This window comes from Lissotriton vulgaris, chromosome 4_1 (assembly GCF_964263255.1).
Source record: "Lissotriton vulgaris chromosome 4_1, aLisVul1.2, whole genome shotgun sequence".
Classification (NCBI taxonomy): Eukaryota; Metazoa; Chordata; class Amphibia; order Caudata; family Salamandridae; genus Lissotriton; species Lissotriton vulgaris.
Genome location: NC_141691.1, coordinates 1,131,977,035 through 1,132,265,392, shown reverse-complemented (window position 1 = coordinate 1,132,265,392; position 288,358 = coordinate 1,131,977,035). Strand labels below are relative to the sequence as shown.

General features: G+C 46.2%; 1 protein-coding gene across 1 annotated transcript; it reads right to left on the bottom strand.

Moving 5' to 3' along the window:
• Nucleotides 1-129,199: 129,199 nt before the first annotated feature.
• Nucleotides 129,200-276,166, bottom strand: FRRS1L (ferric chelate reductase 1 like). Its single transcript, XM_086965374.1, has 5 exons — nt 275,790-276,166; nt 201,488-201,572; nt 186,008-186,146; nt 148,725-148,971; nt 129,200-131,027 (listed from the first exon to the last, which is right to left on the bottom strand). The coding sequence occupies exons 1-5, from the start codon at nt 276,004-276,006 to the stop codon at nt 130,855-130,857; spliced, it is 861 nt and encodes a 286-aa protein (XP_086821500.1). The 5' UTR covers nt 276,007-276,166; the 3' UTR covers nt 129,200-130,854.
• Nucleotides 276,167-288,358: the final 12,192 nt, after the last annotated feature.

The window sequence follows — 288,358 nt, the reverse complement described above, 5'->3', positions numbered from 1 at the left end:
ACATGGCGCTGTATCCCCCGCTCACGATCACACTCCGGGCCCCGAAACACCCGAGCCACGTGTTGCGTAAGAACCTGGAGCTGCGCTGCCAAGTAATACAATTCAAAATCAGGGACGGCCATCCCCCCCTCAATCTTAGGGCGTAGCAACGTGCTCAGTGCCAATCTACGGCGGCCGTGTCCCCACAGGAAACCAATAACCATTGTCCTCAGGTCTCGAAAGATCCTCTGAGGAATCCAAATGGGCAGCGTTCGAAAGAAGTACAGAAGCCGGGGGAGCGCCACCATTTTCAAAAGAGCAACCCTACCAAGTACCGTCAGTGGGAGGGTCGCCCAAAAAGCCATACTACCTCTCAGCGCCCGTACACACCGTCCGATATTGCCCTCCAATAGGTCCGCGGTCACGTGATAGATCCGGACTCCCAAATAAGTGAAGCAAGATGGCTCCCAAACCACCCCCAGATCACGTGCAGGGCAGGGCGACTCCACTCGTAGCGGGAACACACAGGTCTTCGCCCAATTGACCTTAAGGCCCGACAACCGGCCGAATTCCGCCAACAGGTCCATTGCTCCTTCCAACGCCCGCTCCGTGTCGCCCAAATACAGCAACAAGTCATCCGCATACAGCGAGATGTGGTGCAGCTGCCCTCCGCTGTCTATCCCCTCGTACCTGTCTCCCGACCGAGCGTGGGCCGCCAAGGGTTCCATCGCCAGGGCGAACAGAAGGGGGGAGAGGGAGCACCCATGTCGCGTGCCCCTACCGACCGGGTAAGCCGCGGACACCAATCCACCCAAGCGCACTCGTGCCGTCGCTGAGGAATACAGCACCTTCGTCCATCTGCGGAACCCCTCACCAACACCAAACCTCTCTAACACTCCATCCAGGAAAACCCACTCCAAGCTGTCGAAAGCCTTTTCAATGTCCACCGACAGCACTGCCGGGGCCCCGTTCACATCCGCCACCGCGTCCATCACCCCCACCAAGCGACGAATATTCAACGCCGTATTCCTCGTGGGGATAAACCCTGCCTGATCCCTGTGCACCAGGCCAGTCATATGCGGAGCCAGCCTGGTGGCCAAGATCCGGCTCAGTATTTTGTAGTCCACCGTCAGCATGGACAATGGACGATAGGACCTTACATCCGTCGCATCCCTGCCGGGCTTAAGCAGAGGCACTATCAAGGCTTCCCTCATGGACCTAGGCAGACCCCCGACTCAAAAGCCTCCGTGTATACCACCAGTAGTCTGGGTGCCAAACTATACCCAAACTTCTGGTAGAACTCTATCGGCAACCCATCCACACCGGGCGTTTTATTCCGCGCCATATGCTTGATGGCCGCCCTTATCTCAGTCAATGTGATCGGCCCGCCCAGATCCGCCGCGTCCTCCTGGTCAAGGACCGGAAGCTGCCTCGCCCCCAGATACTCTGCAATATCGTGGGCCTCCACCCCCAACTGACTCCGATACAATTCCTCATAATACACGCGGAAGCACTCCAGTATCGCCACCTGAGAATGTACCGTTTCCCCCAATGCGTTACCGACGCTAAGGACCGGGCAGCCCCTAATATCAGGATTAGCAAGTCTGGCCAGGAGCGTGCCCACCTTATCCCGTTCAGCATGGGCTTTAATGGCGTATAGCCGATAATCGTAGCTCCTCAACCGTTCCGTTTCGGTAGCGACTGCCTCCTTCGCTTCCAGCAACCGGGCCTGCAAGTCCGGTCGGGTCGGCCTGCGCCGCTCCAGGTCTCTTAGTTTCACTTCCGCTTTAGCAAGTGCATTCAACACAGTCGTACGCGCGTTTGAAAACCTGCCCAGGCACACCCCTCTCACTACCACTTTCATTGCATCCCACTCAGTGGACCTACACGTAGTGGAACCCTCATTCTCATCGAAATAATGGTCAATGCCCAGCTGGACCGCAGCACTAAACACTGAGTCCTCCAACGTGTCTGGCTGGAGCCGCCATGTTGGAATCGCCGAGCGTTCTCGTTGCCACTGGACATGTATCAATAGGGGATTATGATCTGATATAGTTCTGGCCAGGTATTCCGTATGAGAGATCAATGGGGCCAGGGAGCCGCTACAGAGCACCGAATCAATTCTCACATGTAGCGCATGGAGGGCTGAGAAAAAGGAGTAATCCCTGACCGCCCCGTGTTGTTCCCGCCACACATCCAGCAACCCCCATCTATCCTGCCAATCCCTCCTGTGCATGGCCAACTTGCGTACCGGGGAATCAACAAGGGGAGGGTGAGACCTATCTAGGACCACGTCTGTAATTGAATTAAAGTCCCCTCCCAATATCACCGGGCCCGCTAGGAAGGAGGCCAAGGACCCGGAAAGGCCATCGAAGAATCGGGCCTGATCAACATTTGGCGCATACACACAACAGAGAGTCACATCCCGGCCATACAACCGCCCCTCCACCGCCACAAACCTGCCCTCAGGGTCCACCACTTGATTCAGCACCTGAAACGGTATCCCCGCTCTCACCCATATCAGTACCCCCCGGGCATAAGCTGAGTAAGTGGTACCAAACACCTGGCTCCGCCACCTTTTCTGCAGTGCTGCACATTCCTGCTTTGTCAAGTGGGTCTCCTGTAGCATGGCAACCTGAACCCCCCTTCGTACCAAATACGCATGTACCTTGTGGCGCTTGACCATAGTTCGCAGCCCTCGGACATTCCACGTCAGGCATTTTAAGTTAGGTAACGTCCCCATACTGATAGTGAACATTCCAAGTCAAACAGTGCCAGTCCATGCACACACCATAGCAGTTGCCCCCCCCGAAACAAACATTGGAAAAGAAAACACCCCGAACCCCACTCCCCAGGACAGAGCCTACAAACCCAACGTCAGCCCCGGTCCAAACCTCAAACCAAACACACATCCGTCTAACCTGTGGTCGTCACCACAGAAGGCCTTAAGGGCCCTGGGGGGGTGAGTTATCGCCGACCCCAGCGAGCGGAGCCCACGCCCCGCGCTCCCATCCCGTCATGCCCAAACGGCACCCTGCCCGGCAACCCACCCATTTCCAACAGGATACCACCCTACCAAACTGTGTCCAAGTTCCATTTATATATCAGCCGCAAAAAATTCCATCAGATGTCTGGGGGGTGACCACCGGCCCCTTCGAACTCTCCGCTTCCGAAAGGTCCTCCCCAGTCCTGCCACCTTCGTCGCCAGAGTCCGTCTCCGCCAGTTCACTACCCTGCTGGGACCCCGTAATGGCCGCCGTTGCCGCCAGAGCCTCTCTCTTGTCCGCAGCCATTTGGGCCTCCCGTTTCTCCCGCTGGCGCCTGTTGCGGGACTGGATCCGTTGAGATTGTCTGACCTGAGGTGTTTTAGGCCGATCCCGTCTACTCCTGTGTGACCTGTCCGTCCCGGCCCTGTACGATTCCAACCACTGCCAAGCCTCGTCTGGGGACTGAAAAAAGTGCGTGTTCTCATCCAGGATGACCCGCAGCTTGGCCGGGAAGAGCAAGGAGTACTGGATGCCCTCTTCCCGCAGTTCCTTTTTCACCGCCAGAAACGATGCCCTATTCTTCTGGACCGCCTGGGTGTAGTCCGGGAAGATCGTAACCCTGCTGTTCTCCACCTCAAATGGGCCCGACGCCCTAGCCCTCTGGATGAGGAAGTCCCGGTCTTTATAATGGAGGAGCCGCACCACCATCGGTCGGGGAGGGCGGCCCAGCGTTGGCGGGCGGGCCGGCACCCTGTGGGCTCGTTCCAGGGTAAAGAAAGGAGTAAGCCCCTCCGGTGCCACCACAGTTCGAAACCAGTTCTCCATGTAGGCCACCGCATCCTCCCCTTCAATCCGTTCCGGCAGGCCTACTACCCGCACGTTGTTCCGCCTATTGCAACCTTCGGCATCCTCCGCTCTTCGCTCCAGCGAGTCCAACCGGGCCAGGATATCCGTGATCCTGTGTTCCGCGGTCACCACCGACGGCTTCAGTTCTGATAGGAGCTGATCGTGGTCCTTGACCTTGTCTGCCAGCTTCGCATGGTCCGCTCGCAGTAACCCCAGCCCCGTGGCGACTTGTGCAATGTCCTGCCGCAACGCCTCCTTGGTCGAGGCGATAGCGTCCAAAATAGCATCCAGGCGCCGATTCAGCCGCTGCTCCTGGTCCGTTTTTGGGGGGGTCTCGCCCACCTGGGACAGCGCCGCCAAGTCTTCCTGGCCCAGCTCCAAGGCCGCCGTTCCTCCCAAAGCCGCCATCTTAGGTAACTGCGTCACAGATTCAACTAGTCCCGGCAGTTGCCGTGTGGAGGGCAGGCGTCCCAATAACGTACCGGATCAAGTGTCCCCTCTGATGTCCACCACTCCAAGGACCAAACGGGTTGGCACCATCCGGTTCGCACTCTTCAGATCCGGGGGGAGGAGGGGGAGGAGGAAGGATAACAGCAAGTAGTCGTCCCCAAGGCCCGAGCCGTGTCAGGTGACCGGCCCCCCAATCCTCTGGACCGTCTCCGCAGTCCCCACAGCGCCGATCTCACAGCAGTGGGTCCCCCCTCCAGTCGGTGCCAAGACCGCTCAATGTCACCGTCCGGAGCCGTCGATCCGCCCCGCCGCCATTTTCTTCACACTCTCGGCGACACCTCGGTCATCGTACATCGAGGTTTCCCCGGGGCCAGCGAACCCCCAGCAGCCAGCTACCGATGCTCAGAGGCCCCCCTACACTTCGTAGGGCAGAATTGTCGACCACGGGTCGCTCAGGGTGCAGGAATCAGGAGAATTAGCGGGATTCCGCGCGGAGCTGCGAGCTCACGCCGCCATCCCGATCGGCGTCCAAGCCACGCCCCCTCGGCCTCAATTTCTCTGAATATTGTCTGCGCAAGAGGGTGGTAGGAGTTCTGTAGGGCATAAAGGAACTGAGGTATTATTTGTCTAACATTGTGTTCAAGACAAAGTTTCTTGTCTGTTGTGAGAAAAATGCCCAGATATCTAAAGCCCTTTTCCACTATCTTTAAGTCCTCAGGCAAGGGAGGCCACCCACCTAAGGGTCTAAGGCTATAGGTCATTGACTATTGACAGTTTACCTTATATCCTGAGCGTCTAACATATTCTTTGATGGTCCAAAAGATAGTGAGGATCGTGCTTTCGGGTTCAGTTATGTATAATAAGATATTGTCTGCATATAAAGAAATATTTTCCTCATTCGTTCCTTCCTGTGTGATCCTGCAGCATTGAAATCTTTGTTGTTGTTAAATTCGACATGCCAGCGTCTCCTCTGTCAATGCAAACAACAGTGGGGATAGGGGGCACCCCTGCCTGGTCCCTCTGTCAATCGGGAATACCTGGGATGTTTTGCCATTCACTCATACCTTTGCCTTTGGGGGAATTGTATAACAGAGCCACCCAGTTTTAAAATGTTGGTCCAAAACCGAATTTGATCAGGGTAGACTCCAGAAAAGGCAAGTGTACTGCGTCAAATCCCTTCTCAGTGTGAGTGATAAGAATGTGTGTGGGGTGTCTCATTCACTGGACGCCAATTTCCATTATGGGTTCTTCTGAGATTCAATCTAGTCGCCCTCCTGGGCATGAAGCCTGACTGATCACAGTAAATCAGTGATGTTATTACATTTCTTAATCTTGTGGCCAGTATAGTCACAAGGACCTTCACTTCCACGTTTAGGAGGGAAATTGGATGATAGGACTCACATCCCTCACTTTTCCCTCCCTCTGTATGGTCACTATTGTGGCCAGGTGGAGGTCTGGTGGAAGTATCTCTCCGTTGTATGCATCCTGGTAGAGGTTTAGCATGTGGGTGCCCAAGAGATCTGCACATCTCTTGTGAAATTCGGCAGGCAAGCCGTTTGGTCCAATATTTTCCCTGTGTGCAGTTTCATTGTTGCTGCCTTCACCTCATTTAGAGACAGATCGCTTTCTAGCTCCTCTTTGTCTGTCCCTTCCAGTGATGGAATCTGTATTTCTGAGAGGAAGTCTATCTCCCGGGGTGTCAGATAAGTGTTTGGCCTTATAAACGTCCTTATAGTGTGCAGCAAACACCACCACTATCTGTTCGTCGTTTGTGTGTTCCTGTCCATCAATTATGCATTTAACCCACCTGCTCTCTATTTCTTTTTTGCTTAGCCAGGCTAGCCGATTCCCAGCTTTATCGCCGGTGTCGAATAATCGGTGAAGGGTGGCTATGTGCTGGTCTCTGGCTGTATTATGCGCTAAATCTCTTTATTCCTGTCTAAGTGTCTCCAGTTGTCTGCTGAGCTGCGGATCTTGTCCTGTAATTGTCTTCTCTTCTAATATCAGGAGTTGACGCTCTACAGTCTCCATCCGTTCAGTTTCTTGTTTCTTTTCCCATGCTATCTGGTTTGCATCACTTTTTATGCTAACCAGAGTGTGACCCTCGACTTCACAGTGCCTTTGTTCTCTTTAAAAAATATCTCAGCATCTGCCTGCAGGCCTCTGAGAATTGTCTCGTTATGGAGGTCCCAAGCGACGAGTCTCCATTGGGGTTGCGGTTCCCATTCCTTATCCCCCATTCTGATCCACAGTGGTAAGTGGTCGGACAGACCTCTGGCCAGGAAGTCTATTTCTCGGACCTATCCCACTTCTCCCATTAGAATAGAGATGTAATCTAGCCTCGAGTGGACCCTGTGTGTTCCTGAAAAGTATGAGTATTGTTTGGAATGTGATTTTTTGTGTTCTCCATACATCCACCAAACCCATTACGTCAGCGGACCATGCCAATGCTGGGGGACGGGGCTGGTGGAGTCCTACCTCCAGTGCAGTCCATTGACACATCCATCACATCATTAAAATCTCTTCCGATCATATGTAGAGAGGCTGGGCTTCCAAGAGGATTTGCATGATTTATTTAGTGTGCGTGTCTGCAATCGCGGTGGGGCATAGACACAAATAAGGGTCAGCCACAGTCTACCCCTGCTACCCATCTGTCTTGACAGGGTTTTTGGCTCTATTTAGCAGTGATATAGACTTTGATCTTGCTCACATCTAGGATATGTATTCTTAGCTTGTGTTGGCCCTTTTAAGCCCTTTCTTCCAGACCTAGAAGAGGCCATCTATTGCCTATTGGCTTTGGCCTGTCATTATTTCTTATAGTAGAGGTTGGATCCTGTGGTCCTGACTTTATATTAAACATTGGTATGGTTTATGTAGGTACTCTGACAGAGCTAAGGGTTATTTCATCCTTCTTAGGCCTATAAGGCTCAGAACTAGAGAGACTCCATCTTGATGGACCTGAGAGGCTTGCAGAGTAAAGGTAAAGTTTATAGTTAAAGCTGTTGTTCACTTGGAGAGAACCGGTCTGGGCCAGCCCTTATCGGTAGGCTGTATTATTCTCTGTGTGGAAGACACAACAAAAGGCCGGCCGGCTGGGTGTGTGTCCTTGATGCGGAGTGGTGCAGAGATCTGGTGGGCGGCAGGCTGATGGCTGGAACTTTCCATGAGGAAACAGCATTCTATATTAGTGAAGTGCAGAGGCGGAGTCAGTCAGTCGAGTTGAGTTGGAGGAGCGGTGAGGAGTTGAGCTGGAGTGGTAGAAGAGAGAGGAGTTGTTGGAAGAGCAGAGAGAGAGAGCTGAGCTGGAGTTGCAGTTAGTTGAATTGGAGGAGCAGAGAGTGTTGGTAGAGTTGGAGGAGTGGAATTGCAGGAGGAGAAGAGACAGAAAATGCTTGGAACAGAGAGAAGACAAACAGACAGTCCGTGAGCTGGAACTGAAGGAAGCAGTCAGAAGCAGTTACTTATCAGGAGGAGTTGTGAATAGCTGGAGTCTGAAGTAATGTCTTTTAGAAGAGACTGAAGTTATATCGTGGATTAACCTGTGGGAGCAGCTGGAGTTAATTGGACATTGGCACAGAGATCGTACCCAGAATGAACAAGCTAGTGGAATGAACGGTCATCAGAAAGGCAGAAACCATTAGATTGAAGTTGGAAGGTGGAGAGAGTCCGTGGGGGAGAGAAATCCAGTGCAAAGTGATCAGCGCAGAGGTGTATCCAACAGTGCAGGAGAGAGAGAGAGTCTGAGATGAGCCAAGACACAGACGAGAGAGGAACCCAGATGACAGCTAGAACAAGACTTCACACTAATCAGGTGATATCGGTCCTGTCATATTAGTTTACTTTACACTTACATCTTAATCTTGTCTTTATTCCCTAGGCTATTGTATTGCTAATCTTTTCCCTTTCAGCGGTGTGTTAAAAGTTCCTGTTACCCCGCAGATAAATTGTATGTCTAATCCTTTTCTTTCAGCGGTGTGTTAAAGTTACTGCTAGTTATAGAGACCCCATAGATTTGTGTATGTGTACTTTATCATTGTTACAATAAAACTTCCCCATTTAATTAGTGAACTAGTGTGCATGAGTTTTTTTATGATAAAGCTAGCCTGTCTTCTAACCAGTTGCTGTTGAGCCACTGAGGGATCAGAAGGGAGTAGGAGCGCTTAAATCAAGGAATAACTCAATCACATAGTGCGTATATCTTTGTCCCCATACAGTGAAGGTAACCTTATTTCCTAGCCAGGTATTACTGTTTGAACAGATGTTACCCCTGATCAGGTAAGTAATAGTGAGTAATTAGGGAGATAGGAGACCTGCAACTAAGGGATAAAGTGTATACATATTGACCTATTAATGTAGTAGCGAACCCTTAGTGAATAGAGAGAGAGACTTCCCAACATAAAGAGACAGAGAGCTGAAGGTATTCATAGGAAAGTGGTCGTCATTGGTAAGTGGCGTTAATGAGAGCGCTGGGGAGGAGACCAGCGTGGAGGTTTGCCGGATTGTGAACTGTGTGTAAATGAGAGCGCTGGGGAGGAGACCAGCGTGGAGGTTCGCCAGATTGTGAACCGTGTGTAAATGAGAGCACTGGGGCTGCAGACCCACGTGTGTAGACACGCCGGATTGTGTGTCATATCTGCCCCAGGGTAGATTAGTCTGGGTCTGAGTGGCCGCGAGACTTTAAGGTATGAGTGTGGTGTAGGGCATGGATATCCTTAGTAATCAGTGAGTATTCTTAGTATCCCTATAGATTTAGTGGTGTTTCTGATAATATGAGCTTGTATATTGCGAGTTCCCCATCCTCAGGTAGGTACCCAGGTGCCTGGATAGATGGTCCTGGGGAGGGATGTGGTTACGTTCCAACTGGGTTAGAGGGGCTCTCAGGAGCTGATCCCATCTGGTCCAAAAATCCTGTCGGTACATCTGGCGTAGTCGGCTGCTTACGAATCCTGTGTGACCTGGCCATGTGCTTGGATTGTTTCCCATGTGTTGTGAGGGAGTGCCCTGAGCGCCAGTTACATCTGGCGTAGTCGGCTGCTTACGAATCCTGTGTGACCTGGCCATTTGCTTGGATAGTTTCCCATGTGTTGTGAGGGAGTGCCCTGAGCGCCAGTTCCATCTGGCGTAGTCTTGCAGTTTCTGTAGCCTGTGTGACCTATGGGCTTGAACAGTTGCAGTGTGAGGAGATTGCAGTACATCATGGTATTTGACTTATGCAGGGTGGAAGAAATGGTTTTCATCTTGGTGTTTGAACTGTCAGGGTTGAAGGATGGCATTACATGAGGGAGCCAGTAACATCTTTGTGATGGTCCAATTGTATAAATGTGTGTAAAAAATGCTTTTAAATTGTCCATTAACTTGCTTGCTGCATCTGCTTATGCTGTGCAATGTGAAATGTGTTCAATGTAATATGACTTGTGGAGTTCTTCTTGTAAATATGGCTTGTGAATAGCGCCATGTAATTGTGGCTTGTGAGGAGCATGTTCTCATTTTGACTTGCTGTGTTCCTTGTGAATTGCGCCTTGCATATATTCCTTGTGAAAGGCGTGCCATTTTTTGAACTTGTTGACTTTCTTGTACATATGGCTTGTGAATAGCGCCATGTTAATGTGGCTTGTGAGGTGCATTTTCTCATTTTGACTTGCTGTGTTCCTTGTGAATTGCGCCTTGGATATATTCCTTGTGAGGAGCATGTCATTTTTTGAACTTGTTGACTTTCTTGTACATATGGCTTGAGAATAGCGCCATGTGGTCATGGCTTGGACAGGGCATGTTATCATTATGTTAGGCAGGAGAGAGCTGGATCTCTCTCGGGTGCTTGGGGATAACGTTTTGAAGATGTGCGTACGTGTTATCTGTAAACGTGGAGAGATGAGTTCATGACTTTCCCATGTATCTGCAGTCATTGGGGAATGATTGTGCTTGAGCTGCCAAAGGGTTAATATCTTGAATTGAGATGGCAGTATTTATTTTAACATGCTGTTTAACATGCATGGTTCTTTGAGCTGACTCTAAAAGTCAGTGAGTGTTTTGATGATTGATGGTTTGATTTGTCTTTTATTGGTTTCTGGGTCTGCCTATGTGCTTTGCCGGCTTCTTGACGAAAAGGTAACATCTTGTGCTGAGCGTAGGGCTCTGTTCATTTAACATTCTTTTTGAAATGAGTCTACGAATTTGTGTGGGTTTGCCTTGGAACCGATGATTTCATGCGTCTGGCCCTTAGAGGTCGGTAAGTTTTAAATCAACCAGTCGGATTGAGATAAGGGTTTGCACGGAGAGAGCTGTGTTCTTTTAAATGTGCTTTTTAATATGCATCCACAGACGTGTGGAGAATTATTTTTGAATGCATGATTTAAAATGAGTGAAATATTAGGAGATGGCCCAGTTGGTGTGCGCACGCTATGGGCTGTTTTCATTAATTATTTCTTTGAGGGGTTTCCAACTAGAAAGGAATGTGCTGGCCGGTGTTTTGCAATGATCACAGGTTGTGAATAATCAATCATGCCCAACAGTGCACTGTAAAATGTGCTTTAATTAGTGAAATGCAACCGTGTGCTTTTATAAAAAATGTTCTAGAAAATATTAATGTGTATTTCCCTGATGCAAGCTGAACCTTTTTTCACATGTAGATGTTTTAATATGCTACAGACCAGCATATGTAAGTTAACCCACTCAGTTAGAAAATAAATGGCTGTTTGATAATATATGAATTTGGCCCTTTTACTAGGTTGAATTGAAAGGCTTGCACGCTAAATTATGCTGCAATGCAAAATTACATGTTGCCCCTGGTTGAAAACAAAGGCAATGATGAAATGTGTCTGCATTTTATGTTGTTTTAATATTATTTCCCTTTCAGCAGCTGACAGTGTGGTTTCGTTTTTATTTTTTATTTTTTGGATGCTAGTGTGTATAGTTAGGGTGGAGCAGAATATATTGTTCTATTTTGATTAAAAATGATAACTATAACACACTACCATCTTAATGCATTGCTATGTGTCCCTTACATTAGTTTAATTTGCATTTAGTTACAAGGCTCGCCTATGTACTTTGGCAAGCTGTTGATAGAAAGGTAATACCTTGCACGGTAAAAGCAGTGTTCATTAAACATGCTGCCTGATATATATATATGTGCAGAGAAATATTAAACCCAACAGTCCATGATAATTCGTTTTTCAAATGCAAAATGCATGGGCTCGTGTGCAGAAGCAAATTGCCCCTTTTTGTGTGTTGATCTGCATGCTAAATAGATGCCCATGTTTCAAATGTCTTGCCTTCTAGCTGAATTAGTTAGACAAAAGTCTTTTTAGAAAGCGGAGCTCTTAAGTAGCAATACATTGTAACAGAATTATTTTAAAATGCTTGCATATGACTGTGTTATAGATTAATTTGCTTTTTACCACATTTGAATTTGCTTTCGTTAGTTAGAGAATCTGGCCTGGGAACGGCTTACAAAGAATGTGTTTTTCGACCTTGAAGATTAGCCTGGCTCTCAGACAGCTGTTTTGTAAGGGGAGGGCTTTTTCCCTCTAGAAGCTGTCTTGTTATCATTGGCCAACATCCAATTTTGTTCCGCGCAAGAAGTGTTTATGTAAGGGAGGGGTCAACTCGCTCTTCCTTGCTGTCGGCGCAGGCAGCTTCATTGCCTCCAGATAAGGGATCCTTGTACATGCAGAGTAGTTGGCAGACTCTTGGCCCTTGGAGTTAGCTAGATACAGTAGGCCTGGGTAGGCTTCCCTGATTAGAGAAAGAGATGCTTGAACAGAGTGCTTGGCAGCACCCTGCTCCTGCAATGAGATCAGCACTTGGCAGTGATTCAAATGACTTCACACTGTAGCCTGGCTTCTGCGTTTTTTTTTTTTTTTTTTTTGAGCAGATTCAAAACTCTGAGCACGAACATCTTTCTGAAGGGAGGGGCTGTCTCACAGAGGATTAGGGTATTAGTAGGCCCCAGCCCTTCTGGCTGTGTATTAAAAAATTAGATTTTGCCCAAACAAATTTCAAAGTATATGGTTTTAATTATTTCTTGACTTCAGAATAATGTTTTTAATTAATTAGGATATTTTCTTTTCGACAATGAAAAGCACTTGGGGTGCTTTTTAAATGGAAAATTTTATTTTGCTAGATTAATGATACTGGTTTTCTCGTTCTAGGTTGCTGGGTTGTGGTGTTTGGTGCGTGCGTCGGCCCACCCCACTCCCACTCCCTTTATTATTTTACTTTTTTATTTTCGTTTTTTATGTTAGTTTGTTATTTTTGGAAGATGGAACCAGACCAGACCAGACCGGATTGGTGGTGGATGAACGGCGGAGAAGTGCTTCCTTGGTACCTGATACAGATGAAGATGCAGGGTGGTGACCTACACTGATGTCCCAAAATTGACTGCCTTGAACCCCAATATTATAACATTGGACTTACAACCTGCAATTGGCTGAGCTTGTCATGAGCATGGAAGGGGTTAACTATAATCTATGTTTGGCCGCCTCAGCGGTCAGGTTCAAACCCCATATATATTTTTGACAAAGACAATAGCACAATTTTTTTTTTTATTTCTGAAAGAACCCATCATGATACGATTTCCCGCAAAAGGATTTTGTTATGTAATTCCTTGGCCTGCATTATTCCCATGTTTTTCTTTGCAATCACTACGAACAGGCCCCACTTTTAAACAAAAAAAAGAAATGTTTTCATGGTTTTGATGTTTATGTAGTACTATCTTTGCTTTTTTAGGATGCAGTCACCTATTATAGTTTTCCTATTTTCTGCAAAACAGTTTTTGCCAATGAAGGATTGATACAGAATTTTTTTTAATTTTTAAATGGTGGTGCACACATGTGTTCCACAGTGTGAAGAACCTAGGTGCTAACTGTTTTGTGCTTTTATATATGCACCACATTTGTATATATTTCTATGCATAGTGCTACACCAGCTATTTTGTAGGAATGGGGTTGTCTTTATTTTCCTGTTATTACATTTTCACTTTGATTGATCCAAGGGTGGTTACCCTAGACTTTAGGTTGTCCTGGGAGGTGTGTCTTTTAGTATGATTATGCCCTACATCTATTATTAATGTTTGCCCAGACCTTGAGAACAATTTGTCATGTTTATTTCTCAGATTTCACCAAATTTTTTCCTTAAGTTGACCAATGTCAGTAGGCCTCATTTAGGCCCATTGTTATTTTTATTCCACAAACAAGCCCCTACACCAATAGATTTCATGAGTTATCATTAGCTTAAGTTGACCATAGTAGGTAGGCCTTATTTAGGCCCTTTGTTGTTTTTTCATTAGAAGTTGAAACACATTTAGTTCTTAAGTTGTCCGAAGTAGGTAGGCCCCATTTAGGCCCCTTGCTGTTTTCATTCAACACATTAGTCCCTACATCACTAGATTTCATCAGTTATCACTAGAAGTTGAGGCATATTTAGTTTGAGGATGCTTTGGTTACTTTCTGTTGTTATCAGATCAAATCTTAGATATGTTTCAGCATTCAGGTCGAGGGTGCTTTGATTTGTTTTCAGTTGGTTGTTAGATTTGTATTCCCTACATTGAGTTTCAGGTGGAATTTCCTTAAGTTGTCATTCATTTTAGAGAGTTTTTTGGTTTTTGATTTGTTGATAGATTGTGTTGATGTTTGTTTATATGGATGTTGTTGTTTATAGATGTTTGCAAAATAAAGTCTAAGGGTGGAATGTCTTGACAGGGTTTTTGGCTCTATTTAGCAGTGATATAGACTTTGATCTTGCTCACATCTAGGATATGTATTCTTAGCTTGTGTTGGCCCTTTTAAGCCCTTTCTTCCAGACCTAGAAGAGGCCATCTATTGCCTATTGGCTTTGGCCTTTCATTATTTCTTATAGTAGAGGTTGGATCCTGTGGTCCTGACTTTATATTAAACATTGGTATGGTTTATGTAGGTACTCTGACAGAGCTAAGGGTTATTTCATCCTTCTTAGGCCTATAAGGCTCAGAACTAGAGAGACTCCATCTTGATGGAGCTGAGAGGCTTGCAGAGTAAAGGTAAAGTTTATAGTTAAAGCTGTTGTTCACTTGAAGAGAACCGGTCTGGGCCAGCCCTTATCGGTAGGCTGTATTATTCTCTGTGTGGAAGACACAACAAAAGGCCGGCCGGCTGGGTGTGTGTCCTTGATGCGGAGTGGTGCAGAGATCTGGTGGGCGGCAGGCTGATGGCTGGAACTTTCCATGAGGAAACAGCATTCTATATTAGTGAAGTGCAGAGGCGGAGTCAGTCAGTCGAGTTGAGTTGGAGGAGCGGTGAGGAGTTGAGCTGGAGTGGTAGAAAAGAGAGGAGTTGTTGGAAGAGCAGAGAGAGAGAGCTGAGCTGGAGTTGCAGTTAGTTGAATTGGAGGAGCAGAGAGTGTTGGTAGAGTTGGAGGAGTGGAATTGCAGGAGGAGAAGAGACAGAAAATGCTTGGAACAGAGGAAAGACAAACAGACAGTCCGTGAGCTGGAACTGAAGGAAGCAGTCAGAAGCAGTTACTTATCAGGAGGAGTTGTGAATAGCTGGAGTCTGAAGTAATGTCTTTTAGAAGAGACTGAAGTTATATCGTGGATTAACCTGTGGGAGCAGCTGGAGTTAATTGGACATTGGCACAGAGATCGTACCCAGAATGAACAAGCTAGTGGAATGAACGGTCATCAGAACGGCAGAAACCATTAGATTGAAGTTGGAAGGTGGAGAGAGTCCGTGGGGGAGAGAAATCCAGTGCAAAGTGATCAGCGCAGAGGTGTATCCAAGAGTGCAGGAGAGAGAGAGAGTCTGAGATGAGCCAAGACACAGACGAGAGAGGAACCCAGATGACAGCTAGAACAAGACTTCACACTAATCAGGTGATATCGGTCCTGTCATATTAGTTTACTTTACACTTACATCTTAATCTTGTCTTTATTCCCTAGGCTATTGTATTGCTAATCTTTTCCCTTTCAGCGGTGTGTTAAAAGTTCCTGTTACCCCGCAGATAAATTGTATGTCTGATCCTTTTCTTTCAGCAGTGTGTTAAAGTTACTGCTAGTTATAGAGACCCCATAGATTTGTGTATGTGTACTTTATCATTGTTACAATAAAACTTCCCCATTTAATTAGTGAACTAGTGTGCATGAGTTTTTTTATGATAAAGCTAGCCTGTCTTCTAACCAGTTGCTGTTGAGCCACTGAGGGATCAGAAGGGAGTAGGAGCGCTTAAATCAAGGAATAACTCAATCACATAGTGCGTATATCTTTGTCCCCATACAGTGAAGGTAACCTTATTTCCTAGCCAGGTATTACTGTTTGAACAGATGTTACCCCTGATCAGGTAAGTAATAGTGAGTAATTAGGGAGATAGGAGACCTGCAACTAAGGGATAAAGTGTATACATATTGACCTATTAATGTAGTAGCGAACCCTTAGTGAATAGAGAGAGAGACTTCCCAACATAAAGAGACAGAGAGCTGAAGGTATTCATAGGAAAGTGGTCGTCATTGGTAAGTGGCGTTAATGAGAGCGCTGGGGAGGAGACCAGCGTGGAGGTTTGTCGGATTGTGAACCGTGTGTAAATGAGAGCGCTGGGGAGGAGACCAGCGTGGAGGTTCGCCAGATTGTGAACCGTGTGTCAATGAGAGCACTGGGGCTGCAGACCCACGTGTGTAGACACGCCGGATTGTGTGTCATATCTGCCCCAGGGTAGATTAGTCTGGGTCTGAGTGGCCGCGAGACTATAAGGTATGAGTGTGGTGTAGGGCATGGATATCCTTAGTAATCAGTGAGTATTCTTAGTATCCCTATAGATTTAGTGGTGTTTCTGATAATATGAGCTTGTATATTGCGAGTTCCCCATCCTCAGGTAGGTACCCAGGTGCCTGGATAGATGGTCCTGGGGAGGGATGTGGTTACGTTCCGACTGGGTTAGAGGGGCTCTCAGGAGCTGATCCCATCTGGTCCAAAAATCCTGTCGGTACACCATCACTCCCACATATGTTATGCCTGAGTCGTGTATATATGTGTCGTTTCAAATGGGAGCATCTTTCTGATCCTAATCATCACCCCTCAGGTTCTTGAGGTATAGCCTGCGTGTGCCAGGACTTTGTATATTCCCCTCCCCGGAAAACCACATTTGGTGCCTTGTAGGTGAGTCTCCTGGAGCATCACCACATCCGGATGTAGGCGTTTGATATGACGTAGCACCAGTCTCCTCTTTATTCTATCACCAAGGCCGCTCACGTTCCACAGGAAGCACATGAGCATTGAGCTATCTATGGGGATCGACATGTGTAATGTTTATCTCCTGCTCTCCTTACCTGTGTGTACGGCATGCATTGCGAACCATCCTTCGGATACCAGCACCATTGTCACTCTAGTTCTGTGCAATGAAACGGATTTTTAACTTGCAAAACAATATGTCCCCAGCCCTTCAAACTAACCCCCCTCCCCACCCCCACATCCTTCTCACATGACTTGACCCCCCAATCATCAAGTCACCTATATAGCTTTCGACATTTTTCTAGCCAGTCTGCTCCCTGTTTTTGCCGTCTTTTGTCCCAAGGCCAAAGCAAAGCTCTTATACCTTGGTTTAAACGATTCCAGATGGCTTGCTACTTTGAGTGGCCAGTTCTTGCTCCATAATGCTCTCTATCTGTGAGCCTGCAATAGTATCTTCCATTTGTCTTAAGCTCCTCTGAGTACTCACAGAATAGCCTAATTTGCATACACTGTGGAATCTGTCTTGTTTTGCAAATCCCTCTATTGTGAAGTCGTCTTTTAGTCAGCGCAACTACGCTGGTGGGTATATTCACAAAAATTGACAATTTCTCAGCTTCACACATCTACCCACAAATTCATATCTGGATGCTGAAAACCCGCTCATGTCAAGGTGTATTTGAGTTCTCTTGCTGGACTGAAAACCTGCTAACCTCAAGGAGAGGTCAACATTTGTTCCTGTTTGCCAAGCCTCTGTCTAGCCCTCCTTTCCATACAGGATATAATTCCTATGAATTCTCTGCGGGAGACCCGTGGATTACTTGGATAAATCAGTGCCTGTTTGAAAGGATTTCTTTTCTCATGCCTGCTAAGACTAGAATGCAACCCCAGCAACAGAGGTGGTATTGGGTTCTCTATAGATTAGGTTTTAGCTGCAGCTTTTAAAAACTTGAAAAGAAAGGTAGCTGGACCGGTTCTGTCCCCCTACTGGAAGTTGTAAGAGCAAAATTCCTTCGAACAATTTCATATGGAAGCAAGGCTTTAACAGGGCAGAATGCAACCACGTTGGACAATGTAGTCTCCTAAATTTATAGGATTATATACTCCTTGTCAAGTTACACGTCCCCGGCTCATATAAGGCTTGAATTCGGACTAGTTAAGCAATCACTAGCAAGTCACTGCTCATATATAGCAGCTAAAGAAAGATGATGGATTAAACCCTGAGTGCTTGCAATGCTCAACACTCTGTCCATCATCCCCTTTAGTTTTGTTTTTTCGCCCTAAGTTGGCAGGGTTTGCCCAGACGTGGGTCCCTCGCTCACTTTGCCACTGGATTCAAGCTAGCTTGGCTGATGACGGCTGATTAGCCAGAAACCAGTTCCCGGATGCTTGTTTCTTGTCCAGAGAAGACATGCGTGGCAGTTAGGACTGGACTGTTCCCATGAGGCAAAGGGTCAGACTGATTTGCATATGGCCATGTCTGAACTGGGGTGGCGGAGTGAGCTAAATAATGATGATGGATTAAACCCAGATCAGTTGACTGGGGGTGAGTGCTTGCAATGGTCAACACTCCGTCCATCATCCCCTTTGGTTTTGCTCATATATAACATGCTGCAACAAAATCAGGAAAGCTGAATTGAATACATTGAATCATATGCTGTGGGATGAGTTACAACATCATCATATATCACCTGTCAGAGAGTGTCTGCAAAAGTCTCTCGAGCATACAGGTCTTGTCCAGCTTTGAGAAATGTCAATTGATCAACAGGCCTTTAAATGTTTATCAAAGAAGTGTCTTAAAATCCAATCAGCAACAGAAGATATGCTACACTAGCCCAAAGGGCACATGGGTGGATGACACTAAACAATTATACGTTCATCTCACCACAAGATTACTTTGCCACCAGCTATCCAGTTTTTATTAAGCAGCATTTCTTAAGATACCGGCTGGGGTTACTACCAGTCAAAGAGCACATGGCTCCCTGACAATGCGGTAACCTACCCGCCACTTGTCGCCATTTTGGGAGCTGCAATGAGGATCTTTTGCATTTTGTTTGTTCCTGTCATACTGTAAGGGAAAAAAGAAACTGTTAACAAAAGCTTTCAACCAAAGAGGAATACGAACAATAAGACAGGCTATTTTAGCCTGCTTCGTGCCAGGAGACCCTCAACTAAATTGCAGCTTTGTCAAATTTTTACTGAAAGTGGAGCAAAGACTTAAAGAACACAAAAATCTTCTAGTGTCTTTGACTTAAAAAGCAATTTAACTGTTATACTAAACATTTAGAAGCAAATTAGAGTCCCCATAACATTACTAGGGGTTGAACTATTGACTCTAATTGAAACCCCCTAAGGACAACCAATGAACAAGAATACCTCTCTTGAATGTTCTTTTTCCCTAAATCACGACCTATGCTTCCCTTTTACCATTAGAAATATTTTGATACTACAAATTTTATATTCAAATTTTGCATCACCATGAATTTTAGGTTTATTACATATATATAAGCTACTATCCAACGGCAATATTAATTGGTAGGCCGTTAGGGCGAATTTTAATCTATTGGCATATATACGAATTGAAATGTTTCTGTGTACCAGCACTTTCAATTTTAAATTGAAACTACCAGATTTCTTTTTTAATCTTCTATATTTGATAAACGAAGATTGTATTAATGATTTTTAACTCGCTATGTAAATTTATATCCTCTATATTATTGCAAGGGTTTTAAGTAACCAAGCAATTGTTCAAATGAACTCAAATTCAAACTTCTACAGATTGGCATAATAATTGCTAGGTGCTGCAGCCATATCTTAGCTTGAACCCTCAAAGCAACTCCTAGTGGGGTGGTTTCAGGACACATCCTCCAATCTACATTCTTCAGTGCCTAACACTGATGCAATGTATGTACAGCCTATTTTTCATCGCTCAAGCTTTCTCAGCAACAAATCCAACAAGCAAGTACCTCTTCAAAGATGCTGAATAATCATTCTACAGCACTGCATACATATATGCTGCAAACTCCATCTTATATACTCTACTTTTTATTACTTTGTCGCCTGCTTCAAAATGTGAATCCAATACTCCACCAGGAACAATACTTCATTAACATCTTTTGAGTTTCACAAATACACTATTAGTAGCTGCTTCATGTCAGTGATTTCTCTGTACAATCCTCACTTTATACCTGACTGTACTTCAGTCTATTGGCTTGTCAATAACTGCTCTATGTATAATAACACTCTTCATACCTACGGCACACTATTTATCTCACCATATCTCTCCTCTATGTTTATATTCTATGTATAAGCTCATTACGATGCTTGGCCCATCGCATGCCTCAGAGTGCTTGCTCAACCCAACCTGTTAAAGGCACAACCTGATGTTCTTTTGATTGCTCTTCATGCATGCGCATCATAAGCACCCTATCCCTTTACTGTTTTTTGATTTCGATGCAAGGTGTTAGGGAAAGGAGGTTGTTGAGAACTAATGAGAAGGGCATTGTGAACAGCCATCAAGTGAAATGCATGGAAAGTCATATAAGCAGGAACAACAAGGCCTATCAGTCACAGTCAGTAACAGTCGCTGGTGCTTAGAATGCACAATGAGAATAATATAATGAGCATTTATAATTTCCTTCCTCATTCCATTCCTTGTGTAATGATTGGAGGGGCGCCTACTCCACACAGGCGCCCCATATAAAAGCTCTTTTTAGGTCTCGCCTGGCGGTAGCAGCGCGCATGCGAGAGCAGCGCCATGCGAGAGCCTTTTGCAATCATTACGGATTCTGCAGCTAGATGTGCACTCGTACAGACGGAAGATGTGCATGCGCTCATCAGCGTCACCCTGCTGCTGGCATGGCAGCACCCCCTCCTGGCTGGCACCATCATCTCGTCTCATCTCCGCGCTTCAGATGTCACATTTCCGCGCTCGTCAGCGCCACCTTGCTGCTGACCTGGCAGCACCCCCTCCTGGTTGGCACCATAGTCTTGTCTCATCTCTGCGCTTCAGATGTCACATTTCCTCACATTTCACCAGTTCATTTTATCGCAGCAAGTCTTTGCAGTTCCTGTTGCAATGTGCATCAGATGTCACATTTCCTCAGATTTCACGAGTCTGTTTTATCGCAGCAAGTCTTTGCAGCTTCTGTTGCAATGAACTCGTGTTAATACATTATTCATTAATTAGCTCAAATGATAGCTACTTTATGGTACAGCAAATGTTGGAGAGGGTTCTAAAACGTTGCAGTACAATAACGACCATGAGCTTTAACATTGTTACTATGACTGACACTTTCTATTTACATCTTCAGAATGGGTATAGTAGCAGGAAAATTGTAGATGTTTCCATTTCGCCTTTTTTCTTCTTGCCACTTGAGGGTGCTATTGACACAACACTGTGCATTTCTTTTTAGTTCAGAATTACATAGCTATTTTGATGTACGAGTTCAACCCGATTTTATCGAGTTTCCTCTGTCTAATCTCTAAAATATTGTCTCAGCGCCCAGACATCTTTCTTTTAATAGCGCCCTCATTCCTGCCCCAAGAGCCATAGTCGGCTGCCCTTCAAACATGAATCAATCCTCCAAACACGTCCATTGACGCACATCTCTTACAGCGCCTCACGAGCGTCCTTGCTGTATCCTCTTATTCCAGTCCTGGACACGCCCACCTCTCACAAGGCTCCTCATTCTGCCATGCAACACCCTTTTTTCCAACCCTGGACATCCCAGCCCCACTAAAGGTGGTAAATTCTGCTCAGGGCACCCCCACCCCCACTAAAGCAGCTCATCAATTCTGCCCTTACTCCAGTATAGGGCCCTTACTCCAGTACGGGGCACGTCCACTTTCACTAAAGTTCAGCAACACTGCTCCTTATTGATGTACCCGGTAAGCAAACCTACCCTAAAGTTCGTCACTTCTGTCCAAGGCATATCACACTAGCTCGTCTCAGGTTGTCAGTAGCACAAGAAAGAGAAAACGCACCACTAACCTCTTCCTAGCAGCCAGCGGGGACAATGGCGTGTAGAGAAGCCTCCCAACTATCTTGAGCGCAATTCCGCACAGTGTAGAAAACACAGCTATGGAAAACAGCACCTCGGGGAAAAGGGAAGGGGACAAAATAACAAGGAGTACTGCTGGGAATGCTTGCTTCCTAGGTCTGGTCTGGGTTTCTGTATATCATCCTTTTATGTAATGCACTGCATGGAGAAAAAAGAGAGAGAGACAAGCATGAAATGCCAAACAGACAACAACATACAGATTCAGTCAACAGGTTTTGTATATGTCTTTGGGGCCAACCAGTAGGGGGGGGGGGTGAAGCACTGACAACAGACACCAGAATAGTGTGATAAAGGCCTCTTTATTGGAATCAGGTGGCACCCTGCAGCTCCTCCACCTGGCCTGTGCCGAACAAAACTAATGCTCACTAAATAACCACTGCCTGACAGCCCCCCACCCCTAAATGGATCCCCAACATTGCAACCTCATAAACATCCCCTGTGCAACCTACCCCCTTACACACAAACTGTAATGACTCAGTGACCTCCCCCCCAAACTATCGAATCAGCCACAGGTCTCCTGCAACTTCCCTCCCTTTCTCACTAGGAAAAACGCCACTCGGAAGTCGCTTAGCGACTTTCGACCCCCCATAGGACTCCTCCCTCCTAGGATACCTGTGCACTCCCAGAGCCCCATCCAACGCCTCCTTCAACTGCACGATATACAACTCCATGCCATACCTCGAAAGGTGCACCCCATCCTCCATGAAGAAGTACACTGCCCCGTACCTCAACTCTGGGTGTTCCATCCTTCCTATCCCTTCCCTGTCACAGAAATCCTTCATCTCTCTGTAAGTCTTCCGCCTAGCCCTGTCAACCGCTCCGGGGTGCTCCGCTCCCCTCCAGACCCGCCTGGGGATGAATTCTGACCAAATCACGTGACACCCTGCCCACTGCTTCCTGATTTCCAGCAGATCCCTCTTCATTTGTTTTACCAACGCCAGGCCCTTACACTGCACCAGGTCATTCTCTCCCAAATGTATCACCACCACATCCGGGCACCCCCCCCCCCCCTGACCACCGTATTCAACAAAAGGCATCAACTCATGCCAACGCATGCCCCCTTTTCCCCGCCAATGACAACGAAACAATCTGTCATCCAGGTCCAGGTTGAGCTTTTGATGTCTGTCCCACTCAGCCCTTTCTGCCCGCTTGACGAACGAGTGTCCCACCATGTAAATATTCAACACAGCCGCCTCCGGCCCCGCCACAGCACCTGTAAAGACACACATGTCAGAAAGCGAAAAGCAGCTCACAAGCCCCCCTCCACCCCCGCATCCTAACGTATGTCCGGTAGCAGTCCGACTTCCATCTCCCCCGTCGCTTAATCTCCTCCTTCCCCCACCCATTCCGTGCCGCTTCTGTCGCCGCCCGATCCGAAAAGAGTGTGTCCTGAAAGCCATTGGGTCCTCACCCATGTACCGCAGGGCGTGCCACAGAACCCACAACGCCTGGACCGCCGTCACTCTGGCGCCAGTTCGCCGACCAAACACTTCCCCATCCCCTTTACACCGCCTCGCCAACAACTGCCACCCCCACGCAGCGGGACATACCCCCTCCTGTCCGCCTGGGCCCAACACCACCCATGTCCCGACCCCCCGTTGGTCCGTCTTGGATCGTCGCAAGCGCACCGCCACTTCCTGGGCCTGAATCTCCACTTCCTCCCACAACACCCCCGGCCCCCTTTTCGTGCCCACCAACTCCGACACCCGGAATGCTCCAAAAAACAGCCAAGACATCAGTGTGGAAAACAAGACCGTTTTGCTCCCATCCCTACACACCGAAGGCAACGCGCCAAGGACTCGCACCAGTAATGCCCCCGTGATAGGACGCGGAAGCCGCACCCTCGCACCCCTCTCCCTCGCCCACCCCTCCAGCAGTCGAGCCCCCAGCTCCCCCGCCGACAGAGGGTACCCCCGCCACAGTTTTCCCATGAACGCCACTGCCGACAGCTTGCCAGCAATCGTCACCCACGACAAACCTTTGTCCATTAGCTCCAGCATGAAACGCACTACCTGTTCCTCACGCTGCCACCGCTTCCCCCGCCTTATCGCACCAGACAGCAGAAATTCCTCCCAGGCCCGCGCGTACGCCTATCAGGTAGAGTCCGCTACCGACGCCTTCACCAGCTGAAAGACCCGACTTCGCCCACCGTCCATAGCTCCCGAGGTACCGGCGTCTTGACCTCCTCCGCCTCCGTGGCTAGCCCATGGAATCTCTGCCACTGTGAATGAGACAACGCATCCGCAATGTCATTGTCCACACCAGGGATGTGGCGCGCACGAAACAGAAAGTCATTTTCCAAGCAGCGCAACACAAACACTCTCATCAACTTCAACACCTGCGGATCCCGCGCCGACTGCCGGTTCACCACCTTCACAACGGACATGTTGTCCACCTGAAACAGCACCCGCTTGTGCGCCAGTCAAGCACCTTCTCACTGCAGATGAGGTGCTTATAAAGGAGGCTTTTTCTATAAACTGCAGTTCTGTTTGTCTCTGCTAGACCTCTGACCCTGTCTACAGGTTAGGTCGCCCCCACGCCGCTGCTGCCTGCTCTCCCTGGTGCCCGCTGCCAGACTTGCTGATCGCTTCGCTTTCCCTGATGCCCGCTGCCAGCCTTGCTGATTGCTTCGCTTTCCCTGGTGCCCGCTGCCAGCCTTGCTGATTGCTTCGCTTTCCCGCCGCTGCTCCCTGCGGCCCCGCCCCCCAGAACCCCTGGCATCCCCATTCGCCACCCAGCTGCTCCTTCCTCCCGTCAGCACACTTATGCAGACCCCGCAGCGACCGCGCAGCGGACGGGTGCAGCAGGCGATCCGCTGGTGGGCCGAAGGTGCGGCAAGCCCGTCTCCCGTCTACGCCCGTCCGCGCCTAGACCGCGCCCAGCGCCAGAACCCCATGTCCTCGTCGATGCCCGACGAACTTACGACGCCGCCACCCTCCACGCACTCAATGCCGGCCGGAAACCCGCCTACTACCGAACCAATCCCGAAACGCACCCACGGACCCTTCACCTGCCAAGCCTGCCAATTCACCTGCCTCCGAACCTGCACCGCACCTGCCAAGCCAAGCCCCAGCAACAACCACCTCAAGTGCATCCTGCTCAACACCCGCTCCGTCCACAGGCACGCCGTCGAACTCTGGAACCTCCTCGACTCAACATCACCAGACGTCGCCTTCCTCACAGAAACATGGATGAACGCCTCCTCAGCCCCCGACATCGCCATAGCCATCCCGGAGGGCAACAAGATCACCCGAAGGGACCGCGTCAACCAAACCGGAGGAGGCATCGCCATCGTCCACAGAAACACCATCCACATCACGACCAACTCCGACGACACCCTCACCGCCGCCGAGCACCTTCACTTCCAGATACACACCGACCCCAAGACCACCCTCAGAGGCACCCTCATCTACAGACCCCCGGGACCACGCACACAATTCAGCGAAGCCCTCGCTGACTTCGTCAGTCCGCACGCCCTCACCTCCACAGACTACATCCTCCTAGGGGACCTCAACTTCCACCTGGAGAACAACAAGGACTGCAACACCACCGCCCTGCTGGATAACCTCGCCAACCTCGGACTCAAGCAACTGGTGAACACCCCCACCCACTACGCCGGCCACACGCTCGACCCCATCTTTTCCTCCAGCAAGGAAATCTCCTTCAGCCACTCAAACGGACTACACTGGACAGACCACAGCAGCGTCCAACTTCAGGAGAACCACGACCCACCACCATCCGCAACAGGTTCCCGGCAGAAGCTGGAGTAAGATCACCGCCGACCAGCTCACCACCGCCCTCAGCCAGAACCCGTCCACCAACACGACGGACCCCAACGAAGCAGCTCGCAACCTCACACAGTGGCTCATCGACTGCGCCGATGAACTCGCACCACTGAAGAATCCTCCCAGCAGACCCGGCAGCAGGAAAGCCTCATGGTTTACCAACGAACTCAAAAACTCCAAGAAAACCTGACGCACCCTCGAGAAAGCCTGGCGCCACGACCAGACAGCAGAACACATGACCGCCCTCAAGAACGCCACCCGCAAACACCACCAGCTGATCCGCACCACCAAGAAGACAACATTCAAAGAACGATTGGACAACAACACCCACAACAGCAAGGAACTCTTCAGCATCGTTAAAGAGCTCTCCAACCCCAGCGCCTGCAACAACAACAACACACCCTTGCAAGACCTCTGCGACTCACTCGCCTCGTTCTTCCACCGCAAGATCGCCGACATACACAACAGCTTCGGCGCGCTGACCATGGACCCAACCACTGAACCAGCGCCCCCCACCACCACCCTCTGCACCTGGACCCCGGTCAGCACTGAAGACACCGCCCGCATGATGAACACCATCCACTCCAGCTCCCCTACCGATCCCTGCCCACCCCACATCTTCAACAAAGCTGACTCCATCATCGCACCCCAACTCCGGAACATCATCAACAGCTCCTTCGCATCCGCCACCTTCCCGGAGAGTTGGAAACATGCCGAGTTGAGCGCCCTCCTGAAGAAACCCACCGCGGACCCCACGGACCTGAAGAACTTCCGGCCCATCTCGCTCCTCTCCTTTCCAGCCAAAGTCATCGAGAAGACCGTCAACAGACAACTCTCCGCCTTCCTCGAGTCCAACGGATCCCTCGACCCCTCTCAGTCCGGGGTCCGATCAAACCACAGCACCGAGACCGCCCTCATTGCAGCCACCGACGACATCAGGTCCCTGCTCGACAACGGGGAAACAGCTGCCCTCATCCTCCTGGACCTCTCAGCAGCCTTCGACACCGTATGCCACCGCACCCTGATACAGCGCCTCAGCAACACCGGAATCCAAGGAGCGGCCCTGGAGTGGATCATCTCGTTCCTCGACGGAAGAACCCAGAGAGTCCGCCTCCCCCCGTTCCGATCCACGGCCACCGAAGTCATCTGCAGCGTTCCGCAAGGTTCCTCACTCAGCCCCACCGTCTTCAACGTCTACATGAGCCCTCTCGCAGCCATCGCACGCCAAAACAACCTCAACATCATCTTCTATGCCAACGACACCCAGCTGATCCTCTCCCTCACCAACGACCCCGCCACCGCCAAAGCCAACCTCCAGGAAGGAATGAAAGACTCTGCGGAATGAATGAAGATCAGCCGTCTGAAAATGAACTCAGCAAGACAGAAGTCCTCATCCTCGGACCATCTCCCTCCGTCTGGGACGACTCCTGGTGGCCCCTGCCCTGGGCACAGCACCCAAGCCAACGGACCACGCACGCAACCTGGGCTTCATCCTGGACTCCTCCCTCACGATGACCAAGCAAGTCAACGCTGTCTCGTCCTCCTGCTTCAACACCCTGCAAATGCTCCGAAAGATCTTCCGTTGGATCCCCACCGAAACCAGGAAGACGGTCACCCAGGCCCTCGTCACCAGCCGTCTGGACTACGGGAACACCCTCTACGCTGGAACCACAGCCAAACTCCAGAAAAGACTCCAGCGCATTTAGAACGCCTCAGCACGACTCACCCTGGACATCCCGCACCACAACCACATCTCTGCCCACCTGAAAGACCTGCACTGGCTCCCCGTCAACAAGAGGATCACGTTCAGACTCCTCACCCACGCAAACAAGTCTCTCTATGACACGGGCCTGAAGTACCTCAACAGCCGCCTCACATTCTACACACCCACCCGCCAGCTCCGATCCGCCAGCCTCGCCCTCGCCTCCGTCCCACGAATCCGCAAATCCACCGTCGGAGGAAGATCCTTCTCCTACCTGGCAGCCAAGACATGGAACTCCCTCCCCACTCACCTACGGCTGACCCTGGACCATCTCTTCTTCAGGAAACAACTCAAGACCTGGCTGTTGGAGCAGTAGCGACCCCCCCCCCCTCAGCGCCTTGAGACCCTAACGGGTGAGTAGTGCGCTATACAAATTCTGCTGATTGATTGATTGATTGATTGCCTGCTTTCTGGGAAATGTAGTGCAGTGGGCTCCTGTTCCATTTACACCGATGCCCATGCATACAGGGGAGACTTTTATGGTGCGTGTGTACCTGGCTTGCCATCCTACGGTGTATAATTGCGACAGAATCCCCTCTCAAGGATCGCCAACTCAGCGGTCATCCAGACTTTCCTGGATTGTCTGCATGGAAGCGTTCCAACAGGTCAGGGCAGTGGAGGTTCTGTACTGGTTCCCAAGTCCTATCCTCAACCCCAAAACCTTTCCTCTCCACTAGATACTGCACTCGCCCCTTCACCAACCGAGAATCTAAGAGCTTATGCACTTCATACTCTTCCTGTCCATCGATCACCAAAGGGGGAGGCCGTTCTGGTAACTTCATGCTAAGAGGGCACGGTTGGAGTAGGGACATGTGAAAAACTGTGTGGATGTGCCACAACTGGGGCAAGGACTACCTCATAGCTACAGGGTTGATTTCTTCAATACTGTAGGGACCGATGTATTTGGGTTTTAACTTGTCTACTCCCTTAAGATGCATGTTTTTTGTAGCTAGCCAAACCGTATCCCCCACCTAATAATTGGGTTCTTTAGTTCTTTTTCTGTCAGCGAAGTGTTTCTGCGCCGATTGCGCTGTGGTGAGGTGTTGTTTGGCATCGATTAACACGGCACTAAGATGAGCATGATGTTCGTGAACGCTCGGGAGTCTGATTTCAACGGGCCATTCGAAAGGGAGCATGTTGGGATGGTGATCGTAAAGTCAAAAGAAAGGAGAACACCCAAGCGTGCAGTGCTCAGCTTGTTGTAGGCAAAGTCCCCCATCCACAGCAATGTGACCCAGTTTGTGGTGTTTTGCAGTGAAAAACAGCGAAGATATTGCTCCAATGTCAGGTTAAGGCATTTTGTTTTTCCATCCGTTTGTGGGTGGTAGCGGGAGGAAAGCCTGGCTTCGATGTTCATCGCCCTCCAAAAACGAGAGGTGAACTGTGTTCCTCGGTCCGTAATTAAAACACTGGGTATTCTGTGTGCTCTAACCACGTGTTGAAGGAAAACAAGGGCTAATTCGGAAGACATAGGCAGACATTCCAAAGGTATGAAGTGTCCCATCTTGGTTAAGTGATCCACTATCACCAAAAGAACGGTATACCCCTTTGCAGGGCGGCATTTCCACGATAAAATCCATTGACACGGTATGCCAGGGTCGAGGAGGGATAGATAATGATTGTAGTAGACCTGTTGGTTTGGAGTGGTAGGCTTTTCCCTGCGCACACTCAGAACAATTCTTTAGGTACTCCTTGGTATCCATCCTCAGAGAGGGCCACCAAAAGGAACTCTCGATACCGGCAATAGTCTTGTATTCCCATGTGTCCTCCCAACATCTAATCATGAGCCCATGTCAGCACTTGTAGCTGTAAGTCAGTGTTTGGCACATACAAAGCATGATAGTGATAAAACAGGTCATCGTTCTCCACTCGATTTTCAGTAACCTCCCTGAGCCAGGCCAGAAAGTCTATGTTGGCTAAGGATACTCTGACGTCCTCTAGGAAATCCTTCGAGGTGAGTAATGCGATGGTTTGGTTCCGGAAAGCCCCCTCAGCGAGTATCAAAGGGGGTTCTGGGTTCTCTGATAACATGCCATCCTCTGGGTCCTCAATGCGAGAGAGGGCATCCGCTTTACCATTTTGTGGTCCTGGTCGGTATTTGATAATGAAATCGGAATCGTAAAAGAAAAGGGTCCATCGCAGCTGACTTGATGTGAGGGTTTTGGCAGTTTTCAGAAATAACAGGTTTCGGTTGTCTGTGTAGATCTCTATAGTGTGATGTGCACCCAAGCGATAGTGTCGCCATTCCTCGCAAGCCCTTTTTATTGTCAGAAGTTCCTTGTCGGAAATAGAATAGTTCACTTCACTGGGGGTGAGTTGTTTAGAGAAATATGCCACAGGGTGTAGTTGTCCTGTTTTGGAATGCCGCTGAGACAAAACACCTCCTATGGCATACTGAGAGGCGTCTGTTTCGACTATGAAAGGGAGATGAGGGTCTGTATGCCGCAGGATGGGGGCTTGAGTAAATCTTCTTTTTATGATCTGGAAAGACTGTTCAGCCTCATCCCCCCCAAATGAATGGAGTGTTTTTCCTCAATAAGCAGGAGATGGGGTGTATAATTCTCAAAAAATCCTTTATAAAATGCCTGTAGTGATTGGCGAAACCCAAGAAGCTTTTTTTTTTTATAAACTTTATTTTTAATTTTTTCCAATACAAGAAAAACAGACGGTATGGGGCAGCACAGCGACATCTGCATCTCAAAGCATAATCAATACAGAGCATGATGGCATTATTGCATAGAGAAAGGCAGGTGATAGGTCGAACATGTAGTACAACAATCAGGACTATTCCTTAACAGCGGCCGTATATAATACGGTCATCACATTTCTACTACTTCCAGGGCTCCCAGTAGTTTCCAGAGGCCCCCCTAGTGAATTAAGATCAAACAGCACCAGAGATTGGGGGGTATCCGGCCTCATCCCCCGTGGAGATACAGACTCACATCATTAGACCAGCATTCAGCAACAGTTATAAGGAATTACAGTTAGGGTTCTACAAACAGTCATCAGCCCGCATCTCTCCACCAGATCGGTAACCATCCCCGCTCCCCTGGGAAAGCAAATATGTGGTCAGTGGTCCCCAGACATCCCTGGCTCTACTGGATATCGGTTGTGTCTCAGCAAAAATCATAGACTGTTCCTGACAGTGAATCACATCCGTGAGCCATTCCTTAAATTTTGGGGCTTTGCCACGGCCCCAGCGACATGCCACTCGTCGTTTTGCAAGAAGTAAAGCGACATTAATGAATTTTATACAAGTCTTAGGGACATGCAATGTGTATCCCAGAAGCATCAATAGGGGATCAGGGTTTATTGGTTCACAGACCATGGACTCCAGAGCGCCATGTACCTGTTGCCAGTAGTCATGAACCGAGGGACACTCCCAGGACAAGTGTAGGAAACCAGCTCGCTCCCCGTGACAGCGCTTACATCTGTCATCGTCAGATAAACGAAACCTATATTTTTTTAATATAATCTTTGTAAGAACTTGTAATGAATCATCTTGAGCCGACAGCTTGCAGATATCCTAGCAGTAAGGTCACAGCAATAAATCCACTGTTCATCAGTGATCTCTGATGCCAGGTTGACTGCCCAGTGTGATCGGGCCGAGTATTCTAACCCCAGTCTGGACGCTATAACATGTCGATACATACCCGACACTAAGTGCGAGCCATCTTGTGAGCATAGCATGAAGTGTAAAGGGGATAGGACTTCAGGTTCTCGGGGGAAATGCGGCAGAATCACTTTCATCCCTTGGCACAGTCGTATATAGTAGAAAGTGTCAAGCGGAGTGGGGCTATGGGTCTTAAAAAACAGATCAACAGAGTTGAATTGGCCATTGGTGAAAAGGTCGCCCCAGCTAGTAACCTGTAGGCGCCGACAGATCACCTGAACCCACGCTCCTGTAGGAGTTCCAATTTGGGGTGATATGTCAGGGGCATCCGAGTAGAATATGGTAGAGCGCAGCCCAGCATCTTAGCTATACGACGCCAGGCGTCTATAGTGCATGTGACAGTGGTATACAGTGTTTCTATGGACGTCGTAGGGCAATGTATGAGACCACTCAGAGGGAGAGGATTTGCAATCCAGTCCTCAACTGCCAGTTGAGGCATGAAGGGAGTGGGGATCATCCAATGCTAGGCGTAATGCGCCTGGGCACAGAAATAATAAGCCACAAAATCAGGGATGTCAAAACCTCCTTTATCATATGGCTGCCACCAGTATCGACCACCGAAGTCGCGGGTGTTTACCCCCCCAAAATAATCGGCACAGTTCAGTTTTCATTGTCTTAAAGAAAAAAGCACCTGGATAATAGGGGATATTTAGAAACAAGTACAAAAAGCGAGGTAGTACCACCATCTTGATAACGGATGCTCTGCCTGCCATAGACAGAGGAAGCGAAAGCCATCGATCAACAGAAGTGGTGAGCTTCGTGATCGTCACGCCATAATTAAGGCGCGGTGTCTCATCCTTATCTCTAGCAATCTGAACTCCAAGATAGCGCAAATCAGAATGACACCACTCTAGCGGGAAGTCAAGTGGAAAGACAATAACTGCATCCGTAAGAGGGTAAAATTGCGATTTGGCCCAGTTTATTTATTTGTTTGTTTTTGTTTTTATTTTTGTACTTGTATAGCGCACAGCTACCCGCAGAGGGTTTCCCGGCGCTTGTACAAATACCGCAAGGGAACCCTTCCTGGCTTTCCCTGTGAAGTGTCCACTCCTGGGCACCCCCATGGTGCAGACCAGGCATCCCAGTGCTGTTGGGGCCGTTGTGGAGATTAAGCAAACTATTGCCCAGAGTTGCAGAGTGGGACCCATGATTAGAATAGGCACAGAGGCAAGAATTATCAGGTCCGAGGAAATTGAGCCCAAGACCTGCGGAGGCGGGAATTGACCTTGGTCCCGGGCCAGACCTCTGCATCAGGGTCTGCCGCTCCTACCATTGAGCCACACTTCTCCTCTTCTTTTCTGTAATTGGTGATCTAGTTGTACAGTAAGATCGATCATCTCCTTGCAGGTCTGGGGCAACTGTACCACCTGCGAAAGTTCTCCCCACAGCCCCTGGTAAAATAGAGTGGTCCTCTTTTCCTGGGGCCAGTCAGTTTCTACTACTAGATGATTAAATGATGTTATGTAAGTCAACAAGTCCTGAGACCCTTGTCACAGAGGGAGTAGTTCACGATCCAGAGTCATCATATGAGACTTCTGACCAAACAATTTTCTCATTTCCAAACAAAAGTCCGGGAATCTATGCAAGACGGGGTCATTTTTTTCCATTAGCAGTATGGTCCAGCTCACTGCGTTTATCCCCATGTAGGACATCATGAATGCTATCTTATCCTCTTCTTCCTGAAAGACTGCAGCTTTCCACAAGAATTGCAGGGAATTGCAGTTCATTGATTTAGCAAGGTTTCTAATTTCTTTGGATCACCATAGAAACGTTCCGGAGGCACCAATGGAATTACAGTGTTTTGAATCACATGGACGGTAGGAGTGGAGTCTGTGGTAGGTGGGGGACCAGGAGAGGCTGAAAAGAATCCACCCCCATGTGTGGTGTTCGAGCAGGGATGGTGCACTGCATGCACAGGAGGAGGAAGTGTGGCTTCCCTAATGTATGAACCAGTCCTTTGACCTTTTTGTGATAGACCTGCTACCTCCCTACTTAATGTGCCCATTTCTTTTCTAAGATCTTGTTTTTCTAAACGAGAGGTTTGCACCTCCTGCTGCAGAGCCGTTAGACTCTCCAACAGCGAGGTCAACACCACATTGGTGTCCATCGTCCAGGCTGGGCGTCTAACTTGGGCTTGACAATCTGTCAGGTTGTCAGTAGCACAAGAAAGATAAAAAACACCACTAACCTCTTCCTAGCAGCCAGCGGGGACGATGGCGTGTAGAGGAGTCTCCCTCATCTCCTGAGCGCAATTCCCCACAGTGTAGTAAACACAGCTATGGAAAACAGCACCCCGGGGAAAAGGGAAGGGGACAAAATAACAAAGAGTACTGCTGGGAATACTTGATTCCTAAGTCTGGTCTAAGTTTCTGTATATCATCCTTTTATGTTAATGTACTGCATGGAGAAAAAAGAGAGAGAGACAAGCGTGACATGCCAAACAGACAACAACATACAGAGTCAGTCAACAGGTTTTGTATATGTCTTTTACTCACAAGGAGCCCTGCAGCCTCTCCCAAAATAATATGGATATGAATTCCTCCAAACGCAATAACTCTTTGGACCCCACACAGAAAAACCAGGATTCTTGGGGCATCAAACAATCACGGTCTTCGGCAAACAGAAAATGTTAATTAAACAGCACAAACAATTAAGGGGTTCTTCCCTGCTGTTTAAATCACAGCGAGTGTAGCAGAGTTTCAAAGGGGCCCCCCCAAACGCTGTTATCGAGGCACACCGGAAGAGTCAGTTCAGTTCAGTTCAGTAGATTTTTATTTTGATGATTAAAAACCATCATAAAAATACATAATACATAATACGATATCATCAAAATCATCAATAACATTACATTTCTGAACCGTACAGTGTTAAAAACAGGATTGATATAATTAAAAAGGCATTAGATACAGCCTAAGTCAGCCCCTGGTATTTCTTAATTTAACAGCAATTTTTAAAAAGCTCATGATAGAACACAAAGTGCGTAATTATAGAGCAGTTTTGGCGTGACACAGTTTTGACTCTTTTAAAATATCTACAAGGAATCTGCGACGGGGGGTACGATAAAATGAACATAATAATACAAAATGGAGGGTGTCCTGCGGAGACCTATTGTCGCAGCCGCAGGCACCCTTCTGCTCAATTGTTAAAGTAAATCCAGATGGATAAGCTAAAATATTAGGTAACAAATTGAGCCTAAAGCGACACATTAAAAATCTATCTTGCTGATTATACATTAAAAATGAATATGGTTCCATACCCTCTCCATTGCTAACTAAAGAGTGTGAAATTACAGATGTTTTTGTAGAGTCAAGTTGTTTCCTGCTCGAATCATATTTGCCCAGTAGCACACAAGGCCCTCCACGGCACCGGACCAGCATACCTGAACAGCCGACTCAAATTCCACGCACCCCAAAGGACCCTACGATCAGCCCAGCTTTCCTACGCCGTGGCCCCCCGCACCAGAAAGACCAGATCAGGAGGCCGCTCCTTCTCCTTCCTCGCGGCCAAAGCATGGAACGCCCTTCCGCTCCACCTCAGACAGACAACATTGCTCCCCATCTTCGCAAGAAACCTCAAAACCTGGCTCTTCGACAGACCCCCTCCTTGATGGAATGGAACCTGCACCCCCCCCCCCACCCCTAGCGCTTTGAGACCCTTACGGGTGAGTAGTAGCGCTTTAACAAACTCCTGATTGATTGATTGATTTGTGGATCCGATATTTACAAGAAGGGTCGATCAAAGACGGATCAGTGAATAATGTTTGATGGTCTATGCACCCTAGGGTTTCTTTGACATATTTAAGCCAGGGGATTTGTAGCCACCTATCTCTCTGGAGGCAGTCTTTAATTATTTGCCTACTAAGCTCTGCTTCTGGGTTTACCCAGATTCGGAGCCAGGTCAAAATGGGTCTCACTTTTATCTGGTCAGTAATATATGGAATACCAAGTTCTGTGTGTACAATTGCTGCTGGGATGCACTGTGGTGTCTTCAGCATCTTACGTAGGAATTTGTCTTCCTCTACTTGTAACTGGTGAGCATCCCTAAATCCCCACACCTCTGCCCCATGCGTGGCTTTGGCGGTACTAACAGCTCTATACAACGTCATTACTTGCTCTGGTAATCACCGGCCCAATCTAGGTGCAAAATTTAAAATAGCGCCATTTGCTGAGACCAATTTCCTACACCTTTCCTCCAGCAAGGAGGCAAACCTAATCTCTCCATCAAACAAAAGACCCAGATACGAGAATGTATTAACAGTTTCAAGGACATGTGTTCCTATTTTAAATCCAAATCTTTTGTCAAACAGATTTTATTGTTTTCCACAACAAAGATTCAAGGCACAATCCGCCAATAAGCCCACGCAGGGGCCCTTCGAAATTCAAAGCATATCAATTACATCACAGACAAGTGGGAGGATCGGTGTTTCCCATGGTCATAGTTTACCCAGGCCTCTCCGCAACAAGTCCGTAGAGTTCAGTCTCTGGGAGGGTGAGGCACACTCCTAGTGTGAACCATAGGGGATAGTTGCTGAGAGCAGTGACGCCTTATGAGTGTCTTCGTACTAAGTACTCTCTCTATGCTTCCCAGACCAACCAGTTGTCAGTGTGCGTGCTTAACTAGTAATGTCTCTCCAGAGCTCAACGAGACCTGAAAGTGGATACTATACCATGAATCAAATATTTTAAAAAAATCCCCCAACTTGCCCCCCCCCCCGAACTCCCTTACCCACCCCTCTCCCCAGTGGTGGAGTTGCTATACAGTAGAGTGTCAACCGTATGAGATCCTTAGAGCTGGAACAAATGCATGGCCCTGAGAGTATAAGGGCAGACCGCCGATGGCAGGCCATTCTAGAGGAAGGAAACTAAAGGTCCCCATCGATACTCAAAGTTCTTAAAGTCTTCTCGGGATATATCAGACATGCGTTCTAAGCTGAGCAGCTGCCACAAGCGGGAGTGCCATAGGGACATCGCCGGTGCTTCCCTCTTTTTCCATGCAGCCGCTACAGCCAGTTTAGCAGCTCCCAAACATTGGCACATAATTCTCTTATCGGCCCTGGTTTGGTGCTCTAGTAAGGGGTCTCTAATGCCAAGCAGGGCCTCTGTCATTGTAGTCGGGATAGGGTATCCCAGGATGGACTTCACCTGAGCTAGAATCTCCTCCCAGATGGGCCTAATGGAGGGGCAGTCCTACCAGATGTGTTGGAAGTCTCCCAAAAGGCCACACCCCCTCCAACATCTGTCTGACGTACCTGGAAACATTCTAGCTAGCTTAGATTGGTATAAGTTCCAATCCATCATTACTTTCAAATGGGCTTCTCTTAAAGCTGTGGATTGATTGAACTGGAAGATATCCGTCCACAGGTGGGTCCACTCTCCCTCCGTGAAGTCCCACTGGGCCATCCCCTCCCACCAAGACATATATCGTGGCCGTGGGGCGGTCTCTGTGGAGAGTAGGAACTTATACAGCGCCGAGATAGCCCCCTTCATGGATTTAGTTTTAAGGAGGAACAATTCGAACCTGGTGAGGGGTCTGGTGGCACCTTCCCTAATTCGTGGGTCAAGAGCCCAGTGTAGCAGCTGTGCGTGATGGTATCACTCATGGTCCCCTACCCCATAGTCCCTCTTGCAGTTTTCGAAAGTAAGGGGATCATAGTTGTGAAATAAGTGCGTCAGTGCGAGACATCCACCCTCCCTCCAGGCATCAAACGTCCCCTCCCGGAGCGCTGGGGGAAATGAAGAGGTGAAGTGAATTGGTGCGTGTGGTGACGGGAAAGACGTCCAACCCTCCCTCCCCGCTACAGAGTCCCACATCTTGAGAGTAGTGCGCGTTGGGGTTGCTGATGTAAGCATTCAGGGGTCTGTCCTTTTTATTGCGCCAGATCAAGTCCCAGATCGTCCTACCTGCTACGCTGCGGTCCATGTGAAGTCAATGCTTCTCCGATTCCATTTGTGACCACTCAACCAGAATACGCAGTTAGGCCGCCTTATAATAGAGTCTAAGATCAGGGAGGCCAGCTCCCCCTTCCCTCTGTGGTCGTCGGAGCATGAAAAAGGAGAAGCGTGCCCGCACTCCCTGCCACACGAACTTCAGGATCATTGACTTTAGTCGCTTAAAGAAATCCTCCTCCAGGTCTATTGGGAGCGCCTGAAACAGATATAGCAGTTTGGGGAGGAGGGTCATCTTTATAGCATGGATGCGTCCCAACCAGGAGAGAAAGAGCGGCTTCCATCTTACCAGATCCTTTTGAATGCGAGAGAGGATTGAGGGAAAATTGGCTGCATATAGTTGCTCAACCTTAGGTGTCAGCTGAACCCCCAGATATTGTATGAAAGAAGACGCCCACTCCAAAGGCATTAGCGTTCGGAGTTGTAAGGTTTCCGTGTGTGAGAGGGTAAGATTAAGAATGTAGGATTTATCCAGGTTGACCCTGAAGCCCGCCGCTTTTTCGAAGGAGCTAAGCACTTCTTGCAAGCATGGGAGCGAACCCAGCGGGTTAGATAACGAGAGGACGTCGTCCGCAAAGAGTGAGATTTTATGGGCTTCACCGGAGAAAGGGAGGCCCTCTATCCCCTGATGTTCCCTTACCGCTACAGCTAGGGGTTCTATACTAAGGGCGAAGAGCAGGGGGGACGGGGGCAACCCTGTCTAGTCCCCCTGGAGTGGCGGAAAGAGGTAGATTGCACGCCGTTGACTGAGACTTTGGAGTGTGGGGCTGTAAGAGGTACAGTGGGTGGGGTCCTTGCCTGGTTTGGGGATCACGGAGATCACCGCCTCGGCCATGGAGTCCACGATGTTGCCATCTGCGGCCTTTTGGTTAAAAAGCCAGACCAGGTGTAGACTGATATCAGCTGAAAAAGTCTTGTAAAAGACCGCGGTATACCCATCAGTGCCAGGCGCCTTATGGGGTTTCAGTGCTTTGATAGCTGATTGCACTTCCTCGAGGGTGATGGGAGCAGTGAGAGCCTCATTCCATTCTGGGGAGACCTGTGGGACAGGCAAGTCCCTCAGGAAGGCGTGTTGATGATCAATGTCAAGTGTATCAGCCGCATACAGGGATTTGTAAAATGCCCCAAAAAGACCCGCCTTGTCCTCGTCCTTATGGAGTAGAGTCCCTGACCCGTCTTGCATACCCCCTATATATTCTCTTTCTCTTTTGTCCTTCAGTTGTCTGGCCAAGTGCTTCCCTATTTTGTTACCTTGGGTATAGGATAGGTTGCGCAGCTTGAGGAGGGTGAACTCTGCCATGTTATTATAGATGGCCCGCAGCTTGCCTCTGAGCGCCGTGAGTGTGCAAAGCATCTGCCTAGTGGGTGCCTGCTTGTGGGCCTGCTCAACAGTCATTAGTTCCTTTTTTAAGCTTTCCCTTTCTCTTGCGCGCTGTCTATTCAGGGCTGAATTGAGCGCTATGAATTTACCTCTCAAAACCGCTTTGAATGTGTCTAAGGTGTTATATTCAGAGGTCTCGTCTGGGTCGTTAAAGGAGAAGAATTCTCTAATAGTCTCTCTCAACTGCGTATTCGATTCCTGATCCCTCGTCAAGGCTTCTGGGAAGTACCAACGGGCAGGCTTCGGGGCGTTACCAAGCCAGGTAAGACACACTGTATACATCCCATGGTCGGACACCGAGATGGGGAGTATCTTTGCATCCTGTAAATTACCCTGCAGGGACTGACTGAAAAAGATGTAATCCAGTCGTGAATAAGAATGGTGCACGTGTGAAAAGAAAGAGTAGTCTCGGGTAAGGGGGGTGTGCTACCCGCCATGTGTCCAAAAGACCCATGTCCCCAATGTGTGTCTGTATAGAGTCGGGGAAAGTGCCCATGTCCGAACGGTGTGTGTGCGTGCTATCAAGTGTTGGGTGCCAGACCAGGTTAAAATCCCCCAGGAGGAATAAAGGACCCTCTGCAAAATCATTCACCTTCCCCAACAGTGAAAGCAAGAAAATCTTTTGGCCAGTATTGGGGGCATAAACCGATACCAAAGTGCACATCCTGCCCTTCATACGGCCTTTGACCATCAACCATCTCCCATCTTTGTCTTTCTGAGTGCTCATAGGTTGGAACTGAGCGGCCGAGCTGAAGAGAAGAGCTACCCCCTTTTGTTTAGTGGATGCAGAGGCTTTATAGATAAGGGGATATTTCTTATGTTTAAGCCGGTGGTCTTCACTTTTCAGCAAGTGTGTTTCCTGAAGTGCTACGATATCTAAATGCTGATCTAAAATATATTTCCAGACCTTCTGGCGCTTCTGCGGGGAGTTGAGCCCTTTGACATTCCAGGTTCCTAAAGTAAGTGGCATTCTAAGTCAATCCTTTTGTTTCCTCTATAGAAGCCATCCACCGTTCTACCCTCCCCTTTGGAGCACTCCCTCCTCCCATCCTACCCAGCCTGTGATGACGAAATCCCCCTCCTACGTTGCCGAGGCCACCCCAGCCCCCACCCATGTCATAGCCCCCCCTCCGTAGCCCCCCACAACAGACCATAACATGACTTTCAAAGGAATTCCGGTGAGAATTTGCACAGTACCGATACCACCAGACCCCCCCTCCCCAATACATCCCAACAGATCAATGCAAGAACATTCCCAAATATGAAATCCAGTTGTCGAACTGTGATCTAGGCCCTTATAATGTCAGTTCGGACCTGTAGTATATGAGTACTTGTAAGGGTTAAGTGGCAGTGGCGGCTCGACGGCTCGAGACCCCCCCACCCCGTCCCCCAACCCCGTTGCCATACTTATCTAAATGAGACCATCCCTTAAGCTCTCAGGAGCCAGCTCCAGTGTCTTTGGAAACCTTCTGAATTGCTGCAGCCTTTTCTTGTTCCATTGTCTCTAGATCTGTCTTGAGGTTTTTCTTGGCAGGTCGTCCGCGCCTGACCCTCTGCCAGCCTTCGCCTGTCGCTTGGGAGGATTTGAGCGGGGTTCTCGAAGAGCACCCTCTTTCTTCGCCCCCCGGTCGATCCTCTTCGTGTGGGATACCCAGTAGGGAGCAGGTGTCTCTCAAGGAGCGTAATTGGTGGAGGGTTCCGTTCCACTTGAATATTAACCTAAAGGGGTGTCCCCATGAGTAAGGGACCCCTTCGTTGCGGAGGAAGGTGGTGGCTATTTTAAAGGATCTCCTCTTTTGTAGGGTTATTGCCGATAGATCTTAGAACAGTTCCATAGCATGGCCTTGATATTGAATAGGCTGTTTGAGACGCGCCGATTTCAGTATGCGCTCCTTGAGAGGGTAGTCGGGCAGAAAAGCCAAGATGTCCGGGGGGAACCTTGAGATCTGCGGGCCGGACCCACCCGATGTGCTCTATCAATACGGATCTCAAAATCTTTACTTTCGTCAAGTACTGTCCGGCAAAGGGCTCGTAGGTAGCCTGTGATATCGTCCCCCTCCGCTCTGGATGGCACATTTCGAACCCGAATGTCGTTTCGCCTTGAGCGATTTTCGAGGTCCTCCGTGAGGGACTGGAGATCAGTCTGTTGCTTATTAAGCCGAATGATTTCTTGTCTTAGGTACTCCACTTCCTCGCTTCTGGCTTGTCCTGAGAGTTCATTCGCGGCTACTCGCTCCCCAAGTTCGTCGACGTCTTGGCGAAGTTCTTTATAGTCCCCCGCCATTTCCTGTCGAAGGGATTGGATATCTTCCTTAAGGGAGGTGAAGAGGGCCTCCATGAATGCCTTGGTCGCCGGGGTTTCTCCCCCTTTGCGGTCTGTCCCTTTAGGGGGGGTCCTTGAGCTGGTTTGTCCGGGCTTTTTTCGGCTTTGGAGGTCCTTTTGGACAGCATGTCGGTTATGGTGCCGTTCCCTTTGCGGTTGGAGGAAGCCATCTTCTCCCCTCCAGGCGGCCCCTCCGTTTCCCAGCCGCTTCGCCCGCTAGCCGGGGGTCGCAGTCAGTGTGTGCAGGCAAGCAGAGGGGCGAGGGAGAATGGCGCGCCTGGATCGCGTTACCTTTCGGCAATGGCGCGTGCCTCCTGCACTCGTGATCTGGTGCTGCCGTCCGCAGTCCACTAGAGCTAACCGCACTCTTGTGGCTTCGGGAGCTCGGCTCCTTCTCTAGGACCAGGGTTCCCACCCTGTGCTGCGTTGGCGGATCGCCCAATTCCTCTAGGGCAACCCCCTGTTTCGTGGTCTTTCCGGGGGCCCCCGGGGACCCGTCCCCCGTCCCCCGGTCCCTCACTGATCACTGCGGCCTCAGCGACTTCAGCCCTCCTTCTCGCTCAAATGTCGGACCGCATACAGCAGCGGTGATGCGGGGGTCGCATCCGCGGCCGGAGGCCCGATTCGTGCCATGTGCTTGTTCTGGGCCTGTTCACCCCGGCTCTCCGCCCAAATGTCTCGGTGCCCGGCGGCTGCAGATCTCCCGGCGCCGGCACCGATAACCTGTCCACAAATTCCTGGGCCTTCGCGTCTCCCTCTCAGGCTCTCTGGGCGATGTAGGCTCGAGCGCGCTCTTCCTGGGGTAGTGCACTCCTAATCCGCCGCCGCCGCCCTCACCTGTGCTTGCAGGCCGAGGCCGACTCGCCTCCACCAGCTAAGCCCAAGCCGGGGCCTCTCTTGCTCCTTCGCGCCGGTCCACCTGGCGCCTCCTTCTGCGGGCCGCCCATCCGGGACCCCGGGCAGATTTCAGCGTACGCCTCCGCCGGACCTCAGCAGCAGCCGGAGGGAGCCCCCGGTGTAGCCACCTGGTCTGGCAGTGGTCCCCTCACCTCTCTTCAATGTGGGAGCCGGGTCGCTGCTCTTCGCGCCACAGTGCGGCCCATCCGGCGCCTCCGCTTCGCAGCTCGGTCCTCCGAGTCCGGGACTCGTCGGAGCCCCCAAGCGCTCCACGGGTGTCCCCCTCACCCCTGGCTGCCGACACCGTGGCCCGGCAGCGGAATGGCCAGCCAATTTGACACGGCACGGGGAATTGGGATGGGGAGCCTCCGAAGAACACGTCTGGCTAAGCCGCCATCTTGGCCACCAAATCCAAATCTTTTGGTGGGTTTTTTCCCTGCCACCATAACAAACGATTTGGTCAGGTTCACGGAGAGATCCAGATTCTCCATGAACTTTACAAATCCATTCACCAGTTGTTGTAGGCTCACTGCCGTTCGTGCAAGCAGGATCGCGTCATCCGCGTACAGCAGAACTGGTATATGGCGCGATCCTGCTTTAGGACAATCAGTCTCCATATCCAACAATGAGCTTTCTAGGTCGTTTATGTAAAGAGAGAACAGGAAAGGGGCCAGGATACACCCCTGCCTCACTCCGCTAGTGCACGGGAAGGGATTAGTATTCACCCCCCCGCACTATAGCGGACTTTGGCAGTGGTGTTCCAGTGTAGTTCTTTTAAGATGTTTATAAGTTCAGGGTCAATTCCCAGTTTGAACATGAGGGCCCAGAGTTTACTTCTATTTACGTTATCAAATGCCGCCGCCAAGTCCATAAATCCCATATACAGAGTTGCATTACTGGCTTTAGTGTATTTGGCAACTAGGAGGTAAAGATTGAGACATTGATCACTAGTTGATTTGCCTGATCTAAATCCGTATTGGGTGTCTGCTAGGGTGTGGTGTGCTTCAGTCCACTCAACAAGGCGATTTAAGACTGCCCTGCCTAATAGTTTAGCTGACACGTCTATCAGCGAGATTGGTCTATAGCATTGCGGATTGTCCCTACTGCCTTTCTTGTAAATGGGGACAATCAATGCTGTAGACCAAGATTGTGGCAGCCCAGATCTTATCGCTGCATTTAGTACTCTAGTCATAATCGGCGCCCATAATTCAATATTGCTTAGATAGAGATCAGAGGGGTGCCATTCAGCCCTGGTGCCTTATTTTTGGTCAGGCCTTGGATTGCTTTAGTGATTTCCAATAGAGAGAATTCCAATTCCGTGGGTCTCGCCCCCGCCCATGGTCCGACCCTAGCTCTTTCACCCTGGTGATTATATAAACTCTCAAAGTGAGTGACCCATTGTTCAGGAAGAATGTTAGTGCTGATAACAGGGGAACTAGAATCTTGAAAGCAGGGACTATTGATGATTCTCCAAAATTGGGTATAATCCCTATTTTCACCTGCTTCCCGCAGGTCTGCCCAGACTTCCTTTTGGAGCGTGATCTTTCTTTGTTTGACCTGTGTTTTGTGATTGCGCCTACACAGGGCTACTTTATTTTTATCTCTCGGGAGCGTCTTAAGGCACAGTTTTAGCTCCCTCAGAGCCCGCAAGCAATTGGAGTCAAACCATCGTGGAGTTGGTGAGTCCTTTACAGGACGCTTGGTTTTTAACAACCCATCAACCACCTTGGTTAAAGATTCAAATGCCAAGACCACCTCTCTGCCCTCTATTGTAAGTTCAAGGCAGGCCTCTATTTGTTCTTTACCTCTTTCCATTAAGGAGCGATAGAATTCTTGTGCATTGATCTTTGCCCATCTTAAGCGCCTCCCCTGGTCAGTTGGACGAAGTTCAATGTCTGAAGGAGCATTCCTTGCTGTCCTCGCATTGTAGGGGATTTCAAGGGTCAGGGGGTTATAGTCGCTAAAGGGGCTCCATTCCATTCTTACCTCTTTGACCTGCTCTTTTGCAAAACTAGATATTAAAATAAAATCTATGATGGATGAGCAGCCCCTTCCCTTAAATGTTGGTGTGAGAGTATCTCCTGCTCTCAGGGCCAACAGGTCAATAGTGTGGGTAAGAGCAAACATATCAAGTAGCTTCATAAGCAGTGTTCCCTCTTTATTGTGTTCAAAGTGCGGGCCACTTTCTACAGGGCAGGAGGACCAATCGGGGCTCACGGGGAGGAGTTTTTGACATAAGTGGCAATTGAAGTCACCCATGAGTAAGATTGTTGGTTCTTGACCACCCTGCCTTTGATCAATTTCTTCGCTTAGTCTGCTCTCTAATTCGTGTATCACTGGGTAGTTCCCATCAACCGGCCCTGAGTTATAAAAGTTTAATATTGGGAACCTCTGACCCTGTCCCTGGAGTATCACTGCTTGTAGGGTGTCTGATACCCATGACGGTTGTGACCATGTGCCTTTTAAATCTAAATCTGCATATATGGCTAGCCCTCCCTTGGCCCTTCCTGATCTGCCTTCCAGTGCTGGCATAAAGAAGCATTTGCAACCCTCCAGCTGATAGGGAGAGAGGTCTCGTGCCCAAGTCTCCTGTAAAGCTATGATATGGAAGCCAGTGATATACTCCCTCAAGTCCTTGTTATCAAATTTCCCCCCCAGGCCCACTATGTTCCAGGACGGTAGGGCTAGCCCTGCCCCAGAGGTTTTCCTCCCTCTGGTGCCTAATCAATCGGTCTACACACTATTCTCTTACGGTTCTTTAACTCGTTAGCAACCTCGCCCCTCTGCATTGGGGGAACTTCTGTCCTCAGAACTTCCAGGCTTTCCCCCACCCCTTTCGTGCTGCAAGCAGGTCCAACCCCTATGGTTATGTTTTCTTGTCCATTCTCTGCAGGGGGTAGTCAGTCGTTTTCACCAAGCGACTCTAGGGGGGCAAATCTATTTCTCCACTGTGGGTGGTCTTGTGATGATAAGAACTGGCCTGTATGGTTAGGCATTCTGTCCCTTTGTCTAAATGGTGCCCTTCCCGTGTTCCAGATTGGATAAATCAAATTATTATTACTCCGCCTCCTTGGGTAAAAATATCCCAGGGGAAGGGTGCAGATTGTACTAGTGTGGTTTCTGTTTGTGTTTCCCAGTATGTAATCTACCAAATTGACATCTCTGAAATTTGCCACAATACAGTCCCCTATTATATCTTTTTCTGCCTCCTAGCCAGTTCACTCTTCTTACATGTAGTATCTCCCCCCTTTCCCCAGTATTCAAGGGCCTGTGGATGTTCAACCATTTTATTACTTTGGATTTTAGTTCTAGGTGAGATTCTTTTTCTGCAGGCCTGAGTTCCGGCGCCCCTGCAAATACTATGACATAAGGGCAAGCTTCCGGGGGTAGATTTATGTGTGGTGGTGGACTTTCTGATTTATCAAATGGATCATATTCGTGTAGGGGTAAGCTAGTTGTTCCTTGGCTTGAGTGATGGCCTTCATGCCCCATTTGTGTGTTTGTTTGCTGTTGGACTTTATCTGAGTGTTTGGTTCCGCTGTTCTGGGTAGATCCCCTTGCTAGGTGTACTGGCGCTTTAGGCGGATCATGGACCTGGGTGATTGTGTGTTGTATGTTACTAACACAGTTGTTATTGACCGCTGTTTGGTCAGTGGGCATATTTGTGGCTTGGTTGGGGCCTATAGTAGGATTATTGCTTGTCGGGGCCATTGTCTTGCCCTGTTTGGTCAATTCATTTGCAATTTTGTCTATCCTACTAATTATCGGTTTCATCTGGCTGATGATAAAGGCTTCCAAATGTTTTTTAAGTCTCCAATCTATCCACCCTGGCGGTCTTACGTGGAGTGACACTACTTCATCCTCAGGGATGGTCTCCTGTCTATTATTGGGACGGCGAACTCCTGTGTTTGATTTATTTTTTCCTGGGCTGTCCCTTGCCACACCCCCGTTGTTGTTTGGGTCTACTCTTTGTGGTAAGGTTACTGTTCCTTGACTCTCCTGCCCCAGGTTGTACTATCTGTTGGGCACAGGGAATACCCTCAGTTGAGTTGCTCGCTGTTTCTATGTTTGGGCTTTCAGATAAAGTTTGGTCCCTGGATTGTGTGGGGGTAACTAATATTGGGATTGGTGAAGAGGACAAACTCCTTTCCATACGCTCAATCTCCCCCGAAACTTTCCTCAGCATCAAGTCTATTGCAGTAGGTTTTATAACTTTGTTAGGTGGTACATCATTTGTTTCAGCTATGACCTGATTTGGTGTACCAGCTCGGTGTGCTTTGCTCGTAACCGAGCGTGTTTTTGGTGGTTTGGTCATGATTATAAATTGGTGAATTATTTCCCAACCTGTCCTCCCTGGCTTCCTACTGGTAGGTACACAAAAAAGGCTAGGGCAGTCTATTTCTGCCCTTATCCCAGTTCACAGTTTTATAATGATTGAGACGAATTCGACAGGCAGTTCATTAATGAGGTCAACGTGTTATTGATATTGTCCCCCCAGCAGCGAAATCATCAGAGATGTAGAAAAAGTACCTTTGGGATGATTCAAAATCAAGGGGGGTGGCCCAGCCCAGCCTTGTCCGGCCCTGAACGGCCACAGACGGCCCGCCCTCTGCCCGGGCTGCGACGCCCGCGCGCGGCCCGTGACGCGGAGGGAGTTCCGGTGCTTTAAGCGCCTCCGGGCGCGGAAATGGCCGTGGGTGGGCGGGGCGATGTCCGTGGTGCGTTCTGGGGGCTGTGGTCCCCCCCCTCGGCGGCCACGGTGATGGAGAATGCGGCGGCAGGGGAGACCAGGAAGCACAGCCCTCAGCCCGGGACAACAGCGCAAATGGCAGGCAAAGGATGTCGGTGCCCACAGCAGCAGGTAGGATCCTTTGTGAGTGGTAGTGGCCAGAAGAATAGATGTTACGTAGCAGCACCCACGCGGTTCTGTAAGCCGCTGGAGGGTCTGCCAGAAGGACGCGCTGAGTGTTCTTGTCAGCGCACAACACCAAAAATCATCACAAAATAAACAAGGAACGAGAGGAAGAGAAGCGCTCTGGCGCTTCTTCTAATCGGAAACACAATACCTGAAAAGGCTCCAGAACGGGAGATGGGCTCTTTCTCTGGTAGTCTTGTAAGAGGCACACAAGTGATTCACGGAGCTTCACAATCCTCGGACCGCACACAGTCGAATTAACACTGCATACCGAAAACCTCAAGCGGGGAAGAAACGTCTGCTCTCGCAGTAAAGCACAGGTCAAATTGTCAAGCACCTTCCCACTGCAGAGGAGGTGCTTATAAAGGAGGCGTTTTCTATAAACTGCAGTTCCGTTTGTCTCTGCTAGGCCCCACTGCTTTCTGGGAAATGTAGTGCATTGGGCTCCTGTTCCATTTACACCGATGCCCAGGCATACAGGGGAGACTTTTATGGTGCCTGTGTACCTGGCTTGCCATTTTAAGGTGTATAATCGTGACACTCGTCAATCGTGCCCTTATTCAACTCCACTCCAACCTCCCTCTACCTCCACTCCCTCCTCCCTCTACCTCCAACTCCGCTCTCCCACCTTCACTCCCCCCTCACTCCCTCCACCTCCACTCCCCTCCCCCGCCCCCTCCTTCCCTGCACCTCACTCCCTGCACCTCCCATCCCCTCCCTCCATGAACCCCCACTCTACTCCTCTCTCCCTACACCTCCAACTCGCCCCTCCGCCCACTGCCCCTTCCTTGCATAAGCAGCAAGACTAGAACACATTTTTTTTTTCACAACAAATTGTTATTTTATTGATCAGGTTAACGCATATACGCAGCTCTCCACAGTCAGGAGATCACTGCCAGACATCAACACATGTATTAGTATCTCACAAACCCAATCAAAAACAACCCCCCTATCCCCCCCCACCTCCCACAGCTACCCAGCAACCCACCTACCCACCCCTTATCCCTCCCTAACCCAGTGCACGTAATCACCGTGAGCCTCTAGTAACTGTTTGCATTAAGGTAGGAAACATGCGCCTCCTTAGGCCTGGAGTCCATCGTCCAAATCTAGACCATCTTCAGGTTCTGCTGGAGGCTCCAGAGTTAAACCCCTATACTCCGCCCACCACTTCCAAATTTTGTAATGTTTTCGGGGGCATCCTCTGGCCTCAAACACTGGGCGCTCCAGCCCCATAGAATAATCCATCCCTGCCTTCCATACGTTCAGCGGGGGGGCTCGATCACTCTTCCATGCTTGTGCCAAGTCCCGTTTGGCCACAACAAGACCCAGCAATAAGAGGTGGCGCTTGTAGGTATTCCCCCCCACGCCCTCCAGCACATGGAGAAGGCCCAGTCGATGAGTACGGGGAAGATCCCATCCCAGCACCTCCGACAGACAGCCCCATATACCACTCCAGAACCTGATCAGGCCAGCACAAGACCATACAGTATGCAGCAGAGTACCCATCTCAGCTCCACATCGCAAACACTCCGGGGATCCAATCAAACCTGCTTTCCACAGCCGCTCCCGTGTATAGTAAGCCCTATGCAGATATTTAAATTGGACTAACCTGAGACGTATCGCAATAGCAGTCCCACGCGGGGACTCCAAAGCCTCCCTCCAATCATCCTCATCCAGGGATCCGACGTCCCTTTCCCAGGCTTCCTTTAATGTAAGTAGGGAAGAGGAACAATGAATGACTAGGGTTTGGTAAATACGTGACACCTTCTTATCCCCGAGGTCTCCCATGAAAACTTTCGCTTCCAGGGGGCTGAACTCCGGCAGCGACTCCAAACCCACTAAACTAGGCTCAAGCGCGTGACGAAACTGCAGGTATTTGAAAAATTGGGTTTTAGGCATATGGAACTCGTCCCTAAGCTCTTGGAACGACTTGAGGGCTACACCGGTCATAACATCTCCCAGCGAAGAGATCCCAATAGAATCCCATCCGCCAAACCCCGCTAGCGAGGCCAATGCGGGGAGTCGCCCGTTATTCCACAGAGGGGTCTCCCCGTCAATCTGCCCCACCAGCCCATGCGACGCAACGCCTGTCGCCAAATCACAAAAACCACTTGCATGGCACAGGGCAACCGCCTCCGTAGTCTGGCCGAGTACAAGATCGTGTGCAGCGTGTTAACACCCATCAGCGAGCGCCCGGGTGCCTTCCCTGTGTTGAGCTGTCCCAGCTATTACCCAGCTCCTCCGCCGTAAGAGGGAGGTCCAATACCGCTCGTGTCTCGTCAGAGACGGCCTTCGGGGGCAGGTCAGCAATAAATTTATCGACCGCATCGGCCGGAAAGCAATCCTGCGGCGCATATTGCCCCGCATAATATCGGGCAAAACTAGCCGCCAATTCCACTGGGTCCGTTATCGTGACACTGTCCCCATCTGTGAGTCCCGGCAGCGTAAGTGGCTGCAGGGTACGCTGACACAACCTATGGAGCATAGTGCAGGACTTGTCTCCCCACTGATATATCCTACTTCGCGTGGCTAGCCACGCCTGTCGGGCCTCATCCATTAACACGGACGCATAGGACTGTTGCGCCTGCAGGAGTAGCCCACCGCCACAACGTCTCCCTCCCCCTGGCACCGCCGCTCAAGAACCTCCACGCGTGCCGCGGCTGCAACTATGGCCTCCCGACGTCGGCGACGGGCCGCCGCACACCACGCTATGTCGATTCCCCTCAATGTGGGCTTCATGGCTTCCCAGACCACCTTCACATCCATGTCCGCCCCAAGGTTCTCCTGTCAGTATTGGGCAATCGCTCCCCGCATGTGATGTACATATTTAACCTGCTGAAGATGCCATGAGGACATCCTCCACCGAAACGGTTGTCTCTTCCTATGCAATTCAATATCCACGGCTACTGGGGAGTGGTCAGACAACCCCCTAGGCAAGATACCTGCCTCTCGCACCGTACTCAGAAACGCACAGGGCACAAAGACACAGTCCAGTCGTGAGAAGGAACCATGCACAGCAGAAACATAGGTATACTCTCGGGCCTTAGCCTTCAAGTGTCGCCAAACATCCACCCAGCCCAACCCTTCCACCATCGCACTCAACCGGTGTGGAAATTAGCAATATTAATGTACATAAGCGGCGTTCATTTGCCTTCTCCCATCCCCCTCCCTGTAGGCACCATGAATACCGTGAAACGTTGACCGCATCATTCCGCCAGTAAAAAGCCCGTGACCATATGTACATGACAGCCATCTTAGGCACCATGGCCTTTTTGCCCGCTCATTGGAATCCCCGGCTTCCCTCCTGCGCACATTTGAACACCCCCCCCCCACTCTCACATGCATAGACCATAAAACCCTCTCCCTCTGCGCGACCCTGCTCTGAAAAGTAACCCTCCTGCTTGACCCATGCACCCCCCCATTTCCTCTTGAAGAAGCATCCTTCGCCTCAGCTGACATAACCCCCCCCCCCCCAGCTGTACCTGACTGCCCCCGCTCTCTCATGTACGGGTCATAAGATCTCTCTCTCTCTGTGCGACTCTGTCCCTGGGAATCACACCCCGTGCCTGACCATCACCTCCCTTCTTCCCATGAATACCCCTCCCTTGATGACCCCTCCACTGAGCCCGATTGTCCGCACGGACCACTGGTCATCTCCTTCGCCTGAGGATACAGTTTGTTGCCCACCACTGTATGCACTCGCCCCTCTTCAAAAAGAGCTACTATTGATCATGACCTCCCCACCCCTCCGAGAATCGATCAGGCGCACACATTCCAAAGGAATCAGCGGAGCACTCAGCTGAGTGATAGCCCCCTCCCATTGTATGGGGTGAGGACCTCTACTGTAGCCACGTGTTGGATTGCGCCAGAGCGGGGAGGGGTCGGGGATGTCTTTTCCTTGCTTCACAATGTCATTATTGTAATAAGGAATGTTTGTGATGTATAAAAGGCGATGTCTCAGAGAACTTGTTAGAGCACCTCCCGAAAGACACTGTGTTTCGTGTCCGAAATGACAGGCTCTCCTCATGAGAAATAAAACTCTGTTCTTGTGTTCCTGCTGCCAGCGCCCGTCTCTTTATTTTGTAACTATTCAGAATGGGAACTAAGAGGCGTCTTGCGCCAGTAGCCTGGGCATTGGTTGTAAATTGGACTAACTTTCCACAATTGGCGTCCCAACGCGGGGCCCACCAGTGACATAGGGTCCAGTAAGAGAGGTCCAGACGATGGGGTGAACATCTAAAAAATTGGAGTATACCTGCCTTGAGAGGGCCCTCGTCCGGCTGCCGATTGAATGAACTTCACCAATTCTGAACGGACCTCTCTCGAGTGACCTATTGTCCTGGCTGGAAGCCCACAGGAATGCTGCATGGAGTAAGAGAACGATCGGGCGCTGGAAAGGGAAGACGAAGAACTGTCCACATGGTCCGGTCCGGGTAAGATTAAGTAGGGCGTTTTTCACGCCTGATTGGTAGGATGGCTTTACCCATCTGATTGATTGATTGATTGATTGTATTGGAATCGGTATTTAAATACTGATATTGTTTGCTTATTGGTTCATTTAGCTTTGGTTGCTACTTGAAATATTGGTTCTCTTCTTGAGACGAGACATTCTCTGTTTGCAAACAGCGGCGAATAGGAACGTTCGTCTCTCTTTGCAGATAGAGAAGGGTAGGTAATGCAGACTTTTGTCCCCATTGTAATCCGTCATGCCTACCTTTCTCCCCGCTGATTGTTTGATATCGATTTATATCGATTGTTGCTCTTTGAGATCTTCCCTGTCTACAAACAGAGACGAATAGGAATATTCCGTCTCCCTTTGCAGAGAGCGAAGGACAGGTAATGCAGACGTTTGTCCCCGTTGTAATCCGTCATGCCTGTTTTTCTCCCCACTGATTGATTGATTGACTGGACATTTATTGTTCAAGGAATAGTTCGTTTGAGGTATTTTCTGTTTGCAAATAACGTGGAATAGAAATATTCTGTCTAGTCTTTGCAAGTAGTAAAGGGTAGGTAATGCAGACTTTTGTCCCCGTTGTAATCCGTCATGCCTACCCACTCCCCACTGATTGATAATCTAGTTCCACCCGGACCATTTATTGGAGGTAGATCATCCGGCTCAACCGGAGGGTATCCCTGATAAAAGGACATATAAAATATGAAGTGATCACCGAATCCTGTTAACAGAAACTTTAGCATGAGACACACACTAGAAAAGGAAGGAAAAAGAAATCGAGCTAAGTCAGTAGCCCACTGATGAGTTTCCGACTTCACTAAAAATAAGAAACATTAGAAATAGTCCGTAATAAGAAATATAAAATGGCGAAAGAAGCCAAGCTTGACGCCAAGACAGCCACGAGGTAGCTAGGCCCCGCCGCCCCCTCGCTATCCAAAGCATGTCTGTCCCACCGCCCGCCACGCCCAAATAACGGTAACATGAAATAGATACAAATCAGCAGATACCTACCCCCATTTCGGAAGCTCCCGAAGTGCAACAGGTCCGCGGTTACGCCCATCCGGAAGGCGAGGCCTCAACACGTGCAGAGCAGGGCCCGGCTGGCCGCCATCGGAAGGGGAGGCTGTGGGGCGGACGGCCCGAAAGTTGTAATGGTCTCCCCTTTCTCTTCTTTTGGCTGCCCTGCGGGCCACGGGGAGGGGAGATGTCTTGCCTCTGCCACCGACCCCCCCCCCCCCCTCTCTATCGCCTGCTCCGGCCATCAGAAAAACAAAACCGGAGCCGAGGTCAGCAGCGCCCTTCTGCGACAACACTGGAGGGTTGACAGGCAGCGCCCTGCTTCGACAACACTGGAGGGTTGCACACGGCGGCACTACTTCTTTCTTTTATGATGGCCCTGACAACGGAGGGGGGGGGGATGTCTTGCACATGCCACCGACCCCCCCCTCCCCCTCGCATCGCCTGGTCTGGCCGCTACGAAAAGTCCAGAGAAAACGGTGCCCTGCAGGCCGCGGGGGGGGGATGTCTTGCTGCCTCCGACCCCCCCCCCCTCTCTTCATTGCCTGGTACGACCATCCCAAAGTGCTGGAGCCGAGAAACAGCGTGGGGTCGCTGGAAGGGGGAAGCGGCGCGAACGAGCCTCCCCCACCTCCCCATGTGGAGGCTTCCAGCGACACCCCAACGCTTCGATCAACAGGGTCCCAATCGAAAAACGGCTTTTGGCCCAGGACTGGTGCACGTCCTGTGCTCTTCTCCTCGACCTTGAAGATTCTTGAAGAGCCGGGGGGGGGGGGCGACCCCTCCACGGGCGCCCCCGCCCCCGTCCCCCGATGGAAACCACGAGACGTCGGCGCACTCCAGCCGGCGCCAGCCTCAGTTTTGAAATGACTAAAATCCTGCAAAAATACAGATTTGTTCAGTTCCGGTGGAACACCAGAGTGACCCGGTAGGAGAGATTGTTGCCTCCCTCCCCACTTTTGACTGATGGTTCATATCGCCAGTCTGTTACCCTATTGCGAAAAACTCTTTGAACTGCCAAAAGAGGTTCTGGTCCAACCACGAGTCAGTGGAGACAATCTGACTGTACTGGGACCTGCCTGACCTCGCCCAAAATGGCGCCGATATAAATGAAACTTTCAGCTCTTTGTTGTACCCTGATTGCTCAAGCCTTGATGTTCTGAGATATGTATGTAGTTTTTGGACAATGAAAGTAGATAAGATGGATATTGATAATGTGTTCAGAAAAGGAAGTGATATAAGATGGATATTGATTATGTGTTGGGACAATGAACTGGTATAGGGTGGGTACTAATTATGTGTTAAAGCAATGAATTGATATGAAATAGGTACTAATTGAGCATTCGGACAATGAATTGATATTAAGTTTTAACGCACCATGGTTATTGAAAGTTTGACTTTTCGACATTTATGATGCTTACTCCCAATGAATTTCGATACGATGTTATTGCACTTGCCGCACTTTATATTATGAAATGAATGGCCACCGACTTCGTCCCCCTCACGCCCGGCTCCAGTCTGCTCTGTGGCCGGTCCACTGGGTTGTAGGCTCGTATTTGTGCGCCAACATTTTTATTAAAGGTTTTTGAAAAAGCAAGTACAACTGTAGCGATTGCATTCATGAGTTTCGAATGTGTTACTACTGTCTCCGATATAAGCGAAAGGTAAGCAGCTTTATTAAGGTTGAAGGTTAAAAAGCCCAATACTTAAGCTGTTACGTTGTATGCCACAGGCAGCAGGAAAAACGTTTTAGATGCCCTTAAGCAATACTGAAGAAACACCACCTGGCCACCACCCTCGCACATGATCTAAAAGACCACGCTCGAGTGATTCATGCGGATACGCAGAACACCAATGATTATGTTTCTAACACTACTGGTCCCTCTGGGCTTAAACACCGAGATGGTAGAGAATGCACCGTGTGGAGATAGGTCGAGTATGTGGTAAGTAAAAACATTTTCGGATTTGTGCGCGCTGATGTGTTTTGAATGTTGCCCCCACCCCCCTTCTTTCTCCTCCCATCTGCAGGTCACGTCGGAACATCGGCTGAAGTATGGAGGAGTGATGACCGAACGACCGACGGAGGGGGAAGTAGGGAATTGGAGCATAGTGCTTATACATGACGAGCTTTGTAAGATGTAACACCCCCCTTACTTAGACATGACTGTTCCTCCCTCAGAACCTAGTGATTGGGAGGATGGACTGACGTAGATACTCGACGGGTTAGTACGATATGACAGACTATGACTCGAACCAGCACGCCAGATAATGCAACTATGACGTTTAACTAGATAGGGAAAGGACAAGGAAAGTTCCGGGGTAAGGTTTACCTAAGCACCGCCCGTCTGGAAGACTAGGAATGTTGTTAATGTTTAAAAAAAAAAAAAAACGTGTACCACCTCCTTCTCGCACCCTTATAGATATAGCTAAGCTGTCCGACTGTTCTCCCGATTAATGCCCTCGGTTGCCTCAGCCTGGAGAACCTTTTCGCCAAAAGGGAGAAAAGGAAAAATGATTCAAAGATCCCACCGTGAGCAGTAACCCGACCAGGTTAATTCCTGACCAACTGACCGAGGTGTAAGTATTAGTAACCGAGAACACTCGCAAAGATGGCAAACGAGAGGAAAAGGAGGAAAAAGGTAAAAAGAGCTCAGAACGTAGATAAATAGGATACTAAAGATGCGCAGCATGCAGAAAGAGATCTTTTTGGCCAATAACTGTTCTATGTTTTGTCGTGAATTTTTTGTATGTAACACACGTACTGTCTTCCCTTGTCTGAGTTTGTGTGTATGTAATGTATGGGTTTATGTCTTCCCTCTGTTTGCGTTTCCGTGTTACCTGACCCCTGCCGTTCTGTGTTGTGAGCGCACTAAATGACCTATTACCGTACACGTCTCTCTCTTTCTCTCTCCCTCTCTATCTCTCTCTCTCTCTCTCTCTCTCTCTCTACCTTTCTACATGTCATACGTGTACCGAATGGCTCGTTTAGAATGCGGACGACTCTCACTCTCTATGAGAGCCCCCCCTATTGCCTCTTCCTTTTTGTGGTAAAATTGTGCCCCGCCGGCACCAGCCTAATTGGATACTTATTGAACGCGAAGGTGTTCAGCAAAATTGACAGAAACTAAAATGATTGTAACTCGCCATATTACTACCTCTCCTTTCTGCAAAATTAAAGAACTTGAATTGGCTAAGAAGGAAGGGACAGGTAAGACGGCTGATGTCCCCTAATCTGGCCCTTTTATAGGGGGACTATATGTCAATGGCATCCTATTTTCCAGTCCGTTAGAGATACAAGCCCCAATGTCCAGATTGATCCCCAATGCCCAGATTGCCCCACCCCTCTGCACTCAAGCGCGAATGTCCAAAGCGTCCCCGCCTCTCCCTGACCCCTGCTCCATATCAGCTGTCCTTGAAGTATAACTGATGACCTTGATTAACTGTCGCTCCTCGATGAAAGCCTGTTTTCCCTCCCCCTCTCTCGATGATAGCACCCCTGCCCTGTTTTTGAAAGGGTTAGCCGGAATGAACGATAAATAGACTTGGCACAAACACAGTAGGAATGCCGACATATATACTTCATGGTGGTAGGGTTCTGACTGTGACCGATGAACGTAACCCCCAAATGCGTAGGATTGAGGGCAGAATTCAAATGCATAAATGTCTTCTGCCAGTTCTCTAAAACTTGTTTTGTACCCATTCAAAGATATACGATCATCGGAGGAGAAGGGTCGGACGTGACGTACAGCCTGGCTGCAGATCTTGAGACACATGTGACCTCGACCAAAGGTGGAGCTGCAGAGCAACAAGATACGGGACGAGACAGCAATCTCAAACGTGGAAAATGAAAGGTTGAAGGGCTGCCCTGAAGCCCTCTGTCTGCTAACCCACGTGTGCCTGAAGTCTTCGCCCCCTTTTTGGGCCCGATTGATGGGCCTGCCTGCTTGTTTTCCTTTGCTCCCTTGGTCCCTTGATGTGTCCAAGAAAAGACCTGACCCCACTCCGCCCTCTCTTCCCTCGACTATCCAACACCCCCTCTTTTCCACATGACTTTTTGACTCAGACAAGAAGAACAGCATTCAGATGGAAATGGGGTTTGCCACAGAAGGAAAAAGGAAATACAGGTGCCGAGCATAAGGCACCCTTAAAGAATTGGTTAGGGAACAGGACTGTGGTCTAACAGCAGAGGACTGACCGCACCCTGCAACGCGTAAGGTTAGATCCGAGCGGGACCTATAGCTCCACCGCCGGTGCTCAACAGCGCCAACGAAAGAAAACGGACTAGAGCCTACCAGTGATGGCTCACTGCTAAAAAGACACTGTGACGAAGACACCCATCAATTTGACTAAATTACTTGTGTCGAACTGAATTCCACCCTCAACCACTTTGTATTGCTTTCAAAATGTTTTTCGGTCACTTTTAAAAGCTGTACATTGATGCCACCGAAGAGAAAGTCAGGACATTTGTACTATGTAGTATGCTGAACTCTAGGCTTGTATAAGTAACCCAACAACTGTGAATTCATATGTGCTGCATTCCACCAACCGCGTCGATTGTGCCATGGTTATATGCAATTCGCTGGTATTTGACAAACGCCATCTCATCGACCACACATGTATTATATGTAAGCCCATTAGTTAGGAAATGAACTCACTTATGTTAAAAGCGGCGACTGTGGAAATTAGCAATATTAATGTACATAAGCGGCGTTCATTTGCCTTCTCCCATCCCCCTCCCTGTAGGCACCATGAATACCGTGAAACGTTGACCGCATCATTCCGCCAGTAAAAAGCCCGTGCCCATATGTACATGACAGCCATTTTAGGCACCATGGCCTTTTTGCCCGCTCATTGGAATCCCCGGCTTCCCTCCTGCGCACATTTGAACACCCCCCCCACTCTCACATGCATAGACCATAAAACCCTCTCCCTCTGCGCGACCCTGCTCTGAAAAGTAACCCTCCTGCTTGACCCACGCACCCCCCCATTTCCTCTTGAAGAAGCATCCTTCGCCTCAGCTGACATAACCCCCCCCCCCAGCTGTACCTGACTGCCCCCGCTCTCTCATGTATGGGTCATAAGATCTCTCTCTCTCTGTGCGACTCTGTCCCTGGGAATCACACCCCATGCCTGACCATCACCTCCCTTCTTCCCATGAATACCCCTCCCTTGATGACCCCTCCACTGAGCCCGATTGTCCGCACGGACCACTGGTCATCTCCTTCGCCTGAGGATACAGTTTGTTGCCCACCACTGTATGCACTCGCCCCTCTTCAAAAAGAGCTACTATTGATCATGACCTCCCCACCCCTCCGAGAATCGATCAGGCGCACACATTCCAAAGGAATCAGCGGAGCACTCAGCTGAGTGATAGACCCCTCCCATTGTATGGGGTGAGGACCTCTACTGTAGCCACGTGTTGGATTGCGCCAGAGCGGGGAGGGGTCGGGGATGTCTTTTCCTTGCTTCACAATGTCATTATTGTAATAAGGAATGTTTGTGATGTATAAAAGGCGATGTCTCAGAGAACTTGTTAGAGCACCTCCCGAAAGACACTGTGTTTCGTGTCCGAAATGACAGGCTCTCCTCATGAGAAATAAAACTCTGTTCTTGTGTTCCTGCTTCCAGCGCCCGTCTCTTTATTTTGTAACTATTCAGAATGGGAACTAAGAGGCGTCTTGCGCCAGCAGCCTGGGCATCGGTTGTAAATTGGACTAACTTTCCACACCGGGTGGGGGTAGCAGCAGTCAGTGTCCCTTGCGGTTTCCGACTGTCCATACTCACATCCATCACATCATTCCAATATCCTCCCAGCACTGCCAGGGACTCCGGGATTTCCGCCCACACCGCAAACAACCTCTCGGCCAGGGACCACTGCAACGGGGTAGGGGCATATATACTCCCAAACATAACAGATTCCGTACCCACCATTCCCTTCACAAAGACGTACTGACCCTGTGGGTCTATCCACTGTCGCTCATGAACGTAAGCCAACCTGCGATGGACCAATATGGTGACCCCCCTGGAGCCCCTAGAAAACCCAGCATGAAAAACCTGTTGGTAACCAAATCATTGCAGACTAAGCACTTTCGTCCCCATCATGTGCGTTTCTTGTAGCAGTAAGACATCCGCTGCTTCCCTCTTCCCCCATCGCAAAATCGCCCCCTCTTAATTTTATCCAACATCCCCCTAACATCCCAACTCAGTATGCGCATGGACGCCCTGGGGAGCCCCGGAGTTGATGTATCAGCCATGATCCCAGGCGACACAAAACAAAAGCACCCAGCAACAGGCCCGGGTGCGCAGCACAGTCATTAGCGAGGCATTAGAAATCACGTGCACCCCCCCACCAACCCCCCTGACCCTCCCACCCACACCCCCCCAGAACATCCCCCTCAACTCCCTGTCCCCTTTCCCCTGCCACCCACCCCTATACCTCATAGAACACTGAAGTATCTGTCGCGGCATGGGCAACCTCGGGCCCAAAACAGAGCGCCCAAGGCCAACCATACCAATGGATCCCAACTACCCACTCAACCAAGAAGAACCCCCCCCGCCAACTCCCACCCGTGTAGGAGGCAAGAAGCCCCTGTATACAAGCTCCCCGAACCCCACCCCGCAGCCCCACACAATCACAAATATGCAGAGCGAACAGTCTCTATACACTCAGTCCTCAACTGTCTGATCAGCAAAGCACACAAACTCGCCCCCCGATGTCCTTCAATGATCCTTTCCGGAGTGGTCAGAGTCAGCAGGTGCCCCGTCCTGTTTTCCACTGCGAGAAGAGGAGCGCTTCCGCGACCTAGATCTCCTGTTCCTCTTGCTCCGTACACTCTGGTCACCCCGCTCCTGTGATGAGCCCCTCGACTGACCCGGGTCCAAGCCCGGTTGGGCATGCGGCCGGACCCTCACCGTCTCATCTGTCCATTTGAAGACCTCCTCTGGGGTATCAAAGAAGTGGGTCCGTGACTGGAATACCACCCGTAGGCGGGCCGGATAAAGTAAGGAATACTGGATCGTCAGGCCTCGTAGTTTTGCCTTGGCAGCTATGAATGAGTGTCGTTGTTGTTGTACCATTCTAGTATAGTCCGGAAAGATCATGATCTTCTGGTTCTCGAACATAAGAGAGTCCTTTGCCCTTGCCTCTCGTAAGATAGTGTCTCTGTCATGGAAATTCAGAATCTTAGCTATCACCGGCCGGGGCCGCTCCCCGACAGGCGGCTTCTGCGTCAGGGCTCTATGTGCACGCTCTATTACAAAACAACGCGACAGAACATCCAGAGGGAGCCAGCTCTCCAGCCACTGGGACAAGAAGTGTTCCATATTCCCCTTCTCGCATCCTTCGAGAAAACCCACAAAGCAAAGGTTATTCCTGCGCGCCCGCCCTTCGGCATCCTCCACTCGGAGCGCAAGGCCTTTTTGAATGTTTTCCATCGCAGCCACTTTCTACTTTAAGGTTCCCACATCGTCCTCCACACTCGATATTCTGGATTCCGCCTCCGTGAAGCGAGTCAATGCATTGCGCAGGTCCTGACGCAGCAGGGTCACATCGGCCCAAACCGCTCCTATTTTGGCGTCCAGCATGTCCCTGGATTGAGTGATCGCCGCCATGAGCGCTGCGTTGTCCGGCCCCGCCCCCTGGCCGCCTCCAGATGCCCCGGGACTCCAACTCGGCCCGGTGAATTTATCGATGGGCCCCTGCTTGGCGGGCCCACTGCCCCCTCCGCCTCTGGTCATGTTTGAGGTGCACCGGGAGGCTGCCCTCTTCAGTCCGTTAGCAAGATGCCGCAGCTCAAATTCCCCGCGCCACCGATATTGACAGGGGCTACTCCACACTATAGTCTCTCCTGCCCCCAGGTACACGGCTCCTCCACACCGTCGTCCTCCGTTGTTCAGGGACACCCCAGGCCCCTATGCAGCTCTGCCCTCCTGTCCATAGTATATAGCGTGGTCCCGGCCGGGCTGTGTCCCCTCGCTCTATGACCCACTGGTCAGCATGCTGCCCCTTTCCAGGAACACCACTGCTCCAGCAGGGGGACTTCCCTAGGGCACTCCCAGGTTGCCCGGATCAGCAGACCCCGCACCGCCGTCACCACACCGCCGCCCCTGTCAATTGCCGAGGTGTGTGTGCGGTCGCGTTGGGCCCTACAAGGGGCCTCGTGGTTCCACTCCAGGCCCCTCAGCGACCGGCCGCAGGCCCCGGACTGCAGGGGCCCCTTCACTTTACTGCCCAATCGTCTGGGGTAGTCCTCGGGCACACCAGACGATTGGCCGCGGCCCCCCAACCCTTCGTCCACACATACGGGGGGCCCCGGGGAACACTCACTTCTCTCTCCTCGCCTCCGCCACCACTGTTTCGGGACGCCCCGGGGCTCGGGCGCTACACTTGCGGGAGCTTCAAGCCACCCACCGGTCAGGGGTCCGAGGAAGTACGGCAGCGCTATGCCAGGCACTATGGGCAGGGCCGCGCCCCGGGGGCCACAGCGCTGCCGGTCTCTCTACCTCGCCGCCCAGTCCGCCGCCGGGCACCACCACTAGCAGCCGGGGGCCTTCAAACTCGAGGCCCCGGTCTCCGGATCGCATTGCAGGCCGCAGCCCTCCTCCGACGCCTCCGCTGCACGGGCCGACTGTGGTACTGAAAATTCTGGACCCAGGTGTCTGTGGTACCGAAATTCTGGACTCGTGTCATAAACATCGTCGTATCATGACGATTTTGGTACTAGCAGACCGGTAATGGTTTAAACACTACGCATAAGCATTTTCGTCACGTTCTAGTGACGAAATCACCCTTAAATCGAAGCTTTAGTTTTGAACCCTCGGGTTCCATTTTGTGAGCGGCAGCCATTTTGTGATTGCCCTCACATAGCCAAATGACTAAGGCCGAACTCGATCCGAAGGACACGTACACCTTTGCTGACTCCTCTGTGACCTGGGCAAGCTGACTCCACTGCCCAAAGCCAAACCTGTTCGGCCAGGTCCTCTCCCAGCGGCCGAGCTAGATTCGTATCAAGGCGCAACATATCATAAAACCTTTCATCGCACACAAACCATGCCTAATCTTGCACACACCTGTCCCTGTTTCTTGCTTTATGACTTGCTTTACGAGGAGGAGGTGCCCGATTTTATTGGGGTCCGTCGATATCTGATGGAAATACTGGACCTTGCCGGGTAATTTGTTATGGACTAGATAAACTGAAATGTGGGCTTGTAATCATGACTCTGCTTTTTCTTTGTAGTGAAAATATGCGTATGGTCAACTGTAAAATAAGGAATGTTTGCCTGAAGCATATTATTTTGTATAAAAAGAGAAGGCTGGCTTTGTAAATTCGAGCAGTCTCTTCTTCTAGGATATCTGTTACTGGCTGCAGCCAATAAATATGATCTTTTGACTTCACCTAGAAGACTCTGTGTTTCTGTAGTCTGAAACAGGAAGGACTTAGGAGTTTTCAGGTTTGTTCCCTGGCACCGCCGGGTCCATAAAAACCCGGTACTCCAGTTGGCGCCCAACGTGGGGCGGTATCAGCGGTACCGGTCCAAGCCAGAGGTTCGTGAGGAGCTTCGTGTGAAAATTCCGGAGGACGGCCAACCACTTCAGCAACCCCTGTATGTCGACGTGGTCCGAAGGTCTTTGCTGCGAGGTTCCCCACGTCCCGACGGCTACGAAGGACTGCTGCCCTGACTATCGCCCTGTTTTGGACCCTTGATGATTGGTAGAGCGAAACGATAAACGAGTCTTCTGGTGACATCATCGGTCATCGATACCTCAGTTAAGTATAAGTGGAGCGTCTCCCAGTCCTTAGTTTAGTTCTTAGTTTTTGGGTATCCTTCGGGACCGTTTTGTTTGGAACTTGCAAGTGCCAAAACCGATGGACTCGTGTATTCACAAGACTATCGTATTCGATAATCCTTCGAAGTTTGAAGCTAGACTAGAGAGTGAAGATGCCTGGTCTTAGCAGACTTGGAAATTTGTTTTGTCTTGGTTGTAATAAGGATTCCCGATTGGAGGACTCCTGTCCGGTTCCTCCGATTGGAACTCCGACCTATGAATTATATGTGAAGCATGGTGTAGGCCCCATCATATATAACGAAGTATGGATCCGATACACCAGAAACGATGGTGTTTTAAAATGGCCCCAATATGGTAGTTTTGACACAGAGATTTTAGATAATCTAGAGGTAAAACTTTTTAAGAAGAAAGCCCGGCCGGCGATGTTTGACTCTTTTCGCCTATGGCGCAAAGAAGCAAAACAGAAAGAAATGAAATTAGCGAAGAAAAATAAACGAGGTATGTCAATGGTACAAGCTGCCGTTGCATTCTGGGATAATGAGGAAGAGCGAGAGAGTGAACAAATTCTTAGAAGTAGGAAGTTAGCGGTAGATAAGTGCTACCCAGTTTTGCCACGTAAAGGACAAGAATCAAAGGAAAAATTTGATAAGGATCCTTTAATGTCTCATTTACTGAGGTCACCACCTCCTTATGCGCAGAGTGCTACAGCACCCCAGCAACCTTTGGTTGTGCAACCGCCCATTGTTGGTCCACAGGTTCTACCTCAATCACCAGCTCCTCTTCAGCTGGTTCCTACTCCTCCAGCGCAGCCCCCTCAAGGGCCGCCGCCTTTGCTACCTACTCCATTTGTGTTCCCTACGACTTCGCCTATTGCTCCGACTGTTTATCCTAATACTACCTCTGCTACTGCCTCCACCTCTGCTTTACCTCAGCATGTCTTTCCTGGTGTTTCTGTCCTTCCGTCAGTTTCTCCTTCTGTTCGACAGAGAATGGCTAACACTGTTACTGGTTTTTTCTCCCCTTTCTTTGGGTCGCCTAATACGACCCTTAGCGTAGAACGAAGACAGTTGCGGAGTCAACTGCCCGACTATCAAGAGAGAGAATTACTGAATCGGTTAGCACGTAAATGGGTTGTCGATACTGCGAGATATGATGTACAGTCTATCGTGGAAGTCTTCCGTCAATGGGAAGCATCGAAGCAGAGATATGTTTTCGAGCAAATGTGTGTATTTCTTTGTGAAGATTTGGAGGGGAATGATCCGGAACACGACATGCCTGAATTGTACCGTGTGCGGTTCGAGTTCTCAGGGGGCATGTTCGTAGGCACCGATGTTGAGAGAGCGGTCGCGACATTGTTGTCGTATCGGAGTAAAGGGGGCCCTTCTCGATCACTATTTGAGTGTGACACATCCGGTAGGAAAAAGGCGCGACAGTATCCCATGAGAGAGGTTCCCCCGGTTTGGAGGGAAGGTGACGCAAATGCTAATCCAGCCATTCCGCCGCATTTTCAGCGTGTATGGGTACATATTCCTTGGAAGAGATCTGAAGTTTTAGCTCTCAAACAGACATTACCTGACCCCCGTAAAAATCCTGCAGGGTATTATAAGGAGTTATCACAGACTGTAAGCTCATGCATTATGAATTTAGCCGATATAGACATGTTGTTTGGGAACGTGGTTCCACAGCCTTTATGGGGAAAGATTCGCCACGCCGATCACGATCAGGAGTTAGGTGATACATGGGTCAATATTGCTGCTGTAGATAACAGACAAGTTGGTGGTGCTAAACCCGAGCCTTTAATTGCAGAACTCCCTGGTAGAATTATTACTTACATGAAGACTCTAATGCCTGAGTTGCGTGTCAATTGGGACAAGTTGTCTGCATGTAAGCAGAAGACGGACGAGACTGTGTCTGACTTTTTCACGCGGTTTGAAGAGACTTTTGTAGATCATAGAGGTCAGGATATGGCTACCGAAGGTGGCCAGAGATTGTTCGTCGACAAATTTGTACATAATTTGCTTCCTGAACTATGTAATAAGTTGAAGGATTCTGAGAGTGCTTGTGCTGTTTCCACGTCAGCACAGATTTTAGCTACGGCCCAGTACTATGAAAATAGGGGCAAAGATGAGTTAGAGAAAGCGAATAAAAAGACTAAAGAATTAAAAACTAAAGTTCTGATGCAACAAGCGTATTCACCCCGCACTAATAATCAGCGCGATTATCAGCAGCCTCAGCAATATTCGAGAAACTCGCAGAGAAACGAGTCTTCTTAACAGCGTTTACCTATGGCCCCAATCAGTGTGCGTATTGTAAAGAGGAAGGCCATTTTAAGAATAGTTGCCCGGTTTTGTTACAACGCACGAATGGTGCCTCCAGTGTGCGAGGCCGCGGTGTTCAACAAACGCCTAGAGGTAGGGGACGCGGTGCGTTGCCACAAAATGCATGCTCGTTTCCACCACAGAATTCAATTAACAGTTTTGACCAACAGAATAACGCGTCTGGTAGGACGACTCAGTACTATGCTGATGACTACTACGCAGAGGATGACAATATGGTAGGTAATGATTGCTTGGACAGCCATGGACAAAGAGAGGGAGTTGTTTCAGTTCCAGTAGATCAGAGTGGACCTTATGTTGAGGTGATTACATCAGGTGTGTCAGAGCCTTTTCTGTTGGATACTGGTGCTACAAAGAGTTCTATTATGCACTCAAAACTCCCTGGCGCACCTTTGTCTGGCGAAATGAATGTTTCAGTAGGTTTTTCTGGCGCCCCGGTTAGGAACCCGATTTCTAGTCCTATGTCCCTTTCTGTTGGACCTTGTGAATTCGAAGCACCCCTTATTCTTACAACAGGTTGTGGTGAAAATTTGTTGGGATTGGATCTGTTGAAAAGATTATATGCGACTTTGTACGGTTCTCTTTCGGGAGTACAACTCACACTAGGTAAGAAAGTGGTTTCTCCAATGTATTTGTCGAAGGATAAATTCCCGACAGAATTGTCTTCTCTTCCGGATACTCTTTGGGCTACTGGTCCTAATGATGTGGGTCTTTTGGAAATATCACCATATGTTGTGACATTGAAAGCCAATGTTAGAATGCCACGTATTCCCCAGTACAAAATTTCCAGCGAAGGTGAAAAGGCATTGTTAGCGATCATCTATGACCTGATTGATAACGATGTGATTGAAGAGACAAGAGGCAACGTTTGTAATAGTCCCGTCCTGTCTGTTTTGAAGCGTACTGATCCTTCCCAGCCACCTGTTTATAGGTTCGTGATCGATCTTAGAGAGGTGAATAAGATCGTTGTGCCACAGTTTCCAGTTGTCCCTGATATCACTGCCCTATTGACTATGATTCCAGCTTCAGCGGCTTGGTCCTCACTGATTGACTTGAAGAACGCTTTCTTCAGCATCCCAATTGCCGAGGAGAGTAGAGATATTTTTGGCTTCAGTTTAGGAGGCCGAAGTTTTCGGTTCAAACGCGCTCCTCAGGGCTACTGTGAAAGTCCATCAATATATAGTCAGGCTTTAAAAACACAGCTTGATACGATTGTTTTACCTGATGGTGCTACCCTTATTCAGTATGTCGACGATTTAGTAGTCGCTGCAGATACTGAAGAGATTTGTAAACAAGCCACTTTGTCATTGTTGCATCGTTTGTGTGATCTGCATCACAAAGTCTCTCTTTCAAAGTTGCAATATTGTCGACAAGAGGTGACCTACTTAGGTCACCTCGTATCGAAGGAGGGAAGGAAACTGACCCCAGAAAGATTTCAGGCAATTGCAAAGTTGAGTGTGCCAAGAACACAGAGAGAAGTGCGTGCTTTCTTAGGTATTACATCCTATTGCAGACAATGGATACCGAATTTTTCCTTGCTAGCCAAACCCTTAGTAGCATTGACTTGTAAAGATACATCGAATCCCATCCCATGGTCTGAAGATTGTCAGAAAAGTTTTTCCGAATTACGTGATGCGTTGTGTTCGGCTCCTGTGTTGGGTACCCCCGACTACAGTAAGCCCTTTACACTATATGTCCATGAGAAGGAAGGTTGTGCATTATCAGTGTTGACACAGTCTTTTGAGGACAAGCAACGTCCATGCGCGTGTTTCTCGTCGACTTTGGATCCGGTAGCTAGGGCGTTGCCGAGTTGTCTAAGAGCCACGGCAGGAGCAGCTGTTTCTATCCGACAGTCTGCTGGTTTAGTGATGTACAACATGTTAATTGTAATGGTCCCGCATGCGGTGGACACTTTGCTAAATAGAACCAAGACACAGCACTTAACTAGTGCTCGATTGTCAGGTTATGAGCTGACATTGTTAGCAAGTCATGTCCACATTAAAAGATGCAATGCATTAAACCCAGCCACGTTGTTGCCAATTCCAGTTGAGACAGAGAACACTGAGAAGCAGCTTGACTGTTTCTTTAAGACAGAAGAAGAAACGAAAGGGAGAGTAGATCTTAGGGACACTACTCTTACTGAATGTGAAGGCACTTTGTGGGTTGATGGTTCATGTTTCAAACTTCCGAATGGTGACACGACTGCAGCATACGCTGTTACGACATTGCATACGATTGTCGAAAGTGCACGCATCCCACATAACTCCGCACAAGCAGCAGAATTGATTGAACTTACGAGAGCATGTGTTTTATCGAAAGGAATGAAAATGACCATATATACTGGCAGGATGTATGCCTTTGGTGTGGCTCATAGTTTTGGGCGTTTGTGGCGTGAACGTGGGTTCCTGACTTCCCACGGAACTAAGATCCAGCATGGTCAGTTGGTGAACGAGCTTCTTGAGTCACTGACCTTGCCGTTGCAAGTGGCGATTGTGAAATGCAGTGCACACAAAAAGATTACAGATGATGTTGGTCGTGGAAATGTGTTTGCGGATGAAGTTGCGAAAGAAACAGCAAAGAATGTAATGAGTCGAATGTATGTTGCAGGCCCTGCACGATGGGTGGGTGACGTTGGTATGTGTGAAGATACGATTGAGAGTGTGAAGTCCATCCAAGCTGAAGCTATAGAGAAAGAACTGAAGGTGTGGAGAGAAAGCACAGGTAAATTGGACGCAAATGGTTGTTGGGTTGAATTGTCGGAGCATCAGCGTTGGTTGCTACCCAATGCGTATGTGCCTGCAGTGGTTACAATGGCGCATGGAATGGCACACATCAGCGTGAAAGGAATTTGCAAGTTACTGGCTCCAGTATGGTAGAACACCAGAATCCCTAAGTATGCACAGAATATAGTCAAGAACTGTATGGTGTGTCTGAAATACAATCCTGGTAGGGGAACCCCAACTCCAGCTGGTCATTTTGCTCCTCCTACATACCTGTTCGAGGTTTTGCAGCCAGATTTCATCCACATGGAGAGGTGCAACAATCTGAAATACGTACTTGTTGTTGTTTGTGCCTTTTCAAGATGGATAGAAGCATATCCCCTGAAAGACAATAGTGCCTTATCAACAGCTAAAGCCCTTATCAAAGAATTCTTCCCCAGATTCGGAATGCCGAGAATGGTTTGGAGTGATAATGGGAGTGAATTTGTGGGTCGAGTGATGAAAGTGTGTGAAGGGCTAGGCATTCATCAAAAAATCCACGCTGCAAATCACCCCCAATCAGCTGGATTAGTAGAGTGCTATAACGGTACGCTAAAACTAAAACTGGCCAAAATTCAAGCGAGTTCTGGTCTTACTTGCCTGACGCTCTGCCCTTGGCACTCCTATCAACAAGAATGACTGTACACTCGAGGGTGGGACTTAGTCCCTACGAAATAGTGTTTGGCCGTCCGGCCAACATATGGGGAGTGCCAAGGCCAGCCAAATTCAGCGAGTTAGAGCACCCTGTACTACTTGATTATTTGTACGAACTGACGGCTAAATTGCGTGTTTTACACCAACAGGTACATGATACTCTACCTCAAGCTACTGAAGCTCCAGGACACCCTACCGATCCTAGAACCTATGTACTCGTAAAGAATTTTCAGTGGACAAATAATGATGAGCCCCGCTGGACCGGTCCCCACCTAGTACTTCTATCAACAAGATCAGCTGTTCGAGTGGAAGGAAAGAAACACTGGATCCACGGGGTCCATTGCAAGAGGGTCCCTTTGCCTCTGCCTCACGACCGGTGGGTCCAGGAGGGGATTGCTGATTCTGAGACTGAAACTTTGCCTCGCTTCCTGCTCTTTAGTGATGCACAGGTAAAAGGAACAAACTATGTACGCAAGAGTGACGACATCCTGCAAGGATCTGTGCCACCGTAAATGCGATTGAACATTACAGAACCTGAACTGTTGTTCGAAAACCAGACAGTACCTGGAAGGACACGTTACGATTTGAGGCCGAGAACTATGACTATGGACAAATAAAATATTGCTTTTTGACTATTTTTGAAAGTGCAGCGCTCTCATCTGAGAAACTTGCTTATTTTTGATTTTCGAACCGCCATCCGGGTTCTGCTGCTAGGGTCGCGGTTGCCAAAGTCTTTGGGGTGCAGCCGAAGACATTAGGTCTACGGTTCTGGTTGGTCTAAGGGATTTACCCTGGGCTGACAGAAGCACTCTTCAGCAGAAACACCCTACCACCGCGGGCAGCAATTATAGAGGATGGAGTTTTCCGAGATGGAGAGACCTGCCAAACCAATGAACTTTAAAGCCAGAATGTGTACATTAATGACAAGAACACGATTTCTGATATTATGTATTTGTATGTTGCTAAGTGTGATGACATTTTTTATAGGATATGTTTTATTCACTTTTCAAGTGGCATTCGCACCTACTACACAGCCCATACCTCCTCCTACTGTTTCCTCACATTCTTTTCACCCTCTGCCTGAACATGAGACCGCTAGGAGATCAGAATTTGCAAATAACTCATTCATCCAGCTTCTACACCAACACCAGTTAGTAATGAACACGACTAATTGCTGGGTGTGCGGCCTTATGCCACATACGACGGATAAAGGTATCCCAAATTTTGTCTTGCCATTCAGCTACTATGGTTCTTTGTGGGCGTTTCAGACGATGTTCCTATTTTCCATCAAAACATATCCTCCTCGTTCCACGAGAAGTAACTCGAGCAACAAGGCATTAGTGGTAGGAATCACGAATAGGAGTAGAGACATTGACTCGTATAGAACCATTCCTGGAGATGAGTTGCAAGCATACACCAGATGGAACATAACCGGATATAGAGTTGCTCTGAATGAAAAAGAGCAAGCAAAGAGATCCTCCCTGATTTGGATTGTACCCCATAAGGGTCACCTATGTCTGCAAGGTAATGGCAGGAATCCCGGAGCTCAGTTAGGGAAGAGTGTCTGTACTGAGACGTATGTCTTTTCGTCTCAGACCTCCCCTTCATTCCTAGCAGCTAAGGGCACATACTTCGTCTGCCATGATAGAGCATATACATGGCTACCCCCCGACTTCTCTGGCACATGCTTCATTTCGTTCCTGTTGCCTCCCACCTACACGGCCGCAGCAGATTACCATAGGACAAGGACAGTTAGAGGTGTCGTGAGTAAAGACGACACTGCGGGACAAGAATTTGGAGAATTCGTAAAAGGTTTTCTGCCGTTTTGGGGGCCTATGGTGAACAGCAGGAACATTCGCCAATTGACGAGGGTAGTTGAATCTACCATAGTTGAAACTGCTGGTGCCCTTAGTAACTTGACTGCAGAGCTCCAGTCGGACCGCCTTATGACTCTTCAGAACAGGGTCGCCTTAGACGTCATACTTGCAGACCGAGGTGGGGTATGTAAAGTGATCCAATCAAGTTGCTGCATTTTTATCCCAGATAACGCTCCGACAGTATACCAGGCCATCTCCAAACTGCATAAAATCTCCGAATCTATTCACGTGGATAAAGGAGACTGGTCACTGATGAGGTGGTTCTGGGAACTGATATCTGCCTGGGGATGGAAGATTCTGATAGTCATTGGGATGGTCTTAGCCATTCTTTTCCTGTTCTGTCTATGTGTACAGTGTGCTCCTGCAATATGTGGCCTCTGTGCTACATCATGTGTAAGGAAACCTGTATCAAGAGACGAACTAAGTAATAGGATGATGCTACAGCAACATCTCAATGACTTTATGAATACAGACCTGGACTCAGATTAGCGTGAGTATAGGTTATTGCCTATGTAAGGGCAAAAGGAGGGTCTGTGGTACTGAACATTCTGGACCCAGGTGTCTGTGGTACCGAAATTCTGGACTTGTGTCATAAACATCGTCGTATCATGACGATTTTGGTACTAGCAGACCGGTAATGGTTTAAACACTATGCATAAGCATTTTCGTCACGTTCGAGTGACGAAATCACCCTTAAATCGAAGTTTTAGTCTTGAACCCTCGGGTTCCATTTTGTGAGCGGCAGCCATTTTGTGATTGCCCTCACATAGCCAAATGACTAAGGCCGAACTCGATCCAAAGGACACGTACACCTTTGCTGACTCCTCTGTGACCTGGGCAAGCTGACTCCACTGCCCAAAGCCAAACTTGTTCGGCCAGGTCCTCTCCCAGCGGCCGAGCTAGATACGTATCAAGGCGCAACATATCATAAAACCTTTCATCGCACACAAACCATGCCTAATCTTGCACACACCTGTCTCTGTTTCTTGCTTTATGACTTGCTTTACGAGGAGGAGGTGCCCGATTTTATTGGGGTCCGTCGATATCTGATGGAAATACTGGACCTTGCCGGGTAATTTGTTATGGACTAGACAAACTGAAATGTGGGCTTGTCATCATGACTCTGCTTTTTCTTTGTAGTGAAAATATGCGTATGGTCAACTGTAAAATAAGGAATGTTTGCCTGAAGCATATTATTTTGTATAAAAAGAGAAGGCTGGCTTTGTAAATTCGAGCAGTCTCCTGAGAACATACATGCCGTTGTACTTCTAGGATATCTGTTACTGGCTGCAGCCAATAAATACGATCTTTTGACTTCACCTAGAAGACTCCGTGTTTCTGTAGTCTGAAACAGGAAGGACTTAGGAGTTTTCAGGTGTGTTCCCTGGCACCGCCGGGTCCATAAAAACCCGGTACTCCACGCCACACCCGCAGTAGAGGACACCGCTGGGTTCTTACTTTCTGCTCCGCCGCTGATCAAGGGCCCAGGGCCAGGACCAAAAGTCGGTGCAGCAGGCCCACGCCAGGATCTCCCGTCTGGGAATCGCCAAAATCGAGGCACCGGCTGTGCTCGCCGGGACTAGGCCGCAGGCCGCCGCCGCCGCTATCCCCACTCCAAGGGGCCCGGGACCTCCACACGCTGCTCCGGAAGGCACCCCCCCGCTGTTCGCTACTGTGTCCACTCGTGCGGGCTGCAGATCAGGTCCGGGAGCCAGGATAAATAGTCGGATTGATGTCGGGCTGGTGGGAGCTGTAGAAGGCTGCGTCCACCATCTTCGCCCGCGAAGCCACGCCCCCTAGAACACATTTTTTATGTTAATTCTGGTTTTTATTAGGATTCTTCAGTTGTATATAATGTTTTCTAAGTTATATATAAAGTGACAAATGGTTATAGCACTTTTTTAGTTATAACTTATAACTTTTACACATGCTGCACAACATTAACAATGCTCTGCAACACATATTAAAAATGTTAACAAAGCCAATAGCCCTCTCTAAACACTTATAAGGCCCCAAAGGCGAGACCTATTGGCTATGCCAATGCTTGTCTAAACAAATGCCTCCAGAAGGGAATGTTATTATTATGCTTAGGACATACCACTCTCCACCGAAAGATATGTGGGAGGTATTTGCATTTGAATTATAGATGTTCATTAACTTGGAGCGATTGAAATAAAATCGATATGACGTGTTTTAATGTTTTAGACAAACTGGACCTCAGTTAGGCTTCAGCTCCATCTATGCAAATATGGCTGAGGTATCATGAAGTTCACTTTGTGTTTGTATTTCTCGCTTGACACCACATGCAGCAAAATATGCTTGTTTGTTTAGCAATGACTTGCTGTTGTCGAAGAACTCTCTGGAGGGAGCTTTAGTTACTTTCCAAGGCTCTTTCTGCTAGCAAACTGTACTGCATTCATTCATGATTATTTTCCCTTTTTAATGTAACTAGTTTGTTCTGATACCTCTGGATGACATTAGGTGAGTAGCGGCCAATCAATTATTCATGTAGTGGGATAGTGCTCTGATGGTGGTCCGTCGATATCTGATGGAAATACTGGACCTTGCTGGGTAATTTGTTATGGACTAGACAAACTGAAATGTGGGCTCGTCATCATGACTCTGCTTTTTCTTTGTAGTGAAAATATGCGTATGGTCAACTGTAAAATAAGGAATGTTTGCCTGAAGCATATTATTTTGTATAAAAAGAGAAGGCTGGCTTTGTAAATTCGAGTAGTCTCCTGAGAACATACATGCCGTTTTACTTCTAGGATATCTGTTACTGACTGCAGCCAATAAATACGATCTTTTGACTTCACCTAGAAGACTCTGTGTTTCTGTAGTCTGAAAAAGGAGAAGGGAGTTAGAGGGTTGTTAGCTAGGCTCGCCCTCCAATAATTTAAGTCAAAAACAAAAAGGTTTCTGTTTCCAGATACCTGAGAGCCTTGCTAGAAGAAATACAGCCAACACTCACTGGGGTTGACTGCTGGAATTATGTATAATGTATAAAAAGGAAAAATTGTTCCTTTTTTAGGTGTCCCCTCACTCACCGGGGTTGCCCCACGGTGACATGCTTCATCATTGGGGCCATCCCAGTCCTCTACGGGCTGGGGCGTGCTACGACTTGCGAGGTTACGTAGGAGCACTTAAATGGACTATGTGTGGTGCATGTGTATTTGTGGGGAGTGGACTATGTGATGTGGGTTAAAAATACCTGCCCAGTAGGTTTCTAATAAACTTTATTCTGACCTCTAGGTGGTAATATTAAAAACGGGGTGGGGAGATAGGCTGGCCTAAACTTAATGTGTCCAGATGTACCTATCAACTCCTAAGTCGACATGTTTCGTGCATACCCCAAGCACTTCTTCGGGACTACACAGGGGCCAGCCCTGTGTTCGCCACTCCTTAACTCTTTCACTGAGATACTTACAACAAAGGGTTTTAACTGCAGCAAACTTTGCTAAGTGCATGCATTTATACCTACGTATTTTGTTCCAAATAAACACGTGGTTCCTGAAAGATAGAAAACAGCTTTAAAAGTCACGGGGTGATTAGCCCCATTTGTTCTCACACACAGTTTTTTGCAGAAAAAATGGTGGTTTTCTGTGATTCGAAAGCGGACTCAATGGCCGTGCTTGTTTTCATGCACAAAAACGTGATTCATTTCGTGCATTTTTGAACGTGATTTAAAAAAAAAAAAAAACACCTTTCTCAGTGTCACACCCAAACATTCATCAGTCATACACACTCATACATACTTTTCACGAGACCTAACTGGGCCCAATGGAGTCGGAGGGGTATCGGTATCCTAGCAACTCTAATGGGAGAGAAATAGAGTTGTTAAGTCACCCAGCACTGCGCGTTTTCTTGGCGATGTTCCGTTACCACATCGGCAGTCCTTGGTGCCCTGTTTTCACTTACTTGTGCTCTGGTTACCTCCTGCATTCAGGCACCTACTTTGTCTCCCTCCGGTCCGGATGTTATCGGACTGGGGGTTCCGTGATGTTTATATGGTGATGCCGTTCGCGGTTTGTTAGCGCTGGCGTGGGAACGCCCTTACGCGAGCTAGAGCGTGTGGTCCCAAACCCGTTTCCCGACTACGTGGCGGCCATCTTAGGAGTACCGATCTTTGTTCTTTGTTATTAAAGGTCTCTAGTGTGACTATCTCGGCATAAACACACCTCGTGAATAATTTGGGGTGTTATACATGGCATTTGGTTTATTATCAAGGTTTTAGTTGACAGGGTAGAAAATTCGGAAAAGGTTGGCAATTTGTTCAGAATTAATGTGACGTACCGGGCTCACCAGTACTCCCATCCGTGTTAGATGTAAGGTTTCACATCCATCTGGTAATTAACTATAGTTCGTAAGAAAACTTCGATATTACATCAGGGATCGCACAGATAGTTCGAGTAGATGGTAGTATTTATATTCGTGAAACTTCATGAGTTTTTCACATTATGGGTCTGGTTTCATGTTGATCATGTTTATCATTTATGTAAACTGTCCCCAGGGAATATCATCATTCAGTCCCACAATATGCGAACGAAGTTTGAACACCCAACGTTGCTCTTTTTCTAGTAGTTTCTTTTCCATATCAGCATGGGGTAGTTGGGTTTCCAGCACTACCCAACGCATATCATTGGGTGTGTGTGCCTTTTCCAAGAAGTGTGTTGTCATTTTAGTATTCGAATTTTTGCACCTAAAGTTACTGCGATGATCAACCATTCTTGTGTTAACCTTTCTGGTTGTCATTCCTATGTAGTGCAAATTGCACACACATGTGATCATGTAGACGACCCCTGATGTGTTGCAGTTTGAGAAGTTTTTCAAATCCCATATGAGGCCTGTGTTACAAATCACCTGTTTTGTGGTTTCAGTCAGGTGGCACACACTGCAGTTGGAACACGGATGGTGTCCCGCTGGCAAAGGGTGTAAGCGTCGGATAGGGCCTTCCATAGTTCTTGGGCGTGTGTGTACCACTAAATCTTTCAGATTTTTCCCTTTCCGATGACTGAACATCGGTGGGGTGATGTTAAGACCTCCACTGTTCAATGTTCTCCAATGTTTCTTTACGATTTTTGTCACCTGCTGTGAAGCTACGGTGTATGTAGTGATGCAGATAGGCCTTCTTTCAGATGTGTTTGATGGTGGTTCCTTAGGTTTGGACTCCAGCAGTGCATCCCTGTTATTATTGGATGCCCTTTTCTTAGCTTTTTGGACAATCTTTTTGGGGTACTGTCTCTGGTATAGTTTGTCGCACAGTTCCTTGGCCTGCATTTCATAGTCACATTTTTCAGAACAGTTCCTTCTTAGTCTCAGAAACTGTCCAAATGGCAGGTTTTCACGAAGTTGGCGTGGATGGAAGCTCTCAAAACTCAGTAGGCAATTCCTAGATGTTGGCTTAAAGTGTGTCGTGGTTATTAATGTCCCTCTTTCTGCCTTAACGTTTAGGTCTAGGAAGACCAATTGTTCACGACTCATTGTTGAGGTGAACTTCAGAAAAGGGTCCTGCAAATTTAGCCAGTTCAGGAAATCATTTGCCTCCTGCTCATTTCCATTCCAGATGACGATGACGTCATCGATATAACGTCTCCACAACTGGATTTTGGTGGAGTGGGGGTTGTCTGTACTCAAGATCTTTTTTGTCTCTAGCCAGTGCACATAAAGTCCCGCCACGCTCGGCGCGAATGTGCTTCCCATGCTAGTTCCATGGGTCTGTTTGTATATGGTTTGCTGGAAGAGAAAGAAGTTCTCGGTTAGGGCAAGGCGAGACGATTGGTCTCCCTGGTGGTTGTTCCAATCTTTTATGGATCTTGGGGATCGTATAAAAATACGGAGTCCTTGGGTGTTGGAAGAGTGGGATGGTGGAAGAGTGTCTGGTCAACGACTGGTTAACTAGAAAGGAAGCAGATTTTCTGGATAACAAACACCCAAGGACTCCGTATTTTTATACGATCCCCAAGATCCATAAAAGATTGGAAAAACCACCAGGGAGACCAATCGTCTCGGCCATAGGATCAATACTAGAGCCTTTGTCCAAGTTTGCAGACGCCTTCTTGAGACCACTGATACAGAAGACAGAGACATACCTGCAGGACACAAAATCAGTACTGTGCCTCCTAAAGGACCTAACTTTTGACCCCTCCACACAGGTACTAATTGGTCTCGACGTAGAGAGCCTCTATACAAGCTTGCCTCACAGAGAGACACTACAAATTCTGGAGGACATCCTATTTGAAAACCAGTGGGATTACAAAACACCAAGGCATGTAGTGCTAGAATGTTGCCGCCTTGCCCTAACCGAGAACTTCTTTCTCTTCCAGCAAACCATATACAAACAGACCCATGGAACTAGCATGGGAAGCACATTCGCGCCGAGCGTGGCGGGACTTTATGTGCACTGGCTAGAGACAAAAAAGATCTTGAGTACAGACAACCCCCACTCCACCAAAATCCAGTTGTGGAGACGTTATATCGATGACGTCATCGTCATCTGGAATGGAAATGAGCAGGAGGCAAATGATTTCCTGAACTGGCTAAATTTGCAGGACCCTTTTCTGAAGTTCACCTCAACAATGAGTCGTGAACAATTGGTCTTCCTAGACCTAAACATTAAGGCAGAAAGAGGGACATTAATAACCACGACACACTTTAAGCCAACATCTAGGAATTGCCTACTGAGTTTTGAGAGCTTCCATCCACGCCAACTTCGTGAAAACCTGCCATTTGGACAGTTTCTGAGACTAAGAAGGAACTGTTCTGAAAAATGTGACTATGAAATGCAGGCCAAGGAACTGTGCGACAAACTATACCAGAGACAGTACCCCAAAAAGATTGTCCAAAAAGCTAAGAAAAGGGCATCCAATAATAACAGGGATGCACTGCTGGAGTCCAAACCTAAGGAACCACCATCAAACACATCTGAAAGAAGGCCTATCTGCATCACTACATACACCGTAGCTTCACAGCAGGTGACAAAAATCGTAAAGAAACATTGGAGAACATTGAACAGTGGAGGTCTTAACATCACCCCACCGATGTTCAGTCATCGGAAAGGGAAAAATCTGAAAGATTTAGTGGTACACACACGCCCAAGAACTATGGAAGGCCCTATCCGACGCTTACACCCTTTGCCAGCGGGACACCATCCGTGTTCCAACTGCAGTGTGTGCCACCTGACTGAAACCACAAAACAGGTGATTTGTAACACAGGCCTCATATGGGATTTGAAAAACTTCTCAAACTGCAACACATCAGGGGTCGTCTACATGATCACATGTGTGTGCAATTTGCACTACATAGGAATGACAACCAGAAAGGTTAACACAAGAATGGTTGAACATCGCAGTAACTTTAGGTGCAAAAATTTGAATACTAAAATGACAACACACTTCTTGGAAAAGGCACACACACCCAATGATATGCGTTGGGTAGTGCTGGAAACCCAACTACCCCATGCTGATATGGAAAAGAAACTACTAGAAAAAGAGCAACGTTGGGTGTTCAAACTTCGTTCGCATATTGTGGGACTGAATGATGATATTCCCTGGGGACAGTTTACATAAATGATAAACATGATCAACATGAAACCAGACCCATAATGTGAAAAACTCATGAAGTTTCACGAATATAAATACTACCATCTACTCGAACTATCTGTGCGATCCCTGATGTAATATCGAAGTTTTCTTACGAACTATAGTTAATTACCAGATGGATGTGAAACCTTACATCTAACACGGATGGGAGTACTGGTGAGCCCGGTACGTCACATTAATTCTGAACAAATTGCCAACCTTTTCCGAATTTTCTACCCTGTCAACTAAAACCTTGATAATAAACCAAATGCCATGTATAACACCCCAAATTATTCACGAGGTGTGTTTATGCCGAGATAGTCACACTAGAGACCTTTAATAACAAAGAACAAAGACCGGTACTCCTAAGATGGCCGCCACGTAGACGGGAAACGGGTTTGGGACCACACGCTCTAGCTCGCGTAAGGGCGTTCCCACGCCAGCGCTAACAAACCGCGAACGGCATCACCATATAAACATCACGGAACCCCCAGTCCGATAACATTCGGACCGGAGGGAGACAAAGTAGGTGCCTGAATGCAGGTGGTAACCAGAGCACAAGTAAGTGAAAACAGGGCACCAAGGACTGCCGATGTGGTAACGGAACATCGCCAAGAAAACGCGCAGTGCTGGGTGACTTAACAACTCTATTTCTCTCCCATTAGAGTTGCTAGGATACCGATACCCCTCCGACTCCATGGGGCCCAGTTAGGTCTCGTGAAAAGTATGTATGAGTGTGTATGACTGATGAATGTTTGGGTGTGACACTGAGAAAGGTGTTTTTTTTTTTTTTTTTTTTTTTTAAATCACGTTCAAAAATGCACGAAATGAATCACGTTTTTGTGCATGAAAACAAGCACGGCCATTGAGTCCGCTTTCGAATCACAGAAAACCACAATTTTTTCTGCAAAAAACTGTGTGTGAGAACAAATGGGGCTAATCACCCCGTGACTTTTAAAGCTGTTTTCTATCTTTCAGGAACCACGTGTTTATTTGGAACAAAATACGTAGGTATAAATGCATGCACTTAGCAAAGTTTGCTGCAGTTAAAACCCTTTGTTGTAAGTATCTCAGTGAAAGAGTTAAGGAGTGGCGAACACAGGGCTGGCCCCTGTGTAGTCCCGAAGAAGTGCTTGGGGTATGCACGAAACATGTCGACTTAGGAGTTGATAGGTACATCTGGACACATTAAGTTTAGGGCAGCCTATCTCCCCACCCCGTTTTTAATATTACCACCTAGAGCTCAGAATAAAGTTTATTAGAAACCTACTGGGCAGGTATTTTTAACCCACATCACATAGTCCACTCCCCACAAATACACATGCACCACACATAGTCCATTTAAGTGCTCCTACGTAACCTCGCAAGTCGTAGCACGCCCCAGCCCGTAGAGGACTGGGATGGCCCCAATGATGAAGCATGTCACCGTGGGGCAACCCCGGTGAGTGAGGGGACACCTAAAAAAGGAACAATTTTTCCTTTTTATACATTATACATAATTCCAGCAGTCAACCCCAGTGAGTGTTGGCTGTATTTCTTCTAGCAAGGCTCTCAGGTATCTGGAAACAGAAACCTTTTTGTTTTTGACTTAAATTATTGGAGGGCGAGCCTAGCTAACAACCCTCTAACTCCCTTCTCCTTTTCCTGACACGTTTCAGCGTGCAGCTGCGGGAGTCTATCAAGACACCTACACAGTGACACACACCCACATTCTAGTCTAGACACAAGTACAAACTGATAATAGATCAAGATGGCAGAGATCACAGGGCTCTCCTTCACAGAAGATGAGGCAGACAGGATAATAGCCTCCATGCTCCCGCATTCAAGCACTACCTACAAAGATACTAGTGAGTCCCAACAGAGTTGGGATGAAGTAACAGAACTCAAGCGCAACCTAGTCAAAACCATAATTCATGGGGTAATGATGAGTGAGTATCACAGGGCCAACGCAGCACCACGTGGCCTCATAGTGAATAATGAACCATTCATCTTCCAAGACGACCTCATTTTTAAAAAAGATTGGTCACTGATCAGCTGGCATTGCACCAGGGACTGGCTAGTCCTTATTGTTAAGACCGCTGCACGCAGAGCTGAGGCACTGAAGGTGCAGATCCAGGATTTGGAAGTTAAATTGAAAACGTACCAATCACCAGCTGAACTCAAGAAAAGACTAGACGAGTTGAACAAGTCAATGACCGAATTCGAGGTATCATTGAAAGATACTAAATATACAAAATTCTATAAGGATAAGAAAACCTTTTCTCATGAAAAGGTGTACCCATACATTAAAGCTGAGTATGTACTCTCTGGAAGGAACCCAGGCTACAACAGTGACAGCGGGGCTTCTGACACAGGATCCGATTCTTCTGACAGCAGTTACAATCGCAATCAACCGCGAAATAGACGAGGCAGAGCGGGGAGGAGAATGAATAGGGGAAATAATTGGCAACCCTACCAAGGACCGCCACCGCAGTTCTTCTACGGACACCCTCATTTCCAGCAACCGTATCCACAACAACCTTTCCCATTTTGGGACAACACCCAGATGTCAGGAATACCACAACAGCCTTTTTTAGGGAGGGGCAAAAGACCAGGCCGAGGCAAAACCAGAGGGCAGCAAGTCCAATGGGCCCAACCTCTGGAAACCAACAGAACACACACAAGGAGCCAAGGACCGGTAACAACACCATCAACCAGCAACATCTAAGCCTAGTGGTAAACCTCTCTGACAAAGTTTTGACTCTGGTTCAAAATAAAGTTTTGGAAAAAGGTTTGGGATTTGTCCCTACCACAACCGTGGATAAATTCAAGCTGTACTGTGAACTAAAGGAATTTGTTCGCAGCATAAAATTACAGGTTTATTTCAAAGATAAACCACAACCAATGGGAACTGCGAGTGACACAGGACTAAAGAAAAAATCATCTTTCACCCCCCCTACCAATAGCCTACCAGTCGAACTATTGGCATTTGAAAAGGCAATCCTGAAGGATGTAATGGATTTGGATACTGGGTCTCTGAATATATTTCATAACACCAGTAGAGCTGAAAAGGAAGCCATTCACGAACTAGCCAATGACACAACAATTACAATAAAACCAGCCGATAAGGGCGGGGCAATTGTGATACAAAACTCAGCAGACTATGAAAATGAATGCCTGAGATTACTGGCTGACCAAAGGAATTATGAGGTTCTGAGGGCAGATCCGACAGAACGCCTAAGAATAGAGATCGCAGGGATGGTGGAAGAGTGTCTGGTCAACGACTGGTTAACTAGAAAGGAAGCAGATTTTCTGGATAACAAACACCCAAGGACTCCGTATTTTTATACGATCCCCAAGATCCATAAAAGATTGGAAAAACCACCAGGGAGACCAATCGTCTCGGGCATAGGATCAATACTAGAGCCTTTGTCCAAGTTTGCAGACGCCTTCTTGAGACCACTGATACAGAAGACAGAGACATACCTGCAGGACACAAAATCAGTACTTTGCCTCCTAAAGGACCTAACTTTTGACCCCTCCACACAGGTACTAATTGGTCTCGACGTAGAGAGCCTCTATACAAGCTTGCCTCACAGAGAGACACTACAAATTCTGGAGGACATCCTATTTGAAAACCAGTGGGATTACAAAACACCAAGGCATGTAGTGCTAGAATGTTGCCGCCTTGCCCTAACCGAGAACTTCTTTCTCTTCCAGCAAACCATATACAAACAGACCCATGGAACTAGCATGGGAAGCACATTCGCGCCGAGCGTGGCGGGACTTTATGTGCACTGGCTAGAGACAAAAAAGATCTTGAGTACAGACAACCCCCACTCCACCAAAATCCAGTTGTGGAGACGTTATATTGATGACGTCATCGTCATCTGGAATGGAAATGAGCAGGAGGCAAATGATTTCCTGAACTGGCTAAATTTGCAGGACCCTTTTCTGAAGTTCACCTCAACAATGAGTCGTGAACAATTGGTCTTCCTAGACCTAAACATTAAGGCAGAAAGAGGGACATTAATAACCACGACACACTTTAAGCCAACATCTAGGAATTGCCTACTGAGTTTTGAGAGCTTCCATCCACGCCAACTTCGTGAAAACCTGCCATTTGGACAGTTTCTGAGACTAAGAAGGAACTGTTCTGAAAAATGTGACTATGAAATGCAGGCCAAGGAACTGTGCGACAAACTATACCAGAGACAGTACCCCAAAAAGATTGTCCAAAAAGCTAAGAAAAGGGCATCCAATAATAACAGGGATGCACTGCTGGAGTCCAAACCTAAGGAACCACCATCAAACACATCTGAAAGAAGGCCTATCTGCATCACTACATACACCGTAGCTTCACAGCAGGTGACAAAAATCGTAAAGAAACATTGGAGAACATTGAACAGTGGAGGTCTTAACATCACCCCACCGATGTTCAGTCATCGGAAAGGGAAAAATCTGAAAGATTTAGTGGTACACACACGCCCAAGAACTATGGAAGGCCCTATCCGACGCTTACACCCTTTGCCAGCGGGACACCATCCGTGTTCCAACTGCAGTGTGTGCCACCTGACTGAAACCACAAAACAGGTGATTTGTAACACAGGCCTCATATGGGATTTGAAAAACTTCTCAAACTGCAACACATCAGGGGTCGTCTACATGATCACATGTGTGTGCAATTTGCACTACATAGGAATGACAACCAGAAAGGTTAACACAAGAATGGTTGAACATCGCAGTAACTTTAGGTGCAAAAATTCGAATACTAAAATGACAACACACTTCTTGGAAAAGGCACACACACCCAATGATATGCGTTGGGAAGTGCTGGAAACCCAACTACCCCATGCTGATATGGAAAAGAAACTACTAGAAAAAGAGCAACGTTGGGTGTTCAAACTTCGTTCGCATATTGTGGGACTGAATGATGATATTCCCTGGGGACAGTTTACATAAATGATAAACATGATCAACATGAAACCAGACCCATAATGTGAAAAACTCATGAAGTTTCCCGAATATAAATACTGCCATCTACTCGAACTATCTGTGCGATCCCTGATGTAATATCGAAGTTTTCTTACGAACTATAGTTAATTACCAGATGGATGTGAAACCTTACATCTAACACGGATGGGAGTACTGGTGAGCCCGGTACGTCACATTAATTCTGAACAAATTGCCAACCTTTTCCGAATTTTCTACCCTGTCAACTAAAACCTTGATAATAAACCAAATGCCATGTATAACACCCCAAATTATTCACGAGGTGTGTTTATGCCGAGATAGTCACACTAGAGACCTTTAATAACAAAGAACAAAGATCGGTACTCCTAAGATGGCCGCCACGTAGACGGGAAACGGGTTTGGGACCACACGCTCTAGCTCGCGTAAGGGCGTTCCCACGCCAGCGCTAACAAACCGCGAACGGCATCACCATATAAACATCACGGAACCCCCAGTCCGATAACATCCGGACCGGAGGGAGACAAAGTAGGTGCCTGAATGCAGGAGGTAACCAGAGCACAAGTAAGTGAAAACAGGGCACCAAGGACTGCCGATGTGGTAACGGAACATCGCCAAGAAAACGCGCAGTGCTGGGTGACTTAACAACTCTATTTCTCTCCCATTAGAGTTGCTAGGATACCGATACCCCTCCAACTCCATGGGGCCCAGTTAGGTCTCGTGAAAAGTATGTATGAGTGTGTATGACTGATGAATGTTTGGGTGTGACACTGAGAAAGGTGTTTTTTTTTTTTTTAAATCACGTTCAAAAATGCACGAAATGAATCACGTTTTTGTGCATGAAAACAAGCACGGCCATTGAGTCCGCTTTCGAATCACAGAAAACCACCATTTTTTCTGCAAAAAACTGTGTGTGAGAACAAATGGGGCTAATCACCCCGTGACTTTTAAAGCTGTTTTCTATCTTTCAGGAACCACGTGTTTATTTGGAACAAAATACTAGGTATAAATGCATGCACTTAGCAAAGTTTGCTGCAGTTAAAACCCTTTGTTGTAAGTATCTCAGTGAAAGAGTTAAGGAGTGGCGAACACAGGGCTGGCCCCTGTGTAGTCCCGAAGAAGTGCTTGGGGTATGCACGAAACATGTCGACTTAGGAGTTGATAGGTACATCTGGACACATTAAGTTTAGGGCAGCCTATCTCCCCACCCCGTTTTTAATATTACCACCTGGAGGTCAGAATAAAGTTTATTAGAAACCTACTGGGCAGGTATTTTTAACCCACATCACATAGTCCACTCCCCACAAATACACATGCACCACACATAGTCCATTTAAGTGCTCCTACGTAACCTCGCAAGTCGTAGCACGCCCCAGCCCGTAGAGGACTGGGATGGCCCCAATGATGAAGCATGTCACCGTGGGGCAACCCCGGTGAGTGAGGGGACACCTAAAAAAGGAACAATTTTTCCTTTTTATACATTATACATAATTCCAGCAGTCAACCCCAGTGAGTGTTGGCTGTATTTCTTCTAGCAAGGCTCTCAGGTATCTGGAAACAGAAACCTTTTTGTTTTTTTCTGTAGTCTGAAACAGGAAGGACTTAGGAGTTTTCAGGTGTGTTCCCTGGCACCGCCGGGTCCATAAAAACCCGGTACTCCACGCCACACCCGCAGTAGAGGGCACCGCGGGGTTCTTACTTTCTGCTCCGCCGCCGATCAGGGGCCCAGGGCCAGGACCAAAAGTCGGGGCAGCAGGCCCACGCCAGGATCTCCCGTCTGGGAATCGCCAAAATCGAGGCCCCGGCTGTGCTCGCCGGGACTAGGCCGCAGGCCGCCGCCACCGCTATCCCCACTCCAGGGGGCCCGGGAGCTCCACACGCTGCTCCGGAAGGCACCCCCGCTGTTCGCTACTGTGTCCACTCGTGCGGGCTGCAGATCAGGTCCGGGAGCCAGGATAAATAGTCGCATTGATGTCGGGCTGGTGGGAGCTCTAGAAGCCTGCGTCCACCATCTTCGCCCGCGAAGCCACGCCCACTAGAACACATTTTTGATGTTAATTCTGGTTTTTATTAGGATTCTTCAGTTGTATATAATGTTTTCTAAGTTATATATTAAGTGACAAATGGTTATAGCACTTTTTTAGTTATAACTTATAACTTTTACACATGCTGCACAACATTAACAATGCTCTGCAACACATATTAAAAACGTTAACAAAGCCAATAGCCCTCTCTAAACACTTATAAGGCCCCAAAGGCGAGACCTATTGGCTATGCCAATGCTTGTCTAAACAAATGCCTCCAGAAGGGAATTTTTTTATTATTATGCTTAGGACATACCACTCTCCACCGAAAGATATGTGGGAGGTATTTGCATTTGAATTATAGATGTTCATTAACTTGGAGCGATTGAAATAAAATCGATATGACGTGTTTTAATGTTTTAGACAAACTGGACCTCAGTTAGGCTTCAGCTCCATCTATGCAAATATGGCTGAGGTATCATGAAGTTCACTGTGTGTTTGTATTTCTCGCTTGACACCACATGCAGCAAAATATGCTTGTTTGTTTAGCAATGACTTGCTGTTGTCGAAGAACTCTCTGGAGGGAGCTTTAGTTACTTTCCAAGGCTCTTTCTGCTAGCAAACTGTACTGCATTCATTCATGATTATTTTCCCTTTTTAATGTAACTAGTTTGTTTTGATACCTCTGGATGACATTAGGTGAGTAGCGGCCAATCAATTATTCATGTAGTGGGATAGTGCTCTGATGGTGGTCCGTCGATATCTGATGGAAATACTGGACCTTGCCGGGTAATTTGTTATGGACTAGACAAACTGAAATGTGGGCTTGTCATCATGACTCTGCTTTTTCTTTGTAGTGAAAATATGCGTATGGTCAACTGTAAAATAAGGAATGTTTGCCTGAAGCATATTATTTTGTATAAAAAGAGAAGGCTGGCTTTGTAAATTCGAGTAGTCTCCTGAGAACATACATGCCGTTGTACTTCTAGGATATCTGTTACTGGCTGCAGCCAATAAATACGATCTTTTGACTTCACCTAGAAGACTCTGTGTTTCTGTAGTCTGAAACAGGAAGGACTTAGGAGTTTTCAGGTGTGTTCCCTGGCACCGCCGGGTCCATAAAAACCCGGTACTCCACGCCACACCCTCAGTAGAGGGCACCGCGGGGTTCTTACTTTCTGCTCCGCCGCCGATCAGGGGCCCAGGGCCAGGACCAAAAGTCGGGGCAGCAGGCCCACGCCAGGATCTCCCGTCTGGGAATCGCCAAAATCGAGGCCCCGGCTGTGCTCGCCGGGACTAGGCCGCAGGCCGCCGCCACCGCTATCCCCACTCCAGGGGGCCCGGGAGCTCCACACGCTGCTCCGGAAGGCACCCCCCGCTGTTCGCTACTGTGTCCATTCGTGCGGGCTGCAGATCAGGTCCGGGAGCCAGGATAAATAGTCGCATTGATGTCGGGCTGGTGGGAGCTCTAGAAGGCTGCGTCCACCATCTTCGCCCGCGAAGCCACGCCCACTAGAACACATTTTTGATGTTAATTCTGGTTTTTATTAGGATTCTTCAGTTGTATATAATGTTTTCTAAGTTATATATTAAGTGACAAATGGTTATAGCACTTTTTTAGTTATAACTTATAACTTTTACACATGCTGCACAACATTAACAATGCTCTGCAACACATATTAAAAACGTTAACAAAGCCAATAGCCCTCTCTAAACACTTATAAGGCCCCAAAGGCGAGACCTATTGGCTATGCCAATGCTTGTCTAAACAAATGCCTCCAGAAGGGAATTTTTTTATTATTATGCTTAGGACATACCACTCTCCACCGAAAGATATGTGGGAGGTATTTGCATTTGAATTATAGATGTTCATTAACTTGGAGCGATTGAAATAAAATCGATATGACGTGTTTTAATGTTTTAGACAAACTGGACCTCAGTTAGGCTTCAGCTCCATCTATGCAAATATGGCTGAGGTATCATGAAGTTCACTGTGTGTTTGTATTTCTCGCTTGACACCACATGCAGCAAAATATGCTTATTTGTTTAGCAATGACTTGCTGTTGTCGAAGAACTCTCTGGAGGGAGCTTTAGTTACTTTCCAAGGCTCTTTCTGCTAGCAAACTGTACTGCATTCATTCATGATTATTTTCCCTTTTTAATGTATCTAGTTTGTTCTGATACCTCTGGATGACATTAGGTGAGTAGCGGCCAATCAATTATTCATGTAGTGGGATAGTGCTCTGATGGTGGAGTTATATGACGCTTACAAATATTTTAGTATGATTTGATGAAATAATGATACTTTTGCTCACACCATGCTGACCTTGCAGTGGCTATGTAAACCCTTGAGTTTGGGGGTGAGCCAGAGATACTTTGGAGACTTTTGGTTATATCTATGGATGCTGACCGATTTTCTACTGATTTGCTGCACATTTGAGACTTAGCCTATGTTTCCTGATTTTGCTTATTGTTGCATTATGCTTGTAACTGATAGCATTCTAGCAATTGATTTCTATGTCTTTTGGGTGTCTTTGGAGTGATTTAATGAGAATTTTTCAGTTTTCAGTATTACACTGTACATTTTATTAAACCTTTATCCTTTGTTAAATAATTCTGATCTGATACTCCCTTTTTCAGTCAATCCTTTCTTATTGACTGCATTTTAAAAGCTGTATTGAATGTGGTATCCAGGGTCGAATTACTCCATAGATCTCAGTGGCGTAGCTAGGCCTTAGGGCGCCTGTGGCGGCCCCTGCATTTGCCGCCCGCAGCAGCTGAATGCACGAGCGGGGGAGGGGGTGGGGGGTCTGCTGATTCCTGCGGCTGCCACCTCGCACCCCAAAACCCGTGCCCACCAATACCCCTTTCTTGAAGTCAACACTATCCCCTACTCAGAAAATTGTGTGCCACTGTCATGCAGACTATCTAAGAGATAGCGTGTCCACAGATATTAAAGGGGTTGATGATAACAGCACCTCCTGTTTGTTTGGTGCCCACCTTCAGCTCCATTCTCTTTTCAAATACTGCACAAACGACGATACTCGCGCCCATGTCTGCCTCTAAACGGCAGCAGAGAGGCTTGGGCTCACATCGCATCCTGCTTCATTTTTAGGTGAATTGCTGACAATCATGCCTTCTATCAGTTGAAAGGAGCTCTTACTACACCCTATTGTTTAGGCATTTTTCCATTGGTTGAAGAAGTAACCTGATAGGAAATTACTGTAATAGAGTGGTTCCCTGGCCCACTATGCTTATTGAAAGGTCCAGTGATTTGGAGCCCTGCAGTGTCCAAGGACAGGCGGTGCAAGAGGAGCGGCCTGCATTGCTTTCTCATATAGTGATGTGATTTGTATTACCCAGTGTGCCAAGAGGAGTGGTGCATTTTGCCTCTCGTTATCTAGAATGGTGCTGATGGTGCTTAAACTGGACTGGTAGAGGTGCAGGTGGGATAGTCTGCAGTTTGATTTACCAGCTAAACAGTGGGTTATCTGAGAGGAATAGTGGCACAAGCTGCTTTCAATCCTTATTGTAAGTGGAGGTGTATTGGGGATTGTTGGACTTGCCCACCCCCAAACATTTTGCCTTCACCCCTCCTACTTTATGAATTTATTTTAGTTGGCATTAACACTGCTAACCGGTGCTAAGGTGCTTGTGCTCTCTCCTTTAAACATGGTAAAATTGGCCTACACCCGATTGCCACATTTAATTTACTTGTAAGTCGCTATTATATGATGCTACATATATCATGGGACTGTAAATGAAATGTTACTAGTGAGCCTGTACCATTTATTGTGTCACCCACTAGGGTAACACTTTAAAACATGTCTCATGTTTGCTCTTTCAGCCTGCGGTGCAGTTTTCAACAGTCAATTCAAATTGTCTAAATAAACCTTTTGCCAGGCTTTAGTTTTCCTTTTTAATAATATACATCACGCCTAAGGTAGGCCCTACAAAGACCAGAGGGCAGAGTACATTGTCCTTAAAAAGTAAGACTTGATTTTAAGCTTTGCATTTCCTGGTAGCAAGAAACTCCTAAATTCGTTTTTCACCACTGTGAGGCCTATGTCTCGTTGTGGATCACAGTGGGTTATCTCATTACAGTTAATTACTACTAAATAACTACTAAAGTTTGATTGGGAACAGAAAGGGATATCATGTTTGGACTCAAATGGATTGCGATTTAAAATCCTCTTTAATGGTAAAGTCGGATTTTAGATTACATCTTTAAAAAAGTCACATTAAGGAAGTTGGCATTTTCCTGCCCAAAAGCTTTTAAAGCCTTCTAGGGGTTTCCAGCTGCTTGGGCCTGTTATTGGCTCTCCAGTTAGGATTGCATATTGGACCCAGATGGTAAACAATAGGGAACTAGGAGTGGACAGGTTGGCCAATCCTGCCAGGTTGGTTGAGGGTGGAGCTGTTCCCTGCCCCCTTAAATCTCAAAAGGCTTGTGTTTAGCACACACAAAGGAACCTGACACTAATCTTTTGTCACCCCAGAGTTCTTGGAGCATTGACAGGAGAGGGGAAGAACTTTCCAGAACCAGATGTGGGTGTAGTATAGGAAATCTCCCCACTTCAAAGTCTGGCACCAGGCATAAATATTGGACCCTCTGAGCCACTGTTCAGTACAGTTCTGGACCTGTGCTTATTACATAAGAAGGACTGCCTTGATCCCTAGAGGGCTGCCCTGTTGCTTGGGGCCTGTGTGTTTCCCAAAGGCCTACCCTGCCGCTTTAGGCCGGCCTTATTCTTCAGAAGGCTGACCTGCTTTTACCGGAGGACTGCACTGCTCCTTAAGGGCTGCTGTGTCCCCCAGAGGGCTGCCTTGCTGCTTGAGGTCTCCCTTTTTATTCAGAGGACTGCAATGCTCTTTGAGGGCACTACAAGCTCAAGGTGTCTCCCTGGAACTGCCTAGCTGACCTGCTGCAACTGGCCATGCCGGGACCTGCAACTGGACCAGTCTGAGCTCTGTTGGCCTCTGCTGAAGTAAGTCCCTGATCCCCAAGAGATGCCTCCCCATGTCCTGGACTCTTGCCTAGCATCAGAGAGCACTCCTCAATGCTTAACTGAAGGCTCCATCAAAACAGCCTCGAAGCGATGATAAATCCCTTAAAGCTTAGTCACACAGCTGAAAGCTTCATCAAAACCGATGAGGAGCGATGATAAGCTCTGCCAAGCCTCAATGCACAGCTACAAGCTTCATTGGCACCGACGCCCAGCGCCGTGAAGCCCCACAAAGCACTGCTGCACAGTTGAAAGCTTCATCGGAACCTACCCTGAGCGACATAAATTTCACCAAAGCCTCGCTGCACAGCTGAAAGCCTCGTTGGAACCTACACATAGTGACGTGAAGCCTGGCAAAGCAACGCCGCACAGACCTTGTACCAAGGTCATAAGGTACAATTCTCTGCGGGTCAAACTTTGACCTATGTCCTGCCTGCACTCCCTTGCAGTTGGCCTAAACTAGTGACTTGCTCTCGAACCAGTGCGACCGGATACCACAATTAGCGCTTTCTGCTTCTTGGCACTATTTTTGCTTAAACCATTAAAATTCAATATCTCGATTCTAATGATTTTTGTTCTAGTATCATTTTATTTATTAGAAAATTCTCTATTGAAGGCTTTTCCCTACCGTGCATGATGGGGGCTTATGGATATGCTGGCCTGGCACGGGGCGGCGGTCTCACTGCCTCCGTCTGCCGCCTGGCATGTGGTAGCAACGATCGCTTGGCCCTGGGGCCTGCTCCCTGATGGGTCTAGGACTGGTGTGGGGGGGGGGGGGAGACAGATGTGATCTGAGCCTCTTACATCCTCCTGGTGAGGATAGGGGCTGATTCTCGTCAACCTGGTCTTCTTGTAAGGCTTGGCCCTGCTGCAGATCCCCACGCCACGTGGAACAATGTCTGCGGTCTGGATTGCCAGGCAGGCTGGGATCCCTGATGGCCTATGCCCTGCAGGATTGTACATATTGGTCCGCAAGGTGCCTCTGCACTACAGTGAGGCCCCATTGTGGGACATGTGATATGCTCACCCTGGGGGCTTTACTGGATTGCCTCCCTACTCTGACTGTGTTCTGCTGAGTTGCAAGCAGGTCCATCCTCTGAGGGTTTCGCTGGGTGACATTGGGGGTGCCTGGGTGGTGGCACCTTGTTGGATCCCATGCTGGGGGCTCTGTCGTATCCCCTTAATTGCCTACTCTCACCCGGTATAATGAGTGACAGAATGAATGAATGAATGAAATAAATCTTATAACGCGCTACTAAGCCCAAAGGCATCAAGGCGCCTACCATAAAAACAATCAAAATGACCAAATAACCAGCACTACGGGTACGCCTTTGAGAATAGACACGTTTTAAGAGCTTTCCGGAACTTCAGGACAGACAGTTTGGATTTAATTTCTAGGGGAAGGCTGTTCCACAGCTTGGGGGCTACCGTTGAGAACGCCCTCCCACCCCATTTACTTCTTCGAACACGAGGCACCACCAGCAAGCTCTTAGTTGAGGAGCGGAGGTCTCTGCCCGGTGCGTAAGGAAGCAACAATTTCCTCACACCACCAGCCCCCTTGCCAGAGAGTGCCCCATAGGTCAAGCAAAGAGTCTTAAAGGCGATCCTGGACTCAATAGGAAGCCAGTGCAGGCTTTTCCTAGCAGCCGTGGCGGAAGAGAGTCTTGGGGCATCCAGTACAAATTTAGCCGCCGCATTCTGGGCAGTCTGAAGGCGCTGCAACAAGCCTTCATTAACGCCGGCATACAGAGCGTTGCAATAATCAAGTCACGAAGCGACAAGTGCAACGACAACCTGCTTACGAGCCTGAGGGGACAAATAATGTTTAATTTTCCGAAGAGTTTTAATAATGCCCTAGCAGGTAGCAACTGTCCTATTAACCTGCTGTGCCATTGAGAGAACAGGATTGATCATCACTCCCAAGTTCCTCACAGAATCTGTTGGTGTGGGGCAGACTCCCAGCGAGGGGGCAACCATTCGGCCGACCAGATGTTAGTGTTTCCGCCGAAAAGCAGAATCTCGGTCTTCTCCCCATTCAACTTTAGTGAATTGTAAATCATCCACTTAGAAACCGCCTCCATGCTGTTTCTAAAGGAAGAGTTCACCGAGTGAGAGAGGGACACCAAGATCTGGGTGTCGTCGGCGTAGGAGACTACCTCCAACCCAAACGATCTCACAAGCCTGGCAAGTGGGGCCACATAGATGTTGAACAGGGTCGGACTTAATGCCGACCCTTGTGGAACCCCACATTGCACAGGTGTGGGTGGAGATAGATATTCTCCCAGCTTGACCCTCTGCTCCCTCTGATCCAGGAAAGTGGCCAATAGACTCAAGGCCACGCCCTCTACCACTATCTCCCTCAGATGAGATGTAAGAACCGAGGGAGACAGGGTGTCGAAGGCGGCTGTCAGGTCTAATAGGACCAGAAGGGAGGTGTGGCCCTGATCGACCTCAGTGCGGATGTTGTTAAGCACTATCGTAAGGGCCGACTCCGTGCTATGGCCTCTCCATAAGAAAAATGAAATCATTTTTAACGGAGACGGATCTAAAACTAGCAGTGCAATCATTGGTTATCTTGAGGATTGAATATGGGTGTACAACGCTAGCAGGACTACCAAAAATCTCCACAGCACCACTAAAAGCATGCCTCAATGCAGCGGCAAGACTTATTACAGGAACGAGGAAATTTGACTTTAGCTTCCCTCACCTGAAAGCTTTAAACTGGCTACCTTACGAAGCCAGAATACAGCTAAAAAAGCATGTATCACCCATTAAGCGATTCATTACAATACACCAAGATACCTCGCCCAGAAAATAGAAATTTCAGGAGGAAACAGACCTGCACGGAGTGCCAAAGATCTGTTGCTGAGACCACCTAGCTTCAGAAAGAAAAAAACCTATGAGAGAGAGTTTTCAGGAGCGGCCCCCAGAATCTGGAACTCTCTTCCCCCGAGCATCAGAAAAATTACAAACACTGCAACATTTAAGAGGGAAACTAAGATCTTTCTTATGAGTAAGTTCCTGCCACAGGCATGACAATCCCCCGGCTAAAACCTGACATTGAGCTGACTTTTAGATAACAACTCGCGAAAAATATAGAAAATCACCAACGATAAGATAACACCGGCGATTGATACAATGCCAACCATGGGACTGGAGAAGATAGAGACCTTTGCACTCGCTCTCTCACTCTATTGAATATCTATGCTCCCAACCTGAGCAAGAACTGTGCCTCAGAGACCTACTGAGGGATCAACTGGCTTCCATTGAAGGGGATATCGTTAAAGGAGGTGGCATAAACATCGTGTGGGATCCCCAAATGGTCCACTCCCCCATTACTTTCCAGGGTATGGGCTTGATGTTAGCAGAGCTTAAAAAATAATATCACGACTTGGGCTTGGTGGATGCTTGGCGAAATAGACACCCGGATGCCCACAAATACTCGTTCTACTCGCATGTGCATACGTTTTACTTTAGATTCAGTCTCCTCTTTCTCACCCATTCTCTGCTCCACATGCTCAATACTGTCACCATTTCCAACACTTCTATTTTGGACCACGCACATGTGGAGATCGGAGCTGGGGCGGTTCAGAGTGACAGTCGGAGCCACTCTGTTGGTTCCGCCCACCTCCTGAGAGATCCGGTAGACGTAGAGGGTATACAAAAGGGAATCACTGACTATTTTGAGCTAAACAATCTCTCAGAGATCTCAAGCCACACACTGTGAGATGGCTTTAAGGTCACCATTAGGGGGTGATCTCCTCTATTGCCATTGCCTGCACAAGAGAATCTCAGCTAGTGGAGACGGGCCTGACTGCAGAGATCAAATCCCTTGAGCATTTTGACCAGTCAGCCCCCTTACGGCGCAACAAGAGACAACTGACTCTACTGCAAGGCCAGCTTCGCACGCATTGAACCAATTAAGCAGAAAGGGCTCTACTGACCCCTAAGGCTGCGGCCCTATGAGGGGGGATAAGGTGGGAGCACTCTTGGTATGCAAACTGCGCCATTAACAGGCCCGTGCCCACATTGCCAAAAATAAAAAGTTGGTGGTGACTGGGTCAATACCGAGTTGGAGAAGCAATAGTCCTTCCACGATTTCCATTGAGGCCTTTACACAGCTGACGAGGTTCCTCAAGACCACATTGACTCCTATTTTGGCTCCTGTTCTTGGGAATCCTTGGATCGGACTCATACACAGCTGCTGGAGGCCCCCATTAAACTTGCTGGAATACAGAGGGCTCTAAAGAGCCTACCTTCGGACAAAATGTCTGGCCCTGACGGGCTTACAGTCCATTTGATAGAGCTTGTTCCCTCTTCTCCAGGACTGCTTGTTGGGGCTCTTCAACTCTTTCACCTCTGAAAAAGGCCACAACCCAGTGATGGAGGTGACAGAGATTATCCTTATTCCCAAGCTCAGCATGGATCCCTCCCTGTTGGCGTCATATCGCCCCAGTGCACTTTTGAATACAGATGCTAAGCTCTACACTAAGATCCTGGAAAACCGTCTGGTACTGTATCTCCCCCACCTGATCGACCCGACCAGGTTGGATTTATCTATAACCGACAAGGGGCGAACAACATTCAGCGGGTGGCAAACCTCGTAGAGAAATCACAATGCCACAGTATTCAGGCCTCCCTTCTTTCACTTGATGCAGAGAAGGCCTTTGACCTGATCAACTGGACCGCCCTAAGGGCAGTCCTGGGAAAGACTGGCCTCGGGCCTAAAATGACATCCTGAATCATGGCCTCTTATCTATCTCTCACTGCTGCTATTCGAGTAAATGGTCTTCATATCAGGCTGGTCCACATAAAGCGAGGAGCGAGTCAGGGATGCCCTCTTTTGCCCCTGTTGTTTGCCCTGGTGGTGGAACCCTTGGCAATCACTATTAGGCAGACAGACACTATTGCAGGTATCCCCTTCGGTGGCCAGGCCCATAAGCTGAGTCTGTTCGCGGATGATCTCTTGCTGATGCTCACTCATCCATCGACCTCTCTCCCAGCAGTTGTTACAGCACTGACCGCCTTTGAATGAGTTTCCAGCTTAAAGGTTAACATGTCCAAATCCCAGGCCTTACATCTTAAAATACCCAAGCAGGATCTCCCAGCTATACAAGCCCTGGTCCCCTTCCAGTGGGCCTCACATGACATCCTCTGCCTAGGGCTCCAATTCGGGAAACAACCTTTACAACGCAGTCATTACATCGCACTACCTTTACATAGCAGTCATTACATCGCAACATCATTTGTATTGCATCTCATTACAACACAGCCCTGACATTGCATGTCAGTACAACACATGGTATTACAATGCATGTCACTACAACGCAGGCATTACATCGCAAGTCATTACAACGCATAGTACCCTTACACTATCCGACACTTAACCTACTGTTGTACTCACTGGAGTTAGAATAGTTATTTTTACCCCTAGTCTATCCAACACTTACCCTACTGTTGCACTCAGTGGAGTTAGAACAGTAATTTTTACCCCTACACTATCCAACACTTACCCTACTGTTGCACTCACTGGAGTTAGAATAGTAATTATTACCCCTATACTATCCAATACTTATCTTAAATGCAATGTAATGGTATGTATTGTAATGGTATGCGTTGTGAAGGTATAATGTGATGTAATAGAATGCGTTGTATAGATAGTTTTCAAAAAATGCGATGTAATGGCATGCTATGTAAAAGAATGCGTGCTAAAGGATGTTGCGATGTAAGAACTGCATTGTAAAGGCATGACTTGTAAATGTATGCGTTGTAACTTCATACATTCCTCAAATTGACTTCTACCTTGTCGACCTGTTATCTTGGACAATTTCTAATGGTGGTGACCCTTGCATGTATCTTGGCTCAACAGCATAAAAATGTCCATCCTCCCTAGGATACTATACATATTCCAGACACTTACTACCTCCATGCCAGGAAAGGACATCCCAGAATTGCAGCAAGATGTCCGGGCATTTATATAGGGAGGGAAGCAGTCCAGGATCTTGAACTCGATTTTAATGCTTCCTAGGGACGGAGGGGGTTTGGCGTCTCCCAACCTGTTCAAATACTACTGGGCATCGCACCTGTGTTTTATATTTGACTAGGTGGTGAGGGGAAAGGGAGCAACACTGGCTCCACAAGGACTGGGCTGTTGGCCATCGAGGGACCTGGCCTGGCTCCCCAGATCTTTGCGTCCACGTATAGCCTGCCTCGTTACATCCACTAGGATCATCCTCGAGGTCTGGGACAGGATCGCAATGGTGCGTTGACTCACTACATTCCCCTCCCCCAACACCCCCTTGCTGCACAATCCAGAGTTCACACAGGCTTTTGAACCCCACTCATTCCATAACTGTGAGGGCGAGGACTGTTGCACACTGAGCGATCTCTTCGTAGGTCTCTCCATCAAGACATTTTATCAGTGTAAAAAGGAATTTCACTTGCCAGAACAGTCGCGATTAAAGTATTGCCAATTGCAGCATTGGGCCCCTACACCTCCCCAACACTCAGAGAGCGACTAGACAATTCACCACTTTCGAGACACTTATTAGGGCATATGAAGCCACAGGAAGGCTAATTTCTCGTACCTACCAGGTACTACAGAATTCAACTACATCCCACCTGTATACTTACCAAACACAATAGCAAGCAGACTACCCTGAGGGCATTTTACAGAAAAAATGGGAGACACTTTTGAGGGACATCCCTAAAATTAATCCATAGAACACAACAGCAGGAGATGGTGTATACAATAATGGCATGGTGGTATTATCGTACCACTTATCGTACCACATCTGACCTCTTCTGCTGCTGTGGAGTTACTCCAGGTGATTTCCAACACATATGGTGGTCATGTTCCGTCATCACTATATATTGGAAGGAAATTTTGGGTCACATCAAGGGTGCTCTAGGATCCCCGCTTACACCACTACTATCCTGGGGATCCGGCCTATGGATCTACAAGCCATCACTCACACAGATTGGTGACTTGCGTGTCTCATGTTAGGTGCTGCTAAACAGCCCAATCACTTCACTGGGAGCAGACTTCCCCCCACTGGTAACCCTGTGGTTCATGTAGCTATGGCATGTCATGGCCTTGGAACTCCTAACACACAGACTCACCCACAACGACTCCAAGATTTCCCATATTTGGCAGCCCTTATTTAACTACTTCACACGTCTGTAATATACATGCTTTAACACTCCCAAACTCAAGGCACTACAACCTTTTGATTAGAATATTTGGCGGACTCGGATGGGACCCTCTCCCTACTGCCTCCTGGCATACTCCCTCTGACCTAGCCGAAGCACCTACTCTGCAAGCTACCCCCATTTAGCTCGGGCACAAGCCCCCCCAAACATGGATAACCACCACTCGATCTGCTCATTGGTTGCTATGTTATTGTTTGAGTTTCACAATTTTGCTTCATAAGCACTTCTAGGGTGTATTGCTGATATACTCTACACAGAAGCTCTCCTTCTCTGCTGCCCATTGGGCAGTAGCAGTCGATGAATTACGGAGGATTGCAGGTAAGTAAACATATAAATAAATAAAACAAATTGTGTTGCGTGGACTGGGGATGCAGTGCGCGCTACAAAATTAATTTTATTTATTTATATGTTTACTTACCTGTAATTCTCCGCAATCCAATGTTACTACCCCCCACCCTGCTCCTCCCCCTCCCCACGTCACCACCCGGCAGCTACTCCCACCAACGACCGCTGCTGCCATTGGGCGCATTGTTAGGCAACTATTGGCATGTTACGAGACTTATCCTGCTTTGTAAGTAGATCCATGTCATTGCAGCCACTTGATCTATACAGAGCTAATGTTTTTACTGCTTTATTGACAGATGGAAAATTCTTTTTCAAATAAACGATTTTGAATAATAAAATTGTCTCTTTTTTTCTAAATTGGTGTGGGATTTTTCTTGTATTGTGTTTTCATTTGATTACTGTTGATGTGAGGCATAAATAATTTACATATTGCCTCTTAGTTAAGCCTGATTGCTTTTGTGCCAAACTACCAGAGGGTTCTACACAGGTTAATTTGGAGAGAGACTTTTGTGATTTACCCAGACAAGGATTGTGGTTATTGCTTGAGAAGGGCTCTCACCCCTCAAAAAATAACCAATTTTCTTACATTGGTGTTTAGGGGGGATCTAGTACTTGTGTTTGTGCAGTACCACTCAGTGATTTTGTGGAATAGTAAAATCACATATAAAAAACTTGATTCCAGGTTCAACCTTTGCGCTCAAGGGATTCTGCAGAGAGAGGGGATTGCTAGTAACCAAGAACTATGAGAAGCAGGAGCTCTAGAAGACCCTCAGAGCCTGGGTTCAGGCCTGCTAATACGATCTACAGTACTGGAGCATGATGAGGGTATGGAGGAGCAGGAAGAGGAAGTGATTGAGGAGGAGAGGGAGAAAACGCTTCTGACTGTGGCTCCAGAGGGGAGGGGAAGCCCACAGGAGTCAGGTCTTCTGCCAGATCCAGTGCAAGCAGCAGCATATGTCCCTGGAGATGCTAGAGGACAGGAGAGCTAAAACGAAGTTCAGGCTGTACATGACCAGGTCTGAAGTGGAAGCAGCCAAGGAGGAGGCTACTAGCTTGGCAAAAGAAAAGTCAGGCTTAACTTAGAGGCAATGTGGAACGTATTTATGCAGCACTTAAATGGTAATAAAGTTAAAAGAAAACCCAAGAAAAATCCCACACCAACTTGGAAAAATAAATTAAATTGTAATAAACTATTTGACACCAAAGTGACAAAACATCAATGAGTAGAACCGGAGATATGCAAGTTTAAAAGTTAAAGTTAAAAAAAGTGCTTTTAAGCACAAAGAGCCAACTGTGTTTATCTGGTCGCTCTGGGCTGGGACAATGTCACAAGTTCAGGTTGACCACGATGGAGCAGGGGCCGGATAGAGGGACCAGGTTAGGCCCACTGAGGATCGTATCGTATTTCCTTGATGCAGGGCGTTACCTCGTGCTGCAGCGATTCCAAAGAAGGATGCCAGGTCCTGTGTCGAGATGCATCACACAGCGTTGGTTCCGAAGAGCAATGCAGAGTCCTGTGTAGAGTTTTGTTTGTTACGCTGTGTCAGTTCCGAAGAGGAGTTGCAAGGGCTGCAAAGTGAAGTCCGTATCAAGTTGTATTATGCTTTGTCATTTACAATGAGGAACTGTGACGGCTGAATCAGTTTGCATTGTGCTGCATCAGTTCAGATGGAGACCACCTCTGGGCTGCCAGAGCACATTTAGTCCAACTTTCAAGGGTCTAGAACTGGGGAGGCACCACTTAGAGGGTTTGGATTCACAGTAGGCAGAGTCGAGGTGCAGAGTTCAAGGGTATTGGAGCTTGTTGTGTCCCTGCAGCTCAAAACAGGAGATCTGATAAGTTACCCACTGATGACAACTGGCTTTTGTGATCTCTTGTTATATTATGAAAGTCCCCAATAAATCAGATTGGAAGATAGCGACATGTAAATGGAATGTATGTAATTTATTTCTAAAGCACATGATCACCGGCAGCATCATAGTGCTAACTAGCACAAAGGACAACATAACAGACAAATAAGGATAATAGACAAACTCTAGCTAACAGAAAAGGTGCTTTATGAAGAGCCTTGTCAGAATATACAAGTGTAAAGGAAGACCATTCCAGATTAAGGGTCTAAGTACTCTCAATGATCTGCCATCTTAGTGGGCGTTCCGTTACCTAGGAATTTTCCAAAGAAAGAGAGATGCAGATCATAATATGTGCCAAGTCAAGTGAGGCTTAATCAGAGTAGCTAAGACTTTAGGGCCAGTAAGCTAGTCCATTGCATGAGACATAACACCTTATAATGAATTATTTTCTTGATAGGTAGCCAAACTAAGACTCTACAGGCACACAGGATGTTGTTATACTTTGGTAATCCTTCAGATATTCCCAAAATATACATTATTATATTATAGACTTATCAGGGTGGCTCGGGGACCTTCCCAAGTCTCTCAAGCCAACAAAACAGTAGCCATCTTTCTTTCTTGTTTTTTGGTAGTCCACAAAAGAAGAAGATTGGAAAACACATACTTCAAAACCCCTGTGAACACAAGCACCAACTTTAAGCAATGTTGCCCCATGTTCAAATAGATTACTTAGAATGAGTGTGATTTCTAGTTTTTGGGAAAACAGTGAAGCAGTTTAAAGGATATGTAGGTGACTATCTCAAGGGACTCTGTAAGGTTTGTCCAGTGATGACAACTTCTATTACCTCCATCTTTTCAAGCAATATCTGCTAAAATTCACTTTCACCCACTCTTTTCTATTTTCACTCCTGTTTGCACCTATTCATTTCGTGTATATCACTCTGTTACCACAGGGCTTCGTTTGTGTTATACAATTACTATATAAATATAAAAACAAATATTTTCCCAGTAACATCGCCTATGACGTGTTCTGTTATCTTCTCCTGGTTTTATCATAGACTTTCAGCCATCAGGGTTCTTGTGTAAGCATTTCATAAATAAAGATATGCAACTAGAAAATGTAAAAAAATTATGTAAAGAAATGTAAGTTATTTCATAGCCCTATTGCCTAGGGTGATGCAGAGGAGGTTAGTGTAAAGCACTGTTCCATAGAATGTGTGTAAAGCAGAGAAAGACTTTTCAAAAAAATATCCTCCCATGTAATTTATATGCATATTTGGACTAATATTATTAAATATTTTTGTCTGTCTTCCTATACAGAAAGAAAGAAATTCTTTATTGCATGATTAATAAAAATATTTGAAGGTGAGCTAAAAATTACAGAGGAAAGCACCTTTGCAAAGCACATAAAAACAACTAATTTCATTACAATGACATTAGTTAGAAAACCATAAAACAAATAATACTAATAATTACAATGTATTTTTTTGTTTACTTTTGTGTTAGTACTATTTACTGCAAGTGAAAATTGTAAAATCTCTTTAAACGAACCTAGCTTAAAAAATTAAAAGCCAGGAGTTTCCATTTGGCAGACAACAGTTTGTACTTTTTCTGGTTACAATATCTTAAAAGTTCGCAAACGAATCTGACAAGAAGAATGCTTAACAGATACAGCATCTTTTAAAAGAGAAAAAACAAGAATGTTTGTCTTTGTCCCTGTGCCTTTTTGAAAGCATGTCTGGTTAATGGGAATTAGGCTTTTCATTGATGCCCATTCAGTAGGTTCTTCCAATAAAAGGCCCGCAAAGTATTTGGCGTCTATGTCTATTAGAGCTATGAGGCTGTAGTTCTTTGCTTCGCTCCTATTGCCCTTTTTATAAATCCAGGTGATAATTGATCCCTTCCAAGAGTTGGGGATTCGTTCTGCCACCCAGATATTCATGAAGAGGGGGTGCAGTTGCTCAGCCCAGTAATTTGGGTCCTGCTCATAAAGAATTTGGGGAATTCCGTTTGGCCCAGGGGCCATCTCTTTCCTGCCTTTCGCGATTCTTATCTTAATCTGTTTGAGTGTGCCTGGGAAGTTAGTCTCCTTAACTGGAAGCTTTGGGGCCTCCGGGCGAAGCTGCCAGAGCACAGTGTCTTGTTTTGTTCCGTCAGCTTCTTTATTGAAGTGATGTACTAAGTGTTTTACCCAGGCCTCCTCCGTTACGTTTGAGTTGATCCCAGGGGGCCTTAGGATTCTCTATTTTGTTTACTGCGAGCCAGAATCTTGAGCTGTTGTAAGTTTTTGCATCATAAAGCAATTTAGCCCATGTTTTATCTGTGGTTTCCTGTTTTATTCGCCACAAAATCTTATTCTTGCTGCTTTTTAGCTCCCTCAGCTATATCTGTAGGCTGCAGTCGGGACCTTTTGTCTTCCTATACAACCTGCACCCACACCTCCTCAATCCTTCTAAACCTTTCCCAATCCAACTTCAGTCTTCCAAGTTTTGCACTTTTTAAAATTCTGAGGAGGGGGTGAGAGCTCAGACTTGTCTGCCCAGCCCAATAAGTCATATTAAAGACTGTTCTCATCCCCAGGAATATTCCCAGATTTAAAAAAATTGAGTACCTCTGGTCATTTATAAGAAAGCAGGCCCAAGGATAAATGGAAAGAGCAAAACAATATGCAGTCGAATCCCACCAGATGACTGAAGGATGAGCCAGAGATTATGACCTCCCTTAATTGGAAACAAAAATAATCCAATCCAATATAAAACAACTCCTACAACAACAGATAGGTGGTTCAAAAGAGAAGCAAGAGAAATGGCATGGAATTCAAAGTCTGCACTGTTCTCTCTGTTTTGCAAGGCTCATATTTGAAATGTGTCAAAATCAATCCAAGGTGCTCATATTCACATCCTATACAATGGTAAGTACAAGGATCAATATGGTATAGGAGCCAAGGTGTTTTGGTTTTCCATTATGAAAACTATATTGGTGGCCCCAAAGAAGCAAGCGAAAGACCAATGCTGTGAAACACATGATTGTGAACAAGACAATGGAAGGATAAAAAAATGAGTCCACTTTACTACTTACTCTGGGCACCTGTGTGCTTCATACAACACCCTTCCATTAGGAGGAGGCGGGCCACAGCAGCCAAGCTCTTTATAGTGCCCTTCAGTCTCCCGCAGTGCTGGACTCTGCTACTTACTCTGAGCTCCTGTGGATTGCCTCGTCCACAACACCTTGTCATCAAGAGGAGTCTGGGCACGGCAGCCAAGCTCTTTATATCACCTCAATTTCCCACAGCACTGAACTCGGCTACTAACTCTGGGCACCTTTGGTCTGCCTCGCCCAGCACACCCTGCCATCAAGAGGAGTCGGGGCACAGTAGCCAAACACTTTATAGCGCGGGTCATTCTCCTGCATCAAGAGACTCTGCTACTGACTTTAGGCACCTTTGGACTGCATCCTCCACCACTGGTCCTCCTTGCCTTGGCCATCTTAGCTATTGTCCTGCTGGCTCTGGTTGCCATGCCAACTTCTCTTGATTTTCAGGTCCTATTCTTAGCTTCCTCACTCTCAGCCTGGTTTGCCTAGCAATGGTCTTTCTTTTCCTGATCCTCACAGTTCATGTTCTCTTCCTGGTTTTGTGCCCACTGGACTTGATCTTTTTGTTCCTGGTCCTTTGTCTGCCTAATCCTCTTGGTTGCAGTCCTTCTAGCCGTTCTTGCTCTTTCAGACCCCTTCTCCAAGCTCTTTCTTTTATTTCTCCATCCTCTTGATCCTTATCTATTTGAACTGGCTCTTCTGATGCTTCTCACCCTGCTCATCTGATTCCATGGTACCTCCTGGCCCCTTGTGTCCTGTTCCTCCTAGGCTTCGCCCTCTCAGCCCTTGTCTTCCTGGTTTAGGTCCTTACATCCTTAGATCCTTACATCCTTGACCTCTTGGCCCTGACAAAGGTCCTCATGGTCCTCACTGCACCCAATAGTCTGGATCCTCTTGGTCCTGATCCTCTTCCTTTGGGTTCTTCAGTCATTTTGGTTGACCTAGACATCCAGGTCAAGTGTCCCTAGTCTTCCTGGTTTCGACTCTTCTGGCCCTCCTGATCCTCATCACCCCAGTCCTGCTAACCCCAGGTCCTGGTCTTTCTGCTCCACTTGGTACTCTGGACCTAGTCCTATGGGCCTGATACCCCTAAGATTCCTAGGACTGTTCCTGGTCCTCTTGATGCTGATCTTTCTAATCCTTCTTGCTCTTGTCCTCCTGGCTCTGTTCCTCCTGGTATTCTTAGTTCTGGCCGGGCCGTGGACCTGGCAATAAGCAGGTTTATTTGCGGGGAGTCGACGGGTGTCAGGTCCCCGAGTGTGAAGAGTTTCCCCCAGCCGCAAGCCCATGCGGCGCTGTAGAAACGACACGCATACTTAAATCCCTCACATATAGGAGGAGAAACACTTGGAAGTTCCAGTGTCCCGATTACACAGAAGGTCGTAATCTTTTTTAGATATTTTGTCTACCTCAGGTGGTAGTGAAGCCTTAGCGTGCTCCACCCACGTGAAGTAGTTTTGTATGGTCCTGATGAATGCTGAGCCGAGTTTGGGCTCGTATTAGCATAAACATGTCGACCTATATTGTTTTTTGTTTAGGACTGGGTGGTTCAAACTAACATAACCACTTTCCTGTCCGACTTTTCTCACTAAGATTTTTAATGAAGTTAGAGCTACCCCCTTAATAAAATAATTTCTTTTTGGGGAGTAGTCCGTACTTCTTTTAATTTTTCAATCACTACTTTCTGAAAAGGACCCAATGAAGACAAATGGCAACCGACTGTCTTGTTGGTGCCTGAGGGTTCTTCTTGTGGCACTCTGCATGCAACCCTTACTGTTTGACTGCTCTTTGTTTGGAATAACCTCTTTACTTGGTGGTAGCTATTGACTATCCCTTTACCCTTTTAGTCACTCTTTTGTTGATTTGTAATTATTACTCAAAAGGGGTAAAAGAGTGGCCTTACAAGCCCTTTCTCTCCTGTTGATTATATATATATATACATGTAAAGAGACCTCTTATCTGACCTTTCTGATTTCACATTGGTGATTACTCAAAAGAAAACAATTCCCCATAGACAAAGTTTCATTACAAAAACTGATATATTTTTAATTTTTTATTTATCAAAACATTTATATATTTTTTTATATTGAATATATATAATTTTTATGTATTTTCATAAAAACATTTACACATAGACACAATTCCATAAGAGCATTTAAGTTGAAAAACAATTGAAATAATCAAGCTTCTTAGTTATGACAATTCAGTTTTGAAAAACTCAGTTTTGAAAAACCCCATACACCATCATCATCCTTTCATTCTCATCTTTCATTCTACTCATACATACTATCAATCAAACCACACAAAAAGTACGATAAAATACACATCTGTAGTGGGATCCTACTAGTTGTTACTGTCCATAATATTTTTAAAAGTCAAGATTGAACATTCCAAAAATCCATTCAATATTTAGCAATTGGTTCTTCTGTTTTTTTATTCTTACGTAGGACTCCCAGATGTGTGATCACATGTCTACGCACGTTTCGGAGAAAAATACAGATTTGGTTCTCCTTCTTCAGGACCAAGAAAGAATATATTTCTTTTACATCTGTGTAGCAACCTGGGGGTTCTGTAGGATTGTCTCTGGTTCGAGAGAGAAGTATTCTGTTTTCCAAGTAGAGGTGATCCAGCTGAGTTTCTGTCAAAAGGTATTTGCCTTATTTAATTGATCTTTTGAGGGGACGATATACCTCAAATGGTTGTAGTCAAGTCTGTTACTGTTTTTAAGTTTTTATATGTCCTCCATGTCTGCGAGGATATGACAGTTCCATCTATATCTGACTGGAACTGATAGTTTCACAAAGTGTATGGATGAGATTTGTATCTACTCCTTTAAGGAGTCCTGATTATTTGATTATTGGTTCACAAGGTTTCCTTCCAATATACTTCGGGGGTGACACTATCTAAGTCAAAACAAAAGTTCCAAAGTACTGGCTCCTTCATCTTCCTTGCTTATTCTGCCCCTGGTCCTATTGGCCTTGATCTGGTCTTCCTGGATTTGGTCCAGATCCAACTGCAGCTGGACTTCCTGCTCCTTGTGCTTCTACACAAACTCATCATGGACCTCTTTTATCTGGTTCTCCTGGATCTGGCCATTCTTTTGGTCATCTTCCTGGTCATCCTGTTTCTTGCTCTGTGGCCTGGATCTCTAGGTTGTGATTGTCCTGATCCCTCTTACCCTGGTCCTGGTACTCAAGGATCTGATCCTCCTTGCCCTGATCCTTATGGTCCCCCTAGTCCTTTGTATCTTGGTCATCTTAGAACTGTTTCTACTGGCTCTGGTTGCTGGTGTTCCTGGACTCACCTCAATGGCACTTGTGGCCATGGCTGTGCTATTCTTGTTTTTAATAGTCCTTGTCCAGATTATGTGCATGTTGTTCTTGATCCTCTTGGTCCTTATAGTTTGGTTTCTCTTGGGCTTAGTTGTCATGGACCTGGTTCACCAACCATCCTAGCCTTGGTCTCCTTGTTCCAGATCAACTTTGCCCTTCTTGTATTATTGTACTTGTTATCATAAACCTTGCCTTTTGTTCATTCTGGCCCTTCTTGGTTTCCCCAGTCTTGGTCCATCTGGCACTGTTCCTTTCTGGTCCTCCTGGCCCTGGTCAACTTGTACAGGCTCTTTTCACCCTGAACCTCATAACCCTGGTGCCGCAGATCCAAGTCCATCTGGCTTCTCATGTACTGGCCCTCTTAGTCTTTGTCTTTCTGGTTCGAATTGCCCTGGTCCTCATGGACCTTATCCTCATTTTTTTAGTCCTACTGGTACTGCAGCCATCGATCCTGCACCACTTGATCCAGGTTTTCCTTATAATGGTCCTCCTGAGCCTGGTCATTTTGGTTCTGGTCCTCCCAGGTAGCCAATGTCCAGTTTCTTTGCTCTGTCCCACTTGGTAATCCACGCTCTGGTCCCCTAAGTCCTAATAACCATGGTCCTCTTAGCCCTGTTTCCAGGACTCCTAGTCACAATCCTTTTAATTCAACTAGTCCCCCTTCCTCTGGTCTTCTGGGTGCTCTTGGTACTGGTCCCTTTGATCTTCCTAGTCCCTGTCCTGCTTATAATAGTTTCCTGGTACTACTGGCCATTGTCCACAAGGTCCTGTTCTCTGTAGTTCTCTTCGATCCGTTTCTGATCCTCCTAGTCCTAGTCCTACATGCACTCATGGTTTTTTATGCTAGCCTTAGAAATCAATGACCCTGTACTTCCTGGTTTATCGGGTCCTTATGCTCATGAACCCCTGCATCTATTTCTTTGCATTCTGGGTTTCCTGTTTCACAGGATCCTGGCCCTGGACCCTTTCACTCCCTGACCCTAATTCACATGCATTAGTCCTACTGGTCCTGCTTCCCTGGTATATCTATTCTACTGGTTTGTCTTTTTCTAATCCTTCTGCTCCTGTTCCATTTAGTCCTGTCTTAGTTCTGGTATTTATTTGTCTGGTCTTCGTATATCAGGTCTTCTGGTGCTGGTCCCACTGGCCTTGTTTCCCTAGCTCTCTCAATCCCCCGGTCCTCCTGCCCCATCCTAGTCTAGTCCTCCTGGTCCTCTGGTTTACCTGTTCCAACTTCGTCTTGTCCGTCTGAAAATGCTCCTCTCAATCATTGCCTTCTTAGTAATAGCCCTCATTCCTCCTACTTCCCATGTTGCAGGACACATTGGTACATGTAGTCCTTGTCACCCTGGTATAGGATCCACAAATATTCTGACTCTTATGGACTTCTGATCCTGGTCCCACTGGGCCGAGACTTCTTGTTTTTTTTTATATCCCCTCTGGTCATTCTAATTAGAGTCTGCAGGTCCTGCTAGCCCAGGTCCTTTTAGGTTGTGGTCTTTCCGCTACTGGTCCATTTGCTTTTGAACCCTTGGGTGTCCTTGATCTGATCTCTGTTGCCTTGGCCCTTCTCACTCTAGTCCTCCTTCTTTCCATTTGTCCCCTGGGGCTGGTTCTCTTTGGTCTTTCTACCTGTGTCTGCAACTCTTGGCCCTAGTCACCCTTATTACTCTTGTTCTGGTTGGTGCTCCCAAGCTCCTCTAACCTTCCTCATCATTATGATCTTTTGCCTTCTGTTTTTCTACCTGTGGTATTTCTCTTTCTTGGGGCAAGGCTTGTCCACTGGGTTGAGATCTCACTATTCCACATTCTCCTGGTCCTCCAGATCCTTCTCACTTTGGTTCAGGTACTCCCAGTCCAGTTTTTCCTTGTCCTGTTCCTTATTGTCTATGAGTTCCCAGTCACTTCTGACATTGGTACACCGATCCTCGTAGATTAGGTCTCCCTGAGCCTTGTTTTTTGTATCTTGGTCCTCGTGGCGCTGGTCTTTCTAGCCCTCCTGGTGGTCCACCTTCTGGCCCATATTCTCCTACTTGTCATCATCCTCTCCTATTGATACTACTCCTTCCTTCCCAAGAGCCCATCCACAATGGATTTAGTCAGGTACAGCCTTCAATCCTGTCACCCATAGTTTTATTTTTTTGGTTTAAGATTTCTTTTGCTGAGGCAGCCCTGTCAAGGACATAATTAAGGGATCATTAGAGACGGGACCTTGCCCATTTAAAATACTGCTTAGCATTTAAAAAACAAAACTACCATTCCTAAGATACATTGTGTAGGTGACTAAAATGTCAGTTAGGCTGAAGGGGCCACTCATGACATGGGACCAATATCATCTATGTCTGAAATGCTGTGTGAATACTGTGAACAAAGCAGCAGAGTGAACTCCGCCTGTGAATTATACAGCTGCTTTACTTCCCAGTTTCCTGCTTTCCCTTCCCCATTCCACAGAAGCCCCATTACTCAATTTACCTCCTGCAAGTGTCTCAAAGCACTGTGCCCCCAAGCACCAATTGCCTACTGAATGTGTTGCTTCTTCCAGGGCTCACATTTCATTTATTTGTATGCATTCTATCTTTGCTGCTGCTTGTCGACCACTACTGTGTTGCCAGGATTGAATTAATAAGCAAGCATAACCCCCATTAAAAAAGCCTAAATCCAGCAAAAGGCCTACCATAAGAGGCCCAAAAAGAACACGTCCATCAAATATCATCAAAAGGACGATCATAAATATTTGAAAAAACAATGTATTTTCATGAGTGAATACAACATTTATATAACATTCTTTAAAATCATACTCATTCTTTACAGACAGCCAAACACCCCTAGGCTGCAGTTAAAAATATATGTGTGCTATATACTGCAGCTTCTGAAATAGAAGCCTGATTCCTACATTTCTTATTTGAATATCAAAATAACATAACTTTTTTTTAAACATTTATTTTAAACTTTTTTATCTATAAGTAATTTATGTTCTAACCTCTATACAAACTATTGTACATTTGCACATGCACTTACGCTCAAATGCCTAATGCATGTTGCATCCCCATTACAAGATGGCCACCACCTCATCCTTGCTTGTTGTCCCTTTTTTCTTAACGCCAGCCAACTTGTACATCATCTTTACTATGTAGCCTGTTCTCAGCTATGCAGCAAGGATTATGTACTATTTTGTCGACCGCTGGGTAAATAGCAGAGATGATGTACTATTTGGCCAGTGGCTGGGTAAATAGCCACTTCCAATAAAAAATATAGCAAAGGAACAACACATTTTGGGACCAACATACCACCTAAAATTAATTAATAGCATTTATGTGACAGGGTGCACTGCTCAAAGTAATTGCAGGGAGAGTGAACAGTGTTATAGTAGGCATATAACGTGCGATTTGTCCCACCATCCTTTGCCTCCCTTTTGGCCCACCACAAAAAGGCACCATACAAAGTGTCCGGTCTTCACTGCGTAGTCTTTATTAATTGGCAGATAACACTCTTTGTTTGTTGAGGCATTGTCAACATTAGTTGTAAATGTAGTTGGAGAAATGCACACCTACTTTTTCAAACTGTTCATTTACTCATATTACATCATTGGTTTTCTGAAATCTATATTAGTCATTGTCGGCGTGCTAACTTTTGGCGCTCCACCCGATTGCGTCGCAATTAAGTCAAAAACACAAAAAGAACAACATTTTGTCCCCTTAGCTGCACAACCTATTGTAATGAATTTAATGCATCAAATTCGTAATCAGTTTATCATTAGTCCAATATTTATCATCTTCATCATCTTCATCTTTTTACTCCGTTTTATTCTTCAATCCATTCTATCCATTTCCATAAGAATTCCACTCTTCAAAAAACACAGGAGTCATCCTTTCCTCATGCCACGTTTTAATGTGAAATACCCAATGCATTTCGGGAATAATCCCTTCTTCGGGGGTTTCTACAGTATAAAAAAATTGAACTACATCAATTTCACCAATAAGCATTATTTACAAACTACTTCATGCATGTTAGTGAACGATATTTACAAGCGTTATGTATACCAAACACTGTCTATCTTCAGTTTCCTTACACTAGTGTTCAACATAAATGCTGTGCTTTAACTGATGCCTTCATTAACATGCACATCGAACAAACTGTTCAGTACTCAACATTTCCCAATTTCACCTCCCACCTTCATGTTTAATCATACGATCCCAGAGTGTTCCTTTCTCCCCTATCCCTGCTGCTGCCCAGCTACGCTGATAGTGCAAGCACGCTTACCGTGGCTTCTATTAAAAAGTGCATTCCAACTGCTGCTGACGCTGTCTCAACATTTCCTAGCCTGCTGCTCCATGTTGTAGACCGAATGCCAAATTGCCTCCCCTCTTCTTGCCGTTAGCAGCTTGACTGTTAATGTTAATGAAGGCATCAGTTAAAGCACAGCATTTATGTTGAACACTAGTGTAAGGAAACTGAAGATAGACAGTGTTTGGTATACATAACGCTTGTAAATATCGTTCACTAACATGCATGAAGTAGTTTGTAAATAATGCTTTTTGGTGAAATTGATGTAGTTCAATTTTTTTATACTGTAGAAACCCCCGAAGAAGGGATTATTCCCGAAATGCATTGGGTATTTCACATTAAAACGTGGCATGAGGAAAGGATGACTCCTGTGTTTTTTGAAGAGTGGAATTCTTATGGAAATGGATAGAATGGATTGAAGAATAAAACGGAGTAAAAAGATGAAGATGATGAAGATGATAAATATTGGACTAATGATAAACTGATTACGAATTTGATGCATTAAATTCATTACAATAGGTTGTGCAGCTAAGGGGACAAAATGTTGTTCTTTTTGTGTTATTGTCAACATTAGACCAACTTTATTAAACCAATCCAACACACATTGATACATTGCGTTTTGCAATATTCGTTTGCACCACAGGTTACAAATGTATTTACAATACAGGATCTCCAGAGCCACCTTGGATGTGGGTTGTACCAGCGGGCCACAACCCATCTCCATTGCTTCCATTCCATTCCAGGTAACTACCAGGTACCTACGCCTTAGACGCGGCCGCCTGGTACTGCTTTGCTAATTTCCTTGCGAACCAGCTTTCAACCCCCTTTCACCAAATTGCTTCTTCCAAGCACCGGCATCTCGGGTAGGGCCGGAGAGTCAAGGACCACCAGCAGGACAGCCCCCTCTCCCGCCAGCCCGGAGCCCCATGGACTGCCCTCCCTGTTCCAGGATCAGCCAGTCCCCGCCAAAAAAGGAGTCCCCACCATTTTTCTTGCCCGGGACACCGCCACAGGGCAAGAGGCCAACTGGCGCTCTCACCCTCCCCCCCAGTAGCTACTTCCCCTTCCAGATCTGGTGCCAAGGCCCCCAATATAGTGTAGATGAATGATCTGACCCTGCATTCCTGATCACCAGTAGACTCCTGCAAATAACCATGTTAATACTCTCCCCAGACTGTTATTGTCGGCTTATTTATGGAGAGTGTAAACCTGCTGCTACGTGATGTACTGAGATAACAATGCCTCCCCAGCAAGTGCCATCTACAAAATGGCAGGCATGTACTCTATATCCCTTGGTTGAGGTACCAGCTGCCAAACTGCCCCCTTTTGCTAATCAAAAACCTTTTTGCCCATCAAACTAAGCAGTGGCATCACAACCACCTTCGAAAATTATTCCACCAGGTAACGTGTACAATTGATCAAGACCCTATCGGCCCCCTGTATGGTGCTTTCCGACCAGCGTACCCATACCTTACCTTTGCTTGAAATTGGTGCAGAATAAACTTAATTAGGCCTGCAGGACAGAGTCCTAGCCTATGCCACATCACGCTCCCACATGCGCCATGCAAGTAGCACCGCTGAACTATTAACGCTGCAGTAGAGAATGCACTGCTTAAAAGCAGCTGTAAATTGCCAATGAAGTGCAGGTAGTATGCTCAACTCTCCGGGCCCCAAGGGGAATTCCCCATACAATACAGCCAGCACCGAACTATTAGTGTGTGAGCGCCCAGGGGGAAGCCTCTGCTTTTGTCCCGTATCCACCCAATTCTACATACATGCGGCTATGCCGTTTTATCACCTTGCCACATTCCTTACGCCCTCCATGGTAAGCGCTGCCCTCTGTACTTTTCTCCCTTGTGATGATGAGCCGGACTACGGCATATTCCATGACAGGGCACATAGCAACTGTTAAAGTACTACCAAACCAAATACAAACTCCTCCACTTTTGTGTGCAGACTGAATGTTGGCTATCCTGGAGGTTCTGCCAGTTGCTTTCCGGAGATCATGTTGCCATCATATCAGCCCAGTGCACCTCCCATCATCATATGGAGAAAAAGAAAACAAGCAGTCAGTGTTTGGTGATCTACTCCTTTGAAAGTGCACTTATAAATACATGGTAGAAACAACATTTTTAATAAACCCATGAGCAGCTCCCCAGCAAGAAAGCTGTAGTTATCGATTCCAGAACTGCCCGTGGCCCTAGGTCTAACCTGCCAAAGCCACCCATATGACATTCCACTTTCCATCAGCCAGCCCCCAGGCGCCCTATACCCTCAGCTGGCGCCATCAACCATACCCCCTAACAACCTGGCACCCCAGTGTCATTAGAAACGACTCTGCTATGCTGCCTATTTCGTGTCCTCCAGAAGACCATCTTGTGCAGGACTTTAACTGGCCTGTACTTCTGCACTCTGCCCTCTGAATGTTAATTGTGTTGCACCCCATTGGCCCTTACTAAAAACTGTTGACATGTAAAAGGAAAGAAAACTGGCCACTGGTCAAAGCAAACCTAATGATGGTTGATTTGATAGCTATTCACATTGCCCGGGGATTATGCCACAAATAAAGCCCCACCCATTATGGGATGCACTTTAACATGCCAAGGCCCACTCCGTGATAATCGTGTTGCACACTACCAGTCCTCCCCAAGGATTGCCGATGCATAAAAGGAAATGAGAAACTCTGCATATAAATATTTATCTATTCAGGGTTTCCTTCCCCACGTCCACTCCGTTAATTGTGCTGTACATCGTACTTCGTCACTCTGATATGCTGATTCCATCCCCCACATTACCTGTGGATTACACCACATTTCAATTGCCACCAGTTATTGGGATGAGATTTAAAATGCTTTCCACTCCTAAGGCCCACTCTTTGTGAATTGTATTGTACACCATAATTCCCTCACGAGAAACTGCTGTAGTTGTAAGAAAAAGAGAAGCTTTGCAAAAAATTATTTGGCAATTAGGCAAAACCCAATGAGTCACCACCTTGTATTGGGATGAGATGGGAGCTCCTTGCAAAGAAAAAAGAAGTGCTGCCTAGAAGTGTTTGGTAATTAAGAAAGACCCAATGAATCTCCACATTTTACTGGGATGAGCTTTACAATGGAGTACCTTCCAAAGGCTCAATCCATGCACCTTGTGTTGCACACCCTCAGTCCTCGGTAAGGACTTACTGGCACAATTCCTCACATTGCCTGAGAATATGCCGCAAATTAATCCCAGGGAATATGTCACAAAATATTTCCATCCGTTGTTGGGATGAGTTTTTAAACTGAGATGATCTGGTCATTGGCTAACTCCCTTAATGACGCACACCAAACAACGAAAATGCCCCTGTGCCACCAACCGCTGGCTACCTCTGCACCCTAGGTAACTAATTGCAATGCAATGAAACCTGCAATCCGTGGCCACTTACACTTATTGCACCAATAAACCTGCAGATGTTGGTATCTCTTTGCATCCCCAAACCATAGTCTGCTTACTCTGCTACACAATGCTTTCGGAATTGTATTTCGTGTTCAAATAACTGCAACCAAATCACCTCTCATGAACCAATCTTGAAATGTACCCTGAAAAACGGCAGGATATAAACCTCACCTTTGGAGTAAAAGTCAGATTTTAGCCACAAAACCACAGTGAAGCAGTTTCTCAGACTCTTCATTAATGAACCGTCTGCCATCATATCGACTTCAACAAACAGACAACTTTTAACTCTTACCACAGATGGCACCCTGTAAACCAGGAGCTCTTTGCTGTAGATCTAGCATGAATGAGCAGATTAGCTTGATTCTTTTGAGATGTTATGGACATTCCCTTAAAGGATGCCTTTACTCCTGTTATGGCTGCAACTGTTATGGCAGCAATTATACATCTTTCCTGCCGATAGATCAAGCCACAATCACTAACCGGCAGTCCTAAATAATCATGGAACAAATGCAGTTTTAAACATGTTTCTTCCAGCACTACTGCTGGTTTTAAACGACTGATATAACTGGCAATACCCAAGAGCAACGCCGCCCACAGTATGGAAGGAAGTGACGCATGAACTTCACTGGAAAGAATAATTGTGAAAGGCCTCCTACTGCCGCCTGTGTACAATGCAACACGCTCTTAACCTCATCGCTGCGGCGCATATTTTTGCGCTACGCAACTTTTTTCGAAAAGCCGCGTTAGATGACGAGCTCAGCTCGTCATCCCCACACGCCCCCCCCGTGGCTGATGACGAGCTGAGCTCGTCATCAGCATCGAAGGGGTTAAACTTTAACAAGGAGAGATCCTGAATGCAGTCAGGCCTTTTGTGGTAGCAATTGCTATTTGCCCCTCTCAATGTGCCCTCTGCCCCGTCATGTGTATCAGCCCAGCTGAGACGGCTTCCCGAGCCTCCAAAAAGACACCCCAAATACTTCTCATGTCTTTTAAAAAACCGTGTACCGGCTAACGAGGCGTTGTTGGGTTTTCACCCTTTCTTCGCGCCCCTGCATGCCCATTCTGTCTATTGATGGGCAATGGCAAGCTAGAACTGACCAGCAAACACGACTGCGCCTATCTTGGCCCTGTGCCAAGAGGACACGGCAGAGCAGCAGCTACTAGCCGCTCCATCCAAACAAAAGCCCGACCAGCGCGGCGGCTCACTTCCGCGCAACCACCGTCATCAATCACAGAGGCGTAACTACACGAGTGCGCTCCCCCACCCCGTACCTTGAAATGCAAAACCTCCATCATGTCTCAATATCCCCACATCTCTAAAGAAAACCACTAATCCGAGTGACATATATTTAGAAAGCGCAGGATGCCTTGTCCTGTTTTGCATTACATGAATACTACAATTAGTTTACTGGCGTTAGTTATTGGAAATTGCGACCCCTTCATGTTAAAAATGCCACATTTAACAACCAGCCTGCCCTACACCTTGGCGGTTGGCGCATTCTTTAAATATACATTCATTTATAAACCAGTGTCCAAGGGAAACTGTATCAATTTATTTCCATCTAGTAAAAGCAGGTTGGCAGGCTGGCAAACGAAACCCTGCCCACTCTGCCTGCTTTTCCTTTAAAAGTTCACCTCTTTGCTTTCTTAGAGAAAGGGTTACATTAGCAGGCACACCCGACCCGAAGACTGAGCAACGCACACTCGAGCGCGGTCCCATACAGCAATCACCCGCCGTTTGCACTACTCCTTAGCCATTGACCTATTACTTAAAATAGACTATCATTTTTAAACCTTTGGAAAAGGGAAAATTGCATCCATTTCTAACTATTATTTCCAATCAACAAAAGGAAGTTCCCAAAGCTGGCGATGAAATAGCATAATGTTGTTCGTTTAAACCTGCCAACTCTGCTTTTATTCATACAGTTCATCTCCTGACTTTGACTTTCGACAAACGGTGTTACAATTAGCAACCAGACCCGACACAGGAACTCAGCAACACGCGCACGAACCCAGTCCCACACAGCAACCTCTAGCCAGGAATGTAGTTTTTGAAAATAAGTAATGCATTATAAGAGTTAAATAGTTATACGTGTAGACATATGATCTTGCATATAACAAACCGTGCACAACGTTGTAAAATGTTCTCAGGGTTACTTTCAAGGAGGATATTGTATTATCGATAACGACCATGTTGGCACAAAGATTTCCGTGCAAACCATCAATTAAAACTTTCCATCATGTGTGTGTTGGTTATACAAGTCCCGAAATGCAACTGAGAACTATGTTCCTGTATTACTCACAAACAACCACCATTTTACTCGATGTTCTGAAGCTGATCTTCCAAAGGTAATGTGCTTGCGCGCTAACTCCCAAAGCAACCAAACTCGACAAGGAGTTGTAACACTGCATTTTACCCCTAAAAAGTCCTATGACATTTTATTTCTGTTTCTAACACTTTTCAGTCAGCAAAAAATCCTCTGCTGAAACCCGGGATCGAACCAGGGAACCTGCGGAGGAAGCAGCGCCCCCCCCTCGCAGCTGCAAACAATCAACAGCAACCTGCCCGAAACTACCACTTCCGCACAGCCTGTCCGGGCAGGACCCTAATAAAACACTCTGTGTCACAAATAAGTGCATGAAAACCTTAACATAGTTTATGGTACAAACCAAATGAATCTAGACTACACAGTGAGGCCCCCTCACCTGGGCAACAGCGACACAACCAGCAACTTGCTTCTAACTGCGACCCGCGGCACCTGAGGCAAGAGGACAAAGAGGGCTTCTCCCTCCCGCTCAGGGCTCTTATTCCTTTCCCTGGGGGAGGCTGCCTGCGCACCTAAGTGACGCACTACGAGCTCGCCCTACCTCCTCATATTTCCTGCTGACCACTCCCCTGTGCACTGGCCCAGCCTCTCTCAAGTCGCCTCCTCTCGCACGAAATGCCACTAAAGGCCCCCCTCCCCTAGATGTGGGGGGCCTCTTATTTAATGAGAAAGGTCCAGGAGACCACAGGTGTGCTCAGAATAACTTGGTTCTGTACGACTGTAACAATGGCATTATTTATAGTCTTTGATCAATGGAACTAAAGATGTCAAATAGGTAGGAGGGTAAAACATGTAAAGTATACTGTTATTCGCCCAAAATAATCCAGACCACAACAACCAAAATATCACTGTAGCATAACAGGCCACTTTATTAACAAGATCGGGAAATTTTTCTAATATCAATAAATACTAACACATGTTTTATATTTTCTTTGAAACCGTACAATTTTGAACTTTATACCAAAACCTTATATTTCATTTCAAACTTTATTTCGTTGTAACTGTATTCACCAAAACCATCCATAAACTTCATTTCATGAATCCACCCCATATTTCCAACATATTTCAATGTTCCTTCTTTTTACTTTCCTTTTCCCCATCCTGATCCTCCCCCACCCTCTCTCATGAAGGACGATCAAGTCCGCTCTAGACATTGACCTCCCCCTATTCCGCCTGAAAAATGTCGCATAGAGCAAATTTCCTGTCCTATAGTGGCATACTGACTTTGACTAAAAATTTCATTTTTTTTTTATACAGTGGGTGGGTGGGCCTCGCCTAAAAACTCTCCTAACCTCCTCACGCTAATACCCAATATGGCGTTCCCGCCTAACTAAAACTAACGTACCTACCTGGCTCGCGCTATTCCCCACCCGCTAGCCAATCAGCGTCCGTGGTCTCCGGGGGGCGCTTAGCTTAGCGCTCTGCTCCCCCCGAGGACCCCATCGCCCAAAATAATCCAGACCACAACAACCAAAACATCACTGTAGCATAAAAGGCCACTTTATTAATAAGATCAGGCAATTTTTCTAATATTAATAAATACTAACACACGTTTTATATTTTCTTCGAAACCGTACAATTTTGAACTTTATTCCAAAATCTTATAATTCATTTCAAACTTTATTTCGTTGTAACTGTATTGACAAAACCATCCATAAACTTCATTTCATGAATTCACCCCATATTTCCAACATATTTCAATTTTCCTTCTTTTTCCTTTCCTTTTTCCCATCCTGATCCTCCCCCACCCTCTCTCATGAAGGACGATCGAGTCCGCTCTAGACATTGACCTCCCCCTATTCCGCCACTCAGGAAAACCCCCAGATTTTTCCTGACCCCACCCAAAACTTTTCATGCCCTGTTCTAATTTTTTATTTATTTTTTTATTCCTCTCCCACCCTTGAAGATACCCACAAAGCCACATTCAACTCTTTAGACAACATGTCTCTTATCTCCAGACTATAGTAGGCCATTCCCAATTGAGTTAGATGTACTCCGTCTTCTCTAAACAAATGGCCTTCTCTGCCAGTGATGTTATCATGTGCTATGGTCTGCATACCCATGCCCACACAAAGAAATTTCATTGCTCTGTTCAGTTTCTTCCTTGCTTTCTCCATAGCACTGTGGTTCCGTGCATTCCTCCAATGTTCCCTGAAAACAAATTCTGTCCACACCAACCTAGTCCCTAACCAGTTGTTTGTGATCACCGCTAAATCTAACTGCATTTTCTTTATTAAACTTAAACCAGATAATGCTACTAAATCATTTTCTCCTAATTGGAGTATTAACATATCGGGGCCGCCTCTGTCATACCTGATTTTTGCTAGCAATGGAAGTAAATTTTCCCATCTCACCCACCCTTTACCGCACCAGTAAAGTTTGTGTCCATCGCTGGGGATGCCCAGATTTCGTCCATATATCTGATGCTCGGCAAAAATCGCAGCCCACTTGACGAAAGAATTAATTAATTAATTGTGGGTTTGTAATGCGCTAGAATCGACTCCCGAAGGAGTATCTCTGCGCAGTAGATCGCTGGGGAACCCGTCCTGGCTTTCCCTGTGAGATGGTCCCTACTGGGTATCTCCAAGGTGAAACCAGGCATCCCCGGCGTATGTGGGGGGCCGTTGTGGAGATGAGGCAAGCTAATGCCCAGAGTTGCCGAGTGTGATCCCTGGTTAGAGTATGCACCGAGGTGAGAATTATCGAGTCCGCTGACCCTGGTCCACAACCCTGCCGCGTCGGGAATTGAACCCTGGTCCCGGGCCGTCCTTTGCTCTCGGGTCTGCCGCCTCTAACCAGTGAGCCACACCACTCCACCTATGATCCATATTTGTTTTTTGATAGGACGCAAACCCCGAATATCATCTAGATGAAAGCAAACACTTAATTAAAAACATGAACGATAACCATGAATCTTGTTTTTAATTTTTTTTTTACATATCGCACACAGCAATCTGAACGCCATCTACCTATCCTGTTGATCGCTCCCCAACCCAGCCCCAAGCGCGCTGCCTCTGACGCTGCCCCGATCCTAAAGGAATGTGTTGAAAATTTTGTTGGATCTTTTCCCAGTAATAATAACGCTCTCCTCAGAACAGCCAGCAGCTGATGGCTCGATATTTTCTCCCCTGACTTGTGGACAAAAATCGGCCCCTCTAAAAAATCTTTTGCACCCTTAAAATCTCTCCACTCCCTCACAGGACAACCCCCCTTTGTTTGACTAGCTTTTAGATGTATCCACACTCCCTGCCCCATCTGATCAGTTTTAGATTTTTTTAACCAGATTTTTAATCTGTTCCCTTCCAAACATACATCTGTGCTATCTAAACCTGTGTCAGTCCTTAAATCTAATAATTCAGAAACTCTAAATGCCCCAAAAAACAGCCATATCATACATAACCTAAACATCCTAACTTCATGAAAATTATAACAGGATCCTGGTAATTTCAACAACAATTGCTGCAATAACTCAAAGGATATAGGGGCTCTCGTGTGAGGCATCTTGGAATTCTCTCTCTGCAAACCTTTTAACATTTTTTTTACTAGGACATTGTTAATTGGATCAACTCCCCAATACAACTGTCCGTAAAAAGAAACACCCGCTAATTTTCCTGCAATCGTTGTATGAGAAAGCCCTTTGTTGATTAACGCTAAGACAAAATCTAAAATTAAAGGAATGCACATCTCATCACTTTTTACATTGCTGAAAGTCTTGCCATAACTTATAAACTCATGCCATGCCAGCATGTAACTCCGTTGCAGGGTCGGCGCTATAGAATGCTCCACAAGCTGCACGATCCTCAGTCCCCTAGAGCCCAGACGCTGTGAGGAATAGGTGTTTTCATGACTGCTGCTCCAGGGGCCAGCTACCGAAATTTTTCCCACTGGGAACGAGAAAGCGCATCAGCGGTTGTGTTATTTACACCCGGGATGCGCTTTGTCTTGAACACTATATTCAATCTAAGACTCAATAACATAAAAGCCCTCAATAAACTCAGCACTCTCAGGTCTTTTGCTTTCTGTCTGTTTACTAGGTTGACTTTGTCAAAAAAGAGATTCCCTTTGGGCACATTAATGAGAACAAAATAACATGACGTACAACAACATTACAAGCAGACTCAGAGCAGCTTGTAATGTTGTTGTACGTCATGTTATTTTGTTCTCATTAATGTGCCCAAAGGGAATCTCTTTTTTGACAAAGTCAATAGTTGGTACCCCATCCCTTTGGTAGAGGGTCCCTCTCTCTTTTATTAGAGTGTTTACTAGGTTGACCACTGCCATATTATCTACATGGAACAGTATCGTCCTATTGCTAAGCTCCTGTCCCCATACTTGCAGTGCTACTAACAGTGGTAACAGCTCGAGGAACGCAATACTACGTCCTTGTGTCTTCCATAATTTCGGCCACTCTTCCGCGCACCAATGTCCGTCCCAAAAAATACCAAATCCATTTGCACCTGATGCTTCTGAATAAAGCTGTACCTGCCAATTCATCCCCTCCTCAATGAAATATAAGGAAACTCCGTTAAAATCTTCAAGGAACAAAAGCCATATTCTCAAATCCTCTTTCGTGCTTTTTGTTAGTCTTATCCTGTGATGAGGCATTGTTGCACCTGACATAGCCATGCCTAGTTGTCTGCAGAAAGTCCTGCCTGCCCTGACTACTCTGCATGCAAAGTTTAAATAACCCAATAACTTCTGCACCTGTCTTAACTGCAACTTGTCTACCTGCAACGCCTCTTTGACACATGGTCTAATCTCTTCCAACTTGTTCTGCGGGAGCCTTGCCATCATCACTATTGTATTAATTTCTATACCCAGAAATGTAATCTGTGTATCTGGTCCTTCTGTTTTGTCTGGTGCCAAAGGCACCCCAAATTCCTTAGCCATGTTCTGAAAAGTTTTCAATGCTAGCTCACAATGCCTGGATTGTGCCGTCCCCATGAATAAAAAATCATCCAAGTAATGACAAATTTGACCTGCACTACATAACTGTTGGAAAATCCACTGCAAAAATGAGCTAAATAATTCAAAAAGGGCACAGGAGACTGCACATCCCATTGGAAGCACTTTGTCAAAAAAGAAGTATCCATCAAGTTGCATTCTCATTAACTCAACGTCTACCGGATGCATCGGAATCAATCTGAACGCTGATTGGATGTCACATTTTGCGAGCTATGCCTTCTCTCCCAACAGTCTGACCATTTTCAATGCCTCATCCACTGTGGTATATGAAACTGAAGAATCTTCCTCCGCAATGAAATCATTAATGGACATGCCCTCTGGCCATGAGAGGTGCTGTATCATTCTGTATTCCCCTGGTCTTTTCTTGGGAATGACCCCTAACGGTGAAACTATCAAATTAGCAAAAGGCATCTCGCTAAAGGGGCCTGCCACCTTGCCTAACCCTACCTCTTCTTCCAATTTTTTCCTTACCACGTCTGGGAATTCTTTTGCAGACCGTAGATTGTCGGCCCATCGTTTGACTCTAGGGCCCTGGTAGCTTATTCTAAAACCTTCTTTAAATCCTCAGTATAACATGGCTGCCGCTGACCTGTCTGGGTAATTATTAAGCCAAGGAGTAAACAACTCCCATTTAATTGGGGTAAAAGCCTTTTGGTAAGGGATGGAGTGGTGCCCCTCTCCCCCTTGCTGATTGCCCTTGCTCCTGAAACTTTTGTCCCATTGCGCCTGGTGCTGCTGTAAAATATTGAGCGAGCGTGTGCCTGCCTCCACATTGTGAAAATTCATGTTTAAAACTGCAGTATGGCCTGTTGCAATAACTCCGGTTGTAATTCCATCATGATCCCATTCCACTTGTTTGCCCTCTAGCCATCGTTCCCGCCCCTTCCTGGGTGGCGCGCCCCGGAAAGGGCCGGTACGTCACTGGCAGCCCACTAGCTGTGCGTGTAGTTGCCGGAGGGTGAGAAGATGACATCCACTGAAGCCAGAGCTCAGCGTCTATGTCTCCCCATGGTCTATCCCCAGACATACCCATATTTGCCCTGAACTCTTCGTCGTAATTTAACCACGAAAAACCTCCGAAATGCATGTGGGCTTTTCTCACTACATCCATATATTTGAATATTGAAACTGCCCTCTCTGGGTATTTCTCGCAGTAAATGCTAGCAAATATTAAAAAGGCCGATGTCCAATTATCTATACTGCGAGGCACTCTAGGGCGCCTCACTAGATCCATTTCTTCCTCTTTTGAACCTTCTTTCGCTTGCACATCACGGTGCAGCAAGCGAAAAACATCAACATACCTGTGTTGCCATATCTTCTGTTTAGTTTTCATTGACAAATGCGAGCCTAAAGGCATTGCCAGACCCATATACGGTAATCTTTTCGGGAAACTTGCCCCTTCTTTAGTAACCTCTTGCATTTGCCTTTGATCTTCCCCCCTAACCTTCTCACCTGTTGGTTGACAAGCCAACTGCTTCTGCACCAGTATGTCCTGCTCATTGTCCCCTTTTTCTTTACCCTCTCCCCCTTGTGTACCAACATCCCACGCCCCCCACCAATACGGCTTACCCTTTGGTAGTTGCTCTTCTCTCCTCCGCAAATCCGATTGAGATATCCGCTGGAGATTCTCCTGTTGTGCCAAGGGTGCAGCATCTTCCTGTTCAACCTGAAATGAGTGCTCAGATTTTGTTGTCCCAATCCCCCTCCCCTTATCCCTTATCTTATTTGCCCCAACCTCCATATTTCCCCAAACAATCTCTTCACATCCCCCCTCCTCCAAATCCAACTCAACTTCATCATCCCTTGCCCATGTACTCTGGGGATAAATAACTTGTTGGCTTCTTCCTGGTCGTTCTCCATCCCCCACTCCCCCATCGTATGTTTTCCAATTGGAAGCAGACCCTCGCTCTAAAAGCCTGCCCACCTGTTGTGAATCCGCTGAAAATCCAACATTGAAACCACTCTGCTCAGCGGCCGCCCTTGATTGGTCAGCTGCTCTGCCATGTGCTCCGTCCATGCCAGTCTTCTTCTTGTCCCTAACGTGCTCAATTACTCTGATCAGCGGCCCCTCCTCCTGTCTCCCCACCAAACCAACCCTGCTACCAGTGGCCCCTTTGCTCCCTTTGCGTCGATTCTTGTCCTCCGCTGGAGTATGCTCAACCCACACCCATTGCCCATCTAAACTTTCCCCAAACTCATCCTCCTCCATTCCAAAGCCCGCAGGCGCCTTTCGCGCAGCTGGAAAAATGTATTCCTTATTGAAACGGGTATGCTCCAATCCATTTCCATACATGTAATCCATATAATCCTCGTGATACCTCCCTTGTTGAAAACCCTCCCTCACCTGCTCCCCGTGTCCAATGTCCTGGTCACCCAGACACTCCTGGTCATATTCTTGCCTGCCTTGAGCAGCGTCCTTGGTATTCCTAACAATATTAAATTGACCCACTCCATCCATGCGCCCCGGTGTCTTTTGCCTCCCTGGTAATAAAAAATGCAGGCACAGTACTCTTTTGCCCCCTAACATGCTCATCCTGTTGATTTTGCTCAGTCATCTCTTCATCACTGCCACTTGAATAATCCACAAGTGCCCGGGGCTGTATTTGCTTAGCACCTGAAATTAAACTAGCAGACTCTTGTTTGTCAGCCACATGCAAATTTGCGCTGCCTGAGCTCTGTGGCACACTGAAAAATGTTACTGGTCTGGGACGTGACAGCCTTACAGAGCCTGCTACTGGTCCAACGCCCCTCCCTCCTCCATGAGCTCTCAGCTCCCTCATGGTAACGCCCCCCGCTAGGACCGCCCTCCTTCCCGTGGGCGTGCTTGACTCACCCGGCAGCTCTGCAAACCAGCTGGTCCCCTTCAGCAACGCTGGGGAAAGCGAATGCATCTTCCAGCCTCCCGCAGCAAACAGCCGTCTCGCATGCGCTCTCCTCAGGCCTCTTCCCAGGGCTGACGGCGGCCGGCAAGCTTCTACCGCCCTCTGGACACCTTTCGCCGCATATCTCTTCGGCGGCCTGACGGGGGGGGCCGTGGCGCCATCTCCGCCTTCGCCCAGCAGGTCACTTCTTCTAGCCTCCGCAATGACACGGAGCGCTTCCTTCAGCTCCTCCTGCGTCACCATCAAAGCCGTAAATATATATTTTTCTTTTCTTTTTATAATTATTTAAATCCTGTCACCTCGCAACCGCCTCGCCTAAAAACTCTCCTAACGCTAATGCCCAATATGGCGTTCCCGCCTAACTAAAACTAACGTACCTACCTGACTCGCGCTATTCCCCACCCGCTAGCCAATCAGCGTCCGTGGTCTGTCCCATTCGGGCAAAAATCCCCGGGGGGAGACCGCTCCCCCGAGGACCCCAATGTCAGTCCTTTGTCCTAGTTTTTAAATTGCTCTGGTGAAACGTGAGAAGAACTCAGTGGGTTTGAGTCCAGATCTATGTAAATGTCACAATTCGCAAAAATATTTTAAATAATGAAAACAAACACCATGCAGTAGTGTTCTGACCACTTCAGGCTAATTTCACACAGTATAAAATATGGAATTCCATTGTATTGGTTTATTACCTACTGGATTTCAATGACAATGTAATTTGAATCCATGCCACACGTAGATTTGGGGTACCATCATGGAAAAATTACTTACATTCTTTTCCAGTTTTTTAAAGAAGCAAATCCTGCATCAGGTTATGAGAATTAACACTGGAATACTGATACTTGTGGTTGTGGTATTGCTTGCATGATTATCTGCTACCTGCACAAACTGTTTGACAAAGTCTCCAATACACATTGTAGATCAAATGTGTTTAAACAATGAGCATTCTCAAAGTTCTTTCTGTTGAGTTGTCTTTAATTATATCTTGTAAGATTCAGTCCTTTCTGCTTCAACTGAACCCCAAATGCTTACTGGTCCTAGTAGTCAGTGTTATATAACATTTATTCATCAAAGGAAATATGTCCCATTTTGTTGAGCAATAAGCTTTACTAGCTTTAAAGTATAGAATTTTTCTATCCATTATATTCATGATTGTTGCTAATCCCCTGATTGGAAGTTCCTCATTAATTCTGTGGGCGATACTGTGCTTGGAATTAACAATTCTGCTGGGTATACCCCCATGACTAAATGAGGAGAACAAGATATTTTCTCCATAATGGGGAATAACCTTTGAACCTGGGAATACGGGGTCCAATTCCACTTGATTTTCCTCCTTCAGACAGAAATAATACCCCAAATCAACACATATTTACCAACTGCTTGGAGCAGGTGGTAAATGGTGGAGGAGTTTCTTTCCTAGCAATGGAGAAGTGGATGGGGGAGTGTGGGCTGGGAGGAATGCACAAGGCCTCAACTTTAGCTGGGAGGGGGGCTTTTTCCAATTAACCCGTGCTGCTGTATTGGGTGGGCATGGGGGTGCAGCACCTGCCTGCAGCTCTGCATTTAACTCTGGGTCCGATGTCTCCTGAATCATCAGGCCTGGAGTTTGCGGACCCGTTAATTCTGGCCCCAGAGACACTGGAAAACCTACATATTTAGTAGTCTAAAGCAGTATCCACCTCAGGGATACTGCTCCATGCAACTCATTTGTATGGCCTTAGGGATGGTTGTATCTGTTCCCAGATCTGACTCCTAAGGGACTCATTACGGGTGTCTAGTACAATAATTATCTGACATATTAAAGGTCAACACTGAGGTGTTCGAATTTTTATAACGAGATAACTCCTGCCTATTACAACTTTTGACCACACAATCGGGCCTCGTCCAGATTTTGGTGCTTAGTGCACTAAAATTCATGTGTCCTGGTATTTTCTTGGCAGATTTTCCCTGCTAGATTACGCCAGGTTTGACCTGTTGAAAAGAATCCAAGGGAAGCAGATTTTATCACACGCAGTATTTAGGAGGTGTGAATCCCTACAACTCATGATTCCAACACGTGCATTAACAGGAGTTACCACTTATAACAGAAGCATACAAAACACTCATTTTGAGATCCTTTGGTGTGAAATCTGATGCTTTTATTTAATGCATTTCTGCACAAAGTTGGATTTCCTTATTAGATTCTAAATAATCGACTGATGAATTTTCCAAAGATTTGCCCATATCCCTTGCAGACAGTACTGGCGTTTTATCAGATATGACAATCACTAAACAGCTGAAAGCGTGTTTCCTCCTCTAGTCGTAATACTATTGATGTGCCTCCACACTATTTTGTCTCATTAAACAACACATTGGCTTTCACTAATATTGAACTGGACAATGTTTATTCCATATTGCTAAAATCATACCTTTTTATTTACCCAACAAAGGTGTTTGTATCCATTATCAATTTCTATATAACCAAATGTATCCTATTTTCCCTGTTCCCCTGTGCAGTTTCTGGAGCACCTGCCTTGCCAGGCATTCCTCTAATCCATCCTGAAGAGTAATGTTTGCATTTTGTTTGCCTTGAAGAAAAAGGCACCGGGTATGAAGCACAAAGAATGTCATGAAAATGGATTCTGATTCTGGCAATTGAGAGGAACAATAAGCGGTCTCAAGAATAAGTCTGGAAAAAATGATTCTGGTAGATTTCCATGCATGGTTAACCCTATACTTTTGCTCAATGATAAATCAAAGATGTCAGTGAGTATATATCTGTAGTCACTGTGCAGTGAATGCCAAGGAACAACAGAAAAGTCAGCAGCATTTGATTTATTGAGAAGAAATGATACCACATGATCAGCAGCAGCTCCAATGAATTGGTCAGTTTTAGATGACCGCAGATTTCTATCGACAGTTATGAACATATGAATAATAGAGTTCATATACATATACCTTTCGATTGTCATGTTCAAATTGAAATCAAACCAAAATTATATTGAACCTTTCTTAGTTGTTATACACACTCCTAGAAGAAAACCATTGACATAGATAAAAAGCTACTTCTGGTACTGTATATGACATACATTTCCATAATACATTCATTTGAATTTTGCATACAAATGACAATGAGTAAGTTTGTGAAATTATCAAACCATTTACAAGGAATTTACAGTGGATATGTAGAATGGTCTATCCAGGGCCAGATTTAGAGCTGGGTGATAAAGGAGAATCCTCTAAATTAGGACAAATTACTAACTTTGAAGGAGAATTCACCATCAGAATACAGTTTAGTACAAGGATAGTATGGTAGAGGAAATGAGACTGACGGATTCTCCTTCAGATTCAGTCCCTTGCTCCATAAGTCGGAGGATATGTCACAACCACACCACTCTAAAATAGCTCCTAGGAGGATTTACGAGGAATAATCTCAACTCTGGTATACTGACACCTCCGCATAAAATATAAGGCTCTTGACGCTGCAGTCCAAGCATGTGAAGTAAAAAGGATATGGATCTGGAGTGTAAAAATACATGCAGGGTCTGATTTAGAGTTTGGTGGGAATAGAGCACCACCCACCCTGCCAAACTCCCTTTTACCCTACTTCGCTTAGAGCTTCACTGGCTTTGCCATCAAAAACACAACCCCGGGGATGCATCGACCAGACTACCCCCAGTTATGGTGGCATCCATCCATCCCTATTAAAGGGAGAACAATAAACACTGGTTTTATATGCCCAGCTTAGCCATGGGCCACAACCCTGGCAGGCTAACCCACAACAGCCCTACCGAGAACGGAGAAAGCCCATGAGCATCAGGACCGTTGTTTTTATTTTTTATTTTACTGAGAGAAACTTGCACTTTTGGACTTTATTACCAAGCATAAATGTCAAGCATGTGAAAAAAACATGGCAAACGCTTCGTATTCATCTCTGTCTTCGGTGTACCCACTGCACCTGCTGATACACTGAAGGCATATAGATGCTGGCCAACAAGCTGGGGTTCTCTGAAAGTGTTAGGTAGCCTACCAGTTAGGAGGTGGAGGACAGAATCAATTTTTTTTGTTAAATAGACAATATTATACCACTTTTTGTACCATAGGTCTTCAAACACTCAAATGGATATTCATTTTTTCATCATATCATTAGTTATATTGCTAAGCTTGGTCCAAATTTTTCACCCCTTGGACAAGAACCCTACCTAGAAATCCATACACGCTTGATTGTTATGCTGGCCAGAGGCTACATATAATACTTTGAACAAACAAGACAGCACTATACCGTTAAGTGTTTAGAAGCGGGGAACCCATAATGAATTAACACTACTTAATACCATCAAAGATGCATAGCATTTTTAAGACCTGTTGTAGTGTAGGGTCAATCTGAAATTCTTTTAACTAATATTATTCATTGTTTTTTTATCACAATGAGACCCATACTGTGACAAGGCTTTGTAATTGTATCCACCACACAATATTACTAATAGTAACCTTGATACCAACCTCTATCAAAAGAGCATGTTGTCAATCTGTTGATTTCACCAGGCCTTTCACCCTTAACTTTCAACATAAGAAACAGCCTTGAAAATGCTTCCTAAGCTGAAAATGCAATGACCTCAACAAGCGTTGACTTTAAACCTTCCAAAGTCTGGGCAGATGGCCCATGATTGCAATATAGAAATAGATAAGAAAGAAAAACTAATGTTGGCTTGGAAGTGGTGGCTGAGAATGTCTTGGGAGGATCTCTCGCACCAGCAACTAGGAAATAATATTTTGTCACATGAAGGCATCCATGTTTCAGCTGCTATTCTGATGTTAATAAGGTCAATACAAGTATACTTTTCTTCATGATGAATAATGATATACTGCTGATCTTTTTTTTATAAATTAGTCATTTTGTTGTACCGTGAGTCCTATAATGTCCCAGAGAGCTTTTAAACTCACTCATATGTCAAACTCTGGTTTCTATACAAGACAGTCTTGTTCCACTCTATCTGGTCTCCATCCTGCGGTGGTGCAGGTGCAGCTCTTCTCTTGGGCACAGCCATATCACTGCCTGCCATAGCGCTCATATGGCTTACCTCGTTCTCTCACCCTACTCTTTCTTGGCTGCGGAGGCTGTGATCTGATCTCACTCCTAATAAGGCGCTGCGCACAATCTAGTTTGGACGAATATTAGCTGTGTTTTTTTTATGTTTTGGGTGCTCGTTCGTTACAGTAGATTGGAGGGGGAAGGGAGTCCATTTGGGCATTCACAAGTTATTAAAAAAATGTAAGCCCCGTACTGCAGCCACAATGACAACTCCCAGCACAAGAAGTACAATAAAAATGGCCACCATGTGAATACATGCTTGGTGCATTTCCTTCTGCTGCTTTCTTTATGTGTAGTCGAAGAAGCACTGCTCTCCCGCTGTGTTATGCACTGAGTACTAGTGTTAAGGACACACACGCTAATTATCTCTAGATGATGTGATCCCTTCTACTGGAGAGGAGTTGTTCCCTAGCCAAACCAGAGCCTCTATCAGGCTCTGGAGGATCTGAGCAAACACCAAGGTGCTGAAAGCCTTTTTAGAGATCCATTCTTTTTTTCCGTAAGGCTTTTTGTCCAATTCTATTTGCCACTTTTGCACATGCCCCTTCTTATTCTTTAGTTATCACCTATTTTTGCAGGCTCCTTCTCCATTAATCTTTGAGAGAGTCACACCTCTTGAATCAATACACTGCTGAGCAACTAACACGTTGGCCTACATCCAGCACCTGCATTGGCTGGCTACATCTGATTTCGCCTTGGACTTCTACATGTTCAATAAACAGCAATGGCAGCAACCTGTACGCCCACCATTAGAAATGTGCAACATTCGGACAGGAGATGCTCATACTTTTTGCTCTTTGCATACATGGAAATGATGCTGCCCGTGGCAAATATTCCCAATGCATAAATTATAAGAAAATAGTACTTTACGTTTTACAGTGAAACATGTCCATACAGCGACGAGGATGTATGCAAGCACCAGGTGAGTTGCAGAGGCTGTGTTCAAGCCAATGGGGATCATGGAATAGGAGAACTGTTTCTCCTTTCCAGTGTGCCCTCTCATTTTTGGTTGGTTACACTGCAGATGCTGCCATATGTAAAGAGCTCTTTTTCACCACAAGCAAACAGGAGGCGTTTGATCAGTTTAGATACTATCAGAAGGGAGAGTCGGGACAATTGCATTGGGTTACCAGCTAGTACTTTCGACAGTGCCTCCTGCACAGTGCTTGATTTGTCCTCATACTCGCAGGTGGTGGTCAATTAAACTCATTTCGGGTGACCAGGTCTTACTATTCATCACCTGACTTTCACCTACAAAAAACTAAATAAAAAGAGAGAAAAGGAAGAAAGGAGGAAAAGAAAGCTGGGAACACAATGGCAAATGAAGAAAGCAGGGACGAAGAGATACAGGAATTGTAGGGTGATGGAAGGAAGAGGCATGAGAGTGAATGAAACCTACACAGCCTTGGTAAACGGCGACCCTGGCCTTTGGAAGCGCCGTCAACAGGTTCCTAATAAAACACTTGACTTCTTGCACTCATTTTTGTAAAAAAATAGCCCCTGTTCCCGTTTGGCTCAAAACACTAAAGAGTCTCAAACTTTCTTCAAGGCAGATTTGAGAAACTGAGCTTTTGAAAAAGTAGCCTTTGGGTTTTATTGAGAAAAAAAAATCATTGAAAAAAAAACAGGTACATCCATTGAGAATAAAAGGTATTTTAATTGTGTGGAGCTGTAAAGTGTTTTTCTGATCGGTTAAGGGTTCAAATAAAACAATGTATGGCACAGTTTTATTTGCAGTGATGGCTAATATAAAGTGAAGATGACCACAAAAGAATAGTTTTATTTGTATTTATTTTAAGAGAATTATAAAGCACTCCCCCTCACCCAGTTTAGAATGCTGTGCAATCTCCCGAGGTAGGACTATAAGGAATACTTACATTTTGTTATATTCAGTGGTTAACAAAACAATGTGATAATTACCAGTTTAGGGCGCTCATTATGATCGAAGTGCTACATTTTGATCCTTGTGCAACATGTGTTTACACAGAGATCAGAATTGCAATTGTGCAATATTTAGCTCACCCTCTCTGAGTTTTCCTCTGATAAATTTTGGCAGGCCAAATCTGCCTTAATTAACTGGGGGAAAATGACTGGGAAAAGGCAAAATGTTTGGAATTTGGTCTGCTAAAAACCAGCTCCACATGTTACGCCTCATTTTCCTGTTGAAAATGCAGAATAGGAGGTGGTAAACATCCCACATTATTCCAACAAACTTATAATGAGGGACATAGTGTTACCTAAAAAAATTAGTCTGCATTATCGTTTATAAAACAACTGAATAAAGGGCATGTCTGACCCCAAAGTCAAAGTTTTTTAGAAACTGCAGAGTACAGGCTATGACCTCAAGGTATACGAGCAACAAAAACAAGATCAAGAAAAAACTCCTCTTGAGATGTTTGTGAACATTATAAGGGGTAGGCGTTAAATCAATTCTGATGGATATACATGTGTAATGATTACAACTGCCCCAAATAAATGTGTTCCTTTACTGCTTTTGCAGACCCTCATACTGCTGCAGTGAAATGATCTGTAAGAAGTCCCCACTTTTTTGATTAACTGAAAGCTTTAAGGCTGCACAATCAGTTAGGACACAGGCTCAAGATGATAGAACACCCAAGAGGTCTTCAGGGTGTTTTGGGCCCCTTCGCAGACAGACTTAGAGGAGATTTCCCCTGGATGTAGGGCAAGATGATTTGTTGCAGTGCAGCCAACTTCAAAGGAAAAACTTTGTTTTATACTCCAGGAAGGCACTTGGCCATCCTGTGCAGAATATCAGGGTTTGTCTCAGCATGAGTAGGGAGCTGGCCAGAGTGTGGTGGAGTGCAATGCCGGATCTCGCTCTTCCGTCTGTCCCCAAAAGCACTCCAAGAATGGCCCAATGATGCAATCGCTCACCAGGATTTACAGGTCCCTCAACATGGGACACCTTTTGCATGGTGGCAGCTAATTCTGTTAGGCTAGTACCTTTCCAGAAAGCACTTTAAAAAATTGTACAACCCTGACTTTAAAAGATCACTGGTTGTTTTAAGAGAGAAGGGCTATGTCTCCAGATTGGGGTTCCGGGCAAATCATTGCTATTATTGATTTTAGGATAAGAGTGCTGAAACAATTTGCAGTCTCAAGTTCTTTGTAGCTTTTGTCAAATTAAATGGCATTTCTTTTGTGCTTTATAAAAACAACTTCCTTTTTTAAGTTTCAGAAACAAATATTTGGCACCATTGAATGCTACCCCATAGAAATTGCCTATTTCTTTTCCTTCACCTAAGGAAAAATGGATGCGACTCTAACATCATATTGGATAGTGCAACAGTTGTGACAGAAACAGTTGGGACAACACGATGAGAGACATTCCAGTAGCAATGGTATTTTCTTCTCAGTACCACCACAGCAACAATCCGCGTTCTCCTGCAGTCCCTTTGCAGCCAGTGGTTACGGGGTGCCCATCAACAGGTAGAAGGTCAGAGCAACAATGAGAAGTAAGCAGAAAGGAGAAGAGAAGGTCTGGTAAGCAGCAGATGGCATGAAAATGTCCTCGTACTTGTAGATGCTGACCACGCGCTCTGACACTGGTGGGGAGTCGATATCATGCCGAGTTATTGAACCTTTAGGACACAAAAAATGAGAAAAAGAACTCAAACTAGAATCCAGACATTTTGTATCTAACCTGGACTTATATACACAAGAATGGGCATGTCCATCAACTCAGTCCAGATGAGGGTAATAGGGTGCTTTTGAGAAATTGACAAAAACTACCAAATTGGTATGGAATTAGCATGTCCATCAACTCAGTCGAGATAAAGGTATTAGGGTGCTTTTGAGAAATTGACATAAACTATCAAATTGGTACAGAATTACAAAAACAAAACAAACAGCATATTCAAGGTTATTATTTGGACAGCACAGTAATACACACAAGTTATCCAGCAGTAATGATGAAAGGTGTAAAACTGTTTATTTGGAATTGACAATTAAATGATCAAAACTCATAGTAAATAAATTCCCAACAAAATACATTTCAAACTTGTAGGCTGTGAAGATATCACTAAGAACTATTCTGTAATGCTTTAATATTCATAACATTACTAGGCATAACACTCACATAATAGAACTTAGTTAACTATAAATTATGTATACAAAACATGTGCATTGACAATGTACTATTGAAAAGGCTACTGTCTCAAAAGTCTATAAAAGGGGAGGAGCTCTGAATTCTCCAGAGCAAAGATGTGCTAGTATGATGAAGAAAGGCAAATCGTCTAAAAAACTTAGAGCTCCCTGGAAGAATGGCAGGAGATTGTGCTTTCTTGGCTCCAAGTTCGTGAAGTGTTCACACTTGCAGGGTACAGCGGGGTACAATGTGAATATAGGCTCTGCCCTCAGCAGGGTACCGTGCACAACATTCACACTCTCCCTTTCTGCAGTCTGTGCTGTCCAAAAGGGAGAAGATTCTTAAGGAATCATAATTGGAAGGGTAGTGGGCATTTTCTACTGCGTCCTGTGACACAGACTGACATGTGTAGCCAGCCCAGGTATTCGCCAACAGCATCTTTATTCCGTAGTGTGTAGGTCACAACTTAACATTTTAATCCTGCCTTTAACTCATCTCTCCAACACTTACGTCACAGGCCTACGGTGTACAGTGTGAACCAAAAAGTTCCAGCATTCCTTTATTTACAAGAAACTAAATCTCCTGCTTTGGTAAATAAAAAGTAGCAATTTTTTCAAAATAGACAAATAAGCAAATACATAAATACACAAATAATGACATAAATAAATAAACAGATAATAATGGATATAAAGGCAATTATAACTCTTCAGTTAAGCACTGTTGTGACTGAATCACACTTCCTGTTTAGACCCGGGCGGAGCCGTAGAGTTCCGCAATGCGGAACTCGACAAAGTGACCAAAAAACCTCTGCCGCGCTCAGTGGAGTTCCGCAAGTGGCAGAGTGAGGTATCTTGCGCTACCCGCACAGATTTTTAGCACCAGGAGTTTGTCACATGCTGTAAAATGAATGAAAAAACTGCACCACATACAGTGCAGGAGGGCATCGCTTTTTTTTGCTGCTTGATTAGATGTTCTACTGGAGCAGCCGCTTCCTCAACGCGGGTTTAGAGTGCTGGTTCCACAATTGATGAGCAATGATGTCTTTTATCTTTAACATGTCACTATCTTGGCTCGCGCAGTGACTATTTGTCCTAAAGACATGGCAGCTTTAGTGCTTGATTTCACAATAAAATTGATGTCGGACTCCCCTGTCTTAGATGGGGTACCAGGGCACGGCACTGGCACTCTTGAAAAATAATCAGCATGATTCTGATCTTTTGTGAATGATGAAGAATTGTAAAGTTGTATTCCTGTAAACTCAAACCCCAATGTTCAATTCTAGGCTTTATTTTAACTTTGGGATTGCTAAATATCATTAACACCGCTTGATGATCAGTCACTACGGTGACGGGCTTTCTGTACAAAAACACATAGAAATATTCACAAACCCAGACCACTGCTGATTTTCTATAATCAGGTTGTGAGGAAGCAAGTTCAGTTTATGACAGCCTTTCATTGACGTATGCCGAGACATGTCTCCGGGATTTGGCTCCCTGTTGTGCTGTGGAAGGATTGCGCCTAACCCAACAACCTCTGTATCAAGGTTGGGATCAAAGTAGGCCATTCCAGTTGCACTCTCAGTAGCTTGCTAGATTTTTGGAAGCTCTTCTCACATTCTCGTGACCAATGAAAAGACACATTATTTCTCATTAATTCTCTTAATCGTTGCACTGACCATAGCAAAGTCTCATACATATCTAGAACAGTAAATGGCCATTCCAAAAAATGATCTAACATAGAATTATCTTGTGGGGTATTTGCAGTAGACAATGCTTGTAGTTTAGCTGTATCAGGTTTCATACACACATCAGAAAAGACATGGCAAAATAATTTCAAACTTTTCTTGTGGAATTTGCATTGTCAGCATTCAGAGTTAAGCCTGTGTCGTTCAGCAAACAACATACTTGCATGAGAGCTTTGTCATGCTCTTTCTGTGCAGCTCTGAAAGCCAATATGTCATTACTATAGTTAAATGCATTTAGCACGAGATTTATGATTCGTCAAATGATGTCTTGGAAAAGTTCTGCAGTAGAGGATATGCCAAAACTCAATCGCTTGTAGTGGAACAAACAAATATGTGTAGAAAAGGTTGTAATGTACATGTAGTGTGCAGACTGGGATGTCTCTCTTACTCAATTGCCTTGTTGGCTTGATGCTTGTCATCACATATGTGTACAGCTCCTTCACTGTCTCTTTTAGGTACTATTACAATGGAAGAAACCATGGTGTCGGACCAGTGGAGCTTTCAATTATGTCATGTTTAAGCAATAAATAAGTTCCTTTTCGACAGCCTCTTTCAAGTGAAACACACTTTGTCTGTGTCTTTGAGCAACAGGATGAACACACTCATTTATGTTCATTGTTTTGAGTTTTCCTAACCCATGAAAAAATGAAGGAAATTGACTCACAATTTCATGGTAAACATTCATATTGCAGTTCACTAATATCAGCCCCATATCAGCAGCAGTGTTGAAACATAGCAAACAGGCCTGTGAAGCTGTTCCCTGAAGCACATGAATAGGCACTTGTACCACAGTTGTCTTATGTTTAGTCTTCTCTACAAACAAACCCTGACTTTTTAAGGGCATTGAGGCAGCCCATGTAAATACTTTAGTCTTTGACTTTGTATGTTGTAACATAGATAATTCTTGATACTTCTCCTCAGGCAGGATATTGATCGACGCACGGCTGTCAATTATGAATGGTGTTGAACACCTGTTTCTCTTTAGAGTGATCTTCGTACAATGTTTGAATGTTTTTGGTGCCTTTTCATGTCCATTTTTCTGCACACTGAGTTATTCCTCGCATTCGACTAGTCCCACATGTGCATGTCTTTCTGAGGTAAACATTGACATTGCACCACTGGCATTGTCACTTTCACTGCAAACTGATACTGAGGAACTCTTTGTCTATAATTTAGATGACAATCGACTTCGTTTGGGGTTGATTTGCCTCAGTTGGTGTGACCGATTGGTCTTGTGGGAGTGTGCTGAACGTCACTGAGGTAGCGTTCGGACGGTCTTTTTTTCTTCAAGCTGTGACATGCTATGCTTTTCTCTTTGCCTAGCAAGTCGTTATGAAATGGTTCGATTTACTACAGCCAATGGAGATCTGTCCAATGGCAGGACATTTATCTTCATGTGGAAATGACAGTCCACATTTGTTATACGTTTTCTGTGTAGACATCGCATTGCGTCCCTCAGCCTTGTACTTTGGCTTACTCTTCATGCTCATAAATGACGCACTTTGGGCGCCTCCAGCCTTCATGTCAGTCTCTTGATGATCATCATGATCTTTAGCGTGAGCAGCCGTGAGTACTTGTGCTACGCTCAGAGTTTGCTTCAGCATTCATTGTCGACAGAAATTTGACAAACGTGTATCAATTACTCTGAGGCGGTCAGTTTCCTCATCATTAAACTCATTGAACTTGCAGTGCCTCACCAGAATATCCAGTCTCTCAACAAACTCCTCAATGGTTTCACCTGGTCTCATGTGTTGTTGACTAAATGAGACAGACGTAGGACTTTTATTGGTAGTAGGAAATTACTAATTAATAAAATAAAAACTTCTACTATGGTGTGTGGCCCTAAAGCCAAAAAACCGAAAACTTTTTATATGGACAGTACCCCAGTGAAAACCGTCAACAATTTTAGCTACCTGGGAATAACATACTCAGGCAATGGAAACTGGATGCACAAATTAACTAACGTTCCTTCAAAGATGACTAAAAGTGCACATGGGGTTTTTTGTTTTGCATCAAAGCAAGACGAACGTCGTAGAACAGATATGGTAGATATATATAAGGCTAGATGTGTCTCCATTGCCTTGTACAGTGCAGGGGTGTGGGGCTACAACTGTAGCCAGACTTTAAAACAAGAAGAAAATTATTTTTCGAAACGTCTTTTAAGTTACCTACCTCAGCATCTATTGAAATAACTCATCAAGAAGTAGGCATAGATTACTTATCCGATCTGATCGCTATGCGACCACTACTATTTTGGAGATTGATTTGGGCCAAAGACAAAAATAAATTTACTCAAACTATTATCAAGGATTGCCTCCTCCTAGATAAAAGTTCACGTATACCCTGGTTAAAATATATTATTGATTCATATAGTGAATTATTTAAGTTCCAGATCCATGCAAACCCAGGGCAGGTGATAACTTTATCTGAGCAGGCGATAAAGGGCACATTTGTGGCCCACAAAAAAGAGATCCTGCAAGAATGTAGTAGGGAAGCAAACCACATTTTTATTCTACCAAAGGATTGAACACAGAATGGGTTTTTTCAAGATTATCTGTCTACAGTTACCAAACCTTCCCATTGCTTTGTTCTGATTAGATTACTATTAGGAATAGTACATCACCTAGCCGCATTCCCTACAATGAAAATGCATCCCACTACCCGGGGTCCTTGTGATGAGTAATCAAAACAATGCACCTTGGACTTTATGCTCTTCTGCAACTTTTATCTGCATTTTAGGTGTTTTTTATTTAAACTCACGTTTTATAAAGTATAATGTGAGAACAACCCATGCTGCTATGAAATTACTTACTACTCTTGATGATCCGGGGATATGTTTGGATGTCATGTCATATATACAAAAAGCAATTGATGTAAGACATGGCATTGTGCTTGTCAACTGATTTATATGTAACTAATTGGATTGTCTTTTGTATGGCGGACACAGTTTTTTAATTGTGCTTGTGATTAAAGCTTGTTGAACTGAACTGACTAAATGTGTATCTTTCATAATCCACATTTGTTACTACATTAAATTTGATATTCAAGGCAATTTTGATTTGATCGAATGTCACTTCACCTTCTTGTGGTATCTTTTCATGGCTTCTTTCATTGATTCACCAGCCATGGTCTTCAGATACTTCATAATCTTTTTATCATCTCTTTTGTCTTTTGCATCAATGAAATCTTCAAAAGTCTCTATCCATGCCGTCCATCTATTGCCAAAATTGTGTATTTTGGCACTATCAAATGCAGGTCGCGATTTTAAGAATGCAGCAACTGTATATACATTATAAGACAGAAGTGGCCTCTCAGGGGCCTCCGAAAGAACTTGATCAGACACAGCTTCTCTAGCGCCTAGTGATGTGCTGGCTTCAAGGTTGGCCTTAATGACTTTTGGAGCATGGATCTCGCTCTGGTTCTCTATTGGAGCTCCTAACTGGACGGCAGTCTGTGAAACTGTTCTGTGCCCCTATGTGGCAGCTTTAGTGGTGGGCTACGCAGCTGTCAAACACAACCCTTTTGACACTCCTTCTGGGGCCGCTTCACAGCACATTGTAGATCGATGATTCGTTAATGGTTCAGTTAAGAAGAAAAATCTTTGTACACTAAAAGTCAATGAAATCTGATAATGTAGCTTGGTTTTCTCTTGAAATATTTCTCCACAAAATACCTGGTTAATTTCTGCTTCATAAAACATGAATTTCAATTTGATTTGTACTGAAATATTGCTGTGTGCTGATTTCGGAACCTGGTTGCATCCTTTAGCATTCTTACTCCATATAGCATATGTAATTAATTTTGTAATGGCGCAATACCTTTTAGTTGCAGCCGTTTTATTTAGTTTCTGGCCACCAACATGAAGATTTTCAATGTTGCTTGCTTTATCTTTAAGCTTTATTAACAGGCTGCCATTGCGCTGAGACTTCACTGGTGCTAGTGGGACTGTGGCACACGTGGCACGCAAAAGCAGTTTGCTGAACTATGGCAAACTCTCTGGAAGAGTGCTTTCACTGTACAGGCTTCGTATCCCCTTTCTTGTCGCCAGCTGTAGCGTTCTGCAAGCCAGGTACTCACCAATAACTATGCCACACACTGACAGTAATTTTACACTTCTTAATCCATTGGGTTTAAGTCAGTAGTCAACATTCTAAGCCTGCCTTCAACTCATCTCTCCAACGCTTATGTCACAGACCTCGGGTGTACAATGGGAACAAAAAGAGTTTCAGCATTCTTTTATGTAAAAGTCGAGGAGTTCTGGTCCAGGCCCAAGGGGTGGAGTGGCTGTTGAAGCAATGTAAAGCACTCAGAGACTTAGTTGTGTAAAAATACTAATTGATGTCTTCTAACACCTGATAATGTGAGTTGATAGCAGCAAAGCGTGTTTTATGAGCTTGTAGTGTTCAGTACTTGAACTGAGGTGGCATCGGAATCTTGACACAATGGCCCTTTTGATAGAACTTCATGAAAGTATCTAAAGAGAGTGTAAAATGATGGAATGTGTGGTGGAGTTCTCTCAGTTTCTGTGCTCTAATGTTGTATTGATGAGGTTTTAATTCAAAAGAGGATTGTTCACAATGTATGCCGTCTGCCCTCACTCTTTGAAATGTAAAATGTATAATGCAAATATCCGTTGATGGTTCCGGTTGCTATAAATGGGGTCAGGTGCATTTACTTAGTTGCTAAATATAGGCTTACTGCTGAAAAGGTCTAGTACCCGTTAAAGCGTGGCATTATAGACCTGCTGCAACCATCCCATGAGAAGAATGCTAGCCTTGAAGACAGGTACCACCAGAACTGTGTTTTTTTTCAACTTTAATTTTTCCTTCTCTTTATTTCCTTAGACATCAAAGAATTTCAACAATTTGCTAAATGCCTTCTCTCTAATAATGGGTAAACTCAGTATGAGTTCACCCGTTTAAAAAACAAATGGGTGTTATTTCACTAACTTGTTACGGATTTTTATATTGTATGTCTGATGCCCCAATGGCCCACGATTAAAAAGTGTTTTAAATAAGACATGGAACCTTGTAAGAGAGATTTATACTTTATTATCATGCTGCAACAATATTTAATCGAGAACATTAACTGCATCTCTATTGTCAAGGTGCGTATATACAAACACGTGTTCATTTACTATTTATAATTACACATCTACTAATTAGCTATGGGATGGCACCATTTATTCAAATATGCTTGAGAGAAACATATTTTGCCTAATTACTCTTATGAATGATGTAACCAAATATTAAACCCATCCATACCTTCCTTCTGTCTCAATACTTGATCTTGGGACATATGCACAATATTGACAACCCAACAACAATAACCCTTTTTCTGTCAAATAGATTTTATCTTATTTATGCCAATCCATATTCTACATCTTGGTTCAGAGAAACCCAGTGGACTCTCTAATTCAAGTGTGACTTACGCCCTCAACAAAATGTCAGTTGCTCTGTTGTTTCCAACATTTGTGGCAATTACTTGTAAGTACTATTTGTATGAACTCAAGCACAAATCCCTTTTCCTTCACACTTTCAATACTTCATTTTATTCACCTGATCAATCAGGCTTGTAGCTGTGTGTTTTTAGTACCACAATAAAAAATTATATCTATACACACATTTCTACATCACTTTGGAGATTTTCATGAGGCTGCTGCCTAGTATCGATTGCTCTTCAAGCATGCTATTCAAGCTATTCTCACTTACTGCATGTATTAAATCTTCCCTTTGGTCCCTTCATCTAGATTACACCACTCCCCAACCTCAAAAATGTAATAACAATTAAGCATTATCTTCTTGTACTTTCACAATGATTGCATGTATCATCAAATGATTAAATGCCTAGAAAAGAAATGAGTGTCAGGAAGCAGCTAATGTTATAAATGCAGCTGTGCAATTAACCATCTTCAGTCTGGCCCCTTGAACCCTTAAATAAGTCTTAGATCCAATTATGATATATTCTGAGGTTCATGGGGTCACAAGCACATATGTTAGAGTCAACTCCATATTGCTCGAGGAGGATCAAAGACATTGATTGAAATCCATTCTAGCACATAGCTTTTAAATAAACTTCTTCTTCTAGTGTGGTATCAATGGGCATGTTTAGTATTGCCATCAATGAAGATCCTGGTGTCATTTTATGCGTATCGGAATTTGAGGACTAAAACCATGCTCTCAACAAAGCAAACGGTTTCACATAACTAAATGTGAATACCTACATAGCAAAAACATATTTTGTATGAGTTGAGCTTCAGACAGTTCGAGTTCCTCTACATGAAATTAACCCCCATGTCTGCAAAGTGAAGGCCCGCCAGAAAAATATACCTGTTTAAAAACACACCCAGCACAAGGGAGGATGCCATAAAATAGGGAATCATGCAGTGACAATATTATATTTTTTAATAATAATATTGTTAATAACTGTGACTGAATGTGTATTAATAAAGAGCACACACACACACACACACCCACGCACACACACACACACATACAAACATAAGGTGTCTCTTGGCCTATCAAAGCTCTTCCCTTTACTGTACCCATGATGAGCCTGAGATGCTTTACCAAATCAAATGAGTGAACAACCAGGTTTTTTGTGATTTTCTAATTTTACCAGACTTAGATTCAATAACAGTATCTGGGGGAAGCTATTCCATGTTGAATACCCTGGGCATGGGAGAATCTGTCTGCCTATATTTTAATTGTAAATATGGGCACAGCAAACAAACTTTTAAAACTGGTATCATCACCATACATCCATATATGTACTTGAAAAGGCTGAAGTACACTGGCTAAAAAGTTTTAAATATTAGTGAACAATAAGAGCGAGAAAGAAGATTTTCAGGTGTGGTGGGACTCCAACTCAAAGTACAGGGGTTAAAAGAGAAGGTCCATGTTGGATTTTTTAGGTTCTGTCCAAAAGGAAGGATTTAATACATTGCAGGATGGTATCTGGTATTGTAATGTTGGATAGCCATTGGATAAGTGTATGGTGGCTGAGAGCATCAAAGGCAGCTGACAATCTAATAACTGTCCCAGGATCATCACAATTGACCATCATACGCAAATCATCGCTTACTAAGGTGACCACCTTAACCAATACTCAGTCGTGGTCTAAACCCAGCCTGAGAATTCTGTAACAAATTATTTGACCCAATAGAGCTTTGAAGCTGAGCTATCACTGCCTTCTCCAACAGTTTTGGGAAATATGGCATATGCAATATATTGATATTGGTTTAAAGCATATAGATAACAAAAGAAAGAATTTAAATTACTGATTTTTAAGACCTTCACAACAAACAAATTCTCCTCCTCCATAAAGACTTATTAAAGCAATACATTAAAATGTATGACACTGAGGTTAGCATGAAAGCACTCAAAAGAGGCACCCACATAGGAACATCACAACAAATTAAAAAGGCTGAAGGGAGCAGTGCTACCACACTCTACTTACATCAGACACAGTAGGAATGAAAACGTTTTTGGTGTATCAGGCAAGGTGGAATGTTGGTGTCCACTTAACTGGCAACTGGGCCATATTAATTATGCTTGTTTTTACAGCAATTGGGCAGTCCCTTGCAGGTTGCAATTTTGGTAGCTATCTTCTACTGCCTTAATGGAGCCCAGTCCTGTCCATAAGTAAAGGTCTGCAGACAAGTCCAGCCTTACGTAGGCAGTTTAGCTCAAGGACTGCACAACCTATCTCCCACAAACATTCAAATGACTTCACAATGAATGTAGGTGCTTGGAATCCAGGGCTAAAGGTTGAGCTAAGCCCCAAACCAGAGAGCCAATTAAATTACATTTGGTCCAGAAATCAATTGAAAACTGACGATGACAGGGTTTCACCTCACCAATCAAAGTCTTACATTCGACTTCCATATCCAAAGCAGACTTTCTCATTCTATAATTGAAGCCCTCTGAAGTAATCTCAAAGGCAAGAGTAGCACTCTTCAAAACTCCTAAATACGTTTCTGTGCCTCCTTTATTCTCTTCTATCAAAAAGAAGAGCAACCCATATGTCCTCATGTAACATAAAAAATACAAATAGACTAGGAGCATTAGTTCCTTCAAACTAAATAAGAAATGCAGTTAGATTCAATAGGTATAACATTAAACCACTGTTATTTCATTAGTAATGGTAATGAATTAATCATGGAAATTGGGAAAGCCCACACACAACGGATTTACTGTTGTGCCCACTTCTGCCAAAGATGGGGGTACATTTTATTTGCTTGGAGAAAAAAATGACACTACGTATTTACACTGTCTACAAGGTAAAAAAAAAGTGACTGATGTCCCCTAGTGTAGTCACCATAACCAACAGTGAAGTAATTTACAGTGACAAATGGAGAGGAACAATTGGTAATTGGAATGGTAAGGGAGGTTCAATGGGAGAATTGATTCTAATTCATAATTATTTCCAATATTCTGGGACTCTCCCTTCCTTTGTAGTCGATGACATTTCGAGCCTTTTGTGATATGGAGTCCCTTCAGGACTGGAGTGCTGGGGACCTGGGCTTTGTGTTGGCCATAGGTATTGTGAAGTCAATCGTCTGGTTGCAGCCTAATGGCTTTTGTCTCTAATAGTGTAAAATAACACCTTCTGGGACTTTTTTTAGTGGATCAGCGACAAGGATTTGTCGATATTTGGTGGAGGACTGCCAGCAATGATGGGGGAGCCAGGAGTAGAGGTAGTGGAATACACAGTACCACTAAGCGCAGATGCTCAAAGGCATACTCCGAGTAGATAATACAGCAATACCCGTCGCCCTTCTATTCTGTTCCGGAGTTAGACGGACCTTGTTAAAGAGAAGAGAGAGCTGCATCCCCAGCTGGACAGTGGGAGGATTTCCCCACTAATTCCTTTGCGCATCTTATCTGCGCTCAGTGGTACTGAGTATTCCACTACCCCTACTCCTAGCTCCCCCATCCTGGCTGGCAGTCCTCCACTAAATATTGACAAATCCTTGTTGCTGATCCACTGGCAGAGTCCCGGAAGGTGTTATTATACACTATTACCAACAAAAGCCATTAGGCTGCAACCAGAAAATTGACTTCACCATATCTACGGCCTAACACAGAGCCCATGTCCCCAGCACTCCCGTCCTGAAGAGACCCCATATCACAAGAGGGTTGAAACGTTGTCAACTACAAAGGAAGGGAGAGTCCCAGAATATTGGAAATAATTATGCATTAGAATCAATTCTCCCATAGGAACTCCCTTACCATTCTATTAACCAATTGTTCCTCTCCTCTAATCTCTGCCATAGCAAATGTTACAAGTGGCCAGACTCTGATCCTTCAAGTGTTCAAGCTTGCTGTCTTGAATTAGTTCTCCTCATAGAGAGAAATGGTAGACGTCACTATATTGGAATGGTGCATAGTACAGCATTTATATACATCAATGGAGAAATTATGTTTGTCCTATGCCTCCATATCTGTGCCTGTCTAGAGGTAAGAGCTATAAGTGCTATGATCTGCAATGCCAAAATACTTGCCTCATAGAGCTTACCACGCTCTATGAGGCAGGGCCCTAATTCTAACATGTCTGACTTCTTGCACCCGCATTAAAGTCAGGCTACCATTTGGCAACACTAAATATTTCGTCTGTTCTCCTTTTTTTCCCTAATTCTTTTGATCTCAAGAAACTGACTATGGTAAGATTGGGAGTTATAATGGGAGTTCATATAAGCTTTCCTGTGGAGCATGAGGTGAGAGATATAATAGCACAACTGATTTTAACTAATAGGTCAAAGTGAGTTGATGTCTGAAAGACTCTATATTGAAGGTCAATTAAATGGGTGTTTTTTAAACCTGGTTAGAATAATCTTATGCTCATGTTTAACTCGTTTTAGGTTATTGTGAGTAGACATGGAAGAGTATAAGTGAATTATATATTTACATCCTTTTAGGTTGCAGGAATATTTAAGTCACCATTTGTTATATGAATTTAGCACAGAAGAACTTTCAATGAAAATGGTGGAGCTTTACTGCGGATATTAAGTTAAATGAGAAACCTAAACAATGCAAAATTATGGTTGATTATTATGAAAAGCGATTCACTGATATAATAATTATGATTTTGCAAACACATTTAGTGAAGTGACTTTGGAGAAACATTGACAGCCAAACCAAACTCTATATCCTAATGAAAGTTACAAATAAATAATACATGGTCCATGATTTGTGAAATACTGGTTGTATCAAGAGGAGAGCTGGACATATATTGGGAAAACTGATCGTCAAATAAGTGACAACATCAGTTTGAGACTTTTTCCTTCATTAACTGCAAACATTAGAGTGTGACTGGTAGTGTGCAAGGATAGGTGGTTTTATTTATTTTTATTGTGTTATGTGGTGAAATTGTAGAATGAAAAACATTGTTTGATATTGTGAAATTTGGGGAAATTAATTATTGTAAATTGAATAGTTTTGTAAAACAAATAATAAATATTAAAAAAATAAAAATAAAAGAAGCCAATAGATAATGAGTGCATATCTATTCAATTCTGCTACTAAGCAAATTATATTAGGCTGGCATCAATTATATTTAAAAACGAAAAGTACCTCACTTGATAGATATAATCTTTATTCTTTCCCAACGCTACTTCATAATGTTGTACAGTGGTCTGGGGCAATATTACAGAATACGGGCCCTCTCTTTGTTTGCGCCCGGTGCACCTTTCAAAAAGTGCATCCTGCGCAAACAAGGAGAGTGTACCATATTAGATTTATTGTTCTGTGCCTAGGGCAGAGGCAAAGTTGTGCTGCCTTGGGGGCAGCACATTCAGGTGAAATATAGATCAGCTTTAAAGCAGCCACTCTTGAGTTTCACTGTGCAGGCAGCAACCCGACTACACTTTTAAAGGGGATTAGGGACCCTCTCTATAATACAGGCCTGATGTTCTCCAGCTAGGTTTGCATTTTATAAATATTAATGCATTCACATATACAAACATACATAAAGTGATTATTCCCACCCACGGGATAGTGCTGGCCCTGACATAATAATAATAATATTGATTTGTTGCATATCAAAAGCCATTATGACATAATGTGACCACTCCAAGAATAATGCTGTCCTTGGCAAAACTATGGTAATATTTGGGATTTTACTAACTTCCTTGCAATGATGGGGCTCATACTTCACAAAATTGCTGGCCCTTGAGGAATATTGGTAATTTTTAGTATATTATAGCGAATGATGGTTGGATGCCCACCCCTGATATAGTTGGGACTGGCACAATAATGATAATGCTTGGCCTGTTGTGGGCATTCATGGCATGGTAAAACCTACCCGAAATTACTGTTGGCCTTGGAATCATGATGATAATTCTTAGCATATTGTAGTCATCTGTGACATAATGCTCACCAAACGTAGTGCTGATTCAGGGATAAACGTGATAAAACTTAGCCTGTTGTGGGCATCTATAACCTGATAATGCCACCCCTGGTATAATGTCTGTCGTGGCATGCTGGTGGTAATTGATGGTGGAATGTGGCAATCCAGAGCATGATGATGATACCCACCACTAGTATAATGCTGACCTCGTATACTGGCACTGTCATATTCCATGACCTTCAGATTATACCCATGACTACCTCCCTGCTCAACAGATCTTTTTCTGCCAATAAACAATGAGCAGTTGCTTCCCCCTCCTTGCTCGACAACAGATCTGTGACTGCAGACAGACTCTGCGGCTACTGCGTTTCCCTCCCTCATATAAACTTGATTCTAAACCACTGCTTAAATAGTGCAATGCCATCCATCTCTTCTTCAGTGAAAAAATACAGAAAATCTAATGCCACATCGACAATACCAAACCTGCTTCATCTCTTACGTCTATCTCTTCTAGGAGAATCCTGCAACAGTCAGCCTTCAAAACCTTGTCTCTCTGTATCTCACCTCCGGCAAATCCACTTCTTATGAAGATGATGCCTGACCCTCGTCCTTCATCAAGGTTCTCTGGGAATTCTCTCTCACCCCCTACTCACCATTGTTAATGTCTCCCTCACTCAAGGAGTCTTCTCAGAAACTCTCAAGACACGCCAGAACCTTCCACTCCTAAAGAGGCCTACACTAGATCCTGATGACGTTTCCAACTACTAGCCCATCACTCACCTATCATTCATTGGCACCATCATTCAAGAAGCAGTCAATGTTCAACTACAAGGTCACATTAATGCTAACCATCTCCTGATTTACTACATAATTACCAGTTTGGTTTCAGATCATGCTACTGCATGGAGATTGCTATCTTAAACATTGTAGATGATGCCCCCCCAAGACCACAGATGAAGATGATTATTGCCTCCTGATATCGCTGGACCTCTCAGCTGCCTTTCACAGATAGGACCATCCCAAGCTCATACACTTCCTGAAGTCTTATCGGGGATTCACCATCAATGTCCTTCACTGGCTCCCCTCCTACCTTTCCAATCACCATCAGTTTGTTCACATGGGCACCTTCAAGACTTTAAACATCCCTACCTGCTGTGGAGTCCCCCAGAGTTACTTACTGTCTGCTGTCATCTTCAACCTCTACATGAAGCTGCTTGGGTCTCTACTTATAGATTAGAGCATCATGATTCACCAAAATGCTGATGGTACACAACTGAATTCCTGTTACTTGTCTAGAACAACAAACTTGAAATTGTACAAACCTCGCTTCGATTCCCAACATTCTCCGAATGCAAGTAACCTGATTTCACCCTGACACCACTTTCACCCTCAAGGAACATATTGGCAAATAAACAAAGATGGCCTACTACCTGCTCTCTCTTCTAAAGAAAGTGAAACAGTTTATTCCAGAAAGTTACTTCAGAACTGCTGTCTACGCCCTTGTACTCTTGTATTTGGATAGTGGTTACGCCCATCTCAAGGGCCTCTCAGACTCCACAATAGCCCCCAATAGTGAATCTCACACGCTGCAGCACATCTCATCCAGTGCCTGAAGACATATGATCACATAATCGCCATACCGATGTCACTTCATTGGCTTCCCTTGCTTGCCTGCACCATCTTCCAAACCAGATGTAGTATTTACAAAGCCATCATCTCCAGCACCCTGCTTGTATAGCGTCTCTGGTGGTTCTTGGCAAACCTGGACTATTGGGCTACAGACTAAGAAATGTAAAAACAAAAAAAAAACAACTTCAACACACCAGATATTTCTCCTATCATGCACTGACTTTATGTTTGTCTTTGACCCTGTAGAGTGCTTCACTGCCTTTTGGCGAGGTTGGCTCTAGAAAAATACCACATGTATACATACTTCTGGGTAGCTCCAATTTCTCATCCTTTGGTGTTTTTGGACTGTATTTCAATGTAAGATTGCCCCTAGCTCTGAACCATCTGGCCACCTTCAGATACTGCGTCTGGTTCTTTGGCTACCCTAGCATCAAGGGGCTGGTACATATAGGTGCCTTTGGGGAAATCTCCCCTAAAATGCAGGTCTCACATAGTTCAGTGCATTTTCAGAAACAAAAAAGGAATGTCAACCTTCTTCCAGTCAGCTCAAGACAATAGGAACACTGCCATGCATTTCTTATGTTTCCTTTCTCAATCCATTACAATGGCAGCCATCTCTTTGCACTTGTAATTTTGCATTGCTCTACCCTTAGCTGTGGGTATAAACTCATACTCAGTTCAACCTACATAGCCTTCACAAACCAATATTACCTGGTTTTGCTGGCCCTGGTCCTAATCCACCTCTTGTATGCATATTTGTCTCTGTGGCACACCCCTGAAGGTATTTGAGAGTTACTGGGGTGCCCTAAAGGGTATCCCTATTTTGGAGGACACTCTAAGTGTTATTTCTGCCAGCCTTCATCAGTATTCCATTTCTTTGCCTGCAACTCTGCTTGACATTCCTATCTCACCTAGAATGCCACATCTCTGTTCCCATTTCAGGGTTCTCTGAAGACCTGAAGTTCTAGTTTGTAAGTCCACTTATAACCTAGACGGGCTATGTACTGTATACCCAGGGGTGTTGTGCTGCTCCATGATGCCCATACAATGCCCCCGGCTGTTTCATGCGTAAGGCAGGTCTGAAAGGTTAATATTCTTGGCATACTGGGGGGATACATGTCTTGATTATGCTCTTCCCCGGGATAATGAATGCTGGCTTTGGCATAATGGTGATTGCTCTTGGCATACTGCTGGCATGCATGGCATGTCTAACATTGGCATAATGCTACCGCCGTTAGATTCAGGCTTTTTTTTAATAGAAAAACTTTCATGAAAAATGTACGATTTTCCATAATTTTCTCAAACTGTTCTTGTTAGGAGGACGTGCATAACCAACTCCTCTAGGGATTGTGAATATATTTGATGCACACTGAAAGTAGTAGACTTTTTCTTATATATATGCCACTTTGAGACTATGGTTTCTTAGCAAAGTTAAGTGACAATCGTATAGTAAATCACACTATTTGACCTTTGGGCCCCTCCTAGTGGCAGCAAGGGTCTCTCATTTCGCACGCTTCTAATGGAGCAGTTAACTATACCCCATCCTTTTCGAAGCTTAGGAGTTGCCAATTTTGATGATATGATTGATTACAGAAACAAAATTCAAAAAAAGTTGGATTTGAGGATTACATCCCAACGTTAAAGCCCCAGCTGTTATTACTTGGAAACAAAACATTGCCATTGCTTCCACAAGACGCGCAGAGGTCATAAGTGGAAAGATGGCTCCTGTTTTTCCTCACCCAGGTCATAATAACAGGGATTGTTAAATAGGATTTAAAACTATGGAAACCTGCCCTGAGCCTCTAGGGGTGGCCTGGAGGTGGTGGTGGCTTACCGGGATTATTCGGTTTTACCTACATATGTGTAATTACTCAGGGGGCCACCCAGCTTTCTATTTTGCTTTCTAATTTATTTTAATGAATGACAGAACAAAAAAAGGGCCCTCAGGCATCCTTAAAATGGTGAAGAAGTATGTATGTGGTCCAGGGGGTCTTAAAAAACGATGTCAAAATTCACAATAAGCAGTTTTAAGGTATTTGGAGCCTTTCTTTCCACACTCCTGCTATGGCATCCTTTGATTATAAGAGCTATTTAGGAGCTTTATCTGGACTTTTGAAACAACAGATCGATAGGCTCTAAAAGATGGCCCAGCTATATCAATGGTATTGTGCGGTCCTTCGAGATCACCGTTAACAGGACCAATTACATTTTTTTTTTCTTTGATACTCTGTATTTATATGGGGACAGAGGTCAGCCTCACCTTATCCTCTGCATTCTAATAATGCTTATAATGCACTCAGCAAGTCATTGTTAAATTCAGATGGTCTGCTCTTCATTTTTTTTAAATGTATAAAGACCATGATAGTTGGAAACCCTAAACTGAATGTAGGAATAAAGAAGGGTAAAGGAAAAATATGGTAGCATATTCATTAACGACTGCGGAGAAACTATTCAAATAAATTAACATACCTTGAATAGCTGGGCCCCAAGCAAACAAATAGTACCAGCTCAAGTGGAGATCTACAATCGTTTCATCTCTGGGGACGTAAACAGGGCGTTTGAAGCGACAAGTCACGCGATTGTGTTCAAAGACTCCTTCTTCGTCCCTGGCAGGATTTCGCTTGATTTCTTTAGCCCATTGCCCAACATTGTAAAAGTGCTGGATGCGAACCCTTCCATTGTCATCATGAACACAGGCCATGGCATCATCACCACCCTAAAAGGCAATGAAAATTGTGTTAAAATTGAAGATGCACCCAGGACAGCTTCATGTCACCTCTGTGTAAATATATTCAAATGCCGCTGGGTAGCATGATCCTTCCCAACTAAATTGACAAGATATTTTTCGAGACACAGGCATTCATAACTTTTTGGTAACATAAGAGTTTGTTTTCTATGTGATATAGTTTAATGGTAAGAAAGAGAAACTACTGTACAACCTCACATGCCTTCCAAAGTAAAAAATACTTCTGAAAATGGTGATCAAAATTATTGAGAATGGTGCTGGACCTCTTGGTGTTTAAGCCACACTCAATAAGAAGACATCCAGACACACTACAGTTTCAGAACAATTTTGAAAACAGTATTTGCCAAGTTTTCAGTAAAAAAGCACACTAAAAAATTTACCAATATTCAGTACAGAGGATATCAACATTTCTGGTGAATCTAGATGATTCCTCCTTTGAGACCAGGATCTCAGAGTGACCAAAGAAAGGCATAAATATTGTCAGAAGTGCAAAATAACTTACATTTGAACACCAACCAAAAATGACACACTCATTAGAAACTATTTTACTTATTCTTAACGCCATAAAGGTACAATGCATATAATAACAGTGTTATTAACCAAATGTATTAAATACGATTAAAACACTGAGTCAATAGCCCAACATCACATTAAAAGGCTTAAATAAATGAATGAATAGACATAGTCTTACTTTAAACAAATTACAATAAATAGATCTTCAAGATCCAGTACTAAGTTGGGTTTTTCCTTTGATAATTTCAAAGCCGGGCTAAAAAGAACTTCAACACATTCCAGTTGTATTGATGGGTAGCTATATTCTACCAGACATGGCGAAACGGTGTCTCACACTAGAGGATATAAAGTCTGGATCTGTGAAATGTATCTTGGGATGTTAACACCTTGGCTGCGCAGGATATTCCTCTGCTGTGCTGGGCCATAATGATAATGGGTGTGGTCATGACGAGCTTAGCTCGTCGTGAGCACACAAGCACCGTGCCTCATGACGAGCTGAGCTCGTCATGAGCACCAAAGGGGTTAAAAATAGAAGCTTTGAGCTTCTATACTGAACAACGCTATTGTCATAATTTGTCCATTGCTGTGAGGTATTTGAAATCTTAACAAAGAAATTAAAAAGAAACAGATCTTCAAGATTTAAATATGCCTCTACCAAATTTTTTCTTATAGGTAAAGCCTGCTGAATGAATGAGGAACAGAGTTACAGATCTCAATTGTGGGTAATTGTTACAGAAGTATTAAGGCAGGTCACCATTTGACTAAATGTTAACTTTCTTATTAATGGTACAAGAAACGTTGATCTTGGCTCATTGTAATATTTACAAAGGAATGGTGAGTGCAAAGTCCTTTGCTCCACATGATCATATAGCAAGTAACTTGGACCAAGTCATTTCTCACTGGTAACGTCACCAGGCGAAACATATAATCACATCTAAATCTCAAGAGAACAGATCTGTGTATGATGTTAGTAACATACTCAAGTAAGGTTGTAAACCATCTTTAATGAGAAACAAGGTATGTGTCCTAATGCTGGGTTTGTTACACTGCTTATGATATCTTTATTCATTTAACAAGATCATCAATAAAGTCTTGAGATCCTTTTTGCTAATTTGTAATTATTGAGTCTAGACCATTGCAAAGTACTTGTTTGCCCAGATTATCGCATTGGTAATTTCATTTAACCATGGAATATTCAGAGCAAAGGATAGTTCTAAGCAATCACTATCAATCTATTAAAGCTGCCCTCTTCCTGTGTCCAAATCCTATACCATAATAGAAGAAGACAGATCCCAATAAGATGATCTAGGAAGGGCCAACTCAGTTCCTTATGGCAAAAATACCTGGACCAACTCTTCAGTACTGCAAGCAGACTCCTAAAAAAGCATTTTCTAATAGCTATGAGCTTATATCATCAACTTACTCCCATACTCCTCTACCATAAGTCACTATTACTAGACATGTTGTCTGAAACATGAGTCCCATGTTTTTAGGCGTTTCTTTTCTAACGTAGCTACACATCTAAAAAGCCCTTCAACACATTTGTCAAACTAATACTTTCTAGCCTGAAATAGAAATTATGACCCCCAGAAAGGAAAAAGCACATGGGCACCCATAATCTTAAATGAGGCAGACGTACTAGTGCTGTTCCCATATTTCATTATAAAAGGCTTCCATAAATTGACTTTAGGGTCAAGGTTGGCCATAAAATCTGTGAACGTGATCAGTGAAGATTCTAGTCCATTGGGGGTACGGGACATTAGCACTGCCTTGTTGGTATACAAGAGGGCCCGCATCGGATGATGAACAATTTGGGGCATGTCCCTGCACTGCTCAACCAACACCCCTTTCAGATTGCCAATGTAGAGGGTGAAAAGGAATGGCACACACCCCTGCCTCACCTCTCTGAATATTTCGAACATATGGCAATATTACCCTTTAATTCTGTATCTGACCCTAGCCCTTGAGCACATATAGATTTCCCTAAGAAGAACAACAATAGATTTGGCTACCTCCATCTCTAACATCAAGGAGTAAAATTTACTGTGATTGGCAAAGTTGAAGGCTCTCCACATAACAGTTAAGGCCAGGTACGTATCTCCCCTCTTACCCACTGTTTATTTCCCTATGAGCAGGACAAGGTTGAGACATTGCTCAACATTCATAATACCCTTGTGAAAACAGTATTGTATGTGCAAACTGCTTTAACCTCGGTAACAAAATTCCACTATCCATAGTGAGATCACTACGACAACCTTTCTTAAATGGTAATGATACAAGAATTAGGCACAATTTTAAGTTGACCCATCCTTCAGATAGATCTTAAAACTAAAGTTAACAAAGGGTCCCAAATATATATATATCTTATAATTAAAAAGATAGATGGGAATAACATCCGGACCTGGGGCTTGCTGAAAAAGCTGTCCATAACTGCTGTCATGAATTTATGTATACTGAAGCGATAGGCGTTAGTTCATTGAGATTTAACAGATGCCCAATAGGATCCTCAGCATCCTTATTACCTTGATTAACAACATCACAGTTGAAATATATGCTATAAAAATGGCCCACCTACTCTTATGAAGATATTGCAATTTCAATCGATATTCCTTCCAAATCTTTAAAGACATACGTATTAACGACTTTCCAGGAAACCACATTATGCATGTGGTTACCTGCTTCAAGAAGTTTTTTCCATGTCTCTTCCTTTATTGCACTTCTTCTTACCTCCAGCACCCTCTTCTAATTTTGCCTCCATGTACTAACTTCTTCAGAACTCTTTATAGTCTCATTGAAAGCCTTTTTTAGATCCTTGAGGGTGTTAGTACAGTTAATGCCTAAGCAAGCGTATAAGCATTGGCTTTTCCACCCATTAAAGCAGTGAGTGCTATCGTAACATTGTTGCAAATTTTTAGAAAGACATTCTTGAGCTCATTGTATGTATGTAATGTAATGTATGTATGCAATGTATATATGCAATGTATATATGTAATGTAGTCTTGTAAAGCGCACTGCTGCCCTGAGGCGTTGTGGCGCTGTAGACCGGTGGGGAACCCGTCCTGGCAATCCCTGTGAGATGGTCCCTACTGGGTATCTCCAAGGTGAAACCAGGCATCCCCGTCGAATGTGGGGGGCCGTTGTAGAGATGAGGCAAGCTAATGCCCAGAGTTGCCGAGTGTGATCCCTGGTTAGAGTAGGCACCGAGGCGAGAATTATTGAGTCCGCTGACCCTGGTCCACGACCCTGCCGCGTCGGGAATTGAACCCTGGTCCCGGGCTGTTCTCCGCTTCCGGGTCTGCCGCCTCTAACCAGTGAGCCACATCACTCCACATTGTCACTGGTTTTCTTATTTAGACAGATCATAACGTTTGTGGAACTGCCCCTCACCAAATTAGGTAAGAACTCATTTTAACTACAACTAAGATCTAGATAGTTCAATATGGGTAACCAGAATGGTACTAAGGCCACAATCAGTTGTATGAATTCTAATGTCTATAATAAGAGGGCAGTAATCATTAAAACAATTCAAATGAGATGGGGTATAAAATTAGAAAGAAAAGGACACATGTTATGAGTATCTAAAGTAAGATCTATTGTGCTCCCTACGTCTCTGCCTATAAAAGTGTCACTAAAGGGCACTTGTGGATCAATAAATTCATTAGCAGCAAATACATTGTTCTTAGACAATAAATTATTAATTGCCTCTCCATTAAAAAAAAATATCTTTATTACATTTTTATTATTTTCTCGTTTCAAACAAATCAAGCATAGATATATATTGCACTTACATACAACATCTATATCACTGTGACATTACATATGTAGTTCCAGATATTAACACTCAGAGAGCACAGTGTAATTTACCTCTATTTCGCAGAAGGTAACGTGCATTGCCAGTTTGGTATGGGTATATGATACCCGCGTATACTGTCACCTCTCATTGAGGGGCAGGTTATGTCTATCATATGTTTCTTCTTCCTACAATGTTTGGTCAGATGTGAACATGTCTATTAGCACAATTCCGTACAACTTGTGTGCAATACAATCGTTGAATAACAGTAGACAATGAGGCACAGGTGATCGGAAGTGAACAGTATCTCTGATTGTAAGATATCTTCATTTTCTAACTCTTGAATCATAACTAAGAAACTTAAAAGAAATGCCAAAGAAAAGGAGATGCCAAGTACACAAAGAACATGTATTTAGTACATTATGTGCCTACTGATTGAAGTCATGTTGAGGGTCGCGTGTATTGTAGCAGATTTGGGTTGCTGTTCCTAGCCAGTATGGAATTGCGTGGATGCCAAGGTATCATGCGTCTAGGGTTGTGTCCATGTAGCGTCATGATGGAATGTGGGGTCATTGCCCAACCTAACAGTCACGTCCAAGGGTGCCTTGTGTACATGGCCCCTCTGTTCCTCCCAGGCATCATTTCAGGCGTCATCTTCCACTTACTGTGCGGGGAGCACTCAACGCTGTGCTAGCTTGTGTAAGAGTTTTCAGGATGTCCTCCCAAGCCTGTGTGATGGGAAACTTACACAGCCCAGCCGTTTCTTCTCAATGAAGAACGGTGCTCTACACCTGCGCCCAATTTTCTAAAGATTTTAGCCAATAGGGTGCCTCCGGGGGGTTCTTTATGTTTCCACCTCTTGGTTATCAATCGCTATGCAGTGATTAAACCTAAGTCACAGAATCTAGAGCTTACTTTGTTAGCTTTCGTACGTTTGTTAAACCCCAGGTTGCAAACCTCCCATGTGTGTGGCACTTCGGTGTTAATGCTGCTGGTGAGAGTTGCCGTTATTCTGTGCCAATAGAAGTGAAGTAGGGGGCAGGACCACAGCATGTGTAGTAGGTCAGCATCTAATAGATGGCATCTTGGGCAAGCAGTGGTGGCGGTGTTAAAATATTTATTAATCTTGTCTGGCGAGAGATACGCTCTGTGTATTATATACGTTTGTATGAGTTTGAAATGTGAATTACCCAGTATGTGTGGCGCTGGCCAGGACACGTTCCCAATCTTTATCTGTCCAGGGCTGACCTCTGTCTTCAGCCCATCGCGCCCGGAGTTTCTGTGTTGGTTTTAACACGTGTGTAAGTAGGACCGGCACTAGCCAGTGAATCACATGTGTCCCCTTCCCATTAAATGCAGATACTGCAGCAAATGATGTGTTTGGGCTCAATTGTCAAATCTCCCCAAATTAGTGGCAATGTTCACATGATGGCTGCATGCAGGAGGAACTGGCCCACCAGCAGACAAGTATCCGCTGTCAAGGTTGCAAAATACAACAAGGAACATCCGCGTATAGATCTCCTAGTGTCTCCACTCCTGCCTCAGTCCATGACGTCAGCGCTACATCCATTACAAAGTCTCTGCCTCTGGGCGTACCAACCAGTGGTAGTATTGGGGCATAGGGAACAGTGTCTTCTGTAAGTTGGAGGCTCCTTCGGTAGCATCTGTGGGCCAACTCAATACGTAACTGCGTCCGGCGGGGAAACTTTGCCAGTGGGTGAAATAAGCTATAGATTTGTGTCTGTGTCCAGTGGCGGTATCTGCCAGGTTCTTGCCGCTTAGCCACTTTGAACTCACTGCAGCTGCGCAGCTAGGTAATACAATTCTAGATGGGGAACTGCCAAGCCACCACATTCCGGTGGAGCATATCATTTCTGCAGCACTATTCTGGCCCGCCCGTATTCCACATTAGACCTCTGAGTAACCCCTCCAGCTCCCGAAACAGCCGCACCAGGAGATATAGCCTGGGTAACACTATCATTTTAGTAAGGGTGACGCGACTCATGCCATTGAGTGGCAGAGTCTTCCAAAATTGTATCTGCGCCCGTCTGGAGGAGATGGCGTGCACCAGGTTGCCCTCCAGTATGTCCGCAGTGTGGTAAATAAAAGAATTACCCTGTATGAATTTCTATACATTAACAAGAATCATGCATATAATGAGAGGCAAAGTCCGTGGTGTCCGATTCAGAAGGGCTTTAATTCAGTAACTCGAGTTAAGGGAGAATCGGGTTCCATCACCACTAGGGATCAGGAAGGATCGTCATCTGATCTTTATTCACAGAGTTCATTATTTATAGTTAAAACATACATTAACTTGCATAGAGAAGGCGGAGCGCTCCAGGCGGAGCAAGCGTAGGAGAGAGATAAGAGCACATGGGCGTGAAAAAGGGAGTGTAAGACAGTGTACACGTGGGTGTTCACTTGATGAGTCATAGATGTGTCATAGGTGGGTGGATACATGGAGGGGGTCTGCATGGTCAGCAGGAACCTTTACCCTACATGTGCGCGCAATTTGTTCATGACGTGGAATTGACGTGTAACTGGGGGAAGCTGGGGGGAGCTGACTTTCGTGCTAGTAGAGGAGTCTTGGATGTCAGGACGACCTGCACTTCTGGTATTATCTGATATCTTGAGTTCGGAGGATGTATTATTTGACTTAAAGGTCGCTCGAGCAAAGGCTGCTCATCACTAAATGCTAGTGTGTGCATATATTCCTTCGTGCATTGCGTGGGGCCATGGGCCTTCTATGGATGCGAGTTCTGTAAATCACTTGAAAGGAGACAGAAAGGCTAGGCACTATCTTCTGCAGGCGGAATATGTTTACCCTTTTCATTAAGCAGGAATGTGTTTCTGTGGAGCAGAGCAGATAACTGTAGGCAAAATACTGTCTTGGCAGGCCTAGCTGGGCACCTCTCGGCTGAGCAGGAAGTATGTGAGAGGTCAGGGATACATAGCTAAACTGCAGCTTTCAGAGTGTCAGGAGGCATGGAGCCTGAATTCGGGTCCTGGCTCGGCTGAGCCACAAAAACAAGTTCATCTCGACTTTTAAACGTGCACCATGTAAATGCATTGGCAACATAGGCCTCAGTGCAGAATTAACGTTTCTTTCATGGAGGGCTTGGTAACTGACATGTTAACATTGGACGGAAATGCAGAGGTATTATTATTACAGGCATGAGAAGGGAATTGCATGGTGACACGGACATACATGGGTTATATGTACATACATAGGGTGCATGTAGGGGACACACTGGCCACGTAAAATTTCTATTTCCTCATTCCCTCCTTGTCCCCTACTGTGCCCTTCAGGACACATCGATATTCATGATACCATATATCTGATCATACAGCATCATTTGCTCGTCTTTTTTCTTTTGTATACGTGGATGGGGAATACAGGCAGTGGCACACAAGCCGCAAATCGCTGGGCCACATTGCAGACAGAGACAGCAACTGAATATAATAAGCAGTATCATCCCTAGGAATGACAACACTTTCCATCCCCATGCTGATATTACACTCCAGAGCCAACCGGACCAAGTCCATGTGCCTGGGTTTTGGTGTATCTCGTGAGCTATCTTATGGAGTCTTGTTATTGCTGCGTACACGGATGGCGCGTTATTAGGAATAAACACGCAACAACTGGAGCCGATCACTCTACAAGCCCCGCCCCTATCTGCCAGGATGACGTCAAGAACAAGGCGATTCTGAAGAACAACAAGTCTCATAGCAGACTGCTCCTCGGTCAAGTTAGCTAGAGCAGAAGTAGTCTCATTCACTACTGCTTCCAAAGTTCTTGTTAACCTGCGTATGAGTTTACTGTTTTGAACGGGACCTATGAAGAAAAAGAATCCTTTATTGAAATCTGTATATTGCTCAAAAGCTGTCTCAGTCTGATCGACAACTGGGGAATCGGTCTCCCTCTTGTGTCTAACATGTACTAGTTGTGAATCTCGATGATAATGGGATGGGGCTAGAAAGACGGGTGGTAGCAGGAACGCTATATAACACGTCCCACCCCAGTCTAAGGGCAGACGTACATAGGCTGTCTGACCGCAAATGAAATAGGAATGGCGGGAAGCTTTGAAAGTAGACTTTCCTTTATCATTGAACTCGACTACAGTATTACAATCACTGTGTCCTAGATGCACTGATCCTTTCTTTCTAACGCATAATTCACCTTTTACTGGTAAGACTGATATGAACGGTGGACCTGTATTTTTCTCGGACTGGACATTCAGAATCATAAAATTAAGGGAAGCATTTCCTTGTTCGTACACTTCATTTTCTAGATCGGTCCCTTTTCTCTGGGGAAAGCCATCTTCGTCTGGAAAACATGCCTCATTCATTACTTTATTTAAATCTCCCCAAATCCAATCGCTCTGGGATTCTGTGAACTTTCTGTCTTGTGATGACATTAAAGCAAACCATGCTCTGCACGAACCATTGTGCGAGAACGGAAAAGGAAAGAGGGGCAGAACTCCCTTCGTTTTCTGATAAGGTGGGAGTCGGCCACATACCCAGCAATTCGTTACATTGCTGGTCTGATGAGAATGGTGCAACATTCGAATAAAAGTATTGTTGCGCAGTGCGAAGAATGTATATGTGAAGCAATAGGAGGAAAGAAAACATGTAGCGTCAAGCTAATACATATAATCGATATACTTAGAAGAAACATAATAATCAGAGTTACTATACATCTGCTGCGTAAGGTCTTGCAGTATTTCTCTTTCTTATCTCTCTGTCTGCTATTCTGGTCTACGATCTTATACATGTCAGGAACCTGTCTAACCGATTCACCACAGGGTGGACTTAAACAATTAAACGCTGTCTGACTTACTAGACCGTAATTTTGACCTATACTCCTGTTGCGGAGTCTTTTCTAGCAAAGGGGGCTTTGAGTCACTGGTTTCGGGGCAGTCCTTAGTTTCGATCACAGTTCCGGTATGTCCATGGAATTTCTTGATGTGTTGGGCATGAATCCAGCCCTTACGTCCCTCGACCTTGACGGCAGTCCTCGTGGTAAGCAGTACTAATTTCGGTGTTCGCCAGCGGGGCTCGAGAGGGCTTGAACGATCAAAATTCCGGACCAGAACTACGTCTCCAGGAACGATGGTGTTTTCTTTAACTTGGGTGTTGTCGGGGAAGGCGGCTGCAACCTGTGAACGACAAGAGAGGAGTGCAGACATCAAGGAAGCCAGGTAATCTGTCAGCATATTACTGTCAACATCGGTAATTTTCTTTGGCATAGGCGTACCCCACATATTCGGTGGTCTACCAAAAACCACCTCGTAAGGGGACAGTCCTGTTCTGGAATGAGCTACCATACGCATGTAAAAGAGGGCAACCGGCAAGGCTACCATCCAATCCACGCCTTTTTCTGCACAGACTTTCGCTAATTTTGTATTAAGTGTTTGGTTATGCCGCTCTACAAGTCCAGCGGCCTCTGGGTGTCGTACACAATGGAACTTCCACTGGTACCCTAACAGAAGAGATACTTGTTTCATTAATTCAGACGAGAATGGATGACCGTTATCTGAGTACACGACACGGGGCAATCCGTACCGCGGAAAGAACTCTCGAACCAACTACCTAGCAGTGGTTACAGCAGTGTAATCTGGGACTGGGTACGCTTCTGTCCATCTAGATAGTGCACATACAACTACTAGGACATATTTGTATCCTCTACATCTGTCCATCTGGATATAATCCATCTGGAGGACTTCAAAAGGGTGGTCAGGAGGATGAAATCCACCTTGTTCCACCGGAATGCCTTTGCCTGGATTGAACTGGCAACAGATCATGCAGGTACGTACTTTCTGTTTTGCTGCTGCACGCAGGTGCTTGTTGAACCAAATATTCTATAAACTGTCTAGCATAGCCTTTTCTCCTAAGTGTGCCGGACTATGTGCTGTGTTTATGATGACTTGAACCATAGAGTCAGGAAGAAACCATGTAGCTTTGCCTTTTGTCATCCAACCCTGGTCAGTCTGGACCCCTCCTTGTTCAGTCCATTTCTTTATTTCGTCTGAAGTGGCATGTGTCTGTATGTCGAGTACATCTTGTGAGGTATCCCTGACTGTCATGCAGTTTGTCAGTGATGGTACTTTTGTCTTTGTCGTGTCTGTTGGAGTGTCTGTTGGAGTCTGGGCTGTAAGTTTTGCTGTTCGGTCTGCCAGGTCATTACCCTGGGAAATGGTGTCAGTGGCTTTTGTATGTGCTTTGCATTTCATGATGGCTATGGCTGTAGGCAAGTGTATTGCTTCTAGCAGAGCCTGAATAAGGGGACCATGCTGAATTTTGGCCCCATGAGAGGTCAGGAAACCTCTCTCCTGCCATAACACTCCGAAGTCATGAACGACCCCGAAAGCGTACTGTGAATCTGTATATATGTTTACTTTCAAGTTCTTGGCTCGTATGCAGGCTTGTGTCAGAGCGATGAGCTCTGCTGCTTGTGCTGACAATGTATCTATTCTTTGTGTCTCTATGACTTCAGTATCAGTGGTCACAGCATATGCGGCCACTAACTCTCCTGTGCTTGTTCTCATGCATGAACCGTCCACATATAGTGTCAGGTCAGGGTCTGGCAATGCAATGTCTGTTAAGTCTTGTCTTGGTTTCGTCACTGTATTAATTACTTCCACACAGTCATGTGGTGCAGTGCCCACTGTGCTTGAGGGCAAGAGTGTAGCAGGGTTGAGAATATTACATCGTCTGATCTCTATGTGTGGCTGAAATAATGTCAGTTCATATCCTGTCAGTCTCGCTACGGTCAGATGTTGTGTCTGTGTCCTGTTCAAGAGAACTTCCACGGAATGTGGAACCTGTACTGTCAGGGGGTGTCCTAACACTATGGAATCCCTCTGTCTTATTGCTAGGGCTGTTGCTGCAACTGATTTCAGGCACGCAGGCAAAGCCTGGGCCACTGGATCCAATGTACTAGAAAAATAAGCACAAGGCTTGTGTTTTCCTGCTTGATCTTGTGTAAGGACAGACAATGCTGTTCCATCTCGTTCAGTGACGAAAAGCGTAAAAGGCTTGCTGTAACAAGGAGTCGCTAAAACTGGTGCTTGACATAGAGCTTTTTTCAATTCTTCAAATGCAAGTGTATGTTCCTGTGTCCAAGGGAGGACAGTCGAAGACGCTGCCTCCTGTGTTGTTAGCTGTATGAGTGGTTTGGCTAGCTATGCATACTGGGGAATCCATTGTCTGCAGTAAGAAGTGAGGCCAATGAAAGCCCGTACTTCCTTTTGTGTCTTGGGCTGTGAAAGATTGGCAATTAACTGAATACGGTCTTGTGTCAGCTGTCTACCCCTCTTGGACAGCAAGTGTCCAAGGTACACCACTTGCTGTGCACAGAATTGCAACTTCGAAGGGGACACTTTGTGCCCCTTGTCTGCCAGAAAATATAAGTCTGTCAGTGATGCATGTTCGCAGTCTAGTTCTGTTCGTGCTGTGATCAGGATATCGTCTACATATTGGAGCAGTGCGGTGTTGGCAGGCATGTGAATACTGTCTAGTTGTCTTTTCAATGCTTGGCTGTAAATACTAGGACTTTCTGTGAAACCTTGAGGAGCTCTCGTAAATGTAAAGCTGCGTCCATTTAAACAGAATCCGAAGAGGTATTGGCTCTCTGGATGGATTGGGACACTGAAGAAGGCGTTCTTTAGATCAATTACAGTGAAGAACGTCGCTTCGGAATCAATTGCAGTCAGTAATGAAGACATGTCTGGGACCACTGGGTATTGGGGAATTATGCATTTGTTCAGTTCTCGAAGGTCAATCACTAGTCTGTAGACTGGTGGTGCAATAGGGTCTGTTCGTTTAAGAATAGGGATAACAGGTGAATTACATACATTCGAGTCAGTTTCTACTACCACTCCTTGTGCAATGAGTTCGTCAACAATTTTCAGTAATGCTACTGTGGCATCAGGCGGTAACTTGTATTGTCGGATTCGTGGCAGTACTACTCCTGGTTTGAGAGTGAAACGGTGTGGCGTAATGTGCATGTAACCTACGTCAGTTGGACCTTGTGCCCATAAATGCTGTGGTACATTCTGGAGTCTGGGATCAAAATCTTTCAACACATAATGTCCTTTAAAATCACGTAAAAACAATCGCACTCCTTCCGGAGAACAGCAAATAACTGCTCCTAGTTCTTTCAATGTCTTTATACCAAGCAAATTTTCTGGACATGACTTAGTAAGTAACAAGTCTGTAGTACGGGACAATGGACCGATTCCTAGGGAAACTGGCTTTGACACTTCGTTAACAATAGGCTTTCCTGAAAATCCCAGGGAAATATTCTGTGAGCCTGAGAGGGGTGCCCCTGGTACCTCGTCATGACTGATGGTAGTCCTGCTCGCCCCTGTGTCAATCAAAAATTTTCTGTCTTTTCCCAATACACGACTATGTACATAGGGACCCTCTTGATCTACAGGAACTTCAATAAGGGGCAAGCCAACCTCCCTCTCTAGGCTGTTTCATGAGTACTGTTGATATTCTGGATAGTCTGACTGTGCGTACTGGTACATTTGTTGCGTGACTTGTTGTGTGGCAGCTGCTGGTGGGGGTGGAAAATTCGCTACTGTCTGTTGCGTGTTCTGTGGGGTGCTGTTCTGTCTGGGAGGATGCGGTCTTTCTTTTGTCTTGCCTGTCGCTATATTGTGTTTCAGGACAGCACATTCGTTTACGTAGTGACCTGGTTGCTTGCAATAATTACAGTTCCCTTTAACAGGTGCCGTGCCCTTTTTATTCCCATTAGCTGGTACCGATTGTGCAACTAGCACTTTCATTTTCGTATCTTTCATGCGTCTCTTTTCATGTTCCTGTTCCTCTCTAATTCTGTTCTGGTGGTATTGTAACATTTGCAACATTTGGGAAGGGCTATTTGCTTGCCAGGTACTCTCAACCTTCAGTACTCTATTCTTGATCGGGGGTAAGGAATTCTCTACTAGTTTGCTCACAAAAAGATGTGGATACGATTCACTACTTGGCTTAAGGCCACTATTAATAGTAAAACATTTCTCGAATCTAGAATAAAAATCACTGGTGTCCTCGTCTTGTTTCTGTTTACAGGCTGAAATAGCATCCCAATCTTCCTTTTTAGTAACTAATAATCTTGGCAGGACCTGTATCAAGAGTTCAGGTAGTTCTTTAGCTTTGTCCCCGAGACCAACACCAGGGTCTCGGCCTTTATCCTCTGTTTCCAATTCTGTCCAATTTTTCTTTTTCTCTCCCACCTCTTAGTCTTTCTCTTTAAGCTTTTCGTAAATGCCGGCTGGTAACAGTACTTTCAATAATTTAATGATGTCAGCGTATGTGTAATCCCCTATGCGGAGAATGTCTTTTAATTCACGGTGGAACCTCCCCGGGTCTTTATCATGGCAGGGCAGCATCTTTTTCATTTCCAGTATTTCTATTTTCGTCAAGGGTGTGTAAACATATACTCGTTGAAGCTCATTGTTTGCATTTTTGACAGGATGTACCTCTCGTAGGGGGTTCTGTCTGTCTATGTGGAAGCCCTTTCTGTCGTGGTGTGGGGCAGGAAACATGCACGTGGTCAGAAAAGTCGAGTACTTATGCCGTTGGTCCAGAATGACATTAATTAATTCGGTGCCTAGGCCTATCCATCTCTCTAGAAGTATATCGTCCAGTAATTTATACAAGGGACCGGGATCAGAATATTGACTCTCGTACAACGTTATCAAATGTTGGACCATGTAAATACCTGCCAACCGCTGTTCGTTCGGAGGAAGGCTCAAAAAGGTCTGAGCCACTACGTCACCATTATATATATTAGAATTAGACACCCATTGAACGGCTGACCGGGCTAATTCTTGTTCCTGTACAGTGTGGGGTCTATTGCACTCTACTCGTCTTTTCAGTGCGTTCTCAGTAGCTTGGAATAGATGTTCGAGAGAATACCTTTCTTTGATAGGAGGTCCCTGTTTGTGGTAGTCGAGGCACTTGGGCCTGTCAAACTGCCGTGCTTTACCTACGTAATTTATTTTATCCACTTCCTCTGTTTCGTGCTCAGCATCGTCTGATGCTGAATCCTCTTTCTCGTCAGACTCTTTCCTGTGTAAGTTGAGAATCTCTTTTCGTATTTTCCTGTACATGCATTCTGTCTTTCCCACTGTATCATGTTTACCGGCAGCTATGTTGTCACTCCAATCAGTCATACCTTTAGTTACTCCTTTGTCTGGCTGATCTTGTTCCCTGATCAGACAGTTAATCAAAAAACGTAAAATTGTGCGTTGTACCTCCACCTTTCTTTGTTCCATGGCCTCTTGTATACTCTCGGGTCCCTCCCCCGTTCTAATGAAATTGTATATCTTGTCTAGATGTTCCTTCATGCCTGGTAATGTGATCAGATACTCTACAGCGCGTCTCAGTCGTAGTGAGAACACGAGCATTGCACCTACACCTGGTACTGGATCGTATATACAATGTGAAATCGTTACATTATGCTTATAGGGTGATGCTGTCATTTGTGGCGTTCGTTGTAGTCCCAACCCTTGCAATGTTCGGTTTGTTGGCGGTGTTTGTGGTGTGTTTGTGGGCCCCCCCCCTACTGCCCCTTGGCCTAAGTCGTCTTTCACGGTCACTGGAGACTGCAGTTGTGTAAGCAGATCCTGTGTTGGGGGCGGAGGAAAAAAAGGATTGTTGACGGAAGGGACAGGAGGAGGGAATACTGCGTTTACATAATCCGGAGCGGGCTCCTCTAAATAGGAGGAAATAAAAGCCTCAGCTTCTGTCTGTTTATGTCTACGTACTTTAGTCGGTATTAGTGGTGGTGGCAAATTACTAGGTACTTCTGAGGGGGTCACTTTAGCTAGTCCTTCAGCGAGGACGGGATACATACCTTTGATAAGGGCATTTCTTTCTCTATCTACTTGTTCTGACTTGACCCGTTCCCCCTCTTTCTTTAGTTCTTTTTCTCTGGCTTTTTCTGCTGCCTCTTTATTTCTCTCTGCTTTGTGGAATTCTTTTTCTGCTCTTCTATGCGCTTCTTTACGCCATAACTCAATGGCATCTTTCTGGGACTGTCTAGTTTTCTTTTTCCATAGCGCTTCCTCTACTTTCATGATGCATTCAGCATCCCATGTTCCTGAGGCAGGCCATCTATACTTCTCTTTTAGATCCTTCGTGTAATCTACCCATAAGTCTAAAAACAGTATGGCATCTAGCCCATGTTTCTGGTACATAAAATGACCAGGTGTGTCTCTAGGCGGGACGGGAACGGACTCTTCGAGTATCCCTTTCCTGGTCCCTATCTGACGTAATTTCGAAAACAGTGGCATGTTGGAACTAACTTAACGAAAACACAATATACACAAGAATAAACTGAGAATAACCATTCACACTACAACACTAAAACATTAAAAACAGATACATCCTAACTAGTACATAGAAAAAAACATGATCCTGAAATACTGTTTACTTTATGTACTGCAAAACAGTACAACCATACCGGTCTCGTGAAGAGACACATCTTTACCGTGTCTGTGTACCCAGACACGTCTTTACCGGGCTAAAATAAATGAACCCGTCTCTATGCGTTCCCAATAACGGTACTCACCGGGAAGCAGAACTTGAAGGCCTCGGAAACTCGATACTGCTGCTGCTACTGCTGCTGCGCATGCGCCTCGGAACAGGTGGGCCTCGGGATACCTCGGACCTTGCTCTCTCGGCTTGGGCTCTGGTTGGGATGGTCCGCAATCCTCACCGCCTCGTGTGGATGCCTGGTCGCAGTCTCCGTCTCCTCCGTGGGCCTGAGGGAGTAGGCAGGAAGTCCCGCTGTCGTGTACACTTGAAGTCCGTCACGGCTGTAGAAGGGGGCAGGGGGCTGGACCTACATCTCCGGCGCGTGGGGAAGGGGACTTGTCCCTGTTCGGGCGCCAGATTATGTGGTAAATAAAAGAATTACCCTGTCGGAATTTCTATACATTAACAAGAATCATGCATATAATGAGAGGCAGAGTCCGTGGTGTCCGATTCAGAAGGGCTTTAATTCAGTAACTCGAGTTAAGGGAGAATCGGGTTCCATCACCACTAGGGATCAGGAAGGATCGTCATCTGATCTTTATTCACAGAGTTCATTATTTATAGTTAAAACATACATTAACTTGCATAGAGAAGGCGGAGCAAGCGTAGGAGAGAGATAAGAGCACATGGGCGTGAAAAAGGACGTGTAAGAAGGCGTACACGTGGGTGTTCACTTGTTGAGTCATAGATGTGTCATAGGTGGGTGGATACATGGAGGGGGTCTGCATGGTCAGCAGGAACCTTTACCCTACATGTGCGCGCAATTTGCTCATGACGTGGAATTGACGTGTAACTGGGGGAAGCTGGGGGGAGCTGACTTTCGTGCTAGTAGAGGAGTCTTGGATGTCAGGACGACCTGCACTTCTGGTATTATCTGATATCTTGAATTCGGAGGATGTATTATCTGACTTAAAGGTCGCTCGAGCAAAGGCTGCTCATCACTAAATGCTAGTGTGTGCATATATTCCTTCGTGCATTGCGTGGGGCCATGGGCCTTCTATGGATGCGAGTTCTGTAACTCACTTGAAAGGAGACAGAAAGGCTAGGCACTATCTTCTGCAGGCGGAATATGTTTACCCTTTTCATTAAGCAGGAATGTGTTTCTGTGGAGCAGAGCAGATAACTGTAGGCAAAATACTGTCTTGGCAGGCCTAGCTGGGCACCTCTCGGCTGAGCAGGAAGTATGTGAGAGGTCAGGGATACATAGCTAAACTGCAGCTTTCAGAGTGTCAGGAGGCATGGAGCCTGAATTCGGGTCCTGGCTCGGCTGAGCCACAAAAACGAGTTCATCTCGACTTTTAAACGTGCACCATGTAAATGCATTGGCAACATAGGCCTCAGTGTAGAATTAACGTTTCTTTCATGGAGGGCTTGGTAACTGACATGTTAACATTGGACGGAAATGCAGAGGTATTATTATTACAGGCATGAGAAGGGAATTGCATGGTGACACAGACATACATGGGGTATATATACATACATAGGGTGCATGTAGGGGATACACTGGCCACGTAAAATTTCTATTTCCTCAGCAGGGGATCTGTAGATGTATATGCCCAGATATCTAAACATTGTTGGGTACCAGGCAAGCGCTGTGCCATTGATTGTTATATTAGTTGCGTCTACATTCTCGCTAAAAGAATAAGCGCACGATTTGGCCCAGTTTACCTTAAGGCCTGAGACCTCCTCAAACGTACAGAATATGTCAGATATAGCTGGCATGTATATAATGCAAGTCTCTCATGTACAGCAACAGGTCATCAGCATATAGGGACACCGTGTGGAAACCATCTTCCAGGGGTATGCCCCAGTCTACTCCACTTTCTCGCAGCAGAGCTGCCAGAGGTTCCATGGCTACAGAACAAAGCAATGGGGCCTGAGGGCATCCCCGCCTAGTTCCACGTCTGACCCTGATCGCATCAGACATGAACTTGCCTTCGCGGGCCCGTACCATGGGCCGCTGGTACAATAACTGCACTATTTGTGAGTACCCGTCTCCTACCACTTCACTGAATCAAAGGCCTTCTCCAAGTCTAGTACTAAGCATCCATATCGAGGGCAATTCCCCGTCGCATATTTCTGAACTCTAAATAACCTACGGATGTTAAGAGAGGTGCTCCGAGTTGGGACAAATCCATTTTGATCACTATGTACCAGGGCTGGTGAAAACGGGATCTACCCCATGCTAGGACGGAGGCAAGGATTTTATGATCTGTGTTTAGCAAAACCAGTGGGCGATAGGAACCAAAATTTTCAGGGTCTCTACCCGGTTCCAGGAGGGAGATCAGCGTCACCTCATTTTGCGTAAGTGTAAGGGCTGAATCGTCCAAGGACGCTGTATACACCTGCAGCAACTCCGGTATTAATATATCGGAGTAGGCTTTAAAAAATTCAGCCGTTAGCCCATCCAGACCCGAGGATTTGCCGTTCGATAGGGAGAAAATACTATCCCATAGTTCGACTGGCAGCAGAGGAACACCCAGTTCATCCTGCTGATGATCTGCCAGGCGCGGTAGCGTCAGGGCAGAGAGAAACTTCTGTATGTCCGTGTCTGTGGCTCGTAAGTAAGACCGATACATCCTGGTGTAGTGCTCTACAAAGGCGTCATGTATGTCTCTCTGGGTATGAACTGTATCGCCATGTCTGTTTTGTATAGACGCCATGGGTGTGGTGACTGTGTCTTGTCGTATTAACCAAGACAACAACTTGCCAGGTTTGTCTCCCACATGATGGGTGCGCGCTGAGTGGGCGACGTAATTCAAATTGCGAAGCCGGTAAGTAATCTGGCATGCTCCCCCTGATTCATGCCAATGACCCATCGTCACCTTCTACAGACTCCCCCTCACTCTGGAGCAGTTCATTTTCAAGATGTGCGAATTCAGTCTCTAGTTGTCTACGTATTCCTGCCTGCATACCAAGACACTCGCCTCTAACCACTTTTTTAAATGCATCCCATTCTACTTGGGGAGTCGTGGCGGTGCCAGTATTCTCCTCGAAGTAATGTAGTATATGTGTATCCAGCAGACTCCGGAAGGGTGCATCTAGTAACACATCTGGCTGCATCCGCCAGGTTAAGATCGGCGGCCGGGGGCGCTCCCACAACACCTCCAATATGTGCGGGTTATGATCTGAATGTGTCCTTCCTAAATAATAGACAGGGGATACATGTGAAAGTAGTTCTTCTGAAAGCACGTACCGGTCTAATCCTACATGTAAACCATGTGCACCAGAGTAGGATGAATACACCTGTCTTGGGGGTTACGGTGTCTCCAGATGTCCCTGAGATGCCACTGCCCTGCCCAGTTAGTCAGCGCCTTCATAGCAGTATGTGTGGTTGTGCCCGGAAGGGGCGAAAAGGAGCGGTCCAGTGTGGCGTCAAGTACGCTGTTGTAGTAACCCCCCAGAAGCATAGGAATATCATGCCACGGCACTAGGACGCGGGACATATAATCAAAAAAGGCTGTCTGGTGGGTATTGGGAGCATACAGTGATGCAATCACAACCTGTCTGCCAACCAGCGTGCCCCTCTCCACCACATATCTGCCTTCTGCGTCTATCAACAATTGTGTAATTTTAAGTGGGACCCCTGGCTGTACCCAGATTAGCGCGCCTCGTGCATATGCTAAGTACCCCGTGGCGTATAATTGGCCTCGCCAGCGGCGGTGTACAAGTTGGATTTCTGATTTGGACAAGTGCGCCTCTTGCAAGAGAGCTATTTGCATGCGATGTCTCTTGAGGTATGAGTATATTTGATACCTAAGTGACGGTGTGTGCATGCCTCGCACATTCCATGTACCAATTTTAACTGCAGACATATTTGCTAAAGTACACAAACCTACCATGTGTCCTCTCAGACTCACACAGTATACATGACCCCGAAGTTCCCAACTTCCCCCACATGATGAATGGTGGCATTTTTTTTCGAGCGAGACAGGTGCACAATAAAAGACATCTCATTACAAACTAATACAATGACACAAACATTTTTTTTTAAAAATCCAAAAGGATGTTGGTGCAACAAGCAATCGTCCAAACCCTTAAGAGAAGCAACAGTCAAATAGACCTGGGGGGTACGCTGCGTGCGACCTGCAGGTGACCAACAATATATGCGTCCCAAGCTCCAGAGGCTCCCCGTCTACAGGCGTAATACTATATAATGTAAGCAAACTTTTTGTTTCCACTCAGGGACCCTCACCAAGCCAATGGTGTACACTGGCACCGACACAGCTGTGACAGAGTATAAAATCAAATCCCTCTCTCCCCTCCAATAACATGATGGCACTCACAGCTTCGTATGCGACTCGGTGGCCAAAGTGCGGCCTCTGGATATGAAAACATCATTAACAACTGGACACTTCTACATATACACCACAATACCTCAGTTTTCAGTCCAATCAAGGATACAGTCTCGCAACGTTCATATGATGATATCAGCTGTTTGCAGAGTAACGTCCGGTTGCTCACTCGAGTCCAGCGTTGCAGACCATACACCTGCTCATCATCACTGGACAGGTCACGTTGGTTCAAATTTGATGCTTCCTTGGCCCCCAAAGAACCACTGATCTCTGCTACCGCTTGCAGGGCATCTCGTTGGCCACTGAGAATCAAGTCTGTGTGCGGTCCCATCGGCGGCGATGGCGGCGTCCGGGTTCCCGTCGATTTTCTCTCTCTCCCACGGTGGCAGAAGGGGCCCTTCAATGTTGGTAAGGTGGCCGACACGGAGGTGTCTCAAGGTCCCGCAGCGGTAAAGGTGTCCAGCAAGTCCTCTGCTTCCTCCGGCGTGGTGAAGAAGTGCGTTTTGTCACTTGCCACTACCCGCAAGCGCGCCGGAAAGAGCAATGAATATTTCAAGCTGTGTTGTCGAAGAGGCTTCTTCACCGCCATAAAGGAGCGTCTTTGCCTCTGCACCTGGATGGTATAGTCCGGAAAGAACATTATTTTATGGTTGTCTATCTGGATATCTTGCAGTTTCCTGGTTTCCTGTAGGATGGAGTCACAATTTCAGTAGTTGAGAAGTCAGAGGAGCATGGGCTGTGGGTTTGACCCCGTGGGGTGGGGGGGGTCTTGCAGAAACTCTTTGTGCGGGTTCTATGACAAAGTGAGGCGAGAAGGTTCCCTCCGGTAAAAGGTCTTCGAGCCAATTTTCCATGTGCAGCGTGGGCACCCTTCCTTCCCAGCGTTCCAGCACTCCCACTATGCGTACGTTGTTTCTTCACGCCCGCCCTTCGGCGTCCTCTGTCTTGTCCTCCAGGAACTCCACACGGTTGAGTGGGTCCTATACATGCTTGTCTGTCTTGACCACTTATGGTTTGATGTCAGTAAGTGCAGTTTCCAGAGCGGTAGTGCAGTCTGCTAACTTTCGGTGATCTGCATGCAGGTGTGGAAGGTCGATTGCCACCTTATCGATCTTGGATTCCAGAGAGGTGCGGGTCTGATTTATATTTTCTTCCAGCTGCTCCATCGCTGCAAGTACTATATCTAATGTATTCACCGTTTGATCTGCGTTTCCGTGCTTTGCCATCTTTTCCATTTTAAGCTTAGGTGGTGGCTGTGGGGTCTGTGTTCCTCCAATTCCGGTCCGCGCCCGGGTGCCACCTGACATGGGTCAATTGTGTCGCACTTCTGTGCCGCTCTGTATATAGCAGGATTAGAAAGCGAAGTCCCTTGAGCGCGTGCTTCACGGTAGGGCTCACTCCGATGGTAGGAGGTTGCGGGTGTGAACAGTAACTGTCTCACAGTCTGAGACTGTAGGGGCAGGGCACCGCCTCTTCTCCCAGATGTGCACGCCACAGCCTATTCGCCAACCACAGTCTTTTGGCTTGCTACTAGTAGTAGTGTCGGCATATGTCCCAAGGAGGGGCTGGTGGCGTATGGCCACGGCGTGATTTTCTGATAGTGTCAGCTAGGCTCCCCTCTTTTCCACCATCCGGGTGCGTCACGAGGAAACATGTGGGTGCGGCTCAGCTGTGCGGAGCCACACCCACATGTTTCGGCCTTTTGGCCTTTAGCGACCGGTATTAGGCTTCCTACATCTGGCCCCTTAAGAGTTGCCTGAGAGGCACATCTAAAATGGTGGGTTTATCAGGACTAAAATGTAAAATTGGTTCAATACCATGTCAAAGCTTTATCCAATGCCCATCACAATGGGACCTGGTACACAAACCCTGCTTAGACTGTGAACATGAGGTGTTAATCTGGGCAGTAGCATCTGTAAGATTTGACAGCTGGGCCTTTTCAGTTGCAGTCAGTACCACATTGGGAATAAGTTACAAGCTGTTGAGTAGCTATAATAGGCTTGAGTTTGTGAACTCCTTCCAAACAGTTGGCTGCAATCGATTCCTCTACGTCGAGTCTCCCAAGCATAGATTCCAATGCATCACTGAACAGAGACTCCAAATCCTTAATAATGGGTTTAACATATGTTGAGATACCCTTTTCATAATTGAGGAAACCCTCATTATTGGTTGTACTACCTTTGCTCTCTCTAAGATCAACCCCTAAATACAGTGCAAGAGTCTTGGCACAAGGGTGAGAAGCTGCAGGTTGTTTCTAATTTGGTGGGGACAGGTTGTCCTGGGGGGAGGAAACTAAAGATAACAGTCCATAAGCACACAAGGCTCAAGACTGCTTCTCTCGCTAAATCAACATAATATTGTCAGCATGTATATGTAAGTTATTCACAGATCAATGTGTGTCAGCCAGTCTTTCATCCATGCTGGTAATTCCGTTATCTAAACCCCAGTTGAATTTGTCAAAAAATTAACTATCGAGTTTGGTGGGCCAGATGGCTTGTTACTAGAAGAAAAGTTAAGCGTTCTTTCTCCAAAACAGCCTCACCTTGGGTAAGATTACGGTGCTCAGTCAACTAAGCCTTTAACGGGGGGCCAAGAGAAGGAGGCCACTCATGCCTCCTCATCATGCCCAAATTCAGTAGTAGAGTCTCACAGTGTGGGTGAATGACCTGAGCTATAAAGCATTTGGCTGCTGTGCCCTGACCCCTCTTGGTGGCACGGTGTGTTGGGCGAGGCAGACCACAGGCACCCAGAGTTAGTACCAAAGTCCAGTTCTGTCGGAGAAGAGCTTGACTGCAATGTCCAACTTCTTTTGATGGCAGGGTGTGTTGGGCGAGGCAGTCCACAGGCGTGCAGAGTTAGTAGCAGAGTCCAGTGCTGAGGGAGACTGAAGGGCAGTATAAAGGGCTTGACTGATGTGGCCTGCCCCCTCCTAATGCCATGGTGTTGTGGGTGATTAAGTCCACAGGTGCCTAGAGTAAGTAGTAAAGTAGACTTATTATTTTATCCTTCCATTGTCTAGTTTGCAATCATGCTTTTCACAGCGTTGGTCTTTCTCTGGCTTCTTTGGGGCCATGAATACAGGTTTCATAATGGAAACCACAACACAGTGGCTCCTATAACATATTGATCCTTGTACTGACCATTGCATAGGGTGTGAATCTGAGCTCCTTTATTTGATTTTATTAATGTCAATGAGCATCGAAAAACAGCTCAGACTTCAAAATCCATGCCATTGCTCTTGCTTCTCTTTTGAACCACCTGTCTGTTGTTGTAGTTGTTTTAATGGATTGCATTGGATTCTTTCTGTTCCCGGTTAATGGCAGTCGTAATCTCTGACTCGTCCTTCATTCATATGGTGGGTTTCGAGTGCTTATTCATAATTTTTTTAACTCTGCATTCATCCTTGGGTCTGCTCTCTTACACATGGCCAGAGGTACTCAATTTTGTGACTCTTGTTATTTTCCTTGGGATAAGAACAGCCTTTAATATGACTTGGGCTGAACAGACCTGTCTGAGCATCAGAATCGAAAAAAGTACACAACTTTGAAGACTGAAGGTGTGTAGGGAAATGTTTAGAAGGATTGAGGAGGTGTGGGTGCAGGATACCATTGTATATGAAGACAGAAAAAAATTGATATCATGATTTTAGTCAGATTATGCATAGAATTTACACAAGGAGGATATTTTGAAATGTCTTCCTCTGCTTTCACAATTTTTTTATGCTCCAGTTCTATGCACTAAACTCCTCTGAAACACCCTAGGCAATAGGGCCATGAAATAACTTACATTTCTTTGCATAATTTTCGACATTTTCTAGTAGCACATCATTACTTATGAAATGCTTACACGAAAACTCTAATGGCTGAAAGTCCATAATTAAACCAGAAGAATCTAACTGAACATGTCTTAGGCAATGGTACTGGGACAATATTTATTTTTATATTTATATAGTAATTGTACAACGCAAATGAAGCCCTGAGGTAACAGAGTGACACACATGAAACTGGGGCAACAACAGAAAAGAGAGAGAGAAAGTGAATTTTGATATATCAGATACCACTTGAAAAAATGCAGTTAACAGAAGTTGTAACTTCTGTTACAACTTCTCTGGAAATGTCTTACTGAGTCCTGTTGTATTCATCTACATGCCCTATTTACTACTTCGCTGTTTTCCAAAAACCTAAAAATCACACTCATTCTAAGGAATCTATTTGAACAACAGTGCTTAAAGCTGGTGCTTGTGTTCACAGGCTCTTTGAAGTATGTCTTTTCCATTGATCTGCTTCCTTCGTGGACTATCAAAAAACAAGAAAAAAATAATTGCTACTGTTTTGTTAGTCAGAGAGTTTTGGGTAGCTCCATGAGCCACCCTGATAAGTCTATAATATAAGAACGTATATTTTTAGAATATCTAAAGGATTACCAAAATATGACCATATCCCTAATGCGTGTAGAGCCTTACATTGGCTCCCTATCAAGGAAATAATTCATTATAAAGAGTTATGCCTCATGCAATGGACTTTCTAACATACTGGTCTTAAATTGCTATCTACTGTGATTGAGTCTCACTTGCCTTGTCACGTATTATGACCTGCATCTCTCTTTCTCTTGAAAATTCCTAGGTACCGGGACACCCACTAAGATGGCAGATCATTGAGAGTACTTAGACCCTTAATCTGGAATGGTCTTCCTTTACACTTGTATATTCTGACAAGTCTTCCCATAAAGCACCTTTTCTGTTAGATAGACTTTGTTTCACTGCCTTCGTTTTTTCGTTTAAAGGCCCTTATTTGTGTGTTTTCTTATCTTTTGTGCTGGTTAGCACTATGATGCCTCTGGTGATCGTGTGCTTTAGAAATAAATTACATAAATTACATTTACATGTTGCTGTCCTCCAATTTGATTTATTGGGCACTTTCATATGCTAAAAATTATAAAGCAAGAGATTGTTTTAAGTCAATGGTGCATTCAGGGCCGGACTGAGAATTAAAACCAGCCCTGGTAAAGTGCTCGACCAGCCCCCTGGGGGTCCGACCGAGCTCTTTGGCGGGGCCGGTTTTCAGCCGCTTTTGTTACAGGGCCGAAAATGGCCCCACCCTTGCGGCGAACAGGGCTAGAAAATATTGATGTGAAGATATTTATGCAAGATAATTAATCACAAAAGCCAGTGGGTAACAGCTGTGCCTGTCAAGCTGATAACCAAAGGAGATAACACTGGATTCTATTCAAGACTCATTATCAGCACATTGGGGAGAATTAGGGATCCGTATACAGAACTGGTCTTGAAGAAAGCCACCTATCTGATTTGCAACTGTACATGGCTGAAACATGTAGATCTATTTATGAGGGAATTCCCAAAAACTCCATTGACACCCTATGCTGTTTTTAACCTTGCCTTTAATTTTTAAAGGGATTTCATCTTTTGAAATCAGCTGTAAATTTATATCTATCTTTTATAAAATGGGTATACAGAGTAAAAAGCCCTGCAAACATTCAAATGCACCGATGTGGACTTTGACTAAGAGTCTACACATATCAGTTTAAACACTATTTTGATAAAATATTTGTTAACGCTTTTCATTTTTGTTGGAAAACACTGTGTGATGCAATACGCCCCAAATAACGAATATTATTAAGGAAATATTATACAAAATATTACAGAAAATATTATGGAAATAAAAAGAAGAAAGTATTAAAGTTTTAGGAAAGGGTTCAAGAGCCTCCAAATTAAAATAGTGACTTTATCTATTTGAAAGTTTTACAAAGTGCTGTGCATTGTCCTACTGGTTTCTTTACACCACGGTACATGTCAGGTTGAAAGATACTGCCCAAGAGGTGGGCGGGTAGTAGTCAAAGTGCATGTGAGGGATTGCCCTTGCTGGTATTCTTCCCTCACTGCCATAATATCTAGACATTACTCAACTGCTGTATAAAAATCTCAGCTTTTAAGAGTTTTTCTGAAGTGCAGATTGTTAGGTTCTGCCCTCAAGGTTCAGGACATTATAAAGCAATCAGCCTTGTACTTCGAGGCCGTTATTATGAGTGGTGCAATTTCACCCGGTAAGCTAACTCCGAGTGGAATTACACTTCCCACAATTAGAAGCATCTCATGAATTATCAGTTTGCAAAACTTTAGGCCCAGTAATTTCAGGCCCCCGAGAAAACAGACCTGTCTTTGATGCTGTAGTGGCTGGTGCTGGGGGCTGCTGAGCAGCACAGAACACCTGACCCCTCCAGGCGCGTGAAGGGGAGCAGAAAATTCTCCCCAGATGAAATGAAGCATGACTAACCCCTGTTTCTCCACCCATCATTGGCCCTATTCCAGTCACTTACCACCTGCACAGAGCAGGCACAACATTTCTGCAATTTTCTCCACAGAATTGGAGGAAACCGCAGAGTAAAGGACCAGGGGGAGGGTGTGTGTGTGTGTGTTTATTCCCCTTTCAGGGAAATAAACTTGTAATCAGCGTAATTAGTTGTAGGAATAGTGGCCACAATCTGTAATTCTGGCCCTAAGGTATCAACGCACAACAATACGCAAAACTTGTAATGAGGTCCTTAGAGATCAGCCTTTATTATTAACTAGCAGCCCGTCCCGACGTTGTCCGGGTATGAATTGCTGCCGGCCAGTAGTATATTGTTTTGTAGGATTTCGTTTTTTATAGCATTTCTTATCTGTGACAGGCCTGTGAAACACTTCGATTCACAGTGCATTCAAGTAGTGTGTGAACTCGAGTTTCCCTACTTTATTTTTCCTTGCAATATTATATAGCGCGAACTCGACAACATGGCATGAGCACAATTTACATTACAGAAGAACACATTCATTTGTGATTGGCACGGGGAGACAAAGCGATTTGCCTGGAATCACAGAATGTTGACCTGATGCTGAGATTCAAACGTAGCTCAGCAGCTTTAAAGTTCGCAATTCTAGAACTTGTGGCGGGAGGTGTGTCTAAAAGTGTATGTCGGTGCTGGCCATCAATGAGAGAGACTTGTGCATTTTTCAAATGGGTGGTGAATAAATATGAGTATGTTGCTGGAGATGTGGAGCGCCGTGCCACCAATGTACTTACCGGGTGAGGGTAAACACCCATTATTCCGCAACTTTCTTTCCGCATACCATCACTCCGCATACTTTCATTACGAAAGTACCATGACTCCGCAATGCCATTATAACGCATGGCATTACATTTTATATGCTTTTACCACGCATACATTTACAACGAAATTCATTGTAAATGCATGAATGGTAAAAGCATGTTTTTTTAAATGTTTGGATATGGTAAGTATGGGTATAGGGGTATATGTTTTGGGGTACTGAGGTATATGTTTTGGGGTGTTTCGGTATTTTAAGGGTTCAGATATAGTTTTGGGTTATGGGGTACAGGGGTAGTTTTAGGGTTTAGGGATAGGTATGGGATTTGGGGTACAGGGGTATTTTTAGGGTTCAGGGGTAGGTTTGGGTTTTGGGGTACAGGGGTATTTTAAGGGTTCAGGCTAGGTTTGGGTTTTGGGGTACAGGGGCATTTTTAGGGTTCAGGGCTAGGTTTGGGTTTTGGGGTACAGGGGTATTTTAGGGTTCAGGGGTAGGTTTAGGTTTTGGGGTACAGGGTCATTTTTAGGGTTCAGGGCTAGGTTTGGGGTACAGGGGTATTTTTAGGGTTCAGGGCTAGGTTTGGGTTTTGGGGTACAGGGGTATTTTTAGGGTTCAGGGGTAGGTTTGGGTTTTGAGGTACATGGGTATTTATAAGGTTCAGGGCTAAGTTTGGGTTTTGGGGTACAGGGGTATTTTTAGGGTTTAGGGATAGGTTTGGGTTTTGGGGTACAGGGTATATTTATAGGGTTAAGATGGGTTAGTGTTTAAGGGTGTTGGGGTATTTTGAGGAGTAAGGGTGGGTTATGATTATGGGGTGCAGGGGTATTTAAAGGGAGCAGGGTGGGATTAGCGCACGATATGAGACATGGCGTGAAAGGCGGAACGTACCACACGCCTCCAGCGTTTGTCACGCCCCCAGCACACGCCCACAGCACAACGGAGACACGCCCACAAGGGACTACTTTCCTGGCACGGTTCTTTACCTTTTAAATGTATATGGTGGGCGTCTGCATAGCCTATGTCCTTCTGCTGCAACTGCCCTTTCCAACGCTGTATTGGGTGTTGTGATTGGTGCTGTGGTTCCTGAGATTACCCGCCTCAAAGGTTTGGGCTCTCCCTTTATTATATTAGTAGGGATGATCTACAAACTTTGTTGAGTAATACAGTGTAAGGTAGCTGATTAGACATTCCTTCCTGGAAAGTAGTTGTGAATATGCAATGGGCTTTCGTTCTGAAATGGTTTGTGGAAGAAACAGAAACATTTAAACTCAGCTTTTGCTTGACAGGCAGCCAATGAAGTACTTGGAGTGCTTTCGAAGCGGTATTCACAATATCACACTTTTGGCCCAATCCAGGCCCAGTCTGGCTCTCTGAGTGTTCAGTCTTGGTACTTGGAAAGAAACATTTTTTTTTAGGATTTCTGGGGACGTATTACAGAGAGAGCCCCATAGGCACAACAGGCGTTTGCGCCTGATTTGCCCACCCCCTGGGCACTTTAGTAATACAGAATTGGCAGCAGACGCTTATGCGTCCCCTTCTGTAATAGCGATAGGGCTGACGCATTTAAAGAGTCAGTGCTATCTTCTGGGGCAATTCTCTCATTTGCATGGGGGTGTTCTGCATGCAAATGAGGGAATTCCTTTGCCTATACGCCTGCGCCATATTACAGACGGAGCAGAGGCAAAGAGGCCCACTTACAGTGCACCACCGAAAAAGGTGGCACACTGTCAGTGCGCCCCTTGAGAGCAGCCCTCTGGAGGGGGTAAAGGGGGCCCTATGTATCTCACTGACTGCACCGGTCTGCAAGGGGGATCTTTAGTCTCCTTTGAAAGTGCAGGCGGGTGCCACCTGCACAGTGAAAACACAGAGCGGCTTTAAAACAGCCACTCTGTTTTTCACAGGAAAGCGCTGCCCCCAGTGCAGCAGGAGTTTGGGGCTGTTAAATATTGCATGAATTTGTTAGCATGAGCTGAAAGCCATTTTATATTTCTGGCAGCCATCTTGTTTGCCATGTGCTGCCATGTGCTCGCCCTGTGCTCTGCCCTCCCTCACTGTTGACTGCTCTTGTAATCTGCCTAGAAACTAACTATATTCAGCATCTTCCACCTTCGCACATGCTCAGTTGAGCTTGCAGCTGTCCTTGCAACTGTTTCTAGTCTGTAAATGTCAGGATGTGTTTGCCAAAAACAGCCACTGTTAGCGCCTCCCACTTTGTTGAGCAAGCAGATCTTGTATGCCCATCCTAGGCATTTTGCATGCTTACATGAGCCAGGACTGCCCCTTGGTCTTATGCTGACTATGTCACCCTAAACATATATAAGGCCCCAGTTTTCTGTACTCCTTAGACTGCCTCATTCATTTGCTAAGGCTTCTGCGTGACGAAGTCTCCCTCATCTGAGATTTAATAAATATGTATTTTATATTTCAGCTTCCATGCCAATTTCTTCTTTGTTGGTTTAAAAGGACCAAGTATCAGTGGGACCCCTGAGAAGGTTTCTTATTTTCAACAAATGGCGTCCAACGTGGGGCTCATCAGAGAAGTGGCTATCTAAGGGCTGATCTTGTCAGGAGACAGAAATCTACTGAAGAGGACAGGACAGGACTCTACTAAGGAGGTACTCTGTGCACGGAGATTCTGGGGATTCTCTGTCTCTGCAGCCCGGTATATTTCTGATCTTCCTGATTTTGATCCTCCACATGATGTCACCCCTGACTGAGAACCTTTTTGGCGTGAGTATTCTAAATACGACCATTAGGTCATTCAAAACTTGGCAGTTAGAATTTGGACAACCATTTGTTTGGTTAAAGTCGGTCTGCGGCGCTTGCTGTTGGTTTGATGCCTGGGATTGGTAAGGTAGTTTAGTAACGCTTACTGTGGCTTTGGAATTTTGGAATTTGTGTTGGCCAACTTTGGATTTGTATGGGATAGATATACGAATTGCAATTTGTGTAGGCAGGTAATGAGGAGACTTTTCTCTACTTTGTATAAGATTTGCACTGCACAACGTACGAAGAGTTCTTTAAGCGCTACTTTGCTTATAATATTTGCATATTCTGCAATATTTTTGGCAAGCCTGTTTCAAGCACTCATTGAAGAATGTGTTGCTTTTTGGAGGTATCATAGTGAGATGTGAATTAAATTAGCTGGCTCCCCTGAGGTAGGTTTAGGTATAAAAACATACTTCTTCCTTGGTGATTCTGTATACCCAGGGAATTAAAATATGACAATAATACAAACAAGGATCCTTTGTTCTGTGCAATTTTTTATGAATGGAGATATGCAGAGCGATTTTTTTGGTGTTCTGCCAGCCAAAGCTAGTGAATTGAGTGTATTTTGGCTTCTTGGAAATAAAACAGTCTGTTGGGCTGTTTTTTGCAGTCTTTTGGAATACTATTGAGAAGCTCTTCTTGTAAATATGACTTACAACTAGTTTTTACAAATGGTTTGGTTTAAGTACAGTCTGTGGGCTGTCCTTTGTTTCTGTCTTAAGTGTTGATCTGTGGGTTAAATGTGTGTTTAAATGTCTATGTGGTTCGTGGTTTTACATTGCAACTTCTGTGAGTAATTAGCGATTGCTCTCTTTGTGTAAGGATTGCTAGGCGTAAGCGCGCTGTATTATGTGTAAGGGTGGGCGGGCAGCTACGCTCCGTGCACGGAGTGTGCGTAGTGCCGGCTTCTACGCATTTTGCGTAGCAGGCGTAGAATTTGGCACTACGCACGCTCCGCAGACGGAGCGTAGCTGGCCGCCACCCGCCTCCCTCCCGCCTTCCCTAAATACTTTAATTTAAATGTGTAAAAGAATTAAAAGGCACTTACCTTGCCCGCCGCTGCCCGCCGCGTCCCCGGGGCTCGCTCTCTTCATTGCTGCCATCTTGTGTACTAATGCGCATGCGCGGCCGCCCGCGCATGCGCATTAATACACAAGACGGCGGCGATGAAGAGAGGGTGCCCTGGAGACGCGGCGGGCAGCGGCGGGCAAGGTAAGTGCCTTTTAATTCTTTTACACATTTAATTTAAAGTATTTAGGGAGGGCGGGAGGGAGGCCTGCGGTGCGTAGTGGGGCTACGCGGAGTGCGGAGGTGGGAGTAGTTTCTTGCCCACTTCACGTAGCTCCGCGAAGCCCCACTACGCCCACTACGCCCAGGGTTAATTATGTGTCCTGATTATATGACCCCTTCTGTATATGTCTGGAATGAGCTCAATGTGTGTGTTTGTGTTTTCTTGCTGTCCTCAGTCTATTATGCAAAATGTCATTTAATTAATATTAAATAAAAATTAAATAAAAATCCAGAAATGAACCATATGATATGCTAAATAACTGCATGTTACTATTAAATTGATAAGAGTAAGCAACTATGCACATGTACAAACTGACAATGCTTAAAAGATAAAATTAGAATTCACATTCAATAGGAATAAAATAGGCCTCAAAAACGAAATTGTGTGTTTTGTAATAAATAAACAATTATAAAACATTTTCCTTAGATACATTGTATTAGATATAAACAGGCAAACACATCATCTGAGTAAAATTGGATGTTGTTGAACTAAAACACATATTATAGAACATGCATTGAAATGCCTCAGTTTTAAATAGACTGGCAAGGTGCTCCCATTTCAACACAAAAAAAGCTTTACAACAGCTGTGTTTTAACTGCCGCTTAGCAGCAGCTGCTGTTTTGATTGTAGGCCACGGAGAGACAGGAATGTTGACTTTGCCAGGATTTTGTCAATTAAACACAGGGTAAAATCCTGCATTTAAGACTGCTGTTTTAAAAAGTTACAAAAATTAGGTTCATTATTTTGGATAACAGGAAAACATCTAACGTAGGCATTTCCTTTCTTAAAGTCTTTTTACATAAGCATATCAGTGGTTCTGATATTAAATGATGACTGTCCTTTTAAAAAAGTGGCGCAAAACTTTTCATCTTTCAAGTTAGGCTTCTGTGCTTAGGCTTGTGAATCAATGTGTCTAAATGTGAAAGGCAAGGGATGCAACTTGCTTTTCATATGTGGAATTATCAAAAATGATTGGTTTTATTAAAAAAAAAAATATTATGAAAAAATTATTCAAAAAAGGAGTGCTTTTAAATTCGTTTTTTAATGTTTATAAAGTGTAATACTCATCTGTGACCTCCAAGCATTACAATTAAATTTAAGTTGTGTTGTACCGCATAATGAGGATATTTGCATATGAAATATCACTCTACGCAGGCATAAAACACTCATTTTTATAAGGGTAAACATGAGATATCACTGATGCCCAATCTCTGGAATATGTAGAGAACATTTTGAGGATGGATATTATGCAAAAAAACGATAGGATATTAATTTTTAAGTGCCCCAAATATCAAAGTCGAAATTGGGAAAACTTCACTAATTTAAAAACAAATTGTGCATTCAGAGCAGTTTTAAACTGCCTTAGGCTTCAGTAAATGCATACATTTAGGTATAATACAAACAGCTGACTTCTATATTATTAGACAAGTATATTGCACCCTGCTTACAATTGTAAATATGTCTAAAAAACAGTAGAAGTTATTAAACTGGTGAACAGGGGAATGGGTCAGCTTTCTGTTTTCAGGGTGACTTTGAATAGGGAAAGCTGCATGGAATACTTTGCACACAGAATAGGACAGCTGGGAAGAGTTAAAAGTCAGTTCTATATTTAGAGGCCTGGCAGGGCTACCAGAGCAAGGTCTGCTTTGACATTTTGACATCTGAAACTTTTTGAAAGACATGATGGCAGCGCAGGGAAAAAGGAGAAGTTTACCCTTTTTTGTGGCAAAAACAAGCACTTTTATGCACTCATATGATAGAAAACGATATAATGGTATATGTGAACTTTGATTAACAGATAAGCTTTGCCATATTTATACAGCACTAATGCTTAAAAGCTGAGGCAATGAACTTTAGTTTGACTTCATGTGTCCTCATGCTACATTTGTACATTTGCTAAACGGGTTTGGGGTTTGGGTATTCATGGTTTTAGTTCTCTCAAAAGTGCTATGTACCTCCTATAACTTTGTTTATGCCTAGTTGCTACAAATAGTGGTTGATAGTGTTGACAGAAGTGAAAACTGTTTCAGGTTTCCTACTGTCAAAATGGGGAAGTAGGCTAGCTCCTCTACAAATTAAGGCTAGGTAATATGTATGTTGTTCTCTCCTTTTCTCAAAATTTTTTTTAGCCTGTCTAAATTGTCTGTGAAATAGCAATGGGACACTTAATTGGCTATTCAGTAACACTGTTTTAAACATTGTTAGCATTAATAAAATGAATAAAAATATATGTTATGTTACTGCCAATCCTGTTTGATGAAATTATGACAGGATCAGTAGTCTAGATTGTTGTTCCCTTATTTTGACCTTTAAAGGGAGCTATATGTGGGTAGTTTGTGTTCTAAAAGTCTTAGGTGATAACACCATTATTTTATTGTATGTTATTCAATGCTACATCGTTTTGCAAGGGCATTGCTAGTTTTTTATTAGTTAGTCCTTATTAGAGCTGATGTTGCATAGTTTGGATCATGAAAAGTAGAACGCAGGGAAGATCCCCATGTGATCCTTAGCAAACAATGTTTTGAAGGAAATGTTGTTTTATAGATAAGAGCCCCTGTGAAATTAGCAGTTTAAGATTTTCCTGTTACACCTATAACATGAGAGCATGGTCCTAAGCGTACAATGTAGGTGCTTTTTATTAAGAAGAATCATTTTAGAAGTATCTTCAGTCCTGTACAAGTAATGTAAAGTTTATGAGCAAAAGTGTAGAACATTTCCTTTTTTTTTAGGGTTTTCAGATTAGTACACAGGAATACACCAATGTAAGGATTTAGGGTATGTCTGTGTTGTTTTTCTCTTTTCCTCACATTTTGTAAATTAATACAGACTTCCTTCGCTGCTTGGGATTGGGTGATGTATTACTATTGTCAGTTCACCAATGAGTTCCTTTTATACTTGCCAATAGGTCCAGACTGGTGTTATTTTAACTCTCACATAGATAGATGAGAGTGGTTCTTGGGTGCCTTGCTAATATATGAGGCGTCCCAAGACTAGGAAGTATTTTGAGACTATCCTCTCTGTTGATAGACTGTTTCTGTGCCTTGTCTAAAGACCTTTTGTTCTGTCCACCAATAGATATTTGCTGCCTTACAACCATTGCCAGAGGGTCCCGGACATCAAACTGGGGAGTCAGTGTCAGCACCAGTCCAGCTTGAAGCCAAAATGAAGGTAACCAGCACAGGCATTGCTGGCAACTAGGACCTCAATGAAGGCGGAAGCCCTGTAATAAAGTATGTACCCCTGCCACTGTCTTGGGTGAAAGACGGGGTTATAAATCAGAAAAGAAAAATTGTGGAACACGTTTTTTTGATGCCCAGCTGAGAGTCACAGACCGACCAGATTGGCGAGGAGGCTTTGCTTGAAGGGGCCCCTTTTGAAACAAGGGTTGCTTCAGAGATCCTAGCATCAGGCCTCTGAATCCTGGTCCTAAAGTGAATGCAAATTTGCTCCTTTGTTTGTTGGTCAAGAGATACCTGGGTACACTGGATGCAAATGTGTGGCCCCAACGAATATGCAGTGCACCAGCAGAGCAATACAGGAGTTAGGGAAGGACTTGAGATTAGGGTACAGGTACTGTGTCTCTGGTGCCTGTTAGATTGTTGTGAAGAAAACTGGTGCACTGCCTGAGACACTGGACAGGATCGCTAAGAGCATTTGCCCTGGTGGGTGACTGCCCTATCCTGAAAGAAGATACTCCTTTTCCTTGAAACTGGGCTGTGATTCTTGAATTGCGAGTTGTGCAGCTCCATCGTGGAAACAACAAGAACCTGCCTGTGAGGCTCAAACGGACACAGGGAGAAGACTCCCCTCTGGCTAGGTTGTACAGCGGCTTCAATTTCCCCAAGGAATTCTTCTTTCTTGTCAATAATGTACCTCTTTAGTCATCCCATTTTTAAGGAGGAGCAGCCCTTTGCAGCTCTTTGTCTTAAAACCCTGTGTGGTCCTCCTGGTCCCAGATATGATTGATGTTCTAGCCCTCATAAAAGGAAAATGGAACAGTCTATTGAAGATATTTTTATTAGAGATGTCCTGTTAGCTATACTGAAATTAAAATGAATAGTCACTGAAATGCATACTAGATGATTTTTGGATTTGCTTTTGCTTAGGACCAGAAAAATGATAATTCTGTTATCATGCTCCGTTCCCTTTGTATTCCTGCTTATACCCGCTTAATGAAATGTTTAGAATGGAAAATGCCCACCTAGCAATGAATTAGGATAAAGATACATTTATGAAAATTCATGTGCAAATATTTTCTGTGTTCCTATTGGATCAAACGAATGTCTTTAGCTCATGGTAAAAGGAACATCTGTTAAATATTGCATGAATTTGTTAGCATGAGCTGAAAGCCATTTTGTATTTCTGACACCCATCTTGTTTGCCATGTGCTGCCATGTGCTCGCCATGTGCTCTGTCCTCCCTCAGTGTTGACTGCTCTTGTAATCTGCCTAGAAACTAACTATATTCAGCATCTTCCACCTTCGCACATGCTCAGTTGAGCTTGCAGCTGTCCTTGCAACTGTTTCTAGTCTGTAAATGTCAGGATGTGTTTGCCAAAAACAGCCATTGTTAGCTCCTCCCACTTTGTTGAGCAAGCAGATCTTGTATGCCCATCTTAGGCATTTTGCATGCTTACATGAGCCAGGACTGCCCATTGGTCTTATGCTGACTATGTAACTCTAAGCATATATAAGGCCCCAGTTTTCTGTACTCCTTAGACTGCCTCAATCATTTGCTAAGGCTTCTGTGTGACGTAGTCTCCCTCATCTGAGGTTTAATAAATACGCATTTTATATTTCAGCTTCTGTGCAAATTTCTTCTTTGTTGGTTTAAAAGGACCAAATATCAGTGGGACCCCGGAGAAGGTTTCTTATTTTCAACAGGGCTGCCCTGGGGGCAGCACATTCTATGTAATAGGGGGCACTTTCTCTGTTTGTGCCCGGCACACCTGTTTTAAGATGCACCAGGCGCAAACAAGGAAAGTGTGCCCTAATACATAAAATGTGTGCATACCAGTTTGTAGTTGACCAGTTGTTTTATCATTCAGTTGTACCATCACCAGGGAATATAGCTGACTCTGATGATCTCTCAGAGTTTTGTAATTTGTAATTAAAAAATATCACGAGGCCAAGCCAGAGCTGTGAAGATGTACAATTTCACGATTTTCAGAAATGAAAGCTCTCAATGTTATGGTAGGATTCCACACACGTGATTAAATAGGTTCTGTTGAGTCCACAATGTCTAGTTTAATTAGCTCAGAGGTGCCCATTAGACCAGTTCGACTGCACAATCCTTTAGTAGTAGCCAATAATGGAATAATTATAGGGCTTTAGGAGGAGTGGGGTTAACTTGTGGGGTGCTCTTGCCAGGGGCCCTTGAGGCATCTGTGCTGGTCATGTCTGTGTGCGGAATGGAACCCCTTGTGTGGTACCCTAAATAGCAGATTTATTTTTGGGACATTGGTAATTTACCTGTTGCTAGACACTGATCTGGATTCAAGCCAGTATTGAACTTGCTTCGACCTCAACGATATCTTTGGACCGCTTCCGGATATGAGGATAGAAAACATATTTGCATAATTATTCAAAATTAAGCCTGTGTATTGTGACTAGGTGCAGGTTTAGTTTTCTTAGATGACAGTTTTAATTGAAATAGACTTATTGACACAAACACCATCGCTCGTGTCAAGTTCTTCTCACCATTTTCTTGTCAGAAGAAAATCCTACTGCCACCCAGCCATCGGTATCAGCGCTCATTTCAAACTCTACATCAGCTCCGATACGTCGATAACTGAGAAAATAGTCACAGGTTTCTGCATTGCACCCAGGTTTGCCATACCTAAAATATTTGAAATAAAAGTCATGGAGTGGAATAAGTGGAATGCAATAAATTAATAAATATACATATATTTTGCATTATAACTCTGAAATACTTAATAATACATACATTCCAGAGAAGACAGAACATTTAAGATTGTGATTGATCACACCATGGCCTTCACTGACATAAGAGGTCCGGTAGACCACATTTTATGGGAATAAAATTAATTGCAAATGATCACTCTTCAAAAGGCGTCCACGAAACTGTTCAATAGCACATTTATATTCACAATAAGAGACAATCATATATTCTAAAACTGCCCATTATTAGAGGTGATACCCAACGTATTAGTAGATGATCCTTAAATCACAGCCAAGAAAAACATGATACCACAAAAGCTTGGATTAAAATATATTGTAGTGTTTTTGAACATAAAAAGGTATTCTTACATTGGGTGAAATGTGTATACGATTCAAAACGCACAGTAAAGCAGGAAAAAAATCTTCGATGGAAAGGCTAGCCTAGCCCTAGATGCAGAGTGCATTTGATTAACAGAAATATACAGACGTGTGTATAATGTAAGGCGTATATTGAGTTGCTGGCAAATAAATATGTTACTGCTCAGCCATTCCTCTACACAGTGCAGAGTGAACCACATTGGTGAGCTTGTCAAGTTAGGCCTACCTGCCTATCTATGGGGCATGTTCCATGTAGATGTAGCTTGCATCCTTCCACCACTGAAGCTCTACACCATTTTGGCATTATAAAGCAAGTGGAGGAATGAGAAACATGACCTAGAAATAATTCACCTAGCAGCTAATCTTATTTTAGGCAGTGTACTGTGAGATACTACACGGTTTCCTAGAGACATGTTGGAGCATAAGGGGAAGGGGTGCCTCAAGGATTAGGCCCCTTCCTCAATACCAGTCAAAAAGCCCCATTCCCCTTTTTAGTGCATCCGTTGGCCAGCGGTTCACACCTGCACTACCTCCTCAGTTCGACCATCGATCAGCAGCTGATCCTGGGATGGCTATGAACAGAATCTCTTGTGCAAGCAACGGAACTTCTTTTTTCCCCACAAAGGTGGTGGATGAAAGGGGGCAGTGGCCAACTGCCGAACATGGCGGTCGTGTAGATGCGGGCTCCAGGTCGGGGGTCCTCTGCCCTCGCTGTAATACTCACACGGGGACGTCATCTATCTCCCAAAAGCGATGCCGCCGTCTTCGGAGACCCTACGACATTGAGCGATGCCCGGAGGGCTGTCCTGCTGATGACTGACTTCGCTACTGTGGAAGTTTGTGGCGGCTCACCTTAATCTAAAATGGCAGTTCCCGTCTTCTACCAGGAGAAGAAGGTACACTGTTCCTCGATTGTTTGAGGAGCCAGAGCACTTATCCGTGATATTCCTGACTCTTCTTGTTGCAGGAGATGTTGGCATGCCTACTGTGCTGAGGTGAGCAGTGGGGGGGTGTTGCGAGCCACGGCATCGGACCCGGAGGACATTGCGGCTGCCTTCTGTCATGCGACACTGCGGTCTACTGGGCCTGCCAGAGCGGTGCGCCTGACGGTAATTACGCTGTTGTGGCCCCTGTGGGGGATTGGCTCAAAGACATATTGCCACCTTTGAGCAGTCCGGGAGGTGTGAAGTACCCCGGACCCCTGCTGAACACTGCAGCGCCCGGTGGCGGCAGGACGGGACTTGCTGTACTTGCCCAGCTCTGATTGCATGTCTGCAATGCTGCCATTCTGCTGAAATTAATCTTGAGCTGTGGGGTCCTGTCTGGGCCGCCCCCACTTTGATATAACAATTGTTTGCCATTCCGGCATGTGGCGCTGGTGGGAGTCACTTCTGTGCTGGCAGAACCACCAGGGCAAACTCACTGCCCCCCAAAGATCCTAGACATACATAGTGTTTGGAGGCCCCAACAGACTGGTACACCTGTATACAGCAGTCTGAATTCAGATCAAGAACTAGCTGCCGCCTACCTTCCTTGGATAGGTCTGATGTGCGGGTTCCTTCCCTAACTGACTACCTACTTCATAGCTAAGGCTGGTTTAGCTCGTGGAGGATCTACCTTGCACGACCTACCGTCTTGGACTCCCTGCGGTATATGAGGTGGGCCGTTGTAGACGTTTAATTAAAAACTAGCGACAGACCCTGGACTGTGTGCAGTGGTTGGAGTTGGCCACGGGCCGGGCAGACGGGCCCCATGTGGGAACTCCAATGACTCACACTGGATCTATACTGAAGTGGGAGTCGCTGCGGCTGTAGCTGCGTGGCCTGTCTTGCCTGCAGCAACTAGATACACAAGCCTCCACTTGGGACATCTATTGCAGCAGCCGGAGCAGCGTTTGGGGACTAGGAAATTGTGCATTTTTATCCCGCATTCCTGGCCGGAGAGGCTGCTTGCTATTGAGACCCGCTCTGCTGGCGTGGCTCATCCCGAGGATGTTTGGTGCAAGCTGTGATATTGTAGTGGTAAAGGTCCCTGACCCTGGTGGCAGAACAGCACACTTCTCAGGAACTTAGTATTATCCGCTTCCGAGAAGCTGAACACCCTACTGAAGACGACTCTCCCGAGGCGCCCTTGTACATTCCTTGGCTGAATTGACAGGGCCCATTCGGGAAGGAACAGGGGAAACTCCCACTGAGATGAAACAGCCACTGGTATGACAGGAGCCAGGCCTCTTGGTGAAGCCTCGCTGGAGAGCAAACTTCAAGTAGAGGCAACGTTTCATGGTTCATCCCCACAGAAATACACCGGTTTCATAAAATTGCATCTGAAGTTCTCACTGATGTCACACCACCATGGGACGCATGAAGGATAGGAATCAGGATATAGAGGAGTATATAGAGGAGTCCAACGCAGCCTCAACCACCACATCCACTTATATATGGTACCCCCCATCGCGGAGGTTGCACAACCGGACAAACTGGACCTCATTTTGAAGGAAATCCGACAGCTACGCGCATTGATAGAGCAACAACTGGGCTCCTTCACTGCAGACATTGCTATCATACGGGATGACCAGAATACATCATCAGCTCGCAACTCTGCAAGAAAGGATGGACGATGCGGAAGGACTGGCTCGTCACAACAACGTGCGTATTGTTGGCTTACCTGAGAACTCGGAAGGACAAAATATGTCACTCTACGTAGAAGCTTCTCTCAAATGGCTCATGCCACCAGGGCAATTATCTGATACCTTCTGCATAGAGAGGGGCCACAGGGTCCCCACACGCAGAAGCATACCCTGGTATGCTGCCTCATCCTATTGTAGCCAGTGCTCAATTACAGAGACTGTGACTAAATATTGCAGGTGGCAAGGGAAAACGCACCAATTATGAAAGACAATGCACGCATCTCCTTCTTCCCAGATTATACACTGCTTGTACAGAAGCAAAGGGCACAATATCATGGAGGCAAGTAACATCGACAAGCAATAAACTTGAAAGTTGCCCTCTTATATCCAGTGAAGCTAAAAATTATGTTAGAGCAAAAAAGTAACTTCTTTGGCACCCCAGCAGAAGCATGCAAATGGATCGAGCACACTTTCCTGGACCTACCAATCAACTCAGCCCATTAACAAACAGAGGAGTCCCAACTCAGGCAGCAACAAACTAAGCCCAAGCGATATGAGGTGGATGCAAACCTGACACCTGCGCAGGTACTTGAGGAACAGAGGAGGGCCATCATCTCGGTGGCCACTATCAGAAAAACAAGAATAATCACTGACGTTGAGTTGTCTACAGGAGACACAGCTCAATCCGAACCAGAACACAGTCCACAGCTGTTTTCCTTACTGTCATCCTAAGCGGTGAATGAGCTCCTCAATTGAATCGACCCACGCGGGACCAGTCTGCATAGGCAGGCCTGCATTGCTGTGGTGGGCTTCCTGAAACACAATGTGTAAGTAATGCCAGTTCTTCTCGGTCAGAAGTCTCCTCGTTTCCATGCAGCAGGAGGTAAGACTATCTTGAGAACACTCTACGATAGCAATCAGTGATAGAGCACCTTTGTGAGTCCTGTGGCAGGGGGTGGATATCCACTTTCTCTGATGTCCCAAGTGACTTGAACAATCATTTCGCGTGCGTGTGGGGGACTCCGAGGGGGGAGCTGGCACCCCCTTCTTGGACTGTAAGAGGTTATGTATAGGAGCACAGGAAGCTCCCCAGGAACTCATTTTCTCCATGGCCCCCAATGCAGTAGCAAGTGTTACGTTTTTTGAGTTAATAAGTGTTATTCTTTTAGTTTGGTTAAACCACGTTCTACAGTTGGACTGTGTATTGGGGTGTTTGATAAAGATGCTGACGGGCCATAACCTACTGCAATTTTATAATCACTGGTATACCTTCCTACACTTTAATGGCTAGTTTGGGTATGTTACAACATTACAATTGCATCACATGGAACATTAGGGGTATGGATTCACCACACAAACAACACAGAGTGCATGCACAATTGATTAGGTGACAAGCACAAATAGAGTTCTTGCAAGAAACACACCTAACTGAACTCAAGGGCACTAGGCTACAGAATAAATTGTGAGGGCAATTGTATAGCACAATCTACTCTGCCTATGCGTGGGGAACAGCAATTTGGTTGCGGACTGTGGTCTGCAACCAATAGAAGAGAAACTGATAGACAAGGACGGCCACTACGTCTTGATCCAGGGCATACTTGATGGTGCTCCAATAGTATTGGGTAGTTTATATGCTCCCAACTCAGAACAGGAACCCTTCTATGTCCGAGTTGACATGGCGCTGGCAGAATGGATGGACATTTGTGGGATAATTGGTGGCGACCTCAATGCGGTTGCCAACACTGTCGTAGTCAGATCCCACCCACCATTAAGTGGGGCCCAAGCAATACTACACTCTAAGATGTTACAGAACTGAGCACAAGGATGGGCTCTAATGGAAATATGGCATAACCACAACAAGGGAATGAGAGAATATTCATGATATTTTGCCACACATGACCTACACTCATGAATCGATCATACATTATGCAGTGTTTTACTCCTCACGCAAACCACTCAGGCGACATATGTGGGCAAAACAATATCGGACCACAGTGCACCAGAAATTACATTTACATGGGGGCGTGTTCCAGCCCCCGTCCCGACATGGCGCCTCGATCCCTGCTACTTGGAAGATGCGGTGTATCGGGCAGCACTGGCATCTACCATAACACACTACGCTGAGAATGCTGGTATGGCGGCCTCAGTGTGCTTGGAGTGGGAGGCATTTAAGGTGGTACTCGGGAGCACAGCTATTAGCACTCTTTCTGGAGCCCGGCAACAGGTTCACTGAGACTTGCAAGACATCTAAGGCAAATTGCACACATTCAAGACTAAGGCATCCCGGGACCCCAAGACCAAGCCGGACCTCCAGGAGGCCCACATCAAATATACAGAACTATTAGATCAACTGCGTATAATGGACCACTGCATGTACTTCTGCAGAACGCTCCCAGTATCTGAGACGCGGCACCTTTTTACACAAACAGCCATTAATAAAGCCTATGACCATTACAAGATGCTTTACACAGCCCTGCCAATGGTTGCATCCCTCGAGATTGGCACTTTCTTGGACACAGTAGAACTACCACATGTGTCAGATGCGAACACAACCCTACTGGCACATTGGTGGAAATAACCGTTCAAGCGTCTCCCCAATAACAAAACCCCAGGCTTGGATGGTGTGCCTGCGGAGTTTTATGTCACTTACACGCACAACTTGCCCCACAACTGAAGAAACTATATACAGAGGCCTATGGAACAGGCACTCTGCCCCCTCTACAACACAAGCACTAATTACTTCTCTACCTAAACCCAGGAGGGATCACACTCAGTTATCCGCATATCGTCCGCTCTCCTTACTAAACACTGAGTATAAGATATTAAGTAACATCCCAGTTAATCCCTTGCAGCCCCTTGTGCCGAAGCTGGTTCATATAGACCAGTGTGGCCTTGTCCAAGGATGAAGTACGTCTTTGAATATACGCCGGCTGTGCAATGTAATGTTTGCCTGTACTGCAGAAGACCCAGATGCTGGATGTATCACACTAGATATTACTCAGGCGTTCAACACATTAAGTTGGGACTACATGCTAGCCGCACTACAGAAATTTGGGATTCCACATGCTTATATTCACTGGATTCAAATATTGTAACATCTTCCCACAGCTAGAGTGTGCACAGGGTCTCATATATCACAATCATATCAAATACAATGGGCACTAGACAAGGATGCCCCCTATTGCCCATATTGTTTGCACTTGCCCTTGAACCATTGGCCTGTAAACTACGGGCATCCTCAGCGGACTGGGGTATAAACATAGGCGATGCCCATCATGCTATATCCTCTACGTAGATAACATTATTCTATACACTAAGAAACTGCGATAAAACTTGGACACTGTGGCTCAGCTTTTCACACAATTTGAACACATAGCAGGTCTGGCAACAAATGATGCAAAATCCTACGCTTTTCCTCTCGGTAATACAGAGGCGCTGTCAATACCATTTGGTAATCATGACATAACTATTGCTCATAACTCCTTTAAATACCTAGGGATTCAAATTTATAGAAACAAAATGGATCTCATAGAAGGGAATCTACATAAGGCGATTATCTCCCTGAGGACTCAGGTTGTGTTTCGGACGTCATTGCCTCTTTCTGTGGCAGGGAGATTAGCCATTTCTAAAATGGTCCTGCTTCCGCGTTTACTCTACTTTTTTTACTAACCTTCCAGTAGTAGTGCCAAGAGCAGTCTTTACAATACTGAATACACTTCTTACTAGCTTAATATGGGGCACGGGCGCAGACGCTTGAGCTTAGCGAAGTTACAACACCCAACCGACTATGGTGGGAATGGGGGCGGACTTTTATGTGTACTGTCTATCATCACAATTGCAGTGGCTCTCGTATTGGCCAGCAGGCTGGAATTTGCAGGAAATTGGTTACTTGGAACGCATTTTGGCTCAGGGCACATTGCACAAACTGCTCTTCCCAGGTAGCCCCATACCACACACTGCAGGAATACTTCTCAGCACTGCACTTTTATACTGGAAGCAGGCATTAAATTACACCAATAGCCCCCTGGGGTATGCTCCCAATATACCATTGCTGGGTATTCCCACCAACCGAGGTACACTTACCACCGGCAAATTAGAGCCCTGGTTGCAAGCCAGAGTGACAACGGTTGGGGACTTATTTGTGGACATACTGTTGCTCACACATGTAGATTTCACAAATGAGCGGGGGTCCCAGAGACACTGTATTTGACTCATGCAAGTCTGACATGTTATGTTAATATCAAACAAGGGGAAGAAGGGAGGACGATTTTTAGTGGGGTCCAATGTACTTGTCCTGAAACGCAATAAACAACAATCGGTGTACAGAGTTCCCCCAGGAGAGCTTAAGAATTTTAGCTCAACCAGTATTCTCTCTCACTCAATTAGACAAGAGGTGAAGTGAGGGTCTAGAGTGCATGGTGTAGACCCATATTCCAGAATGTAAGGATACCTCACACAGGCTACCGGCAGGACTACAACTGTAGCCCCAGCCGATAGTCGTCCAGCGTCATCATCGGTATCCTGCTCCTTCGGCAGGCTGGCGGTGCAATGCCCGTCGGGCAGCGATGGGAGCTGCACTTTTGGTGGAGATCTTCTATTCTGGGCCAGCGGGTGTGTGTGTGTGAGGGGCCTAAGGGAGTGCAATCGTGAGCATGGTGGTGAAGTTAAAAGAAGTCAGTGAAGTCCTGTTGGTGATTATTTTAATAGTCAGGCTTCCTGCTTCAATTAAAAGTTACAGGGGTACTAAGGGGTGGTAAGCAATGAGACCAACCCTTACTCAACCCTTGAAGTGCAAGAAACGGTCAACATGTTTCACGCCTTAAGGGCGATTCATCAGGACCTGGGTGCTCATAAATTGCTCGGATCCTCTAAATTTAGGAGGACACCAGTATACGACCTGTGAGAGTGTCGTACCGAAATGGTTCCACACAGGGGACCTCCTGGGAACTGAAAGAGAGTGAAAAGAGACAACAATATAGACACAAATGATGGCACCGTTACTCTGTCTTTTAGTTACATCTTATTCGTGCCTATGTTCACAATATCAGAACATGCGTGCCCAGTGGGTGACCCTGTCTAAGAATTAACAGCATCAGGTGCTGTTGTGAGAGAGAGGGAGTCGGGTTTCAATCAATTGAGTGCGTGTGAGATGCTCGCACTGAGTTATGCTGCCGTGCTGGTTTGCTATGACTAGTATGCATAAACCATGCCGTTATCTCGACTCTGCAGCACACATAGTGGATTAGGTCATCACGTGGCAGGAAGGGTGTTGATCATACACCTCGGGGTAATGAGGCGACGTGTGACACCAGTTTGCAAAAAAAGTAGTAGTCTCGAATTTTGAACTTTAAACAGTGAAAGTGCCACACAGAACAAACCAAACCAAAAAATCGTAGTTTGACACTCTGTAGAATTATAACTTCGTACGCTGGTAAAGTGGTCGTATAAACCAGCGCGCGTTGGGGGTGCGTGTATATCCGACTCCGATCGTGAGGGAGGCGGGGGACCAAGAGCAAACGCCCTATACAGCCTTGTAGCGTGGGTCGAATCGTATTTATAAAGCGGCGGTGCACTTACCCTTACTGTTTCCTCTTGGAAACCTCACGAGCTGTCCAGGTGGGGCCGGCAGCGAGTGAGGAGATCCTGAAGGGGAAGAAGAGGAGAGCAGCCCGCGGGTGAATAAGGGAAAAGTAAAACCAATCCGGGCTGCCGAGATCAGAGTAAGAGGACGACTGCGTGTCATTGCAGTCCGCGAGCGGAGTTACGGCCCAACGCCTTACCTCAAACGTCGCTGCAGGCAGGCTTCTCTGTACCTACCCCTCCCACTGGAAACCAATTATCTGGACAGCCGGCACGGTAGTCAGAAAGTTTCTGGGTTAAATGAGGGAGAGGCGCGCGCATTGCGAGGGTGCGTCCGTCCAGTTGCTAAGAGACGGCACGCAAGGGTGAAAAGAGAAGAGGGGTCCGTTTAAGGACAGCGCAGGCCGGGTATAGTAGGGCGGGCGCCATCTTGGAATGGACTGAGGTGTCTTAACACGGCATACACAGGCATGTGAAAGTGGACAACGTGTCCAGAGTCATGTCTATCTGGCGAGTGTAGTCCAGGGCACCCCATCATTTAATCCCAACGTTTCGCACTGCAATCGATGTATCCATCTTTGTTCATGCTTGAAGAGTGCTCGTTGATTGAGGTGTGGTAGTGACTCAATCACAGTCCATCGAATGCTTTCTGGAGGGTGGTTCTTATCCTTGCAGTGGTCATAAAGTTTAGTGTGTGATTTATGACAACGAATGTTGCTGTTATGCTCCATTATCCTTTGCTTGACAGGGCGCATGGTCATCCCGATGTATAACAATGCACAGGGGCAGATCAAGGCATATATGCACCTGGAGCTGTTGCAGTTCGTATGTTTGCTGTAAGTCCATGTAAAATCGTTTTTAAGTATAATGGTCTTGCCCTGGATAGTCTGTGGACATACAGACACTGGGCAGAACAAAAAACACACAAGTTGGTACATTTGAAGTATCTTATGGGGATGGGTAGCCACCTAACCCAATGGCTTTATAGGGGCACGTGAGTGCATCGACCATCTCCACTAACCTCAACACGTACCAAATGGGAACAGGACATAGGCAGACCATTAACAGATAAAGAGTGGACAACCATTTTAGCATACCCAAAACGAATATCCCACAACACCCGTTTTCAGTTTATCCAATCTATGGTGATACAGAGAGCTCACCAAACTTCACACAGACTTCATGCAATCTTCCCAGCCATCCTGCGGTCCTGTCATAGATGCCCTGATCAGGATGCAGATTTTCTACACATGATTTGGTCTTGCCCTAGCGTAGGGAGATGCTGGGGTAGAATATCTGCTATCTTAAAGGACATTGTGGGTGATATGGGATGGCACACTGTAGATATGAGTATACTGCGTCTATATAGAAGGCTTAAAGAACATAAAGTGCAAGACAAATTTGCAGATCTGGCCTTACTTCATGCAAAGGGAGGTATCACTAGGAGGTGGAAATCCCCCGTGGCCCCATCACTGCTTAGCTGGAAGGAAGAGATTGAAAAGTGGGGTTGGCTGAAAGTATAGCTATCCGGTGTGAGGAAAAAAGAGGCCTGAGAAAGGAAGCAATTGCTATGAGTTGGGACCTCCTACTGGAAGCTTTCAAGGCAGCTGACATTCTCACCCCTTGAAGCTTGGTAGCTATTGCTACCTTTTAAAGTTATTTTCTTGCTTGAATTAGGGCCTCCACTACTGTACTTGCAATAAGGGGTTTACTGGGCTTAGGAGGTACTCTGATCTCCACCATCCCTCACTTCACAAAGCACCCACTTATTTACCCGGACAGTCACCCCACTTTAACTTTCCTACAAATTAGGTTTTAGTTACACCCCTATAGATTTTGGTCTACAAAACATAGGAGTGGGCCATCAGCAGTGGAGGGGGGTGGGGAGTTTGCAAATTTGTGTATTACTTGAAAAAATGCAACCAAGAAGCTAGTGCAATTGATATGATAACAGGATGTGAAGAGCTGCCATATTAGGACGTAGGCCGTCCAACCAATATGAGATTGCTGAGACTTGAGTGTAGATACATCATTTATTTTGGTCCTGAACAATTGCTGGCAGATCCATCCAACTAAATAGGCAAGAAACATGTCGACCAAAGTAATTTAAGCGCAACTCTCTGCAACATCGCTGTAGATAGTCGCTATACCGATTTTAATCAGGGTGGGAGGCGGGATCATTTAGATTAGTCTCCCCGATCCCCCCATTTCCCTGTTTTGACTCACATGATCTACTAGAACCTCAATGTTCCAATATAGAGGGGGCGGAAATTCTGCTGGGTCATTGTGAGGTCAATTTCCAATAAACTGAAATATTTTAGAACAGGGAGATGGTCAAACATATGAGACTGACCAAGCAAATGTGGGGAATTGTCAGGTAAAATTTGAGTTGACAGTTTAAGTTCGGTGATAAGTGTTGGCTTTTGGGCAGTAGGAATAGGCTGTGGATGCACTATGGTTTGAAATTCCATTTGTGAGTAGAAATGAAGCGAAACCCTAACTGGTGCAGGCATGTGGCATTGCTCCTGTGAAGGAGAAGTGTGAATGAAGTTACCCTGGCAACTGCTAATAGTTCGTTTGGGGAAATGTGTCTGGTAGGTGTGCAATTTAAGGGAAATCTCTCTTTGTGTAAAGCAATGCTTATGGACCAATATGTGATAACAAGGGAAAATGCCAGTACTGATACACTAATCGATGACCAAGTCTATCCGTGATACATAGACAACCGTACAATGTATCCAATGCTATTAAATAGCTTCTTTTATTTGAAAAAAATTTTTTTTCGATCTTTTGGAAAATTCAACACATTTAAAACACACAATATTAAACACACACATATAAATGCAAATGGACACAAGGAAAAGTGCAAAGAATTCACAAAAAAATCACAAAAATACTTTCATACATACAACTTCAATCATGTCACAAACACACCTCACACATTCATCCTGTACAGAGCTCAATCAAATGGGGAATAAATGCACCAATTTTCAAAGCACTTGGTCTGCCACGATATAGTAATTTTTTACCACTATTTGTTGTAAATACACGTTCTTAACAACTTATCGAAATACTTGAATTTCTTCACATGAAAAAATAGTATGGTATTAAATTGCCACAATTATTGCGAGATTAAATAAGCAAAAAATAGGCAACCAGGCAGACCGAATGGTCTATGCGTTTCGAATCCCACAAATGCTAGGGATTCTCTTCAGGACCAAACACACTCTGTGGAGAAAAAAAGAAGAAACTATGTCTCAGCCCAATTTGTGGAATTGACTAAAACAACATGAATGACTTAACCACCAGAATGTGTCTTCAGCTTACCAGGAGGCGTGTAAACAACCTGTTGTCTGACCAAGGGAAATATCTCCTTCAATCCTCTGTGTCATTCATAAACACAAAAATAAAAATAAAAGAGAAATGAAACAACCATGAGTGCCACTGAAATGTGACGATTTTTGGGGTCTCAATGTTCTTGTTAGCAGCGAGTGTGTTTACCTTATGTTGTGCTACAGTGTCCTTAGCGGACCGTGTTCTATTTTTTAAATTTTCAAGCAGCTCGTTTGTCGCTACCATGACTGCAAGTGCCTGGGTGGTATAAAAGGTAGCCATGGTAAGCACAAACGTCCCCGGTATAAGTAATTTGGCCAAGCCTTCTATTTTAAAATCAGTGTGTTGCCATCTATGTTTCGCTTACCTTCAAACGCCCAAAGACGCAGAAGGGACTTGGTCTTGTTTCCTCGTTTTCTATGTCTCTGTGTCGCGGGGCCCGATGCCGCCTGTCTGAGAAACAGAGGGAAAGGCCGGTTAACGCTAACCCCGATTGTGGATTTAGTTCATCGCAAAACGGTTGAAGTCTTGATTTGCTGGCTTACCGAAATGTTGTCAATAACAGACTCCCGCAGAGGACGCTGTGTAGTTCAGCCGTAGAACTTCGGACGAACTGAATGTCGCGCGTGACTTTGCGCAATTTTTCTGTGTAATGTAGTCTGTCTTGGTTTATTGGCGCATATGTCATGGCAGGCCGACATTAATCCTCTTATTACCGATCTTTGGTTGATTAGTGTAAAACTACAGCGGGATAGTAGGGTCCAGCTTCACACCGTTTTACTACAAGAAAATTCGGAAAAATAAGGAAAGAATATTATGGATGGGTGTACTAGCGGGCTAGTACCGAGTCGCCTAGGGCACCTGGGAATTGTAGTCCCTGCAACTGTAAGCCTCTTTGTCATATGAATGGAGGGCTGAGTTACGCATAAGCATGGAGAATATTTCACAGGTCACACGCATGAATCGAAGCGTGCTGGATCCGGCCAAATGCATACGATTCTAACCATACTAATACGACAGTAAATAAACACAATCACTGAGCAGGGCCCCACTCATTTCGGAATATCATCCCTGTTAGACTAAAATTAAACACGTTCTCAAGAATAAACAGTAAGTATAGACCAATATGTGCACGATTAAACAGGTTCCTACAGTGAAAGTTCTCAATATCTGCTGGTACTGAGCAGATCATTCATGGTCAAGGCAATTTCCTTTAAGCAAGATGCGTGGGAAGACTGAGTTCATGAGACCTTCCTTCAGGGCATTTTCAAGACATGGCTTAGAAATTCGGGGATTCATTTGAACAAGCCAAATAGCTGACCTTCATACCAAATATTGTGCCCGTGGTTTCAGCTGGACATAGCTAGGATGAAGCAATGGTTTCTGAGATTTGCTCACTCCTAATGCTCTTCCCAAGCAATGGAATAATCGTAGGTAACAGGTCTTCTCTCATAAAGCCAACTTTGGGATTCTTCTCAAGAAAATACATTCTCATTTAAAATGATGAGGTGAGCCACCGACATGTCTCCAATATTTCAGGGTAATTTACATTACCTGTGCTGGTACAAAAAATAAATCAGTCATGACCAAGTCATGTTTGAACCATGAAGAAACTCATTAAGAATGTTAGTGGCACAGACTTCTACCAAGGACAAAAAGCTCTCCCTCATTTCTTCACTGGTACCACCTTTGGAAGCAGAAAACTATGGTGGTCATATGTTTACCTCCATTTTGCTATTGTTAAGGATAGTCAAAAAGAAAATGATACTTTTTAAGTGTAATCACTCAAAGGCTTCTTACAAATTAAACTTAAAACGCAATGAACGTTCTTCCATACCTTACTGGCTATATGCCTGGAATTTCAGATTAATCCTATTAATCAATTGATCTCAACCTGAATTAGCCTGTGTTTTTATTTTTTCAAAAACAAATAAAACGCAATAATTTCGAATAGCTCATAGCGATGGTGTTTCGATATAACCTTATTATTACTTTTGATGATTATTACTTTTAAAATAAATTACAAGTATTCATATTTTTTTGCAGAGTACATGTCCAATCACAGCTCTTTTAAAGCATTATTTTTTAACATATCATGAGATTATAAGGCACTGTGACAGTGACCAAGATAACACCCCAACCATTTGAGAGAGTAAGCGCAGAAATGGGGCATAATGCTTGTGAAAGATGTCAAAGAAGAGACATGGAAAATTGTCTTGTGTCTCATTTAATTTCTAGAATTAGACAAATCAAGTTCTTCAGTTTTATAGAACTATAGAGCAAATGTACTACGTTCTAATAAAATCATTTATGTGCAAACTTGAGAGATTCTTTGGCAAGTGTGTGCTGCAGGGAAACGTTTGCTGGTTCAATGCACATTTTTGTGACCTCCTTGATAAATGAGCTGTTTTGGACTGAAGTCTTCACTACAATTTTGGAAACCATCTAACATTCTCTTTTCAATCATCTGTTGCTATTTTGTTCTTTTGACCATGATCCTTTCGGTTCTATATACAATCCACTGCTGACCACCATCATCTCATCTATGGACATCAGATCTGGATCATTGCTCTGCTTTTGCCTGGGTTAGGGATAACACCCAGTTTCGAACGAAATATTTAGTTGGACTTTTATGTCCTTCTATTGTATGCTTTTGTATTTCATGTCTATCATTTGTGCTCACTAGAAACTAATATTACATTTCTGATGTCTTAATGTCTCAAATAACTCCAATAAAAATATAACCAATTAAAAAAATGATGTTAACTTACCACTGTTTAATCCTTTGTGAGGATAACATATTAACTATGGTGAAATGTTCATTATGAATTGACCCAGAAAGCCGAGACAGTACTTCTGACTTCAACTTTTTAATGCCTTACGTAACCTAGTACAGCCTGTTTTGGCTGGGTGTTTACATACCCCTCCTATAATATCTTGGCGTTCTTGCATGCAGAGATCATTTGATCCTGTAGAAAAAAAACTTTCACCAGGCTTTATTTCAACAATACAATACCAAAGAAGGAAGAGCTGAGCTGGAGGACAGAACGAGATGAACAAACATTGTTTGCTTCAGACATTTGACACAAACTTCCTTATAAATATCCCAAACACGTTCATCTAACCTTCAAGAAAAGGTGAAAAACGAACTTTTTTCCCAAGTCCCCACAGTAATGTTTTATAGTGAGTCCATTATTTAGGCTGCCTTGTTTTTGCTGCTATACTAAACGCAATAAGAGCACATCATTAGAGGCCATACTAAAGCTAGTACGTAGCTACTCATTATTACCAGTGCCAGCAACCTACTGCAGATACAAATGAGATGTCAGGTGTGAAATGTTGAACTATGTGTGAACACTAACCTGAAGCATCCTTTCGTTTTCCCACAATCGTCAACTCGAATCCTGGCAAAGGGATCCACTGGTGGGGCAGTGGGGAATGGATAACCTGGAGAAATAGAAAGCAGAAACAACTGTAGGCATGTCGTTCATTTATAATCACTCGATATAACGCACTGATACAAACGGTTTCTTGGCGCTGAGCAAGGTAACAATACAATTAACACAAGTATGCGGGTGCAAAATGCCAGGTTTTTAGAGAACGTTTGAAAGGCGGCAGCTCAGATGCAGGTATCAGAGCTATGAGGCAGGAATTCCACAGTTTTGGCGACCACACCACAAAGCACTGTCCTCCGAACTTTGATTGAACAAACATCTGATTTGAGGAAGTAGTGTCGAGGAGGAGAATAGTGCTGCAACTGTTCACTCACTCTGCGATGAAGGAAGGAGCTAGGCCATGGAGTGCCTTAAGAACAATACAACAGATCTTGAACTGTATCCTATACTTTATTGGCAGCAGGTGCAGCTATGTATGCAATGGAGCACAGAGGCCTTTCTAGGAGCTCTGGTTATCACGCTAGCGGCTGCCTCTTGTACAAATCGCAAACTATACTAGAATTAGCATAGTTCAACCTCACAGTGATCAAAGCAATCACTACTGTTATATGAGCCTCAGTAGTGAGATAAGGCATTGGATTTTTAATCTGTCTCAGCAGTCAGATACATTTTGCAACCACTGCAGATCTTTAGAATTTCATGGTTAAGTTGCCATTGATGACCCTCACCACGCTTCTTGCTGCATCATTTGGATTGGCAAGGTAACCATCTCAGATTGCCAGTATGAATTAGTCCAAAGGACATATTTGTTATTGCTCTATGAATTTAATTTCAGCCTGTTAAGTCCCATCCAATTCAAAATGTAAAGCATTATGTTTTGGAATGCCATTTGTGAGGAAAGATGAAATAAATCCTGAAAATCATTGGTATACATGTAAAGTTGACATACTTTGCAGCGAGATCGAATATGCTACTTACTAGTATGCATCTGTTCTTGGCATGTAGGGCTGCTGACATTCATATCTGTGCATAGATCGCTGCCTAGTGTTGGGTCCGGATGATTGCACATTGTTGTCCTGGAAGAGTCTTCGAAGTATCACAAGATAGGTGGCTCCTCCCCTGGACTACAGTGCGCATGGGCATCGACTCCATCCCCAGATTATTTTTAGCCATTGTGGCCAAGATGGAGAGAAACTCAGTGAATGATGACCATGCTATGAGTATATATGTGAATACTGCAGCTGCTACAGGCGCCGGGGAGGAGGGCGGGCGATATGAATGTCAGCAGCCCTACATGCCAAGAACAGATGCATAACTAGTAAGTAGCATATTCGGTTCGAGGCATGTGGGCTGCTGAATTCATATCTGTGCATAGAATACATAGCAGTCCCTCCATTAGCGGCGGCCGCCCGTGCCAGCTGCAGCAGTTTGGAAAAGTGTCTTGAGAACAGCCTGCCCTACAGCTGCTTGCTGTTTGGAGTGCACATCAACACAGTAATGCTTAGTAAATGTGTGTGTGGTAGACTATGTGGCTGCTCTACATATGTCCTCTAAGGGAATGTTTCCAAGGAAAGCCATAGAGGCCCCCAACTTTCTGGTGGAGTGGGCTCTTGGTGGAATGGTAAGAGTGCGTTTTGCTTTTGCATAGCAGATCTGGATACATTTAACGATCCACCTAGCAATACCAGCCTTGGAAATAGGGTTACCTTTGTGGTGTCGCGCAAAGGCGACAAAGAGTTGCTTAGTTTTTCTAAAATCCTTGGTCCTATCAATGTAATACATTAGGGCCCATTTAACGTCAAGGGTGTGGAGCATCCGCTCCGCCAGTGACTCAGGATTTTGAAAGAAAACAGGTAATTCGATTGTTTGGTTGATGTGGAACTGAGAAACAACCTTGGGCAGAATCTTAGGGTTGGTGCGGAGCACCACCCTGTTGGAATGAATTTGGATAAATGGCTCTTGGATTGTGAGGGCTTGCAATTCATTAACCCTCCGTAGTGATGTAATTGCTACGAGGAAAGCCACTTTCCATGTCAAGAACTGAATCTCGCAGGCATGCAGTGGCTCAAAAGGAGGACCCATCAGCCTGGTAAGAACCACATTGAGGTTCCACTCAGGAGCTGGTGGAGTCCGTGGCGGAATGACTCGTTTGAGGCCTTCCAAAAATGCTTTGATGGCAGGCACCTTGAAGAGTGAAAGGTGTTGTCTATTTTGGAGATACGCGGCCATTGCAGACAGATGAATGCGAATGGAAGTATAGGCCAGATTACACTTGTACAGATGGAACAGGTAACAGATGATGTTCTGAATAGAAGCGTCCAGCGGGTTAATGTTGTGGTTCGCACAATAAATGACAAACCGCTTCCATTTTGCCGCGTAGCAGGCTCTAGTAGTGGGCTTCCTCGCCTCCCGAATGATGTCCATGCAATTGGGAGGTAAGTTCAGGTAGCCAAACTCTAGGACTTCAGGAGCCAGATCGCCAGGTTGAGCTGTTGCGGATCTGGGTGCTGAATGTCGCCAAGGCTCTGCGTCAGAAGGCTGGGTGTGAGATGTAGCCTTTGATGCGGTACCAAGGACAGTTCCAGAAACGTGGTGTACCATGGTTGACGAGCCCACGTTGGAGCAACTAGGATGAGAGTCATCGAGTGTTGCCTGAGTTTGCGTGCCACCAGCGGTATCAGAGGTGCTGGGGGAAAAGCGTAAGCAAATTTGCCTGACCAGTTCATCCATATCGCATTGCCCTGCGACAGTGGGTGTGGGAACCTGGCGGCGAAGCTTTGGCATTTTGCGTTCTCCTGCGTGGCGAACAGGTCTATGTCTGGATGACCCCACCTTTGGAAGTACGGCTGGAGTACTGATGGATGTATCTCCCCCTCGTGCATTTGGTGGCTGTGCCTTCTGAGCAGGTCCGCCATCTGATTGTCCTTGCCTGGGAGATGCTCTGCCATGAGGAAGATGTTCCTTTGAATGGCCGACTTCCACATGCTCGGAGCCAGATGAGACAGCTGCGGAGAGTGTGTGCCTCCCTGCTTCTGAATGTAGTACATCACCGTCATGTTGTCCGTTCGAATCAACACGACCTTGTTGCATAGATGTACTTTGAAAGCCTTTAGTGCCATGAAGATCGCCATCAGTTCTAGAACATTGATGTGCATCTTCCCCTGTTGCTGCGTCCATCGTCCCTGCACAGTGTATTGGAGTACATGCGCTCCCCATCCCTGGAGAGACGCGTCCGTTGTCAGGATAATATGTGGCACAGGCTCCTGAAACGGTCGGCCCTTGCAAAGGTTTCGTGGATTCCACTAATGCAGAGAGTTGTATGCCCGACCGCTCACCAACACTAGGTCTTTCAACTGGTTGTGAGCCTGAGTCCACTGACGTGCCAAGCACTCCTGAAGCGGACGCATATGTAGTCTCGCGTGCGGGACAATGGAGATGCAGGAGGCCATCATGCCTATCAACTGCATGAACACTCTTGCTGGAAGCGAGTGTTGAGGTCTGAATTTTTGGATCAGCGATTGAATGCTGTCGACTCTCACTGAATTTGGCTGTGCTGTGGCCGCCAGAGTGTCTATGGTCGCACCCAGATACTGCCGTATGTGGGCGGGCTGGAGATGGGATTTTGGGTAATTCAGTGAGAACCCCAGATCGTGCAGAAGGTGAATGGTGCGGGACACGTGGTCGGCGCACTGCTGGGCCGACTTCGCCTGAATGAGCCAGTCGTCCAGATAGGGGTAGACGTGGATGTTTTGACGTCTGAGATGCGCCGCCACCGTCGCCAGGCACTTTGTGAAAACCCTGGGTGCCGTGGTGACCCCAAAAGGCAAAACCTTGAATTGGTAGTGCTGGTTTTGGATGGTGAACCTGAGGTATTTTCTGTGTGAAGGATGTAGCGGAATGTGGAAGTACGCATCCTTCAGGTCCAGAGTTGCTAGGAAGTCCCCCTGTTGAAGCAGTGGGAGAACTTGCTGCAGTGTGAGCATGTGGAAATGCTCTGATAGGATGTAAAAGTTGAGGGGCCTGAGATCCAGGATGGGCCTGAGGGATCCGTCCTTCTTTGGAATCAGAAAGTACAGGGAGTAAACTCCGCACCTCTTTCCTGCAAGGGCACGAGCTCTATTGCCCCTTTTTGCAGCATGACTGTGACTTCCTGCTGCAATAAGTGCAAGTGCTCGCCGGACATAGGACGGTGCCTTGGGGGTATGTTGGGTGGAGCGGATGTGAGCTCCAGACAATAACCGAATTGTACAAGTTTTCTGACCCACCTGTCCTTGGTGATGGACTTCCACATGGGCAGGAACTGCTGGAGTCTCCCCCCGACCTGTGTTGCGTGGTCGGGGGGCAGTGACAAGGCGTCACTGTTTGTTGGCGGTGGAGGACCTGGAGCTGTTGTTGCCACGTCCTCTGCCCTTGGCGTTGTTGCCGCGGTATCCACCTCGACCCTTGTTGGTATAAGTAGTCTGGGTGTTGCTTTTGTAGAACTGCGCTGACTGCGAAAGTTGCCCCCTTGAGGTGCCTCTAGTATTGGAGCGACGAAAGGACCCACTCCGAAACTGCTGGGACTGCAAGGCACCCATAGATTTTGCAGTGTCGGTGTCCTTTTTCATCTTCTCAAGGGTGGTGTCAACCTCAGGGCCAAACAGGTGATCTGGGTTGACTGTTTGGTTCAAGATGGTGGTTTGAATGTCTGGCTTGAACCCAGATATCCTCAGCCATGCATGTCTACGAAGCATAACGCTAGTGTTAACTGCGCGTGCGGCAGTGTCAGCCACGTCCAGAGCGCACTTTATGGAAGCGTTGGAGATTAGCTTCCCCTCCTGTATTAACATTTCAGCCGCTTCTTTATATTGATTGGGCAAATGTTGCAAAAGGGTCTCTAGAGTATCATAGTGTGCCCTGTCATAACGCGCCAGGAGCGCCTGCGTGTTGGAGATGCGCCATATGTTGGCTGCCTGCGCTGCCACCCTCTTCCCCGAAGCCTCAAAGACTTTTGATTCCTTGTCTGGGGGAGGAGCATCACCCGTAGTGTGCGAGTTGGCTCTTTTCCAGGCATTGGAGACAACCAGGGAGTCCAGAGGCAACTGTCCCTTAATATAAGTTGGATCTGTGGGCGCTGCTTTGTATTTTTTGTCGATTCTTGGGTTGATGACCCTCGCCCTGGTGGGTTCTTTGAAGACCTCAGCCGCGTGCTTTAAAACACCCTTCAGCATTGGCAGAGTTTTTACAGTCTTTTCAGAGACAGAAAAGGTGTCAAATAGGAAGTCGAGGTCCACAGGGTCAGCATGCAGCTCCACGTTGTGATTGGCCGCTGCCCGCTCAATGAGGGCATTGAAAGCCGCAGAGTCCTCAGTGGGGGAAGTTTTGGCTGAGAAAAGCTGAGGGTCCTGTCCAGAATGCGGGTCCCCAGGATCGCAACCAGCAGACCAGGGCTCAGTGACATCCTCTGGGTCTGTGTAGACGGGATAGCTGTACTCATCTTTGTTGTCACCCTCACCAGCGTCGACATTTGAATGAGTGGGCGAGAGTTCGTGAGCCTGTGGCGAAATGGGCTCCACCAAGGCAGGAGCACCAGCAGAGTCCATCTTTCGTTTGAGTGGGATTTTGGACGACTCCAATTGGGGCTCAGGGGTGATTTTCCTCTTCAGGAGGGAAAGTCTGCCAGTTTCGGCGTCGATGAAATGCTCCTGACGCTCCTCCTCTGCAAGTTGTCAATGCCGTGGGCCGAGGACCACCAACGACGGTTTCGGCGCCGAAGACACCTTTTCGGGCACGCCGGCACCCGGTTTAGCAGTGAAAGCTTTCGGCGCCGTCTTAGGCGGCAAGGTGAAAAGGATCGGCGTGGGCGCCTTCGCCGGTTTCTCCAGAGGCTTGGCTGGTCCCTAATTCGCTGTAGGGACTCCGTAACCTTTTTTGTGAACGCGGCGGATGGACACGCCGGTTCAACAGAGTCCATAGCGGCTGGTTTTGGAGCGGAGACCGACGATGTTCCCTTCGGAGTCGACGCACTCGGCGCAGCTCCCTTGGCCTTGTCGTGTGGAAGCGAGGCAGAGAGGGACTTTGGGTCGTCTGGCCGCTTCTTCGGGTCGGTAAGAGACTTCTTGGGGTCGTCGACCGTCTTTTTGTGATCGAGTCGACCCTTGCTGGCGTCGACCATCTTCGGCGCCGATGCGGCTGCGTCCGACCCCTTAACCTTCGGCTTCGAGGTAGTAGCCTTCGGGTCGGCCATTTTGACGTGGCTCTTTGGCTCGACGGCCATCTTCGATTTCTTCGGCGCCGAGGCCTCCGAAGTCTTCGATCCGACCAGTGCGATGCGCACTTTCGGTTTCGATATCTCTGGCGTTGAGACCGTAGGTTTCACTTTCGGTTTCTGTGTTACCGGGAGTGAATCGGTACCAATGTCCGTGGCCGGGCCAGTAGGTGGAGCCGAGGAACTCATAACAAGGTCTCGGGTAAGGCCCGAAGGCGATCCCTCGACCTGGGCCTTATTAATTTGGACGGCCCCGGAGTCAGTTTGAGGAAGCTCCTCGTCCGAGCTATCCTCCACGGTGGCAAGGGCCCCGTCGTCGTCCCCTACCTCCTCGACGACTTCACCGAAATCCTCGGTCTCTGCGTCGTAGTCGTCCTCGACCTCCGACGCGGGGTTAGATACCGTGATGTCCTGGATATCGTTGTCCTCGACTTCCCCAGCATCGAAAATGTCTGTAGGCGGTGGTGCCGATTGCTGGGCCTCCAGGCACGCAGCTCGACGGAGCTTGAGTGTTTTCTTGGACCGGAACCTGGAACAGGCCATTCACTTGGCCTCGTCGTGGTCCGGCGACAAGCACTTGTTGCACACCGGGTGGACGTCGATGTGTGGGTACTTCGAGGCACACACCGGACATCGTTTGAATGGACTTCGTTCCATGATGGGTGGTTGAAGAGTCTGGAGCGTCGACTAGGCCCTTCCGCGCCGAAAGCACGCGGAAGAACAATCTCGGTTCGGAGCCGAGGAAAGTTGCGAAGCCGAACGCAAGACAATAGCGACGCAAGTCCTAAAGACCTTTTGGTCTCAAGCAAAGTAAAGTTAATTTCTATCGATTCCAACAAGAGGGAACCAAAGACATCCGAACCCAATGGCGGAAAAAAACAATCTGGGGATAGTGTTGATGCCCATGCGCACTGTAGTCCAGGGGAGGAGCCACCTATCTCGTGATACTTCGAAGACTCTTCCAGGACCACAATGTGCAATCATCTGGACCCAACACTAGGCGGCGATCTATGCACAGGTATGAATTCAGCAGCCCACATGCCTCGACCATTAAATAAATGTGGAAACAGGGAGAAATGCCTTGGAATTCTGTACTGTAAAGTTGCAGGGCTGGAAAAAGCCCTGTCTAAAAAGACTTTAGCCATTGAAATGCTTGAGTTTTTAAAGCCAGTTACCTCTAGACGATCCAATAAAATTACATGATTGATTGAGTTGAAGGTGGCTAAGAGATCCTGTAAGCAGGGGTGGCTTCTACACATGGGCGGAGGAGTGTTGCCACACTGCTTTCTCGCAGTGCAAGAAGCAAAAACATAAAATGGTCTAAATACTATTTTATGTTTCTGCTTTCCTGCTCTGCGAGAAATCAGAAGAAGGGTTTGGTTGAGGGCAGGCTGGTCAGGGAGGAGTGGCTAGCCCAATGTTGTGGGTGTTGACTGTTTGGTCGGCCCCATGTCCGACCAAACCAGTCATGCACACTCTCCCGTTTTCCTCCATGTAGACTGCATGCAGCCTGCAAGGAGAAAACGGCTTTCCCATAGACGCCTGTGCAGTTGGCGTCCCATCCTATCACAAGGCTCCCATTGTAAAGTTGTAATTGGCTTAGGGGATGAGAGGGAGGCTGTCTGCTTCTGCTTCCTGTGAGCAGAGAGAGGAGACGCGACGCAAGACCGGAGGCGAAGGTACGTTTTAATTTTTATTTTTTTAATTAAACTAACCCCTCCCTCTGCACGCGACCCCCTGCATCCACTCCAGCGAGTCATGCCGGCAGCGACCACCTGCAGGATCAAGGCAGCTGGATGGCTCCTATCGCATTTCAACCTCAGATTGTCCATTACTACCAGTAGTACAGATTCAGTGTTAAGTTGTGATCGGAAACCTGCCTGTAAAGGTCCCAAAAAATGTAATTCTTGAAGATGGGTATAAATTACATTAGCCACATCCTCTCCCAAGACCTCAGCAGTGAATGTAATAGCAAGATGGGCCTTTAATTCTTCAATATAGATGGATCATCCCCTGGTTTCTTCAAATGAGTCAAAACCAGGGGCAGCTCCTCAGTTGTAGCGGAGGAGTGTCACCCCACATTACTAAAGATGCAAAATAAAATGGTAATTTATTACCATTTTATTTTTCATGCTCCCATCCTGACACTCACATCAGTATGGGGGCGGGGCAGCTGCTGAAGGACAGCAGCAGGGAGGAGGGTGGGCTGTGTTTGTACTTTTCAAAGTGCGCCTGTCTTTTGGGTGGCCGTCTTGAGATGGCCAGCCACTCATGCGCACTTTGAAACCTCTAACCCAGCTGTTTTAAGATAACTGGGTCAGAGTAAATGCAGGGCTCCAGTGTCCTTGGGAGCAGCGCGTGAGGTCACACCATTATTCAGGGCACTGTTCTCACGAAGACTGGAGCCTGCACTGCAGCATCCTGTTGAGAAGAGGTCCGGAGCTGAGGAACTTGGAGGATGTCGGCAAAGGTGAGGTTTTTTTTCAATAAAATAGTTGTGCATGCATGCCCGATCGCGCCCTCCCCCCGGTAGATGCCAGCCGCCACATGTCAAAATAACAGCATTCTTGAATGATTGCCATATGTTGCCCTGAACAATGAGGCACTGAACATGTCTGGAAAAGGACTGCAAATTACCAGGCACACTTGTTTAAATATATCTTGAGGACAAGGAGTCCCTGACTTTCATCACCAAATTGTGCAGTGTCCCCTAATCAACTTGAGGTATTTCACATAGACCTGCACTACAGGGTTTCATCAGCTCATCAACTGCTTAAATAGTTTCTTTCTACACCGTCTCTAATTGCCTCAGTCGTATCAGCAAAAAAAGTTAAACTGACACAGTAATCTTGTTAAGTTCTTATTTGAAGATAGTCTAGCAGTTAAAGACAACTCCTGTATACCTTTAAATACCTCTTTCTGTAGATCGGATGCTGTTGGGATCTTATTAGTATAGTACTTATTTTTTACGCCTAACAGCCTTTGTTTATACTCCACAATCCCTTTACTCAACCATATTTCTTATGCCAATTACATTTTACTTGGGGTCGTTTGATTTTGGCAGGCACTCCAGTGGTGTAACAATAGCCCCCGCAGCCCCTGCAGGGCGGGGTGGCCCGAGCTCCAGGGGGCCCCCACCGGCACTGTGCACAGGGGATGGGTTCCTGGCCTGAGAGCTCCTGACTGGATCCAGAGAGTAGAGGGCCCTCCGCATGTACTTTGCAGGCGGGCCCCCTCAAGTTTCATTAAGCCACTGAGGCACTCGGCTAGGTTATCTCAAAATGGCAAAGTTTACAAGGCATTGCCTGTTTAATGAGTGCCAGGAAATAAATGAAATATTATATTTGTAACCAATGGGGGTCTCAAGGTCCAAGTCCTGTAGAATTTTTTTCATTAATTCCAAGTTAATTTTATGCTAATATATTGACGTTTTAAACTGAGGATTTATTGTTTTTCTCAATTCGGGTATCGGTAAGGATAAATAAATCTATACTTTGATGGGATATGAAGGAGGCAAAACTATAAGCAGATTGATAAAGTTATGCTTGGTAAAAGTGAGTTAACTGAGTGCAGTAACAGTGGATGCCTGCTTACATTTGTGGGGAGAAATCTGAGAAAAATAATAGCTAAGCCATTATTCACACACATACAGATTCTTTACCAGTTAAAATTATAAACATCTAACTTATCCTGTGGAAGTTTCAGGCTCTTCCATCTTACTGGACCAGCCTAAGTTTGACACTACCCTTTCATTTATGACTAGGCCAAATATATGGTTATACATGGCCTTATGTACTCATGTGATAGACCATTATTAATGTAATGTAGTGCACTTGATCGGATACAGAAAGTGCATTTACTGTGTATTCTCAACATTTCTATATGAGTGTGCATATTAACATTTTCCCCTAGAGTAACAACCAATTGCAGTTCTTGCATATATTTGTATTTGTGTGGTTTTAACAATATTGTAATTTTTATATGTTCACATTTATTTAAAATAATACTTAGCATTCATGTTATAACTGAAATTTGAATAGTGCTTTACATCTATATTGTAACAATATATGTATCTGTAATTGTGCATTTAAATTTGCATTTAGTTGCTTGCTGCACTAAGTAAAATAAAGGCCTTAAGTACTGGAATTTCTTAATGTTTTAACTTTAATGTGTATGTTTGCTTTAGATGCAATGCGTTTCTTTTCTCTACTCTGCGGGTGCAGTTGCGTGAGCTCATGGTTAAGGAAAGGCACATTGTGTGAAAGAGATAGAAAGGCTCGAAAGGAGTATCTTTTAGCAAGGGCAAGAAGTTTTAACAAACAAAGGGAGGACTACGGAGATAGGAGGAATCCAAGGGCATTCTAATGTGTGGACCAAAGGAAGGAAATCTTGAGTGTAGATGCCAAGCTTTGTTGTTTGAAGATGGAAATTAATGGGGGCGTGGCAGCCACATGGCTGTGTAGCAGCACACTCCGAGAGCTCTGGCTGTGCAACACGAATCAGACCTTCATCCTGCCTAAACAAGGGCCAATATACGATGACCATAGGGCTCGACCACTCTGGGTGTCGTGCTGATTCACTGATTGAGGGCTCCTGTTGCTAAAATCCCCGCAAGCTGATGACACACCCCTGATATCCGAGCCCTGTCGGCTGGTACTCAAAATGGTGGAATCCCAAGGATATTCTCCCTGAGGCCTGGGTGGCCAGCGTACCCTTGGGCCGCGGACGAAGTAGTGGGGAGTGCTCCCCCCTACACCAAAGACCCTGAAACAAAAATGGAGGAGTTTCCAATTGAGCCAGCGGCCACCGGTGGCCCAACTCGGGACCTGACCACGTGGAGACACTGTGGCAGACTGAGGTGATCGCCCGTCGGATTCAGTGGGTCCACCTGTCCACCCCAACATGGCGGCGACTGGACTGGGGTGCTGGTGCCTTGGCTGAACTGCCCGTTCTCTGTTGGACCTGCCGCCAGGGAGTGAAACCGGGCGGACGACTCAGGCCTCGAGGTCACGACCTGGCCGCCGGCTGTTGGGGGAGGAGAGGGAGAAGAAGAGCTTTAAAGGGGGAGGTGTTGCACTCTTGGGGACACAGTGGAGAAACTGTTGAGTGTTTGGCGGCTGAAATAAGGATGGCAGGGACACCGGCCGGGAGGGTGAGTGACCCTGGCAGATTCCCAGATCTCAGAGAGAGAGCAAAACAGCGACCAATATCCCCCCAGTAGAGCAGGGAGGACGCTGGGGCCTCCCGTGGCCTAGACACATCATTGCTTGGACACCCCCTCGGGGGACCGGTGAGTGTCAGGAGGCTGCATGAGTCTGCAGTGCCTGTCCTGGGTGGCAACTCCTCCAGGGCGGCCCCTAGATAGGCCGGACGGTAATCTGCAGGAGTGGGCAGCACCCCGCTGGGAGCCGAGATCTGTGCAGTGCTGATGAGAGGCTGCCAACATAAATGGTGTGGATTGCGGCGTCGGGCACTGACTGTCTCTGGGTTGTTCCACCTGTTTCCCGCATAGTAACCTAATTACTTAGATTGGTCTCTCCATGCTCCCCATCCACCCCAACGAAGACACACGATTTAGGAGATTTACTACATAGTAGCATGACAGTGAACCACATGGAGGGGGGTGTGGCAGTAAACGCTGGCGCCCGAGATGGAGGTCCTGGTGGTAAATGGACAGAGTGGATATGGCACCTACATTACTGAGAGGTCTTAAGATTGGTGATTTTTTACAGTGGTGAGAGACTTAAGGCAATGAGACAAGACCAGGGATGCAACCTCCAAATTTATACAAGCGGACACCACTAACACTCTGGAGTGCAGGCACTTCCTTTACTTTCCCCACCCAACGTTCCAGACTTTCAGCATCAGCGGAGGGGTATCTGTGATACACATTACCCTGCTGGTAGCATTGACTAACCGCAATGCCTTCACCACGCTGCTGGACATTGGTGGCCACATCCTCATACTTCCCCCTTTGTATTCTCGATGCGACGACCTGGTGGATACCAGGCTTCCTCCTGGTGCAATAGCGCTTTCTGATCCTCTAGAACCATGGTAAAAGATAAGGACACTAAGAACTCTCGCCAAGGCAAGGTGGACCGTTATACTAAGGTCGTAACCCCTGAAGTGGACCCGTAGGAAGGGGCCCAGCCCATGCCCAATAACACTACACTACTTCAGGCACTTCAGGTGTTGAGGGAAGTGTTGGAGGGTAGGATTGGCAAGGTCTTTGCAGAGGTCTCATTGCAGCGCCAGGACCTGTGTAACGTAGTAGAGCGAGTAACAGAGGCCAAATCCTGGCTTTCGGAGGTCTAAGACACAGCTCAGGATCTTCAGAAAGGGTTGAGGGAGCTAAAATCTATGAACAATGATATTGTGTGGCACCTAGAAGATGCGGAAAACTGTGAACAAGCCACAACCTATGCTTTATAGGCTTCCCGGAAGGGGTGGAGGGTACAGACACCAACATGTTCCTAACTAACTGGTTAAAAGACACCCTCCCGACAGTCTCTATGCCCCCCACCTAAGACTTAAAAAACGAACTATGGAGAATGTGTCCAGAATTCTGTTAGAAACTGCCTCTTCTATGCATATAATTGGGGAAGATTTCAATGACAGCCTAAACCCAAACCTAGACTGCTCAAGCCACAACAAGACCACCATGAGAGAGATGCCCCTGGCAGGGTTTGTGCAATCCCTAGGTCTACCTGACCTTTTGTGCTGTGCCCACCTGGAAGACCGACACTAATCCTATTTTTCTGGTACTCATAAGGTGTTTTTAAAACTGGACCACATTTTTGGTATGGCAGGAGAGTCAGCTGAGATCGACAGGCCAGAATACGTGGCAAGAGGTCTGTCTGACCACTCACCCCTATGGATCACAATTGGCACACAACTCTGTAAAATGGGGGGGGGGGACTGAATTCCTGGGAATTATGAGACAAGACTGTCTCCCAGGAGCTTTGGGTAGATACAGAACTGTATTTCATTGGAATTAAGGGCTCCATATAGTTGGCAGTCACTTTATGGGAGGTCTATAAAACAGTGTTCAGAGACAGGACGCAAAACATATTAGCACATAAGAAAAAAGAGGAGATAAGGCAAATGTAAGCTCTGGAAGGGTGTGTTTTAAAGTTAGAACGGCAGCCTGGAATCGAGGAAGACTACCCCACTCTCTGTACGATAGCAATCCTTCGGAAGGAATACCAAGCTCTTGCCCATAGTGAAATGAAAGTTCAGATCCTAGCTAAGCGACACAGTTTATATGATACCGGAAAAAAAGCTGGACGCTTAGTTTCATGGTTGGGAAAAAAGGAGGCAGAGACCAGATGGGTACACACCATTGAGGGAAACAATGGTGAACACTATGCCGCTGCCCCAGAGATATTCCGGGAATCTGCATGATATTATGCAGACTTTTATGTGGGCCGACCACTAGCAGATGCCCCCCAAATCAGGTAATTTTCAGGTAGAATGCTAGTCCTGACCATTACGCCAGAAGATCGTGTAAGAGGAAATAACACTCCTGTAGGTATAGATGCAGTAGGCAGGCTCAAAACAGCTAAAGCCTATGCCCTAATTGTATGCCAGCTGTATTATTTAATAATGCTTAACTCCTGGGACCACATCTGCTCAATATGTACATGGGGCGAAGGAAGAGGTCCTCCTCCCACCCGACCTTCGTTGTGCCACAATAGTGGTGACTCAGAAACCTGGGAGAGCCACCATGAATTGCAGTTCCTATTGCTCGATCTCGCCCTGAACACAGAAATTAAGGTGTTGACAGAGATATTAGCCATGCGGCTGGTAACCATGATAGCCCTCCTGATTCATAAAGATAAATCGGGCTTCATGCCCAAGATGTCAACCAGACTTAATCTTCGTAGATTATATAATTTTGCTAGAAGTGGCACAGAAAAAAGATGATCCACATCTGTTCCTAACATTAGATGCGGAGATGGCATCTGATTCCATCCATTTGCCCTTTTAGACACAAGCTCTAATAAAGATTGGATTCAGCAACAATTTCCAGGTGTGGATAGAACACTTATATAGCAACCCAGTTGCTTCTGTCAGGGTGAATGTGGATAAATAGGGAGAGTTTCCCATAGGGAGGGGAATAAGACAGGGCTGTCCCCTCTCCCCACTACTGTTTGCCCTAGTGCTGGAGCCACTGGCGCGCATGGTCCGGGTCCACCCAGATTTCTCGGGTTTTCGATGTGGTGACAATGAGATAGGGTATGAAAGGTTCTTCCTATATGCTGATGATCTTCTTCTCTACATCACATGCCTGGCAGAGACCGTACCATCAGTGTTTGAGGTTTTTGGGCAGTATGGGTCACAGCCAGGATATAACATAAACGGGGATAAACACTGTCTTCACACAATACGTGAATAGATGGAACAGCAGTCCCAAGTTACCTCCAGAGGTGATAAAGCAAGGTTCAAATACTTGTCTGTGTACATGACTCTAGACAAAGAAAATAGTTTGAATTGGAACATATGGAGGGTGTTGGCGGAATTCTGCAAAGATGTGGAGTGATGGAAGTTCTTACCCCTTATGCTGCTAGGGAAATCTGCCATGTATACGATGACAACCGTGCCAAAGCTCTTGTATATGGCGGTCTCCTGGACCAAGAAAACCATCAACAATAACGCACCTGATAACGTGATAAAATTGAGGATCAAGTGAGAGCAGGAGATGGGTGAAATGTAGGACATGGACTGGGAGGCGGCTTTGATGCACCTTGTATTGCATTGTAATTACATTTATATAGCGCTTACTACCCCTGACGTGGCGTCAAAGAACTTTTTGGCAAGTAGCACACTACTCCTGAACCCAAGAAGGTTTAGTGGCTGATTAGTACAGTAAAATTGGAGTTTTTTTGAGTGGTGGGCATGCAACTGTTAATTGGGTTGCAAATGATAATGGGAGAAATGGGGGGATAGAAGAGGGAAGAGTGTTGAAAGTTTATCGAGAGATCGGAGTCTGCGGAGCCTGCGTAGTGCGCGGACTCAGGTGGAACTGTCGGCAGAGCCGGTCCGACTGGAGCGAGGCATACAGAACTGGCGGCATAGCAATAGAGAGAGGAGGAGGAGGGGAGCTATGGCCCCCAAGGTGAATGCAAAAGCGGCAGCATTAAAGAGGAAAGTAGCCGCTGAGGCTGCAGCAGAGGCGGAGGAGGCAGACAAACAGGAAAAAAAGCAGACACTCCCGGTAAGAAAACAGCAGCAACCGGCAGCCAAGGTTAAACTGACTAATACCCCAATTGCAGACATTTTCTCTAAAATCAGCAAAGAGAAAGGGAAAGAAAAAGGCTCAAAAGCTAACGAATCACTTAATGAGGGGGCCCAGGCTGAGGTCCCAGCAGAGGTCCAGGCTGAAGCGACCCAAGAGACAGAAGGGAGGAAAGACCAAGATAAAGCATGCATTATTATACCGGACGCAACAATTGTCCTCCCTCAGAGCGCAGAAGGGGCAAATGGTCAGGGTGTTTGTAAGGCGGCATTAAGTATAGATCTAGACATAGACACAGATACAGCTAATCCCATCGGTACAGCAACTGTTGACCCCGGCAATTCAGCCAGGGTGGATCTGGATAAGACCCAGGCAGGGGGGGGAGAGACTGATCCGGCAAACAATGCAATTCCCCCGGAAAATGATAAATTGAAGGATATGGCCCCGAGTGAATGCTTCTTCTCGGTCTCAGAAGGTGGCGAATGGTCGGAAAATGATGATGAGGACAACAGCTCCGTGCAGGGAGACAGTAACCTGGAGTCAGAAAGCGAGCCAGAGCATGAATTACCGGCAACGGCGATGAAACTACCAACAGGGATGAAAGAGCAGGAGCTCAGCTGGGATAATTCCTCAGCTTTCCCGCTGCTGGGGAGTCCTTGTGGGGAAGCTGCTCAGATGTCTCTTCTCGAGGTTATCCATCAGGAGATTATTGCTCATAGAGAAGAGACCCGCCAGGACAGTTGCAAGGCACAGGCCGCTGTTAAAAAGATGCAGGACGCTGTGAGGAAACTGCCCAAAGGCTGTGTTAACCTGGGGGATCGAATGTCAAACCTCGAGGAGAGAGTGGTCTCAACAGAGATGGAGGCGGCAGCCGCAACAAGTAAGGTGGACGCTCAAAGCTCACAAGTAATTGATATCCAGTGGAAACTGGAAGACATTGAAAATCGATTGAGGCGTAACAACCTTCGAATCTTAGGTATACTGGAGGGAGTTGAAGGAGCCAATGTAAGAGCTTATGTTATCAAGCTCTTTGAGCGAGCGTTTCCCGAAATCGCAGGCTGGAACTGGGCAACCGAAATCCAGAGGGCCCACCGTACCCCTTTCAGACTGAACAGGAATGCAAAGGAAGGGGATAAACTCAGAGCAATATTAATATTCTTGGGCAACTTTGTACTGAGGCAGGCGATTGCGGAAAGAGCAAGACCGGACGCGAAGAAAGTTGTTGAAGGAGTGGCTTTCTTTGTTCGCCCTGACTTCTGTCACGTAACTGTTGAGAGACGATGGAGGTTGAGGCAATTGTTAAAGCCGTTTCAAGATAAAAAGATGCAGGCATATTTGATCAACCCGGCTCAACTAAAAATAATTAATGGAGGGAGAACATTATACTTTGCCTCTGAAGTCAAAGCTAAAGAGTATTTGGATTCTCAAGAGAAATAACACTAATACTAATACTGATTAATGAACCTTTTGTCCTATGTGGAATTCATGAATGTCTTAATGTCATAGTTAGATGAGGGGTACTGGACAAAAGCCGGAAATCGAAATGAATCGGTGGCGTTGGGGTATTTAGTGGGCTATAAGGTATATGTAGGGTGTTGTTATTGAGTTTTTCTTTTTTCTATTTATCTCCATTGCTTCGACTGCCATCCATCACGAGCACAGACCAGGTCTGAGCGCCTGACCTGAGAGGGTGCTGGGGTGGGTGGGGAGGGGATACAGCTGGGAGGGATGGGTCAGGGAGAGGGGGGCCTAAAAGAGAGGGGGGGGAGCTGGGGGGGGGGTAAAGGGGGAAAATCAAAAAATGAGATGATTTGGTGCTATGAGGTTTTTTGTTCTGATCAGCTAGTTTCTTCAATGGCAATGGATAATATCAGTGAGGTTGTTTATTTTGGTTGGGAAAGCTCAGTCTCTTATTATGCCACACATTAGAATTTGCTCAATCAATGTGGGTGGATTAAACGACGGGAGGAAACGCCAAAGGCTGGGTCACTTCGTCAAATATAACAATATCGATATCTTGTGTCTCCAAGAGACCCACATCCCCTGGGAAAAAAGGAACCTAATGAATATCAGGGGCTTCGATCTACTTGCCTGCTCCTCACAAACCTCCACAGTTAGGGGGGTTGCCATACTGGCCAAACAAACTGTAGTAATCACACTTAAAATCCAATGAAGTTGAAGAGTTTATTTATTGTGATACAGCTATCAGTGACCCTCAGCTTCAACTGCTTGCAAAGGAATCTTTCATGATGTCACACATACATCAGAAAGTTCTCTCTTAAAGAAGACATCACCACACATCTCCCCCTCATAACAAAATATAAATAAGCAACACAACCTCCTAAAATAATAATAAGATGTTACTATAGAAGGAACTTAACAATATATACAATTTCATATCAAGATTACATACAAATTAATTAAACAGATGAGGAATGTAATTCTGCAGCTGTTCAAGTTAGTATTTCAGGAAAATGAGGATTGATTTTACACATACTTCCCAAACTCCAGATTTTTCCATTATCTAACTTTGCAACAGATCCCATGACCTTAATCACTTTCCGAGGTTGGGAATATTTACTTTCTCCTTTTTTGACAAAACCAGCCTTCCTCACAACAACCCAATCACCATTCTCTATACCCACAACTTTTACTCCTTTCCTTTGATCATAACTTTCCTTGTTCCTAGCATGAGAATCTTTCATTCTTTCTGCCATACATTCACGATCCACCCAAATCTGATCCTTCTTTCCTAACCAAACAGGTGATTCTTTAGTGGCTGGTTCTCTTCCTTTCAACGTAATGAAAGGAGAAATTCCCGTAACAGAATGAGAAGTTACCCGATGAGCCCACATCATCTTGTTTAATTCTTCTCTCCAAGCCAAACCGTTTGCTAATGATAATTGGATATTGTCCATTATAATCCTATTGACCCTTTCAACAAGGCCGTTAGCTTGTGGTCTGAACAATGCTACTTGAACATGCTCAATCCCAAAATTTTCCAGAAATCTTTTCATCATGCTAGACACTAATTGCACTCCATTGTCACTAACCAATGTTCTAGGAATCCCTTCTTCCATGAATACTTCCTTTAAAAATTCAATTACCTTTGTTGCTGTGATATTCTCAACCGGTTTTATAGTGAACCACTTACTATGGTAATCCACTAAAACCATCAAGAACCTGTTCCTAGTACCCAATTTCTCCACAGGACCCAAAAAATTTAATGCTAACTTCTCCCATGGACGGTCAGGAATCTTCACACACCCCAAGGGTGGTTCACGTATAACTCTGCATTTGTCACTGTTACTACAAGCATAACAGTCTTTAATCATCATTTCTACCTCTTTGTCCATTTCTGGCCACCAGAAACTTTGCCTCAACCTTCTCTTACACATACTCCTGCCAAGATGACCCTCGTGCACCAGTCTAATTAATCTTGCTCTCAACACCTTTGGCGGTACAATCCTATTGCATCTTAAAACCTTCCCAGAGTGGATACTTAACTGATCCTTCACCTTAACATATTGTTTCAGATCTTCATCCAAATCTGACATATTTCTCCATCCATCTGATATAGCACATTTTAAATTTTCATACAACACATCACCTTCCAAAGCTTCACTCCAATCCTCACTTCTCAGAGCCAATCCATCTTCAGATAAATCCGATATAACATCCTTTTCTACCTCAACCAAGGATGAAATTTTATCCTCTTCCACAATTGGCATACGAGACAAACAATCTGCCACAATATTTTTTTTTCCTCTCACAAAATCAATTGAAAAGTTCATATCCATGATCGATAAAAGCCATCTAGAAATTCTAGGAGTCACGTTCCCTTCTAGACCTTTACCACCTTTAAAGATATACAATAGTGGCTTATGATCTGTTCTAAGCATGAAAGGTAAGCCCCAAAGATAGAACTTAAAATGGTGCATGGCCCAACAACATCCTAATGCTTCTTTTTCTATTGTTGAATAAGATTTTTCCGCACCTTGTAGACGACGTGATGCATATCCAATTATTTTTTCCTCCCCATCAACATACTGTGTCAAAATGGCACCCAGACCTACATTACTAGCATCCGTCGTCAATACAGTTTTTCTATGAATATCAAAATGACTCAACACAGGCGCACAAATCAAAGAATGTTTGACCTTCTTAAACGCTTCTTCACATGCCTGATTCCACTCAAATTCCACACCATTTTTTAACAACGCCCTCATCGGCTCAACCAAATCAGAAAAATTAGAGACAAATTTTGAGCAGTACTCTGCCAATCCTAGAAATGATTTTAACAAATCCTTGTCAACGGGTCTCTGAGCCTCAACAATAGCTTTTACTATACTATTCTTTGGTTTAATCCCCTTACCAGATATTTCATGTCCTAAATAGTTTACTTGTTCTTTCCTCAATTGACACTTTTCTTTCTTTATGGTCATGCCATATTCATCAATCCTTTTTAACACTTCGTTTAAAAGCTCATCATGTTCTTCATAAGATTCGCCCACCACTAGAATGTCGTCTTGAAAACAGAGGATCTTATCCATCCCTTTAAAAATATTGTGCATAATCGTTTGGAAAACTGCAGAAGCAGAAGCTAAGCCGAAAGGCATGCGACAATATCTGAAGGCGCCCAGCGGAGTAACGAAGGATGTTAAAGCCCTCGACTCTGGATGCAAGTTTATTTGGTGATAGGCAGCCGACATATCTAAAACAGAAATTTTTTTACCACCACTCATTCCACTCAACATTTCCCCAATATTGGGCAGAGGTTGCCGATCCACCCAGATATTTTTGTTTAGATCTCGAAGATCGATGCACAAACGAATCTTGTTACCTTCCTTGGGGGCAACGACGATGGGGGCGAGCCACTCTGAAGCTTCTATTGGTTCAATAATCTTACTTTCTAACAATTTATTCAGTTCTTGTTGGAGAGGTTCCCTCATAAGTAAAGGAATGGGCCTAACTTTATGTACTACCGGCACCGCATTCTTCTTCAAGATTATGCGATGTGTGAAGCCCTTCAACAAACCCAATTTGTCAGTGAAAACATTTGGAAATCTAGACATGAATTTCTCACTCCACTCCGTCTCAATCTCACTCACTCTCTCCACGACCATAACTGGTTCTTGACTATTCGGATTGAGAATTATGTTTAGATCTTTTTGGTGTCGCCAACCTAATAAGTTAGAACCATCTTCAGATATGTATACTCTTCCATGAACAACATTCCCTTTAAATGCATCCCACCCTCGTCGCCATAAAAAGTGTAGTAATCACACTTAAAATCCAATGAAGTTGAAGAGTTTATTTATTGTGATACAGCTATCAGTGACCCTCAGCTTCAACTGCTTGCAAATGAATCTTTCATGATGTCACACATACATCAGAAAGTTCTCTCTTAAAGAAGACATCACCACACAAACTCTAGGAGGGATCAAGAGATCTAAGGCTGATAGCTCAGGGAGATGGGTAATAGCGGAGTTGAGTCTGGGTTATACGATGTGCGTAGTGTATGGTTCAAATCATGATGACCCTGAGGTTTATGATGTATTAGAGGAAGAGCTGGCTAGCTGGTCAACACCTATTATATTGTGTGGCGACTTGAATATCTCGGTTGATTGGAACAGGGTAGGTGGGTATTCAGGACGAAAACCCAGAGTATACCGGGCTCTCGATTCACTTATGAAATCACACGGACTGAAGGATGTCTGGGGCACTAAGGAGCCGTTGAATCCAGGTTTTACATACTTTTCATACCCATGCCAGAAATATTCCAAGTTAGACTATTTTTTGATCACCACCACAGAACTTATTAAGGCACATATTATGAAGTTACCGAAAGTAATCTCAGATCACAACCCATTGATCCTATCCCTAGAAGTAGATAAGGCTGAGAGAAAACACACAAGCTGGACGTTCGAGAGAAAGCTCTTATCCGATAAAAGGTTTGTGGAACATATCAGACAGTGGGCAAAAGATTTTTATGATATGAATCGGTATAGCACATCCCAAAATGGAGTCTGGGAAGCATTTAAGGCCTCCCTAAGGGGTGAATCTATAAGCTGCGCAGCTAGATTAAGGAGAGAGGATAAGAGGGAGGTGGAGAATAGGATCAGGGATTTGGCGTTGGCAGAAGAACTGCATATTAAGGATATTGTCCAGGGGGTAGATGGTCAGGCGAGCCTAAACAGAATTGTCACTATTAAAGCAGATCTTCAGGGAATAATCACTCAGAAAGAGGCCAGAGAATATCAGTCTTCCAGGGCAAAGCGTTATGAAACGGGTGAGCAGGCGGGGAGGGCACTGGCACTCCGGATCAGGCAGGAGAGGTCAAAAAACATAATTTCCACCATACAAGAGAACGGTATCGATTATACGGTGCCGAAAGATATATTAAGAGTCTTTAAGACCTTTTATCAAAAACTGTATGATGAGGAAGATATGATGCCTGATCAGAATCCAGATATTGATGATGCTGGTCCCGTGCTAGACAATCATAGCAGTGATCTATTGGACAGAGACCTGACCCTGACTGAAGTAAGGATGGCCCTACGGGAGCTAGCAGCTGGTAAGGCCGCAGGCCCAGACGGGCTCCCCCCAGAAGTCTACAAATGTTTAGAAAAAGAGATCGCTCCAATCCTTGTAGATTTATTTAATGGTATTGTTTATACAGGCGTAATTCCAGACTCTTGGAAAGAGACTAATATCGTTATTTTTCATAAAAAGGGCAAAGACAACCCAGGGTCATATCGACCAATTTCGCTTATTAACGCGGACACAAAATTATATTCTAAGATCTGGGCGAAGAGACTGGGGGGGATCATTGGCCGATTAGTCTCTCCATGGCAGCATGGCTTCGTGCCGGGCAGGGGCACAACGGATCATACCAGACTGGCCATCGCATTATTTGAGGCCCATGCTGCCATGGGGGGGGGGGGGGGGGGGGGGGGGATGGCCATGATCCTCCTGGACGTGGAGAAAGCGTTTGACCGCGTGGTCTGGAAGTTTATGTGGGATATCCTAGCTGGCAGGGATTTCGGGAATAAAAGCATAAGAGCCATTAAGGCGATGTATAGTGATCCGGTGGCGAGGGTTACGGTCATGGGCCAGCGATCTGATGAAATTTTAATTAGAAGGGGCACCCGCCAAGGTTGCCCGTGCTCCCCAATTTTGTTCTCTTTATACATCGACCCGCTCATCCAGAAAATTCTAGCATCAGAACTGATCATTCCAGTGACGCTTAATGGTCATTCCACTAAACTGTTAGCATATGCGGACGACTTGGCAATAATAACAACGGATCTTCATCAATCTATGATAGAGCTGTGTCAACTGGCCAAGGAGTTTGGGCGGCGATCTGGGTATCGCTTGAATGAAGAAAAAACTCAGATAATTTGCACGAACAATATCAATAAGACAGACCAAAGATTTGTAGATTCAGCCGTGTATCTGGGGGTAAGGGTGAATGCCAATGTTGATGGGATTGTTAAAGATAACTATTTACCCCTGATAGATTCTATCGAAACCGAGCTGAAAAGAATCGATGTGTTACATTTATCACTGATTGGGAGGGTGAATGTTTTAAAAATGACTATGTTGCCAAAGGTTTTGTATTTATTTCGGGCCATTCCACTGTTGCTAGAAGAAAGGGTGATCAGAAAATTAGAATCAGTATTTTCGCAGTTCATCTGGCAGTATGGCAAAACCAGAAGATCGATTACCCGTATGTCTTTACTATTGGCAAGGGGAGGCTTGGCTATGCCGAACCTTAGGCAGTACCATTCGACATGTTTATTGGCACAAATGAATATATTGTTTCAATTTGATCCTGCAGCACTGGAAAGCCAGCCGGATAATCAGGCACTACCCTCCATCGTTGAGCTCCTAGTGGGAAGAAAGGCTACTGGATTATTAACGCGTGAAGTTGACCGTAGGTATTATAAGAGAGCAAGATATAAAATCCTGGAAGGGGTGTGGGGGATATGGAAGGCAGTCAGGAAATCTTTGAATATTCCAAAAATAAATGACATTACTGATCTTTGGAATTCTAACATCTTTCCCCAGCTAGGCCAAAATAGAGACAGTCAATCCTGGAAGGGGCAGGGGGTAAAGTGCTTGGGGGATATTATGGTTGGAGCTGATATCTTGGGCTTTGACATTTTGCAGCAGAAATTTGGTATTCCACCCAGCCAGTGGCTGTTATACAATCAAACTGTCCAGACAGTGCGGGCATTCAGGCCAAGGATCTCTCTCCCTGCGGAGAACCCAATGGTTGCATATCTAAGAAAAGGGGGTAGGAAAATTAAAATAGGGGGGGCGCTAGAGGGCGCACTGCGGAATGGCCGCACTGTCGTGAGGCTCCCGCTGCCCGGAGCTATTATCCGTCTAGGTATCCTGATTACCATCGCTGCGCCCTGAACTGACCCCACGGTTCGGTTGGGATATCGGCTGTCCACCCACGGTCCAACTCCTGAGCCATTCGAAGGTTGCTGGCCGAAGTTACGAGGGTCCCAAGTTTCTCCGACTCGCGCTCTGGAAGTCTGATGCCCTCTTGCCCGGCGTCACTGCTCATGCCAGTCCGGGGCTCTGCACGTGGGGTGTAGGCCTAGCTCCGCCCTTCTCCGACAGGCCCGATCGCTGATCGGGCGAGACGCTTGGCTCTTCCTTGTTGTCGGACTTATCTCTTGGCTCACCCACCTGCCTGTCCAGATACCATCGTCCACGGAGGCGCAACGGATTTTCTACTTGGATTCTGAGGGTTTGCCCCCTTAGGCTGGGAACGAAGACGGCCATTGCTCGTCGTTGGGAGTGGCGGGGCGTGCTGGCCTGCTCGTGCCCCCACGATTCGAGCTGCTTTCTGCCTGGCCGGGTCCCTTGTCCGGCCTGTATCCTGACTCCCATTTGCCTCGTTCCCCTACTGTACCACCGTTATGGGGAAGCCGGACACTAAACAGTCCAAATTGTCCTTTGACTCTGGAGGGGCCAGGCGTGGGGCGCGTTTGCTCCAGGAAGCTGGGCCTTCGCGGTCCCCCCCCCCCGAATGTCGCTGAGAGTGTCCCGCACCCACCTCCACCGGACTTCGCCCAAATGATGCAGGAGATGAGGCAGGGGTTCGCCACTATAGTGGACAAAGTGGACAAGATATCGTCGCGCATGGATGCGGTCGTTCAGAAATTGGACGTGCATGAGGAGCGCTTGACGGCGGCAGAACAGCGCATTTCGGACCACGATGACACGGCGGCCACCCATACCACCCAACTGGCGAGAATGGACAATATCTTGCGTGTCATTGCCGCCAAGAACGAAGAGTTGGAAGCGAGGAGTAGGCGCAACAACGTGCGCATTGTAGGTGTGCCGGAGTCCACGAATGTGGGCAAAATGGAGACTTATGTGGAGAGGCTACTGGTGGGCGCCATTGGGACGGAAGTTTTCTCGTCCCAGTTCATCGTCGAGAGAGCGCATCGGACATTGGGACCTCGTCCGGCCTCGGGGGCTGCACCGCGTCCCATTATTGCGCGCCTCTTGAATTATCGTGATCGAGACGCTGCTCTTCAGGCTGCCCGCACTAACAGGGCTCTCTCCTTCGAAGGGGTGTCTTTCACCATGTACCCTGACTTCACACCGATGGTGCAGGACCAACGTCGGAAGTTCTTGGGGGTGAAAAGGAAGCTTCGGGACCTTCAAGTGGACTATGCCTTGCTTTATCCGGCTAAACTTAGAGTGACGCATCAGGCTAAACAACATTTTTTCACCAACCCACAGCATGCTGAGGATTTTGCGAAGCGCCTCCAGCGCGAACGCGCTGCTGCGGATCGTGGTGACGATCGAGATCCGGAGGGTGAACATTCGGCGGCTGAGGAGGAGGTCGCCTGATTCTGGTGACTTTGGACTTTGTCTATTTTCTTCCCGGTTTTTGGAGTATTGTGGATGTATATCTTTTGCATTGAGACCTGCTGGCCTCCTTCTCAGTATTTGCGGCCTAGCTATTGTCCGTTTTTGATTTTTTTGCTGATGCGTGGGTCGTGTCTGTATTGTGATGAGTGAGTGCGTCTTGCTGTTTTTGTGGGGTTGGGGTGGCACCGCAGGATGGTGTTATGGGATGTCGCACTCTGGGCACCCACCCCCCCGCGCTGCGCCTGGGGCCGCCTGATACTCGTTGGCGCGGGCACTGGCGTGGCGTGAGGGAGTGGCGTCGTGCACCTCTGGAAGGTTCCCCGGAGGGTGTGCCCCATGTTTACCTATTGTTTGGATTCTAGTCCTATGTTGGTTGACTGGATGTGTGTTGAGGGATGGGGGGGGGGGGGTGTACGTGGCCTGATAGTTGGGGTGGTGTCAGGTGGGTGGATGGGGGGGGGGTGAAGCTGTCCATGTCTGTTTGCCTGGGACTTCTGGTTCGCTTTGATAGCTGCTACTGTTGTTTGAGTGCACGGAAATGTCGTGGCGCCCGCTGTCCAGGCTGTTCCACCTTCCTATCTTGCGGAACTGGTTCTGGGATCCGTGCTCCCGTCCATTTTGGGCCCGTGTGCGACGGCCGCCATTTTAGGCTGCCACGTGCCGGGGCGCACTCTGCGAGCGTAGCACGTGTGCGAGTTGTGGGCCGTGTGGGATGGCTTGGCGGCACGTGGCGCGTAGTCTGTCCTGAGTGCTTGCTGCATGGATGGGTCGGTTGGGGGGAGTTGTTGTGTTTTTGTTTGGTTGTTTCGGAGATGACTGGGAAATGTGTGGAGTGTCTGTGGGGGTCTGTCCGGGCCCTGGGGCGTGGACCTATCGTTGGCTGTTGCTGGTAGTTGGATGCCCTGTATTTGGTTATAGGGCCCTGTGGGGCCCTTACACTATGTGATGTCGACTGCTGTTGTAGATCAGATCTCGATTTTGTCCTGGAATGTACGGGGCCTTAATGATGCCAGGAAGTGTCGCAGTGTGATCCAGTATTTGGACAGGCATGCTATTCATGTTGCTTTTCTCCAGGAGACGCATCTGCGCCCCGCTCCCTCCCCCACTTTCGGCGGAAGGTGGGCTGCGGCCAGGGGGTTTGCTTCATATTCTTCTTATGCCCGTGGGGTTGTCATCCTTGTTAAAAGGTCGCTTGCATTTCAGGAACTTGGATCTATGGGGGACCCTGAGGGGCGCTATGTGCTGCTGTGGGGACGGCTTGGGCAGAACACTATACTGTTTGTTAATTGCTATGCTCCCAATGTTGATACGCCTATCTTTTTTGTCACTCTGTGGGGGCATGTCCTTGCGGTGGATGCTACTCACATTGTGTGGGGGGGTGATTTTAATTTTGCATTTCAGGCCCAGTTGGACAGATCGGAGGGTAGCCCTCAGTACAATGTACAGGCTAGGGATGTGCTCCGGGGGATAGTGGAGGAGGCTGGGATGGTTGACAGCTGGAGGTACACCCACCCTGCCACTAAGGAGGGCACTCATTACACCACACATGCTCGCTCGTGGGCTAGACTGGACTATGTATTTCTCTCTAGAGGGTTGATGGCTGGCCTAAGGGGGGCTACACATTTGGCTCGGACGTATTCAGATCACTGTCCGGTGAAGGTTGATTTGTCCGTCCCCGGGTTACACAGGCCGCGCCCGCCTTGGCGCTTGTTTCCGACTGCTTTGCTTGACCCGGTGTTCAAGGAGGAACTCGGTGCAGAGGTGGAGGCGTTCTTCCCTAGAAACAAGGGCTCTGTGGAAAGCATTGAGGTCATTTGGGAGGCGTTCAAGGTCACGATCCGGGGTGTCACTATTTCTAAAAGTTGTGGAGTACTCCGTCTGATTGTTCGGACCCTCGAGAGGTTGGAGGCTGATCTGCGAGACTTGGAGCGCAGGATGCAGGTGAATTCGGACCCCGCTCTTTTGGCACAGTTCCGCACTAAGCTCTCCGAGTACGAGGAGGAGGCTGCTCGCGAGGCTAAGCATAGGGGGAAATACTGGACGTCGAGGCGTTACTGCGAGGGGGAGCGACCCGGTAAGGTCCTCGCTGCCCTTACTAGACATCCTAGGCATGGGTCGGACGTGTTGGAATTGGTGTCTCCGGATGGCACTCGCTGTCGAGACACTTCGGAGATTCAGCGCACTTTTATTGATCACTATGCACACCTTTACACGACACAGCAGACGGGTGAGACTCGATACGGTGGCTTCCTCGATGAGTTGGCGCTTTGCTGGCTATCGGATGGTCATCGGGAGTTCTTAGGCAGGCCCCTAGAGGAGGAGGAGGTCAGGAATGCCATCATGTCTCTTTCTAATGGGAAGGCCGCCGGGTTGGATGGCCTTCCTGCTGAATTTTATAAGTGTTATGTTGACATCATGGCCCCTGTGCTCCGTGAGGTGTTTGAGGAATCTCTGGAGGAGGGACGCCTACCGGGCTCCATGCGGGAGGTCGCCATCACATCGCTGCTCAAGACGGGTAAGGATCCACTGGATGTGGGCTCCTACAGGCCCCTCTCATTACTCAACTGCGATGTTAAAATTCTCGCGAAGGTCTTGGCGGTGAGATTAGCCGAACTCATGCCCGTTATCGTGTTGCCTGATCAGTCGGGATTTGTGCCCGGCCGCGCTACCTCTCACAATCTTCGCACTTTGTTTTCGCTTGTGTCGACCATTGACCCCACTGTCCCGGTTGCCGCTATCTTTCTTGATGCCACTAAGGCGTTTGACTCTGTCGAGTGGGGCTACCTTATTGATGTTCTTTGTCGGATGGGTTTCCCCAGGATTTTCATCTCTTGGGTTAAGCTTTTATATACTGATCCGATGGCGAGGGTAGTAGTGAATGGGGTGCTGTCCCCCTCGTTCCCTCTCACGAGAGGGACCCGACAGGGTTGCCCCCTCTCTCCCCTCTTGTTTGCTATCGCCATTGAGCCGCTAGCCTGTAGGATACGTCAGTTTCAACAGCAGAGTGCCTTTAATTGTCTTCAGCGGCAGGTCGGCATTTCTTTATACGCCGATGATGTCACACTCTATGTCAAGGACCCTGAGAACAACCTTAATTCGCTCCTGCGGGAGCTGGTCGCTTTTGGAGGTGTCTCCGGGGTTCATATCAACTGGCGGAAATCTCAATTTTTCCCCCTCACAGCTGCGGTGGCCAGGTTTCCCCTTGACTACCCTCTGGAATGGTGTGACTCGGAATTGCGATATCTCGGTATTGTCATATCCTTGGACAGGGGAGACGCGGTTCGGCTCAACTATGGTGTGGCCATCACTAAACTGGCGGATGATGTCACCAGGTGGATGTCTTTGCCTCTCTCCATGGCCGGTAGGGCGTCTCTTATCAAGATGGTAGTTCTGCCCCGCTTTCTTTATCTCTTTCAAAACCTCCCATATCATCCTGGTGCTTATTTCTTTCGTAGACTTCGTTCCGAGCTTCTGCGGTTGTTCTGGGGGGGCAAGCAGCCACGGGTGGCCTGGGCTACCCTTACGTTGCCTTATGCTGATGGCGGTTTCGACGTCCCTGAGTTTGAACTTTATTACCTCAGCGCTCAGGCGCATTATGCCTATCACTGGATGCGCCCCACGCCGTTCATGCCCCAGATTGCTGCTGAGCATTGGGTCGCCCACCCGCTCCCACTGGAGGGGATGGTTTTGGGCAAGGTGTCAGATGTGGAAACGCCCCGCACGACGGTAACGTGCACGGTGGATGCTTGGAAGCGGATGGCTCATTTGCTGGGTGTTTCCTTTCTCTACTCGCCGGCCTTGCCTCTGTCTTATCATCCGGACCTGTCGCTGTTGTTGGAGACGGGGTTTCAGCGAATGTGCAAGCGGCTAGGTATCCTCACGTGGGGCGACTTGTTTCATGACGGTGCCTTCCGTACGCAGGCTCATTTCTTCGGTTCGGCTGCTTGCTCCCCTCTAGACCTGTTTTACTTTGTCCGCCTGCGGCAGGGCATGCGTGCTCTGCTACCGGACTACCCTTCGGAGCCTGGGGTTACCCTCCCCCTCCACGTGCTGCTGGTTTCAGATGGGCGACACCTGGTGTCGAAGTTATATGGGGCTATTCGCCGACAGCGATCGGTCCCGGCCAATCGGGTGCGCGAGCAGTGGGTTGCCGAATTGGGTGCTCCTATTACAGACGAGCAGTGGAAATATTGTTGCGGGCTCACGGCTAATGTCTCTTCTAGTTGTCGCCTTAAAATTATCCATTACAAGTTTGTACAGAGGTACTACTATACCCCGGCGAGGAAACTGCGGTTTCATTTGGCGGAGGATGACAGGTGTGCTAGGTGCCGGGCGGAAGGCGCTGACTTTTTGCATTTGGCTTGGAGCTGTGCGGGGGTTTTGGAATATTGGACTCAGGTTCATGAGGCCCTGCAGGTTATGGCGGAGGACGGGGTGGCGTTTGACCCCTTAGTGATGGTGCTTGGCTTCTCTAAGGATGTACCTGCCTCCCACCGTAGGTTTGTTGACGAGGCCCTGTTGCTGGCTAAGCGTAGGGTTGCTTGTTGCTGGGGTCGTGGTAGGGTGCCGCGCTTTCAAGACTGGGTGACTGACCTCATTTACTGTCAGGATCAGTATAATATCTATTCTGACTTGTTGCCTGTTCGATGCAGGCCAAAGGACTTTTGGAGTCCGCTCCAGGTGTACCTCCTGACCAGGGCTGCGCGGGACTCTGATTCTGACCCTGAGGACCGTGAGGGGATAGGTTGATGACAACGTGATGGGCTGGGATTTTACACGACACCTGCTGTTCTTCCGATATCGGGGGGGGGGGCTGACTGTCTCCTTTACCTGCGAGCTATTGGGGGGTGGGAGTCTCCCCTCGGACTGGCATTTTATCGGGAATCCAGATTGTATCCCTATGCGGCACCCGTATTTCCTGTGTTCCTCATACTTGTGTCCCCTCTGGCTCACGTGTTCTCCGCTAATGTACTGTGTTCATATCGCATTGTCTTATTGGCTCGCCTGCCTATGCTGGATCATTGTCTTTTAATGTCTATTGCACATTTCGTTGTTGCTCCTTGTATTGCCCGATGCCCTGCCCTGTACCTCCTCGTGTATCCTTGTTTATTTTTTGTATGCTTTCTAGGCACTGACGTACCACTGTAATGGCCGAATGTGATTGTTTGTTTTGTATGCGCACTTCCCTTGTACCTGCTTGTCTCCAAATAAAGGTTTAAAAAAAAAAAAGATTAAAAAAAAAAAAAAAAGGAAAATTAAAATAGGGTATAATCTTTTACAACAAGGTCTCGAGGATGATCTGGAAAAAACGGAAGCCACTTTGTCCCAGAAGTTAGGCGATCAAGATGTTGACCTGGATCTTGCCCTACTTATGAATGAGAAAATCTTCCGATCCTCAAATCTAAAGGCCCAGCATTATAAGACTCTGTATAACTTATACTACACCCCTGCGAAATTATTTGCGTGGGGTGTAAGGGAAGATGACAGATGCCCCAGATGTAATACGGGTCTGGCATATTTACTCCATATGTTTTATCATTGCCCCAATCTGGCTCCAACTTTAAAGGAAATTCAGGTGTTTTTGGAGGGGCTGCTAGATCAAAACATCGATCTATCCCCTACCTTGGTTTTGCTAGGTACTGATGGTAAACTGAAAGCGGCAAGAAATGCTGAAGCCCTGGTCTTTATCTCAGTGGCAGTGTTACGCATACTTATCTCTGCTGGTTGGAAGAATACCACCGTCCCCACCTTTCAGATGTGCCTTACAAGATTATTGGGAATACATAATATAGAGGCGTATCTATATGAATTTAAGGGAAAGAAGGTGCAGGAAATGGGAAGAAACATCTGGGCCCCTCTCAGAAGATGGAGGGAATCTAGGCGCTGGACTTTTAAGAACTTTCTAGAAGAAATTATTTATTTCCTGCCCGAGCTGTGCTGATATGCATTTTTAATTCTGTGAAGCCTTGAGTCGTTTTATTAATGCTATTAACTGCTGCTTTTATCCCATTCGAGCTATTTTAAAATGAAGTATATTAGACATGTCTTCTCTAATTATTGCTATTGATTGATGATGATGTATTTATTCTTAACCTGCTTCTTCTATATTTATGTACTGTAATCTGCACCTTAACATCTCAATAAATATATTTAAAAAAAAAGAAAGTTTATTGAGAGATCATAGTGGTAAGATGAGGTTTGGGAGGAGTCAAAGGAGGGATAGGTGAGGGGAGAATTTAGAAGGGTTGGGGAGGTCCAAGGATGGACGAGTCTAGAAAAGGTTATTCTGGAGATCATAGTAGAAGAAAGAGGTTTGGGATAAGTCAGAGTGGTGGTAGAGGATAAATTGAGAGAGGTATAGGGTGAAACATTGCACAGTAACAACCCAAACACAAATCAAGATTGGAAGGAGTCCACCGAGCAAATCTTACTTTCAACCCCACTTCTCATATGAGACCTCAACAAGGGAGTCAGGACAAGGCAGAAGCAGCTACAAAAACAAGTTGTCACCAAACGCAGCCACATCCTTCAACATCCAAAGTGCATTTCAATTGAATCGGCGATTTGGTGCATGAAGTGCAGGAAATATAATTGTGCGCTCTATTTTGTATCGCAATACTGTAGTGCAGGGGTCTCAAATATTCGCCCAACAAGCTATAAGTTTACTCATACAACCTCTCACTAATATGCAATGCAAGCATTCACAATGCTATTTTTCTCCCAAACACCGACACACATGTGAATTACGCAGCATATGAGCCCGGATAGAATGGAGCAAGGCCTAAGCAAGTACACTTAAAGCTCCATGTGTCCTACCACTCATATAGCAGCTCTTTTTAGCAACAAAGAATTTCCCACCGACCTGATACTCAGGGCTTTGCACTCAAGTGAACAACAACCAAACAATGAAGACTGCACCATATCTCGTACAGCACATCCTTCTATTTCAACTGAGCATATGGACTAGGAACTGGCTATGAATGATGTTTTTGGTAATGGTGGGAATTGAATGGCCCAAACTCCCTTCACCCACCACAGCAGAAATCATGTAGGACTTGAGATGGAAAGATCCAACATAGTTAATGTAGGCTTGTTGAAAGTAGAAGATAAGCTCTATGAAACATAAGGTTATTTCTTGTACACTTTCACAGAACTGATACATGATTCACCCAGAGTGAGGACTGGACGAAATTATAACCTGTGAGAGCTATGGCCAGCCACCGGGAGAACACTACTGATCAGACCATCTTCACACTTGCTCAGTACCCATCTGTTGGGCTTGTGTTCTGAAAATATTTATGTGAAACTCTACAAATCAAAATATTAACGTGCATGTCATCCATACAGACACCAAATGATAGGAAATAGGGTCCTTCCGTCACCTAGTCCTATTCTCTTGCGTGGTAGATTTTGCTCTTTTCTCTTCCCACAGGTAACAACACCTTCTCTGCTCAACATATGGGAACCAGATCCAACTGCTCTGATCTCCTGTGCTCGCAGCACTTCCCAATGTCCCCACCTTTTCCCCATGTGCTTCAAAATATTTAAAACTCGATGTTTCTGCTCCTCAATATGGCACCTGAGAGAGGTAATGATCAAAACCAGGCTCAGACGGATCCAATTTAAGATTTGACATTGAGTATATTATGATTAGGCCAGTTTACATCGAATGGGCAGAGCAGAATCCTCTATTTGCCTCAGATGTAGGGCGGAATGGGGCTAGTTCCTACACACCCTGGGGCTGCATCAAAATATATATGGAATGCCATCTTAAGAGAGCTTCATCAGATACTAGCAACAACTATCCCAATGGACCCCAAATATATCCTACTGGGTGTATTGATGGAGGTCGGCCTTCCTCACTCTAAGTTCTTTTTCTGTAACCTAGGCCTCATTGTGGCAAAGAGATACGTGACCATGCACTGTGGTGCCACTAAGATATGAACTCTTCAGGAATGGAAAACAAAAATGGATCTGTACATGGATGCAAAAAATGTCCTATAAAGTTAAAGGATGCCCAAGGGATCCCAAAAGTATTGGGTTCAAGGATGGAATAATATTGTATAGAACTGGGCCCAATTCACACTGACAATTATACCATTTATGTAGTTGCTGTGCAAGATTTTAATAAGGGCCAGATGTACAACTCTTACATTTTGCAACTCACAAATTGCGCCGCTTTGCGACTCGCAAAAATGCAATGTACAACAGTGTCAAAGAAACTGTTAGCGATTCCCAATTGGGTCGCAAATTTCATGTCTCATCAATAAGTCATGAGGCAAGCACAATTTGCAACCCCATTGGGAATGGCTAGCACTACCAGGGATGGTGGCCTGCTGGGGTCAGCAGACCAACATGTCTTGGCCTACTTTTTAAATAGAGCAGTTTTCTTTTTAAATGCAGCCCGTTTTCCTTAAAGGAAAATGAGATGCATTCAAGAAAGAAAAATGAAACTTTTCAGTTTCATTTTTTAGAATCAAACAATTTTTAATCAGCAGACATACATCAGTAAACACAGCTAGACTGCCTACATCCACCGGCCGGCAGAGCGTGAGAAGACAACGCAGAAACACAGCCATAGGGTCTACAACCCGAAGGGCGACCCGGCGAGGATGGACTGTCAGCCAAGTGGTGCAACCAGTTCGGACGTCAATGCTGCTTTTTATAAAGACAGAAAAATAAACACCAATAAAGAAACAAAGACCTACCCACCCCCACCAACTCCCCCCTCCCCAGGACCCCCCTCCCTCCCACCCGCCCACCCACTCCGCATCAGCCTTACCCGCACCTCCAACTGCACCCTCACTCCCCGGAACCTCGCCACTCCCAAAGAGCAACTCCCAGGCCCTCAAGAGCTCGCCCCTGCCGGTTCCAACGGGATAAGCTGTAAAACCTGTAAAAATTTAGGGCATGTTACCTCCCGCAGGTCCCGTGACAGCAAGTGTATAAATGGCGCCCAGAGCTCCGCATACGTGTCCCCTTTACCATCCACACATAGGGAGAGTCTCTCCATGCCCAACAGCAACCAAAGCCGCCTGATCCAGTCCCTCGGGTCGGGGGCGGCGGGCAAACGCCACTGTGCAAGGATGACTAAGCGCGCTGCCAGAAGAGCCAGGGCTATCTGTCTACCCCGCGGGGAGCGCAGGGGGAACGCCTTAGGGTGAGGTAGACCTAGTAGCACATGCTCCGGGGCTCTGGGGAAGGTAATACCAAAAGCATTGTCTATGTCGTCCAGAACCTCCCGCCAGTAGCGCACTAGCTTGGGACAGTGCCAAAGCAGATGAGTCAAGGTACCTGTCGCACCACAGCCCCTCCAACAAAGACTCGAACATTTAGGGTCCCACCCGTGGATCCTCGCCGGCGTGTGAAACCAGTAGGACACTATTTTGAAAGCAGCCTCTGCCCCAGCAACGTTAGCTGCAGTATGATGTGCGCAGTAATGCACCCTGTCCCATTCCTTGCGTGTCAGTGGGCGGCCCAGCTCCGTCTCCCTCCGAACCTACGCCTTGGTGCGCTGTGTGTGTGGACGCTTCATGATGAAAGCATAGAGTTCAGAGATAAGTCTGCGGTCATCCTTCTTAAAGACTACCCAGCGCTCTAAGGTTGTCATGGGATGCGACATGCCTGCAATGTTAGTAGGAAGCATAACCCAGTGCGCGACTTGCGAGCAAGGGAAGGCGTCCGACTCGCATAGCTCAAAGTATTCTCGGCGGAGGGTGGAGAACGGGATTAGCCCCTCAGGTTGAAAGAGGAGGCCCACTCTCTTACAGCCCAGCTCCCTCCAGGGCTGAAACACCGGCGAGGCGCATCCCGGGGGAAACTCCGGGTTATCCACTATAGGCGTCAGAGGTGACGGGAAGGTGGTCCAGCCACGCCTGTACGCCAGCCGGTCCCACGCAGCCATCGCCGGCAAAGTAACCGGCGATGAGTACAGGCCCCAGGCCCTATGTTTACGCGGGAGCCAGAGTTCGCGCCAGATGTTACGGCCCGCCACCGTCTGGTCCATAAAGAGCCAGTGCTTGCTGGACAAGGGCCTATTCCATTCAAGGATAAAGCTCAGGCACGATGCCTGATAGTATGCCTCTACACAAGGGAAGTTCAGGCCACCCTCATCCCTGGGCGCTGTTATCCGGGCGAACGCAACTCGGGGGCGTTTATGATTCCACAAGAATGTGGTGAGCAATCTCTGCAACTTCCTCAGGGCTCCCGGTGAGGGGCGCAGGGGCAGCATCTGAAAAAGATAGACGATACGAGGGAGGATCGTCATCTTTATCGCAGCCAAGCGGCCAAACCAGGCCAATTGCAGCCGGGACCAGTCCGAAACAGACTTAGCCATGTGGTCCAGAAAGAGCCTGTAGTTGAGGGCAACAGGCTGCGGAATCGTGGCTGCCAATTGGATCCCCAAGTACGGGATGTCCATGCGGACCCATTGAAAGTCCTTCTGAAGATCCCGGACCTCTTCCGCCGGCACCGAAATATTTCAGTTTCATTTTTTAAAGGTAGTCAGTGGTCCCTTGGACCACTGCCTGCTCTTAAAAAATATTTTCCCACACCCTTTTCGTTTGCGCGTTGCTTACCACCTATTTGAGGTAGGTGGTAAACTGCAAGGGTTTTGCAGACGGAAATGCGGTTGCAAAACAATAGTACATGGAAGTGAATCTCACTATTAGGAAGGGACGCCCATTCTTAATAGCAAGAGTTGCAAATGCCATTTTGTGAATCAGTGACTCACCCTTTTTTGCGTTTGCAAACAGGCCGATCTCCCGTTTACGAGCACAAACAAGGGTCGTACATCTGGCCCTTTGTGCTCTACTCCACAAATGTATTTGGCACTGAATAAAAAGAAAACAATCTCTGAGATTGTAAGAGCCTCTAACACACGGGTGTCCAACGATGTTTGGCTATTTGAGCCAGAGCCATAACAGCTCTTCTTGATATCCAGGCAAGTTAATTTGCATACAATGGTTCTAAAAGGGAATCATATAGATGGTGTGTGGCTGTCCTACAAATCTGGCTAGCTCTGAACCTCCTATTCTACCCTTTTGTAACTATTATTTTGTTTAATGGTCAATGATGGTAGCCTTTACACATAAACAAAACAGTAGGTAACTCCCTAAAGGAAGTTGAATGTCAATAATTGGTAACATCACTTTGGAAAATTGATCAGTGACACTTTTGAAAAGTGAGCAGTGCTTTCGAATGTAAAACTTATTTACTTATTGTATTTCCAAAAAGGCAAGCTGAAATAACTGACCACTACATGGTTTACCACTGCATGCTCTGTATGTTAGCATTGAGGAGGAAGTGTAGCACCATGCATATATAAATGTATCTCTTTAACGGGGCTGCTCCTTAACCTAAATGTGCATTTAAAAACATGAAATTCGAACATTATAACCAGTATTGTAATCAGTGACATTTATTGAAAAATAAATTATAAAGCACATGCACTGCCTAGCATAAATACTTAACTACTGGTGCTGACTATTAACAACAAATAGATCTCCATGGCAGCATGCATTAAATAAGCAGTGAAACAGTCGGCTCCATATGCATTGCCCTGCTGGGGTGGAAGAAACTAGTACACAGAAATTGTGATTTTAATCCACTTACCCGAAATAGACTCCCTGGAGTAACTGACACCTTTCTTTCCGGAATTAGTCATTTCAGTAGCACATAAAAATCAAAACTGTCACTTGCCAACAAGATTTATGAATGGTATAATTCCAGCAAATATGCTTTATTCAATTAATTCAAGGACTTCTTAGAGGGCAGTTGCAGCAATGAATCCATAACATTTTCTAACAAGCATTGGCAAAGGCAATAGGTCTTGCCTATACAAGAGCTATTAGGTTTGCCAATATATTTTAGCAATGTTTTTCACCAATGTTACTTCTGTTCAGCATGGCTAGAAGTTAGTGGGGTAAAGGAAAGTGGTGTGGAGTGGAGTGTCATAAAGTGCTGTAGAGAGGCGTGGAGTGGTGCACAGTAGAGTTGAATGGTGTGGAGAGGAGTGAAGTGGAGCATCATGAAATAGCATTCATTGTTGTGGAGTGCCATGGAGAGAGTAGAGTCTTGTCGAGGGAAAGGTTGTAGAGTTGAGTGATGTAGAGTGGAGTACAGTGTCAGATCTGAGTAGAGCATTGAAGAGTGGAGTGGCATAGAATGTGGTGGAGTGGTGTAGAGCAGATTGGAGTGGCATAGGGTGTTGCCTGGAGGTGATAAGAGTGTTGCAGAGTAGAGTGGCATAGAGCAGAGTAGATTGTCATATAGTGGAGTAGAGTGGAGTAGTGTGTCATAGAATAGAGTGAAGTAAAGTGGCATAGAGTGGCATAGAGAGAATGGCGTAGAGTGGAGTACTGCCATATAATGGCAAAGAGTGGAGTAGAGTACTGTACAGTAGAGTGGAGTAGAGTGTCAGTGGATCAGAGTTAATTGAGTTGAGCATCACAGAGCAGAGTGCCATAAAGTGTCATAGAGTGTAGTTGAATTGAGTAAAGTGGCCGACAGTAAAGTGGCGTAAAGTACAGTGGCGCAGAGTAGATTGCCATAGAGTGCAGTGGCATCGAGTACATTGGTTTAAAATAAAGTGGTATGGAGTGAAATGACGTAGGGTAGTGTAGAGTGCAGTGGCATAGAGTGGACTGCAGTGGTGTATAATGTTACGGGGTGGAGTGCAGAGGTGTAGAGTGGAGTGGCTTTGAGCGAAGTGGTATAGAGTGGAGTGGTGCACCATAGAGTGCAGAGGTGTAGAGTGGTGTACATTGAAATGGCATAGAGTGGGGTGGTACAGGGTAGAGTGGACATGTGTAGGGTAGAATGTAGAGGCCTAGAGTGCAGAGACAGAGTGCAGTGGCATAGAATGCAGTGGTGTAGAGTTGAGTTATGCAGTGGTATAGAGTGCAGTCATGCAGAGTAGAGTGTCAGAGGACAGTCATGTAGGGTAGAGTGTCAGAGTGCAGACTAGTAGTGAGCAGGCTCATAGCATGCAGAGTCGTAGAGTGGTGCAGGGTCAGAGTGGTGCAGGGTCGTAGAGTGGTGCAGGGTCGTAGAGTGGTGCAGAGTAGAGTGGTGTAGGGTGCAGTGACGTAGAGTGCAATGGTGTAGAGTGACATAGCGTGCAGCTTAGTAGTATGTAGTGGCATAGAGTAGAATGTGGTAGAGTATAGTGGCTTAAAATGCAGTGGTGCAAAGAATTTGTTGTATGTGCAGTGGTGTAGGGTGCATTGATTTTGAGTAAAGGGGTGTAGAGTGCATTGGCGTGGAGTTATTATTATTATTATTATTATTATTATTTATTTTTATAAAGCGCGATAGTCACCCGGGGGTATCCCAGCGCTAAAAGAACCATGAATTCACCAGGTCGAAGGGGGGAACAGAAGCAGAAAAGAGGGGAGGGGGGGTACAAAATTATGGAAAAAGATGGGTTTTTAACAGTTTCCTGAAGCGCAGGTATTGAGGTTCAAGACGTAGATTACGGGGAAGTGAGTTCCAAAGTCGGGAGGCTTGTACTGAGAAGCGTCTACCTCCTGCTCGGGTTTTCCTGAATCTAGGGATTTTGGAAAAGTTTTCTGTATTGGAGCGGAGGGACCTAGGGTTCCTATAGGGAGTGATAATGTTGCTAAGAACAGGAGGGCCTTGATTCTGCAAAGTTTTATGAACAAGGCATAGGGCTTTGAATTTGACTCTCTCCCTAATGGGGAGCCAATGGAGAAGTTTAAGAGCGGGCTTGGCAGATGATCTGGCCGGGGTGTTAGTAATGATCCGGGCGGCCGAGTTCTGAATTATCTGTAGTTTGGTGAGGGTCGCTTCGGGGGCACCCAGGTAAATCACATTGCTATAGTCCAGTCGCGATATAATGAGACCTTGGACTAAAAGTTTTTGAGATTTAGGGGGGAGAAGGGGCAGAACTTTCCTCAGCGATTTTAAGAGGCCGAAGCAGGTCCCTGCCACCTTCTTTGCTTGTGAGGTGAAGGAGAGATCGGAGTCGATCCACACACCCAAACTTTTCACCTCTTTTTTAGGATCAGGGGGTGGACCCAAACAGGCTGGCCAGCTGTCCAGGGGAAGTGAGGCTCCTTCCGGGCCTAGTATAAGGACCTCGGTTTTTGTCCCGTTGAGTTTTAGGGCTGATCTGTTCATCCAATGATGGACCTGCGTAAGGCAGTTGTTTACAGTACAGTGGCACAGTGTAGACTGCAGTGGCATAGAGTAGATTGTTTCAGAGTAGAGTGGAGTGGTGCAAGGTAGCGTATAGTGGTGCAGGGTAGAGTGCAGTGGCAAAGAGTGGTTTAAAGTAGAGTGGTGCAGACTTGATTGTAGTGGCATATAGTGGAGAGGCACAGAGTGGTGTAGAGTGGCGTAGAGTGCAATGGTGTAGAGTACAGTGGCATAGAGTAGATTGTTTCAGAGGAGAGTGAAGTGGTGTAGAGTGGAGTGGTGCAGGGTTGAATGGAGTGGTGCAGGGTAGAGTGCAAAGGTGCAGGCTAGAGTGGAGTGGTATAGACAAGTAGCACAGAGTGCAGTGTTGCAGAGTGGGGTGGCGTAGAGTGGAGTGGTGCAAGTAAAGTTGCCTATACTGCAGTGGTGTAGAGTGCAGTGACAAACAGTGCAATGGTGCACAGAGGAGTGGAATAGAGTGCAGTGGTGCGCAGTAGATCAGAGTGGTACAGAGTGCACTGGCAGAGACTGCAGAGAGTGGTGCGGAGTAGAGTGCAGTGGCATAAAGTAAAGTGGCGCAGAGTAGAGTGACATATTGTAGAGTGGCACAAAGTTCCGTGGCAAAGAGTGCAGTGCTGCATAGTAGAGTGTTGTGGAGTGCATGTAGTGGTGTAGAGCAGATTGGCAAAGAGTGCATTGGTGTAGAGTGCAGTGGCATAGAGCGGACAGAGTAAAGTGACAGAGTGCAATGTTGTAAAGTGGCGTAGAGTTCAGTGGAGTAAAGTATAGTGGCATGCAGTGCAGTGGTGTAGAGTAGATTGACGTAGAGTGCAGTGACATAGAGTGTATTGGTTTTGAGTAAAGTGGCTTGGAGAGCAGTGGCGTAAAATGCCAAGGCACACAGAATGGAGTGGAATAGAGTAGGGTGAAGTGGAGTAGAGTACAGAGTGGTACAGAGAAGAGTGTTGTAGAGTGCAGCGGTGCAGAGTAGATTAGAGTAGCTTAGAGTGTATTGGCGTAGAGTGCAGGGGTGTAGAGTGGAGTGATGGGAGAGTTCAGTGGCATAGAGTTCAGTGGCATAGGGCTCAGTGGCATAGGGTTCAGTGGCATAGAGTTCAGCGGCATAAAGTAGAGTGGCAGAGAGTGCAGTGTTTCAGAGTCTACTGTCATAGAGTGCAGTGGCGTACAGTGGCAAGTGTAGAGGCGCAGACTAGAGTGCCATTGAGAGCAGTGGTGTAGAGTATAATAGAGTGGCACAGAGTGTAGTGACAGAGTACACTGGCATAGAGTGCAGTGGCATAGAGAATAGTGGTGTAGAGTGCAGTGGTGCAGAGCAGATTGGCGTAGAGCGCAATGGTTTTGAGTTAAGTGGTGTAGAGTGCATTGGCATAGAGTGCAGTGGTGTAAAGTAGTGCAGAGTGGAGTGGCACCGCATCAAATGGCGCCAAGTGCTTTGTCATAGAGTAGAGTAGATTTTTTCAGAGTAGAGTGCTGTGGTGCAAAGTAGATTAGAGTGGCATAGAGGAGATTTGCATAGAGTGCACTGGCATACAGTGGAGTAGTACAGAGTAGAGTGCATTGGCATAGAGTGCAGTGGCATGGATTGTAGTGTTGCAGAGTAGGGTGGCATGGAGTGAAGGGGTGTAAAGGGCAGTGGCGAAGAGTGCAAAAATGCATAGTAGAGGAGTGTGGGGTAGAGTGCATTGCATAGAGTAGAGTGGAGTGGTGTGGTGTAAAGTATAGAGGCTTAAAGTGGAATGGTGGAGAGAAAAGTGCAGTGATGTAGTGTGCAGTGGCATAGTGTAGAGTAGTGCAGAGTACAGTCCAGTGGTGTGGAGTGATGCAGAGTAGGGCAACATGGAATATGCATGGTATGGGGTAGCGTACTGCCCTTACCGGCAACCCGTGTTATATTGAAAGGAACATTACATTTGCACTCACATACAGTTTTACTGATAAAAGTATACATTGCACAAATAATAATGTGTGGAAATGCCAATGTATTGATTTGATCATCAGCACAGTTCATTTAGAGACATTTAAACTTTGTTGTGCGCTAGAAAAACAAAATATCATCGTACAGCCTTCCTCAAAAAGCCCCAGTAGCCAGCATGATTGTCGCACAAATCCCTTCACTTTGTAATCAGGGAATTTAAAACAAATTCCAAGCTCTCTGGAAGACACCGCCTGGCATTTGACACCTGTCTTTGAATGCACAGCAAATGTAACAAGAAACGAAAAAGAACAAGGTCTGTTTACCGAAAGCGAGTTCATGGAAGAATAAAGTAAACTAAGTTTGGGCAAAGGGATGGGCGAACTCGAGCTGGACAACCTAAAGCAATTAAAACCTGCAAATAGAAACCTGAAAGTGTGAGTTACAAACCACAAAGCTAATGGTAAGCAATGACTGTGGCGTAACGGAAGTTGAAGGGGCCACCCTGCAAGGTACACAGAGGTGCCCCCGCTCCGGATTTAATCCGGGGCTATCAAGCCTGAGTACTGTGCTGAGGGGACTGCGGGGGCCTGTGTTACGCCCCTGAGCAATTGGAGGAATGCATTCCTAGGTCAACTTTCTGAATATCCCCAAGATGTCTTTAGCAAGTCTGGTAGGTTGCAACCTAAAAAGGGCAAAATCTACCTGTGTTGGATATACAAGCAGAGGGCAAAATCTACCTGTGTTGGATATACAAGCAGATGGAGCTTTTTTAAATTACGAATGCTTCTTTTGATTGGATGGTTATACGATGATTTCAAACCGCAAGAGAAGGAATTCAAAACAAAACGGATGCCACTGATGGACAGGACTTGCCATTAATCTCCACATGTTTTATACATTATAGCCAATGAAAAGGTCAACACCAAGACATAATGTGAAAATCGAATTACAAAATTACTATATGAACTCTGGGAAGAAAATTGAGTCTAATACAACCCTTAGGAATACCACATATGCAATCAGTAAATGAATACACAGTCATTACTAAAATGATAGTGAAGCTATCTCCCTCGACTAATGCTTTACTGTATCACCACACTGAAACCAGCAGGCGAGTACACCAATCAAACAAGTGGAAAATCACACCCACTACCAAAAGCACCTGAAAGCCATTCTCAGCCCTACCAAGTGCCACGCATCATGGGTTAGATTAACACATTTTAGTGATGGTGTCCGCAACACCACACTAAAATACTTAGTCATGCATTTATAGCTCTTTCAAACTGAATGTGCCATGAGGCGCTGATAATGATTAACCCAAGGAATTTAATTAGCTCTGCGGCTCTGCACTCACAGCTGCCCTGTTCATTGGAGTCGTAGCTATAGTGAGTTATCAACTGTGCCTGTGATATATTATTTTCGCAACAGCCTAAGAAGGGCTGAGGAAAAAAACAAGTCTGCTGTGTCCAGGACCGGCAACAGTCTCTGGGACATGTGGACCCAATCTATCTAAGCAGGAGGTGGAGACAGAATCTGCTCTGTAACAAACAGCAGCAGCAACTGCACACCAGGCCCAGCGCAAATGCACTCAGCGACATCTTCTGTTTTTTTACCAGCATGAAGGGAACTCTGCAGTTAATGGCCTACGTGACAGCTCCAACCCGCATTCAACGTATTCTTGGCCTGACAAGTGGCGCAGCGCGCACCCATGGTGGTCAGAGTGAGCTTACCCCGGTGCAGTCACTTTAAAACATATTGCCGCTCTCCATGGGCCCACAAGCTGCTGCACCAACCCCCAAACATCATGGTTTCACCAGTTTGTTCTTGTCCCAGCCTGCCTGTCCTGACTGACGCAGGTACTTGGGCCAGCTGACAGCTCTTACAGGACTTCCACTTCCGACAGGACCTCAACCCCATTTTTGCAGGAGGGACAAACATCCACTTCAGCCACACCTTGCAACCCCCCCTGGACAGACCTCCACTATGTACACTTCACCTTCAACACTACCACCGCAACCACGCCTGCCCTGCACCCAACACTAAGGAACTGGCGCCAGGTCACGGAGGAAAACCTCAACACCACCCCCTGCCATGACTCGACCTCCGCCACGACCTAAACCAACTTTGTAATCAAAGAACTACACCGCTGGATCACCAGCTGTGCAGACAAGCTTGCACCCCTCCGCCACCCCGCCAGACAATGCCCCCTGAAGGCCGCCTGGTTCATGACCAACCTCCATGAAGCAAGGTACTCCTGCAGATGCCTCGAGAAACGCTGGAGAAACAGGAAAACCACCGACGACCAGAACACCTACAGGAACGCCATGACTGAATACCACCAGCGCATAAGAGACACCAAGAGGTGTGCTATGGTCTGAGCCTCGTTTATGTACACTGTTATGTTAGCATGAGTTTATTAGAAGCTTAAACACCATTTTACCTTTTGCTGTGTTTGCACTCAACACTGCGTATAGCTGTTATTGTAAGTTAGGCTGCGTGAAATGCTTTACATGAGAAAGGCTTGCTTTTCAGCTTTCCCAGACGTATATCGCATCCCTAGTCTGCACAGTGAGTGCCCGAGCCTTCAAGGTTATCATAACAGGGTGGCTGTTATTCAATTTGATCTGTTCACGTCTCTAGACATAACACACATGCAGCTGCAAGCCAACGTGATCCCGGCGCCTTTAATATCCCACCATAGGCATGATTTCCAGAGAGAAAGAGCTTTTGCAGATCCTGATGTGATTCATCCCTGCTGATCTTAGAGGTATGAGGGTCCCCCAAACAAGCCTAAGAGACCTTCTATAGTTTATAAAACATAGTTCCTAGCTAGGGAGGGTGATTCACTAGGCGATATAGTACCTAATTTTACCATCATTATAATATGATTTCTCCTTTTGTGTTTTATGGAATTGTAACAATGCTGATCATATTATTTCTAATCATATGCCTGCTTAAGTTAGCAAAGATACTGCATCTGAGAGCACCTCGTTAAAATAAATACTTTAACCCTTCCCGTGTCTCTTTTTACTCCTGTTGTGGACTGGTATGAGAGTATACCAAAAGATTGTTCTTGCTTCCCACCATTCTGAGTATTATCTAAGTTGTGTGTTCTGGGTTTTCTAATCATTGGTTCCTTTGCTGCAAGACGAAGAGCTAATGAGACACTGATGCTAGCTGGTTAGGGTTTCTAGGCCCTAAGGTGAGTTTTTGGTACACCATAATTCACTGAGATCCTGGGTCTACTCTCTGCACAGTTCTGTGTAGGAGCAGAATCCTTGCGACAGAGACCTTTATATGGAACAAAATCCGCACCAACGCCAGCTGCGCAAAGGAACTCTTCAACGTCATACAGCAGTTCACCAAACCCCCAGCTAAGCCACAGACGTCACACAATCCCAGGACCTCTGCAACAAACTTTCACCTGAAAATCAAGGCCCTTTACGACTACTTCAGCGAACAGACACCACCCGCCTCGCCGCCATCGACAACCAGCCCATCATCACCACCTGGAAGCTGGCTACCAATGAGCATACCGCCACGACCATGATGAACACACACTCAGGAGCCCCCATGTACCCCTGCCCGCCGCACATCTACCACCAAACAGGTGCCGCCATAGCACCCATACTATGCTGGACCATTAACGTCTCTGTAAAATCCGGCATCTTCCCCAACGACTGGAAGTAGGCAGAGGTCAAGCACCTCTTCAAGAAACCCTTGGCGGACCCGATGGACCTGAGAAACTACCGGCCCATCTCTCTCCTTCTCTTGGCAGCCAAAGTCATTGAGAGATTCACCAACGCCCAGCTGACCACCTACAAGAGAACACCATTCACTACTCCTCCCAGTCCGGATTCTGCAGCAACCACAGCACTGAGATCGCCTTCTTCGCTGCCACCGATGACATCCGCATGCTACTCGACCAGGGACACACCGTGGCCCTCATCCTACTTCATCCTACTAGACCTCTGGCAGCCTTCAACACCGACTCTCACCGCGCTCTCATCACCAGACTCCCCAACGCCGGCATACGGGGAACCACCCTCAACTGGATCCGCTCCTTTATGCCAGCAGAACCCAAAGGATCAGACTCCCACCCTTCCTCTTCGGACCCACAGAGATCAAATGCGGAGTACCCCAAGGATCCTCGCTCAGCCCCACGCTCTTCAACATCTACAAGGCCCCCCCCCCGCCGCCATAGTATCCTAGGCTGATGACACCCAGCTCATCCTCTCCCCTACAAAGTACCCCTAAGACACCAGACTCAGCTTCCAGGAAGGAATGGAAGACGTTGCGGCCTGGATGAGCAACAGTTGCCTTAAGCTAAACTCAGAGAAGATGGAGGTCCTTTTCCTTGGACCCTCCTCCACCACCCGGGACAACACCGTGTGACCTGCCGACCTCAGAAACCCCCCCACTCCGACAGACCACGCCCAAAACCTCAGCATCATTCCAAATTCCTCCCTCACCATGAACCGCCAGATTAACGCCGCCCCCTCCACCTGCTTCAACTCCCTCCGCATCCTCCGCAAGACCTTTAAGTGGATCGCCCCAGAAAGCAAAAAGACCATCACCCATGCGCTCATAACCAGCAGACTGGACTACGGGTAGGCAATCTACGCCGGAATCAGCAAGTCTCTGATACACAAGCTCCAAACCATCCAGAACACCGCAGCCAGACTCGCCCTCTGAATCCCACAACATGAGCACATGTCCCAGCACCTATGAGACCTCCACTGGCTCCCCATTGAGAAGAGAGTAACCTTCAAGCTACTCACCCACGCCTACAAATCCTTTCACAACATCGAACCAAATAACTAGGCAAAAGAGTCTCGTTCCACGTACCCAAAAGGAACCTCCACTCCGCGGACCTCACTCTGGCTGAGGCCCACGCACGCCTTCTCCTACGTTGCAGCTAAGGCCTGGAACAAACTCCCAGTCAACATCAGGCGCTCCCCCACTTTGCACACTTTCAAGAAGAGCCTCAAGACCTGGCTCTTCAACTGATTCGGAGCTGCACCTCGACCCCCGCGCCTTTGGGACCCTCACAGGTGAGTAGTATGCTTAAAAAACCCTGATTGATTGACAAAGAAGGACACTTCGGTCCTGCCACCCCTAACCTCCCAAAGCAGCTCAGCTGTGTGGCGCCCAGGACAAAGGCACCATACTTCTGGACGCAATGTCAGGTGAGTGGAGGAATCACTTTGATTCACTGCCAACATTTTAGAAGCGGGAAGGAGGGAGATTTTAAAAACATTTTCAGCAGACTCTATTACCTCCTTTAACTTGTATTGAAGCACAGGCAATTTCAGGCAGGAGACTACAAATAAAGCCATTTTTGCTTACAAAAATCAGGAGTTCCCCACCTGAATCAAGTCTATAGGCATGTACAGCTTTGTTTTGACCACTCTGCTACTCTACTGGGAGGCTGTGCTATACATAAGGATGAAGCACCAGTGCGCTGAGGCACTCTACTGAAAAACAACGTGAATATACATGATCAAATTAAACATTTCATGCCTCAAATTGATTGAAATCATTGTAACACCATAGGATAATTCAGGAAGTGATGGCTCATTAAGTGGAAGGAAGGCAGGAAGACACAGTAAGCAACAGCCCTGCTTCTGTCAATCTTAGCTTGTAGCATACTCGCGGTGTAAATTTGGAACAGTGGTGACGGTCATGTCAGGCAGTTTGACCTGTTATTAGAAAGTAGGTAGACACACTTGTGGAATGCTCACCTGGGCATATAGTATGCACAGCTGTTTATTAGCAGCCAGGATGCATTATTATTTTTTATTTGATATTGGACCTCACCTCACTGCTACCATTTACACCATAATATTGCAGCGCTGCCTTTTTAGTTTCACTAGTATTCTAATTGCAGAATAATTTTTTTCTGTTGCTCGAGAGGCCTTTTTGTGGTTGTGTTTTTTTATTGTTTTAAAACCATCTGTCTTGTGTACTTTTTGAACAGGATGAAAATGAAAAAGTTCAGAATACATCCGATAGTAGTCAGGGCTGACATGCCTTATATTCCACCGGGCATTTCCCCACAGCCCTGCAAAGTACCAGGCATCAGGGGTTAGACTAATTCATTTTAGTGCTGATGTCTGAATCACTGCACTGAAATGCATGCCACACATTAAAGTTACCCTCTGACCACGAGGTGCTCAAGGTTGTCTGATTACATTTCGCCAAAGTAGCCAGTGCGTTTTCTGCTTTTTAGTTTTGAGCTGATGGTTGCTGCGCCGTGCAGCACTGAGCTGCTGCAGAGCTTCTCTGACATATTTGAGTGGTGCCTGCTTGGAAGGACAGTTGGTAAGTGGCATTCCATTTCAGGCTTTTGTAGTGGTTCAAGATTTTTTAGGTCTCAACTGACGTACACTGCGCAGCAGTGTCGCGCAGCTCGAGAAATTTTGGTTTTCAGTTACTGGGGTTGAATCCGCCTCTCTCTTCCATTGGCTAGCTCCATAAATGGAGGCTAGCCATTGGAAGAGAATAATGTCACTCATTCTTGGAGCAGATTTGTGGGCGTTTCTGTGTTTTTTAAGCCCCGCCCCCTTTGTTTCGTCATGAAGAGGTGGCCAATTGTGGGTGTTTCCTTTTTTTTTTTTGTTCAGGATGTTTGCGGCCGCCATTTTTTCATGGAGCTGGGGCGGGCGGGGCGCGGAAGCGCTTTATTGTGCCTTTAGCGCTGGGAGAGCTTTATTTCTTCTCTAAAGCACCTGGAAGCGCTGTACTTGTCTTCAGCGCCTTGGGAGCGCTTTCTGTTCGTAGCCGGTGCCCACCCGGCATTTTCCTCACTAATTGCCAAGTCTGGAATCCCTGGCGAGTGCCCACCCCGCCAGGGACCTTGCGTCGATTTCTTTTTTATTGCCCGAGCGAGTGCCCACCTCGCTTTATATTTAAATTAGAGAGGGTGCCTACCCCTCGTTTTCCCGAGATTGTCCCCGGCGCCCGAACCGGAAGTCAGGTAGGCCGAGGGCGGGACTGCGGGACCACAGGAAGAGGCCGGGAGCCCACCTCGCGTCCTCTGGAAGCTGCCATGTCCGGAGAGATACTGCCGCACCCCCCCCCCCCGGGCTCCCAAGAGCATGGGAGACCCCGGGGAGTGAGATGAGAGATAGAAGTCCAGCCGCGAGAGCCACGAGGCTCCCAGAGTAAAGGGAGAGCCCCGCAGCCAGTGAAGGGAGCCGCCGCCTCGAGGAGCAGCGCGGGAACGACGAGGAGCCCCCGCCAAAGCAGCCCGTGAGTGTGGGCGTCTGGGGGGCTCAGCAGTGGTTCTAGAGCGTCCCCGGAGGGCAGAGGGCCGCTCCATCGTTCCGCCACAGCATCTTGGGGCATTATTGTTTTAGAGCCTGTGAGAGGCTCTTGGGCAGTTTCTGATTCAGAGTCCCCCGAGCGGAACTCCAACGTTCCAGGCATTCCTTAAAGTTGCGAGCCGCGTTGCTCTCAGCCCTCGCAGGTGCCCTCAGCTCTGAATCCTCTGCCATCTGATCTCACCCCGGGCCCTCACTCACTTCTTACCCCTGTACTCTCAGCTCTTACCCCTTTGCCCTCAGCTCTTACCCCTCTGCACTCAGCTCTTCCTAGGCCCTCACTTCTGGCACCTGTGCCCTCTGACCTCAACCCAGGTCTCCAGCCCTCACCACGCTGCCCTCTGCCCTTACCTGTGCCCTCAGCTCTTACCCCTGTGCCCTCAGCTCTTACCCTTGTGCCCTCAGCTCTTACCCTTGTGTCCGCAACTCTTACCTGTGCCCTCAGCTCTTACCTGTGCCCTCAGCTCTTACCTCTTTGCCCTCAGCTCTTACCCCTTTGCCCTCAGCGTTTTCCTGTGCCCTCAGCTCTTACCTGTGCCCTCAGCTCTTACCCCTGTGCCCTCAGCTCTTACCTGTGCCCTCAGCTCTTACCTCTGCCCTTAGCTCTTACTCCTCTGCCCTCAGCTCTCACCCCTCTGCCCTCAGCTCTTACCCCTGTGCCCTCTGTCCTCACCTGTGCCTTCAGCTCTGACACCTGTGCCCTGTGACCCTCGCCAGTGACCATGGCCAGCACGGCGGGGGAGATCGTGGCCTTCCTGCTGGCCCTGTCGGGCTGGGTGCTGGTCTGCTCCACGCTGCCCACCGACTACTGGAAGGTGTCGAGCATCGACAGCACGGTCATCACCACGGCTATCTTCTGGTCCGACTTGTGGAAGACCTGCATCACCGACTCCACCTGCATCTCCAACTGCAAGGACTTCCCGTCCATGCTGGCACTGGAGGGTGCGTCCCGATGGGGGGAGGGGGGTGGGGGGTCTGTGTGTGTGTCTGTGTATGTGGCTCTGTGTATGTGTGTGTGTGGTTCTGTGTGTGTGTGTGGCTCTGCCTGTGGCTCTGTAGGTATGTATGTGTCTGGGACTGTGTGGGTCTGTGTGTTTGTGTGTGGCACTTGCGAGAGATTAAGCTATTGGCATTGTAAATGACAGTGCCATTTATTTATCTGTTTTCAAAACCAACACATAAATATAAATGTTGTCATTTACAATGCCAATAGCTCTAACTTTTTCAAAGGCGAGACCGTTGCATTGTAAATGCTTGTTTAGAATTTCTCGCCGCTCAAAAGGGAGCACTTTTCTGATATTCATGTTTTTCAGTATGTCACATCAGGGTTCACGTGATTTATCCAGCAAAATCACATCTGCACCAAGCTTGTAGCTGCCAACCAACTCCTTTGGGAAAAGACTGTGCAAGAGCTCCCTAATGCTGGAGATGTTACCTTGACAGTGCCAGGCTGACTTGCGATGAAAAAATGTGTTGGACTGAAAACATTCCAAAGCACCTACTACTACTAAAATGTTAAATAGGTGTGAAATGTTTATAAATCTTTAAAAAAAATGTTTTTCTTTAAATGTTACGATATTGTGCTGTACACATGCAAAGTTTTACTATTGTTTCAGTGTCTCTAGGAACTGAGTAATTTGCATAAGAGGTCATTTTGAGTTGGGAAATAGGTGGGGTAAGAGAAAAGGACAAGCATATGCAATACAATAGGTCTCGCATTTATGATAGTTTTGTAAATGCGACACCTATTGCATTACAAATGCTAGTTTGTATAAACGCCCGTGCTGTGCTTTAACTTTACCGTTAGCTGCCCTCCTTTCTTTAGATGAGTGGTGTTGAAAGAAAGGGACGTGGCCACCATTAAACTGAAAGCGTGGTATGGGGCGCTTTTACAAAAAAAGCATTTGTTGTCAAGCTGACAAACAAATGTTTTTTTTGTAAAAGCGCTCCATGCTGTGCTTTCATTTTAATGGCGGCCTCACCCCATTCCTTAGACTAGGCTGTTTAAGAAAAGAGGCGCTGCCGACATTAAAGTTTAAGTGCGCCATGGGGCAATTAAAATAAAGCCATTTAATAAATAGTATGAAAAAACATGAGGCCATGCTCTACGCAGCACATAAAGCAAAGGCACGGCCGCCACTACAAGTGTGGCTGCCGTGCTGTGCTAAGTAAAAAAAAATAATAAAGCCTTATAAGACACCGGCAACGATGTCCAAAATGTATAGTAATGCAACGTCTAATTGTTTTAGATGCACTCAACATGATTTGGCTAATTGGTCCCATATTATTGCCTTTTGTCCCAAAATCAAGGTTTTCTGGGAAAATATGTTTTTTATATTGTCTCAATATTTACATTTTAAGATCGATAACTATAATAATTTCATTATACTTGGGGTTGATCCAGAGCTTAATTTGGAAGATTCCTTGGTGAAGCTTTTGTACATCATTGTTGCAATTGCCAGATCTCTTATTCTTAAATATTGGAAATCAGAAATAATTCCAACTGCAGATGAATGTTTTCAAAAAATCAAGAGAGTTAGAAATAGTGAATTGAGGTATGCAAAAAGGATTGGAGCTTTACGTAAATTTACTAAAATCTGGAAAGATTACTTTGACTGAGAAAAGAGTATAACGCTGGATATCCGGGATCTGGGACAGTATGTTTTTGTTTAAATACAATCTTTTGTTTGATCTGTACCTATCTCGGGCAATTTCAGTGTATTTTCAGTTTAGTATGTTTAGATTTACATGTCGGATATTTGGTAATCATTATGTCATTGATTCTCTGCCAAGAACTTAATAAAAATATGTAAAAAAAAAAAAAGCCTTATAAGAGTCGAATGTCCTGCCTGCAACAGCAGGCATGTGAAAACCACTAAATGAAATAGTGGTCTGAGGCTGTAATTAAAGCCTACCGAGCAGCAACACATGTAAAAGGGGTGTCGCTATGGGAGGTTACACATAAAGACAAAGATGTATTAAGGAGGGGCTAACAAGCCTATTAAGGAATCAGAAGCCAGCGTTTACGAAGGACAATGACACAAGCCAATAGAAAATATGGGCATAGAGTGGGCAGGGCTTCAAGTCCATACTACAATACAGCATGCCTCGCAGAGCAGAGAATGCGCTGGCCTGGCTTGACCTAAAAAGCAGAAGTCATGGGATCTGAGGTGACCATTAGAAGGAGAGTGCACATGAGTGGAGGGACGTAGAACGAGAGAGAAAGAGGAAGAGAAAAAGAGAGGGAGAGAGAAAGAGTCAGAGGGAAAGAGAAAGAGTGCGATAGAGAGTGGGAGAGACAGTTCCACAGAGAAAGAGAGAGGAGGAGAGTTGCAGAGAGAGAATGAAAGATTAAAAGGATACCGTTAGTTTCAAATGTGTTTACATATGCCTTAGATGTCAACATTAAAAACATGAACTCACAAAGGCATAATTCAGAGAGCATTACACAATATACAACTAAATAAAAATACTAAAGGATTTGCTAGTGCTTTCCATAATGCAAATTCAAGAACCATCAAGCACTTCTCTCGATGAACAGCAGCCGTGTTACTCCCCTAAGGACCTTGGTGTTTGTCAGCTCAGCCTGATCAACAAATCAACACATTCAATATTATGTGAAGCTCATTAGGCTCCGCAAAAGGACAGAGAATATTTTAGAATCTAACCATTAATTTTATTAAAGATTATTGATATACAGAAGGCAAAAATCAGGTTAACAGCAATTTATCATTTGAATGCATATGCTCCAATTAATAGGCAGTCAATCAATCAATCACTCAAAATACTTTATTTGATTAAAATAAATGAACCATAACAGTGCCCAAACGTTGCAGTAAAGCATTAAAGTAAAATGAAAAGTAAACCACCACCTGTATCAACCCAACCCAGCTGTTTAGGAGTAAACCATCAATTGTGGGGTTCACTACTAAGCAAAGCTTTGAACATAATATAACCTAGGACGGAAGGCTTGGAAATGTCTAATTCCTCTCTAAGAGACTGTTTCCTCAATAGAAAGTGCTTACGAGTCCGGACCAGGTAAGAATTTACAATGGAATTAGGACAATTAAAAATGGTCTGCCTCCCCAACTTGGCTAAGGAGTCACTCACATATTTCAACCTAGGAATAGACTGCGAATAATCTAAGGTCAGACAATCTCTTAGTATGACCCTGTTCAATTTACACTTAGGTCTGACTCAAATAGCAATCTACTGCAAAAGGGGATGGAGGATGGAGGGTCATATTGTCACAAAAATAATCAAGACCCAATTCCTAGTGCAAAATATAAGAGGGAGTGCACTTAGGTACACACAATAGCCTCTTACAAAATCTACTGTCAACAAAATGCAAACTTGAGACACCCACGGAGCCCAATAATTCACAGTCCTAAATAAAGGGCACATATTTCGCCTAGTACACTTTCAAAAAAGCCCCTATAGGCTTTTTAACAATCTGGAAGCAAACGCAGACCCTGAGGCAATAGCCCTTAAAAGCAATCTTCTTATCTAGTCAAAGAGAGCAACAGGTACCAGCACTCTAAAAGGTAACACTTAATACCAAAAGAATAAATCCTCACAAGTTCATGCCCTGAACATGAAAGGTTCTTCTCTTGGTATTCCTCAGACCGCCTCCCAGAACAAAGGACTTTTTAAAACTGGTGGACAGATCTAAAGGGCCCATAAAATCCACAAATTAATCTAGTAGCCTTCGAAGACCTAACGTTGTTTAAGCATGCAGCAAATCATAATTCGCATATAACAGGGCAGGAATCCCATGTTTACCGATTTTTTGAAGATCTACCCACTTGTCAACAAAAATGTTTCTAGTAGATTTATATATAACAGAAACAGAAATAGGGGTAAAATAGAGCCCTGATGAACCGCTCTTCTGAGCTTGAAATAATCTGTACAAGAGCCCTCAGAAGAGCCATCAGAGTTATAACAGAACAATGCCGACATATTCATGTGCAGGTCATTCAGAAAATACACTACATCGGGACCTACTACACCTGAGGACAAGAGGATTTCCCATAGTTTTACCCGATTGGCCATGTCAAATATTGATGTGAGGTCTATAAAGGCCATATAAAAAGAACCATGTCTGACAACTGTATATTTATTAATAAAACAGTGCAAATTCTTGCATTAATGAATGAAACTCAGATCTGGTCTAAAGCCATGTTGTAGGTCAGAAAGAATCTCAATGTCCTCCACCCAAGACGATAACCTCATTAGAAGCAACCTGTCCTCAGGCAAGGCGATCGGTGAAGACACTATTCTGCTCGAATTTTACAAAATCTTTAAGGACATCTTGGCACCTGTCTTCACTCAATTTCTTATGAACATCATTAATGGGGCTGATGCCCCTGCATCTTGGAGTATCTCTAACATCGTGGTATTCCCTAAAAAGGGGAACCCAGTAGGGGACAGGGGCTCTTACTGCCCTATATCATTAATCAATGCTGATGCTAAAATTGTTTCCAAAACCTTGACCTCGCATTTGGCTCCTCTTATTCATCAGTTAGTCTCAGAGCAACAGCACAGCTTTGTCCCTGGCAAGGACACGGCAGCTCACATCAACACTATTGCCGCCTTTGACATCTCACGTCAACTAAATCAACATATAGGGATGGTGATGCTCGGTGCCGAAAAGGCCTTCGATCAAGTTGCCTATGGCTCAGTATGTCATCATTTGACCTCGGTCCTATGTTTATCTCTGCTGTTCGGAAACTGTATAAAAAACCTGATGGCAACAGTTAAGCTGAACGCTTTTTCATCTGCCCACTTTGCAGTTCAGAGGGGTACGCAGCAGGGCTGTCCGCTATCCCCTTTACTGTTTTCCCTTTACATTGAGCCTTTTTTAAGGCATTTGTTGCAAAACATAAGGATTTCTCCAGTATGTCTCAGTGGCCTCGAATGAAAACTGACTGCATATGCGGATAACATTGCCATCTTTTCTTCTAACCCAATCGATGCTGTAGTTAAAATTCCACGACAGGCTGAGTTCTTCTGGTCTTTTTCCGGCTATAAACTAAACCTGACTAAGACCCAGACAATTGTACATTTTGAACCTGAAACGGTGCCTGCATCATTAGGGGTTATAGGAACGGCTACCTACTGGGGAGTTTGACTTAGTAGTCAAGTAGAGGATGTGGTCACTTTGAATTATGAGCCACTTCTTAAAACAGTCTTGGCGAAACATCGTAGTTGGCATCAGCACCCTCTCAGTAAATATGGAAGATGCAATATAGTTAAAAAATGCATATTCTCCCCAGATTTTTATATCTATATCGCTCAATACTCCTACGGGTTCCATGGTCCTCCTTAGACAGTGCTATAGTGCCGCTTTTGTCACCTAATTGCTTGGCGCTTGTTACTGCAGCTACCAGGGACATCTGTAAGCTCACTTGCACTATAATTGTGTCCTCACTCGCATTTTGCGGGATTTTAGGATTGTGATCGTGGTGCTCCGTCCGCCATCTTGGGTGAGTGTAGAAGCTTGGGACACTCTTAGGCGCCATTTTGCTCGGGTGTGGAGGCTCTAGCAGCCGGAAGCCCGCGCGGCGTAATACTATATAGAGGCATGGCGGAACAGGCGCGCAGCGAGTGCGCGCAGCAGACACGCCGTAGACGCGCCGGAGGTGCGCCAGAGGTAAGCCCGTTTGCGCCCGTTTGCGCAACGGGCGCGCCTAGGGCCGCCGCCTCTGGTCCCTCACACACTCCTAGCCTGGTATATTCCCGGGCTGCTCTACTTGAACTTAGACCGACTCGGACGCTGGTGCCTAAGAAGACCTCTGGCTCCTCTCCATCTCAGTCCCTGTCTTGTGGGTTGCTGAATGTGCGGTCACTGTGTAAGCACCATACAGAGATTGCATTTCTGATCGACTCTTCAGGGCTGGACGTGTTGTTTCTTACTGAAACATGGACTCGGGAGGACTGCCTAGTTGAGTTGGGACTTGCATGTCCCCCAGGCTTTAAAATCATTCACACCCCTCGGCTGAAGAACAGAGGTGGTGGAATTGGTATCATCTACAGAGAAAAGCTTGGTATCTTCCAGCTCAAAATTAGGGAGGTGTTGGGATTCGAGTTGATGGGGTTTTCCATTCGAGGTCTGGAGGGAACGCTGCTCTCAGGCGTGCTCTGCTACCGTCCACCGGGATCGGCTCCCTCTCTATCAGACTTTCTTGACCTAATCTATGACCTTTCCAACACCCACTCTAAGCTGTTGGTCCTGGGTGACTTCAACTTATGGCAGGGGGGTCCATTGGACGGAGCGTTCACGACACTCTGCCAGGCCTTCGGTGACATCCAGCTGCAACAACTGGTCTGCTCTGCGACCCATAAGGGAGGTCATATTCTTGACTTGATTTTTGCTGACGCTCAATCTGCTGCGGTCACCGACATCTTGTGCCAATGCTGGACGGACCATGCACTTGTGGCACTTGTGGCCTTTTCCCTTTATATAGATGACTACTCCTCTGAGACCTAGGGGGTAGTGGAGTGGTGTGGCTCACTGGTTAGAGGCGGCAGACCCGGAAGCAGAGGACGGTTCGGGACCAGGGTTCAATTCCCGACGCGGCAGGGTCGTGAACCAGGGTCAGCGGACTCGATAATTCTCGCCTCGGTGCCTACTCTAACCAGGGATCACACTCGGCAACTCTGGGCATTAGCTTGCCTCATCTCCACAACGGCCCCCCACAAACGCTGGGGATGCCTGGTTTCACCTTGGAGATACCCAGGAGGGAACATCTCACATGGAAAGCCAGGACGGGTTCCCCAGCGGTCTATAGCGCCAGGACGCCTCCGGGTAGCAGTGCGCTTTACAAGACACACACATTTACATTTACATTTACATTAGGAGTGGCAAAACTGGGCAGACCTTGGTCTCGACTACTTAATCGCTCTCCGTTGCCTTCCCTACTACCAGACAATTTTTGTCTGAGTGAATCAGTGGAGGAAAGTTACTCTACTCTCTGCCAATCGATTACCAACACGTTGGACAAGGTGGCCCCATTTCGTAAGTCCCGTGGGAGAGTGAATCGGCCTTCCCCTTGGTATACGGAAGAGCTTCGACAACTGAAGCTGAGCTGTAGACGCGCGGAGAGGGCCTGGAGGAAGCAATATCTACCATCAGCAAAGGCCTCGTTCAGGCTCATACTGCAGGAGTATAAAGCGCAGATTAAGCTTGCTAAGGCGACCTTTCTGGAACCTACCTTGAATCAGGCGCCTAATAAATCTCAAGCACTGTTTAAAATCATCAGGGACTTGTCTCACCCTATATGTGCCGCCAATACGGTCCCTGCATCGCAGGCCCTGTGCGACTCCCTGGCGGGGGCTTTTGAAGAAAAAATTGCTAAGATCTTAGAGGGCTTAAAACATCCTTTGCCCAGTACTGTCGATCTGGGAGCTCCGGTTAGCCCGCTCAGTCGACCCCGGCCAGTTGACTCTTGTCCTGACCCGGAAGCTCCGAATGGGTTATCCAGTCGACCCCAGTCGACCGGACCGTGCCTTCCAACTGTAGCTCCTGTCCAGGGAACTCCGGGTGACTTGTCCAGTCGACCCCAGACAGATGTCTTTGACTCTGGTCTGGGAGCTCCGGACAACTCACCCAGTCGACCCCAGTTGAGCATTCCTGCTTTTAGTTTGGGAGCTCCGGTTTCTCTTTCCAGTCGACCCCAACTAAAATCCTTTCCTCGTCAGGCGGAACTTTTTCAACCGTTGCATTCCATCTGCCTCCAGTCTCTGGAGTTGGCATCCGTCCCTGAGTGCTGGAAGTTAGCAGTAGTGTCTCCTCTGCTTAAGAAGCCAACGCTGGACCTGTCTTGTCTGTCCAACTATCGGCCAATCTCCTTGCTCCCCTTTCCTATTAAAATCATGGAAAAATGGGTGACCCGCGCGCTCTCAGGCTTCTTGGAGAACATCGGCTGGTTCGATGAGGCACAGTTTGGTTTCCGTCCCGGGCACGGGACGGAGACGGCGCTTGTAACCGTATTGAACAATCTTCGTTCGCGTGTCGACAGTGGTCGGGCAGCCTTCTTAGTGCTGCTCGACATGTCGGCCGCGTTCGATACGGTGTGCCATCGAACCCTCATCAAGAGACTTGAAGAGTGTGGGGTCACAGAGGAGGCAAGAGACTGGCTTAGATCTTACCTTGACAGTCGGCAACAGCTGGTATCGCTTCCTCCATTCTGCTCCGAACCAAGGAAAGTAGGGCAGGGGGTGCCACAGGGCTCGGCCATCAGCCCTATACTTTTCAACCTGTACCTCCGCCCCCTGGTCCAGCTTATTAAATCGTTTGGTGTCTCGGCTTTTAATTATGCCGATGATACCCAGCTGGTCTTTCCCTTGGAGGGTGATAAGGCAGTCTCGCTGGAGACACTCCATCGCTGCATGGCAGCCACAGCGGACTGGTTACGGGCCAACTCCCTACAATTTAACAGTGCGAAGACTGAGGTTCTTTACTGTTCCACCGACCGGATCTCACGGACATTGCCAGAGAACTTTAGGCCAGCTTCCTTTCCCGAGCCAGTCTCGGCTGCACCATCTGCTCGCAACTTGGGGGTGATCTTCGGCCCTAATCTACAGCTCGACCTGCACGTTAATAAAACCACGTCCACGTGCATGATGCTGTTACGCATGCTGCGTAAAGTTCTGCCCCTTCTCCCCGCCCACGCCAGGCCGGAAGTAGTCTGCGGCACTATTCTAAGTCGTTTAGATTATTGTAACGCGCTACTTCTGGAGGCCCCAAAAAATCTGGTGGGGAAGTTACAACGCGTGCAGAACATGGCCGCCAAGTTGGCCCTCTCATGGCCTAGGTCTAGTTCTTCTACCTTGGCTTTGAGAGAGTTACACTGGCTCCCGGTACATCTGAGGGTGCTGTACAAAGCCGCGTGTTTAGTGTTCAAAGCTGTACACCATCAGGGTCCGATCCCTTTGCAGAACATGTTCTCTTGGTATTCTGCCTCGCGACCTCTCCGTTCCTCTTTTGCGCAGCTGTTGGTAGTTCCGAGGTTTCAGAGAGTCAGGATGGGCGGCCGTTCATTCAGTGTGGCTGCTGCCAAGCTATGGAACTCCCTGCCTCTTTCTCTGAGAAGCCACAGCAATTATCTGTCATTTCGGAAAGCCCTAAATACGCACTTATTTCCAAAAAATGCTGTGTAAGTGATTAGTGCGGTTGTTTAAGCTCAAAGCGCCAGGATGCCCTCTGGGTGACAGGCTTGCGCTCTATTAGTATACTAAATAATTTATAATGCGATACAGATGCGCTCTTCGGTGTATCAAATTACCTTACAAACTAGGGCGTTTTAAGCTCACAGATTCCAAACTTTACTTTTGGGCTGCATTTGCTGGTCGATTCGAAGCTTGCTCCGTGGGCCTGATACCGGCACCGCTTGGCTACCATATCAGCTAGCCTGTGGACTAGTCACTGGGTTCATGCTGTATAAGACTTTGATCCCCGCTACTTTAAGTGGGTCAGGTTAAAGGAAATTGGAGACATTACTAGGATCTGGCAAGACATTTGCAAAGAATTTTCTTTTCCTGCGCTGCAACAGTATACAGTGATATGGGGTAACGCTATGCTGCCCAACATATACCATGATCACAGCGGAAGATGCTGGCAGTATAAGTGTATTAATCCACTTGGACAGTTATATGATAGATGGGGATTTCGATCTTTTTTAGCTCTGAAAGATGAGTTAGGGCTTTTACTGAGTACATTTTTTTAATTTCTGCAAGTTCAGGACTACTTTTTATGGGGTCAGAGGCTATTAGAAATGTCAAGTCCCTCGGAAATATTATTGGCATTATATTTGACCTCCGGCCAAGAAACTATCGGTACAGGCGTAGTTGTTAGTGATGACAGCTTGCAGACAGCTACGAAATTAAGCCAGATTTTTTAAACTGTTACAACAGGCAAGGAAATACAGGCCTCTTTGGATACTTTAGACTGAGCTGTAGCCTCTGTTACTTTGAGATTACAACAACATCGGACAGTTTTCATGTTGTACTATAAACCTGTGCTCATCTCTAAATGGGCTAAGCTCCAATCTTCAGCTAAATCATTCTGTCCAAAATGCCAAGTATTTTTTGCAGATTTTAGACAGATGCTTGTTACCTGCCCAAGGATTAACATATTCTGGAGAGATGTATCTTCCATACTTACATTACTCCACTGTTATTGTGTTCAACTAACTGAGAGGGAAATAGTCTTGGGGGTCATATGTGACGTGGCTAGCCACGAGTTTATTAGCTTCATTTGTTATAGCATGCGCCCACTTATGTATAGTCCGAGTTTGGATTAACAGCATGAGCCCAAACGTTAACGAAGTCTGGGCCCTACTCAGACAAGTGTATGAAATGGAACTTGCCCTAGCTAAGGCCAGAGGCCCACGTCCTTGGTCAAAATTTTAAAGGGTCTGGTCTAGTCTCCAATGGGATTAACGTATTGGCATGGTCTTGTATTCGGTCATTATCCTCCCTTTATCCCAATTCTGCAATTGTGTTTTGACTCTCGCATTCCCCTTGTCTTTTCTTTATCATGTCTTCTGATACTTCATATATCACTTGACTTGAATTATGTTGGTATTTTCATTTTTACATGCTTCGTATTTCTTATCTTTTCTTATGTTTCTTCACGTCTGTATTGTGTTATACTTATGGCTAATTAATAAAAATTATAAAAATAAAAAAAGTAGAAGCAACTTGCCCACCTTCACAACAGGGTCGATCAACGATGTGGGCCTATTGCATAGGTAGACCAAGAAGGTAACGGAACCTCCCTAACAGCACCCTTAAGAGTCTGGGTAAGTAGAGGGGCCTACACTTCTGGATTGCTAATGTAAAGATCAGCTGGAATCCCATCTGGCCCAGGGGCTTTACCTTTTGACAACCACAGAATGGCAACTTTAACTCAAAGGAAAAAAACAACTTAGAACAATTTTATACTGAGGCAAAGATACATATCCGGTCATCTAGTGAGGCATTGTGAATGTTTCAAAGTGTCTCTACCGAAGGCACTGACGCAATGCTGTGTGGGTACCATGTTAAAAGCACGTGCACAGCAAAAGTTTGTTGTTTTTTTAGAAAAAAAACTCCTAAAGGGAAAGTTTGTAACTGAAATAATAAAAAACGAATTGCCCTAATACACTGGGAGTTTTTTTCTCATTGCCTGTTGGACATGACATTGTTTTTATTTGTGACCTCCAGATTTTTAACTGGTGGTTATGAACAGGAAAAAATTGGCAGAGCATTTACCCTAAATAGGACCAATAGTCTAAGGTACTTCAAATAATGGGCAAATGCCAGTCGGGGCTCTGGTTTTCCCCCAACTGATCCAATATAGGCTTCACCATTGGGATCATTGTGATTGCTCTGACTCTAAACAGAGCGGGGGAACCATATGTTTGGCGGACAGGGTACTGCACCAAGATTTTGGCAAGGTACACTGTTTGCCAAATTCTAGAAAAGTTCCACAGTTTTTCTTACCACTTGATAACCTGCAAGATCCATGTCAGGACTTTACACGCCACAGAAACTGCCTTCGACCACATATCCAACTTCATAAACTCTGCCCACCATAATCACCTACCTTGACCTCTATGCGGAGAACAACCAAGTTCAGTACGCAAGACAAGACACTAGACCTCTAAATGTGAGGTAGTTTAGAGTCCATCAAGCCTTTCCCCAGCACCAATGCCTAGTAAGTCATCTAGGGAATATTTATTCTCAGTAAAAAACTATTTGCTAACGTTCAATGATACCCAAATACGGAAAGGTGCTAAACATACAGATAAATGATAGTGAAATTATGCTTCTCACTCACCCAGAAGTGACAGTTAATACAATGACAGAATAAAATTCACAAGACTTTCAGGAAATTCTCAGCTTTTGCCCACTAGCACGCTAATCTACGTATATGGCTCATGTTCCACTGCCTTGCAAGGGCTACTTTCTGGTATACTTGGCTTACAGCAATTATCATGATACTCTGACATCTTTATTGCAGAAGTTATAATGGAATCAGATTGCCCTTAATTTTCTACTCTGCCTTAAATATGGACCTTTTACACAATATATGCCAACAATTAACATAAAAAAGCAATGGCAATTATAGGAGATGATACTCAAAAGTGTGAGGTTTAGAAATTAAAAGGTCATCATATAAGCTTACATAATCATGAATCAATACAGCCAGTCACACAACACTATAATGAAACGTCCATGCAAAAGAAACAAGCATTTGCAATGCAATCGGTCTCACCTTTGGGATCTTATATGTATTTAGCTATGCAGCACATTAGCCTGGGTGCTGAAACTTCTACTGTTCTTTAACATGGAGGGAAAGTAAGCACCAAACTGTGTGACACACCAGGTGTGGGAACATATGGAGAGAAATATTGCCTTTCAGTCGGAAATGGTATGGGTCAAAGCTCTGTTTTTAATATAAAATCAGGGACTTCGGTGGTCACTGAAAATAAAAGATTTGAAAAAAAATATTATTGTCTACGGGTGCCTGTGGAAGAACATTTTTATGGACTGGAAACTAGAGAACGCTAAAGTGATTCTGGTATGTTTTTGACTTCTGCTGGTCGTTTTCTTTCAAGAAAGTTAAATAGAGGCACTTGCTAGAATTTTTGTAAAAAATAAAGTCCCTCAGCAGAATGCAATTCTGGTATTTTACTGGCCTCTACTGGTCATTTTCTATAAAGACAGTTAAATAGAGGCAGTTGAACAGAAAAAAAGTCCTTAAGCGAAAGCAGATAAGTCCTAGGTATGATATCCAGAGCCCACAAAGTACATACACATATAAGTATATACTAAAGTATAAACAAGAGGTCTTGAATGCTCGACCTAAAAACAGAAGCCTAAGCTGTAAGGAAAGAAAGAATAACTTGGACTGAGAGGAGAGTAACAGCCAATAAGTACTCAAGGGTCCAGTATGCAAACTAAGCTTTACTAGAGTAATTTCTGTAATTTTGCGTTACACTTTTCATGTGAAATTAGTGAAAACTACGTCATTGCGCACATTCACTTAATTGTGAGTGATTTGGCACAAAAATCAGGGGCACATGAACAATTAATATAGTGAGTGCGAACTGCTGCTGCTGTTAGTGTTCTCTTGCATTAAGTGCTATTAATCTTAGCACAAAGTGCATCCTCTGGTCCATTTTTGATGCAAAGATGCATGTTGCGCCAAGACAATATTGCTAAATGCTTGGTTACGCTCCTCACGAAATTCTGCACAATCTTGCGTAATTTTGTGTAAATATGCTACTGCAAATATTGCGAGTTAAGTCAGCTCCTACTTATCTCTATAGAAGGGGGCCTAAGGGCCAGGGAAACAGTGGCAGCTCCTCCACTAGAGCAGAGGAGCGCCGCCCCACTCACTGCTTCGCAGCAGTGAAATAAAGAAAAAATAAAATGATAATAACTTGATAATATTATCATTTTAGTTTCTCCTGCTGCGGCAGCTTTCCAGGTCGGCGGGGATGCTTTGCTCACAGAGTAGGGGGGGAAGAGTGGTGGGCACACTGAGTACACATGACTATTTGGCCGGCCGTATAAGGCCGGCCAAAAAGTCAAGCGCACTTTGCATGATCTCCTCCCAGGCTGCATTACAGCCTGGGTGGAGAACATGCCCAGGCTTCCATTCCCCATCTGAGCGCCGAAACATGGTGCTCAGACCAATCAAAACACTGCATGGCAGCATTTTGATTGGCTATGGGGATCCTGGGTGCTTCCTGTACTGGCCCGAGTCTAAAGTGGAGGAGAGACAGAAGAGAGACGTGGCGATAAGGTTGGAGTTTTTATTTTTAAACCCCTTCGATGATGGTGACAACGCTAGCTCGTCATGGGCGTTACCTGCCCTGTGCTTATGGCGAGCTGGCTTTGTCACGTAAGGCTCATTTTTGAAATTTCAGCGTACAGCGGGAAAACCCGGTAGCACGCTAGTGGTTAACACCCACTTACCCCCGCCCCTGCCAGCCACCCCTGATCAGGGCCAACCGGCAGGCAGGGGAAAGAAACCTGAGAATAATCTGGATGGACACAAACTGCTGAAACTGACATGACCATCAGGCCATTCCATAACAAGTTGAGAAGAGGCCTAAACTCTATCCAAGTAAACCACAAATCTACCCACAGCAGGATTGCACCAGAATTTCCTTTTTCTCACACTCTAAGTTATACTTTCTTTCGTTACAGCTTAGGCTGCTGCTTTTTCTTCAGTTGTCTAAGACCCCTTCCTGATGATGACTCAGTAAAAGACTAATGGGGGTAGAAATATCAAGGTAACCTCTTTGGACTGTTGTTTAATTCTAAAACTAATTAGGACCATTGCAGGTTTCTAACAGATTATTTCATGCACTGTTATTTGCATCTGACAATCATTGCTTAATTGAAGTAGTATGTTCTTTTGTACTCACCTGTGCACTATGCTGTATCACTTTGAGCACTTTTGTGTATATATTTCTTATTTATGACATTCTGGCTTTTTCTTTTTGGTTTTATTATCAATTATCATTCCTTCAATATATTTTACAATGACAATGAACTCTTTTGTGTCCATTATGTTCAACTGCTTATCTATTTGATTATGAATTCTGTAATGTATTTATTATTTGAAATTCTGACCTTATCTTTCCCCTTTTGATATACACTACTTGTTCTCCAAATAACGGTTCCCAAAGGAAACACTGCTTTTCTGTACAATTATGCCTTGGTTCTCCGGGTTATTGGGCTAGCCCCCTAAACGCTCACTACTGCTGTTCAACCAGGGCTCATGTCTGTCTGACAGCCAGCTTCCCAATGATGGGGAGACATTGACTAAAGTTTTCCTTTGCTGGAAGAAGCTGTTCATCTGACCTGAGTGTAGGAAGGTGGAATCTGACTGCATGGTTACTTACCCCCACTTTTTTCCTGGTGTTTTGAAGGTTTTCAACTAGTCTGACTGGGATCCTGCTACTCAGACCCCAGTTTATCTGCTTTCTCCCTAAATTGATTGCATGTACTTTAGGTATACTCCAGATTGGATTATGAGGTACCCTTATCAGTCCTAGTATATGGTATACTATGTACCCAGGGCATAGGTACCCCAGAGGCTTCCCTGGGGTAGCAGCACGTATTGTGCCACCCCTGTGAGACCACTCAAACTGACACCACAGGTCTGCTACTGCAGCCTGTTTAAGGCGGTGCATGCACCACTTACTTAGATATAGGTTCACTGTATCTATCATATATCACTGCACATATAAACCTATCAGTCACCCCTATGGTGGGCCTTATCAATCCTTAAGGCAGGGCACTGGGTTTTATGTGAGAGGGTGCCCATGCATGAGCAGAGCCCCTCTGCAGCCTTCGGGACCTATTTTCCGGGGTTGTTTGTGATGCAGCCAACCATATATACTTAAGTGCATTATAACCTTGCGGTAAATGCTAACTTTAAAACGGCTGCTTAGAAAAATGTCATGTTTGGTGTCAAAAACCTTGGAATCATACCTCCCGGCTAATAACTGGCAGCGGAGGTATGATTCCACCCTCCTAAAGGGACATATCCGACACACCGGTACACCCGGTACCAGCTTTCTCGATCTGGGCATCACAAAATGAATGCTGCCAGCCACAGACACGTGTCTGCCCTCCTGCTGCTGAGTAAAGCTCGAGCAGGGGAAGGCTTGACAATAGGCTTCCTGTCACAGGGGAGTGTAACCACCTCCCAGACATGCTTTAGTATATTGGGGCTGGGTGGGTACACTCTGAGAGTGCTTTTGTGTCTGCACTGGGGGCACATTTGGTGTCCCTGTGCATAGTCCAGTTCAAATCGGTTGGAGGAGCCATGGGCTCTTGCTCTGGCACACAACTGGACAAAAGACAAGGGTGTAACCAACCCTCTGTCCTGACCCTCCCATAGGTGGGTCCCTAGAGTTTGTTCCACCCCTTCCTTGGGTATAAAGTAGGAATCCCTGACTACAGGACTTTAGATTTTACCGGGACTAAACTCTGCTACAGAAACTAAGTACTTCGACAATCCACACTACGCTGGATGACTGAAGAATCTCCCTTGGAGTAAAGGAGTTACATCCCCTGCAAGGCAGGCACCTAAACGCATCTGACCAGTTTGCATCTCCCAAGCTCTTGAGGACTCTGAAGATTTCTGCAACAGAGGAGGTGGATTCCCGAGGTCTCTGAGGTTGATCTGCACTCTCAGCAATTCTGAGGTCTGTATCCCTCGTGGGGACCATGCAACCCGAACACCTGTGCATCTTGTACTTTTGCAGCATCATATGCTTTTTGGCAATCCCTGAGGGTGTACTTTAGGCTACTTGTAGTCCTGACCCCGAGCAGTAATTGCACTGAAGATTTTTGGCCTACACTCCACTAGTGTTCCGTGGGCTGGTATTTTGTGATTCAGCTTGGGGTACCTTTGCGATCCCTGGTCCGTTGGCCTGTGGGTCCCTGTGAAGGTAACTTTAACTTTCCGTGGGCTTTCCTGGTTGCTCCAGACGTGCCCTGACTCTCTCATTGCTTGGAGAGTCCCCAGGACCTTGCTGATCCTCACGGAAGCTGATTTTCTCTGACCGCATAGGTTGCAGTTGCCAAAGCTTGTTAGTGTTCAATCCGGACACTGACCCCCAGCACTCAACATCCTTTCATGGGACAGATCACGTCCAGACTTTGATCATCATTGACATCTCCTGGTCCCTGTGACTGCAGAGTCAAGCATCGCGTCATCTCACCTGAGGCACCCGACATCGGTGGGCATTCGTCTACCGAGTCCCTGATCACCCTGAAGTGACCCAGACTCTGTCCCCTCTGCTTTCAGTTTCTGCTCACCTCAAATCCAGGCTTGGATTCCAACAGACACTTTTCATCTTCATGGCAGCAGAACTTTTCCGCATCGCGAAATTGAAAACGATGAAGATTCCCAACATCACTTTTACACCTATGTACCCGGCTCCCCTGGGTTAGGTAACATGGATACTCCAGTACTCACAAGGGTGCTGGCCTTTGAACCTTCTATGTTTGAAAGGGTTTGCTCAAAGTCTTCTTTGAAGTGTCCTTAATCTTTAAAATTCCAACTGCGACTTTCCCTTAGGGTTGTGCGGAGCTCGCACCTGTTTTCTTACACTGCACCCGTACTCCGTGGGTCCCCTGAATCACTACCTTGGGTGGTTCCTTGGGGTACCAGTGATTCTACGTGCTCTAGGCACTGTGTCTAGTCAAGTCGTGGTTGTTATACCACTTTCTTAATATATGGTTTGGTCTCCCCCCGGAGCCCACTGTGTATTGTGCTATTTACTGTCGTTCTAGTGATTTAATATTTTGTGCTTTGTTCTCTAATCTCATAAAGAGGTTAGTAGAGAGTGTTTAGTAATAAATAAGTATATGTTTTATATTCCTTGTGTGGTTCTCCTTTCATTTGGTCATTCAGGAGGTTCTTATCTGGTAAAACATGCTGCTTTACATTCCTTCGAGACTTAGCCCGAAGGCTGCTCTCCTTAGCTACCACTAGGATAGCTTTCAATAAAGGTTGTCTTTAACCTAATCATCAATAAGGGTTGTTTGGACTGGTACAAGGTGCCCACTATAATTAGTGGTCAGCATATACCAGGTCAACTTCTCACACTCAGGTGCCTAGAAGTCACCCTGCCTGATTCCACTGCCGTCCATAACCACAGCCTCGCTGCAGCAGGAGGAAGCATTGTCTGACTTGAAGCATGCACTATCTCCTAGAAGTAGGAGACAAACTATGTACTACCACTGGCTGGCTGCTGGCCTAAGCCATATGCTTACTGAACACAGACTGTGGTGAGTTCCCATAGACTATTTTGACTGTGATAAACTGAGCTCATTGGGCTTACTAGACGGAGTTAATCTGCACCTGAGCCTTTATTCTTGCTGCCATAGAAAGTCTTACAATGAGTCGAGAATAGCCTGGACCACAAGAGGTGGGCATGACTCAGGGGGAGAAAAATAGGATAGTATATTGAGGCGCAGTTAAGCCCAAGCACTCGCACTTAGCACAACACTCCATTGTATTGTGTCTGCTCATTGTTACTTGTGTAATTAGTTTTGGTACATAATAAAGTACTTTTCTTTTTAAAAGTAAAACACTAGGTTGGACAATGTAATTATTGTCTTGCTGTGTGACTGTTGAGTCTGGTCTGTGGTATAGTCAACTGGCAGGATAGTAAGGTGACATTTTTTTCACTCCCCCTATCGAGAAGTACTGACTATAATAATGCTAATGAACAACCTTCAAATTGCATCAGAAATATGTGGTGATGCTGCTGCAAATACATTGACTTTTGTGGGAAGGGGGAAAGGTAGTGGCATTTTTCATATTTTAGTCTCCGATACTTTGATTCCATCTTTAAGCAACTTTGACATTCTTCCATCTCACTTTAGTGACCATTGGCCAATCTTTATTTCATTCTTGCTTTTATCTACACTATCCCTGTCTTCCATCTGGACATTACCTTTAACTTCTCCGCAAATCAAGGGGTGCATAGAACAAAGAAAATTTTAGATCTTATCAAAACCCATGCAAAATTGATCTAGACTACAACTGCAAAAAGAACAATTGATGGACAAAATGCTGAACAATGTCATGCATTCAGCCCAGTACAGGGATCTGGGGCTAAATCCATAGTTTGTTTTGCTCCTCAAGCCATTCCAGTTTAAACCCAGTCATATGCAAATCAGTCTAGACACTGTTCCCCATGGGAACAGTCCAGCCTGAACTGCCAGGCCTGCTTGAACTGCCAGGCCAGGTCCTCCCTGGTCTGGAAACAAGCACCCTAGAACCAGTTTCGGGGTATCATCCCTCATCAGTCAGGCTAGCTTGATTCCAGTGACATGGAGAGCATCTGACCAACATCTGGGCATACCCATCTCACTCGGGGTGACAAATGCAAAAAAAACAATTGATTGACAGAATGCTGAACAATGTCATGCATTCACCCCAGTACAGAGACCTGGGCCTAAATCCATTGTTTTTTGGTCCCCATGCCATTCCAGTTTAGACCCAGCCATATGCAAATCAGTCTTGACCCTGTTTCCCATGGATATCGACTAGCCACAATAAGATCATGTCCAGCCTAGTGGAAAACATGGACCTTAGGGCAGTCCGGGATAATTTCAGGAAAGTTTGTTCTCCTATTTCTGGTTAGCTTTTAATAGATAACCCATGTACAGCCCACCCAGCACACTCATGGTTCAACAATGATTGCACTAAGGCATACACACTCTTGAAACAAGCACCCAAAAAAGTACTGTGTGATGTAACGGCGGTTAGAGTAGCGAGACAGAATTATATTAATGTAACTGAAAAATTGAAAATTAGATAAGAACTCTGGGCCTGGTTACGAGTGCGGCGGTCTTCCGACTGCAGCACTCATGGTGGTGCAGCAGTTGTGATCCACCATCTGCCGGATAACAACTTTCAAAGTTGTACCGGCGGTGGACCACCGGATGTGCCAGAGAACAGTATTTCCCTGGCAGTGGCGGAGCTGAGCCACAATGTAAAATGCTCAGCGGGACTGCGCCAGTTCCCCTGAGCATATTACAAGTTCTTGCACTGCCAGCCATTACATGGAGGGGGAGCCCTGCCATGAATAGACTAGCAGTGCAGGAACAAAGGGGGCCCTACCGGGCCCCCATGCACCCTACGCCATGGGGATACATACAGGAAAGCATCACATGTGCCCTTCTGTCTGTATTCCCCCAAAGTTCAAGCATGGCATGGACGTCAATGTCCATGCCATGCTGGAACTATTTTGCTGTTCCCATTCTGGTGCCTGTTTTCCAGGCACCGCCATGGGAAAGGCAAAGGACCGTTCACCTTACACAAAGTATTTTTATGGATTTCTACATGTTGTAAAAAATGGCACAACAATATAAATCCTGAAAAGTGTGTACTTGTACTTAAAGTGAAAGTAACATTGGGCATTAAGATTGCATACGTTTTTTAAAGTGTTTACGTAAATGAAATAAACTCAATAAAGACAAATAGTAAAAAAGTTGCTTTTTATATGCACGCGTGGTTTACCGGCCGGACATATAAAAAATTGGGCAGTCACTGTCTGAGATTACAGAAGATTATACCGTGGATTTTCCTTGATTGTATAAAGAGCTTTTGTTTATATCAAGACTCAGTGAACCAGCAATTGCCTACTGTTGTATGTGTGTTCTTATATAGCGCTCAATTTTACCCTTGGGCATCTCGGCGCTTGCCTTGGGAACCCGTCCTGGTTTTCCCTGTGAGATCACCCGTGCTGGGCATCCCCAAGGTGAAAGCCAGGCATCCCGCCGCGGGGGGGGGCATTGTGGAGATTAAGCAAGCTTGTTGCCCAGAGCTGCATAGTGTGAACTCGTGCTTAGAGTGGGCACCGAAATGAGAATTATCGAGTCCGTGGACAATTGGGTTCAGGACCCTGCCGCGTCGGGAATCGAACCCTGGTCCCGGGTCTGACCTCAGCTTCAGGGTATGCCTCCTCTAACCAGTGAGCCACACTTCTCCACTGTTGAGACCGAATAATTACTATTTTTATAGTATTTTTGAAACGGTTCTAGAGTGTGGTCGCCATTAAGGACTGTAGTGCATTATCAATAAAGTACACTCACTTTAAGTTCCAGTGTGTAGTATCCTGTTCATGTTATAATCCTGCTATCATCTCCCTCCCTGCTCAGCCAGTGTGAATGTGCTGTGTGCTGCATGGAATGTTGGAGTGACGATGCGTATTGGAATGTTGGGTGCCTATGAGGGGAAGTGAGACAGTTGGAGAATGGGCTGAGCAGCAGGCAGGCTGCTCCTGGTGGGGCTGCTTCACTACAACTCCTCTAAATGTAACTTACTTCAATAAATAAACTTAAACTACATCTTACCTGTGTGGACTTCAGTACCACCTTATTTTGGCGACGAGTTGGTGACTACCTATGTGCTACTACCGGATTTAAGGGACCTGACGAACAAAAGAGGACCTGAAGATGAAAATACCTACAGAGCCTACAGATGCGGGCTACCCAACATACATTACCAATAGGAGGTATCCACTGCAAAGAAATAATGCTCACAAGAAACCGCCATTTTTTTATCTTTCTTTTTGAGCTCTGGTGTGAATGGTGTTGTTGGATCCCAATGTTCGGCGCTGACTAGAGGCACGTCTGTGTCTTTTCTGCTTGCCGTGCAGTGAAGAGGAGTGTATGCAACTGACTCATTTGGTAGCCGACTCGCCTTTGGCGAACTTCTTGTCTTGCGCCATGTTTCTTTTTAAAAGTGACATTGGGCTTAAATCCTTGGAGTTTTTCCTATTTTTGAGAACCAAAGGTTTCTTCAAGTCTTTGCCCCATGCTGTTTGGTGATAGGAAAAATCACAGTGGACAATGCATGCCGCCCAGATGGGTCGCAAGTGGTAATTTCTTCTTGAAAGGTGAGTTTCTGTTCTTAACTTGCCTACTGCAGCACCTGGGTCGATAACAGTATCTCTCGACTTTGACTTTTGTGTGTGTGTGTTTTTGGTGACACCCACACCCCAATTGGCAAAGAGGCAAGCTTTGCTTATCAAGAAACCTGGTGTTTTCACACAAGATCGCGGTGACAAGCTCACCTAAAACTTTTACAGTCAGCATGGACTTTGGATTACCTACTGCAGTCTGGACTATGCTCACTACAACATTCTGGGAGCTGTTTTTACATTCAATTTAATCTTGTGATTAGCAACTGCTTTGCTGCCCATATCCTGCATGGGATTGATCCTTGGGTTAGTTTCACCTGTTTGTACTTTACACTTTTTCACTCCCTTACTTTTGAGATGGGAATGGGTACTAGCCCCATTTCCTCACAGTACATTTCCCTTTATGGGTGTTTTTCTCATATATACCCGTTGTTCACGTGGTCAACCCTTTTCACAGGGTACCTGCTTACGGGTCTTAGTTCCATTCACGTTAGCTTTACTCCTCTATGCCTGGGGGTAAGTTATGTGTTTCAGTCCCATTAACAGCTTCTTCCCTTCCTCTATTCACGGGGTAGGTCTTGGGTGTCAGTCCCATTTACATTAGCTAATCAACCTTATGTGAGGGTAGGTCATGGGTTTAAGTCCCATCTACTCGTACCAGTTTTATATGTTTACCCTAACACAGGGTGTGTCCTTTTGGGTTTCGGTCCCATCTCTGATAGTGGTCATCCTCACGAGGGTTGTCCCCATGGGTGTTATTCTCATTTACAGTATTCACCCCAATCAACCGTTACATTATCAATCTCCGAGTTGCGTACAGTTTATTTCGAGTCTACACTTAGACTTTTCTGTTATATTCTCGACATGTTATGCTTATGTTATATTATATTGTCAATTTGAAAACACAACGTTATGCTTATATTATATTACATTGTCAATTTGAAAACTCAACGTTATGCTTATATTTTATTTCACAGTCAATTTGAAAAGGGGGGAGGATGACTGATACTGCTTGTATTTTCTTCTCATCTTCTCTGTTTTCTCGCCTGTTCAGTTCTCCTCATGATGTCTTATATTCTCTTCATCCTTGGAATCTAGACTATATTTGGTTGTTAGTCTTCCTTGTCGCCAGCATTTCCCTAATTGTAGTTTTATTCTCTTCCTTTATTGTTTAGGAAGAGATCCTTCCTTTACTACACTACTCTTTATGTCTGGGTGTAAGGCTGGTGCATAGGTTGTGTTGTGCTATGTCTTTCCTTCTTGCATGCCTGTCTGGCCAGTGGCTGTGTTTGGGGTAGTCATTGGTGCTTTTATGTCTATCCTTTACCTCATTGTTTCTTGTGCCTCACATTTGTATTATATTCTATTTATACATAGAAGATGGGGAGGATGGGCTATTCATCTGTCTGTGTATATTTATCCATTGCTTCCTCTTCTATACCTAGCTATGATTTTTTATCTTTTGCGTCCTTTTCAAATTCTCCCACCTATCTATCTGCTCTCTCCTCTTTGTTCTCTTCTTTGCATCTTTTCAGCTGACTTGTGTTCCTCTCTTTTATTCATTTTCTTGGTTCACACGGTTTTATATTCTTTCAGGTAACCACATTTATGCTTCTGTTATATAAGAAAGGGGATATGTAGTATCCTGTTCATGTTATAATCCTGCTATCATCTCCCTCTCTGCTCAGCCAGTGTGAATGTGCTGTGTGCAGCATGGAATGTTGGAGTGATGATTCGGAAGGAAATGTTGGAGTGAAGATGCGTATGGAATGTTGGGTGCCTGTGAGGTGAAGTGTGACAGTTGGAGAATGGGCTGAGCAGCAGGCAGGCTGCTCCTGGTGCCGCTGCTTCACTACAACTCCTCTAAATGTAACTTACTTCAATAAATCAACTCAAACTACATCTTACCTGCGTGGACCTCATTATTACACAGTGCTTCCGCAAAAGTGTCCCAAATCTTGCAGCATAAATGTGTGGGGTTGATAGGCCTACCCTAAAGCGACAGAAGTCTGTAAGAGACGAATTTGCTACCAAATGTGAATGCAAAATACAACTTGTTGAAATTACCCCACTTTTGCATTGACCCAGAGTGGCTGTACTGTGGCAATTCAATTTGACATTAACTACTGTTCTTATTTTCTTTAGCTGTATGGAGGACGTCTGCTTTACTGAACCCAGCTCCACTCTTTTACCTCTGGCGCTCCTGGCATAGTTTGAACAAAACATGGTTAACTAAATTAATGACGTTTTTTCCGGTCTTCCACTTGCCAACCACATGCTTCTGTGACACCTCTTATTCTGTTTGTCACTAAGTACGCAAAAAACATCAACGTACTCTGTTTTGGTGAGTAACGTGGCTCTTTAAACGTGGGCACTACGTGTGTGAGCGTGTGATGTGCTGCATAAAATGCATCCATTCGGGGAAGTGTTCTCGCTAAATCAAGCGATGCTGCCTGCTTCACCGGAAGTTGCTGGCCTTTGTGCTGAAGTGAAGAGCATCTGTCTGCACATGCGTCGATATGGGCATTTTCCAATGACAGCTCCCATTCCTTGCCCTCCCCTTTATCAAACATACACGCTCTTCCCACAGCAACACTATCACTTATTAGGGCACCGAAGAAATAGTCATACTGCCGCTGCGAATCTGCGGTTTGGCGTGTTAATATGACTAGATGCACAGCACGCAATGGGAGGCCCCCAGTTTGCATCTGCAACATGGTTGTGGAGAAGTAGCGGCTCTAACTCACCTACCCAGCTTCTCCCAGCCAGAGATGCGCGCACTGAAGGCTCCCATAACACTGAGGACACTTACTCGAAAACCAATGCATCACATCCGTAAACAGCGACATTGATAAGGGGGGGGCAGGAGTAGAGGCAAAGGGGAAAAAGGGGAGGGGGTATGGAGGTCGGTGCATGCACGTAAATGTCCCTTGACAGACTACCCCCCGCCCCAGCCCCGCCACCCCGAGCACTGCTTGAGTGATGGGGGCCGCGTGTTCTCCTCACCTTCTTCCGAGAGGTATCGCAGGTCGTAGAATTCGGAGGCGAAGGTGCCGTAGGAGTCTTGATGGAGGTCGTCGAGGCCTGAATCCCTCCCCCCTTCCCGGCGGCTCTCGTCCGCGGGGCTGGCCCCGGCCAGCAGCAGCAGCCACCAGGCGCCCCAGCAGCAGCATCCGCCCAGGCAGCAGCGCATCCACCACCAGCCCATCATCATCATCAGCATGGCCCTGCGAGAGCTCGGAGACGAGCTGGAGATCGGGTGGGGGGACAGCAGAGGACAGGGGAGTTGGGGGCGGGGTGAGGTTGGCCGGGCAGCTGAGGGCAGGAACCGAGCCCTGGGGAGATGGGACTGCCCTGGATCGGAGCAGAGAGAAGCAACCTTTCTGCCGCCGCGCGTCGGCCTTTACTAGCCAGTGTTTTCCCAGGCTCCGTCAGCTTCCCGTCGCCCTCTCCCTCACTCCCCTCCCACGTACTCTTGCCCCCTCCCCCTGAAAGACAAGAATCGGTGGGAGTAGTAGAGGGAACGCAGCGGAGTGACAAAATGCACCCCTTCAGGAGTTAGCCGGCCGGGGGGAACTTCCATCAGACGCCCCCTGCCTCTCTGTACTGACTCCTCCTCTATGTTTATGTTTCCAAACAAAAGGAACAGAGATTGGGATGCTGCCTATTGCCTCAAATGGTACAATACAGAGTAATACCTGTGCTTATCTTTGTCAGACCAACACGCACACCAATGTTCATGTTTCTACATTTTGTTATTCTCTCCCTCACCCCCAGCGATTGAACCTCGGCACTGGTGGATGCATGTAGAGTGTTTTAAGGTTAAGAAAGAGGTCAGGAAAATAATACTATATGTTAAGGGATGAAGAGGTCAGGAAAATAATACTATATTTTAAGGGATGAAATCACGACTCTGAGATTGGTTCAAGAATCCTTCTGGTCATGGTGGCTGTGGACGTTGCCATGTATAGGCTCCCTGTTCCTAAAAACTCAATATGCACCTACATGCAAAAGGCCAAATCAAGCTGAAGATCACTGATGAGGCCAATAAGGCTGTGATACATCAGGGATTGTTTGTTTTCCCACGCAGAGTGGGCGTGGCCTGGCAGTTCAAGGCTGACCTGCTCTCCTGGGCGAATGTTAAGAGTGATTTGCATGGGATCTGCCGTCTTTTGTAATGGCCCAGAAGCAGTGCTTTAAATGGGAAAAAATAAGTGCAGGTACTCTTAAAATGAGCTATGAGTGTAGCATGTGGGTGGGGCTAGGGGCGGGGTTAAGGACCAGACATATAAGGCACTTCTACTATGTGGCGGAATACTTATATATTCTTGATTGCGCACTCACAGCAACAAGCAACAATGCTCACACAAAGCATATCAGAATGTCCTAAAAAAATCCCTCCCTAATGTCTGGATTCTCTCCCTCTTTCACTCGCTTTTCTCTTACACACACAAACATGCGCACACAAGCAGGCAAACACCAAGACACAACACAAGCAGACAGACAGTCACATAAAACACTCAGGTGGGATAAGGGCCATTTACACCCCTTATCTCCCGTGGCTTTCTTAATTGCGGCTATTGCTGCTGTCAGCCAGATGCCTCCATTCAGTATGTGCACAAATACACACCATGGTGTGAGTGTGATTGACAGCACAGGGCCTGAATGGACCCTGCTCTGTCAAACACAGCGTGGTTGTAAACACCGGACATTATGCAGATGAGCCCTGCTGAATAGTTTGAAGGTGGCTCCGCTTGGGCTACTGAGGCGCTTTGGCTGTCAGACAGCCTCGTTCGTGCGTGTGAACCAAAGCAACAATGAGCCTACCTTTGATGAGTACCGGTACTCTCCTTGGCAGCGGAGATGTGGAGGTACTCAGAGCTGTAAAAAATAGAAGTGCCGGTACTCAGTGCCGGTGAGTACCGGCCATTTAAAGCACTGCCCAGAAGCACTGTAAATACAAGGGCATGTTCCTTAGAGGATATTGACTTTTGCATACTAGTGAAATGGCCAAATGCTCCAACTTTGACATGTGCATGCTGCCTGAACAGGTGATTTTTATGTCTCTGACATTCATTGAACAGGCATTTCCCCATTCTAGGTGCAAAGTGGTACGGTTAAGCTACTGCACAAGAGGAGACACCCTTCTCAGTCAGTCATATTAGCTTTACTAGACAGTTTTAGTCATCAAAGCAGATGTACAAAGCTTAAAAAACACATGACCGTTGATTAATAGAACATACAAAAATAAGACTTTCTAATAAAAGTATAAATCAAATCAAATTGACTTTATTTCGGATATATTGCAATCCATAAAAGTACACAGCATTAAACATTTCATAATAAAAAACATTACATTAATTACAAAGTCATCCTAGATTACATACAACACATATGGTACTTAAGAGAGTGCATATACAAAATCAGTACAAGAAAAAGTGCATTAGTGCGTTGGTTTGCAGATGATTCACAATTACTCGTCTAAACAATTTCTTAGTCTCATGGCTAGTTTTACAAATTTTAGCACCTGGAGGACACTATCAGAGTGCAGCAGCTGTAAGTACATAAGGGCAGGCCTGATTTGATTAAAATTTAGTTTCTTTAAAAGAGTAAAAAGATACCGCCTACGGGGATATTCATAAAATGCACATAAAAAGATAAAATGCAGCATATCCTGTGGAGACTTCCCGTCACAGCCACGGGGCGCTGTAGGTTTCTTAAAAATGTCCGACTTGGGTCTAATTAAAAGATGATGAAAAATGTTGAACCTGAACCGGGTCAGCAAAAATTTCTCATGGGAGGTAAAGGAGCATGTTAGGTACATTTCCATCGTATCACAAGTTCTCAGCATAATATACTTTCTAACATTGGGTTTCGTGAGCTCAACTTCATCTCTTAAGGCATTACAGTCCATGAAGAAAGCCTTCTTAATTGCTGCCACATCAACCTTAACTATATCCCTCGGGTTGTCAAACAGGTTCAGGCGGCCAAGCTTCAAAAATTGGGACTTCAAATATTTAAGCCAAGGTACACACATTGCATGATCGAGCGATACAAGATCTTCCACTATCTGGTGGGTTAAAGGAATTTCATCACTTCACCATAATTTTACCCAGCATAACAGTGGTTTCAATTTAACAATATCAGATAAATACAAACAACCAAGCTCTTCATGTACAACTAAGTTCGGTGTGCTACCTGGGACACATAACAGTCGCTTTAAGAAATTATTTTCAACTATTTGCAGCTGTTCGCCATTCGTGTAGCCCCAAATCTCGCTTCAATATACTGCGGTGGCTATGGATTTGGCATTATATAATTTCATCATGGCCACATTTGGCTTTTTCCCCAGTTTGGAAGCAAAGTTGAAGATGGAGGCATTTACTCTGGTCATTTCCCCCTTCTTCTTGGCCAGCTGTGGGGCCCAATTAAGGTTCGTATCAAATAAAACACCCAAATATGAGAACGTCTGGGTGATTGGGATCAAAACATCATTCAGTTTAAAATTGAACTTCTTTTTAGATTGGCGGCCAACATGCATTATATAAGATTTAGAGTTGTTGACCATAAGGTCCCTATCAAACATAAAGTTATTAAAAGCATTTAAAAGTGCCTGGAGACCTATTTCTGTTCGTGAAATTAAAACCGCATCGTCGGCATATAAAAGTGAAGGAATCCCCCTCGCACCAGCTCTAGGGCAATCTGATTTAACATCTTGTAGTTCAGCCTCTAAATCATTTATATAGAAATTAAAAAGAAAAGGGGCCAAGATACACCCTGACGTACACCTTTATTAATGCTAAAACTTCCTGTGGTTTCCCCAGTTGATGAGAACCTCACATTGGCTCTTGTGTCATTATGCAGATCCGCTAGAAACTCCACGGTCCCCCTATCAATACCCTTGTCCTTCATGGTCTGCTACAGCCTCCCCCTGTTAACACAGTCGAAGGCTGAGGACAGATCCATGAAGGCAAGGTGTATTACTCCTTTCTGGACAACGGTATATTTATTCAGAATAAGAAACAGGTTAAGACACTGAGTTATAGTAGAGCGCCCTTCACAAAAGCCATATTGAGAGATCGACATGATATTGTTTTCATTCGACCAGCTTGTTAGGCGTTGGAGTATGACTCTCCCCATAATCTTAACCATTGAATCAATTAGGGATATTGGTCGGTAACAAAGAGCACTTCCCCTATCTCCCTTCTTGAAGACAGGGACTATAGTTGACAGACCCCACGTTCCCGGACAACCCACTGTGGCCGCAGCATTAAATACAGCGACCAGAATGGGAGCCCAGAAAACTGGGTCAGATTTGTAAAGAGCCGGAGGTATTCCGTCAGGTCCTGGAGCTTTATTTGCAGTAAGACCCATTATGGCATCCAAGACCTCATTTTTGTCAAAAATAATAGTGCAGTCCCTATCATGGGGGGCAACAACCACAGTTCCAGATCCCTCAGAGTAGTACAGGCTTTTAAAATGACTTTCCCATTCCTCTTTAGTTATACAACAGACAAGTCCATCTCCAGGGTCCTCGGTCAAAAAAGGTTTTTTAACCAGTGCCCAGAATTTGGTGCTGCTGGTCAGGGTAGAGGGGTCAAGCAGTTCCTCCCAGGCCTCTTTCCTCAAAATCTCCTTACAGGCGGCAGTAATAGCCTTGTATTCCTTTCTGCAGAGTTTTACGACCTCCCGATTCCTCGGGGAAGCTGACAGTGCAAGCCTCAGTTTGCGAGCAGCTATAGTACAGTCGTGGCTAAACCATCTCGGGCCTATGTTGACCTGGGTTTTATTAGGGACAGATAAAAGCGCTGACACCTTCTCCGAAATATTTTGATAAGCCTCTAGAACCAACCTAGATTCACCCCTCACATCAGTACAGATTTTAATATCATCTGCACACCCTTCAGAGATGTTCTTATAAAAGATATCCACAGAGACCATGGACCATTTTAACCGCCTTCTCCCATCTGTTGTGCCCAATCTACCTTGTTTAATGATCTTATTACCTTTTTTTACCCATTGACATTTTAAACAGATTGTCAGGGGGTTATGGTCACTAAATTTGCTAGGAACAATGCAAAAAGAATCTAAAAAAGTTTGCATCGTCCGCGAAACAAGTATATGGTCTATAAAGGTACCCCTTCCATGCCCTTTAAAGGTTGGGGTATCAAAGCAATATAGCGGGTCTTTTAGAGACATAGCCAGAGAGAGGTCAAAGTCATTCAGTAGGTCATTGCACAATTCCCCCTCCTTAGTGTGCTCCATATGGAGACAGTCCACACGTTCACAGATCATTTCTGGTAAACACTTGTGCAATGGATCAATACAAGGATGCAGATTAAAATCCCCCATAATTATGAGGTTATGACCCACATTTTCCATAAAATTAGAGACAAAAGAATTTAATATATGAATATGATTCCTGCCTGCACTATCATACGCAGCATTATAAAAATTCACCAGGCCCACACAGACATTACCTCCAGTTAGAGTTAGGCCCATTACACCTGTATGATGTGCTTAAATTCTTTGTACTTCACAGGGTAATAATATAGAAACGAAAATTACAAGGCCCCCCTTGGGCCTACCCCGCAATGATGGCAAGGCTGGCACAAAAAAGGCCTTATACCCTTCTAAGAAGAGATTACAGTCTACCTCCCAGGTCTCTTGTAAACAAATAATTGAAAATTGCTTAATATAGGTTACCCAATTTACATCAGACATTTTGGCCGCAAGGCCAGCAATATTCCAAGAGACAGCAAGACATCCTGGCATTTTGTCCACTGGGTTAACTAGATTTGTAGATTCACCTGTAGCCCTAGTATCCTGAGCTGCAGGTGCCCCCCGTCAATCACACATCTCAAGCCCGGATAGCACTTCATACCTATTCTGTGTATTTAGGTTCGACCCATATTGATAGTTTCCAGAGCTGGGGCTCCTGTTAAAAGTTCCATTTGGTCCACCTAACCCACATGGATTAATGATGTTATATAGGAATGGAGTCTCTTGCACAGGAGTAAAAGGTTTAAGCCCTCGTCTAGTTAGACTATGTTGTGGTGGAGGTTTGCACAAATGTGCATAAAAGTAACCCAGGGGGCGTACACAAATACTGTTCATATTGTATATCAGTGCAGAAGCTCTCAAAAGAACAGTTGCCACATGCTGGGGGTGTTTGAAGTTTACAACTATACAATCCCCCGACCCAGTCTTTTTAGACGGCCCTACCCAGTTTACACGCCTAACTGTCATTATCTGATCACAGTATGAGATGGGAAAACCACAGTTTTTGTTAAGCCATGACACTGTCTTATTTTTCAAAGAGGTTTGAGATTCATCAAAGGGAGATGCGGGATGAGTACCACAAGGGGGCACATTAGTCAGTACTACCACAAACGGAGCACAATCTGGTGGTAAGTTAAAATAGCGGTTGTACCTTGGGGGTCTGGGAGCTCTACTGCTTTGAGGGTTTGTAGATAATTGTTGTTGCGAGGCAGTTGGCACAGGGATGTCCGGTCGTATAGGTGTTTCAGACCCTGGGGCCACTGCGACAGCAATATTCCCCCTCCCCCTGTTACGTGTATCATTAACTTCAACAATTTCTCCCCCATTCCCCCCAGAGTGTGCATTTCCACTAGATGTTACATTTCCACTAGATATTGCAGTCTTCTGTGATGATAACAGACCACCCAGCCTAGTCACTTCCTTGGCTAGGATATCTATCTTAATAGTTAATGGTTTAATAATCTCCTCCATTTTTGCTATTAAAGAAACTTCTAGATTTTTTAGAAGTGAAGCAAGGAAATCAGGATGTATGTTTGCACCTTTACCATTACCATTACCATAAGTGCCCGTGAATACAAAAGGGGTAGTTATAGCAGGACTGGTAATTACCTTACTATCCTTTTTTTTAGACTTAGAATTGTTATGTTTCCCATTCTCCCTTTGAGACAGTGTTCTACAGGATCTCAGGGGCCTAATTTCAGGTTGGGTCTCATTCAACACACCAATATCAGGATTTGACAGCGCCATTGAATCAGAATGAACCCCCACATTCACTAAAATGGGCAATGGAGGATGAGTAGAGATGACATCACTCGTGTTAATTACACAATCATCGGTCAGACTAATTGGGGAATTTTCAGATAGTGTATCCCCTATCACAGTACCTTTCCCCAGAGATACACGTCTCTCTTTATTAATCTGATTTACTTTCCTGACCAGGAAATTATCTAAAGTAGCAGGTCCGGCCATCACCTTGTCAGATTTGGATGTAGACATTATACACAGTGAAGATGTTAAGCTTTCCACACAAGTACCCTTAAGTCTAAGCACTCATATCAAAAGAAAATTAATTTAAATCTTTAAAATGTCTTACAAGCTCGTAGTACGTTAGGAGTCCAGAAGTCCAGAAGGCAAAGGTATAATCCCTGGCCCAGTCCAGTCTCCTCAGGCCTCTGAGGGCCACAGAGGGCCCACCCTTGTCCCGGGCTTCTCCCACGCGTGACTCGCGTGGCGAGTGGGGTGTCAGCCGTTTTCTAGCGCCTCCTGGCGCTCCTGGCATGTCACGGGCGTGCTGTCCCTGAGGCTGCTGGGGAGTGTGGTCCGGTAAGCTGTTCTGCCGGTCCGCTCCCGCCTCCGTGTATGTCAAGCCGTTCCCCTCATGGCACCGCCCGATGGCGTCTCGCGCTACTGCCAAAGCTCCTGGTGTTCCCCCTGAGCTTCGCGGGGTCAGCCGTTTTCTAGTGCCTCCTGGCGCGTCACGGGCGCGCTGTCCCTGAGGCTGCTGGGGAGTGTGGTCCGGTAAGCTGTTCTGCCGGTCCGCTCCCGCCTCCGTGTATGTCAAGCCGTTCCCCTCACGGCACCGCCCAATGGCGTCTCGCGCTACTGCCAAAGCTCCTGGTGTTCCCCCTGAGCTTCACGGGGGTCAGCCGTTTTCTAGCACCTCCTGGCGCTCCTGGCGCGTCACGGGCACGCTGTCCCTAAGGCTGCTGGGGAGTGTGGTCCGGTAAGCTGTTCTGCCGGTCCGCTCCCGCCTCCGTGTATGTGTAGCCGTTCCCCTCACGGCACCGCCCGATGGCGTCTCGCGCTACTGCCAAAGCTCCTGGTGTTCCCCCTGAGCTTCGCGGGGGTCAGCCGTTTTCTAGCGCCTCCTGGCACTCCTGGCGAGTCAAGGGCGCGCTGTCCCTGAGGCTGCTGGGGAGTGTGGTCCGGTAAGCTGTTCTGCCGGTCCGCTCCCGCCTCCGTGTATGTCAAGCCGTTCCCCTCACGGCACCGCCCGATGGCGTCTCGCGCTACTGCCAAAGCTCCTGGTGTTCCCCCTGAGCTTCGCGGGGGTCAGCCGTTTTCTAGTGCCTCCTGGCGCGTCACGGGCGCGCTGTCCCTGAGGCTGCTGGGGAGTGTGGTCCGGTAAGCTGTTCTGCCGGTCCGCTCCCGCCTCCGTGTATGTCAAGCCGTTCCCCTCACGGCACCGCCCGATGGCGTCTCGCGCTACTGCCAAAGCTCCTGGTGTTCCCCCTGAGCTTCGCGGGGGTCAGCCGTTTTCTAGCACCTCCTGGCGCTCCTGGCGCGTCACGGGCACGCTGTCCCTAAGGCTGCTGGGGAGTGTGGTCCGGTAAGCTGTTCTGCCGGTCCGCTCCCGCCTCCGTGTATGTGTAGCCGTTCCCCTCACGGCACCGCCCGATGGCGTCTCGCGCTACTGCCAAAGCTCCTGGTGTTCCCCCTGAGCTTCGCGGGGGTCAGCCGTTTTCTAGCGCCTCCTGGCACTCCTGGCGCGTCAAGGGCGCGCTGTCCCTGAGGCTGCTGGGGAGTGTGGTCCGGTAAGCTGTTCTGCCGGTCCGCTCCCGCCTCCGTGTATGTCAAGCCATTCCCCTCACGGCACCGCCCGATGGAGTCTCGCGCTACTGCCAAAGCTCCTGGTGTTCCCCCTGAGCTTCGCGGGGGTCAGCCGTTTTCTAGCGCCTCCTGGCGCTCCTGGCGCGTCACGGGCGTGCTGTCCCTGAGGCTGCTGGGGAGTGTGGTCCGGTAAGCTGTTCTGCCGGTCCGCTCCCGCCTCCGTGTATGTCAAGCCGTTCCCCACACGGCACCACCCGATGGCGTCTCGCGCTACTGCCAAAGCTCCTGGTGTTCCCCCTGAGCTTCGCGGGGGTCAGCCGTTTTCTAGCGCCTCCTGGCGCTCCTGGCGCGTCACGGGCGCGCTGTCCCTGAGGCTGCTGGGGAGTGTGGTCCGGTAAGCTGTTCTGCCGGTCCGCTCCCGCCTCCGTGTATATTTATTATTTTATTTTATTTTTTACATTTGTATGGCGCTCAGCTACCCAACAAGGGTTTCCCGGCGTTTATGACATTAGGTTGGACTAAGGTATAAGCGGAGTTAGATTTTAGCTCAGTTGTTTCTGGAAAAGCCAGGTTTTTACATATTTCCGGAAGCTAGCGTAGTTTTCCTCTTTCCGGATATGTAGGGGGAGTGTGTTCCACAGAATTGGCCCTCTGACAGAAAACGATCTGCCGCCAGTTCTTTGCAGTCTAAAACTGGGAACAGCGAAATTTGCAGCAGTTTGGGAGCGTAGGTTTCTTGTTGGTAGGTAAGGGGTGGCTAACGCTTGTAGATAGGTAGGTGCCGTTTTGGTTTTGATCTTAAACATGTAGCTCAGGGTTTTGAAGCTAATCCGGTGTTCAGTCCTGTATGTCAAGCCGTTCCCCTCACGGCACCGCCCGATGGCGTCTTGCGCTACTGCCAAAGCTCTTGGTGTTCCCAGTATAAAATCCGTTAAAAAAGGCAGTTAAAAAGCGTCACACAATTAACACTTATAGCTGCTAGTTAAATATAAGGTACATTATGCCACTTATTGTGCAAGGGGGGCGTGGCTAAGCACGCAATGGCGACGGACGCTCTTGGGTAGAGCTCCGCTACCGGCTCCCCTTCCCTGAGCCAATTATCCGGCAATTTTGGACGTGGCCGCCCGAAACCTCGAGCGGACCCCCCCGGAACCCGCCGCGGCACATCTGGCGAACTTTTGCTCCCGAGCTCCGACGGGGCCGACCCCGACCTCTCCCACGGCCCTCTTGCGGGACAGGGCACTCCCGGGCCGGCGGCACATCCAGGAAAGACCGAGGCTTGGGCCCAGAAGACAGGCCCGACAGCCCGCCCTCGCCGAGCTGCCCGGGCCTCACGGGCTGCACACTGCCTTGCCGGGTGGACCCGCCGGTGGTCCGGAAGACACCCTAAACTGCTGCAGACCGCCAGGGACGAGCCCGGGCGACGGGGAGAGCAGGCGCCCCCCGTTTGCGCCGTGGCCCCTACACACGACCTGCCCCGGACCAAGGTGAGGCACGGCGGGGCAGTGGTCGACCCGGGGGGGACGCAGGCGACGGCGGTTGCCCCAACGGCAGACTACCCCCCCCGGAGGGACCACACAGCAACCGGCGCCACCCGGGGCGCCCACCACGCTGAAGGGGACACCGAGGGGCCGGCAGGAGGTAGCGGCCCCCAAGCCAGACACTGAGGGCCTGGAACTCTGACCGGGGGGCAGCGTACCACCGGGGACAGAACAGCCATCCCCCCCCACACTGTAGACGCACGAAGGGGCGCTCCTGCGGACCCCCCCCCATGGAGGTGAAGGCGGCCGGAGAGACAGTGGGGCATGAGTGAAGAGAGGACCAGGCCCAGACCGACCTGCCCAGACCACACGGGCACACGTGTCATACACGCCCCCTCGGCCACTGCAACATTCGAGCCGGTGAGGCGCAGCCATGGGGCGATAGGGCAAAGCACCCCCTGGTGGACCCCCTCCCCCCCCCTCGGGGGCAACAACGACGGCCTAACCTGAGGGAATAGCTGGCACCCGCAGAGTCCCCCACCCAGGAGCACAGCACATCAGGGGACACCATCACTGGAGCAGCACCGGGGGACGACCCTGCCAGATAGGCGCCACCCGCACATGTCCGGGGGAGTGCGGACCCGCACCGGGACTGGTGGGGCCCCGCCGAAGGGGAAGACGGGCAGACCGATACACAAAATGGCCGCCGAGCAACTGGCTGCGAGGCTCGACAGCGTGCTGGCAGCGATGGAACGAATGGAACAGTCCCTCCAGCAAACCAGAACCTCCCTGGAGTCCAAAATAGATGGGGTCGCAGTGGACCTGACCCTCCTGCGTGACGACCACAGAAAACTGTCCGACCGAACCAAGACCCTGGAAGGCGCAGTGAAGGAGATCGAGCCCAAGGTCACTCAGGCAGACAGGCAAATGCAGGACCTCCTGAACAGAGTGGAGTTCCTGGAGGACAGGGCCGAGGACGCGGAAGGGAGGGTGAGGCGCAACAACATCAGACTTGTGGGGGTTCCTGAAAAATGGGAGGGGGCCCGCCCGGCCGAACATGTGGAAGACTGGCTGCTGACACTTTTGCCCGAAGGCTCGCTGTCACCACACTTCGTTGTGGAGCGCGCACATCGGGTGCCAACGAGGCCCTATACCACCGGCGCCAACCCGAGGCCGCTGCTCTTCAGGATACTGAACTATAGAGACAGAGACACGGTGCTGCGAGAGGCACGGCGATTGGGCGAGGTACGCATAGACAATGCGTCGATCATGTTCTTCCCCGATTACACCATCCAGGTACAGCGCCAGAGGCACGACTTCATGGAAGTGAAGAGGAGGCTACGCACCGCGGGCCTCAAGTACTCCCTACTATTCCCTGCCAAGCTGAGAGTAGTGGCGGGAGACAACACTTACTTCTTTAGCACACCCGTGGAGGCCAGCGAGTGGCTGGACGGGGGCACGGACACGGCACCCAAACACTCTCGCGGAGGCGAGACGAGGACCAGGCCACGAGGACCGCGACGCCGCCGCAGACACAGGACCCAACAGTCCCAGCACGGGGAGGAGGGGGCGAGACACTCTCCCACACTAGACCAGATGCTCCAAGAACAACGCGATGCATTACAGAAGGTTTCTCAAATGAGCAACTCACCCTCCCAAGAGACAGCCCAGGAGGACGGCCAACAGCCGGTACCAAGCGACGACGACGAGGCCATATATGGGATCCCGAACTCACAGATCTCGGTGGAACTGCCTATCGTCACGCCGCAAACCTCTGACCTGATCCACTGATTCTACAGGTGATGTTTGCATTGGCCTTGCCACAACGAGGGAGGGCTGGCAGTGGTCGACTGGACAATGATGCGCGACTGGCGCCCGCCACTGCTGGGGCCACCTCCCTCCCCCCCCCCCTGCCAGCTGACCGAACTGTGGACACCTGGAACAGCGAGTACTGCCCTTGTGGCACTAGTGGTAAGCAGGGAGGACACTAAAGGGGTGGTCTTTCAGCACACATCCGCACCTGGCCGCACACAGGATGGGTCACTCGGAGCATTGGACCGTAGTAGGTGGCCACTAACGCCCTGTATTGAATGGCTCAGGGAAGTGACCTGCTTCCCCTAACTGACTATATATCCTTCTTGCCGAACTTGTGCTTAGCACGCACTGCCCCTTAGACAAGTAAGAATGTTCCTCTCCCTTGAGAGCATGGACGGTGGCCCGTTCCGCCACTGCCCTTTTGGTATTTTAGTGGGGATAGCCCGC

Excerpts from the sequence above, each read along its gene's own strand:
- FRRS1L (XM_086965374.1), bottom strand. The coding sequence starts at position 276,006 with ATGCTGATGATGATGATGGGCTGGTGGTGGATGCGCTGCTGCCTGGGC. Across the intron at positions 186,147-201,487 it reads AAAACGAAAGGATGCTTCAG|GTATGGCAAACCTGGGTGCA; the intron begins GTTAGTGTTCAC and ends CAAATATTTTAG. Across the intron at positions 148,972-186,007 it reads TTTCTTCTGACAAGAAAATG|GGTGGTGATGATGCCATGGC; the intron begins GTGAGAAGAACT and ends ATTGCCTTTTAG.